At 44.5% G+C, this 219,632-nt stretch overlaps 1 protein-coding gene across 1 annotated transcript; it reads right to left on the reverse strand.

The window, feature by feature from the left end:
* Window positions 1-43,113: 43,113 nt before the first annotated feature.
* On the reverse strand, window positions 43,114-219,280 carry MFSD4A (major facilitator superfamily domain containing 4A). The gene is made up of 10 exons (XM_040337542.1): window positions 218,822-219,280; window positions 146,822-147,020; window positions 141,846-142,085; window positions 130,147-130,315; window positions 128,771-128,877; window positions 123,956-124,129; window positions 118,338-118,485; window positions 74,905-74,975; window positions 65,949-66,069; window positions 43,114-43,666 (listed from the first exon to the last, which is right to left on the reverse strand). The coding sequence occupies exons 1-10, from the start codon at window positions 219,049-219,051 to the stop codon at window positions 43,623-43,625; spliced, it is 1,503 nt and encodes a 500-aa protein (XP_040193476.1). The 5' UTR covers window positions 219,052-219,280; the 3' UTR covers window positions 43,114-43,622.
* Window positions 219,281-219,632: the final 352 nt, after the last annotated feature.

Raw genomic sequence — 219,632 nt, forward strand, 5'->3', positions numbered from 1 at the left:
TATAAATCCAAAAACTGACACGGTGTAAAACAAAAAATAAAGATATCCTCCAGGTGAACTAGTGGTCACAGCGGACCAACGAATAGCCCAAGTGTTACTCACAGCCCTTGTGCAGGTGTACTGGAGCTGCTGCTTAGGTAATTGAGCTGGTGGCAGATTAGACCATTCCACGTTCAAGCTTAGAAAGTTAGGTGTGCGGTTGTGACTTCAGTAATCACTCCCCGACATGTTTCATCGAAATGATTTCTTCATGGGGTTACTTACCAGCTGTCTAGTGCCGCTTTATATAGTTGCCAGGGTTCTCCCTCCCCCTGTGCCCCTGTGGGCTACTTTATGTAGGGAGAACCAAGCGGTTATTGCGGATTCGAGTGGCTGAACACCTTGCGAATATTAAGAAAGGCTTCGAGTATCATAGTGTGTCAGTCCACTTTAAAGAAAAACATAACCAAGACCCCTCGTTAGCTCAGTTCTGCGGTATTGACTGTGTGTACCCTTCGTGGAGAGGCTCAAATAGGGTGAGAGACCTGTCGCAGCGCGAAACTCAATGGATCTTCCTGTTAAGCCATTTTCCGAGGGGACTAAACATAGAACTGGATGTGAATTGCTTCATTAGCAATGCCTAAATTATGAGCAATAGATTTGAGACATGCGTTTTTACATATATAGGATGATCATGAGCTATGTTTATATAAGGGGGCCAAACAACTGGGCTACCCGTCATGATCAGAGTTTTGATGAGTGCATGCATATGGGGATGATGTAGTACACCCACTTACGTCTAAACCAGAGCATTTATTTGTTTTACTAACGTATATTTATACACATGTCATTTACAGCTCATGGCCCAGTTTATTATCTTTTTCCAGTATTCATTTTAATATAATGTTTTTAAATAATTTTAACATTTTTAAAAATATATGTATTATTTTATATATATTGTTTATTCCTATTAATATCTTTTAACTAATATTTTTATGCATTTTTAATATGGATAACAATATCTGCAACTCTTTTATATACAATTTTTAAAATATCATTTATATTTTGTATATACACTTATTGTCTAGAGATGTGTTTGTAGATTTTAGAGTGCTATATAATATATATTTTATATATGTATACATGTCATTCATAACTATACACACCATTAATTGGCTGGCTCTTGTGCTTAAATAATGAGAGCCAATGTACTCTGTGTTTCTGAATTTATACTGCTATACTCTGTATGCATAGACCTAGAGGTAACTTGTGGTCATAGGGACATCCGAAAAGCTGACAGTCAGCAATATTTGGTTTTCATCCCTCCATTATGGAATACACTGCAGGCAGGTTGAGTGTCATACCCCAGTTTAACCATCGGGGTTAGACATTACATTCGATACTAGGCAGTGGGATGTGGTGTAATACACCAACGTCGCCACTGAGGGCCTCCACCACGTTGGAAGAATGCCAGCTACAGCGTCACGACGATGATGCTGCTCTGATTGGATGAGCGGATCAGCTGCATGTTAGCATGGCTGGGAGGAACGTAAGTCCACGCAGCTGCAGCTTGTTAACATCAGTAGGCACGCATCAACACAAGGGGGGAGGGAGGACCCTGGCAACTATATAAAGCGGCACTAGACAGCTGGTAAGTAACCCCATGAAGAAATCATTTCGATGAAACATGTCGGGGAGTGATTACTGAAGTCACAACCGCACACCTAACTTTCACCTAAGCTTGAACGTGGAATGGTCTAATCTGCCACCAGCTCAATTACCTAAGCAGCAGCTCCAGTACACCTGCACAAGGGCTGTGAGTAACACTTGGGCTATTCGTTGGTCCGCTGTGACCACTAGTTCACCTGGAGGATATCTTTATTTTTTGTTTTACACCGTGTCAGTTTTTGGATTTATACACTGCTTGTAACAAGAGTTACCTTTGTGAGTGCATTCTTTGGGAGATTTGTAGTGTGTTATTAAAAGTTGTGTTACAGTATCACACTATTGTGCTCTCTTTTTCCTATTTGCATATGGCTGTTATCTTGGAGTTTTCTTTTTGCTTCGGATCTCCATCTGTTTAACTGAATGCTCCACTCTATATGAAAAGAAGGAGTTCTATCAACTAAACTGAGGGGGTCAGTTAACAAGCCTGTGTGCCTAAACACGAAAGTGTCAGGCCATTTGTTGCGGTGAGTTTGCATTTCTGATGGGTGGTGGAAGCACGCAGTCACTGTGGTGTGGTGAAAGCACTTATTGAAGATCGGGAAGGATTTTTTCTTTTCCTTTGCTCTCCATTTATGAACTATTTATATATATTTTTTTGTTCACTTAGACAGTTCATGGACTTTATTTGCCAACCTGGTATTTTTTGATGCGATTTTTGCACAGATTTTTGGACACTTATATATTGACTCACTTAGAGGGTGGATTATTTATTTATTTTTCACTATGTCACTGTACCAATATTATATTTGTTGATTTACATTTTCACTTATTTTTTTGAGCGCTGTTTAATATCACATTTGGCACCTTATTTATAATAGGTATCACTGTATTTGCATATTAACTATTTTGGATTCTATAATTTTTAAAGCAGCAGCTCTTGCATATTTATTAATTTATTCATTTATTTTATAAATATCACTAGTGTTCACATTTATTCTCCAGCTACGCGCAGTGAGGGTGGCTCACATTAAACGGCCCTTATCTCCACCCCTTTTTTCTACAATGATGAAACATAGCTTAGAAAGTGGGGGCCAAAACCCCATTTTTGTAGAGCGAAATGTAAATATGACCATGATACCGTGTCAAAAGCTTTTTTGATGTCTAGTTACATAGTTAGTCAGGTTGAAAAAAGACACAAGTCCATCCAGTATCTAGTGATACAAGGCATGTAGGTATTCGTCTAGGTTTAGCTGCTTGGATCAATAGGGCTGTTCTACGGACATTATCTGAAGCTTGGCGCAAAGGGATAAATCCTACTTTGTTGATTAGGGAACCAATTATAATATTCAGCCGAAATGCCATAACTTTTGCTAGTAGTTTTATGTCTAAATTTAATAAAGATATTGGCCTATAATTTGCAGAGTCATCTGACTGAGGTTTAGGGATCATTATTATTGCTGTAAGGGTTTCTGCTAATGGGATTTTCAAGACTGTTGTCATGAAGATCCTGCCAGAAACAGGCGACTCAGACTTTGCGGTTCCCGATCGTGGCTGCAACCGCGTGTGTGTGCACACCTCTGTTGGAGCCAGGTGGGGTATTTAAGCCGGCCTCTCACACACCATCCCTGCTGTCTGCTCTACAGCATTGTGTACCTGAAACCTGATCTGAGACTTAACCTGTGAAAGACCCCAGCTTACCTGTGACTATTCCAGCCATCCGCCTGCACCTGATCCTTGGCCTGTTCTGACTACCCTTCTGTCTGCACCTCTGTACCTTGCTGTCCGCCCGATAACCGACCTGGCCTGTCTGACCATCCAGTCTGCTCCAGTCTGCTGAACGGTTCCAGTCAGCTGAACGATTCCAGTCTGTTCCTAGTTCTGGTCCAGTTTGCTGAGCTGATCCAGCCTGCTAAGCCGATCCAGCCTGCTGAGCCTATCCAGTTTGCTGAGCTGATCCAGCCTGCTAAGCTGATCCAGTTCCGGTATTCCAGTTCCTGCAAGGAAGCTTCTGCTGGACTGATTCACTTCCTCTTCTTGTTGATCCTGCCAGGCACCTGTGCCACTCCTTACTCCTGTGCCTACTGTTACCCTATCAGGGGGCCACGAGTGGGAGCCGTAAGGGAGGCCGTCCTCTGCAATTCGGGCTCACAACCATCAGGTACGTGACAGTAGCAGACAGCCATGTCTGAGCCCGAGCAGAGAGCCTCCCCTATGGAAGAACTGTGTCAGCACCTGGCTGGTTTAACTGAAGCAGTTAACAATCTTCAGCACGGCTACACCCAGCTAGAAGAACAGGTGCTTACTCTGTCCAACCCCACCGAAGCCCAGGGATCTCCCCACGCATCCACCTCTTCTGCTAGGGCAGGATCAACACCAACAGTGGTGATGCTTCGATATTAGAATAATCTATTGCGCTACTGCGAGGGTTGAAAGTGAAAATCAAGAATGTGTCGAATATATAATGAAAAATCAAACAAATATATATCAGTGTTACTAGAGCAGCTATATCTAAGGGTGCACAAAACCAATAACTAAAGTGATAAGCGCTAAAGTATAGGTGCGTATACAACTGATGGCAAATTGCCAACACACTGTGACTAAGAATATATAAATAAATATATATAAAAGTGAACTGGGGAGCCCAAAACGTGAGAGTGTTATCCCACTAGAAGCTAGAAAAACTGAAAACCAATGGTTAAATGGTAAAGTCTATGAGTGGGTGGTCAATGAATGGTTTCAAAGGATCAATGGATGGATCAGCTTGACAGGATTGAACAGTCCAACATCTTATCTCCTATTGCCCTTACCTTCAATCAGTGGTGTATGCGCATAGGGCAAATCTTTTCTCCTCCTATTGGATCAGCGCCGACACTCCTGGATCCGTTCTACTGCTGTCCTGGCAGGTTGAAGGTGCTGGGGTCCGTGAATCCGTAGTCCCAGGGATCGAGTCAAAGGATCGCCAAAGTGGGCAAAAATATAAAAAAATTTGCCACAATCGTGAAGTATGTAGGGACTGGTAAAAATTTATTTCAAACGGTGTGTCCAGACAGAGATAAAAATGCAGATAAAATTAAAATTAAAAATTTGCGCTACAGCGCATCAGCCTATGACAGCGTGGGACGCGGCGTTATCTCAGCCGACTTACTTCCGTTGGCCTCCGGCTGTTTGCATAGGTCTCACTTCCTACGCCGTTACGTCACTCACACGTGACTTCTTCAGGGATGATCCCTGATCATCCCCGCCGTTACGTCACTCACACGTGACTTCTTCAGGGATGATCCCTGAAGAAGTCACGTGTGAGTGACATAACGGCGTAGGAAGTGAGACCTATGCAAACAGCCGGAGGCCAACGGAAGTAAGTCGGCTGAGATAACGCCGCGTCCCACGCTGTCATAGGCTGATGCGCTGTAGCGCAAATTTTTAATTTTAATTTTATCTGCATTTTTTATCTCTGTCTGGACACACCGTTTGAAATAAATTTTTACCAGTCCCTACATACTTCACGATTGTGGCACATTTTTTTATATTTTTGCCCACTTTGGCGATCCTTTGACTCGATCCCTGGGACTACGGATTCACGGACCCCAGCACCTTCAACCTGCCAGGACAGCAGTAGAACGGATCCAGGAGTGTCGGCGCTGATCCAATAGGAGGAGAAAAGATTTGCCCTATGCGCATACACCACTGATTGAAGGTAAGGGCAATAGGAGATAAGATGTTGGACTGTTCAATCCTGTCAAGATGATCCATCCATTGATCCTTTGAAACCATTCATTGACCACCCACTCATAGACTTTACCATTTAACTATTGGTTTTCAGTTTTTCTAGCTTCTAGTGGGATAACACTCTCACGTTTTGGGCTCCCCAGTTCACTTTTATATATATTTATTTATTTATATATTCTTAGTCACAGTGTGTTGGCAATTTGCCATCAGTTGTATACGCACCTATACTTTAGCGCTTATCACTTTTTTATCACAGTGGTGATGCTTCCTCCGGAACCTATGGTCCCTACACCTGAAAATTTCTCTGGAAATCGAAGTAGCTTCAGGGCCTTTCGCAATTCCTGCAAGCTGTATTTCGCCCTTCACCCACAAACCTTTTCTCTGGAAGTCCCCAAGGTGGGCTTTGTGATCTCCTTACTGGAGAACCCCAAACCTGGGCCCACCGCCTCAGAGAATGAAAGGATGAATCCTTGACCAACCTTACCACCTTCTTCGATGCTATGGCACAGCTTTACGAAGACCCCCAGCTTTCAGCAACTGCAGAAGCTGCTTTGCGTACCCTTCAGCAGGGCAGCAGAGGACTATGTCGCTGAGTTTAGGCGGTGGACGCAGCTACGGACTGGAACGACGCTGCCCTTCTTCACTGGTTCCGCATGGGACTTTCAGATCCTCTGAAAGATGAACTGGCTAGAGTTGGAGTACCACAGACGTTGAATGCGCTGATCGATTTAGCCATACAAATCGATCAACGCCTAAGAGCGAAGGGATTTTCTCGTCCAACCTGGATGCTTCCGAAGGCCCCAAGTCATCTACACCTGGTACCCGTTGCATCACCAGCCCCTACAGCTGACACACCTGAGCCCATGCAGCTGGTCGTCCTTCGTCCTTCCCTTACTCCTGAAGAGCGTCAACGATGTCGGGTAAATAATCTGTGTCTGTACTGTGGAGAACCTGGACACTACGTCAGGAACTGCCCTCTAAATTTCCGTAAGTGTCTCTCGGTCTCCTGGCTATACAGACTTTATTACCCAGCCTGCATCTCATCTTGCCCTTTCTGTCTCATTACAGCTTTCAGGAAAGACTCTGGTAACACCCGCCATTATTGACTCCGGGGCCTGTAGCTGTTTCATGGACTCCTCTTTTGCTGTTAAGCACCAGATTCCTCTCCTTCCCAAGACGCATGGACTTTCTGTTCATTTTGCTGATGGGTCTGCTATCAAATCAGGCCCTGTAGTTCTAGAGACTGCTCCGATACCTGCTGTCATCTCCAATTCCCACCATGAACTTTTACGTATCGACATAATCTCCTCCCCGTTATTTCCTGTAATCCTCGGCATGCCCTGGCTACAAATCCATAATCCTGCCATCAACTGGGCCACAGGGGCGGTTACCTTTTCTTCACCTTACTGCCAGCAGTTCTGTGGGCCCCACGATCCTCATGGGCCATCTACCTTGCTATGCCTGGATTCTGAAGCTGAAATACGCCAGTCTATTCCCGAAGTCTACCATGATTTTCTGGACGTATTCAGTAAACAAAGGGCAGAGGCTCTACCACCCCATCGAGCCTCAGACTGTCCCATTGAGCTGCTTCCCGGGGCCGAAATTCCTTTCGGTAGGATTTTCCCTTTTGACAGAGGTAGAACAAGGGGCACTAAAGGAATACATAGATGAAAACCTAAAGAAGGGGTTTATTCGCCGTCCACATCTCCAGCAGGCGCAGGCATCTTCTTTGTCGAGAAAAAGGACCATACCCTTCGACCTTGTGTCGACTACCACAAATTAAACAAAATCACTGTAAAAAACGTTACCCTCTTCCCCTGGTGCCAGAGTTATTCCAGAGGCAGGGGGCCGCCACGGTTTTCACCAAACTTGACCTCCGTGGTGCCTATAATCTGGTCTGCATCAGGGATGGGGACGAGTGGAAAACGACCTTGTGTTCTCGATTTGGGCACTTCGAGTACTTGGTGATGCCCTTCGGATTGTGCAATGCACCTGCTACTTTTCAGTACTTAATGTCCTCTGAGACCTTTTGGACTTATTTGTTATCGTCTACCTGGACGATATTCTAATCTTTTCTTCTTCCCTTGAATTCCACCGCAGGCATGTCAGAAGTGTACTGGGCCTTCTTCGTCAACATGGTTTATATGCAAAAGCTGAAAAGTGCAAATTCGAACAGGGAAGTATACAATTTCTGGGGTTAATTATCTCCAGTGAAGGCATGAAGATGGACCCCCAGAAGATTTCTGCAATCCTGGACTGGCCGGTCCCAGCAGACAAATAGGGAATCCAAAGTTTTGTTGGTTTCGCCAACTTCTACCGCAAGTTTATCAAGCGATTCTCGGCCATCATTGCACCGATCATTCAATTGACCAAACAGGGAAACCGCTTCCATTGGTCCCCTGAGGCCCAAAGAGCCTTTGAGGCCCTTAGGGAACTCTTTACCTCTGCTCCCGTTTTGGGACATCCAGATTCCTCTCTATCATTTGTTCTTGAGGTAGACGCATCTAAAATTGCCGTTGGGGAAATATTGTTCCAAAGACAAGGGACCAAGGCCCAACTTCATCCAGTAGCCTTCTTCTCACATAAACTCTCAACAGCAGAGAAGAACTATGATGTAGGGGATTGGGAGTTGGCAATAAAATCTGCACTGGAGGAGTGGCGCTACCTGCTGGAGGGAGCTGCCCATCCAATCCTAATATTCACCGACCACAAGAACCTGGAATATCTGAGGTCTGCAAAGAGGTTGAGGCCACGACAAGCCAGGTGGGCGCTCTTTTTCTCCAGATTTTCCTTCCATGTCATGTATCGCCCAGGCTCCAAAAATACTAAACCTGATGCCCTGTCCTGGATGTTTCACAAGTCAAAAGAAATTTCTGCCCCAGATACCATCCTTGCCCCTGGCAACTTTCTTCTACTTCAGGAAAATCTGCTTTCCTGAATTAAACAAGCCTCCACACGGCAGACACCTCCTTCTGAACCAGGACTGCAGGTCAGGGATGGGGTATTTTGGCACGAAGACCAGATCTACACTCCCGAAAGCCTACGAGTATCTGTCTTGGAACTTTGCCATGACCATGCATTAGCCGGGCATTTTGGCATAACCAAAACTACCGATTTGGTATAGCGTACATTTGGTGGCCTCAGTTACGGGAAGATTGTATAAAGTATGTTGAATCCTGCACTACTTCAGAAACAAGACCCATAGAACCAAGGCTTGGGGCTTCTAAAGCCCTTGTCTGTCCCAGATAGACCATGGAGGATGTTATCCATAGACTTTATCGTTGAATTACCTCCGGCAGAAGATCATACCACTATCTTCGTGGTAGTTGATCGTCTGTCAAAGATGGCACATTTCATTCCAATGAAAGGCACTCCCTCAGCTCCTGAAACAGCGCAGGCATTCATTAAGGAAATCATCAGACTCCATAGGGTACCAGCTAACATCGTCTCAGATCGGGGGGTGCAGTTTACCTCCCGATTCTGGAGGTCCCTTTGTATAGCCCTGGACATTGAACTGTCCTTTTTCCTCTGTCTATCATCCCCAGACCAATGGGCAAACTGGACGAATCAGACTCTCGAACAGTATCTACGCTGTTTTTCCTCTTTCGCACAAAATGATTGGATTTCTCTGCTTCCATTGGCCGAATTCGCCTACAATAACTCCATCCACTCCGCTACCAAGCAAACTCCTTTCTTCGCCAACTTTGGCTTCCATCCCTCATTTATGCCCAATTGACTTCCTGAATGTACAGTACCAGCAGTCCAGGAGAAAATTTTATTCTCTACTAATAACCAGCTTTTGCAGGAGACCAAGACTCAGGAACACTACAAAACAACCTTTGACAAGAAGAGACGAGGTGAATTAATATTGTCTCCTGGTGACCTGGTGTGGTTATGCACAATGAATTTGAGGATAGCATGTCCTTCGAAGAAGCTGGGCCCCAAATTTTTAGGGCCATTTCCGGTTAGGAGGAGAATCAACGAAGTGGCTTACGAACTAGAACTTCCAGATTCATTAAAGATCCATCCCGTATTTCACGTATCACTGTTAAAACCTTCTATTCCCAATCCTTTTCCAAATCGGAGTACTGCTCCCCCTGATCCTGTCATTGTAGATGGAGAAGAAGAATTCGAAGTGGAGGCTATCCTGGACTTCAGAAGGCGAAGGAACCAGAATCAGTTTTTGATTAAATGGAAGGGGTACGGACCTGAAGAAAATTTGTGGGAGCCCGAGGGGAACATCCACACTAAGAGTCTGGTACAGTCCTTTAAGAGATCTCACCCTGAGAAGTTTGCCAGGATGGGCATCCGGAAGGCTGCCCCTTGGGGGGCAATGTCATGAAGATCCTGCCAGAAACAGGCGACTCAGACTTTGCGGTTCCCGATCGCGGCTGCAACCGCGAATGCGTGCACGTGTGCACACCTCTGTTGGAGCCAGGCGGGGTATTTAAGCCGGCCTCTCACACACCATCCCTGCTGTCTGCTCTACAGCGTTGTGTATCTGAAACCTGATCTGAGACTTAACCTGTGAAAGACTTCGGCTTACCTGTGACTATTCCAGCCATCCGCCTGCACCTGATCCTTGGCCTGTTCTGACTACACTTCTGTCTGCACCTCTGTACCTTGCTGTCCGCCCGATAACCGACCCAGCCTGTCTGACCATCCAGTCTGCTCCAGTCTGCTGAATAGTTCCAGTCTGTTCCTAGTTCCGGTCCAGCTGAACGATTCCAGTCTGTTTCTAGTTCCAGTCCAGTTTGCTGAGCTGATCCAGTCTGCTAAGCTGATCCAGTTCCAGTATTCCAGTTCCTGCAGGGAAGCTTCTGCTGGACTGATTCACTTCCTCTCCTTGTTGATCCTGCCAGGCACCCGTGCCACTCCTTACTCCTGTGCCTACTGTTAACCTATCAGGGGGCCACGAGTGGGAGCCATAAGGGAGGCCATTCTCTGCAATTCTGGCTCACAACCATCAGGTACGTGACAGTTGTATTGTGTCTGAGATAGAGCTGGGAGATTTCATTGTGAGAAAAATGATTCTGCGTTGGATTGGTCAAAAGCTCCTTTTTTATAGAGAGGTGAGATGTTTATGGAAGGTGTGTAATATTTTTACAGGATTAATTGGTTTAAAAGGGTTATTTCGTTTGAGTGCTCGGGCAAGGAGAGTACCTGGTTTATTTGCTTTAAAATAACATTTTTGTTTAGATTTACGTAGTGTCTTGTCTACTGATTCTGATAGGTCAAGTTTTAAGCTAGCTTTATCTAGTTGTGACGTTGTGGTTGGAGTAGGGTTAGTTTGAAAAATACTATGGCCCGGATTCACAGACAGCGGCGCACATTTATTTATCTCCTGTACGCTACGCCGATGCAGAGAGGCAAGCACTGCATTCAGCAAGCTATTGCTCCCAAAGCTGCATCGGCGTGGCGTTGATTTAGAAGGCGCAGGCCGGCGTAGGTGGAAGTGGGCTTGCCCCATGCAAAGCCATGCAAATGAGGCGTTACGCCCATGCAAATGATGGTTTGAAAGCCAGACAAGTACGTTGAACGAACTGCGCATCCGTCGTGTCGTGGACACATCCTCGTGTGCATGCTCATAACCACGTCAGAACAACTACCTAAGATACGCCGGATCACTGCCTACGCCATGAACGTAATCTACGCCCATCCAGACACGCGTCCAACATAAACTACGTAAAAACCGCCGGCTTCTGTTCCCCCGGCTTTACATGTCTGCTGCTGAGTTTCACCTCCTTAATGGGGCTTAACTTTACGCCGGACGTACAACTTACGCGCACCTCTCGTAGCCTGCGTCGGGCGGGCGCAGGTTCGTGAATCGCTGTATTTTCCTCATTTGCATGGCTAATCAATGGCAGCGCCACCATGCGGCCAGCGTAAATGTGCGCCGGCATAGGCAAGTTACGTTGGCGGGATGAAGCCTGTTTTTAGGCGTATCTTAGTTTGTGGGTACGGCGCACAGATACGACGGCGCATATTTGCACTTACGTCAGCGCAAGTGCTTTGTGAATCCAGGCCTATGGCATTTATTCAACTCATTTTCTAGTTCTCGCTGTAATTTTTGCTTCTTTTTTTAATAAATGATGCTTGGCGTATACAATAACCTCTAAGAACAGGCTTGTGTGCTTTGCATCATGTTATTGGTGATGTGTCTGGAGATTTATTGTTGCCAATGTATTATTCTTTTATAGCGATTTTTAATTCAGTGGAATTTGATGGGTGAGACAGCAATGAGTCATTAATATGCCAGGTGGGGTCATGTTTTTTTGGGATTAGTGAGGTAAAAGTAGATATAATGGCAATAGACAAAAAACACAAACTCCTGCGCACGGGTGGATTGTCCAACAGTTAATCGATGTTCAGCATGGAAATTTCCACAAATGTCAAAACTGGTAACGGTCGCATTGCTGCCCTTCAGGGACGGGGAGCATCCTAGCAGAGAACAAAAAAGAAAAAGAAAGGCGCACCAGCCTAGTGTGTTACCGTTGACAATTTATTAAATAGATATAAAATAAAACTACTCACAAGAGAAATGGTATAAAAGGCTTGTCAACAACGATGTGATGAATACCCCTCGAACCACACTCCCAGATAGGGGGGCTGCCGGCTGACGCGTTTAGAGGCAACAAGGTCCTCTTCATCAGAGCTCTATAAATTGTCAACGGTAACACACTAGGCTGGTGCGCCTTTCTTTTTCTTCTTTTAGATATAATAGCACAATGGTCAGTCCAAGTATACGGTTTATTAGATGAGGCTATTAATTCTGGGGACATACTCCTAGAAATTAATATATGGTCAATGCGTGAGAATGATCTATGTGGGTGGGAGTAAAATGAGAATTGACGTCTGGTTGGGTTTATTTCACGCCATTAGTCCATTAATGAATAATGTAGGAGGAGTCTTTGGAAAGATTTGGATTGAGAATTAGATGTAGCTGGAGTTGGGGTAAGGATATAGTGTTTGGTTTGAATCTCCACATATCATCAAGAGTGTACCTTGTTTGTGAGTGTCTATTACTTGAAGTAAATAGGAGAGAAATGATGTCGGTCTCTTATTTGGAGTGTAGTAAGAGACTACTGTAATTGGGATGTCACATAGATGACCCGTGACTATAAGGTAACGGCCTTCTGGATCCTTGGTTTCTGCTAAGGGGGAAAAAGGTGTGGATCGATGGAAAGCTATTAATACACCTCAGTGTTTGGTTCAAGTTACCCCCAGTATTTTACTGCCTCAGTCAAATCCAAAGTATTTAGGTGTTGAAGAATCAGTAAAGTGTGTCTCTTGGAGACACACTATGTGAGCTTTAGATGAAAACAACAACATGAACACTTTCGTTCGCTTTTGGGGAATGTTTAGACCTTGTACATTCATTGTAAGTACATTTAAAGGAGCCATATATAAATCTTAAGTAGGTTATAATTAAACATATCAGATATACAGTACAGACCAAAAGTTTGGACACACCTTCTCATTCAAAGAGTTTTCTTTATTTTCATGACTATGAAAATTGTAGATTCACACTGAAGGCATCAAAACTATGAATTAACACATGTGGAATTATACATAACAAAAAAGTGTGAAACAACTGAAAATATATTTCATATTCTAGGTTCTTCAAAGTAGCCACCTTTTGCAGCAGACACATCTCTTTAACTGTTAAGAGGAGACTGTGTGAATCAGGCCTTCGTGGTAGAATATCTGCTAGGAAACCACTGCTAAAGAAAGGCAACACGCAGAAGACTTGTTTGGGCTAAAGAACACAAGGAATGGACATTAGATGAGTCCAAACTTTAGATCTTTGGTTCCAACCCCCGTGTCTTTGTGCGACGCAGAAAAGGTGAACAGATGGACTCTACATGCCTGGTTTCCACTGTGAAGCATAGAGGAGGAGGTGTGATGGCGTGGGGGTGCTTTTACTGGTGACACTGTTGGGGATTTAATTGAAAAATGTAATTCAAAATTGAAGGCATACTGAACCAGCATGGCTACCACAGCATCTTGCAGCGGCATGCTATTCCATCCGGTTTGCGTTTAGTTGGACCATCAATTATTTTTCAACAGGACAATGACCCCAAACACACCTCCAGGCTGTGTAAGGGCTATTTGACCAAGAAGGAGAGTGATGGGGTGCTGCGCCAGGTGACTACCTCTTAACGCTCATCAAAGCAAAAGGTGGCTACTTTGAAGAACCTAGAATATGAAATATATTTTCAGTTGTTTCACACTTTTTTTGTTATGTATAATTCCACATGTGTTAATTCATAGTTTTGATGCCTTCAGTGTGAATCTACAATTTTCATAGTCATGAAAGTAATGAAAACTCTTTGAATGAGAAGGTGTGTGTCCAAACTTTTGGTCTGTACTGTAGCTTGTACCATTGGACTTACCCCGGAGAAGGACAGAGAGAAAGAAAGAAATAGAAACGGAATATGAAAGAAGAAGGAAATAGGAAGTGTGTGTGTGTGTGTGTGTGTGTGTGTGTGTGTATGTGTATATGTATATATATATATATATATATATATATATATATAGTTGTGTTCAAAATTATTCAACCCCCCAATGCTGTAATGGGTTTTAGAGAATTTAGTGTACATTTGTAATTGTATTCAGAATGAAATCCAACAAGGACTTCTTAAAGAACCATATGCAACTAAAATGACATCAATTGGTTTTGTAATACAGTAGTCAATGTTTCTTTTGTGAATTCTTCATTTACACAATTATTCAACCCCTTAAAGACTACCACTCTGAAGAACAGAGGTTCATTGAAGTGTTTTCAATCAGGTATTGAAAACACCTGTGGATGTCAGGGAGCAGCAATAAAGCCTAATAAGCACCAATTAGGCAGCTTTAAAATGACTGTGATACTCGGCTCCTTCTAGACATTTACTGGTGTGGTTACAAACATGGTGAAGTCAAGAGAATGGTCCAGGAAGACAAGAGAAGAGGTGATGACTCTTCACAGGAAGGGCAATGGCTATAAGAAGATTGCAAAGATGTTAAACATACCAAGAGACACCATAGGAAGCATCATTCGCAAATTCAAGGCAAAGGGCACTGTTGAAACGCTACCTGGTCGTGGCAGAAAGAAGATGCTGACTTCGACTGCTGTGCGCTACCTGAAGCGTAGAGTGGAGAAAAGTCCCTGTGTGACTGCTGAGGAACTGAGAAAAGATTTGTCAGATGTGGGTACTGAAGTTTCTGCTCGGACAATACGGCGCACACTGCGTATTGAAGGCCTCCATGCCAGAACTCCCAGGCGCACCCCCTTGCTGTCTCCAAAGAATAAGAAGAGTCGACTGCAGTATGCCAAAAGTCATGTGAACAAACCACAGAAGTTTTGGGATTGTGTTCTGTGGACTAATGACACAAAATTAGAACTGTTTGGGCCCATGGATTAACGCTATGTTTGGAGGAGGAAGAACAAGGCCTATGATGAAAATAACACCTTACCTACTGTGAAGCATGGCGGGGGGTCAATCATGCTTTGGGGCTGTTTTGCTTCTGCAGGTACAGGGAAGCTTCAGCGTGTGCAAGGTACCATGAATTCTCTTCAGTACCAGGAGATATTGGGTGACAATGTGATGCAGTCCGTCACAAACCTGAGGCTTGGGAGACATTGGACCTTTCAACAGGACAATGATCCCAAGCATACCTCCAAGTCCACTAGAGCATGGTTGCAGATTAAAGGCTGGAACATTTTGGAGTGGCCATCGCAGTCACCAGACTTAAATCCGATTGAGAACCTCTGGTGGGACTTAAAGAAAGCGGATGCAGTGCGCAAGCCAAAGAAAGCGGATGCAGTGCGCAAGCCTAAGAATGTGACTGAACTGGAGGCTTTTGCCCATGACGAATGGGCGAAGATACCCGTAGATCGCTGCAAGACACTTGTGTCAAGCTATGCTTCACGTTTAAAAGCTATTATAACTGTAAAAGGATGTTGTCTCAAGTACTACACGTGTGTCTGCAGTAAGCACTCTATGCCGAATCTTACCTTGGACGGTGACCGGTGCTGCAAACCAGAGTGGATTATACAGGCTGTTGATGTTGGATAAGACACCTCACCGAGTGAAGGGCTTTGGCTCTTGGTCAACCTGAAAGGTAAGGGTGTCAGACATGAGGTCCCAGTTGAGTCCTAGGCTGGGTTGCATAGGAAGGGAGTCTGTAGCCAAGTCCCAGATATTTGAAGTCACTGGCATAATCTTGAGAAGGGAAGGCCTCCATGACGACCTTGCTGTTTGATGCTATCTTATGTAGTCTAAGATTTGAAGAGGCAAGTGTGCTTTGAGTCCTCTTGAGTAGACTTATTGCAGCTTTGGGTGAAGAAAGTGATTTCAGACCATAATCTACATAAAAGTCTCTCTCAATAAACTGTGTAAAATCTTTCTCACCTTCTTGGGCAGAGAGCTTAAAGGATCACTAAAGGAAATTTTTTTTTAGCTAAATAGCTTCCTTTACCTTACTGCAGTACTGGTTTCATGTCCTCATTGTTCGTTTTTGCTTTGAAGTTGCTGTAATTCTGCTGTCATCTCCACACTTCCTGCTTGTCTGGCTCCTTATGAAAAATCTCATGGCAGCTTTTCACTGTGGTCTAAGCTGTGTGTCTAAAACTCCTCAGAACCAATCAGATTCATTTTAAAAACAAAACACTGCCCTGGATTAGTTTGTTTTTGTTCTGTGGGTCTCTTTACTTCACATAAACATGAAACCAGTTTAAAAACGAAAGTGAAACTACAGGCACATTATATGATTGGATTTAATCTATTTTTAATCATTTTTAAAAGGAATCGGTTAACTTTTATGTCTCTATACCCTGTAAACAGTCATATCAGCAAAACATTTTTTTTCCTTTAGTGCTCCTTTAAGTCCATAGATGGCAACAGCAGGAGATGGACTGTTACTAAAAACGTGCACTTTCATGCGGTGTCTGTAATGTATTTCATAGGGTCATTGTCTTTGAACCATAGGAATCTCAAGAAGTTCCTGTGTTCTTCCTTGACTTGGAAGCTGTGAAACATTTGCTGTATGTCTGCAACTATGGCAACTGCTTCCTTGCGGAACCTGATGAAAACACCAAGAAGTGTGTTGTTGAGATCTGGTCACTTTAGGAGGACATAATTTAGTGAGACCCCTTTGTGCTGAGAGCTGGAGTCAAACACTACCCGGATTTTACCTGGCTTCTTGGGGTGGTAGACGCCAAAGATTGGTAGGTACTAGCACTCTTCATTGTCTTTTAGAGGTGGGGCTATCTCAGCATTGTCATCCTTAAACATCTTATTCATATATGAGAAGAAATGCCCTTTTATTTCTGGTTTCTTTTGAAAATTGCATCTTAAAGGAGTTCTCTGACCTAAAACTTTTAACCCCCGCTGTGCCCGGGCTGTAAAAATATACAAAATAAACTTTCACTCACCTGCCTACGATCCCCCGTTGTTCCGATATCGCCGTCCCGTTCTCCGGTCCCGGGCCCCTTCCGCTTCCTGTGTGTCGGTGACTCATAGTGCGCTCAGCCTATCAGCGGCCGCAGCAATGTCCCGTCGCGGCCGCTGATAGGCTGAGCGCACTATGAGTCACCGACACACAGGAAGCGGAAGAGACCGGGACCGGAGAACGGGACGGCGATATCGGAACAACGGGGGATCGTAGGCAGGTAAGTGAAAGTTTATTTTGTATATTTTTACAGCCCGGGCACAGCGGGGGTTAAAAGTTTTAGGTCAGAGAACTCCTTTAAGGGAAGAAAAGTGCTTCAAATCTTGTTCTCTGTTGTTAGCAAGACAGGGTCGCTGTGCTTTGAAAGGCTACCCAGCTGCTTTCATTGTTTTTCTTGAATCCCTGTCTCATTATCTCCAAGAAGATATGATCTTCGAAAGATGGGGTAATTTTGTGATCTTCTTTAGTCCTTTGGAAAACTGAGCATCCTTAATGATCTCTGTCTTCATCACAAAGATTAGCGGTGTAATGCCCCGTACACACCATCACTTTATGTGATGAAAAAAAACGACACTTTCTGTGAAGTAAAAAATGATGTTTTTGAAACTTCAATTTTCAAAGACGAAGTTGCCTACACACCATCGTTTTCTCACAATGATCTTGCAAAGTGAGGTTACGTTCCACCACGTTTTACCATTGAAGCTTGCTTCATAAGTAGCTTCTGGGCATGCGTGGATGAAAAAACGTCTTAGAAAACAACGTTTTTTGCTACACACGGTCAATTTCTGTGAAGTAAAAAGTGCACTTTTGAAAAACGACACATAAAATTGAAGCATGCTTCAATTTTTTTTGGTCGTTTTTTACAAGACATAAAACGACGTTTTCCCCCACACACAGTCAATTAAAGTGACGTTTTTAAAAACGTCATTTTTTTTCATCACATAAAGTGATGGTGTGTACGGGGCATAAGGGTTGGAATGAATTACACTGGCAGGCTTCTCTCTTACAAGGAATCTGTTGGTGCAAGGCTGAAATAAGGATGGACGCCCGCCATCTAGTGTCTTTGTAAAGAGAGAGTTCACGCTGGTTGGTTTGTGACCCATCTGAGATCTAGCTTTTTGGCATAGGGGGAGTTGTGGGGACCATTGATTTGTTTTCTCACCTTGTGAACTCTGATGATGTCCCAAGGAGAAGTGCTATCTCGGCCAGGGGATCCAGTTCAGGGATGAGGTGTGCTATGCCCTTCAGATGTCTGATGAAGTGCCACCTCTGGTATAGGGACCTCCTCTCTGTCAGTTGGGAACTGATTCCACTGGATTAGAGTTGGCAGAGACAGGATTGTCTGACCATCAAAGGATTTGATTTGGTAACCAATGGCTCTTCTCCCAGGTTCTTCACTTACCCCTGTACAAGTCTTGAGTAAGTATGAAGAGCTGGCAATAGTGCATATGTCACCGCGCTACCTAACTCAACATATAAATGGCAGCCAATAACACAGAATCGGATCAATTCTGCAGATAAACAAATAAAAACAGCAAAAAGTGTAGCGCTAAAAATGTGAAAAATATAACGATGTAAAAAGTCATATAAACATAACACCAAGTGTTCAAAAGTTCATAACTGATGATAAAGTGCAGAAATGAATTCATAAATAAGGCATAAGTCTCAATGATGATTCCAAATCCAGAAAATCCAAACAAACGTGACAAATGTGGAAAATATATTGATAGCAGATCCACCACAAAAATAAAGATGGGAGGCTTACCGGAAAGCGTGGACTCAACTAAGCGTATACTTAATGAGTCGCATAGGCTTATGAGGTGACGGTATCCGGACTCCAACCGTTCAGATGGTAGGCAGAGGTGAAAATTCAATAGGGATCCACTTATGTAGTAAATGGTAGATCATAAATGATGATGCCAGGACCAGCCTATGAAGACCGTGGGCTCTTACAGGGAATCCAGGGGCTCAGAGTGCAACAGATAGGAGAGGAAAAACGAATGCGTACATAGTGTAATACCGTTTAAAAAATCTTTACTTACACTCACATTTCAGCAGACATGACAAAGCGTATAAAAGTCTAGCAGTGGAGTCAGCATAAAGCCTGACGCGTTTCGATCAAAATTCAATTTCATGTTTACACGTTTATAATCAAATTTAATTTGTACGGCTCATGCTCATGTAACCTCTAATCATGCATCCACAGCACTATACACATGATCACTATGTTTACTTGTCAGGATGGCTCACCAATACACACATCCTTGTACACAATTTAACCCACACACTTTCATCAGTCATCACGATCCGAACATACACACACACCCCCCCTCCCCCCCCCCTTCCCTCCTATTCCATCTCACACATTCTCATCCCATTACCCCCCCCCCCCCCATTTGTAGTCCTTAGATATAGTTTTTGTTTTCCCTTTTCACACGCTTTGAGAACGCACGCATTACCACACACATGCACTTTTCTTTTCTTTTTTTTGGCTTTTCTCATTTTCTTCTTCTTCCTTTTTCAGGGTTAATATACACACACACCACCACATAATTTAGTGATTGTACATTCATGATAGGTGTGTGTGAGACACTCTTTGGTCGCCCATTGAAACACACCCAAGCTCACAGGAGATTCTGATTACCTTAATTGTTCTCAGAGCCTCCCCTTTTCACTGTTTGGTAAGGTATATATTTTCCTCTTTGACTGTTTGTACACTAGCTATGAATAAGCACTGAGATACAGTGCGAAACGCGTCAGATTTTTTGTTCTGATTTTGGCCGTGGCTTGTATTTTGTGACCCATTTTTATTAAAGGAAATTTTTTTTGGAGTGCGGCTCTCCCAGCCCTTTCTTTCATTCCAATTTGTACCCCCATATATTACCTAATAAAGATTTTAACCCCCCGATTGCCCCCTAGTTAACCCTTTCACCCCCTGTCACCAGTGATTACTGTATAAGTGTTACGGGTGATGCAGGTTACTTGGTTTGTTTTTATAGCATCAGGGCACCCGCCGTTTATTACCCAATAACCCCCAGATTGCCCAGCGGGTGATATCAGTTAGGTTTTAGGGTCTGTGTCGCCCAAGGCAGCGTCAGATTAGTGCCAGTAGCACTAACACCCATGCACGCAGCATACGCCTCCCTTGGTTGTATAGTATCTGAACGGATCAATATCTGATCTGATCGGATCTATACTAGCGTCCCCAGCAGTTTAGCGTTCCCGAAAACGCAGTATTAACGGGATCAGCCCAGGTACCGGCTAGCTTCTGTGTTTTGCCCCTCCGCCCAGCCCACCCAAGTGCAGTATCGATCGATCACCGTCACTTACAAAACAATAAACACATAACTGCAGCATTTGCAGAGTCAGGCCTAATCCCTGCGATCGCGAACAGTTTTTTTGGTAGCGTTTGATACAGTTGCTGACAGCCTAGGAGCTTTTTTCCTGTGAATCTTACTACTGTACCAGTAAATTTAGAGCCCAAAATGGCAAATTGAAGGTACAGTAGTGAAGAGGCCTACATGTTTCTGAGCATGACCGATAGTGAAGAGGAAGTCACTCATCTGTCAGATTCAGGCTCAGAATACGATCATGTAGATGACAGTGGCTCCATGACAGATAGCTCTGACAACCTTGGTTATCGACCCCATTCTTCTGCTGTTGTTGAGGTGCAAGAACCGCAGGGCTCTCATATGGAGCAGAGAAGTACTAGTGCCTCTCATCCTTCTGGTGAACTGGCAAGCACCAGCGGCCCAGTACACCCTGGTCGTACATCCAGCACTGCAGTATCACGTAGTGACGTGGCGAGTCCCATAAGTGCAGTTCAAGCTGGTGAGGTGGCTAGCACAAGTAGTGTCTGGCTGCCACCAAGAAGACATAGTGTTCTTCCTGCAGAATTTGCCAATCCTAATTGGGAGCCCACCACTTTTGCAGCACCCGTACTTCCGCCATTCATTCACTGACCAACCCGGAATTCAGGTGGAAACAGTTGATTTTACATCACTTGATTTTTATTCACTGTTTTTCACGGAAGATCTCTATAGATCTATTGTGGACCAAAGTCATTTTTATGCTGGTCAATTCATCGCCGCTAATGCCCAGTCCTCCCTTGCCAGAGAATGGAAACCAATTACGGTTTCCGAATTTAAGACCATTGACCCAATTTACCATATGCCCCCTGTTCTCTGCCTCCATGGCCAGGGCACAATACGAGCAGATCTTGCGGTTCATGCACTTCAACGACCGTGAACTCTGTCATCCTTGTGGAGACCCTGGGTACGATCGGCTCTACAAAATTTGGCCCCTCGTAAACCACTTCAACGAACATTTTGCAGCCTTGTATACTCCCCATCAAGTTGTCTGCATTAATGATTTTCTGATTAAGTTTTCTGGCCGCTTGTCTTTTAAACAGTATCTTCCCAGCAAGCGTGCCAGATGTGAGATCAAGATGTATAAGCTCTGTGACAGGGCAACAGGCTATACATATAGTTTTATGGTTTACGAGGGAAGAGATAGTCATGTAGATCTGGAGCGCTGGCAAGATTGTGTGGGACTTGGTGTGCCCCTCCACTTGTATGTGGTCAATTATACGAGCGTTCCACTTTTAGTCACTTGTTTGATCATCAGATTGGCACATATGGCACAGTGACCTAATCGCCAGGCTTACCCCAGAAGCTTGTAGATTGCTTTCTTGGGCTGGGGGAGAGAGCCTGTGTTATGTACAGAAAATGTACCTGGTAATCAGAGCCTAGTTTGCAGGGGGAGGCCTCTCTTACAGTCCTGGCTCAGGAGCCACTGGAGTGGGAACAGCGAGCTCAGGAGCGCAGTGAGGTAGGAGTGCCTGGGTGATGACAGTAGTCCGGCATAGGACGGTGATCTTTCAGGAAAGGCTGGTACAGGAGATGGCTGTTGCAGAGGTGGAAGTCAGCGACTCAGGAGCACGCCGGGTTAGGTACAGAGCAATCAGATAGTAGCGGGGTCTGACAGGCCGGGTCAAGCAGGTAATCAGACAGAAGATCTCGTAGGCTAAGGTTCAGGCAGGAGGTCTGGCAACGATAGGCACAAGAGCAGAGTGGGGTCAGAGCAAGCCAAGGGTCGGACTGGAGAGATTCGGATGGTCAGGCGGAGCCTGGTCGGTACTGGTAACAGGTTCAAACAGGTCACAGAATACTAGTACAACGCTGCAGATCAGACAGTGAAGTGTCACTGCAGCTGTTGACCTTTTAAAGGCAAATTGGCGCCAAATGGGCGTTAACGTGCACGCGCGCTTCCACCCGTCGTGCACGCGCCATTGGTAAGTATGGCCTTCCTGCATGGAAGATGTTCCGATACCATCAGTTGCGTCATGCTTTTTTTGCTCAGTTTTCGACACCACCCTATCTCAAAGCGGATGCTGTTGAGGATTTATTAGCTCAGGAATCTCTTGGTAAACCCCTCTCTGTGTTGTACCTGACACTTCTTCAGACAGACTCACCAAAAATGGAGGCCCTATGGAATAAGTGGAGGACAGATATCCTAAATCTAGACAGAGAAACATGGGGGGAGTGTTTTGAGGACAGTTCCAAACTGGTGATATCCTCTAGAGATAAATTAATACAAGCAAAATTCCTGCACAGGATATATTTCACGCCTCAGAGACTTCATAGGATCTATCCGCAGCGGTCCCAAAATTGCCCCCGATGTCAATCTCCTGATAGCACCTATATTCATGTGTTTTGGGCCTGCAAAAAAAGAGATTCTGTTAAAGTGGACCTCCCATTTGCACCCTACTGTGAGGGCACGGGAGGCTTTGATTAATTCAATTTTGCATATGTATAAGTTGACCTACATAAGTAGAGGGTGTCCCCAGAAGTATGAGCGGGTGTGGTGGCCATGGACCGATCCCACTTGAGTCAGCTGTTCATGGATATTTGTCTTTTTTTTTATTTTCTAATTACACATGCTATGTTCTGTAATCCTCTCCCCACCCATTTTTTGTGGTATTAGGTTTGTTGACAGCTTTTTTCCCCTATCCTTGGAGAAGGATTACCTATGGAAACCTTTTGTACTCCATCCTTAATTTTTTTGTTTGTTACGAATATGATGCTTTACTTTTCTGTAACTGCTATATTATTTTCCAGAAATGTGATGTGTCATACTCTGTTTTCTCAAATAAAGACTAACCTAATTGTTAAAAAAAAAAGTATAAGACAGAAAGAAGATACTCCCTGTAGTTCAACATTTTCTACAATACCATCAGGGGAAAACATTGGGGCTTAAGTTAAATGTTTTTTTTTTCTCCCTTGATCTCAGTAATCGAAGGGGAGATTTTAATACAGTAATCCTGGATCTTGTTTTAAATATATTGAAGTATATATACAATATATTTAAAACATTTTCTGGGTGCTGGATACACAACAGAAGTCAGCTGCTGTTTACACCCTCATTATAGCACTTTAGTATTAGTATTATATATTTTTTTGAACACTTTTGGTAGCGCATTAGTACTCTTGTTTACACATAATCCTGGCTCTTCAAGCTCAATATTCTTCAGCCAATCGGCTTGAACAATGAATTGAGCTTAAAGACCTTCCTTGAGCCCTAAGTACCTGTATACAGCCCTTCAGTGGTGACCTTGATTATTTACATATGAAGTGAGATCATGCCACTCGGTACCAGACAGGGATGATCTTATAATCACTGGGAAACTATTACCCTGTATCAATCATCACTCTTTTCTTCTTTATTAGCTTTTATTACTATTATTTTTGTCTATTTTTATTTTTACAATTTTTTTGTATCATTACCTAATTTTCTATTTTCCATTTTTCTAATAGGCTGGCATTTTTCAAATGGCTAAATGTCCCCAAGCCATTGAGCCAGCATATTTTCACCTGCAAATTGCTATTCCCATGTATTTCTTCCTAACAGTAACATACTACAGCGGTCATTCACAGATATATTTTGAACTGTGTTCAATGCCTCACTTCTCATGCTGCCTATATGGTTACTGCAGCCTTTTACACAGACAAATATAGTCGTGTAAGGTGAATACCACTGCTTGAGAGACTTGACGTATACTCTATACAGCATGCTGCAATTGATAGCTGTGATTTGTTTGCTTGAATGGCAGACTTACTATCAGCTGAAGCAAGAGTCCGGAATGCTATGATTACATGATTGTCCACACTCTCTCTTACTACATGACCTCATGCTGAAATATCTGTACAAGCCCTTTTAATTGACATAAGATATTAACAAATAAAGGGGTGCAATATAAGACGAAACTGTGGTATTGTGTAAGACAATATAAATTAGTAGCACCATTTCTCATCCCTTCCTGGAGACAGGATTCATAAGGATGGATTTTCGGGGTTCTTGAGCTCAGTGGCCCAGATTCAGGTACGACTTGCGCGGGAGCAAGTGTGATTTGCGCCGCGCAAGTACGGATTTGCTCCAAGGCAAATTTGCGGGTGACCCAGAAAGCAAGCTAAGCCTGAAATGTGCCATTTTTGCACGGAGGCAGTTTCTCTGCCCCGGCGCAATTAAGGGGCAATTTTGCTCAGGGAGCAACTTGCGCTCTCATGGTTTTCCCTCAGCAAATATGCAAATGAGGAACTGCCACTGATTCATAAACGTGCGCGTGTGAGGAGCATTTTGCTCCCAAAGCGCGCAAGCTGTTTGGCCGGGGCAAATTTGCACTTTATAAAAGCAGGGGCAAGTTAGCAACAGATGGCCACAGGTCAGCTGGAGAGCAACTACAGCAGCACCAAGACGGACAAGCTGAACAAGCAGAGCACCCACACTTTCTGGATCTCACATCTGTGTGCCAACATGCCAGGGGCAGCTACAAAATAAAAAAAAGCTCATAATCTGAGCATCAATAAAAAAAAACTCAAAATCTGAGCATAACCAAAAAACAAGCTCATAATCTGAGCTCTGGCTCCTCAGACGCCGTGGTGGAGCATGGGGTGGGGATGGAGGGGGGGGGGCGAGCATCAACCCCTACTTCATCTCTCCTGGCAGGTGGTGCCTGCAAGCCCTCCATGGCGTTGGCCAGGCGGTTGAGAACGGTGTTGGTCTGTCCCAACATCCTCATCTGCCATGTGGTGGTGATCCTCAACTGCCGTCGGGTAAGTCTCCCCTCCTCCCGCACAGCAGCAGTGTTGGCCTCCACCGCACCTGCCAACCTGCTCACCTCCGAAGTTAATAATGCAGTGGCATCCTGCTGTTCAACCAGACAGGTCACAATGGCTGCGCAGTTGCCACTAACATCCTCCAGGGTCTTATTCTGTCGGTCCCCCCGGTCAGCATGGTGGGTGAGGGCCTGCTGGACAGAGGAGGAGGAGGATGCCAGGCTGTCCGCCACCCGCCTCAGGTCTCCCACCATCTCCCCTATATGGTGGGTCTGCCGGGCCTGCTCCTCCTGCAGACCCTCACGGAGGCTGGAGGGTACACCCCTAGTTTTAGAAAGAGCCTTCCTTGGAGGAGAGGCTGGGGCATGAACTGAAGGAGCAGAAGGGGAGGGGGTCACACAGGAGGGAGTGACACTGGAGGGGGGGACACTGGAGGGAGGGACAATGGTGGGAGGGACACTGGAGGGAGGGACACCAACATGCCCAGGATCTGCAGGGGGCCTGACTGCACCCCATGATGTTCTGGGGATGGCGTGGGTCGCCCTACAGCCGACGACGGCCCAGCCTCATCATCAACATCTGTGGATGACACAAAACAAAAATGTTGCTGGAGCAACACACTTCTCATATGTTCCCTTCTACCCCCTCCCATGATACACAGCAGATATGAGAAACAAAAAACTTACCAGTCCCCAACAGTGGAGTCATAGCCTGGCAGTCCCTCCACCTGCTCCAGCGCTAGACTCTGAGTGATGACCTCCTCCTCCAGATTGAGTCGCACAGAACAGGCTGGTCCTCCTCCGGTGCCCCTGCTGTGCTTTTTAATGAGGACAATTTTGTCCCGGACGCGACGCCGCATGTCCGTGAACTTTTTCTGGATGTCCATCCAAGTCCGGTCCTCAAAGCCCAGGGCATTGATGTCTAAGGTTATCGCCTCAAATATTGCCCTCCTTTGGGCTACGGTAGTATTTTGGCGTTCAGCGCCATACAGAACAGCAGTATGGCGCGTCAGTGCCTCCAGCATGATCTCCATCTCCGCTGCCACAAAATTAGCCTTCCTCTTTTTTTTTTTGGCCGGGAGGTGTCATCTCGCAGCAAAGGGCAAAATTACCTTGCTCAGGGGGGGGGGGGGGGTGGAACAAGCAGGATGTAATTTTGCACAGGACCTGCGCAGGTCTGCCCCTATTTATTTGCTCAGTGCAAGCAGGTGGGCAGAATTTGCCCTGAAAATAGCTGCAAACCACTGCTGAGTGGAAAAAAGATCATTTGCATAGGGCACACCCACTTTCACTTGCGCTGCCTTACGCCCTGATTTTTGCCTTACAAAGGAGCAAGTTAGCAGACAAAAGGAATCCTGAATCAGGTGGCAATCTTTCCAATTTGCCCCAGCGCAGAGCAAATCAGCTGCTCTTCACATGTGCAACTAATGGGCAAATCTACCTGAATCTGGGCCAGTGTTTTTTTTTAAAGACAACATTGTCAATTTACTACAGTGACTTCTCAATACATTACAGGTACATTGGAGGAACGTGGTTAACCCGAGCGGTCATTGTGCCACTCTGGTTGAACTTTATTGACATTGTGTGTTTTATTAATAAAGCCTTTTCTTGATCATACATCACGGGACACAGAGCCTTAATTACTTCATGGGTTATGTAGTCATCACAGGTGATTGGACACTGGTTAACCCAATTAGAATTGAGTTCCTCCCCTATATAACCCTCCCAAATGGAGAGTGCCTCAGTTTTTTCGCTAGTGTTAAGGTGGTTGGTCACGTTCAACATGTGCTAAGAAGAAAAATGCTCTTTTGATGGTCTGGCTGCGGAGACTTAGGAGCTATAACCGCATCCATTCCTCGGGCTGATATCAAAGGCCTAAGATGGTTGGTACCCGGGCCTTGTGTAAGAAGAAACCAGGTTTGCCTGTAATGTCTCTCTGCGGAGGTCTGGGCTCTGGGATCCAGACTTTGGTGTACTTATTCATCTGTGGCACGAAAAGTTTCTGGCAGAGTCTTCTACAGGTCCAGGTATGAGGTTTTCTCTAATAAAACCTTTGGTAAACCTGAAGGTTGGCACAAATTGCCCGCCGTGATGGGTGAAAGCTGGAACTACTCTTGGTAGCTTTCCTGCGGCGTGGATCAGGTAAGAAAAATATTTTTTTTATGTATGTATTATCTTCTTGGAGTAGGATGTCTTTCCTGGTTTTCACCAGTGCAACCTGGTGTTTTCTTACATAGCCTTCCAGGATAACATGCTCAGTGAAGTCGGTCATAACACCACCCACCTCCTTTCCGCTGCAGGCTCTGCCACGATACGCATACAGGGGTCCACAAGATGCCCCCTAGTAATCTCTCCCCCCTCTTCCTCGTCTCCTGGGCGCCACCATGACAGTATGGAGACATGGATGGGGGGGCCCAAAGTGGTTGCTAGTTCCCGTGTGCAATGCAGGACATATGTGTGAAGGCGTCAAGAGGCTGGTTCAAAAGCCCAGCATGCCAGAGCCTTCTGTAAGCGGCATGGACACAGAGCTGTTGGCTGTAAGCATCCCTGTGGATTGAACCAGGCAAACCTAAGACTCCTGCTCAGCATCAGGTTGTGCATTAAGCTAATATATGGGTATTGTAAGACTATAACATAGCAGTGATTGCATTTTTTTGTGGATAGTACCTTTGCTTTACAGTAAGGACTATGTCCCAGAGAAAATGGGCAAGGGCTGGTAAAGAGGCATCAGAAGATCCCCGCTTATGGCTAAGGATTCTAAACTTGCCTGCAGTTTACCATCCCCCTCTGTCAGCCTCATAGCAGCCTCACAGGGTGAGCCCTGTCTGTTTTTTTTGCAGCTTCTCCTATGGAAGCTCCTGTATACGTCACTGAGGAGGTTTTTAAAAGTTGCTTTGGATGGCCTAAAAGTAAGGATTGCTACTATTATCGCAACCTCCTTAAATAATAGCAGAAAACAGGGTAGATCCCCTTCATCTGCTCTGGCTCTCATCAGATGAGCCTTCTGAGGGTGAAAAATCCCTCTCTGGAGGTGAGAATCATGTGCAGTCTGAGGTCTCAGAGGATGAGAGGGTTCCTGCTACCCATCAGTCGCTAAAGACGCAGGTGCAGTATTATGCAGAAATGATGCGTACCACTTACAAATTGCCTCCTGTGGAAGCTTCTATGTCCTCTGTTTCCTCTTTGGGATATCGGAAGTCCCTGCAGGCTGCATGCTCCTTTCCAGTTCATTCCTTGCTGGATAAACTGATGTACGATGATTGGGTTCACCCAGATAAGCAGTTATCCCTCCTTTATCATATGGAGGAAGGTTTCACTAAGAAATGGGGGGTACCTTCTATAGATGCAGCTATTTCTTGTGCAAACAAAAGCCTGTCCTATAGACAATGCTCAGGGCTTTAAGGATCCAACTGATAAAAAGCTGGAGTCCCTATTGAAAGCCTCCTCTTCCATGGCTGAGGCTGTAGTACAACCTGCAGTGGCAGCCATTGGTGTATGTCCGTTCCTCAAGGAACAAATGAAGCAGATGATTAACCTCCTTTCTACAGAGGAGATTGAGGTTCATGAAGACTTTCTTAGGCCTGGTGTGTTGCGGTTGATGCGATTATGGACTCTGTTCAACAAGCATCCCGCTTGAATGTCCTGCAGGTACACATGCGCAGGTCCCTTTGGTTAAAACATTGGGAGGCTGAGGTTTCTTGCAAGAAATACAGCAGCTTTCCCCTTTGGGGGAGATGACTTGGATAAATACATCCAAAAGATTACCAGATGCAAATCTACTCTGTTGCTGGTTAAGAAGAAGAGTAAACATCCCTCATTTAAACGTACTCTCTCCAGCCCCTGGAAGCTCATTCTCCAGGCAGTGGCAACGGCCTCCCCAGTCAAACACTAGGGGAAAGGCCCAGAGCCAAGTTCAAGGGCAGAAAAGGACTTGGGGTTCAAAGTCTAAGCAGACCCCCAAAACTTCTCTATGAATAGATGCCCCTGCTCGGCCGAGTGGGGGGGAAGGCTGCTGCAAACGCCTGGCGGAACAAAGTTTGTGACAAGTGGGTCTTCTCCACAGTGTCCTCAGGCTACAAGCTAGAAATCAGAGAACTTCCGCCACCCTGTTTTCTGAGATCAAGAATTGTCAAAGATCCAGAAAAAAGAAGGCCGTTACTGTCGGCCTTGGTACACCTGTTGTCCCAAGGGGTAATCATCGAGTTAGCCTCAGAGGAGCAGGGATCACGGTTTTACTCAAACCTTTCACGATTCCAAAACCAAACAGGGATGTCAGACCTATCCTGGATCTGAAAGGCCTAAAGTTTTTGAACATTCGCTCCTTTCGCATGGAGTCTTTTCAGTTGTTTCCACCCATCAGGGAGGAGAATTCTTGGCATCAATACATATCAGAGATGCATGTCTGCATGTGCCAATATTTCCCGCTCACCAAAGGTTTCTAATAGGGTTGTCCCGATACCGATACTAGTATCGGTATCGGGACTGATTCCGAGTATTTGCGGGAGTACTTGTACTCCCGCAAATGCCCCAGATGCCTGGCTGAATACTCGCCCCCCCCCCCCGCCGCTACATCCCCGCTGCCGCCGCTGCTTGGTTAATACGGGCGGGGAACATTACAGCTTTCATTTCATTTTGTAGCGTATAGACACTCCCCCTTGCTCGGGTGAACTGTCCAATCCCGAGCAAGGGGGAGTGTCTATGCGCAGCGCGGCGCGAAACACTACAGCTATTCAAATGAAAGCTGTAATGTTCCCCGCCCGTATTAACTAAACGGCGGCGCGGCAGTATATAGGTAAGGGGGACATGGCTGCATATATGGGGGGGACATGGCTGCATATAGGGGGACCTGGCTGGATATGGGGGGGGGGACATGGCTGCATATGGGGGGACATGGCTGCATATGGGGGGGGGACATGGCTGCATATGGGGGGGGACATGGCTGCATATGGGGGGACATGGCTGCATATGGGGGGGACATGGCTGGATATGGGGGGGACATGGCTGCATATGGGGGGGGACATGGCTGCATATGGGGGGGACATGGCTGGATATGGGGGTGACATGGCTGCATATGGGGGGACGTTGGGTATGGATGTTGAAAGAGCGGTGAAAGTTTATCTGCAAGCTATGGTTCAGATACGCAAGACTGATTGTCTGTTATTCTGCCAGGGCCCAGGGAAGGGCCAGGCAGCGTCGAAATCTACTATTGCAGATTGGATTCGACAAGTCATTATTCAGGCCTATGGTTAGAAACGAAGATTCCTCCTTTTCAGGTGAAGGCGCACTAGGCTTAAAGCAGTTGGTGCTTCATGGGCAGTGAATCACCAGGCCTCCATGGCTTAAATCTGTAAGGCTGCTACTTGGTCTTCGGTCCATAAATTTACTAAGTTCTACCACATAGATGTGAAGGGTATGAGGATGCCGCCTTCGGGTGTATTGTGCTGCAGGCAGCATATCCTCTGGCCCAATGGTGGTCTTATTTCTGATCTGTGTCTCCCTCCCCTCAATTTTAGCATTGCTATGAGACATCCTATTAAGTAATTAAGGCTCTGTGTCCCGTGATGTATTCCCAAGAAAAGGATTTTACAGTTACGCTGTATTAAAAAATCCTATTATTTTTTGTTCAAACATACCGTGGATGATACTCCCCTTATTTGCATTCTGGTGACATCTTTGTCCCATCCATCCAAGATTACATAGTCAATTGTTACTACTAGGGGAGGTACCCCGTCTGCATGACGAATCGGTTAATGTTCTGCTACAATCTTATTTCGAGTTGTGAGGTTTTGAGGATTTTTTAATCTTAGGCAGTATCCTTAAAACATGCTTCCCTTGGCCAGCCAGTACCCTGAGACATTCTCCCTGACCCATGATGTCCCTCTGCCTCTTTGCTGTGGTTGTATATGGCTGGTGGGAGTAGCCTAATGATGTCACTGGCCCTCCCTATTTGCCAGCCCTATTTAACCACACTAAAGATGGCCAACGGCATTACCTGAGGAAGGAGCACACATGCTCCGAACGCGTGCATCGCCTTGTATCATCCTGTAGCTGACCGTCTGACATCAGTGACGTCCCGCTGACGACTTCCTGCTGCGCTGTCCACATCCAGCTTGAGACACCGGAAACCACCAGCACCACCGTGTACGATAGAAATGCACTGCCTGTGAGGTTGCCTTGGACTCCTGAGACACCCTTGGTCCTCGTTAGAGACATGCCTTAATATCACCAATGTCTAGTGAGTGCAATATATTATGACTAAACCGTGCTTTGTCAAATCTCTACACTTAGATTGGCGCTGCTCTTTTTGTTTTTATGTCTTTACTGCCAGAGTTGCTTCTGCTCTTTAGCATGCTGTATTTCCAGTGTTGATTTCTGGACTATCACATATTCCTGAGGTCACTACCCAGGATACATGGACTGTTCACTCTGGACTATCCATATATAATAATATTTTTTTTATGTTTAATCCCTGAATCAGCCAACATCCCCCCCAGCTCCCCACCTATGCCATATATACCTTGTTATTGTTCTTTAATGTTCTTTCTAATGTTTTGGCTCCAAGGTCAAAGACGGTGTGAAGGCCATGGTTGCAGGAAAGAAATTTGCATGATTTCCCCATCAACAGTCTTGACAGGGGAATCACTCTTGCTGAGACATTGTGTTCTCTCAGTGTCGGGGTGGGGGAAGTTGTCCCCGCCGGGAAAAGACAGTGATTGCTAGTGGCTATAGCAGCCGCTAGTGATAATTGCAAGTAAAATCCAGCAGGCTGGTTGTTCCCAAGTTGATCGATCAACTTGGTACATTCAGTCTGCCCATACAGTGTTCAAATCTTGGCTGGTTCCTGATGAACTGGACTGAGATTCGAACAGTCTGTGACCGCCTAGGGGAACAAATCACTGTGTTTTTAACAATTTCAGGCATTCCCCTTTGATGTTATTGCGGGGGGAGCGATCTTCCAAATCTGCCACTTTAAGTAGCCATTTATGGATTGCTTCCACCTGTTCTTCATGTTCATCCACTATGTCGTTATGGGCTTTGGCAACTTCACTTAACTGAGATTCCAAGTGGTTTGTTTGTTCCCCAACATAATTTAGCCTGTTGTATAGTTAAGAGATAAAGGAGAACCGCTAATGATGTAGCCCAGCCTGAAGAGATAGTAGCATGACTTTCAGTGTACTTTTAGAAGTAGGGGCATCAGAGGCTGGCAAAGAGGTTAATGGCTCTGTGTGTTCTGCAGCCATATCAGTATGTGCTTGTGCTTTGTGCTGAGACAGCCCAGTGGTGCTTCTTAGCAGATAGAGGCTTGTGGGCTGAGTGAGCAGAGGATATTGCAGCTCTCTTACCTCTATCTGCTGCTGTGGGAGAAGAGGAGTCCTATGGTGCCTCTTATGTATCAGATATCTGCTCCTGTGTCATGCTATTGTGTTGGCGTGGAAAAGCGGCCATTCCCCTCTGCGCCAACTTGGGTCTTCTTCTGAGCCGACTGCATTAAATAATGTCAGGCGACGTGGTCTCGGTGCCCAATGTTTCTTACGAGACAGCCTGTGAGGTGCCCAATGTCTTCCCCTCTCTTAAAGGTGTTTTTAGCAGGCTGTGTTTTGGTGGGCTGCTGTAGACACCCATGGTAGTGGAGAGAATCGGGACTAGGCAGCCATCTCACTCCGCAGCTATAACATCCCCCCCTAAGTGCCCCAATTTTGTAAAGCTTGTATGCAGGGTGATATCAGGTAGGGCAGAGGGAATTGTGAATAAAACGTGGAAATCTCAATCATTGTAGTGAGTTCTGGACATAATGAAGGAATAGTAAGTGGCAAATGGTGAATGGGGTGTGTGGACTAGTAGGAGTGCAGTTCAACCTTTTTTGTAGGCCTAAGAAAGATTTAAAATTTATTTTACTGTTTCAGGCTTACTATCAAATGGATGGGCATAAAATGATTTAGCTGGGCATACAGATTACATTGATCTACAATTGGTGTAAAATTTTCAGTGTTTGCCTAAAATGCCTGTTTGCACTGTAAATGAGGGGATGATAGGTGCTGCTAAATTAGAGGGAAGCGATAGTGAATTTGAAAGTGCCTCTGGGACACTAGTATGGACCCTAATCCTTAGTGGCTGATGTGACACCCAGCTATGACCAAGGCTCTCGCCAAGTTAGATTTTCATTGTAATATTACTCTAATGCAGTCAATAAACTTGCAATATGAATTGCAGAGTTTCCGGCTTTCTCTTTGTTTATGTGACACCCTGCTACTTGTACTTTGGCCTTATCAGGGACACAATGAATGACTACACAGGTGTGACTAGCAATCAGGACACTGATAAATGGCTGCATTGTGTGTGTGGGTTTTTACAGTAAAATATCACTGTGGGCACAGATTAGTTCAGCTGATGGCTGATTGGTTACAGCGACCACATGGTACAGGGCCATTTTCATTGGCCTTGTACCCTGGTCTGTGATCCACTGTGTCCAAGGGCTGCTGCATGCCCCTGAGTGCACTCAAAAGTGGCTAGAGCGTGAGGATGTACGGGCACTTCATCCTAAAACTGTGGAGCTCCCACCCATCCATTTAGTGGCCAGGTTGTAATTAAGGTCATCACAAATGACAAGGGGTCACTCTTTATATCTGGAGAAAAATAAATTTAACCTCCCTATATGGAAATGCTTCTTCACAGTAAGATCTGTGGAATAGGCTAAGGGGACAGGACAACTTCACCACCTCAAAGGGATGATGGACGGAGCCATGTAACATCAAATCTTGGATAAGAACCTCCTTCCCTCAGCCAGGACGTTGAAAATGAGTCATGACAATGACCCAAAACACATGGCCAGGGCAACAAAGGAGTGGCTCAAGAAGAAGCACATTAAGGTCCTGGAGTGGCCTAGCTTTTCTTCAGACTCTAATCCCATAGACAATATGTGGTGGGAGCTTAAGGTTCGAGTTAACAAATGGCCTCAAAACCTTAATGACTTGGAGAGGATCTGCAAAGAGGAGTGGGACAAAATTCCTCCTGAGATGTGTGCAAACCTGGTGGCCAAATACAAGAAACGTCTGACTTCTGTGATTTCCAACAAGGGTTTTGCCACCAATTACATGTTTTGCGAAGGGGTCAAATATGTATTTAACTAATTAAAATGCAAACCAATTTATAACTTTTTTGAAATGCGTTTTTCTGGATTTTTTGGGTTGTTTTTCTGTCTCTCACTGTTAAAATAAACCGACCATTAAAATTATAGACTGATCATTTCTTTGTCAGTAAGCAAACGTACAAAATCAGCAGTGGATCAAATACTTTTTTCCCCTCGCTGTAGATTGTTTAACCACTTAAGCCCCGGACCTTTAGGCAGCTAAATGCCCAGGCCAGGTTTTGCGATTCGGCACTGCGTTGCTTTAACAGACAATTGCGCGGTCGTGCGACGTGGCTCCCAGACAAAATTGGCGTCCTTTTTCCCCCACAAATAGAGCTTTCTTTTGGTGGTATTTGATCACCTCTGCGGTTTTTATTTTTTGCGCTATAAACAAAAATAGAGCGACAATTTTGAAAAAAATGAAATATTTTTTACTTTTTGCTATAATAAATATCCCCCAAAAACATATATATATAAAAAAAAAATTCCCTCAGTTTAGGCCGATACGTATTCTTCTACCTATTTTTGGTAAAAAAAATCGCAATAAGCGTTTATCGATTGGTTTGCGCAAAATTTATAGCGTTTACAAAATAGGGGATAGTTTTATTGCATTTTTATTAATTTTTTTTTTTACTACTATTGGCAGCGATCAGCGATTTTTTTTCATGACTGCGACATTATGGCGGACACTTCGGACAATTTTGACACATTTTTGGGACCATTGTCATTTTCACAGCAAAAAATGCATTTAAATTGCATTGTTTATTGTGAAAATGACAGTTGCAGTTTGGGAGTTAACCACAGGGGGCGCTGTAGGAGTTAGGGTTTACCTAGTGTGTGTTTACAACTGTAGGGGGGTGTGGCTGTAGAACTGACGTCATCGATCGAGTCTCCCTTATAAAAAGGATCACTCGATCAATACGCTGCCACAGTGAAGCACGGGGAAGCCGTGTTTACATACGGCTCTCCCCGTTCTTCAGCTCCGGGGAGCGATCGCGACGGAGCGGCTATAAACGAATAGCCGCGCCGTCGTCCCAGATCGCTCCCCGAGGGAATCCGCCCGCCGCACGCAGCGGGGGTGGGGGTCACGATCGGACCCCCCACCCGCTAGAAGGCAGGGACGTATATATACGCCCATCTGCCTGTCCGTGCCATTTTGCGGACGTAATATATGCGGCGGGCGTTAAGGGGTTAAAAAAAGTGGATGCATTCATAAATGCACAAAATATAAGCGTCCACTAACATTTACAGGTAATAACAGCAGGGGTAGTAGCAGAGGCGTAACTAGAACCTTCAGGGCCCGGGTGCAAGAAACCATAAAGGGCCCCCCCTGACCACGAGTCGCGGCACACCCATGGTGGCAGAATGCCAGAGCTTGGTCGCAAGTGCGACCTTTGGGACCCTAGTAACACCGACACTGGTGTCAGTATTTTTTTTATTTTATTTGTTACCACTTTATTTATTTTTCTATTTTTTTTTTAGGAGCCCGTGGGGGGGGGGGGGGGGGGGGCTTGGGTGAGATATCATATGTGGATATTCCCCAGTACACCAAGGATCGTCAATTTCGTCCAAACGTTTTTTTATTCAAGAAAGCTCACATCACAAAACAATGTAGTGAAACTTTTCAGAGCCACGCAGGACCCCTGACAAAGGGGTCCTACATGGCTCCGAAACGTTGTACGTTTGTGATGTGAGCTTTTTTGAATAAAAAAACGTTTGGATGAAATTGATGATCCTTGATGTGCTGGCCAATATCTACAGGCTCCAGTATCCATCTAGCGGTCGCTACAGCATCCAGTACCTTAAGCGTGCATTCCAGGAGTGTGCGCAATGGGAAATTTGGACTGTGGGTGTGATATCAGGGGTCTAAACAGACCTCTGATGTTTCATCTTTGAAACAGAGAAATTAGATTGAGGACACAATCTCCATTTCTGCAGCCACAGCTGCACAGAATGAATGGACAGAAATAGCTCCATACGGAGCTTCCTGTTCATTCACAAACTGAAGCATAGTAAACATAGTTTACCATGTCTCCGTTATAAATGAACTGGGTCAGTGATCCCTATTCATTAAGGCAAGGGAGCAGCCGGTAAATTACACATTTACTGGTCCCTTCCCCACGCTCCATGCAGAAAACATCCCCCCGCAGCAGCCAGGAAGGAGAGGAGAGGGGGGAACCCGCCAGCACTGTGGGGGAGGGGGGGGCCAAAGAGTACACAGGAGATTGGGGCAGCAGGTGGTGGATAGCACGGGGGAGGGGCTGCATATAGAGCAGGGATATGCAATTAGTGGACCTCCAGCTGTTGCCAAACTACAAGTCCCATGAGGCATAGCGAGACTCTGACAGCATCAAGCATGACACCCAGAGGCAGAGGCATGATGGGACTTGTAGTTTGGCAACAGCTGGAGGTCCGCTAATTGCATATCCATGATATAGAGGAACCATTCCCCTTCATTTTCCTTCTGCAGCCTTTCAGCTGCTGCAGAAGGAACATTTAGGGATAGGTTCCTCTATATGCAGCCCCTCCTATCCAGGTGTACAGGGGGCCGCATTGAAACCCTGGAGCATGCAATTGTGACCCTGGCAACTCCTGTACATACGCCCCTGCTGGTGGGATGGCATGAGTGGCAGTGCTGGGGGGAATGGGATGAGTGGCAGTGCTGGGGGGAATGGGATCAGTGGCAGTGCTGGGGGGAATGGGATCAGTGGCAGTGCTGGGGGGAATGGGATGAGTGGCAGTGCTGGGGGGAATGGGATGAGTGGCAGTGCTGGGGGGAGGAGGAATGAGTGTCAGTGGTGGAGATAGGGAGGAATGAGTGACAGTGGTGGGGGGATGAATGAGTGGTGGGTGGGATTGCTGGGGGGAATGGGATGAGTGGCAGCGCTAGGGAGAATGAAATGAGTGTCAGTGCCACGGGAGGGAGGAATGAGTGTCAGTGCTGGGGGGGGGTGAGTGAGATTGCTGGGGGTGATGGGATGAGTGGCAGTGGTGGAGGGAGGGAGGAATGAGTGTCAGTGCTGGGGGGGGGGGGTGAGTGAGATTGCTGGGGGTGATGGGATGAGTGGCAGTGGTGGAGGGAGGGAGGAATGAGTGTCAGTGCTGGGGGGGGGGATGAGTGAGATTGCTGGGGGTGATGGGATGAGTGGCAGTGGTGGAGGGAGGAATGAGTGTCAGTGCTGGGGGGGGGGGGGGGGGTGAGTGAGATTGCTGGGGGTGATGGGATAAGTGGCAGTGGTGGAGGGAGGAATGAGTGTCAGTGCTGGGGGGGGGGATGAGTGAGATTGCTGGGGGTGATGGGATGAGTGGCAGTGGTGGAGGGAGGGAGGAATGAGTGTCAGTGGTGGGGGGGGGATGAGTGAGATTGCTGGGGGTGATGGGATGAGTGACAGTGGTGGAGGGAGGGAGGGAGGAATGAGTGTCAGTGCTGGGGGGGGGATGAGTGAGATTGCTGGGGGTGATGGGATGAGTGACAGTGGTGGAGGGAGGGAGGAATGAGTGTCAGTGCTGGGGGGGGGTGAGTGAAATTGCTGGGGGTGATGGGATGAGTGGCAGTGGTGGAGGGAGGAATGAGTGTCAGTGCTGGGGGGGGGGGGTGAGTGAGATTGCTGGGGGTGATGGGATGAGTGGCAGTGGTGGAGGGAGGAATGAGTGTCAGTGCTGGGGGGGGGGGATGAGTGAGATTGCTGGGGGTGATGGGATGAGTGACAGTGGTGGAGGGAGGGAGGAATGAGTGTCAGTGCTGGGGGGGGGGTGAGTGAGATTGCTGGGGGTGATGGGATGAGTGACAGTGGTGGGAGGGAGGGAGGAATGAGTGTCAGTGCTGGGGGGGGGATTAGTGAGATTGCTGGGGGTGATGGGATGAGTGACAGTGGTGGAGGGAGGGAGGGAGGAATGAGTGTCAGTGCTGGGGGGGGGGGGTGAGTGAGATTGCTGGGGGTGATGGGATGAGTGGCAGTGGTGGAGGGAGGAATGAGTGTCAGTGCTGGGGGGGGGGGTGAGTGAGATTGCTGGGGGTGATGGGATGAGTGGCAGTGGTGGAGGGAGGAATGAGTGTCAGTGCTGGGGGGGGGATGAGTGAGATTGCTGGGGGTGATGGGATGAGTGACAGTGGTGGAGGGAGGGAGGAATGAGTGTCAGTGCTGGGGGGGGGGATTAGTGAGATTGCTGGGGGTGATGGGATGAGTGACAGTGGTGGAGGGAGGGAGGAATGAGTGTCAGTGCTGGGGGGGGGGTGAGTGAGATTGCTGGGGGTGATGGGATGAGTGGCAGTGGTGGAGGGAGGAATGAGTGTCAGTGCTGGGGGGGGGGGGGTGAGTGAGATTGCTGGGGGTGATGGGATGAGTGGCAGTGGTGGAGGGAGGAATGAGTGTCAGTGCTGGGGGGGGGGTGAGTGAGATTGCTGGGGGTGATGGGATGAGTGGCAGTGGTGGAGGGAGGGAGGAATGAGTGTCAGTGCTGGGGGGGGTGAGTGAGATTGCTGGGGGTGATGGGATGAGTGGCAGTGGTGGAGGGAGGAATGAGTGTCAGTGCTGGGGGGGGGGATGAGTGAGATTGCTGGGGGTGATGGGATGAGTGGCAGTGGTGGAGGGAGGGAGGAATGAGTGTCAGTGCTGGGGGGGGTGAGTGAGATTGCTGGGGGTGATGGGATGAGTGGCAGTGGTGGAGGGAGGAATGAGTGTCAGTGCTGGGGGGGGGGGTGAGTGAGATTGCTGGGGGTGATGGGATGAGTGGCAGTGGTGGAGGGAGGGAGGAATGAGTGTCAGTGCTGGGGGGGGGGGGTGAGTGAGATTGCTGGGGGTGATGGGATGAGTGGCAGTGGATGGAGGGAGGAATGAGTGTCAGTGCTGGGGGGGGGGGTGAGTGAGATTGCTGGGGGTGATGGGATGAGTGACAGTGGTGGAGGGAGGAATGAGTGTCAGTGCTGGGGGGGGGATGAGTGAGATTGCTGGGGGTGATGGGATGAGTGGCAGTGGTGGAGGGAGGGAGGAATGAGTGTCAGTGCTGGGGGGGGTGAGTGAGATTGCTGGGGGTGATGGGATGAGTGGCAGTGGTGGAGGGAGGAATGAGTGTCAGTGCTGGGGGGGGGGGGTGAGTGAGATTGCTGGGGGTGATGGGATGAGTGGCAGTGGTGGAGGGAGGAATGAGTGTCAGTGCTGGGGGGGGGGGGTGAGTGAGATTGCTGGGGGTGATGGGATGAGTGGCAGTGGTGGAGGGAGGAATGAGTGTCAGTGCTGGGGGGGGGTGAGTGAGATTGCTGGGGGTGATGGGATGAGTGGCAGTGGTGGAGGGAGGAATGAGTGTCAGTGCTGGGGGGGGTGAGTGAGATTGCTGGGGGTGATGGGATGAGTGGCAGTGGTGGAGGGAGGAATGAGTGTCAGTGCTGGGGGGGGGGGGGTGAGTGAGATTGCTGGGGGTGATGGGATGAGTGGCAGTGGTGGAGGGAGGAATGAGTGTCAGTGCTGGGGGGGGGGGTGAGTGAGATTGCTGGGGGTGATGGGATGAGTGGCAGTGGTGGAGGGAGGAATGAGTGTCAGTGCTGGGGGGGGGGAGGGAGATTGCTGGGGGTGATGGGATGAGTGGCAGTGGTGGAGGGAGGAATGAGTGTCAGTGCTGGGGGGGGTGAGTGAGATTGCTGGGGGTGATGGGATGAGTGGCAGTGGTGGAGGGAGGAATGAGTGTCAGTGCTGGGGGGGGTGAGTGAGATTGCTGGGGGTGATGGGATGAGTGGCAGTGGTGGAGGGAGGAATGAGTGTCAGTGCTGGGGGGGGGTGAGTGAGATTGCTGGGGGTGATGGGATGAGTGGCAGTGGTGGAGGGAGGAATGAGTGTCAGTGCTGGGGGGGGGGGGGGGTGAGTGAGATTGCTGGGGGTGATGGGATGAGTGGCAGTGGTGGAGGGAGGAATGAGTGTCAGTGCTGGGGGGGGGGTGAGTGAGATTGCTGGGGGTGATGGGATGAGTGGCAGTGGTGGAGGGAGGAATGAGTGTCAGTGCTGGGGGGGGGGGGTGAGTGAGATTGCTGGGGGTGATGGGATGAGTGGCAGTGGTGGAGGGAGGAATGAGTGTCAGTGCTGGGGGGGGGGGGTGAGTGAGATTGCTGGGGGTGATGGGATGAGTGGCAGTGGTGGAGGGAGGAATGAGTGTCAGTGCTGGGGGGGGTGAGTGAGATTGCTGGGGGTGATGGGATGAGTGGCAGTGGTGGAGGGAGGAATGAGTGTCAGTGCTGGGGGGGGGGGGGTGAGTGAGATTGCTGGGGGTGATGGGATGAGTGGCAGTGGTGGGGTGGGATAGAATCAGCAGTGGTGGTGGAGACTGTCACTGACTGGGTGCCAGGATAAGAGACTTACTTGCTGGCAGTTTCCACTTGGTTTTCCCCTGCATTGCTCCGTGTCTCTTCTCTTTACACAGTGGCCGCGACCTCCTGCAGCTCCTCCCCCACCTTCTTTCAATTGGTGTAAGCAGTGTCCGCCCCGCCTCCCTACATTCTCTGTCTCTGGATAGGCAGGGGCGGGGGCGGGGCGGTCCACAGTCTCAGTGCTGCCTTCTCTCTCCCCTTAGCTGACGAAAGCCCCCCTCCCCACGTCGGAACGAACCGACAACACACAGTGACAGGACAGTTAGGTGGGCCCCTCACACGGGTGGCGGGCCCCCCTGAATTGGTGAAACTACAGGGCCCAGTCGCACATGCGACTGCTGCGACTACGATAATTCCGCCACTGGGTAGTAGGGAATATCCAATTGCCTCCTGCAGGATTAGGGAGGAGATTTTGTTCTGCTGGAGTAAATTGGACCATGCATCATAGATGGGTTGTGTTTTTTTTATTTTATTTTTTGCCATCCTCTGGATCAACTGTGGATATAGGATTGTGTATATAGAAGTTTTTATTTTTCCTTTTTTTCTATTCCTAGAAATAGATGGACTTTTGTGTACAGTGATATTGAAAATGTTAAAAAGATAAGCACACACACACACACACTCAGATAAAACTGGATGGACCAATGTCTTTATTCAACCTTACCAACTATGTGACTTTTTTTTCAACCTGACTAAAAATGTGACTGTAAGGCTTCATTTCCACTGGCGTTTTTACAGCCACTGTTGTTAGCCTTTTTTACAGCTTAAAAACGCCTGTCCATGTTTATTTTGTAAAAAAAAAAAAAAAAATTTTTTGTGAGCTGCAGCTTTAAAAATACCGCGGTAGCGTTTTTGAGCGTTTTCGCGCGTTTTTGAGCGTTTGAGCGTTTTTTAACGTCTGGCGTTTTTACAGCTCTTCTCTGGAGCTTCAGAACGCCCTGGTCCTGCGTTTTTTTTACAGCTCAAAAACGCCTATGCCATTTGCAGCTCAAAAACGCCTATGTGGGCATGATGCCATAGAATAACATGGACATGCGTTTTTAAGCTGTAAAAAACGCTCAGAAAAGTGGCTGTAAAAACGTCAGTGGAAATGAAGCCTAATTGTTTCCCCTCTACCCCTACCATATATGTATTGTTGTATGGTGCTTTTCACCTTTCAGGGGCACACTGTGGCGCCCATTTTGGCTTTGGGGTTTGGGGGACTGTTGTTACGGTTTGTCTTCCAGGGTACTTTGTGGTAATTGCTGCTACCTTTTTGGGAAACTGGGGAGGAGTCCTTAGCAGTGGTCTTGTGAGGACACAGCAGCCATGGGAAGCACTACTTCTCCTTGCTTGTATGTGCTTGGTCCATCTGAGGACCCCTTTCTGGAGCCCCTTTATTCAATGTGAAGCCCCCCTCTAGTGTGGAATATTTGCAGACAGCTGTAGTGGTTCTGCTGTAATTTCCATGTGGAAATCTTAGCCAGTTTTCTATCTATTTACAAACTTTTCTATAGAACTTTCTAAGCCTGTATACTTTAAATTATCCATTAGCAGTGTGTGGGAAAGACTTTGATTTTTTTTATAGGCATCACGTTGACGTTCTGCCAGTCCAGTGGTACTACTCCAGCTAATAGAGGTAATAGATCCTGATGTTGGTGACTCATGGTATGCTCACACCTTCACAATCCTTTTTGATCATCTCTCTCAAGTAAGTGGCAATTGAACAGAGCTCAGATCCACTACATCAGATCAAAAAGGTGCCACTCACACACCGCTGCAATACAGTTTTTAACAAGGTTTTGACGACATTGGTAAACGGTATCACCTCCCCAAATTAAACTGATTGTAAACGATCACTTTGTAAAACAAACCATTAAGTTGAAAATAGAATTAAAAGGCAAAACATTTTTTATAGATATAATAACAATTCTAAATACTTTTTTTTATATAAATCATCACATTCCTGCTGTTCTCAGCTGCATTAATGCTGGGGGGAGAGGAGAGAAGCAGCAGTACACTGAGCTTCCAAGTGACAGGCTGTGCAGTGGGGGTCAGGACAAGTCTGATCATTGGGGGAAAGTACACATAGTTCCCAGCATAGCTATAGAACTGTCCACAGTGTGTTCTCCTGCTTAGTGTGGTCAGTTTTAATAGGAAAGCAAGGGGACCAGCAGGAACACCAGGGATTTCACATAAAGGAGGCAATACAAAGAGAACAGGATACTTTCTTATCCAAGTATTTGGTAAAGCAGGCAATATGAAGTGTTGAGGTAACAAATGCTTTAATCTTGGTCCTGGAATATTCATCATCTTGGAAGAGGCAAGGCCTCTGAAGTGTGAACTTGGCTTTTTAGCAATCGGGGAGGAAATTCTTATTAAAGTAATTCTAAAAAAGTCATACTGTACCATAGTACAGAATGAATGTACCCATATGTTTTAAGCAAAGCCATGCTTTGGCTGCTTTATGTAGTCTTTACTGTGTCATAGATTTTTTTAATACTTTATTATATAGGGGTTTTGCAATAGCCAGTGCTTTCTCTTTTATGGATACAATGTATTAACCATCACTGAACAATCAGAGAAAAATGTTCAAAGTAAACATATGAAACAAGACTAGGTTGGGCAGTGGACTAGAACTAAAAAGAGTTGTGTGATATTGTTTCAGATCAAAGGGTATAGAAGCACAATTGGCTTTTCTGCGTTTACAGTACAAAGAAAAAACAATGAAACGTGTAAAACTTTATTAAACATTGACTTAAAAACAGAAACTGATTTTGGGTAGATTTGCCCTTCATACAGCCTGCTGCCGCTAAAAGCTAGGTACAGCACCCAAATACACAAATTAACATTAGTAGTGTCAAACACGTTGACCGTGTTTGCTTGATCCCACGGTGTCTACTGTTGCTATATATGGCGTTTTAATAATTATCAATAAAGTGGATGCCGTTTTCAAGTGTGCAGCCCTTTGGATCCTATTGCATTTATTCCACAGGCCTGTTTCCCCCTAGTTCTTCCCCAGCACCACAGCCATGGACCCTGAACTGAATGAAATGCAACTAAAATGAAATGCAGAAGCCAACCAGTGTCTACATGTGATATTTATTACACTGTATTGGGTGCTATATCCAGGCTTTAAATGACAGAAAATTTAGCTATGGGTTGCAACATTTTGACACGAGAGAAATGCTTGTTTTGCGCATGCTGTTGTCTGTGCTTGTAGGCATGTCATATTTCTACCGTTGATATGATTCTGTATCTCTGCCTTGTTCTGATGTATCTGTAAAGAAAAAATGTAGTGAGGCAGATTTTGCATAACTAGTATTTAAAGTATGTCAAGGGCCTTGCACATTACAATGGCAAATGCAATCGCTAGTTTAAGGTGGAATGGCATCTAACCACTAGAGGCCCGCACTATAGTCAAATGACGGCTACAGCGCGGACCTTAAAATACGGGAGGACATCAATAGACGTCCTCCCCTTTTCCTCGTTCCCCGCACGCGCTTCCGAGCGCACAGTGGGGAAATTCTGTGCTGGCCGTGTCCCTTGGACACAGCCAATCACAGATCGCTGTAAATGGCCAATCACAGCGGCCATTTACTATGCGATTTGCGTGGCCAATGAGAGATGATCTCAAATGTACACATATGAGAACGTCTCTCATTGCCAGCTCTCCCTTCTCACACAGAAACCGCGTGTGAGGAGCAAGAGCGACCTGTGTTACAGTGAGTGAAGTACAGTGCCCCAGTACCACAGTGCCTATTAGGGACCTGTGCCAATCTGACCACCTATGACGTCAGTGATCTGTGCACATCTTTGCAATCAGTGCCCACCTGTGCCACCTCATCAGTGCCCATCTGTGCCACCTCATCAGTGCACATCTGTGCAATCAGTCAGTGCACACCTGTGCCGCCTCATCTGTGCCACCAATCAGTGCCCATTTGTGCCATCAATCAGTGCCCATCTGTTCTGCCTCATCAGTGCCCATCTGCCACCTCATCAGTGCATATCTGTGCCATAAATCAGTGCTCATTTGTGCCACATCATTAGTGCACGTCAATCAGTGCCCATCTGTGGAGCTTCATCAGTGCCGCCTCAGTGTTCATCTGTGCCACCTCATCAGTGCCCATCTGTGCCGCCTCATCAGTGCACATCTGTGCCGCCTCATCAGTGCACATCTGTGCCACCTCATCAGTGCTCATCAGTGAAGGCTTAGCACACACCTGTGTAGTCACATCACCACCAGCAACCGTGTCCCAAAGCTACAGAATACTTTCCACGCCCGACGAGAGCAATGGGGAGCTCCCTTTCAAATTCAAATTCTGAGTCAGACGTAACTTATGAGTCAGTCCTCACTAGTGCAACACTGACAGACTCAGAGGAGGAACATAGTCTGCCAACCAAACAACGACATTCTGGTGAGGAGGCAGTGCCATCCACCAGCGCCTCCGTGCTATCCACCAGCGCCGCCGTGCCATCCAACAGCACTGAAGTGCTATCCACCAGCACTGCAGTACCTCTGCAAGAAAGACCAAGGACCCATGCCAGCCTTCCCTATGCCTTTCAGAACCCTTTTGTGGCTTCCTCCTAATTCAGGAGAAGCCAACATTCCGCCTTTCACTGCCCAGCCAGGAGTCCAGGTGGACACAGAGAATTTTTCCCCAATCAATTTTTTTTATCTCATTTTTACAGAGGACTTGCTATCCACAATTGTGACCCAGTGCAACCTATATGCACAGCAATTTATTTTGAACAATCCAACATCGTATTATGCCCGTTCCTATGAGTGGAGAGACCTAACGGTGGAGGAGTTGAAGTTTTTTTTTGTATGGGACACTTTGCATTCCTTTTGGTCAACACATCCATCTACCACATGCCAATCTTCTCCAAGGTAATGCCCAGAACCAGATACTTCACGATTATGAGATTCCTCCATTTCAATGTTAATACCCAGTGCCCTCCCCGAAATGACCCAAATTATGACAGACTTTTCAAAATTCGGCCCTTACTAAATTATTTTTCAGAAATATTCCCCCAGCTGTTTACCCCGGACCAACACATATGTGTGGATGAGTCCCTTGTTAAATTTAACAGCAGGCTTAAAATAAAGCAATTTATCCAGAGAAAAAAGGCCCGCTATGGGGTGAAGGTATACAAACTGTATGCCTTCAGAGTGTACGAAGGGAAGGACAGCCAGCTGCATCCCCCTAATTGCCCAGACTACTTGGGATCCAGCGGGAAAATTGTTTGCGACCTCATATACCCCCTACTGGAGAAAGGCTACCATTTATACGTAGACAACTTCTACACATCTCTGCCCCTGTTCCACAACCTTCACCGGAAGAAGACGCCAGCATGTGGCACCGTAAGAAAGAACCGGAAGGGCTTTCCTCAGTCTTGTCAATAAGAAGTTGAGAAGAGGAGAATTGGCATGTCTGCCAAACAAGGAGATTCTGGCAGTGAAGTTGAGGGACAAAAGGGATGTCTACATTACCTACATTATCTACATTACCTTAGTGGAAATCTCCCAGAAGGTATGGCCCCACCCAAAAGCCCATATGCATTCAGGAATACAATTTGTTCATGTGAGAGTCTACTTCAATGACCAAATTCTCAAACCCTACCTTGTCACAAGACGGACAAACCATTGGTATAAAAAAAGTCGCACTTTATTTTTTTCAATTGGACATATACAACTCCTATATCATTTACCGCAACTCCACCCAAAACCCCAAACTCTTCCTTGGCTACCAGAAGGACGTTTTCACTGCCCTTATATTCCCGAACGGCCTGCCAGAAAACATCCAATCAGATGTTCTTAGTCGACTCTCCTAACGCCACTTTCCCAATAAAATCCCTCCCAGACCAACAGGCCAACGACGTAAAAAAAGATGTAAGGTGTGTACCAGTGGAGGAGTCAGAAGAGACCCATGTTATTATTGTGCCCAATGTCCTTCCCAACCAGGCCTCTGTATAGGTGACTGTTTTCGCCGTTACCACACTTCACTAAATTATTAGTGAAGTATGGTAAACGCAGGGCTTTTTTTCAGGGGGAACTCAGTTCCACCACCTCTGACTCAGAGCGTTTGGTACCTGCTCACCACAATCACTTGTAAACACAGTGACAGCTCTGCACTCTGTGTGTAACCCCCTGAACTCTGCACTCTGTATGTAATGCAATCCTGGTATTTAATGCCCCTTTAAGACCCTTCTACTGTTTGTGAAATCTGAACGGGTCGTGGTTGAGTTCCTGCACCTATTTTCTGAGAAAAAAAGCTCTGGGTAAACGTAATCCTCAGTTCCTGCCTTCACACATCTTCACACCCCTTATGCCACTGCCTGCTCTGTAACTGACCCTGGCTTGTTATTCGACCACGCTTCTGTCTCCCGATTCTGTACATACCTCTGCCTGACCTGGAACTGACCCTGGACTGTTATTTGACCACGCTTCTGTCTACTGATTCTGTACATACTTCTGCCTGATCTGGAACTGACCCTGGACTGTTATTCAACCCTTTCTTCTGCCTAACGATTCTGTACATACCTCTGCCTGATCTGGAACTGACCTTGGACTGTTTGACCATGTTTTTTGCCTGCCTCGTGGACTGATCTTGTATCCTGCTACTGGACTAGTGGGATTCAACACAGGGGTCTCACATATGTGAGGGGCTCCAGAATTGTTTTTCTGGATGAAAAAAAACAATTTTGTTTTCTCATTCCTAGATTAGGGTCTTGAGACTCGGAGGCTTCAAAGAGATTTGGGTTGGAGAAGCCTCTACCCCTGTCCCCATTCTGTCATTAATGAGGCCCTACTTCTGCCTGCTGCCTGTAGGACTTACTTCCATTATGTATCTGCCTGTCGCATTGACCACACCACATGTTCCTGCCTACTACCAGGACCCATATTTTTGGCACTGCTGACAATATCTCTGCATGCACTGACCCTGGACTGTATATGGACAGTATCCCTGCCTGCTGCCTGGACAATTGTGTATGCCGTTGCTGACCAAGTCCCTGCCTGCTGCCTGGACCAGTGCTATCCTCCTGTGTACAACTGTGCTACTAAAACCACTGGTAATCTTTTGTTTACGCTTTGCACAGCATAATGTATTTTGGGGTGTAATTCTTGGTATGTGCATGCTATATGTCCCTGGAACACCTGACGGTGTTCCTTGCATGTTGGATCTCTGTATCTGGCCAGACTGTGTAGAAGTCTCACACATGTGGTATCGCCATACTCAGAAGGAGTGGCAGAATGTATTTTGGGGTGTAATTTTGCTATGTAAATGCTATGTGTTGGAGATATATTATAAACGGACAACTTTGTGTAAGAAAAAAAATGCTTCTGGAAAAAAATGAACTCATTATGCCTCATAGATTATACGTTGGGGTGTTAGCTTTCCAAAATGGGGTCATTTGGTTGGTGTTTCCATTGTCCTGGTGCTCCAGGGCCTTCAAAATTGTTGTAGGTGGTTGAGAAATGAGATGTGCAATTTATGCTCCTAGAACGCCTGAAGGTGTTATTTCAATGTAGGTCCTCTGTATGTGGCCAGGCTGTGTAAAAGTCTCACACATGTGGTTTTGTTGTACTCAGGAAGAGTAACAGAATGTATTTTGGGGGGGTGTCATTTTTTTATATCTAAATGCTATGCGTTGGAAATATCTTATAAACAGACAACTTTGTGTAAAAAAAAAAAAATGCGTTTTCATTTTTTTTTCACATTTTCCCAAAACTTCTGGAAAAAAATGAACCATTCAAAAGACTCATTATGCCTCGCAGATTGTACATGGGGTGTTGGCTTTCCAAAATGCTGTCATTTTGTGGGTGTTTCTATTGTCCTGGTACTCCAGGGCCTTCAAAAATGTAATCGGTAGTCAACTAGTTAGATGTGTAATTTATGCTCCTAGAACCCCTGATGGTGCTCCCTGCATGTTGGGCCTCTGTATGTGGCCAGGCAGTGAAAAAGTCCCACACATGTGGTATCGTAATACTCAGGAGGAGTAGCAGAATGTATTTTGGGGTGTCATTTGTGGTATGCACATGCCATGTGAGATAAAAAAGGTATTACAATGACAATTTTGAGAAAAAATAAAAATCTTAATTTTGCAAAGAATTGTGGGAAAAAAATACAACTTCAAATAACTCACTGTGCCTCTTACTAGATACCTTTTGAATGTCTACTTTCCAAAAAGGAGTTATTTGGGGGGCATATGTACTTGTTTTCTTCATCCAGAAAAACTTTTCTGGAGCCCCTCACATATGTGAGACCCTTGTGTTGAATCCCACTAGTCCAGTAGCAGGGTACAAGATCAGTCTTAGAGGCAGGCAAAAGGCTTGGTCAAACAGTCCAAGGTCAGTTCCAGATCAGGCAGAGGCATTACAGAATCGTTAGGCAGAAGAGTGGTCCAATAACAATCCGGGGTCAGTTACAAAGCAGGCAGTGGCATAAGGGGTATGAAGGTGTGTGAAGGCAGGAACGGAGGATTACGTTTACCATACTAAACTAATAATTTAGTTTCCCAGTGCACATGCTCGAAATTACGCCGCAAATCGTCAATGCTTTAGACGTGAACGTAACTTACGTACAGCCCTATTCGCGAACGACTTACGCAAACGACGTAAAATTTTAAAAACTCGACGTGGGAACGACGTCCATACTTAACATTAGCTACGCCTCATATAGCAGGGGTAACTTTATGCTGGAAAAAGCCAAACGTAAACGACGTAAAAAAATGCGCCGGCTGGACGTACGTTTCTGAATCGGCGTATCTAGCTCATTTGCATATTTCTCGCGTAAATATACGGAAGCGCCACCTATCGGCCAGCGTAAATATGCAGCCTAAGATACGACGGTGTAAGACACTTACGCCGGTCGGATCTTAGGGAAATCTATGCGTAACTGATTCTATGAATCAGTCGCATAGTTACGACCCCGCACACTCAGAGATACGCCGTCGTATCTCCTTTCTGAATCTGGCCCTATGATTTTGCCTGTGGGTACAGTGGTTCTGCTACATCTTATTAACTGCCCTTGTTCATCTATAGCAAAAATAATTTACTTCTAACTTCCAAGGCATCAATTGAAAAAAAATATTTGTGATGCCTGGATCTACTGCTATAGCTGTTACTTATGTAACTTACTTAAAGCCAAAAGTATTATATCTCAACCCTTAGGCTTGTAGTAATTACCACATGGCGCAGTCCATGTGATCAGATAATGCATATGCAAAAAGGAATGAAAGAACCCTCTGAAAAGGCCACAATTGCAGGACACTACAGTTGACGTAAATACATTTTATTGTAGAAAAAACTCACCATAATTTAAAAAAACAACAAAGGCAATCTAATGCCTTGTACACACGATCGGAATTTCCGATGGAAAAAGTCAGACGAAATTTTTTCATCGGATATTCCGACTGTGTGTGTGCCCCATCAGAAATTCTGACAGACTTAGAAAGAGAACATGTTCCGAAAATTTCTATCAGAAATTCCGTTCGTCTGTATGGAACTCCGACGGAAAAAAAAAACATGCATGCTCAGAAGCATTGAACTTAATTTTTCTCGGCTCGTCGTAGTGTTGTACGTCACCATGTTTTGGATGGTCAGAATTTGGTGTGACAGTGTGTATGCAAGACAGCTTGAACGGAATTCCGTCAGAAAAATCCATTGGAGTTTATCCCGACGGAAATTCTGATCGTGTGTATACCCTCCAAAACAATTATTAATAAGACAATGGCCCAGATTCAGGTAACACTTACGCTGACGTATCTAGAGATATGCCGCGTAAGTGCACAGATGCGCCGTCGTATCTATGCGCCTGATTCTAAAAGCAAGATACACCTGAAATGTGGCTTCGTCCGACCGACGTAAGTTCCCTACGCCGTCGTATCTTGGGCGCATATTTACGCTGGCCGCAAGGGGCACTTCCATTGATTTACGCGTCGAATATGTAAATGACCGAGATACGCAGATTCACAAACGTACTTGCGCCCGTCGCAGTAAGCTACGCCGTTTACGTAAGGCGTACGTCCGGCGTAAAGTTATTCCACATATAGGAGGCGCATCCCATGCAAAGGTATGGATGACGGAACACCCGTCGTATTTTACGTTGTTTACGTAGTAGTACTTGAATGGGGCTGGGCGTAGGTTCACGTCGTAGGCATTGAGCCGTCGTATCTTAGGTAGTATGTTCGAAGTGATTCTGAGCATGCGTGCGCGTGCGCGTGCGCCGTTCGTTCGGACCATCATTTGCATGGGGTCACGGTTCATTTAAATGGATCACACCCACCGTCCACCTACTTTGAATTAGGCGGGCTTACGCCGAATGATTTAGGTTACGCTGGCGCAACATAGGGAGCGAGTGCTTTGTGAATACTCTGCTTGCCTCTCTGGGATACGTCGGCGTAGCGCATATGAGATTACGCCGACACAAAGATGCGCCGATCTACCTGAATCCAGCCCAACGTTGTCATTAAGAGGAATCGCAGCTGCGCATGCATCCATTCAACCATTCACATTAACACACTACCAGCTCAAGGGTTTAGGGATTAACTATAGTATTAGTTGCAAAGAACTACACAAGTTACTATCATATTCCCAGTATAATCCCGGTTTGCAATTAACCCAGGGGGGGTATTATCATATGGCTGGTTGAGGTGTTGATGCAGTTAAGCAGGTAGGTTATCCAGGGCAGCCCAATAGTCATGTACTAAGTATTGCAGTCCAGTAATAATTGGAAGTCCTTATAATCAGGGGCTCGGTTCTGGTTTCCCTACAAGAGGCATTAGTGATTGGCTCTCTGAAGAAGTTAGCTGTCATTGGCTAACTAAACAATTGTTTTGGAAGGTATATACTTAGATTGCCTTTGTTGTTTTCTAATATTATGGTGTGTTTTTTCTACAATAAAATGTATTTACGTCAACCATAGTTTCCTGCAATTGTGGCCTTCTTGGAGGGTTCTTTCCTTCCCTTTTTGCATATTCCAAGGCATTAAGGCATCAAGGCATTGATTTTTACTGGTTACACTATAGCAATTATTTCCTGTAAACTGGGTCAGCTAAAAGTGGCCAAAAAAGGTACTAATGTAAGAGAATATTGCTATTGTAGCTTAAAAATATTAATGTCTGTGTTTATGATATTTTGATTCAACATTAGCCGTCCAATTTGAAGATTCGGATAGCCTTTCCACTGTATCTTTGATAATTATGATCAGACATAAAAAATGTAGGGGTTTCATTTATGGCTTCTATAAAACTGTCAGGGCTGGGCTCAGCCCTTTCTTCTCTGAGCTGGCCACTCAGCTGTCGGCTAATTGCCAGCTCCTTTCTCTCCACAGTGACTCACATGTTAATGATCTGCTCACCAGCCCTGCCTACTTAAAGCCTTCCAACTCACTTCATCTCTGCCTTCTGCCTGTCAACATCACAGAGACTTTCTCCTGCGTTCCTGTTGTGGACTTGCTCGGCTGGCGTTCCTTCTGGCTCCTGATCCTGCTTGTTGTACTACTACGTTTATCCCTGGCTCTCTGACATTGGCTTGGCCGACTACCCGATTTGGTTACTGAACTCTGGCTATGTTTTCACTACGCTTACTCTGGTTACCTTTTTATTATTATTAAACAAGTGTGATTTAACTGTACTTCTGTCTCGGTCTGATTCATGGTTTCTGACAGTAGGCGAAGGCCATGAATTCAGAAGATGCAGCTAATCTAATTGTTAGTAAAAAAATTTACAGATTGGATGACCTGGATCACCGCATGGATCAGTTTGACATGGCGTAACAGACGCTCCTGAGTCGCACAGCTCCTCTGGAATCTCCCACTGTGGCCACTCTGGTAGAACCTGTGTTGCAGCCCAACCCTGCTGTTGCCCCAGTCTCTGTGCAGGCACCCGCTTCGAGTATTACCTCTATTAGAGGTATGTCTGGTTCCCCTCCACTTCCCCAGCGATTTGGGGGCGATCCAGTTCAGTGCAGAGGGTTTCTCAACCAGGTTGAGATATACTTTGAAATGCTGCCCCAGACGTTTCCCACTGACAGAAGCAAAGTATGTTTCGTGATATCTTTGCTCTCTGACAGAGCCTTGGCCTGGGCCAACCCTTTATGGGAGACGCAAAAACCTGTGGTCCTGAGTTACCCAAAATTTGTGGCTTTTTTCAAAAGGGTATTTGATGTTCCCGCTCTGCTTCTGCTGCCAAGAGCCTCATGTCCATCCAACAGAGTACGAGGACTGTTGACGATTACGCCATTGAATTCTGTACTCTGGCAGCAGAGGTTGCTTGGAATAATGAGGCCCTCGTGGCTGCCTTTTCTCATGGTCTCTTGGATAACATCAAGGATGAGATAGCAGCCCGAGATATACCTACTGAGCTGAAGAGCTTGATCACATTTGCCATCCTCATTGACTCCAGACTCAGAGAGAGAGTCTCTCTCTTAGGGAGCACTTGCAGAAGCCTCCTGTACGTTTGTCTCCGAGCTTTGCAGTCCCACTCTTGCCTCCCTCACCTCCCATGCCTCCTGGTACCGAGTCGGTCTGTAAAGATGAATCCATACACTTGGGCTTCACGCGTCTCTCTGCGGATGAGAGAGCCCTTAGTAGGAGGGAGAGATTGTGCCTTTTATTGTGGCCAGCCTGGTCACTTTTTGAAGTCTTGTCCTACCCGTCCAGGGAATGCCCGAACCTTGAGGTCCTGTCACAGACAGACCTTAGGTGGTGGTGTTTTGTCTCCAGGTTCCCAGAAGGATAAGCCCCTGGTTTTGGTTACCCGTCCTATAGGCTCTAATCGACTCTGGGGCTGCAGGCCTGTTCCTTGATGCTACCTTTGTATCGAAGCACTCGATTCTGCTGCAGCTGCGTGACACTCCACATGCCATTGAGGCTCTTGATGGGAGACCTCTACAGCCTGCCCATGTGACTTATGAGACTGTTCCATTGTCCATGGCCATAGGGGCTCTTCACCATGGGATAATCCAATTCCAAGTTATTTCCTCACCTAAGTTTCTGCTGGTTATTGGTTATACTTGGTTACAGAGGCACAACCCCTTTTTTTATTGGCTCCGTACTGAGGTTCTGCCCTGGTCACCACAATGCAGTAAGAGATGCTTCCAGAAGGTAGCCAAGGTCCTGTGCACCTCTTCACTCTCCTCCCTGCCGGAGGAGTACCGCGATTTTAGCAATGTCTTTGACAAAGGTCTAGTCGGTACTTTACCTCCACACCAGTCGTATGATAGCGCCATTGACCTTTAACCTGGTGCCATACCCCCTCATGGCCAGGTTTACAGTTTGTCGGTCTTGGAGGATAAAGCCATGGAGTAGTAGTAGCCTCAACCCATTGGTTTACGTCCTCTGCAGCGTTTTCTTGGCTTTGCCGACTATTATCGGAAGTTTATTCATAACTTCTCGTCTGTGGTCAAGCCCCTGATTGATATGACCAGAAAGGACGGTAACCCACAGAGTTGGTCTCCAGAGTCCATTAAGCATTTTGAGAGTCTTAAGGATGCCTTTGTTTCTGCTCCTGTGTTGGCACATCCTGATCCTACGTTACATAGTTACATAGTCAGGTTGAAAAAAGTCCATCCAGTTCAACCACAAAAAAATAAACAAAATAAAAAAAATAAAAGTACAATCCCATACACCCAACTCCATACCCACAGTTGATCCAGAGGAAGGCAAAAAACCCTGGCAGAGCATGATCCAATTTGCTACAGCAGGGGAAAAAATTCCTTTCTGATCCCCCGAGAGGCAATCGGATTTACCCTGGATCAACTTTACCTACAAATCTTAGTACTCAGTTATACTGTATTATGTCCATTTAGGAAAGCCAGGCCTTTCTTAAAGCAATCTACTGAGCTGGCCAGAACCACGTCTGGAGGGAGTCTGTTCCACATTTTCACAGCTCTTACTGTGAAAAAACCTTTCCGTATTTGGAGATGAAATCTCTTTTCCTCTAGACGTAAAGAGTGCCCCCTTGTCCTCAGTGTTGACCGTAAAGTGAATAACTCAACACCAAGTTCACTATATGGACCCCTTATATATTTGTACATGTTGATCATATCCCCCCTTATTCTCCTCTTTTCAAGAGTGAATACATTTAGTTCTTCTAGTTTTTCCTCATAGCTGAGCGCCTCCATGCCTCTTATCAGTTTGGTTGCCATTCTCTGCACTTTCTCCAGTTCTCCGATATCCTTTTTGAGAACTGGTGCCCCAAAACTGAACTGCATATTCCAGATGAGGTCTTACCAATGATTTGTACAGGGGCAAAATTATATCTCTGTCTCTGGAGTCCACACCTCTCTTAATACAAGAAAAGACTTTGCTTGCTTTGGAAACCGCAGCTTGGCATTGCATGCCATTATTGAGCTTATGATCACCTAAAACCCCCAGATCCTTCACTACAGATCCCCCCAGTTGTACTACCCTAGCATGTATGATGCATGCATATTCTTAGCCCCCAAGTACATAACTTTGAATTTATCAACATTAAACCTTATCTGCCACATAGTTGCCCAATTAGACAGAGCATTGAGGTTGGCTTGTAAATTGGAGACATCCTGTAAGGACGTTATTCCACTGCATAGCTTGGTGTCATCTGCAAAGAGAGAAATGTTACTTTTGATCTCAGACCCATTATCATTTATACATATATTAAAAAATAAGGGTCCCAACACTGAACCTTGGGGTACACCACTGATAACCTTAGACCATTCAGAGTATGTATCAATAACCACGACTCTCTGAATTCTGTCTTTCATCCAGTTTTCTATCCATTTACAAACTGATATATCCAATCCTGTAGACCTTACCTTACACATGAGCCGTGTGTGCGGAACTGTATCGAACGCTTTTGCAAAATCCAAGTATACCACGTCCACAGCCACGCCTCTGTCCAAGGTTTTACTTACCTCTTCATAAAAGGAAATCAGGTTTGTCTGACAACTTCTGTCTTTCATGAATCCATGCTGTCTGTTGCTTAAATAGTTTTTTTCCAGCAAGAACTCATCCATGTGGTCTTTTATTAAACGTTCCAGTATCTTCCGAACTATAGAAGTTAAACTAACAGATCTATAGTTACTTGGTAAAGACTTTGTTCTCTTTTTAAATATGGGCACCACATTGGCCCTGCGCCAATCCAGTGGTACTATTCCTGTCATTAATGAGTCCCTAAATATTAGATACAGTGGCTTTGAAATTACAGAGCTCAATTCTTTTAGGATCCGTTGGTGGATGCCATCTGGTCCAGGTGCTTTATCTACCTTTATTCTGTCGAAATATTTCTGGACCATATCACTTTTGAGCCATTGTGTATCATTTGGGGCTTTGTCACTCCCACACCCATTATGGACATGAGCTCCCCCATGCTCCATTGTATACACAGAGCTAAAGAAAGCATTTAATAAATTTGCCTTCTCTTTGTCCTCAGTCACCCACTCTAGATTATTTTGTAAGGGGCCTACATGCTCAGACTTCACCTTTTTATGTTGCCTTTTAGCCTTGAAGTTAATGCTTCTGAGACTGGAGTTGGCGCCCTTCTGTCGAGCTGTTGGCGATCATTTTAGCCCTGAAAGAATGGAGACATCTCTTCGAAGGTACCACTGTGCCGGTTCTCATTCTTACTGACGTCTGAGGCAAAGCGCCTCTCTCCTAGAAGGACGCGATGGGCTCTTTTCTTGTCGAGTTTTAATCACATTGTCTCATTCTTACCCGGTACTAAGAATGTAAGGGCTGACAATGTTCCTCCACTTCCAAGGCGGAGTCGGTTCCGGTTCCTGTGATTCTTCCTGATTGAATTCTGGTTACGGTTCGCACCAGTCTCACTTCTCCTTTGGGAGACAAAATTCTTGCTGCTCAGGTCGATACCCCTTCTGAGAAACCTTGTGACTGCTGCTTTGTTCCCGAGAGTCTCCGTACTGCCGTGCTCTAGACTTGCCACTCTCCCAAGGCTGCTGGCCACCCTGGGAAGAATCAACTCTTTTGGGCCATTTCCCAACAATTCTGGTGGCCTAGTCTACGTGCTGATGTAACCGCCTTCGTAGATGCCTGTTCCGTGTGTGCTCAAAGTAAGACTCCACGACACCTTCCAGTGGGCCTCCTACAACCCATACCCAATGGAGAGAGGCCCTGGACCCACCTGTCTATGGATTTCATTGTGGAGTTTCCCAACTCCCAGGGCAATACAGTTATCCTTATGGTGGTTGACCGGTTCTCGAAAATGTCTCGCTGTATTCCACTTAAGAAGTTGCCTACTTCTAAGAAACTGGCTTCCATTTTTGCTCGGGAGATCTTTTGCTTACATGGCCTACCCAAGGTCATTGTCTCAGATAGGGGAAGTCAGTTTGTGTCCTTATTCTGGCTAGCCTTTTGTGCACAGTTGGGAATTCTGCTTGCTTTCTCCTCTGCATATCACCCGCAGTCTAATGGGGCCGCAGAATGAGCCAATCAGTCATTGGAGAAATTAGGCATGCGAACGATAGGTACAGACTCCATGCTGACCGCAGACGCCTGCCTGTGCATTCCTACCAGGTTGGGGACAGGGCCTGGCTGTCATCTCGCAACCTCCGACTTCGTGTTCCTTCTCTGAAGTTCGCACCTCGGTTTATTGGGCCTTTCCGTATCCTTCGCAGAATAAACTTAGTGGCTTGCGCATTGGACCTTCCTTCCAGTATACGTATCTCTAATATGTTTCATGTCTCCTTATTGAAACCTTTGGTCTGCAACCGTTTTACCACCTCTGTGCCACTTCCTCACCCTATACAGGTTGAGAACCATGAGGAGTATGAAGTACAGTCCATTGTTGACTCCTGCAGGTTCTGGGAGCGCATACAGCACCTGTTGCATTGGAGAGGGTACGGTCCGGAGGAACGCTCTTTGGTCTCATCCTCAGACATACATGCCCCTATCCTACTCCGTGATTTCCATAGACGTTTTTCCCTCAAACACAGTGGTCCTCTGATTACCTCGGTGCTTTTCTCAAGAGCCCTTGTTGGGGCCGTCCTTTTGCATGGGCACGCTGGGCAGGGCTTTTTTTTTTGCAGATGTGTACATTAGTGCTACGTAGCGCTACATTACCATCCACATTTGTCTGAGTTTTGTCACATTCCTGTGTAGCTGCTTCACTCCCGTTCAGGGTTCATTCTTTGTTACACTTATTTTTGTTTTTGGGTAGCGAACATATTTTTTCCCTTTACAGATGTGTACATTGTCTGACATTTATTCCTCTTTCTTGATCTTCCAACATCAAATTTATATATCTATAGTACTATGAGTGTACTGTACACTGAGACAAATGGTTTCTACTGTCCATCGTACTAATTTATACTCTTTTTTGCATATTTGAAATGACTCAGTGCACATTCTACTAGTGTGTAATATGCTTATATTTATGCTTGCTCATATGTGTGTTTCTATTATTATTTTTTGATTGATGTGATATTTTTCTTTGTAGATACTTATAACTCTAAAACTGTATGGCATGTCATCTTTGTAATGGATGAATTCTCTGATGGTTTGTAGACTCCACCCTTTAATAATTTTTTAACTATATTGATTATTTTTTAAATTGTCAGTAGGTTTTGGACTGTCTGGTAGTGTCAAGTCTCCCCAGCACATAGGAGCCTCTGTCTGCCTTTTTGTCGTTCAGGGGCCAGCACTCTTTTTTGAGTGTGTTCGGGCGGTTACGCTGCCTGGGAGTTAACTTCTCCCGTACACATACGCTCTGGCGATTTCCATCAGTCCAGATATTTCCACCCGCTATACGTGCTGGTGGTCATGTCGACGTGGGACGTTGCCGCGTTTTTTGACGCTGTGGCGCCGGACGCCACGAGGATTGGGGGATTGCACGGACACAGACCACGATGAAAATGTCTGATGTGCAGTTAATACTGGGGGGACCAAGTTCATTGGCCCCTTGCATATACCTGCAATTTTGTCTTTGCCTCTCACCTGGCACCAAATTTGGGCCAGTCTGATAGGCTGACAAGCATCAGCTGTTCTATTTAAACCTGGCTGTGTTATTTTCTTACTGCTGCACAGCCAGGATCCATGCATCTTGTTATAATCCACGAACTAAGGTATGAGAATCTGCTGTTTTGTTAAGCTTTGCACTAGCACACCAAGCTCTGCTTGGCTGGTCAGTATGTACTCACATCCGCCAGTTCTTTGGTTTGTGCTGTTGGCATTTTTACTTTAATTTTTATTTTTTTTCTCCCTTTTCTCTATACCATATATATACTTATACATAATAAGTTCTTATAATAGATTTCATCGCACTCTGCCTCCATCTATCTTCCTGAGATTTGACACACTGCATGGTCCCATCTCTCTGCTGATATTATGTCTGACCCTTTTTGTCTAATATTCCAAACTTCAATGGAATAATGACACTACTTCCACCTTTTTAAAGGGCCAGACTTTTTAAAGGGCAAGACCCTTTATACGTATATACTTTTTTTTTTTTTATCATTTATGGCTATACGCATTATACTTGGGCTGGGCCTCCCCAGAGATTCATCCAACCAGACATGCCCAGTTTATCCACATGTGTAAATATCATCATATGATGTAAGCACTATGGGCCAAATCCTCAGCCAGGCGGCGTAACTTAACTTTCAGCAGTTAAGTTACACTGACTTAAAGTTTTTACCTAAGTGCCTGATCCACAAAGCACTTACGTAAAAATTTCAAGCCGTGTAAGTTAAGTGCCGCCGTCGTAAGGCGTTCCTCCTCTCCGGGGGGCGTTTACAATTTAAATGAGGCGCGCTCCCGCGCCGGCCGTACTGCGCATGCGTGTGACGTAATTTTCCCGACGTGCATCGCGCGAACGTAATTGACGCCGGGCGGCTTTGTGGATTGCGACGGGACACTAAAGTTGCGACGGGTGAAAAAAAGACGCGCCGGGAAAACAAATAATTTAAAAAAAAAATGACAGCGTCGCACAGCATGCATTCCTGAGAGGGAGAACTCCATGCCAATTTTCAACGAAAAAACCGGCATGGGTTCCCCCCCCCAGGGGCATACCAGGCCCTTAGGTCTGTTATGGGTTGTAAGGAGACCCCCCTCCGCCGAAAAATCGACGTAGGGGGTCCCCCTACAATCCATACCAGACCCGTATCCAAAGCACGCTACCCGGCCGGTCAGGAATGGGAGTGGGGACGAGCGAGCGTCCCCCCCCCCCTCCTGAGCCGTGCCAGGCCGCATGCCCTCAACATGGGGGGGTTGGGTGCTCTGGGGCAGGGGGGCGCACTGCGGGCCCCCCCACCCCAGAGCACCCTGTCCCCATGTTGATGAGGACAGGACCTCTTCCCGACAACCCTTGCCGTTGGTTGTCGGGGTATGCGGGCGGGGGCTTATCGGAATCTGGGAGTCCCCTTTAATAAGGGGGCCCCCAGATACCGGCCCCCCCACCCTAAGTGAATGGATATGGGGTACATCGTACCCCTATCCATTCACCTGTAGGCAAAAAGTAAAAGTTAATAAACACACAACACAAGGGTTTTTAAAATAATTTATTATTCTGCTCCGGATGCCCCCCTGTCTTCGTTATTAGCTCAATTACCAGGGGGGGCTTCTTCTTCCACTCTCCGGGGGTCTTCTCCGCTCTCCGGGGGGGGGTTTCTTCTTCCGCTCTCCGGGGGGGGGGCTTCTCCGGACTCCGGGGGGCTTCTTCCATCTTCTCCCCTCTTCCGCTGTTGACTCGGCGAACCCCGGTTCTTCTGCAGCTCTCCGGTGCCTTCTTCTTCAGCGCTGGCTGCCTGCTATGTTTGTGTGTTAGCTCGATTTCAAACAGGCAGCCGGCGCGGTCTTCTGTGACGTCATCTTCTCTTCTGTTCTTCTCCCCTCTTCCGATGTTGCCTCGTCGCCTGTTGTCGCTGTAATGATGGAAGCGCGCCTTGCATCCCATTTATATAGGCATCACCGTCCCATCATGCTCCGGTAGGTACCCACGTGGTGGGTGCACGTGGGTAGGCACCCACCACGTGGGTACCTGCCGGAGCATGATGGGACGGTGATGCCTATATAAATGTGATGCAAGGCGCGCTTCCATCATTACAGCGACAACAGGCGACGAGGCAACATCGGAAGAGGGGAGAAGAACAGAAGAGAAGATGACGTCACAGAAGACCGCGCCGGCTGCCTGTTTGAAATCGAGAAAAAAGGAAATATTGTTGCGCAGACCCAACGTGTGATACAAACATATATTATCAGCCGCGTCTTAAGTGTGCCATACAGCACAAACAAACATAGTAAAAAAAGGGAAGTCGCGCTAATTAAATTAATAAAATAAAATAAAACACCAGTGATAGTGAAAATAAACAGTACGTGGAAATAGACAATTCTATATATAGTGATAATCACCCTCAATGGGGTAGGTGTATATTATAAATAACTCTAGAGAGGTGAGTCGGGAGGAAATAGTGAGGAGACATCTTTGGAATCGGCAGCAGAGGAGTCTGGATTTCAATGGTGATTACTGATGTATGGATATCGCTGGTTGAAGATAATCTTGTGGGCTGCTGTTGGATTTGTCTCTATGCCTATTGTATACTGAATTCTGGTAAGAGTCAGTATTATTTGTGGTGGAGGTCTTCCGTTTGTTCTGAACACAGAGTGGTCGTTATCACTGTTACCTAAGGATTTCTTTTCATCACTACACCTGTGGACTGCTTTATAAATCGCTTGGCCTGTCTGGACTGTCAATTTGCCCATACTAAACTGAAGAGACATTTATGCCATTTAGAGTTATTTATAATATACACCTACCCCATTGAGGGTGATTATCACTATATATAGAATTGTCTATTTCCACGTACTGTTTATTTTCACTATCACTGGTGTTTTATTTTATTTTATTAATTTAATTAGCGCGACTTCCCTTTTTTTTACTATGTTTGAAATCGAGCTAACACACAAACATAGCAGGCAGCCAGCGCTGAAGAAGAAGGCACCGGAGAGCTGCAGAAGAACCGGGGTTCGCCGAGTCAACAGCGGAAGAGGGGAGAAGATGGAAGAAGCCCCCCGGAGTCCGGAGAAGCCCCCCCCCGGAGAGCGGAAGAAGAAACCCCCCCCCGGAGAGCGGAGAAGACCCCCGGAGAGTGGAAGAAGAAGCCCCCCCCTGGTAATTGAGCTAATAACGAAGACAGGGGGGGCATCCGGAGCAGAATAATAAATTATTTTAAAAACCCTTGTGTTGTGTGTTTATTAACTTTTACTTTTTGCCTACAGGTGAATGGATAGGGGTACGATGTACCCCATATCCATTCACTTAGGGTGGGGGGCCGGTATCTGGGGGCCCCCTTATTAAAGGGGACTCCCAGATTCCGATAAGCCCCCGCCCGCATACCCCGACAACCAACGGCAAGGGTTGTCGGGAAGAGGTCCTGTCCTCATCAACATGGGGACAGGGTGCTCTGGGGTGGGGGGGCCCGCAGTGCGCCCCCCTGCCCCAGAGCACCCAACCCCCCCATGTTGAGGGCATGCGGCCTGGCACGGCTCAGGAGGGGGGGGACGCTCGCTCGTCCCCACTCCCATTCCTGACCGGCCGGGTAGCGTGCTTTGGATACGGGTCTGGTATGGATTGTAGGGGGACCCCCTACGTCGATTTTTCGGCGGAGGGGGGGTCTCCTTACAACCCATAACAGACCTAAGGGCCTGGTATGCTCCTGGGGGGGAACCCATGCCGGTTTGGAATTTACAAATTGCCGTGGAGTTCTCCCTCGGGAATGCATACCAAATGCTGTCGCTTGAATGGGCCTTTACAATGTGTGACTAACTTTACACTTTGTAAAAGCAGCCCTAGTTTTACACCAGGCAAACTAACACTTACGGCGAAAAAACTAGGCACAAAAGCTTTGAGGATCGCCCTAAGTGCTAATTTGCATACTAGAAGAGGCATTTCGACTCGAAATGCCCCCAGTGGCGGATGCGGTACTGCATCCTAAGATCCGGCAGTGTAAGTCCCTTACAGATGTCGGATCTTCTGCCTAACTTAGGAAAACTGCTTCTGAGGATCAGTTCCAAAGTTAGAACCAGAGATACGACGGCTTACGCCGGAGTATCTCTTTTGTGGATATGGCCCTATGTATTTTTTTTTTTTCTAGTCACTAAATAGACTGTATTTGATGTTGGACATAATGTCTGTAAATGATATGCAAAACAAAAAGCTCTAGAAGCAATCTAAGAAATGAACAATCCTATAAACTATGGGCCAGATTCACAAAGAGATACGACGGTGTATCTACAGATACACCATCGTATCTCTGACTTAGACAGGTCCTATCTATGCGCCTGATTCATAGAAGCAGTTACGCATAGATAGGGCGAAGATCTGACAGGTGTAACTGTGTTACACTGTCGGATCTTTTTTTTAATTAAAAATGGCGCCGGGGGCGTTCCTGCTGATTTACACTGAATAATATGTAAATCAGCGAGATACGCAAATTCACGAACGTACACGGACCCGACGCTGTGTTCTTACGTCGTTTCCCTAGCGCCATACCAGTCTTATACTTACCCTTTCTAAAAGCAGGCGCAGCCAATGTTAAGTATGGCCGTCGTTCCCGCGTCGAATTTGAATTTTTTTACGTAGTTTCCGTAAGTCGTTCTCGAATACGGAACTACGTAGTTTACGTACGCGTCGCAACCACTGACGTCCTAGCGACGTCAGTGGGAGCAATGCACGCCGGGAAATTTCGCGGACGGCGCCTGCGCATTTAAATCGGCGCGGGAACGCGCCTGATTTAAATATGACACTCCCCTAGCCGCGGAATTTGAATTCCGCTGGGGGATTTAGGATCCGCCGTCGCAAGTTTGGAGGTAAGTGGTTTGTGAATTAGCCACTTGCCTCCTAAACTTGCGGGAGCGGATCTTAATTCACGTAGATCGAGCGGATCTATAGATCCGCTGAGCTACGTGAATCTGGCCCATTATGTTTTTCTTTTCTCCTTACTAGGAAAAATTAAATATTATTGTTTACACCAATATTAAGAACCCCAGAAGAAGGAATTTGCATATGGTTTATGAATTAACCTAACCGTCTGCCTCCGAAACATGTCGGGTTTTATTCACCCTTGCTTGTCTTGATTTATTTGTCAGCATTCGGGTGTGGATTTCTGCATATTGGTGAATTCACTGTGTATGACAATTCCTTTGTTTTAAATGAATTTTTTTCTAATTTGTTGTATATATTGTGACTATCATGATTTATACCAAATAAACTTTTCTATTTTTATATACTTTTTGACAATTCCATCCTATTATTACAATCCGTACCATCCCATGGGCTTTTTTCTCCTACAAATTTCCAAATTTTGTCGGGGTGTGATTGTGATTCCTTGGAATTGCATAACAACTGATCTAGCTTCATTCTTTTTTCTTTGTCTACGGCGTATGCTCGCCGTAGACAACGGCGCAGGCGCACTGACATTTGTCAATGCCATTATTGCAGATAATGGCGTATTTCCACGCATGCACGGGGACCTACTGGTCCCGCGTGCATGCACAGGGACCTACCGGTCCCGCGTGCATGCGCTGGAGTGACGTCTTTGCCGCTCCGGGCCAATCACAGCGCTGGAGCGGCGAGACCAGGAAGAAGTGACGAGGGGACATGGCGGCGGCGGTGGATGGGACGGAGGAGGACTTTGGGGGCTTTGATTGCAGGTAAGTGACACATAATGCCTTTCTCTTGCAGGGTTTTTTTTTTTAATTAAGGGTTTACTTCCTCTTTAAGAGCAAAACTATGATTTTGTTTTAAGCCTATTCCAAATCGGCTTCCTATTCTAAAAGGAACATTGGGGTCATTACCTCTACAAAGCTGGTAGAAAACTGAGAAACAATGCACCAGGGCTGCTTTTAAGTAACAAAAACACATAAGTATGTTATAGGACCTCATGAGGGTAGGGAGTTTTTTTAAAAGGACATTTTAAGAATATATATATATTTTTTAAGTGGGTAAATATGAAACATTTCACATTAATGTTATATTTTTGTGCTAACAGGTAGAACTCTTCTTTTTTGTTTTACTTTTTTTTTTTTTTTTTTATAAAATTTCTTTATAACCTCTTGTGCAAAGCCTGTTGTTCACATACCTTAATAGCTCAAGGTGATCAACTCATCACAGCAACATTTGTTTGACGGTTTTAGTCAAACAGATCTTGCCTCGAAGCAGAAAGCTTCTCTATAGTGTACCTAAAATTTTTCTGTATTAAATGTTTGTTTATAAAAGTGACTAAATAAATTTTTCTGTATTAAATGTTTGTTTATAAAAGTGACTAAATAGGAACAACGATATGTCTCCTCTCCTAGTCAGTCCCGTCCCCCCACAATTAGAAACACACCTAGGGAACACAGTTAACCCGTTGATCGCCCCTAGTGTTAACCCCTTCCCTGCCAGTGACATTTATACAGTAATCAGTGGTTATTTTTAGCTTTGATCGCTGTATAAATGTCAATGGTCCCAAAAAAGTGTCCGATCTGTCAGCTGCAATGTCGCAGTCCCAATAAAAATCGCAGATCGCCGTCATTACTAGTAAAAAAAATAATAATAAAAATTACATAAATCTATCCCCCATTTTGTAGATGCTATAACTTTTGCACAAACTAATCAATATACGCTTATTGCTTTTTTTTTATATACATTTTTTTACCAAAAATATGTAATAAATGTAGAAAATATGTCGGTCTAAATTGATGAAGAAATTTCATTTTTTTTTTACTTTTTTTTTTTTATATTTATAATAGCAAAAAGTGCAAAATAGTATTTTTTTTCAAAATTTACGCTCTTTTTTTGTTTATAGCGCAAAATTTTTTATATTTGTGGGGAAATAAGTAAATCAATTTTGTTTGGGTACAACGTCACAATGTGTGCAATTGTCAGTTAAAGTGACGCAGTGCCGTATCGCAAACAATGGCCTGGTCAGGAAGGGGGAAATCCTTCTGGAGCTGAAGTGGTTAAAGCAATAACTGACCATTATAGTTTTCATTTAACAAAGTCTTCTTTCTTGACTTTGTGCTATAAAGAGGCCCTTAATGTTTTCATAATGGGCTTTCCATTGAGAATAATGGTAGTCTCCATCCTCAGCTTAGTTAATGCATCTGAAAGATGCTTGAATTCTCTAGCGCAGGTCCTGACTTCAACCCAGGCTCAGAAAAAAATAAAAAAAATAACGTACTTACTTGAAGTTTGGTCAGTTAAATGTTTCTTGTGAAACCCTTTAGTGAGGCAGAAGCCAGTGCAGTGGATTTAGATTTTTCTGTTGCAAGTGGACTATGACATTTTTACATGTTAAGTGCAAGAAAATGTAATTATTCTGCAAGTGTAACAATTACAGGTAGTAATTTACAGGTAGTAATACCAATGCCTTCGTGTTACTTTCTCCCCCTAAGAGCTGGTGCCATTTTTGGAATCAAAAAGGGTAAGCATCTATTTCTTAGATTATGATGTTAGTTCAAGGATGACACAATCATCTCAATCCTGTTGTCTGAGCAGATTTTGCCATGAATCAATCTACTTTGTATGTAAAAGCAATACAAAAAACTGCAGCACCTTATCAGTGCACAAACTGGTTCCCTTACCTTTTGATTCCCTTGGATGCATGTTATCAAGCACTAACAGTACAATGTATAGAGTAAAGGCCAATGTGGAGAGACTGATCCCACAAACTAGGAAACTGTAACTTCCCTGAGTTTCAATCACCTGTAATACATAATATGCAAACATTATTGAGATATAATTTATATTTAACATGAATGTACACCACCACAAATTGCCCCCCCCCCCCCCCACTGCTTACAGGTTACACAAACTACAAAGTGCTATAGACTGTTCCCTTACCCCATTTGTCAGCACTGCATGGATAAACTGGGTACTGTAAGATTGGGGGATCATACTCCAATGGTAGATGCGTTTTTCAGTGAGACGCCAACCTGGAACTGAGTTTTAAGGGCCTGGTAGCCCACTTTTATTTAAAAGAAAAGTTCAAAGTTCACAAGAAACAAAAGCAGCCCTCGCAGGGGGGTTTCATAATTTCTGTATCTTGCAAAAAAAATCAACAGTCGCACACAGCGTCTGATTCGCACGCAGCGACTTATCTGCACACAGCGTTTGATTCGCACACAGTGACTTGTCCTTTTGACGCACACAGCTTCTAGCTGCAAACCATGCAGCCTCTCTCTTCTCTCAGAGGTATGGGAGCTCTCCTGGCTCCTAGGAATAGACCTCCTGTCTGTAGGGTGGGGCCCTGAATGCTGTTTAGATCAGCCTTAAAAAGCCCAAACCACAGCTGACCAATTAACTTGTGTTTCTCTACAGATTTTGGAGTAAAGCAGCCATTTCTCCCACAGAACAGGGTCCCATCCTCACAGTACTAACTACTAACCTTTTATCGGTAAAGTTGATTCAGGGAAAATCAGATTGCCTCTTGGGGGGGGGGGGGGGGGATCAGGAACGATTTTTTCCCCTGCTGTAGCAAATTGGAGCATGCTCAGTTTGGCCTCTATTGCTGGAGAGAATATTTTTTTGTTGAGCTGTGCTTTTCAGGTCACATGATATTGACAACACACATGTAGGCATGTATACAGATTCTAAATGACAGCCCAGTGTCTCCCTTCTCCGTGGCCAATTCTTAAAAAAAGAACACAGTGGGTTGGATTATACCTCTTCATGGGTAATCCACCTCCCATAACAGCATAAGCACACATGCTGTAGTGGAAATCTCTTCTTACCTGAACAGTCAGCACTTGGGCAGACCCTGCAGTTTATCACGTGACCATGGCCAAAAAAAAAGGTATATAGTGGCAGTATTTTAATGTAAAAAGATTTATAAGCTGTTGGCACTGTGGTGGGGGGGATGAACTATTTTTCATATTACTGGGTTTAGTAGCACTTGAACATTTATTAGAGATTTTTTTTACTGTTCAGCAGTAGGAGTGGATTCTTGGCATACAGTGGGGATCGAAAGTTTGGGCACCCCCGGTAAAAATTTGTATTAATGTGCATAACGAAGCCAAGGAAAGATGGACAAATCTCCAAAAGGCATCAAATTACAGATTAGACATTCTTATAATATGTCAAAAAAAGTTAGATTTTATTTCCATCATTTTACACTTTCAAAATTACAGAAAACAAAAAAATGGCGTCTGCAAAAGTTTGAGCACCCTGCAGAATTAATATCTTGTACTGACACCTTTGCAAAGCTGAGACTTGCCAGTGTCATGGATTGTTCTCAATCATCGTCTGGGAAGACCAGGTGATGTCAATCTCAAAGGTTTTAAATGCCCAGACTCATCTGACCTTGCCCCAACAATCAGCACCATGGGTTCTTCTAAGCAGTTGTCTAGAAAACTGAAACTGAAAATAGTTGACGCTCACAAAGCTGGAGAAGGCTATAAGAAGATAGCAAAGCGTTTTCAGATGTCAACATCCTCTGTTCGAAATGTAATTAAGAAATGGCAGTCGTCAGGAACAGTGGAAGTTTAAGCAAGATCTGACAGAACAGCTCGCAGGATTGTGAGAAAAGCAGTTCAAAACCCACGTTTGACTGCACGATCTCTCCAGAAAAATCTGGCAGACACTGGAGTTGTGGTACACTATTCCACTATAAAGAGATACTTGTACAAATATGGTCTTCATGGAAGAGTCAAATAGAAAATGATATTCAGCGCTGGAAAAATAAAACTAACAACCTAATAAATGCAAGCCAGCACTAAGGACAAATTCATAAAAAATTCCCAAATATAGCTATATAATGTAAACAGTGCAGCGCAATTAGACAACATTAAAATAAATAAATAAAGTGAAAGAATACACAATAACTAGTGTATATAATAAAAGAAAATCAGTGTCCATGTGAAAAAATCCATAAATGAATAAATAAATAAATAAATTCTCGGTCAATCCAACGAAAAGAAATTCCAGAGTGAAAGTGAAGAGATGACACCATATACTATCCACCACCAGTGAAAGATGGCCTCTCACCTCATAGCTTAGACCCTTGCAGATCACAAAGCATATCTGTTTAAATCAACAGCTGACAGCCTCCATAGGAAACGGATGGATGAGCTCAGCACCACGGATCCAGACCCAAAGACTTTCCAACAGGGATACCACCATATAATTGAAAAGAAAGGGAAAAATCTAGTGCTCTCCGATTGGATTTATTTTATTAAAAACGAGCAAATAAAAAGTTGCACTCACATGTAAGGACACTCAGTATGCCGAGTGTCAGCGTAATAGCATATAACAGCATGTAAAACCGTCTGTCTGTAATCTGCGGCGGTCATGGGTGACACTGTGCGTGGCTCCTCCCCTCTGTACGCGTTACATCCCGTGGGCAGGACTTCTTCAGCGTGGGTTAAGGGAACACACACTAAAATGTCTCCCATGACTAATATTTATATGTAACCCCAGCAACATGTCCACCAATCACATCCTAATGGAGAAGCTGCTTGTAACAGCAATTGCATCTCACATAAAGAGTTAATAAACTAGGAATGGCAGCACAACAGCTAGGGAAAATTATTAAAACGAACACATGGCTAAAATGATTAACTTGACTAAATCCGGCAAGCAAAAGGAAAAATTCAAAATATAAAATTCAACGGTAATGTCATATCATAAATTAGAACATAGTTCGTGCTAATAGAATTAAAATGAGTTTGCACCTATATAGGTGCAAAAACACTCAGATTTATATGCCAATATATTTGTAAAAAACAGAACGTCATCCACGATCGCCTAAATAAGTGAGTCAACATACACTATCACATTGTACATAATCAATATCCAATATTAAGATTAATATTAGAAAATATAAAAATAAATAACGGACTCATGAAAAAATATATGAAAATAAAAAATGAAAAATGTAAAAAATGATGAAAAAAAAAAAAAAAAAAGATATATATATACATACAAAATATATATATATATATATATATATATTTTTTTAAGATAAAAACCTTTTTAGACAAATTGAAATCCAGAGAATCCTGAACTAAAAATGACATCATATTCTAAAGTGTTCCAGAGCAGTACGCCTATAATCCACCTCATCTATCTGAGATGAAGCAGTTCAGGTCGAACTCTACGTTCAAACCAGCCGGGGAGGCAACTTTGAACTCAAAAATCCAAAAGGATTCACAAAGACTAAGGCCCCATACACACCATAGAATCTATCCGCAGATAAATCCCATCAAATGGGTTTCTGCGGATAGATCCTATGGTGTGTACATGCCAACGGATATTTATCCGCAGATAAATCTCCCCTGGGATGGATTTCCAGCAGATGGATATTTGCTGACATGCACAACAAATCCATCTGCTGGAATCCATTCCAACGGATGGATCCGCTCGTCTGTACAGACTTACCGGATCCATCCGTCTAAAGGGATTCCCCGCACGCGTCGTAATGATTTGACGCATGCGTGGAATTCCTTATATGACAGCGTCGCGCCCGTCGCCGCGTCATAATAGCGGCGACGGCGCGACACGTCATCGGCAGAGGATTTCAGCGCGGATTTCAATGCGATGGTGTGTACACGCCATCGCATAGAAATCCTCTGAAATCCACGAGAGGATTTATCCGCGGATACGGTCCGCTGGACCGTATCTGCGGATAAATCCTCTCGTGTGTATGGGGCCTTAGTTGTCTGATAAAGTGTCCACCCCTCCAATGTCTTGACACCTTCTCTATCCCCCAGAATTTTAACCCCTTTGGGTCACGATGATGATGCTGTCTAAAATGTCTCGATACACTGTGCGTTTTTATACCTCTTTTTATGCAGCTGATATGCTCCCCCACACGTACGTGGAGCGCGCGTGAGGTGCGCCCCACGTATTGTAATCCGCATCCGCACTCTAACATATACACCACCCCCTCAGTGGTGCAAGTGACCAGTTGTTTGATGGGGTACTCTACATGTGTAACAGAAGAGGTGAACGTTTTGCGTTTTTAACATTATTCTTTACGTGTTTGCAAGTCGCACATCTACCACAAGCGTAGAAACCAGATAAAAAGTTGAATAACCTAGGCTGGGCAATTATAGGTGGATCTATAATCCCCGGGGCAATACAATCCCTTAATGCCGGAGCTTTCCTATATATGAATTGAGGACGCTATGGGAGAACAGGCCCCAAAGTCAAATCCCTCTTTAAGATAGGCCAATGTTTGGCTACAATTCTTTCGAACTTTTTATGTTGGATATTGTAGTCCAAAATAAGTTTATAATTACTAGGGATCTCATTTGCTACCACACTCAAAGGTTTGTCAGCAATGATAGTTGTTCTAACCATAGATCTGACTTTCTCAATTTCCTCATCCATACTAGGTAAGGAGTATCCCTTTTGTGTGAACCTCTCGGCTAATATTTGGGCTTGTGAGAGGAAATCAAGCTCAGATGAGCAATTTCTCCGTAATCTCACAAATTGCCCTCTTGAGATGTTACATAACCAAAGTCTATGATGGCAACTAGACAGGGGTATAAAACCATTACGGTCCGTGACCTTGAAATGGTTCCTAGTTTGCAACTGATTATTCTTTTTAAAAAATTCAAGATCTAGGAAGGAGATCTGATCACAGGACACCGTCCAAGTCAACAAAATATTTTTGTCATTATGTCATTATGTCATTATGCCGCGTAAACATAACCTTTTTTCAGGATGTAAAAAATGACATTTTTAATGGTCTAGAAAAAACAAAGTTTTTTTCAACCCAATCGTTAAACCGGCCTTGCCTACACACGATCATGAAAAGAAAATGCTCTAGCAAAGCGCGGTGGCGTACAGCACGTACAACGGCACTATAAAGGGGAAGCTCCATTCGGATGGCGCCACCCTTGGGGCTGCTTTTGCTGATTTGGTGTTAGTAAAAGACGATTCGCGCTTTTCAGTCTGTTACAGCATGATGAATATGCCAGCCTCCAGCCTGGAGGAGAGATGTGGGGTCTTATTGACCCCGAATGTCTCCTTAAGGAGGACCTGTCACACACTATTCCTATTACAAGAGATGTTTACATTCCTTGTAATAGGAATAAAAACGATCGGAAAAAAAAGTAAAAAAAGTGTAAAAAAATTAATAAATACGTAAAATAAAAAATAAATAAATAAAATTAAAACGCCCCTGTCCCCAGTAGCTTGCGCTCAGAAGCGAACGCACATGTAAGTCCCACCCACGTATGTAAACGTCGTTCAAACCACACATGTGAGGTGTCGCCGCGTGCATTAGAGCGTGTGCAACAATTCTAGCACTAGACCTCCTCTGGTAACCTGTAAAAAATGTCAAATCATCGCCTATGGAGATTTTTAAGTAACGAAGTTTGGCGCCATTCCATGAGTGTGCGCAATTTTAAAGCATGAAATGTTAGGTATCTATTTACTCGGCATAACATCATCTTTCATATTTTACATAAAAATTGGGCTAACTTTACTGTTTTGTTATTTTTTAATTCATCAAACCATTTTTTCCCCCAAAAAAAGGTGTTTGAAAAATGATTGCGCAAATACCGTGCAAGATAAAAAGTTGCAATGACCACCATTTTATTCCCTAGGGTGTCTGCTAAAAAAACATATATAATGTTTGGGGGTTCTGAGTAATTTTCTAGCAAAAGAATGATGATTTGTACATGTAGGAGAGAAATGCCAGAATAGGCCCGGTATGGAGGTGGGTTTTAAAGTCCGGTATTGAAGTGGTTAATGACATTAAAAAAAAAACGTAATTTTTTACAACCCGAAAAACGGCCGTGTGTACGCGGCATAACTGTTTTATGGATTTATAGGAAATAATAAAAGGCTTTAACGTGCTAGTTTACAATTAATTAAAAACTGGTAAACTAGGTTTATAGGGCCAGATTCACAGAGGATCTCTGAGAGTATCTATGCGGCTGATTCATAGAATCAGTTACGCATAGATAGCCCTAAGATCCGACAGGTGTAATTGACTTAAACCGTCGGATCTTAGGATGCAATACTTCGGTCGCCGCTGGGTGGAGTTCGCGTGGTTTTCCAGCGTCGGGTATGCAAATTAGCTTTTACGGCGTTCCACGAAGGTACGCACGTTCGTTACGTCGTTGCAAGTTTTTTTTTCCCGTCGCAAAGTTAAGAGTGCTATTAACATGGTGTAAAATTACTCCACCATGTTAAAGAATGGCCGTCGTTCCCGCGTCGAATTTGAATTTTTTTTTTCGGCGTAAGTACGTTACGCACATCGCCATTCACAAACACATCGGGGCGCCGTAATTTCGCGCAAAGCACGGCGGGAAAATTGTGAACGGAGCATGCGCAGAACGTCCGGCGCGGGAGCGCGCCTAATTTAAATGGTACATGCTCCATTTGAATTGGGCGGGCTTGCGCCAGACGGGTTAACGTTACACCGCCGTAAGTTTACACGCAAGTGCTTGGTGAATCAGGCACTTGCGCTGAAAACTTGCGGCGGTGTAACGTAACGACGATACGTTACGCCGCCGGAGTTTTCTGTGAATCTGGCCCATAGTGTGTGTTCTAATCAATATTGCATTCAGTCACAAAATGCTTCCACTGGTGGCACTTTTTTCAGTGCTGTAATACAATGTAGTGGAGATGTATTGACAATATCACAGTTCTTATGCCGATAAGAGTCAATGGGGTTTGATTTACTAAAACTAGAGAGTGTAAAATCTGGTGCAGCTGTACATGGTAGCCAGTCGGCTTCTAACTTCAGCTTGTTCAATTAAGCTTTGACAAAAAACCTGGAAGAAAAACCTGGAAGCTGATTAGTTTCTATGCAGAGCTGCTCCAGATTTCGTACTCTCCAGTTTTAGTACATCAACCCCAATGTGTATACTTTAACCGCTTAAGGACCGCCGCACGACTATTTACATCGGCAAAATGGCACGGCTGGGCATATGGACGTACAGGTACGTCACCTTTAAGATGGCCAGCCCTGGGTAGTAAGCGCAGTCCTGTCCCCCGTGACTGCGCCCGTGGTACCCGCGGACCCGGTCGCCGCCGGTGTCCCACGACCGGGTCACAGAGAGGAAGAACGGGGGAAGAGGTAAGTGTAAATAAACCTCTCCCCGTGCTTCCTAGTGTGGCTGTCACTGATTGTCTGTTCCCTGTCTTAGGGAATGACGATCAGTGACGTCACACGCACAGCCACGCCTCCCCACAGTAAGAACACTCCCTTAGGGCACACTTAACCCCTACAGCGCCCCCTCCTGGTTAACCCCTACACTGCCAGTGTAATTTTTACAGTTATCAGTGCATTTTTATAGCACTTTTCACTGTGAAAATGGTCCCAAAAATGTGTCAAAAGTGTCCGATGTGTGTGCCATAATGTCGCAGTCACAAAAAAAATCACTGATCGCCGCCATTAGTAGTAAAAAAAAAAAATTATTATTAAAAATGCCATAAAACTATCCCCTATTTTGTAAACGCTATAACTTTTGGCAAACCAATCAAAAATATGTAGAAGAATACGTATCGGCCTTAACTGAGGAAATTTTTTTTTAGATATTTTTGGGGGATATTTATTATAGCAAAAAGTAAAAAAATATTGAATTTTTTTTTAAATTGTCGCTCTATTTTTTTTTATAGCGCAAAAACATAAAAACCGCAGAGATGATCAAATACCACCAAAAGAAAGCTCTATTTGTGGGAAAAAAAAGGACGACCACGCAATTGTCAGTGAAAGCGACGCAGTGCCAAATCGCAAAAAGGGACCTGGTCCTTTACCTGCATAATGGTCCGGGGCTTAAGTGGTTAAAAATGCAGATAATTCCCATCCCTTCTGTATTGAACTGTATTGTCATTGCACTGTCACCCCTCTACATTGTAAAGCACTGCACAAACTGTTGGCGCTATATAAATCCTGCAGAATAATAATAATTAAACTCTTAGGCCCCGTACACACGACCAAACATGTATGCTGAAACTGGTCCGCGGGCCAGTTTCAGCATACATGTTCGGTCGTGTGTAGGCGCGAGCGGGCCGAATTCCAGCAAACATTTGCCCGCCGGGCCTTTTCCCAGCGGGCAAATATTCCTGGACGTGTTTTAAAACCGTCCGCTGGAATCCTGCCCGCTCGGACATGTACGGTCGTCAGTACAGACCTACCGTACATGTCCGAGCGCCCGCCGTCCCTCGCATGCGTCGAATGACTTCGATGCATGCGTGGAAGCCTTTAAATGGCAGGCCCGCCCACGTCTCCGCGTCATCGCCGCGTCATCGTCGCGGCGACGACGCGGACACGCCCCGCGTATTGTTTACGCGCGGACTTCTGTACGATGGTTAGTACAACCATCGTACAGAAGCCCTCTGGCAGGCATGTACAGTGAAAACGGTCCGACGGACCGGTTTCATCGTACATGTTTGCTCGTGTGTACCGGGCCTTATAAAAACATTTTATTGTATGATAGAATTTTAATAGGTTGCAGTCATTATTTATAACAATTGTTTCCTATTCATAACATTTCGGCCATTATTACCAGTTAAATTAGTCCAAAAAGTGATATGAAGAATGTTGGTTGCTATACTGTATATCATTTTGTTGTTTCTTACCGTTCCTACTAGTATCTGAAGAACCATCTCGCCTATCCCAGCAGCGGTTACAAGAACTGTGGTGGCACAGCCTGCAGGTAAAAATAGAAATCTATATTTGGTTGTATGGCAGTAATATATATACATGTAAACAGTGGGCCGAAGGCATATCTAAATGCTTGAAAATGATATTAAAAGTGGTTTCTTGAGGGAGACCTCATGATCCATAATAGAGAATTTGTAGGGATGCATAGAACCAGAACAATATGACAGTGCGGCTCTTGTTCTGGGTGGACGTCATATGACGATGCGGCTCTTGTTCTGGGTGGACGTCATATGCCGGCGCACCAGAATGACCGTGGCCACGCCGTGTTGCTAGGAAATGGCGCGACCCTGATCTCTGTAAAGAGCCACTGACATGGCTCTTGAACGGCTGTGTCCGATCATAGCCAGTCACATGTATATGTGAAAGTGCCATGAATCAGCTATCCTCGCCTCACACAGACAGTATGTGGCAAGGAGAACCGATCAGGGGCATCTCTTTGCAGTTGAGAACAGGGAAGCTAATCGGGGCACTGATTACAGTAATGCTGCAGCATTGTCACCAATTAGTGCCCATCAGTGACACAAATCAGTACCCATTACTGGTGCCAGTCAGTGCTGCCTTTTAGTGCTGCCCAACAATTCCCATCAGTGCCCACCAGTGCCGCCTATCAGTGCCCACCAATGCCGCCTATCAGTGCCCATTAGTGTTTCATAATAGTGCCGCCTCATCAGTGCCCATAAGGGCCACCTCATCAGCGCACATCAGTGAAGGAGAAAAATTACTTATTTACAAAATTGACAAAACGAAAAAAAAACGTGGTTTTCTTTTTTTGTTAAAAAATAAAACACCCAGCAGTTATTCAATACCACCAAAAGAATGCTCTATTTGTGTGAAGAAAATCATTTAAAATTAATTTGTGTACAGTGTTGCATGATCGCGCAATTGTCATTCAAAGTGCGACAGCAGAAAGCTCTATTTGTATGAAGAAAATCATTAAAAATGTATTTGGGTACAGTGTTGCATGACTGCAATCGTCATTCAAAGTGCGACAGCACTGAACGCTGAAAATTGGCCTGAGCAGGAAGGGGGTGAAAGTGCCCTGTATTGAAGTGGTTAAGAACATTTGATTGTTCCCATGTGGCTGACAGAAACGAGCGGTAAATACAATACTTTAGAAAGACTTAAAGGGTCACTAAAGGAAATTTTAATTAATATTAACATGTTATACTTACCTCCACTGTGCAGTTCTTTTTGCACAGAGTGCCCCCAATCCATGTCTTCTGGGGTCCCTCGGCGGCTGTCTCTGGTCCTCCCCGCAATTAGTCACCACAGTCATGCGAGAGCTTGCATGGTGGTCACTAATTGCGGGCGCTCTCCCGTGATACAGCGAGCGGCCATAGCTGCTCACTGTATAACTCGTCCCCGCCCCTCGGCGCACCGCGTCACTGGATGTGATTGACAGCAGCGCCAGCCAATGGCTGCGCTGCTCTCAATCCATCCGCTCTAGCCAATCAGCGGCCAGGCTGAGCGTCGAAGAGTATATCGGGACCCCGCAGGACTTTTGAGGGGTCAGTATAACGGGGGCTCGGGGGGGGGGGGGTGGCAGTATCAGATGTTGTTTCACCTTAATGCATAGATTGCATTAAGGTGAAAAAACATTTTCCTTTACAACTCCTTTAATGTGAATACATCCTCAGGGTCAGATGGCTTATACCTGAGAGTTCTCAAATAACTTTTTCCATGTTCTAGCCAGTAATGTGTTAATTTTTAAGGACAGCTTACTGATTGGAATGCTATCAGCAGATTGGAGAAAATCAAACGTATCAATATTCAAAACAGGGCCAAGATATATACCTGGAAAGTACAAATCGGTCAGTCTAACATCAATAGTATGTAAACTATTGGATAGAATGATAAGGGACCATATCCAAGAATTTGCTTATGAAAATGGTATCATTAGTAGTAACCAACATGGATTTTTTATTCTTTAGGAAGGTAAGCTTTAATTTGTATAAAGGAAGACCTGTGAACATAGGGGCTGATTTACCAAGCCTTTACTCCATGACTCATGGAGTAAAAGCAGGAGTAGCAGCCGTTTTGACATTTACTATTGAAATACGCTGGTGCAGTGTATTTCATTAGTTACTAAAGTGCTCAGTGCGCCCAGGAGAGGGCGCATTGTGTGCCTGATAGACCTGGCGCACGGCACATTGAAATGTAAATATCGGGGATTCGGGCGGGAGTTTATTAGGGGGGGAGGTGGGGTGATGCAGGGGAAGTGAAGTGACATGTGTTTGAATGTGTTTGGCGGGCCGAATTGAAAGTGAAAGTGTTTTTTGGAAACCGATCCCCGTACGCTTACACAGTGCGCCTGAACCTCGAGAGGTTCATTTTCATACTGGGCATGCGTACAGGGAAATTTCAGGGATTCCCGTGCGCCTTGTCAGTACGCCGAGAAAATCTTGGTAAATACCAAGCGGCGTACCCGTGATTGCGCTGCGTGACGCGGCGCACGGGAATCTCCGAACGGTTTTCAGCCTGCGCTGACCATGAAGGGGAACTCCGCGCCAAATTTCAAACTTGAAATCGGCGCGGGTCCCCCTCCTTGGTCTGGAACGCGAGGGGTTAAACCCGCGCCGAAAATCGGCACGGGGTTCCCCCCCAGATCCAAACCAAGCCCTCATCCCAGGCACGCAGTCTGGCCCGGACAGGAATGGGGGTGGGGACGAGCGAGCGCCCCCCCCCTCCTGAGCCGTACCAGACCGCATGCCCTCAACATGGGGGAGTGTGTGCTGTGGAGGAGGGGGCACTGCCCCCCCACCACACAGCACTCTTGTCCCCATGTCGATAGGGACAAGAGCCTCTTCCCGACAACCCTTGCCATTGGTTGTCGTGGTATGCGGGCGGGGGCTAATTGGAATCTGCGAGTCCCCTTTAATAAGGGGGCCCCCAGATGCCGGCCCCCCACCCTATGTGAATGAGTATGGGGTACATTGTACCTCTACCCATTCACCTGGGGAAAATGTAAAGTTAAAAAACACACCACACAGAATAAAATAATTTATTAGTCAGCTTCGGGGCCCCCCCTTTCTTCTTTAGCTCTTTTTGAAGGGGGGGGTTTCTTCTCTCCCGATCTTCCGCCGGGACCCTGGGCTTCGGCGATTTCTGCCGGGGGAGGGCGCCATCCCTCGGTCCTCTCCGAAGCCTTCCGCCGGGGGCCCCCACCCCATTTAAGCTCTTTTACATTAGGGGGGGGGCATTCGGACTTCGGCGACTTCTGCCGGGGGATGGCGCCTATCCCCCGGTCTTTCCGGTGCCTTCCGCCAGGGCTCCGGTCTTGTTCCTCGTCTTCTGCAGGGGGTGCGCCAACTCCCCGGTCTTTTCTCTGCTGTCTTCCCTCTTCTGCCTGTCTCCTCCGGGGGACAGGGCTTTCTTTCCGCTTCTTTCTTCTCTGTTCCATCTTCTGCCTGTCTCCCCCGCGGAGCCAGGGCTTTCTTCTCTGTTCCCTCTTCTGCCTGTCTCCTCCGGGGGACAGGGCTTTCTTTCCGCTTCTTTCTTCTCTGTTCCATCTTCTGCCTGTCTCCCCCGCGGAGCCAGGCAGGGCTTTCTTCTCTGTTCCCTCTTCTGCCTGTCTCCCCTGCGGAGCCAGGGCTTTCTTTCCGCTTTCTTTCCTGTTCCCTCTTCTGCCTGGCTCCTCCGGGAGCTCAGGGCTTGTCTGCGCTGTGTTCTTCCTTCTCTTCCATTCGATGTTGACACGACGACGTTCCGCGCTGACATGCCGTGTGAGCGGCGGGCATCGACTTATATAGGGCAATGCCACCATGTGACCTCAACCCATGTGACATCACATTCCCTGGGCATGATGGGAATGTGATGTCACATGGGCTGAGGTCACATGGTGGCATTGCCCTATATAAGTCGATGCCCGCCGCTCAGACGGCATTCCAGCGCCGGACCTCGTCGTGTCAACATCGAATGGAAGAGAAGGAAGAACACAGCGGAGACAAGCCCTGAGCTCCCGGAAGAGACAGGCAGAAGCGGAAGGCACCGCAGAAGCCCGGAGGGTGGCGCCCTCCGGCGGAAAACAACGAAGCCCGGAGCCCTCCCCCATAGGCAAAGAGGAGCCTCCTGGTGAAGGGGGCTCCGGCAGAAAACAGCACAGGGGGGGCTACAGAACCCCCCCCCGCAGAAAACGACAAAGCACTGAGCCCTCCCCCATAGGCAAGGAGGAGCCTCCTGGTGAAGGGGGCTCCGGCAGAAAACAGCACAGGGGGGGCTACAGAACCCCCCCCCGCAGAAATTGACGAAGCCCGGAGCCCTCCCCCATAGGCAAGGAGCCTCATGGTGAAGGGGGCTCCGGCAGAAAACGGCGTAGAAGACGGGGGGAGGGTAGGTGCACCCCCCGCAGAAACCGACGAAGCCCGGGACCCTCCCCCATAAGCAAGGAGCTTCATGGTGAAGGGGGTCCCGGCGGAAGACGGCGCAGAAGAGGGGGGGTAGGTGCACCCCCCCAGAAACCGACGAAGCCCGGGACCCTCCCCCATAAGCAAGGAGCTTCATGGTGAAGGGGGTCCCGGCAGAAGACGGGGGGGTAGGTGCACCCCCTGCAAAAACCGACGAAGCCCGGGACCCTCCCCCATAAGCAAGGAGCTTCATGGTGAAGGGGGTCCCGGCGGAAGACGGCGAAGCCCGGGGCCTAATGGGGTGGTGGTGGGGGGCCCCGGCAGAAGACCCCCAGCTGACTAATAAATAAATTTTTAAATGTGTGTGGTGTATTATTTTTTTTACATTTTTTTCCCCAGGTGAATGGGTAGGGGTACAATGTACCCCATACTCATTCACATAGGGTGGGGGGCCGGAATCTGGGGGCCACCTTATTAAAGGGGGCTCTCAGATTCTGATAAGCCCCCCGCCCGCCCGCATACCCCGACAACCAACGGCCAGGGTTGTCGGGAAGAGGCTCTTGTCCCTATCGACATGGGGACAAGAGTGCTGTGTGGTGGGGGGGCAGTGCCCCCTCCCCCACAGCACACACTCCCCCATGTTGAGGGCATGCGGTCTGGTACGGCTCAGGAGGGGGGGCGCTCGCTCGTCCCCACCCCCATTCCTGTCCGGGCCAGACTGCTTGCCTGGGATGAGGGCTTGGTCTGGATCTGGAGGGGGACCCCACGCTGGTTTTCGGCATGGGTTTAACCCCTCACGTTCCGGACCAAGCCGAAGAGCCTAATGTACCCCTGGAGGGGGACCCACGCCGGTTTCTTGTTTGAAATTTGGTGCGGAGTTCCCCTTTATCCCGGTCCTGTCAGGGGGGGAAATGCCTGATCGTCTGTTCATACAATGTATGAACAGCGATCTGTCATTTCCCCTAGTCAGTCCCACCCCCCCTTACAGTTAGAACACACCCAGGGAACATAATTAACCCCTCTCTCGCCCCTAGTGTTAACCCCTTTCCTTGCCAGTGACATTTTCATAGTAAGAAATGCATTTTTAGAACATTGGTCGCTAGAAAAATGCCAATGGTCCCAAAAATGTGTCCGCCATAATGTCGCAGTACCGATAAAAATCGCTGATCGCCGCCATTACTAGTAAAAAAATATATAATAAAAAAGCCATAAAACTAAACACTATTTTGTAGACGCTATAACTTTTGCGCAAACCAATCAAACGCTTATTGTGTATTTTTGGAACCAAAAATATGTCGAAGAATACGTATCGGCCTAAACTGAGGGAAAAAAAATATTATTTTTAGATAATTTTGGGGATATTTATTATAGCAAACAGTAAAAATTATTTTTTTTGGTTAAAAAAAAATGTCGCTCTATTTTGGTTTATAGCAAAAAACATTTTTTAAAAAGGCAGAGGTGATCAAATACCACCAAACAAAATTATCTATTTGTGGTAAAAAAAAGGACGACAATTTTGATTGGGAACCACGTCGCACGACCGCGCAATTGTCAGTTAAAACGACGCAGTGCCGAATCACAAAAACTGGCCCGGTCATTGACCAGTAATATGGTCTGGGGCTCAAGTGGTTAAAAATTAACAAAACACTAAAGTTAGCCCAATTTTTGGTGATAATGTGAAAGATGATGTTACACCGAGTAAATAGATACCTAACATGTCACGCACGCATCAATACCTCACATGTGTGGTTTGAACAATGTATACATATGTGGGCGGGACTGATGCGTGTGTTAGAGCGAGAGCAATACTTTTAGCACTAGACCTTCTTTGCAGCTATAAACTGGTAACCTGAAAAAAAAAAAAAGTCGCCTATGGGGATTTTTAAGTACTGAAGTTTGGCGCCATTCCATGAGTGTTTGCAATATTAAAGCGTGACATGTTAGGTACCGTGTTTCCCCAAAAATAAGTCCGGGTCTTATATTAATTTTGGCAACAAATGACACAGTAGGGCTTATTTTCGGGGTAGGTCTTACCATGTAATGTGCTTACTTTTCTCTCCCTCTCTCTCCCTGCCTGACAGGAATCCCCAGTGTAAATGGAGTTAAAATGTTTGTAAAATCCTATAATCCATTCTATTACAGTAGTATATAATGTATAATGTGTGTGTTTCTGTAATAGAATTGTGCCAAATACCTTCGTTCAGCGCTTCTGTGACCCGCTCTCTTCCCCGCAATTATATTACAGAAACACACACATTGTACATTATATACTACTGTAATAGTATGGATTATAGAATGTTACAAACATTTCAAACTAAGGCCTTTTTTCGGGGTAGGGCTTATATTGCAGCCCTCCTGGAAAATAACGCTAGGTCTTATTTTCGGGGTAGGTCTTATTTTCGGGGAAACACGGTATCTACTGTATTTACTCGGTGTAACATCATCTTTCACATTATCACCAAAAATTGGGCTAACTTTAGTGTTTTGTTAATTTTTAACCACTTGAGCCCCAGACCATATTACTGGTCAATGACCGGGCCAGTTTTTGTGATTCGGCACTGCGTCGTTTTAACTGACAATTGCGCGGTCGTGCGACGTGGTTCCCAATCAAAATTGTCGTCCTTTTTTTTCCCACAAATAGATTATTTTTTTTGGTGGTATTTGATCACCTCTGCCTTTTTTTTATCTATCTTCTTTTTTTATAATAACATTTTTATTAATCATTTTTTAAACAAAGGCAAAGACTTTTCAACATAGAAAAACAAACACATTCTTACATTAACCCTCATACAACATCATACACATGGTCTCCTTATAATCCCTTATATATACTAATCTATGCTAATCTATGGTTGCTCTTTTCCAAAAGTGCATGGTGCTTCCTCCTAACCTCTTCTGCCCTTCTTTGGGGTATTCCCCCATATTCACTTTAATGACTCTCTGGGATAAGTGCCTGTAGATACAGAAAGGCTCCGGGTACAGAAACTAATAGAGATGAGAGTATGGAGGAAGGTGTGGAGAGAAAGAGAAGAAAGAGAAGGAAAAAAATAAATACAAAAAAAATAAAATAAAAAAGGGGGTGAAAAAATTATTATATTATAACCTTCCTATTTTTAAAACTGAAAGGTTCTGAAATATTGTGAGTAAAAGGGCATTCTACCACCCTCTCCGTCCTCTTAATGTAAGAGAACAGGGGGGAGAGGGGAAAAAATAAAAATAAGTAAATAAATAAATAAATAAAAAAAAATAAAAAAGAGGGACACCCGTGTGAGCTATCTTATGACCTTCATATTTCAAAGTTGAAGGATTCTAAAGTATTTAAAACTTTCAATTCTACCATCCCCATCCTTTTGAGATGAGAGAGAGAAGAAAAAAAAAAAAAAAAGGAACCCCCGTGATAGCTAAAAGTTTAATTTAAAAAATTATAATTATGACCTTCATATTTCAAAATTGAAGGATTCTAGTATTTGAAGGTTAAAGGGGATTCTACCATCCCCGTCCTCTTGAAGTGGAAAGAAAAAAAAAAAAAAAGGAGGGGGAGGGGAAAAAAATACCAAATATTAATATTTCTACCTCAAGTATTATCGGTCTAACTAAATCATTCCAGTAGTGAGGGGCACCCATGTGATATACTTATTAAGTTTAGGATTTCTATTCTAACCTAACTTTCTTCATTTCTAGATGAAGGATTCAAAATAATGTGGGGAAAAAAATAAATAAAAAATTACTCGTGTGTGAAAAGATTACACTCTAGCCTTCATATTCAAAGACTGAAGGATTTTAAGGTATTTCTGCCATCCCCGCCTCTCAAGGTGGGGGAGCGTGAGAGAAAAAAGAAAAAAGAAAGACAAAAAAAAAAGGGAAAAGAGAAAAAGGGGGCAGGGGGGGTGATCCGGCGAGACCTCACAGCTCCACCTCCTCCTCCCGCTCCCCCTCCGTCCCCCTCACTTCCCTAAACCTCCTCCATCTCTCCCACAACTCCTCGTGTCTCATCCTGGAGTTCCAATGGAACGACCATAGTTCCTCCATCCCTCTAACTCTATCCATCTCACGGAGCCATTCCTCTACGGTAGGTGCCTCTTTTTTCTTCCAATTCCTGGGGATAAGTGCCTTAGCTCCATTTAATAAATATGGGACCAATGAGCCTCTATATCTTTTCCTTGTCATCCCCGTATTATGAAATAGACATTCCCAGGGATCTTGTTTCACCTCATGTCCACATATCCTCTTTATCTGTGCCAGTACTTCCTTCCAATATTCTTGTATCCGGGGGCATTGCCACCATATGTGAGCATGGGATCCCTCCCTCCCGCACTCCCTCCAGCACAAGGGTGACATCCCGCTATCTATTCTGTGCATTTTCGTTGGGACATAGTACCATTTACAGAGAAGCTTATAATTCATTTCCTTGATCTTAACGTCCATTGACGTAGAGTGGACATATTCCAGTACCTTCCTTTTTTTTTCCATACCTATTGTTTGATTCAATTCTACTTCCCAACTTTCAACCATTTTTAATGCCTCTAGCTTTCCATTAGGTGTCAGTATCTTATAGATGTTAGAAAGTCCCTGCTTTCCTATTCCTCCCCGGAGTGTACATTTTTCCCATTGGTTTAAATCATTAGGGGCTCGTAATGGCTTTGGCAGGGTAGATATAAAATGTTTGACTTGTCTGTATCTCCAGGTATCTCCTGGAAATACTCCATATCTTTCTCGAAGTTCCGAAACAGAGCATAGAACCTCACCCTTCATCAAATCCATCAATTTTAATGTTTCTAAGGTTCCCCACCTGAGATATATGCCTCCCTCTCTCCCTGGCTTAAAGTAATCTGTACCCGTAAGAGGCATCAGTGGACTATTATATGGCCATTTTTCCCTTTTACATATTCTGTCATAAATTTTATACGTTTCTTTTGTAATTGTAGGGATATCGTGGGGTAGTCCTCTGCATTGCTTCGGGACCCATATTCTTCCTCCTAGGTTGTCAACACTCAGGCTTTCCTCTACTTCTACCCATTTCTTTTTTTCCCTTCCATCTCTCAGGAACCAATCCGTCATCCTCCTTAAAACTGAGGCCTCGTAGTACCTTTTGAAGTCGGGCAATTGGAGTCCTCCTTCCTGTCTAGGTCTAATTAGAGTTTTTACTGCTATACGTGATTTCCTTTCCCTCCATATAAATCCCACCATTATCTTTCCCAATATTCTAAAAAGGCTTCTGGAATTTTGGTCGGGAGGGTCTGGAAAACATATAGAACTTTAGGTAATATCATAATTTTTATTGTATTTATTCTTCCTACCCAGGATACTCTGCTTACGATATAACCTTTTAAGTCTGATTTTAATTTATTTAATAAAAGTATATAATTATCCTCATATAGGTACCTTTCTGTAGTGGATAGGAGGACGCCCAGATACCTCATTCTCCTTTGCTTCCATTTGAATGAATATAAAGCTTCAAGATCTCCGCGTTCTCTATGACCCACCGATATGCTCAGAATCTCTGTTTTCTCTTGATTAATTCTTAAATTTGAGATCTCGCCATATCTCTCATATTCGGCCATTATCCTCGGAAGCGTTTCCCTCGGATTAGATACATACAGCATCATGTCATCCGCAAACGCAGAGATCTTGTGCTCCCTACCTCCCACTTCTATCCCCTCTATCTCCTGATTCATCCTTATTGTCTCCATTAACGGCTCCAGTGTCAGGACAAACAGAAGGGGAGAAAGCGGGCATCCCTGGCGGGTCCCGTTGTAAAGTGGGAATCTATCTGACAAAGTGCCATTCACCCTCACCTGGGCCGAGGGACTGGAGTATAATGCCTCTATCCACCTAAGCATGTTTGGGCCTAGTCCGGCATGTGACAGGGTGGCTAGCAAAAATTCCCAGTCCACCCTGTCAAACGCCTTTTCGGCATCCAATGACATAAACAGTACTGACTCTTTGCTTTTTTTGGCCTTTTGTATCAAAAATAAAGTTCTCAGGATATTATCCCTCGTTTCCCTTCCCGGTACAAATCCCGCCTGGTCATTCTCTATCAATCCTGGTAAGAGAGGTCTTATTCTCTAAGCCAGGATTTTTGAGTAGATTTTAATATCCACATTGATCAGGGATATGGGCCTATAACTTGCACATAGTGAGGGATCCTTGTCTTCTTTCCCAATCAGGGTTATGTGGGCTCCTAAAGCCTCTTTGCGTATTCTCATGCCTCCCCCAATGGAATTCATATACTTCTGGAAGAAAGGCACCAGAATCTCTCCAAATCTTTTATAATAGGCTGATGTGTACCCGTCTGGACTTTTTCCCATCTTAATGTTCCTTATAGTTTGACTTATTTCGTCTTTTGTAATTTCCCTTTCCAAGTTACTCATTACTTCCTCCGATAGGCCCGGGGTCTTTACTTTTTCTAAATATTGTTTAATTTTCATTCTCTTATTCTGGGTTTCTATTATACCTTGTTTTGAATTAACCTTGTATAGATTTTGATAGTACTCCTGAAATATGTTAGTTATTTCCTTCGTAGAGTGTCTCAGTTCTCCCTTTTTATCTTTTATCTTTGAGATGAAATTTTGTGAGTTTCTTGGCTTGATAGTCCTTGCCAAGAATCTCCCTGGGTTCTTCCCCATAGCATAGAAATTATTGTTCATTTTATTGAATACCCATTTAGTTTCCTGTTGTAATAGATTACATAGGTCCTCTCTCTTCCTTGTTAATGATTTATATACCTCACCTTCCTGTGATCTTTTATGTCGCTGTTCTAGGCTCCAAATTTCTTCTAATAACCCTTGCTTCTGAGCCTGCCTAATTTTCTTTCTTTTTACTTTTTCAGCTATTAACCTCCCTCTCATGAATACCTTGTGTGTTTCCCATAGCGTTGAGGGGGCCACATTTTCTATGTCGTTCTCCTGAAAGAATAGGCACATATCCCTGTCTAGATTATCGGCTATCTTGATATTGTTTAGGAGAGATTCATCTATTCTCCATGCTTTCTGCTCCAGCGGGACTTCCCCCACATCTAGGGACATCACCACTGGGGCATGATCTGACAACGTTATAGATTTTATGTCCACACTTCTCAACCCTTCCAGTAGCCGATGATCTAGAATGATATGATCAATTCTTGAGTATGACCTGTGGACTGATGAAAAATATGTAAAATCTTTCTCTCTTGGGTGTAAAATTCTCCAGGCTTCTACTAATTGCATTTGGTGAAGTTTATGTTTAATTGCCCTTAGATATTTTCCCTCTGACCTCAATGAAACCGGTTGGGTATCCAGAGATGGATCGAAGACGAAATTAAAATCTCCTGTAAGGATCACCTTACCATCTCTGAATCTTTCTAATTTGTTTAGAATTTTCTTTAAGTATGCTGCCGATCTCACGTTAGGGCAGTACACATTTGCTAATGTATATTTCAGGTTAAACATAGAACCTTTAATGAATAGGTATCTTCCCTCTGGGTCAGTTTCTATAGCTTCTGGGATAAAGTGTGTGTTTCTATCAAATCCGATTGCGGAACCTTTTGACCTTTTATTCGGGGAGTAACTATGATACCAATTAGGGAACTCTTTTGATTTTAGTCTTGCCTTAGATGTTATTTTTAAATGAGTTTCTTGTAGGAACACTATATTAACTGAGAGTCTCCTCATATCCTGCAGTATCTGATATCGCTTATTTGGGTTGTTTAGACCCCGTACATTGTACGTAGCAATTTTTAATGCAGCCATTTTGTATCCTTCTTTGAATCAGACTCCTGCATGACAGAGGGGAGCTTCCCGGTCATTTCTGAGACCACCAATCTTAACCAGCATAGCCAAATCACAATCAAACTACTTAGAGACCACATATACCACATATACCCCCTCCCTCCCCCCACCCCCACTCACATTGTACCACAATGTTTAGACTCCCTCGATCTACGCCCATCCAGGCGACTTGCCGAGCGGGCCTTCCTTGGGGCCTTTAATATGTCCCCCCCTACTCCGGTTTCCATCCCTCAAATTAAGGACAGCTCCCGGATTTAAGGGGGGGGGCACATTTACTCCATGCCTCCTCTCCCCCTTAGACCTGACTAAGCCTGCTTACCACTTGATACTTCCCGCCTCTTCCCCCGCTATTCCCCTCCTCCCAGCCCCCTCTGGAGGCAAGAAGGAAGGGAAGAGCCGGAAAGAAGGAAAAAGAGAAAAAAAAAAAAGGAACCAAATCAGCAGAAAATGGCACCCTTCAAAAAAAAAAAAAAGAAAAGGGAGAGAGACAAAAAAGAAAATAGTCTCTCAGTTTCTTCAATTTCTTATAGCCCATTCCTTCATATAGCTCAAGTCCATTCTGGGCTCTAAGCTCTTTTCCAATCTTAGTCCTTCCACCTCTTCCAGACCGGAGGTCTCCTTTCCCAATTATCAACCTTTATACTTAATTTATTGCAAAATTCCTCTACATCTTCAGGGAACCGAATGTATGCCGACACCTGATTTTTGGCCGACAAACATGCAGGAAAACCCCATCTATAGATAATGTTTTTTTCCCGGAGATGGATTGTCAACGGGTTTAGTGCCCTTTTCCGGGCCAAAGTTTCTGGGGATAAACCTCTGCCTTTTTTAAAAAAAATTTTTGCTATAAACCAAAATAGAGTGACATTTTTTTTAACCAAAAAAAATCATTTTTACTGTTTGCTATAATAAATATCCCCAAAATTATCTAAAAATAATCTTTTTTTTCCCTTAATTATTATTATTTAGTTTTGTTACGTAATAATTCACTAAGACCTCCCCTTCAGGCTGGAAAGCATGAGTTCAGGGGGAAAAAAAAAAAAAGCTCTCATGCCATTGCAGCTTTGTTCCTACATGTGTGATGAACTGAGTCTGCTCAGACACTTAGAAAAAAATTTCCTTTCTTTTTAAAAGGTGAAAATCACTTGGATGCTCATAGAGCTTGGCTGGGTTATTACCAGGTGTAAGCACTGACAAGCTCACCCAAACTAGAGACTGAAATTTGTTCATGTGATTTCAATTGCTTCATTACTAGCACATGTTATAAAAAGCGTGGATCGATCAGTCCTCAGCTGCCCTCATAGGGGCAGGCAGGCATGCTGTTGCTAAACAGAAATGTGGTTTGGAACATGTTTATTTTTATTTTGCCAATGTTTTTTGTTTATTTTTAAATGATGTTCACTTTGATGTATTTGTCTCTGCTGCCTTTTGATAAAATTTTCTGAAGATGTTGGGACGGTTAACCTATGTTTATTTTGATTTTTGAAATGTATTTTTGTTTGTGTGTTTGTGTTTGTTTGTTTGTTTGTTTGTGTTTTTTTGCTTTCCTTGTTTTGTTGACCAATAAAAATTACTTTAAAATTTTGAAGTTTTGTTTTTTGTTACTTTTTCATGCTACATATTTTGACAGCTGCAGCTGAAATAGGTTTGGGCCTAACAAATTAGGTGTGATTTTTGTCTAAGCGTCTTTCCTGGTGTGTAATCATGAAATGTTTGCCATGTTTATTCTCCATGAATTTAAAGACAAAGTGGTAAGTATTTTCTTTTTACTGCAGTGGTCTTCAGCCCTCAAGTACCCCCGACAGGACATGTTTTGTGGATTTCTCTTATCAAGAATTGCTGTCCAGACTGTCTTTTAAAGCACATGTGCAAGATGAAGGAAAACCTGCAAACATGGCCTGTGGGGGGCTATTGGTGGACAGGCTTGAAGTGCTGATTTACAGCACTGTGTAGCGCAAGGCAATCCTATTCTAATTGTGGGTGTTTGAGGGAAGCCAAGTGAGTGTTAGAACCCCTGCTTGTGTTTTTTTTGGGTTGAGCTTTGTGTCCCTTTTCTTAAAATTGGCTTCACTTCCTGTCACACAGCTGAACAGGAAGTGAGGTTAAAACCCTACCAGTGTCTTTTCTTGGGGACACAGGTCAATCTAACTAGTGTCCCCATTAAGCAAATTACACTCCAGCACTGCTGTGTACACCCCAAATCATCTTCAAACTACGGCCCTCCAGTTGTTCAGGAACTACAATTCCCATCATGCCTAGTCATGTCTGTGAATGTCAGTGCATTACAAGGCCTCATGGGATGTGTAGTTCTACAACAGCTGGAGGGCCGTCGTTTGAGGATCCCTGCCCCAAATGATTATTTAGTTTGGGGTTTAGTAAAGGCAAAGCCACTCTGCAGTACAAGCGTAGTGGCTGAAAATCAGAGAGGAAGCACTGATGGTTTTAACATCCAATCCTGTAGAAGCAAAGTTGTTTTGTTTTCTTCCTTGCTTGTCCACTTGTAGTGCAAAGTGGATTTGCCTTTAGTAAATGGACCCCAAAGTCCAAGATCCCTAATAATTTGGGGTGTACACAGCAAAATGCTAGAGTGCAATTTACATAATGGGAAACTATTTAGATTGATCTCTGTGTCCCCAAGAAAAGATATTAGTAAGGATTTACCTCACTTCCTGTTTGGCTATGTGACAGGAAGTGAATGAATTTGAATTAGAAAGGGTGAAGACACCTCACAAATGTTGTCACTATCAGGGGTGCAGATAAATACAAAAATATTAATTTGCAAATAAGTATTAACATTGGGTGGTGTTTGTGGGGGGCCCTAACACACACATTCATACATATTAGCAACGCTGTATCCTGGCCTATTGGCATGGTTATATTTTCTTAGGCCTCTCAATAAAACTCTCTGAAATTTGTGCTTAAACTAGAACTATAATCAACACTTTTTATTTTCTTTACATTTGGATAGAGTGAGGGAGGGTTATAGGCCCTGTCAGTTTATTTTGTATTATCTGTGTCCAATTGGGGAGATTTGCCTTCACTTCCTGCCCCATAGCCAAACAGGAAGTGAGAGAAAAACTATGCAAATTAAGGGAATCCAGTAACCCCCCTCCCCCCAGAACTAGTATGTGGGTCCCCTGAAAATTCCTGGGCGGGTCATACAAAAACAGGGTGTGGCCCTGACAGGAAGGGGTGGATAATTTTTCTATTAGGAGGTGCAGAAATGTAGTCAGGCCTAGGGCAGCACAAAACCTAAATATACTACTGCATATTAGGGCTTATTTAGACAGGATCCGATTTACAGCATGTTTTTATAGTGTGGGGGGAAACCCACGCAGGCACAGGGAGAACATGCAAACTCCAGGCAGATGAAGTCACAGGCGGGATTCGAACCAGCGACCCTTTTGCTGCTAGGTCAAAGTGCTATACACTACATCACTGTGCTGAACGAACATGATTGCAGCTGAAAGCATGAGATCTTTTTTTTTTTCCCAATACCATGCTTTCCAGCCTTATTGACCCCGCCTCTCTACATAAAGAGGACCTGTCACACACTAGTCCTATTACAAGGGATGTTTACATTCCTTGTAATAGGAAGAAAAGTGATCCAAAATAAAAAAAAGTGACAAAAAAGTGCAAGAAGAAAAATATGAGGTAAAAAATAATAAATAAATAAATAAAACGTCCCTGTCCCTAGAAGCTCGCACTCAGAAGCGAATATGCATGTAAGTCCCGCCCACATATGTAAACACCATTCAAACCACACATGTGAGGTATTGACGCATGCGTTAGAGCGAGAGCAATAATTCTAGCCCTAGACCTCCTCTGTAACTCTGAACTGGTCACCTGTAAAAAAAATCAAGAATCGCCTATGGATATTTTTATGTCCCGAAGTTTGGCGCCATTCCCTGAGTGTGTACAATATTAAAGCGTGACAAGTTAGGTATCTATTTACTCGGTGTAACATCATCTTTCACATTATCCATAAAAATTGGGCTAACTTTACTGTTTTGTTATTTTTTAATTCATGAACCGTGTTTTTTTTTGGGACAAAAAAAAAGGCGTTAGAAAAATTATTGCGCAAATACCGTTGGAAATCAAATAAAAAATGACCGCCACTTTATTCCCTAGGGTGTCTGCTAAAAAATTATAGATAATGTTTGGGGGTCCTGAGTAATTTCCCAGGAACAAAATATAATTTTTACATGAAGAAGAGAAGTGCCAGAATAGGCGCGGTATGGAAGTGGTTAAAGTGAAATAATAAAAGTGAAATATTCCTTTAAATTTCATACAGGGGGGGAGGGGGTTTACACGCATGTTTCCCGTCCTTAGAACTGTCCCTGTACAAGATGTCATTTCTGAAGTGAAATAAAAAGTAATTTTAAAGTACTCATGGCTATAAAGAATACAGTCATTGCTCATTAAAACTAAAAAAAAAAAAAAAAAATGTATGGGGGTCCCCCCAAATTAAATTACCAGGCCCTTCAGGTCTGGAATGGATATTAAGGGGAACCCCGCCGTAAAAACAAAAAAAAAATGGCGTGGGGTCCCCCCAAATATCCATACCAGGCCCTTCAGGTCTGGTGTGGATTTTAAGGGGAACTCCACCCCAAATTTAAAAAAAAAATGGCGTGGAGTCCCCCTAAAAATCCACACCAGACCCTTATCCGAGCACGTTAACCTGGCCGGCCGCAGAAAAGAGGGGGGACAGAGTGCGCCCCCCTCTCATGAACCGCACCAGGCCACATGCCCTCAACATGGGGAGGATGTCCCCATGTTGATGGGGACAAGGGCCTCATCCCCACAACCCTTGCCCGGTGGTTGTGGGGGTCTGCGGGCGGGGGGCTTATCAGAATCTGGAAGACCCCTTTAACAAAGGGGACCCCCAGATCCCGGCCCCCCCTATGTGAAATGGTAATGGGGTACATTGTACCTCTACCATTTCACCCAAAAAAAATGTGACAAAAGTGTTAAAAATGACAGTAGCCGGTTTTTGACAAATCTTTTAATAAAATCTTCTTTCCGCGGTTTTTCTTCTTCTTTCATTCGGGTTTCTTCCTCTGCTTCTTTCTTGGGTCTTCTCGTCCACATCTTGCCCAACGTCTCCCATCTTCTTCTCTGTCCGTCGACCTTCTCGTCCTGCATCTTCTTGATCTTCTGGGCGCTGAGCTTGAAATTGAAGAGCCCGCTGTGTTCCCGCTCCTGGGACCCGCCCCCCTCTGATGCCACAGGTTAACTCATATGAAAGTCCGCGTGTGGCATATGTGCGTCAGAAGGGGGCGGGGTCACAGAGCGTCACACGGCGGGAACTTCAATTGGAAGCTCGTCCGCATAGTGCGGCGGCTTCTTCTCCGGACGGCGCGCTTGAAATTGAATTCCCCTGCCGTGTGAAGCTCTGTGACCCCGCCCCCCTCTGACGCACATGACCCTCTAAGGAGTTTACTTGTGGCGTCAGAGGGGGGCGGGTCCCAGGAGTGGCACACGGCGGCCAATTCAAATTCAAGCGCTGCGTCCGGGGAAGAAAAAGAGGTGGACGAGAAGGCTGGCGGAGCGAGAAGAAGACAGGAGAAGACACCGGGCAAGATGCGGACGAGAAGGCTGAAGGACAGAGAAGACAGGAGAAGACACCGGGCAAGATGTGGACGAGAAGGCTGAAGGACGGAGAAGACAGGAGAAGACACCGAGCAAGATGTGGACGAGAAGGCTGAAGGACGGACGGAGAAGATAGGAGGAGACGTCGGGCAAGATGTGGACGAGAAGACCCAAGAAAGAAGCAGAGGAAGAAACCCGAATGAAAGAAGAAAAGAAGATTTTATTAAACGATTTGTCAAAAACCGGCTACTGTCATTTTTAACACTTTGACATTTTTTTTGGGGTGAAATGGTAGAGGTACAATGTACCCCATTACCATTTCACATAGGGGGGGGCCAGGATCTGGGGGTCCCCTTTGTTAAAGGGGTCTTCCAGATTCTGATAATCCCCCCACCCGCAGACCCCCACAACCACTGGGCAAGGGTTGTGGGGATGAGGCCCTTGTCCCCATCAACATGTTGAGGGCATGTGGCCTGGTGCGGTTCAGGAGAGAGGGGGGGCCGCACTCTGTATCCCCCTCTTTTCTGCGGCCGGCCAGGTTAACGTGCTCGGATAAGGGTCTGGTGTGGATTTTTAGGGGGACTCCACACCATTATTTTTTTAAATTTGGGGTGGAGTTCCCCTTAAGAACCACACCAGACCTGAAGGGCCTGGTATGGATATTTGCGGGGAACCCACGACATTTTTTTTTTTTCACGGCGGGGTCCCCCTTAATATCCATTCCAGACCTGAAGGGCCTGGTAATTTAATTTGGGGGAACCCCTACACATTTTTTGTTTTTGTTTTATGAATGAATCATCTCTGAACCGCGTGTGAATTTTAAATGACTTTTTTCCTTCAGAATGTCATTTTGTGCACGGACAGTTCTAAGTGCGGGAAAAATGTGCTATTCCACATGCTGACATTACACCCCCCCTAGCACCGCATACTAGCTCATTATGAAATACTTACCTCGGAACGAGGTGAAGAAACCTTACCTGGTCCACGCCGAGCGAGATGTCATCTTGACTCGGCGTGTCTTCCGGGTATCGCCGCTCCATGCGCGCGGGAGACTTCAATCCGGCAAGGTCCGGCGGCCGCCGGCCCTTTAGCCGAGGATCCCCGCTGCGCATGCGCCGCTGCAATCAGCGGCGCATTGCGAGCGGAATATCTCCTAAACCATAGCGGTTTAGGAGATATTCTTTATACCTACAGGTAAGCCTTATTATAGGCTTACCTGTAGGTAAAAGTTTAAAAAAAGCCTATACAACCACTTTAAGAGATTTAACTATAATTCTATGACTATATGGAACTCTGGTTCAGCCATGTCTTAAAGAGGAACTGCAGTCTGCTCACATAATTTGTAATAAGCACATCTTTGCCATTCTGAAGCTTTCCTCCAACCACTTTGCATAATATTTTATTTATATATACTGTGATTCTGTACTTGCCAAATATGCTGCAGAAATCTCCCCCCACTGAGTCTGACTGCAACTATTTTAACTTTGGCAGCTGAAGCTGCTGCCTGTTCACTTCCTGGATTTACACAGACACACAGAGGCACACCTCCAGCTTTGCAGCTCTCATTGGCCCTCTTATGACTCACCCCCCTCCCGGCAAACTCTCACGAGAGTGACAGAGAGAGCTGTGCATGATGTCATAGCCTAGGCTTTTTACCAGACAAGAAACAGGAAGTGGGCTGTATAAGGTATTTACTAGCAAAAAAAAAGTTTCACTATCCTAAGTTAAAACAACAAGGGCAGAGGATTTAATAGATGGAAAGTTGAAAAAATGACTGAAGTTCCACTTTATGTATGCCCTTCAGATCTAGTTAACAATCATGAGGAAAGATGTCCTTGAACTCCTTGAACTGGAGTGAGTCCAGAGAAGGGCAACAAAGCTAATAAGAGGGATGGAGGACCGTTTTAATAAACCTATAGCTGGCTGTAAGAGGTTAAAAATCCAACCAAAATGATACTCCATTATACTCCACCTATTTGCACACTGCTGTTACACAGCTTTCTGCTGGCCTTTTTCGGGGATGTTCTGGTTTAGAAGAACTCACCATGGGTCTGGAATTAAAGACATCAAAAGAAAATGTCACATCTCCCATGTCAGAGAGTGGCAGCTGCAAGGGAGGGGAGGGAACGCCACCAACAGGGTGGGGGGAGTATTTTAATGGGAGCTCCAGCAGATCCTGGCTCCTATCCGCATCGAGTTGCCCCTCGGAGACGCGCATTCCCAAGGGAAACACCCGTGCAGGCGCGCTCCCGAGTCCTACTGCTGCGTATATTGATACAGACAGCAGGACTCGGCACCCCCCCCCCCCGTGTTACTGGATTTGATTTACAGCAGCGAGAGCCAATGGCTGCGCTGCTATAATCTATCCAGTGAGGACCCGAGACAGCTGCTGGAGCTGCTGTGCTTGTCCCCGTCGATGGAACAATCAGGTTCAGGTAAGTCAGTGATTCTCAACCGTTCTAGTGCCGTGACCCCTTGATAAAATTTCCCAAGTTGTGGGGACCCCTAACAGTAAAATTATTTTCGTAGTGTGGGTTGTTCGCACCCAAGGCAAGACAAGTAGTTTGCGCCCCTAACCCACGAGCATTTAGCGCTTCCCGAGACCCTTCCACTCGTACAGTGTTAAAACCATTATGGTAGATTTTAGGCTGTACCACTCTCTTTGTTCTCCTTTCTTTCCCTTTTATCTTTCTCTATCCTAAGTTCTTGTTTTTTTACCCCCCATCCCTCTCTAGCTGTCTTTCTTGCTCTTTCTCTCCCTTTTTATTTGTTCCTCCCCCTCTTTTCCTCTCCCTTTTATGTATTCTCTATTTTATTTCCTTCTCTTACTCCTTGGTGGGTAGGTGGGGGAGGTATGGGATGAGCAGCAGTGCTGGCGGGGGGGGGGGGGGGTGTTGGGATGAGTGGCAGTGCTGGTGGGGGGGGGGGGGTTGGGATGAGTGGCAGTGTTGCGGGGAGTTCTGATTGGCCAACTTAGAGGCTCCTGATCATGGTATATCTGCTGATCTGAGTACTGTAGTGGGGACTTTTAATGGCAACTATAATCACAGGTAGTGTTACTCACTGTCTCCGGCTTCATTGTGTCTCCGACTTTATGGTGTCTCGTAGCAGTGACACCTATGTCGAAATCAGGAGATAGGGTCTCCTCCGCCCCTCCCACTTCACATTCCTCACCAGTCAGCTGACCTCTAGTCTCTGCCCCCCAGCCATGCCGTGAACTGAATGGGCGGCTGCAAAAACAGTGAGTGGGCAGCCGCAAAAAGGCTGGGAGAGAGAGTGGTGCGGGCTTCGGTAACAGCCCAGGATCTGATAACCCCTGGCAGATCATCATTTGATCCCCGAGGGGGTCCCGACCCCCAGTTTGAGAACCACTGAGGTAAGTAAAAGTGGAGGTCTGGGGGGCTGCTGCACTACTGAGGGTTTACAACCCCTTTTAAGGGAGGATAGGATCAACATGTATAAATACATAAGTGGATCATATAGTGAACTTGCAGAAAGGTTTCTTTACAGTAAGAGCTGTAAAAATGTGGAATAGGCTCCCTTCAGAGGTGGTTCTGGTCAACTCAGTAGATTTCTTTAAAAAAGGCCTGGATTCTTTCCAAAATGTATATAATAAACTGGGTACTGACATTTTATAGGTAAAGTTGATCCAGGGAATACCTGATTGCCTCTCGGAGGATCAGGAAGGATTTTTTGTCCCCTGCTGGAGCAAATTGGATCATGCTTTGCTGTTTTCTCTTACCACCTTCCAGGACGGCACCCGAGAGATGATGGCTCCTCCTGCAGGAAACACAATCACATGACAGTTTAAAAGGCCCCGCCCTTCCCCTTGCTCCTCAGTATTGATTGTGTTTCTCCAACACAGCGACACGTTTGTTTTGTTTATGGAAACCTAGAGACCGGGGAGGGTCGAAGGTACCCCTGTGAGACAGGTTTTAAGGGAGGCCGGGGAGGGCTGAACTTACCTGTAGACTTCGGTCCAAACTCACAGGTCGCCCTATGGAAGCACCAGTGCTCTGAGCTGCGGGGAGGTGAGCCATCACTGCGTGCTATCGAATCCACCACCATTCGAATCGCCGTTTTCCCGGGTCTCCAGAAAACGCCGCGCTCCAGGCCTCATTCTGAGACAGGAACTGCATCACAGGAAGTGGGCGGTTCTGGACGGCGTAACCCGGAAGTTCCCAGTGGAGCGAGGAGACAGCGTGGGTGGTGGACGGGTCGGCTTGCGGTGACCAGTACAGGAGTACCGACAGCCAGGACCGAGTCACCCTCCTCATGGAAGAGGACGGAAAGACCGACACGACCGCTGGCAGATCCAGGTCGGGGGGCGGTAAGTACCAATCCCCCTGGAAAGGGAGGGGGGAAGTGGTGAGAGTTCCCAAACTTTTAGGGAACGACCGGAGCAGGATCTGGTCCCTTCTCGTCCACTTCCTCCCCTCCCCAGTACAGCCAGCAGTCTTGGGGGAAAAAAGACAATTTAAATGTATATTTCATGTCTTTCAGAAACCCCCAGCGGACCCCAGGAGGCCTCAGCTCAGTCTCCCTCCGCTACAGGGCATAGTTCCTCTAAAAAATGTGGGAATTGTAGAGAGAAGCTCCCCAAGTCCTACACAAAACCTTTCTGCTACAAATGTATTAATATACTGGCGGGAAAGGAGGCTGCTGCCATGATGAAGAGTTTTCTCTCATCCATGCAAACAGAAATGTTAGCAACAGTTAAAGCCTTTCGGGAGGCAGCCGGGCAGTCGGCACAGACTGAAACAGAGGAACTTACCCCTAAGGAAGGCACTTCTTCTCAGGAGACCCCCTTTTCTAAGGGCCCAAGTGTTTTCTTTACACCTTCACAAAATCCCCCTTTGGGGGAGGCAGATGGTGAAGAGAGTGAGGTAGCCAGTCTACCTAGGTCTAGGCACAGCTCAGGGGAGGTAGATGGAGACTCCATTAGTCAGTCTCAGGAGGACACACGTCCAAGAAAACACCTCTTTGCTGTAGAAGATCTAGAGAGTCTCCTCCAGGCTATCTACGCCACAGAGGAAATTCCTGAGACCCCTAAACCTACCTCAGCGCAGGATAAAGTTTATAGGGGCCTGAGTGACGCTCAATCTAAAGTATTCCCCCTGCACAAATCCCTCAAGGAGCTAGTCCTTCAGGAGTGGAGAGACCCTGAAAGGAGAATAATCAAACAAAAAACCTGGAAAAGAAGGTTCCCCTTCTCCCAGGAAGATGAGGAAGTCTTTTTTAAGCTTCCTAGACTTGATGCGGCTTTGTCGCAAGTCACTAAATTGTCTGATCTCTCCTTTGAGGATACAGGTAACATCAAGGATGTGATGGACCGTAGAGCAGAGTCTCTCCTTAGGAAAGCCTGGGAGGCCAATGCGGCAGCACTAAGCCCAGCCTTAGCAGCAGCATGTGTAGCTAGGAATACAGATGTTTGGGTAGAGACACTCACCGACCACCTCGCCCAGAATTCGGAGGCGGAGGAGGTAGTTGAGTCACTTACAGTGGTAAGGAAGGCGATTGCTTACCTAGCAGATGCAGCTACGGAATCTGCAAGGGCAGCAGCCAAGACAGCAGCCCTCATTAACTCTACTAGGAGGGCAGTTTGGATCAAGGCCTGGGAAGGAGATGCTACATCCAAGGGAAAACTCTGTGGCATCCCCTTTCAAGGTTCCCTGTTGTTTGGGAAAGACCTGGATGATGTCCTGGCTAGGTCATCAGAAAAAGGTAAAAAATTCCCAGTTAAACCCAAAAAAGAAGGTTTCAAGAAAACTTTTCGAGGCCCCCAGGGGCAGGGTAGACAGAAAGCCAAAAAGGAACCTTTTAGGCGTTGGAACTTTGGCAAAGGGAACAGGAAGAACAACCTCCTTTTCCCTCCTCCAAAACCCAGCGACAAACCGTCCAAGTGACGACGTAGTCAGAGTGGGGGGTCGACTATCTCAATTCCTCCCCCTATGGGAGAGAATTTCGAACAGTCATTACATCTGCCAAATGATTCAAAAAGGCTATCGCCTAGAATTTCTGGCTACACCCCCCACCATGATCACCATTACTCACCTTCCCAGGGATACCCTGAAAAGGTCTGCCCTCTTGGAGGGCATACAGGACTTAGCCAAACAACTAGTGGTAGTACCAGTACCAAAAGCTCAGCAGTACCAGGGATTTTATTCCCATATTTTCGTAGTACGAAAACCCTCCGGGAAATACCGTCTAATAGTAAACTTGAGAAACCTGAACAAGTTTCTGGAATACAAAAAGTTTACTATGGAAAGTATTTATTCGGTAAGAAAGAACCTCATGAAGGAGGCCTTCTTGGTGACCCTAGATCTCAAAGATGCCTATCTCCACGTGCCAATCCACGTGGATCACCAGGTATATCTGAGGTTTGCGGTCGTGGTGGAAGGAGAAACCTTCCACTGGCAGTTCAGAGCACTACCATTCGGGCTAACCTCCAGCCCAAGGATTTTTACAAAAATCCTAGCAGAAGCGGTGGCATACCTGCACCTTCAGGGCATATCCCTTATACCTTATTTAGACGACTTGCTGATTTCAGGAAAATCAGCCGCCCAAGTCACGCTGGATGCCAACAAAGCAATGGCACTCCTAGAGAGCCTAGGGTGGATAATCAACATAGAAAAATCCTCCCTCAAACCAGAACAGGTCAAGACCTTCCTGGGATATGTAGTGGACACCAGGCAGCAGAGACTCTTCTTACCAGAAGAAAAAGCTTTAAAACTAGCCTCAGCAGTTGGGAACCTTATCAAAAACCCCAAACTCTCCAGACGGAATGTTCTGAGAGTTTTAGGCCTGATGTCAGCAAGCATCCCAGCAGTGGTTTGGGCTCAGCTTCATGCCAGGACATTACACTTCTTCTTCCTGTCCTCATGGGACAAAAGGAAAGAGTCCTTAGATCAGGATATACTGCTCACCCCCCAGGTTCTGTCCTCCCTGGAGTGGTGGACATCTCCCCAAAACCTGAGGGGAGGGCGACCATGGGCTCAGTGGAACCCAGTGAAGGTTACCACGGATGCCAGTTCCTGGGGGTGGGGTGCCCACCTGGAGGGGAAAAAAGCGCAGGGGCAATGGGACAGCTCACTAGCTCGCAGGTCATCCAACTACAGAGAACTCAGAGCAGTGAGGGAAGCCTTAATAGCCTTCCAGGAAGACATCAGAGGCAGAGAAGTCCAAGTAAGCTCAGACAACTCTACAGTGGTAGCGTACCTAGGTCACCAGGGAGGGACCAGGTCCAGTCCCCTACTAGAACTTTCCAGGGAAATCCTAACCTGGGCAGAAGAAAGAGTACTCTCTATCTCAGCCATATACATAAAGGGGACGAGCAATATAGAAGCAGACTTCCTCAGCCGTCACAAGCTGAGGGAGGAGGAATGGGAACTGAACCCAGAGGTGTTTCAACACCTAGTCCAGTATTTCGGGGAACCGGAAATAGACTTGTTTGCCAACAGACTAAACAGGAAGGTAGAAAGGTATTTCTCGATTTCCTGGGAACTACAGTCGGAAGGTCTGGATGCGCTATCCCAGACCTGGCGCTTCGGGCTGGCCTATGCCTTCCCGCCGGTAGCGCTCATTCCGCGAGTTCTTCAGAAACTCAGCAGGTCTCCAGGCCAGATTCTTCTAATAGCACCATGGTGGCCAAAAAGAACTTGGTTCGCAAACCTAAGAGCCATGGCAATGGTGGAGCCTCTGAAGCTCCCGTACAGGGCAGATCTCCTCAGGCAGGGCCCAGTACTCCATCCAAAGCCGGAATTCTTCCAGCTAGCAGCCTGGTTAGTGAGCGCCAGATTCTAGAACGCAAAGGCTGCTCAGAGAGGGTCATAGATACCCTTCTCATGAGCAGAAAACCAGTAACTCAAAAGATTTACCAAAAAGTATGGAAGACCTTCTGTTCCTGGTGTAAGGAAAGACAGGTAGCTTTAACTTCTATCCCGGTTATCCTGGACTTCCTCCAGGATGGGGTAGATTTAGGATTAAAAGTTAGTACCCTTCGGGTCCAAATAACGGCTCTTTCAGTCTATCTGGATAAAAGATTGGCGAAAGAGGACCTTATAAAACGTTTTTTGTTAGCTAGAGAAAGAATTTCTCCAGTCCAAAAATATAATTGTCCGCCTTGGGACTTAACTAGGGTGTTAGAGGCGTTATCTATACACCCATTCGAACCTCTGGAAGAGGTTCCCCTTAAGTTTCTAACCTTAAAGTTGACTTTTTTGTTAGCCATTACTTCGGCCAGGAGGGTAGGGGATTTGCAGGCGCTATCCATGAAAGAGCCCTTCCTGAGGGTACAGCCAGATAGGATCACCCTCAGAGCAGACCCCCTGTACCTGCCGAAGGTGGCATCCCTATTTCATAGGACGCAAGACATAATATTGCCGTCCTTTTGTTCTGAACCAAAGAACGAAAAAGAAAAGAAATTTCATTTGTTAGACGTGAGAAGGTGTCTTCTCGTTTATCTAGAGAGAACTAAAAGTTTTAGAAGATCTAACCACCTACTAGTTCTACACGCTGGGCCCAGGAAGGGACTGCAGGCATCAAAAGCCTCAGTCTCAAGATGGATTAGAGAAGCAATATCCAAAGCCTATGCATGTACTGGAGCAACAGCTCCCAAAAAGATCAAGGCTCACTCTACCAGAGCCATAGCAACTTCCTGGGCTGAGAAAGCAGGGGCCTCCTGGGAACAAATCCGCAGTGCGGCCACCTGGTCCAGCCATCATACATTCCTGAAGCACTACCGTGTGGAAATGTTGTCACAGCAAGACTTAGCCTTTGGTCGAAAGGTGCTACAAGCTGTGGTCCCACCCTGAAGGTAGGCCTGTGTTTATTACTCTATTATCCTCTCGGGTGCCGTCCTGGAAGGTGGTAAGAGAAAACCAACGTTAGACCTACCGGTAACGGTATTTCTATGAACCTTCCAGGACGGCAGGCCTACTTCCCACCCTATGTGGAGGGAAAAAAGGTAAGTACCTATAAGGACTACGTCCCTTGTGAACCAGTTCAGGATTACTCTATTGCATACTGAGGAGCAAGGGGAAGGGCGGGGCCTTTTAAACTGTCATGTGATTGTGTTTCCTGCAGGAGGAGCCATCATCTCTCGGGTGCCGTCCTGGAAGGTTCATAGAAATACCGTTACCGGTAGGTCTAACGTTGGTTTTTTTTTCCTTCCTCTGGATCAACTGTGGGTATAGAATTGTGTATATGGGATTGTATGATTATTTTTTTTATTTTTTTGTTGAACTAAATTAACTTGTTTCTTTTTACAACCTGGCTAACTATGTTATGCCCTAAGTTACGGCGGCGTAGTGTAAATGTGTCGGCGTAGGCCCGCCTAATTCAAATTTGGCTGGTAGTGGGCGTGTTTTATGTTAAACTATCACGACCCCACGTAATTGACGCTGTTTTCGAACGGCGCATGCGCCGTCCGTGGACGTATCCCAGTGCGCATGCTCAAAATCACGTTGCAAATAGTCAATGCTTTCGACGTGAACGTAACTTACGTACAGCCCCATTCACGGACGACTTACGCAAACGACGTAAAATACGACGCTGTTCGTACGTTTCCGACGTCCATACCTAACATGACTTACCCCTGCTTTATGAGGGGTAACTTTACGCCGGAAAAAGCCTTACGTAAACGACGTAAAAAAATGCACTGGCCGGACGTACGTTTCTGAATCGGCGTATCTACCTAATTTACATATTCTATGCGTAAATATACGGAAGCGCCACCTGGCGTCCAGCGTAAATATGCAACTAAGATACGACGGCGTAAGAGACTTACGCCGGTCGGATCTTAGGGAAATCTATGCGTAACTGATTCTAAGAATCGGGCGCATAGATACGACCCCGCACACTCAGAGTTGTATCTGAATCCGGGCCCTTATGTAAACAGGCATATAGGCACATAAAGGTGCATAAGCATATAGACGAGTACAATTCTTCTTCATTGCCAGTATTGTAATATACTCATTTTATACACATGTAAACCTGCTTCTAGAGGCGTATACACGTACAGTATATGCACGTTACTTGCTGCACTCAAATGTAAAATTTTATATTTTTGTTTTACGTCTCTGTACTTATCACTGTATTACTGATCTTTACTCAGCTGTGTGCATTGTTCCATAGACAATAATGCATTTCATTTCAAATGAGTAAAAAACATGACATTTTTTACTCCTGTGTGCAAGAGGCCTTAGGAGTCTATTAAAAAATTTGCTGCACGAATGTCAGAAACATTTGTGCAAACTGAATGAAGCATCACTGTGAGGTTGATTTGCCAAAGGCAAATAGACTGTGCACTTTGCAAAGTACAGTTGCACTCTGCAAGTGCAGTTGCTCCAGAGCTTAGTAAATAAGGTAAAGATTCCCTTTGCAAAGAATACCCAATCATGTGTAAAGAAAATCACGTGATTGGATGATGGAAGTCAGCAGAGCTTCTGCTCACTTACTGAACTCTGGAGCAACTGCTCTTGCAGAGTGCACAGTCTATTTACCTTAAATCAACCCCTGTATGTTTACCAAGTGATTTAATATCTGTATTATCAGCTCCATTAGGTGGCCAAAATGCAGGACAGCCTGTTGTTATGTCACCACAGCACAGGTGCGTTCGTGTCCGTGCAGCCACTCTGTCCCAATTGACATCAATTGGACTGCCCGTATGTGGGTAAATACAATCTTCCATGGGGTTACATCTATGTACCAGGTCTTCGCACTTTTTTTTCTTGGGCTATAGAAGGCTTTATTAGGTATTTTTATTCAGTTGTGCACACTGCTCTTCACTTAAAGGGGAGTTCCAGGCTTTTTTAATGTTTATTAAAAGTCACCAGCTACAAAAAGTGTAGCTGCTGGCTTTTAATAAACAGACACTCACCTGCTCCACGTTCCAGCGACGCGCCGACCGGAGCTCCGCTCCTCTCCGCTCCTCTCCTCTCCTCTCCTCTCCTCTCCCCCCCTCTCCGGCCGGCATCTTCATTCTTATTGTGGGCACCCGGCTGTGACAGCTTTCGGCTTCACGGCCGGGCACTCACTGCGCATGCGCGAGCTGCGCACTCTGATTGGTCAGGCGATCGCCTACAGGGAGGGGCCGATGTAGACGATATGACGTATCGCCTAGGCAGTCCCTGAGCGGAAGGAGGAAGTGGGACAGGAAGTTCCACTCCTCCTGAAGCCCCCACCCCCCCCCCCACAAAATGTGGCATGTAAGGGGGCAAGGGGTGGATTAAGCAGAAGTTCCACTTTTGGGTGGAACTCCGCTTTAAAAGAACACTGAATACACCACTTAGGGTTGCCACCTCATTCCTTTTAACCCGAACACATTATAATTGTTATAATATATTTGATCAACTGTAACTCCATTTTGTCTGTTGTCTTCTAATTCATATTTCTTGTTTGGAACGTGTTCATTTTAAGTGTTGAACTTTAGATGACCTCTGCTTCATAGCAAGTGTACACAGGTGATTCTCGAAAATGTATTAAGATAGTTCATTGTAAGTTCACTAATTAGACGGGGAACATTCTGACAGTGGTTGAAATATAAATCACAAAAGATAAGATTTAGCAGTTTTGAGAAAGTTATGCACAGAACATTAATCAAGCTTGACCGGGTCTATTTTGTGCCCTATTAAAACTTAAAATACATTGTATAAGATATAGTAATAATTAGTCAATATTGAATAAAGTAATTAGCTTGTATGTATGTGTGTATATATGAAAATATATATATATGTGTATATATATATATATATATATGTATGTATGTATGTATATGTGTGTGTGTATATTATATATATATATATATATATATATAAATACAGTACCTTTTATGAAACCAATTTATATAAATACATACATATATAATTTAGTAAGACATAACAGATTAGGTGGGGTTGTTGAAAGTTCATTCTCTGAAAGTTATAAATTTGTCATCCTTGAAGTTGTGGCTAACTCAGCTGGGTGCCAGACTGTCTCTACACAGATGTCTTTAATTGGACACAACCAGTTATAAATCATGTTTAATGAACATATAGGAATTCTAGGAATAATTAAGTTTGTTTGGTTGTAGGACATTGACGTAGATCGTAGCAACCAATCACATCTAGGAGAGATGGCTCAGATAAAGCTTGTAAAGGGTATATAAATGCCAGTTTTACAATTGTTAGTCAGACAACTTAGATAGGAGCTCATAAGGCTGACCTCCATGTATGCTGCCCTATTGCACGGGCCATGGGGGTGAGAACCAATGGGCAATTATCTGTTCAGATAGGCTGACTGCTTGTCCATGCAACCCTATAGCACGGGTGGCAGGCGGTCAGAACCAGTAGGCAAATATCTGTCCTTTTGTTGTAACTTGTCTCCTCGTACGAGTCAATAAAGAATACTTCTTAACTTGTTCCTGTGTGTGGTCACGGTGCATTTACCAGGATGAGAGGGTGGTTGGATGTCCAGTAATCTAATCTCTTTCAATAATTACACAGGTTCTGTGGCTGATTAAGGTGGTAGTTAAACTCGGTGCCTTATGTGCATTAAATTAGCCTTTAGAATCTGTTTAACCACTTAAGGACCGCCTCCTGCACATATATGTCGGCAGAATGGCATGGCTGGGCACAAGCTCGTACCTGTGCGTCCTCTTCAAAGCGGGGCTTTACCCTAAAAAAATATTCTAACATTACATTGAGCTCAGTCTCGACATTGACAGTATTGCTGTTCATACCTCGTATAGCTATTTTCTTAGCCGGCTTCCGGGTAGTGAATCCCACGGGAGTGGGCGTTCCTATGCAGCAGTTAGTGATTGACGTGATGACAAAAACTACCCCCCGTCGCATAATGAGCGCCACGAGTTGCCGAAAGAAGCCGGCTAAGAAAATAGCTATACGAGGTATGTACAGCAAAAAAAAAAAAAAAATTGGCATACTGTCATTGTCGAGACTGAGCTCAATGTAATGTTAGAAAATTGTTTTCAGGGTGAACCTCCGCTTTAAGTGCCCAGCCGTGGGTCGCGGGCGCGCACCCGCAACGTGGTTCGAATCTCCGTGACTGCGGCACCCGATCGCCGCTGGAGTCCCGCGATCGGTCCCCGGAGCTGAAGAACGAGGAGAGCTGTGTGTAAACACAGCTTCCCCTTTCTTCACTGTGGCGCTGTCATTGATCGTGTGTTCCCTGATATAGGGAAGCACGATCAATGATGTCACACGTCCAGCCCCGCCCCCTACAGTTAGAAACACATATGAGGTCACACTTAACCCCTTCAGCGCCCCCCAAACTGCAATTGTCATTTTCACAGTAAACAATGCATTTTTATAGCATTTTTTGCTGTGAAAATGACAATTGTCCCAAAAATGTGTCAAAATTGTCCGATGTGTCCACCATAATGTCGCTTATCGCCGCCATTAGTAGTAAAAAATAAAATTATTAATAAAAATGCAATAAAACTATCCTCTATTTTGTAAACACTATGGGCCAGATTCTCAAAGGCGTTACGACGGCGCAACGCCATTTGCGCCGCTGTAAGTCCTAATCTGGCCCGGCGTATCTATGCGACTGATTCATAGAATCAGTTACGCATAGATATCCATTAGATCTGACAGGCGTAAGGCTCTTACGCTGTCAGATCTTAGATGTAATTTTGTTTCCCGCCGCTAGGTGTCGCCGACGTCGTTTTCCCCGTCGTCTATGCAAATGAGCTATTTACGCGAATTCCCGAACGTACGTACGGACGACAGTGATTTTACGACGTTTACGTAAGCGTAAACTTGCCCCTGCTATATGAGGGGCAAGTTTACGTAGGTCTGTCATATGCCATGTTAAGTATGGCGTCGGGTCAGCGTCGGCTTTTTCCATCGTTTACGTCGTTTTCGCAAGTCGTCCGCGAATACGTCAATGACGCTCACGTCGGCGTCATTGACCTTTTCCGTCGTTGCGCTGGAGCATGCGCACTGGGCTATTTTTCCGCCCGGCGCATGCGCAGTTCGATCGGCGCGGGGGCACGCTTAATTTAAATACAAGCCGCCCCCTTTGAATTACGCGGCCTTACGCCCGGCCAATTACACTACACCGACGCAAATTACGGAGCAAGTGCTTGGAGAATACGGCACTTGCTCCAGTAAGTTGCGGCGGCGTAGTGTAAATGGCTTACGCTACGCCGCCGCAGATTCTATAAGAATCTGGCCCTATAAATTTTGCGCAAACCAATCGATAAACGCGTATTGCGATTTTTTTTTTTTAACAAAAATAGGTAGAAGAATATGTATCGGCCTAAACTGAGGGAAAAAAACGTTTTTTTATATATTTTTGGGGGATATTTATTATAGCAAAAAGTAAAAAATATTGCATTTTTTTTAAATTGTCGCTCTATTTTTGTTTATAGCGCAAAAAATAAAAACCGCAGAGGTGATCAAATACCACCAAAAGAAAGCTCTATTTGTGGGGAAAAAAAGAAGCCAATTTTGTTTGGGAGCCACGTTGCACGACCGTGCAATTGTCCGTTAAATCGACTCAGTGCCGAATCGCAAAAACTGGCCAGGTCCTTTACCTTAAAGGGTCACTAAAGGAAACATTTTTTACAGGTTATAGAGACATAATAGTTAACTGATTCCTTTTAAAATTGATTAAAAATAGATAAAAATAAATCATAAAATGTACCTCTAGTTTCGTTTTTGCATCTAGTTTTGTTTTTGCATGTTATCCTGCCTCTGTACTATAGAGAGCCATAGAGCAGTGATGGTTTGGAAAACGAAACTAGAATCTCCCAGTACTGTGGTCATCAGGAAACAGACAACCAGGAAGTGTCCAGAACAGGGAAGAATTACAGCAAGTGACGTCACGCAGCAGCTCCGTTCTTTACACTGCCCGAGCAGAGCTGCCAAGGTAAGCAGAGCTGGCCATCATGCCTCGTGTAGTGTACTATGCAGTATCTGGAATTCTGGAGTGTCTGATCGACCCCAAATAACTTGTCAGTCATCAGCAGTGCACTGGAGTTAACCTGATCCCCTACCCATCCATCTCGGAAGCCTGTTATTGTAGTTACACTGCTGGGACTTGTTGTTCTCCATCTTCTCCTGGGGCTCAGGTGCATGCAATCCACCATCTTTGTCCAGTTTTTCTCTCACTGCTGGGACTTGTAGTCCCATAGATGATAGATTGCATGCACCTGAGCCCCAGGAGAAGATGCATAACTACAAGTCCCAGCAGGTTATACATACAATAAGGCTCTGAGGTGGAAGGGTGTGGATTGCATGCACCTGAGCCCCAGGAGAAGATGGGGAACTACATGTCCCAGCAGGTTATAATATAAGGCTCCGAGGTGGATGGGTGTCCAGACATCCATCCACCTCGGAGCCTTATATTGAAACCCGCTGGGACTTGTCATTCTCCATCTTCTCCTGGGGCTCAGGTGCATGCAATCCACCATCTATGGGACTACAAGTCCCAGCAGTGAGAAAGTGTTGTACTTGTAAGAAGAAGAGGCTGGAGCCTGGAGGAGTGTGTCTGTCTGCCCTGCCACCCTGTGTTAGTCTGGGAAGGGGGGGGGGGGGTGATTGCTGTGTCCACCACCCCCCTGCCATGTGTATAGTGTAGCACTGTAGCTGACCTGATTGGGGGGGGGGGGGGGGGTTTGCAGAATGCAGATACGTGCTATTTACAGGGTGCAGAATGCAGATATATGCTATTTACAGGTTGCAGAATGCAGATACGTGCTATTTACAGGGTGAAGAATGCAGATATGTGCTATTTACAGGTTGCAAAATGCAGATATGTGCTATTTACAGGTTGCAAGATGCAGATATGTGCTATTTACAGGTTGCAGAATGCAGATACGTGCTATTTACAGGGTGCAGAATGCAGATATGTGCGATATACAGGTTGCAGAACGCGATTTACAGGTGGGAACCCCTCATTATGGAGGGAACCCCTCATTACTAACAGTGTAATTTTTCAGTTTGTTTGCGCCGATCTGTAAGGCTGCGCTATATACCATGATCTGTGATGCTGGGGCTATATACTCTGTCCTGTGATGCTGGGGCTATATACTCTGTCCTGTGATGCTGAGCTGTATACTCCTGAAACTATGAGTGGAAGCAAGTGGAATACAGGGGACTGAGTAGGTGGATTTTATAAGGGGTGTTGCTTACAAGAAGTGGGAGGGGCCAACCATGGAGGGGCGGGGTCTTGCGCCCCTCCCATCCTCAAACTTCACCAGCCGCCACTGCTGGAGTCCTTTACACCAGTAGTTTTTACGTTTTTTATTTTTTGTTTTCTTGTCGGCTACAACAAAAATGTTTATGCAGTCATGGCAGCTTCTATTAGTTTGACTTCCAAAGTTGAGGTTGACATTTGTATAGCCTGTGTTTTATATCTAACAATATATGCTGGTACCTCTAAGGCCCCATACACACGAGAGGATCCATCCGCTGAAAAATCTCAGCGGATCGGTTTCAGCGGATAGATCCCCTGGTGTGTACGTTCCAGCGGATATTTATCCGCGGATATTTCCGATTTCCAGCAGATAAAAATTTGTAGACATGCTTACAAATCTATCCGCTGGAATCGGCACCAGCGGATCGATCCGGTGGTCTGTACAGACTCACCGGATCGATCCGTCCGAACCCATCCCTCGCATGCGTCGTAATGATTTGACGCATGCGCGGATATCCTTATATGACAGCGTCGCGCACGTCGCCGCTTCATCATCGCGGCGACGACGCGACACGTCACCGCGATGGGAATTCGGCGCGGATTTCGATCCGATGGTGTGTACACTCCATCGGATTAAAATCCACAGAGGATTTATCCGCAGATTTGGTCCGGCGGAACCGTATCCGCGGATCAATCCTATCGTGTGAACCAGGCCCTAGCTGTTTCACACTTCTGCTGCAAGGTTAGTAATTTTAAATGCTAAATGCTTCTGCCCTCCTAATAAAATCTGTGATTTATTTAACAATTATCTGCTGCAAGCTAAAAGACCTTTTTGGTTCCTGGGGCAGTTGACATATCAGTTTATCATAGCAGAAGAGGCACAGAAAAACAGAAGCACTGCTCCGTGCACTAAAAATCCTCCAGTCTACTTCATTAAAGGGGTTGTAAAGGTTTTTTTTTTTTTTTTTATAAATAGGTTCCTTTAACCCCCTGAGCGGTATTCCCGAGTCTAGCTTGGGGTGGAATTTCAGCACTGCGACGGATCTCGCATACCCCAAGTGGGCACATCTGCCAGACCTGTGTCTCCTGTCCTCCAAACACGCCTGCAGATTCGCCATAACCAGCCCTTAACCCCTCAATCACGAGACAATCCACACAGGTGTTGAGGGTTAAACATGCAGAGCATAAACTGTTTATTAAATATAAGACATACACTTTTACACACAGTTAGGGACACTCCCCTTAGCTTTGTCATAGAGGGGAGGGTGTAGGGGACAAGGAACAACCAATGGGAATGGAACTCGTACATTGAAACAGAAACTACTGATAAACATAAAGGGATTATGGAAAGCAGGCAGCCTCTCAATACACACCCCCTGCGGAGAGATGTCTCCAGTCCAGACCATTTTTTCAAGTGAGCCTTATCCGTCAACATTCTAGCGCTACGGATGGCACGTCTGGTTTAAAGGCCTGGGCGTTTAGGTTGCAGGATTGTTCTGTCGGAGTACAACCCGACAATGCCACACCAGTGATTTACTTAATTTAAGGAAGCACTAGAAGTCACGCAGCCAGGGGGAAGTGAGACATATTCTGGCTTGGGCAGAGGAGATTGTGCCTTGCCTATTATTACATGAAATGGATAATTGGCAGGCGGTTCTCTGGAGCTGTCAACAATTGTTCCCGGGAGAATGACCTCTACACCCTGACTTTTTCCTGACCAAATGCCAGAGAAAGGGTTACTGGACATAAAATGTATTGGCGTCCAGGTTCAACAAGAAATTAGACAGCTTTGTGTCGGGACAGATGCGTTAGTGACCTCGTGGGACCATTTGTCACTTGTTTATGCGTTCTCTTCCCCCAGTGCATCGACTACAGTGGCTTCTATGCAACATCTGAGGGAAACGGAAGCTAATAGCTCTGGTATGACCCAGACGACCTTACTGTGCAGGGATTGTAAGGGTGGTAGTAGAGGACCCAGGGTCCCTTACATCTTGTACAGACCTACTTGGCAAGGGGGTATTCCATCCTGTCTTGCAACATGGGAATTAATGGTCTGGCTGTTTGAGCCCGCATTCTTGAGGATCAGGGCTTTCAGAATCAGTGGCAAATTACCTTGATTCGTACAGGAGAGCTGGCCTCCAGGACCATGTATCATAGAATCTGGAAGGCCCATGTTCCTGGTGTGAAACCAATGGGTGGCATCCCTGGAAGTATGTCATAGGTAGAATTCTTGCCTTCCTACATAAGGAGATGGAGCTAGCCTTAAGTTCCATCAAGGATCCGATCTCGGCCTTGCCAGTATTTTCAAAGGCTGCTTGCTTCGCACTCTTTGATCCGGGCCTTTATACAAGGGGTAACGCGTATAAGTCCGTCAGTTAGGTCGCTTTTGTGCTCTGTGAATTCAGTCTAGTTTTGTTGACTTACAAGGTCATCACCTTGGGCCGATGCATCATCTTTCCCTTCATCCTTCTAACAAGGGAATTGGTGTTCTTGGTTGCGGTAGCCTCCGCAAGAGAGTTTCAGTATTGGCATCTTTCTTTGTATAGAGTCATACTTAATTATCCTCCCCTCAGTAGGCATTGCTGTGGGATGTCCCACTTAGTAATTGCTAGGCTCAGTGTCCCATGATGTACGATAAAGAAAATAGGATTTTTAAAACAGCTTACCTGTAAAATCCTTTTCTTGGAGTACATCACGGGACACAGAGTTCCCACCCCTCTTGTTTGGAGACACTTATTGCTTTGCTACAAAAACTGAGGTGCTCCCAGTATGGGAGGGGTTATATAGGGAGGAAATTTCCTGTCTGATTGATTACACCAGTGTCCGGCACCTGAATGTAGAATATAACCCACTTAGTAATTACTAGACTCTGTGTCCCGTGATGTACTCCAAGAAAAGGATTTTACAGGTAAGCTGTTATAAAAATCCTATTATTTCTCTAGTCTTCAGCTTCTTATTGCCAAACATTGGCTGCATGACGCCAGTTAGCCCTTATGGTTCCATGGGCATTCGTTTTGTTTTCAGAAGTTCGGGAGACATAAAAATTTGTCGGTTGTCACGCAATTTAGCAAAGGCTCAATGAGTGAAAGCACGAAAGATGTTGCCATTCCATAGTTGCTGTATTTTGGATTGAATTTTGTTCCTTTTTCTTGTGTATATGAATGAATTCCAAATTTAGCCAGTTGTCCATTCACATAGCATGTAGGATTTTATGCCAAAACGTGCTCTCTCTTGATGCAATGTATTGTACCCAGCTGAGCCTTCCCTTGTAGGCCATTGGACTTTCATCTATGCTGAGATCTCTTTCTGGCACATAGCTCAGTTGGAAATTCTTTAGAATAATTTAAGATACTTATGATATTTGAGGTTTCCCCACATCAAACTTGCATGGTAGATTGTTACCAGCTCTCTATGGAGCTGGTTCACATATCTCTGCTGCGGCTCCGGAGCAAATTGCACAGGGGTGTGTGCATCTTTTGGTCCGTTTCAGGTCCAAATTCAGCCCAAAAATTCAGGCTGAAATTCGGACCTGGAGCGGTGAATGGAGATGCACCAGACCCCTGCTGTGAGCTGCATGTGACATTAATGTGAACCCAGCCTTAAGCAGTCCTGTTTAAGAGAAGCTGATCTAATGATTGGCTTCTGTCATAAAGGGATACATTGAAATTTAGCCGGTTCCTGCTGAACTCGACAAATCTCAATCAGTGTGTACCCAGCTTTGCTTTCTCCAGCAGGCGACCTGCACTGCTGTGACTTGTCCGCTTCAGCTCCTATGTAAATTACTGGTTGTGGTCACACTCCAGTCTCCCCATCATACCATACAGGGTTAATGTCCCTGTATGGTATAAGATGAAGTCAAGGCTTTGGGTGAACGAAGAAAGCTTGGAATCAGGTAAGATCACTTTCACATTGAGACGCTTTACAGGTGTTTTAGCACTAAAAATAGTGCCTGTGAAGCGCCTCTCCTGTCACTCCAGTGTGAAAGCCCTAATGCTTTCACACTGGAGCGATGCGCTTGCAGAACATTAGAAAAAGTTCTGCATGCAGCATCTTTGGGGCAATTTAGGAGCAGTGAATAAAACGCTCCCAAAATGCCCCTGCCATGGAAATCAATAGCCAACGCTGCTGAAGTGCCTGAAAAGCGATTCAGCAGCAGCACTTTTAACCCTTTTTACCGCTTTACCACTAATGCGACCAGCGCCTCAATGTGTAAGTGCCCTGAGTGAAAAAGGATATCTCCTCCTCCCCCCACACTGCATGGATGAACATTCACTTTCCTGAAGTTGGCGCTGTATTATAAAATCACATTCCTTGCTGTCCTTCTGAGGTGCTACATGAATGTATTCCACATACAGTATATACTATATTTTATTAAAAAAGAATTGATTTTAATAAGATATAGTGTGAATGTTGAATACATCTATGCAACAAAAGTCCCAGTAATTCTGATCCTATTCAAGTTACTTTCCTTTCAGTAAATCGTCCCTGCAAGGTGCAGGGCAGGGGTACAGCACAGCATTGTATAGAAATGCAGAGAAGGTCAGGACTCACAAGTGGAGAAGATGCAGGCTGCCATCCATCCTCTGAGATCTTCACTTGGCCCCAGGGAGAGCTGTGCTGTGTACTTTGGCAGGAAGCAGTGCTGGGACTGCACTGTGATCATCTCTTCCTGCCCCGCCCACTTGTACTGGAGCTGTGAAAGCCCTGACTTGTCCAGAGACCGAGAGACGCTTTTTGTGGCATAAGGAAGCATAAGATATGGTGGGCTCTGGTAGCCCCTTACTCAGTAGTGTATTTAAGTTTTGTGCTTCCCTAGGCCTGACTAAACTTCTGCACCTCCTAATTTAAATATGACCCACCCCTTCCTGTCAAGGCCACAACCTGTTTTTTTAAGACCCCCTCTGAAATTTTCTGAGGGCCCTGGGGGTGGGCAATGGATTCCCTTAATTTGCATAGTTTTTCTCTCACTTCCTGTTTGGCTATGGGGCAGGAAGTGAAGGAAAATCTTCGCAATTGGACAGGGATGGTAAAAAATAAACTGACAGGGGCTATGTGATACATTTGCCTATATGCTTCAGTCTAATGCTCTCCCTGCTTGCCATTGTGATTACCATCCGGTTATTGAAGTGCTAATGTCCCCTCACTATTTCTAAAGGTTAATTGATCTATTGTGTTGTGTGAAGGAGATCTGTGTTTATGTGGCTTGTGTTAATTATTCTGATTGCTTCATTGTGGTAATTATCTCTCTATATGCGGGGTCGAGTTATCTAGTTAATGTATTTAGTACAACTAGTACTCAACTCCACTGATGTCATTATCTAAAGAAAATGTGTTTTCAGACTCGGCTCCGTCGTGTCTGCCTACTCATCTGTATGGAAGCCCCAGTGTGAGGGGGGGCGGAGATTTGTCATTGTAACAGTTTTGGAAATGACATATAAGCTGTGTGTTATAACATTAAACTCAGTCTTGGTTCCAGCATCCAGTCTTCACTCATGTGTGGGGGATCCTGTGATGTTCTTGTATGGAGAGGAGGGAATGCTTGACGGGGATATCATACCGATACCGTTACAGGCTATAACCCTCCATTACTCTATTAAAAATGAATACTACTACAAAAAAAAAAAATCTACTTTAAGCACAAATTTCTGATCATTTTATTGAGAGGACTAAGAAAATATAACCAAGCCAATGGTGCAACAGAAACATAGCATAGTGAGGAAGGTTTGTGGTCCAGGATGATAGGACAATCAAAATTAGAAGTGCCCCCCCCTACACACACACACACAGACACAGTTTCGGAATGGCGGGCAGAAGCAGGGCGGCTGCTTTATGGGAGCGCTAGACTAATTTGCCTAACAGTGTAGTGCAAGCCGGCGGGGACTCTTTTTGTGCTGCCCCCCTGCAAAGTGCTGCCCTAGGCCTGGGCCTTGTTGGCCTAGGCCAGGATATAGCGTTGCCCTTACTCCTGTCAGTACTGCAGCCACCAGCTGTGGAGTAAGCATTTGGGAATTATCCGATGCTGCCTCTAAAGTCACGGCTACAGCATCTCAGCATCTCAACTGAGAGCTGGCTGCGGAGTGATATGCAGCTGTCAGGAATGCTGTAGCCGGAACTATAGAGTCAGTATCGGAAAATGCGGCTGACTGACTGCTTACTCCACAGCTAGTGGCTGCAGTTCTCCCAGGAATTTGGCATCCAACTGAGAGATTAGTAGGGGATTAGGGGAGTAGGGGTGCCAAAATTGAGTTATCTCAAACACATTCTGACCCTGGGGTGTGCCTGGGCATTTGGGTGTTCCCAGGCATACCTGGCACACCCCATGCGCATGCCTATGGGTCAGAATTAATTGTAAGTATGCCAAGGGGTTATCGTGTTCAACATCTACTTTCATACCAGATGCTCCAGTAAATGGGAATCTTGGGGGCGCTTCGCGATCCGTACCACAGTCAATAGAGCACCAAGTTCGCACCTCACCGAGCTCAGTCGCAGAATCATCGCTGTCGTCCTATTCAGTGTCTGATGACAAATTTTCCCATGAATCACTATCGCTCAATTCTGCAAGTGATTTTAATTCACTATTGCCGTTTTCTAGCTGGTCTAAAACCCGCTTTTGACCTAAAGGGATGCTTTTTGGATGTCACGGCATCTCAAGTTTTCAAGCAAAAAAACTGTAAAAGTGCAGACAGAGCACTGGACAAAGCACTTGGAACAAAACTGAGGTGAAATAGTTTGATACGGTAATGTAATCCTAACAGATTACAATGTATTGTGTGTATGTCATGAACTTTTTTGAATTTCCCACCTGGCTCTGCCCCCTGTGGCGCTCGCAGGGAAGGGAACCTGGAAGAAGAATGACACGGAGGACATCGGGGGGGATCATAAGGACAAGGTTAGTAACAGTATAGGAATAATACAGGGTTACCGCTTTTGGTACTAAAAATGAACCCCAAGCCACACTTGAGATTACCGCCAAGGAGGTTAAGCTTAGGGAAAAACCAGGTGAAAAACAAAATGATTCAATCGGTCTGAGCTAACTACAGCCCAGCCAAAAATGTAATTGACATAGTAGCCCCTGTTTAGGACAAGGGGGACGCATACAAATAATAGGGTTAAACGGATTTAAAAATATGGATGGCCTGTTGCAATTTTGTCACAAAGGAGGAAAAATAATTACTTCCCAAGGATCTTTTCCCTGGATCAATATAGTGCTACCAGGGCAGGACTTAGGGTGGTGGGGGCCCCTGGGCTTGTCACTTTTGGGCCCTACCTTCTATACATTACTTTAAATAGAACAAAATGATACATACACAAGCTATGTATTAGAGCTACACAATTCTGGATAAACTGAGAATAAAAATAGAGATGACGATTCTGAAGTAAACCCCGGCCGATTTTTTACGTTTTTCAACAGCTCATCGCAATGCAATATATATATATTATATATATATATTATATATATATATATATATATATATATATATATATCCCCCAAAAACGAGGCCTGCAAATACCTTTTTTAGGATGGTTTCCTTCTCTGTATTTCCAGGTATCTCAAGCGCCATTTGTACTGCTGTTATGTGATTCAAATTATGACGTTGCTTCTGCCCTTACTGTGTCCCTGTGGGTAAATCTCGTGCATGCACCGTTGCACCGTAACCATTTGTTGCTGTGTCTGTTATGGGCTATTTTTAAGACAATGTTGTGTCCGAGGGTTTACATTACAACCACTTTAAATGACTGGCATATTATTAAAAAAACTTAAACGTAAGGGGCCCCCTATAGGGTGGGACCCATGGGTTTGAGCCCAGTCAAGCCCAATGGTAAGTCCGGCCCTGAGTGCTACATTAGCAATTAGTACATATAACTTTGGACATTGTTATGCAGGTCATTGTCTAAATCCTATTATAGTTTTTGCCATCACTGCAACCTGTGGTACAGCATTTCACAGGTTAACCATGCTGTAAAACTGATGGCTAAATCTCTCTGCTTTACATATCCAACTGTTGTCTTGTCCTCTTTACAGTGCTTGAGATAACTTTATGTGCCAAATATTTATGCTGTCTTTGAATAATTTTAAATATTAATTAGGTCACCTTTAGGTTCTTCCAAGCCAAGCATATGACAAAACCTTTACTGTAAAATTTTAAATCTGTTGAAAGTTACCCTGTCACTACAGAGTCACTTTTACTCAATAAAGACCTTGCGACTTTTCCTGCCAGCTCATATGTATGAGCAGATGGGGAAACTATAGCATGTCGCGTATTGAATTCATCCAACTGGTTTAATACGTGCTGCTCCCAAATCCCCACTCCTAGCACAACTCCCTCAAATCTCCTCCCCCTCCTCCTAGCACATCATCTCCCCCAATTCCTTCTAGCACAAACCCCCAACCCAAATCCCCCCTCCTAGCACAAACCTCCCTGCTCCCAAATCCCAACTTCTAGCACAAACCTCACTCAAACCCCCCCACAAATCCTCCCTCCTAGCACAAAGATGGGCTGTGCTCTCTACCTCCGCCCCCACCCACAATTTCTACTGCCTGTACAGATTAGAAGCAGTGTGGGGAGGACATAGGGGCAGTAGCCAAATCCTGCACATCAGGATGAGAGTGCTACCTTGTGTTAACTCCTGTGCACTGCGGCTCTGCAAGGAGAGAGCCCCATGTGAACAGCTATGTAAACTATTGCCGGCAAAGTAGAAAGCTGTAGTGCCGCCGGAACACGTCATTAACAACCGGTTACGTCATTGGTTGGTTGAACGTGGGTGGCCAGCACAGCTTTATGCTTTGCCTTAATAGTTCACTTAGCTGTTCACAAAGTTTACATAGCTGTTCACATAGCTAGAGGCGTATCTAGTGAAAATGTTGCCTATGGCAATCACTGAAACTGCACCCCTGTCAAAACATTTGAAACCCATCTTTCAGATAACCAGGGACAGTGAGGGATATGGGACAGGGAGGGACGCAGTGCGACAAGGACAGAGAGGGACACTGGGGGCAGAGAGGGAAGCCAGGGACAGGGAGGCACACAGTGCGACGAGGGACGCAGCCTCCGCTACCCTACCCTACGTAGACCCGGTCTGGCCAGTCATCGGCCGTCTTCGGGGCGCCTGTCACTCCCCTACCCAGGCCAATATTATTAATTGCTGTGCTGGTGCCGCGCTCCAGTAGGTGCGGTGGGCTATATTAGTGCAAGATGTGGCCGCAGGAGGACAAGTTGTTTTTGTTTGTTTTTTCGTGCAGGGGGTGGCTTTTTGCACTTGCCATGGCTGCCATACCCTAGATACGCCACTGCACATAGCTGCAGGGAAGAGGGGGAGGACAGAGGCATGCAGGCTGTTCTTTCTCTCTCCTCAGAGTTGCAATGCACAGGATTTAACACAAAGTAGCGCTCAGAACAGGATGTGGTCGCAGTATCCCTGAGGACTATGCAGCACCCCAGTTGAAAAACCCTAGTCTAAATCTAAACATCTAAAAAAGTTTTTTTTTTCAATGACTGTTGTTCTTACCATTGTAGTTTAACATATCCTCTGTGTAGGCCAACATACTGGGGAAAGCACTGCTGATAAAAAGACCAAGAAAAGCTGTTCCAATGAAGAGGCAAGGCGTGCTGTTCTGTGACAAAATCAGGAACAGAAATGCCCCTAAAACACCAATCTACAGAGAAAATAGACAGATGATATCAGGCACCAATAAATGTATTATTATTCAGGATTTATAAAGGGCCAACAGTTTATGTGGCACTTTACAATATAAAAGGAAACAGTACAATTACAGCACAGTTCAATAACAAAGGAATAGGACGGCCCTGCTCATACAAACTAAAGAGAGGTGGAGGATAACAATACTTTTATATAAATAATTCATTGTATAAATAAACATATTTAAATACCACATATGTTCATTCAAAGAAATTTGCTAGGCCGTGGCACAGTGGCACAGAAATATGCTGGACTGTGGCACAGTGGTGTAGTGGGTAGCACTCTCGCCTAGCAGAAAAAAGGGTTGCTGGTTCGAATCTCAACCATGACACTACCTGCCTGGAGTTTGCATGTTCTACCTGTGCCCTATACCTCCGGGTACTCCGGTTTTTTCTCACTCTCCAAAGACATGCTGGTGGGTTAATTGGTTTCTGTCTAAATTGGAACAAATAGAAAATAATATTCAGCGCTGGAAAAAAATGAATAAAATAAAACCTAAAACCTAATAAATGCAAGCCAGCACTAAGGACAAATTCATAAAAAATTCCCAAATAGAACTATATAATAAACAGTGCAGCGCAATAAAACAAAAATAAATATATAAGTGAAGTGAAAAGATACACAATGCTAGTGTATATAATAAGAAAAACAGTGTCCATGTGAGGAAAAACCATAAATAAATAAATCCACAGTCAGTCCAACGAAAAGAAATTCCAGAGTGAAAAGTGAAGGGATGACACCATATAATATCCACCACCAGTGAAAGATGGCCTCTCACCTCAGAGCTTAGACCCTTGTGGATCACAAAGCATATCTGTTTGTATTAACAGCTGACAGCCTCCATAGGAAACGGATGGATGGGATTTAGCACCACGGATCCAAACCCAATGACTTTCCAACAGGGATACCACCATATAATTGAAAAGAAAGGGGAAAATCTAGTGCTCTCCGATTGGATTTCTTTTATTAAAAACGAACAATAAAAAAGTTGCACTCACATGTAAGGACACTCAGTGTGCCGAGTGTCAGCATAACAGCATACAACAGTATGTAAAACCATCTGTCTGCAATCTGCGGCGCTCGTGGGTGACGTTCTGCGTAGCTCCTACCCTCTGTACGCGTTACATCCCATGAGCGGGACTTCCTCAGCGTGGGTTAAGGGAGCACACACTAAAACGTCCCCTGTGACTGGTATTTATATGTAACCCCAGCAGCATGTTCACCAATCACATCCTAATGGGGATGCAGCTGATAACAGCAATTGCATCTCACAAAAAGAGTTACTCAATTAGGAATGGCAATACAACAGCTGGGGAAACCATTTAAAAAGAAAAAAACAATGGCTAAAATGAATAAACTGACTAAATCCAGCGAACAAAAGGAAAAATTCAAAATATAAAATTCACTGGTATTGTCATATCATAAATTAGAACATAGTTCATACTAATAAGATTTAAAATGAGTTTGCACACATCGGTGCAAAAACACTCAAATTTAAATGCCAATATATATGTAAGAAACAGGACGTCATCCACGATCGCCTCAATTAGTGAGTCAACGTACAATATCACATTGTACATAATCAATATCCAATATTAATATAAATATTAGAAAAAGAAAATAAAAAATAATAAAATACAAATTACAATATACAAAAACATGAAAAAATATAAAAAATATTTTTAATTTTATACCAGTCACATGGGACGTTTTAGTGTGTGCTCCCTTAACCCACGCTGAGGAAGTCCCGCTCATGGGATGTAACGCATACAGAGGGTAGGAGCTACGCAGAACGTCACCCACGACCGCCGCAGATTGCAGACAGATGGTTTTACATACTGATGTATGCTGTTATGCTGACACTCGGCACACTGAGTGTCCTTACATGTGAGTGCAACTTTTTTATTGTTCGTTTTTAATAAAAGAAATCCAATCGGAGAGCACTAGATTTTCCCCTTTCTTTTCAATTATATGGTGGTATACCTGTTGGAAAGTCATTGGGTTTGGATCCGTGGTGCTAAATCCCATCCATCCGTTTCCTATGGAGGCTGTCAGCTGTTAATACAAACAGATATGCTTTGTGATCTGCAAGGGCCTAAGCTCTGAGGTGAGAGGCCATCTTTCACTGGTGGTGGATATTATATGGTGTCATCCCTTCACTTTTCACTCTGGAATTTCTTTTCGTTGGACTGACTGTGGATTTATTTATTTATGGTTTTTCCTCACATGGACACTGTTTTTCTTATTATATACACTAGCATTGTGTATCTTTTCACTTCATTTATATATTTATTTTTGTTTAATTTGCGCTGCACTGTTTATTATCGGTCTAAATTGGCCCTAGTATATGAATGCGAGTTAGGGACCGATGTGAATGTACAATGTATATGTAAAGCAATGCGTAAAAAATTAAATAGAAAACTGAATAATGTAAAATTAAATGTGCAATAAACACATTTTCAAAGTGCAATGTATTGTACATGTTGTAGCGCTGCGCTACAGAGCATTTTTTTTCTTTTTTTTCTTTTGGTTTAAAGGGGTTGTAAAGGTCCATGTTTTTTCACCTTAATGCATTCTATGCATTAAGGTGAAAAAACATCCGAGGATCAGCGCTGGCTTCTCAGCTCATTCATTGGTTGATTGATAGCAACGCAGCCATTGGCTCCCACTGATGTCAATCAAATCAATGGCGCGGGGGCCGGGTCCAGTGATACAGTCGGTGGCTAAGGCCGCAGGCTGTATCAGGGAAGCGCACCCGCAAGAACTAACCCCCATGGGAGAGAGCTCCCATCGAGGGGGTTAGTTCTTGTGGGCAGGAGCCGAGACAGCCACCGAGGGACTCAAGAAGACCAGGATCGGGGGCCACTCTGCAAAACGAGCAGCACAGTGGAGGTAAGTATAACATGTTTGTTATTTAAAAAAAAAAGGGAACCTTTAGTGTCCCTTTAATATTCCTTAAAAGGGTTGTTTTTTCACCTTAATGCATCCTATGGTTATTAAGGTGAAAAAACAAAGTCCTGCGTCGAGAACGTGCTGGACCTTTGCCCCGGGGTTCTCGACTCTTCATTGGATAGATTCATAGCAGTGCAGCCATTGGCTCCCGCTGCTGTCAATCAGATCCAATGACGCTGGGGTCGAGGCCGAGTCCTGCACTTGGCAGCTATGGACGCCGAATGCAGGACTCAGGAGCGCCCCCGCAAGGTAACCCCCTTGGGAGAGTGCTTCTCATAGGGGGTTATCTAAAGAGGTAAGGAGCCGAGAGAGTCGCAGAGGGACCCCATAAAACAGCGTTCGGGACCACTCTGTGCAAAACAAGCTGCAGTGTGGAGGTAAGTATGACATAGTTACATAGTTAGGTTGAAAAAAGACGCACAAGAAAAAGAAAGAAAGGGCGCACCAGCCTAGAGCAATATCCTTTAGATGAATTTTATTAAAAAAATAAAATAAAAACTACTCACAAGTGTAGCTGAAAGGTTCACAATATAAAAAGTTTCCACAGGTAGCAGCAATGAGTCGGAACCAAAAACACTCCAAATGGTCATAGAGAATGTAATGAGGGCCACTGCCGGCCTATGCATTTTGAAGGTAAACCTTCTTCCTTTAGAGCCCAGCAGTGTTACCTCCCTCTGCAGTCCCTATATATATATATATATATATATATATATATATATATATATACACACACATATGCACCACAAATCAAGCAGATGATGACCTCCCAGAGAAACTTGGGAGGTCCTCACACTTTCGTGGGCGGTCAAAGGACCAATAATGACACCCACGGGGAAAATAGTAGCAAGGCTTTTGCCAGAAAAAGGGAAAGACATCCAACACAGCTGTATACAATTGACTAGCAAGAGACCTTCACTACCAATAATAATATTATAATATTACAATCATAGTTATAATTATAACTATAGTTATATAAATGGCAATATAATAATAATAGTAGTAATAGTAATAATAATACTAGTGGTAATGTTCAGTATTTAGTATTTATCGATAAACAGATCAACACAGGGGAGCACATGTGAGATGGGTATCAGCCATAGAAATGGACTAATAGTATTGTAGCGCTACCCCCGAAGGAGCTGCTGGTTTGATTTGGGTGGCATGTTACCTCTAATTCTCCGCCGTCTAGGGTACTGGATGAGAGCTGTAAGAAAGTCAATGTCCACACTGTAGGTATCTTTTTCTGTGCTTTATTACCCAATGGGATAAAAATGGTAAAAGTAGTAGTGGGTGAGAAGATAGAAGAAGTGTTAGGTAATGGATTCAGGCGTATAACTGGGTTTCGGAAACAGTCCTGCTTCCAACGACAACTTTCGTCGCCACTCTAGCCAGAGTGAGTATAGCGCATCTGGATAGGCTGCCCTCAACGGTCTAGCAACCAGAGTGTCACTCGGGACTTTAGCAAAGTCTCTGCCACTGCCCTTCCAAAAGGTGGAGACATTCTCGGTCCAAAATCCTTCTCAACACTGGATTAAGCACCCGGATCTCACTTGAACAGCTTGTTTTATTTCAGAACTGATAGGCGACAATCGTCAAGCCTCCCAGAAACGATGTGTCCTTCGATGAAGCAGTAGGCCTCTCCTGAGATACTGAGATACCAGCCTCGTGCTTGGTATTACCTCAGACAGGTTCTTCATCGGTCGGCTTCCTCCCTCGGGATGGACAGCACAGGACAACTCTGCAACCGCAGACTCAGTCTACCGACTGAGCCCACAAGGCAGATTTGCTCCGGACCAATGTGGTCCCAGAGCCAAGAACACTGACTGCCCAGGTGGATGGCGGCAATGACGACACCGAACCAATGGCGTCTGCCCCCTAAATACCCCTCCCCAGCATGCAGAGCTCACAGACTGTACCACTGTAGCACATGCATATATAGAGAACAATTGCTTGTAAATGGCCACTAGATGTGACACTGTATGGACTTCCCCCCATAGCAAAGATAACACATGCTTCCGCACAAAATCTGCATCTGGAACGCAAGCTACCTTGCCTGCGCTCCACATGGCAGGAAGTGCAGTCCCTGCGTCACTTCCTGTGCGCCGGCCGTCACTTGCTAGTGACATACAAGGCTGAAGTGGATAACCACCATTTTAGAGTGGACCAAACTATAGAGAGCAAATAAAGACAATAATAATGTCATAATAAGAAATAGGCATACACCCACGTGTCACAGATGCCTTGAGTGAAAAGCGAAGATGTTCCCATTTAAAAAGAATCCTGTCAGTAACATGACAAACCGAGTCAGGATTTAAAATAAAAAAAATTATCGTCTTTCACAACGCTCGTTAACCACGTTACTCATAAACCAAGGTTCCACTGTATTTACATTTTACTTATGAAGGCAAGCAGAATTGTTTTCAAGGCCTAGTGCAGAAAGTAGCAATGCATTTGGTTGTAATTGAACATCTTACCAGATTAATAAGTAGCATGGTACGAGGAGCCATTTTATAAGATGCTGGAATGGAGATAAGTCTTCCTAAAGTGATGGAAGCCCAGAGGAGGCTCGGTAGATATCCTGCTGTTTTGTGAGCTAATGACAGTGGTTCCTTCACAGCATAACTATAGACGAAACCGGAGTATTCTCCCTATAAAATAAACAGTCCTGTTTAGAAATGTGCTTATGACCCTTATGTACAAATTGTTTTAATTTTATTTCATGCTGTCTTCAGACATGTCCTTGATTTTTTAGAAAACATAGATCTGCAGCACACTGGATAGGTCACTGGCATCCATGTTTATTGTATGAGACATATTTAATCATGGCAATGTCTGTGTCAGTGTCGATAATAATTTCCCATATCCCTGTATGTTGTGTTCACTTTAATGCACATCCAAGAGTCTTTTAAAAATATCAATAATAACAATAAATGTAGTGCTTGTAGTATTTCCTCATAATTTAAGTCCTCCAGTCGTCTCCTTATTAATTTTGTTGCCCTTCTCTGGACTCTCTCCAGCACATTCTTCCTGAGGATTGTTGACCAGAACTGGATGGAATACTCCAGATGTTGCCGAACTAGAGTTTTGTAACGTGTCAGAATTATAGTTTTTATCTCTGAAGTAAATAGTCTGCTGGCTTTGCTTGCTGCAGCTTGACATTCCATGCTGTTGCTGAGTCTGTCTTCTATCAGACCCTCCGATCTTTCTCCATTCTTTATTTCCCCCAGAGGTTCTCCCCCTAGTGAATAGTTTGCATTTATATTTTTATCCCCCCAAGTGCATCGCTTTACATTTTTCAACATTCAACCTCATTTGCCATGTTGTTGCCCACCCCATTATTTTATTCAAGTCTTCCTGTAAAATTTCTATATCCTGATGTGAACCTTATTTTATGTGTTATTGAACTTATTTTTGTGTTGCCTGAGACAACTATTTATAGCAACCCCTATGGTCCATGCCTACAGACCTCAGTCTGTAGATTAAACTTTTATGGGGAACGGTATCGAATGCAAAATCCAGACACCCCACATCCACAGGCCTTCCCCTATCTAGGTGGCAGCTCACTTCATCGTAGAATGCTAGCAGATTGGTCTGGTAGGACCTTTCGTAAACCCATGCTGATTACTGCTAATGAAATTGTTTTCATCAGCAAATCACATCCCCAAACTGTTCCCACAAAGTTGGGAGCATTAAGATGTCCAAAATGTCTTGGTATGCTGACACATTAAACTTTCTCTTAACTGGAACTAAGGGGCCAAGACCAACCCCTAAAAAACAACCCCACACCATAATCTCCCCTCCACCAAATGATTTGGAGGGGTGGCTCAATACTTTTGGCACTATAGTGTGGACGAGCGAGTTTGGGGTGGAGGAACTTCACTGGCCTAGTCCTAGTCCATAGAGTGTGTGTGTGTGTGTGTATATATATGTGTATATATATACACACACACACACACTATCTCACATCTCATATATACATCTCTATAACTTGAGATCTCGTAATCTAGTAAGAGACGTGTTGTGTGTGGTGGAGGTTTCATCTGAGAACCGTTGCTAAAGCTTTATTTTTTTTAAATAAGAAACATGTCATAATTACCTTCACTGTGCAGTTCGTTTTGCGCAGAGTGGCCCAGATCAGATTGTCCTCTTCTGGGGTCCCACGGGGGCTCTCCCGGCTCCTCCACGCAAGAGCTAACCCCCTCTGGGAAGCTCTCTCCCAAGGGGGTTAGCTTGCGGGTGTGCTCCCGTGCCATACAATCGCGTCCATAGCTGCCGATTGTATGACTCGGCCCCGCCCCCCCCGGGGGCCGCATCATTGTATTTAGGGTTGTCCCGATACCGATACTAGTATCGGTATCGGGACCGATGCTGAGCAATTGCGCGAGTACTTGTACTCGCGCAAATTCTCCCGATGCCTCTGTCGATACTTTTTTTTTTTTTTACCTCGAGCGGGCTGAGAGTGGGCAGAGAGGGGGCGGAGAGCGGCAGCTGAGAAGGGGAGGAGAGACGTGCAAAGATCATCCTCATTGGTATTTGCTTTCCTCACCTCGAGCGGGTGAAAAGAGGGGGCAGAGAGCGGTAGCTGAGAAGAGGTGGAGACTGAGCGGCAAAGATCATCCTAATTGCTGGTATTTGTTTTTCCTCACGTCGAGAGGGGGCGGAGAGCAGGGGCTGAGAAGGGGTGGAGTGAGCGGCGGAGATCGTGCTGCTAAATGATGAGAGGGGTGGAGAGTGGGCGGAGAGGCGCTGAGACTGACCTGAGAGTGTGCTAATAGTGGGCGGAGAGCGGGCGGAGAGTGGGAGGAGAGCAGGCGGATAGCAGAACGAGCAGGACGGACATCGTAGCAGGCAGCCCTGTAAGCAAGTAAGATTGTGTGAAGTGAAGTGAAGTGAAGTGATTCAAGCTGAATGAATAGTTGAATACTGTCTACAGTAGTGCACACTATCAGGCCCCGTACACACGGCCGAGGAACTCGACGTGCCAAACACATCGAGTTCCTCGGCCAGTTCAGCCCTGAAGCCGCCGAGGACCTCGGCGGGCCGAGAGCTCCCATAGAACAACGAGGAAATAGAGAACATGTTCTCTATTTCCTCGCCGAGGTCCTCGTCGGCTTCCTCGGCCGAAAGTGTACACACGGCCGGGTTTCTCGGCAGAATTCAGCCAGAAACTCGGTCGGAAGCTGAATTCTGCCGAGGAAACTGGTCGTGTGTACGGGGCTTCACAGTTGCAAGCTGTACTGTAGTTGCCAGAAGTAATTGCGTGCCGTGTGTCACTGACTGTCTAGCATTGCATGTTCTGTGTCAGTATGGAGTCACTTAAAAAATAGAGCATTATCAATTGTACTTTAGGAATGTATAGTTTTATTGTAAATAACATTATCCTTTTAAAAGAAATTGATCAATTTATGTAAATGTGTATTTTATTTTAAATACGATTTTTTTTTTTTAAGCAAAGTTCAGTTTTGATAAGCTCAGCAAGCATGGCCCAGGGGGAGGGGGGCTGCCTTTCTCTCATGAATAAGAAGATAAGAATTAAAGCGGGGGTTCATCACCCCCCAAAAAAAATGTAACATTACATTCAGCCGAGTTGTAAGAATGACATTAGGCTGTTTTTTTTTATTTCATTGCCGTACATACCGTATTTTCACCGCCGCTTCCGGGTATGTAATCTGCGGGACCGGGCGTTCCTAATTGATTGTCATCCTTCCGACCGGCGCATACAGCTCGTCACGAGTTGCCGAAAGAAGCCGGACTGCGAGTCGGCTCTATACGGCGCCTGCGCACCGACGTTCAGCTTCTTTCAGCAACTCGTGACGCGCTGTATGTGCCGGTCGGAAGGATGTCAATCAATTAGGAACGCCCAGTCCCGCAGATTACATACCCGGAAGCGGCAGGGAAAATACGGTATGTACGGCAATGAAATAAAAAAAAACAGCCTAATGTCATTCTGACAACTCGGCTGAATGTAATGTTAAAACATTTTTTTTGGGGTTAACCCCCGCTTTAATTGAAGTTTAAAATGTAATGTTAAAAATAATGTGAGTTTTTTACTACTGCGTGACAAGCAAATAAAACTGTTTTATTCTTTTATAATGTCTTGAGTTAGAGTTCTTCATAATTCTAAAGAAAATATACTTAGTCTGTATTGTGGTTTGAAAACTGTCACATGACATTTAAAAAAAGTATCGGTAATTGGTATCGGCGAGTACATGAAAAAAAGTATCGGTACTTGTACTCGGTCCTAAAAAAGTGGTATCGGGACAACCCTTGATTGACAGCAGCGGGAGCCAATGACCAATGGATCGCACCTACAGAAATTCGGGCTCAGGTAAGTAAAATCTGCACTCGGGGAGATCCAATGTGTTTTTACTTTGTTTGCAGTATGAGAAGAGTTAAAGGACCAATGCCCCGTACACACGATCGGATTTTCCTCTCAAGCTTGGCTTGCATACACATGGTCACACAAAAGTTCTCTGAACTTTCGTCCGTCAAGAATGCGGTGACGTACAACACTACGACGCGCCGAGAAAATGAAGTTCAATGCTTCCGAGCATGCGTCGGAATTTTGTGCGTTGGAATTGCTACAGACGATCAGATTTTCCAATAGGATTTTTTTCCGTCTGAAAAATCGAGAACCAGCTCTCCATCTTTTGTTGGTGGAAAGCTCACATCGGACTTTTGCTGTCGGAAAATCCGATTGCGTGTACAGGGTATAATTGTTTTTTTTTCTATGATATTTTCTAGGACTATGTTTATAATATAGTCACTTTTTGGTAACTACTTTCTGGTTACTGGGTTTATATTTGTGTTTTTTTGAGCAATGTTTAAATTGGCACAGTGAATATTTTTTACATACAGTATATATATATTTTTCATTTGCATGTATGATGATGATAATAATGAGAGAAACGCACTCGTTTTATGTATAATTTTTACACATAAAATATATATATCTTTTTTTTTTTTTTTTTTGCTAAATTACACATTTAGATTAGCACTTCTGACTACATTTTAACTTTGGTGATTTGTATGTGACTTTTTTGGTTCACTTACCACAAAAAAACTGACAACTTTAATCTTGATCATAAGTTACAAAAACTGATATCGATTACCAGTTGATCTAATCTAGCATCAGTGCAGTTGTGTAGCACATGATTATCTCTGCTGTTCTTTAGTCATATCTTCCATGTCAATCTTACATTACGCTGTGTATGCAATGTTCTTTTATAAATGACATGCCCAATATCCAAGTTTATTAAAGATGCATGTTATTATGTTTTATGTCTTACCACTATCCCATCGGTCATGAATAGGATCACCGCTGAACATATATGAATTGCTAAAAATGTGTATGGAGCATCCCGAAAGGTCTTACTCTGACAACAATGAAAATGACCTGAACAAAATAATAAAAAATATATAGTTGTAATTATACTGAAAAGTAAACACAATAGATTTGTATAGTTTCATCACTTCACCAGTAGACAACAATGAGGGGAAGCCTGAGTCATTGAGCTTACAACACGTTGGAGGGTTTTATTTAGTACAAATACTTCTGAAAATGATTAGCATTGATCACAGCTATATTTAAAACGTCGTTTTTCCTGACGAGATTCTTGGCAAGAATCTCTTGTCGCCCGAGTGTACAGAAGAAGTATTCAAAAGAACCGCTGTTCTTTTGAATGGCAAGAACGCGGTGACGTCATTGTGTACGACGAGCATGCGCTCGTCACATTCGATGCTGTCGCCACCATCTTGCTGCACCCTACCTATGCCTAGGAAGCTACCACGCATGCGTCAAAGTAATTTCGAGCATGCGTGGGTTTCCACGGCGACAGGTGAGTATACACACACTCGGGTTTCTCGGCAGGAAAACACTGCCGAGAATCACAACGAGAAAATAGAGAGCAGGTTCTCTATTTTTCTCATCGTGATTTTGGGTAGTTTTCTTGACGAGAAACTTGAAAGCCTCGTACACATGCACGGTTTACTCGGCAAGAAAGCTCTGCCGGCAGTTTTCTTGCTGGTTCTTGCCGAGTAAACCGTGCGTGTGTATGAGGCTTGACACACTTCTTACCGGAATTAATAACCTCCATATTCTAAAAGGTTAAGACAGCAAGAGAAAGGAACACTCCTCATCCTCAGAAGTAATCTCTTGGCTCCATAATTCAAGTAGCCTGTTTCTCCCCTTGATGGCATTCACAGTAGATTTACAATTTCACTGATTGCCGTCAAAAGGTGCATGTTACACTCAAAAAGTGTAAAGTGGAAGTGCAAAGCCAGTGTGAATGCCACCAATGGGAAAAACAGGCCACCTGGATTGTGCAGCCAAAAGATTACTTGCACACCTATTTTTGGAAGTTTTTTTTAAACAATGTACTTTAAATTGTGAATGCTAGCACTAGTTGTTACAAATTTAACCACATAACAACAGGGGCAATGTTTGTTTAAAAGGGCATTATTCAGGTGTTCCTAGAACAGTATTATGTCTACATGCAGGCCTCACTATAGTTACTAATTATCCCCCCTACCCCACACAGACATGCATTTTTTTCTTACTGCAGAATTATTTTATGTGAAGACTAATTACAAGGCCATATAAGATGACAATGCTATAAGCATAGGCACACTGGCTGTGCTCGATGTTAGTATTTTTTACCCTTACCACTTTGCACTTCCTGTGTTCCTGTTATTTGGTCATCACTCCTCTCATTCCCCTTCTGAGTTTCCATTGCTAGCTCATCTGCAGATAGTAAGGACCCTTTCCTGTGTCCACACCCAGGCAGCATGCCTTTGCTGTACATCAGAAGGAAAACTGCAAAAGGTACTGGAATCTAGAGAAAAACACAACAATATTTAGTTTGTCAGAAAAGTGGCTTTTTTTTAATTTAATTTATTGAAATAATCAATTAGGAAACACTTACAAACTAGTCTCACATTGGTACATGACTCCTGACCACAGATCTAAATTCATCATGCACCCCCAACATACTTTTGGAGAGCAGGGCACTCTTTCACATGTTGTGGTCCTGCCCCAAGGCTTCCCTATTTCATATACAGTGGAAACACAGGTTGCGAGTAACGCAGTTAACGAGCGTTTCGCAATACGAGCACTGTATTTTAAAAAATCATGACTCGGTTTGCGAGTGTTTTACAAATAGAGCACAATTCAGGCCAAAGCAGTGTACAGTATGGCCTTTGGCCTGAGGTGGGAGGGCACCAGAGCTGAGCAGAGCCGAACGTCACCGATCGCAAATGCATGGAAATGCCTGAGGACAGCATGGCTGACCTTGGCAAATCTCGGGTAGGAAGTCTTTCCGAGGTTTGCCGAGGTCAGTCGAAGTGTCCTCGGGCCTTTTTGGCCTTTTCAGAGGCTCTCCGGCGCCCCCCGCCTCTGGCCGCATGCGGTATTGCATCCCATTGAAGTCAATGCGGAACTAATTATTTTCGTTTCCATTGACTTCAATGGGGAAACTCGCTTTTATATGCGAATACATTGGATTATCAGCATACTCCTGGAACGGATTATGCTCGTAATCTGAAGTTCCACTGTATGTGTATATAATGTGATTTGATCAGTCATGAATTGTTAAGTGTTAACCAATGGGAAGCCCTATTACACAGGCCTATCTGAGTCCTAGGTAGAAATGAGAGAAAGTTGGTAGGCTTCATCTTCTTGATGTCCAGCAAACGTTAGCCTAGCCAAAGCTTGGAGACAACCATCAATCAGTTTAACTGAGGTTAAACAGAAGCTCATGGGGACTGATACATGAGAACCTTGACACCCATGCCAAATTTGGGATCCATGACTAAACTATAATGATCACTTAAATCTGGACCACTCCCTACTCTTGGCCTGATAGATGACATCGATTCCCCCCTTTTCTTTCCCTCCTCCCATATGTCCCAACTTCCTCTTATGTGCCTGTTCTTTTTTCCTTTTTCTTCTTCTTTTACATCTCTCTTTCTCTTTTTTTCTTCCCCCTCCCTTTAGCCTTTAGGAAGCGTTTAAGTCATTAACAAATCCATCCATCCTTTTCTTTCTTACAGGGCAATTTATGACTTTGCTATCAAGGAATCCCCACAGAATTGTTATCTGTACTGCTTATCTTATTTTTGCACATGACTGCTTAATCTTTGGAGATGAGATATAATTTGCTTCTGTATTTGTGTACTGGTACTGATGTTGGATACTCTTTATGTCACACTCTGTTCGGTGTATTTGTATACCCATGTCTTTTGCTACTGAGGTTTATTATTTGGAAAACTTAAAGTGGTTCTAAAGCTCAAATGTTTTTTACCTTCATGCATTCCCATTACGGTAAAAAAAAAACCTTTGTAGTGATGTGATCATTTCTTTGCCCATTTACCAAGTGTATAATCTTGTTATGCAGTGTTTGTTTGCCCTTTTTCAGTATGGTTGCTATGCTGAGCATGTGAAGAGAGATAGAACAATGAATTCCTGCTAACAGAACACTGGGTGTGTAAGAGCTGCTTCTGCCGATTCATCTCACTGTAACATACATAGAGAATGTTAATGATTTCATGTCCCTGCTTGGAAAATACTTATGTTGGATGGTTCAGTGAATGTTATTTCTTCAATACATGGACTTTCAAATAGAATGCTGTGTGGATTACTGTCTATGTGAAGATATATTTCTCAATTGGGATTTCACTTGCTATTCACAAGCCCCAATTGAGTGGAGGCACTGTGCTTGTTAAAGATCCTGTCCTGATCACACAGGTTAAAGACTCTAATCCTAAATACTATACAGGTGGTGACATCATACCCCAGTAGCTGCAGAAATAGAGAAAAATAGTGCTTCATTTGGAGTCTACTCCTGAGATAAATATCTTTGATCAGGACTAGGGATGAGCTTCGCGTTCGATACGAACGTATGTTCGACTCGAACATCGGTCGCTCGATCGTTTGTCGAAATTTGAACAAAACGGGTCGTTCGCGCCAAATTAGAATGACGCAAAACGTCCCATAATTCACTGCGGCGTTGAGCGCTGATGATTGGCCAAGCATGCTGTATGTCCCGCATGCTTGGCCAATCACAGCGCTCAAAAAACTAAGAGCCATAATTGGCCAAAGCCAGGGTGGCTTTGGCCAATTATGGCTCAGGGGGTTTAGTACACTCCCCACACTAAAAAAGGCAGCCTCATGTAGTGTGTTCCGGCTTTGTGAAAGAGCAGAGCAGTCAGACAGTTAGAGATATATAGAGACACAGTGTCTTTTCTACCAGATAGATAGATAGATAGATAGATAGATAGATAGAGCAGGAAGGCTAGTAGTCAGTATAGTTATATTTACAGTTTGTAGAGAATATATTCACATCCCTAGGAGTTGTAAATATATTTATAATTTGTACAGCTTAGCTAGATCTGTTATTAGTATTTGTCAGGCAGGAGATTGTGCTTGATGCAGTACTCTAACGTGTTGTATTGCCTGCATTAGGGTTTAGCTTAAACATAGTACTCTGTGTTAGTCAACGTGTGCTATTTAATTGCACATACACGAATTACCTGTTACTGCACATGTGCTATTTATTTGCACAGAAACGCAGTCGCTGTTAATGCAAGTGGGCTATTGAATGGCACAGAAACACAGTCGCTCTTACTGCGCGTGTGCTGTTACATAGCACCTGAATGCAGTTGGTGTCACTGCGCGTGTGCTGTTACATAGCACCTGAACGCAGTTGGTGTCACTGCGCGTGTGCTGTTTCATAGCACCTGAACACAGTTGTTGTCACTACGCGTGTGCTGTTACATAGCACCTGAACGCAGTTGGTGTCACTGCACGTTTGCTGTTTCATAGCACCTGAACGCAGTTGTCACTGCGTGTGTGCTGTTTCATAGCACCTGAACGCAGTTGTTGTCACTGCGCGTGTGCTGTTACATAGCACCTGAACGCAGTTGGTGTCACTGCACGTTTGCTGTTACATAGCACCTGAACACAGTTGGTGTCACTACGCGTGTGCAGTTACATAGCACCTGAACGCAGTTGGTGTCACTGCACGTTTGCTGTTTCATAGCACCTGAATGCAGTTGTTGTCACTGCGCGTGTGCTGTTACATAGCACCTGAGCGCAGTTGGTGTCACTGCACGTTTGCTGTTTCATAGCACCTGAACGCAGTTGTTGTCACTGCGCGTGTGCTGTTTCATAGCACCTGAACGCAGTTGTTGTCACTGCGCGTGTGCTGTTACATAGCACCTGAATGCAGTTGGTGTCACTGCGCGTGTGCTGTTTCATAGCACCTGAACGCAGTTGTTGTCATTGCGCGTGTGCTGTTACATAGCAGCTGAACGCAGTTGGTGTCACTGCACGTTTGCTGTTACATAGCACCGGAACGCATTAATATGTCTGGAAGGACAACAAAGAGAGGCAGAAAGTCACGAGGGCAAGCAGGCTCTGCATCTAGAGGTAACGCTGGTGGTGGATGTGGTGCATCCTCTTCAGCACGTGGCCGTGGCCGCTCGTCCTTCTTTCGGGAGCTGGCCGTGTTGAGCCTCAACATGCAGAGAAATTAGTGGAGTGGATGACCAAGCCGTCCTCATCCTCTCTCACACAGACTGATCTTAGTTTGTCTGGCAAAGCAGCTGCCAAGGCATCCTCTTCCTTCTGCACGATGGCATCACACAATCCTTCCCTAGTCCCACCATGTCCTCCTGAGGAGTCCCTCGAACTGTTTCAGCACAGTATTGGGTACATGCTGCATGAAGATGCGCAGCGTTTTGAAGACTCCGATGACAGAACACAGATAGAGGAAGGCATTGATGTGAGCACAGGGAGAGGGGGTGGCCGAGAGGGACAGCAATCTGGCAGTGATGTTCCCCCAGCTGGAGCATACTGCCAGGTTTTCGACAGTGATGATGAGGAGGGAGGGGATGATGAGGTCACTGACTCTACCTGGGTGCCTGAGAGGAGAGAGGAGGAGGAAGAGGAGGAGGATGAGGAGGATGAGGAGGACAAGGCACATGCACATCACCAAAGAGGCAGGATTCCCTCCAGGGGTCAGCGTAAGGGCAGCACAACAACTGCATTACGTGGCACATCTTCGCTTGTGCATGGCGCTGCTGTGTCTCAACGGTACAGCAAAAGTTCTTTGGTGTGGGCCTTTTTTGAAACATGTCCATCAGATCGTACCTTTGCTGTTTGCAACATATGTCTCAAGCGTATCTCGCGTGGCCAAAACATCACCCGTTTGGGCACCACATGCTTGTCCAGACATATGTCGACCTGCCATGCAGCTCGTTGGCAAGCATACCAGAAAGACCCACACCAAACACCAAAGCGGACCTCCCCTTGCCCTTCTGTGACCTCCAACCCCACTAGACTCCCAGTTCTCTCTGAAGCCTGCACTGAAGTTGTAGAAATAGGTGTCATAACCTAGTAGTGGTAGTACATGCGGCCAATCTACTGATAGTACCAGACAAATTTCCCTGCCCCAGCTGCTGCAGCGCCGACAGAAGTACACTCCCAGCCATCCACATGCCCAGCGGTTGAATGCTAGCTTAGCAAAATTGCTAGCACTTCAACTGCTACCTTTTCAGTTGGTAGATTCTGCCCCCTTCCGTGAGTTTGTGGAATGTGCAGTACTTCAGTGGCAAGTACCCAAACGCCACTTTTTCTCACGGAAGGCGATTACGGCTCTCTACCGGCATGTGGAAGGCAATGTCCATGCCTCGCTGGACAGGGCGGTCAGTGGTAAGGTGCATCTTACCGCTGACTCATGGTCCAGCAGGCATGGACAGGGACGTTACCTGTCTTTTACGGCCCAATGGGTGACTCTGCTGGCAGCTGGGAAGGACGCAGGGCAAGGTACAGTAATTTTGGAGGTTGTTCCGCCATCACGCCTCCAAAACACTACTACTGCTTGTGGCACACCTCTCTCCTCCACCCTCTCCTCTTCTTCTTCCTCTGTGGCCTCTTCCTGTGGTGATGTTTCCTCAGAACCAGCCGTGCTCCGTAAGCGTACGAGGGGCTACGCAGGAATGTAGGCCAAGAGATGCCATGCGGTGCTAAAGTTGGTGTGCTTGGGAGACAGGAGCCACACTGGGGAAGAGGTTCTTTCAGCTCTGCAGGGGCAGGCTCAGAGGTGGTTGACGCCACGCCAGCTGAAGCCTGGAATGGTGGTCAGCGATAATGGCACCAACCTCCTCTCTGCCCTGCGACAGGGAAAACTCACCCATGTGCCTTGTTTTGCGCATGTTCTCAATTTGGTGGTGCAGCGGTTCTTGGGCAGGTACCCGGGCTTACAGGATGTCCTGAAGCAGGCAAGGAAAGTCTGTGTGCATTTCCAGAGGTCATATAATGCCACTGCTCGGCTGACAGACCTCCAGAGGGAATACAACCTGCCCAAGAACCGCCTAATCTGTGACATGCCCACCAGATGGAACTCTACGTTGGCCATGCTGCAGCGGCTGCACACGCAGCAGAGGGCCATCAATGAGTACCTGTGCCAATATGGCAGCAGAACTGGGTCAGGGGAGCTTGTTTTTTTTTCACCACAACAGTGGGCCTTGATCAGGGATGCATGCACTATCCTGTCACCATTTGAGGAGGCCATGAGGATGGTGAGCAGTGACAGTGCATGCATCAGTGAGACTGTCCCTCTTATTCACATGTTGGAGCACACGCTACTTGGAATAATGGACAGGGCCCTTGAGGCAGAACAGAGGAAGGAAGAGGAGGACTTCCTTACCTCTCAAGGCCCCCTTTATCCAAACACTGTTCCTGCTTGCCCACCTAGCACACAGGAAGAGGAGGAGGAGGATGATTGTATCAGCAGCATGGAGGTGGAGCCTAGCACTCAGCATCAGCAGCAGCAGTCTTCAAGGGATCATTTACAGTCCCAAGGAACACGTGGACTTTTACGTGGCTGGGATGAGGTGGCTGCAGATCCTGTCGTCCTCAGTGACCCAGAGGACTGTGCCCCGAATGCCTCTGCAAACCTACGCTGCATGGCCTCCCTGATCCTGCAAAGCCTGCGTAAGGATCCTCGTGTACGTGCTATCAAGGAGAGGGATCATTACTGGCTGGCATCTCTCCTTGATCCACGTTACAAGAGTAAGGTAGCGGACCTTATGTTGCCATCGCAGAGGGAGCAGAAGATGAAACTTCTGCGGGATTACCAAAACCTGGCCCTGGACAACGTCTTGCTGAGGCTTCGGTGAGTCAGAGAAGGAGCGGTGGAGAAGGTGGCCGTCTGAACGATGCATTCAGACAATTTTTTAGTCCGCAGCCCCAAGGTCTGACCGGTTCCAGCAACCATCGCCAGCGTCTGGTTTACATGGTCCGGGAATACCTAGGGGCAAGATCCGACTTGGACACCTTCCCCACCGAAAATCCTCTGGCTTACTGGGTCTTGAGGATGGATCACTGGCCAGAGCTTGCACAGTACGCAATTGAGCTACTGGCTTGCCCTGCATCCAGTGTTCTTTCAGAACGCACATTCAGTGCTGCTGGAGGCTTTGTGACCGATCACAGGGTGCGCCTCTCCACCGACTCTGTTGATCGACTGACCTTCATCAAAATGAATCGGGCTTGGATCAACACCAGCTACCAAGCACCTGATGCTGATGTTACTGAATAAGATTTTTTTGTTGAAATGTCAGATCCCTTTGAGACTGCATATGCTGATGCTGAGTGACTGTCCTGTTAGGCTGCTGATGGAATATCCTTCTCCTCACTTTTCTTGCTGATAGCTTGTTAAGAAATTTTGTTTTTCTGGTCTCCGCCACCAGTGCCTAAGGCCTAATTTTTCTGCCCCTGTTTAACAGGGGTGCCTAATAACAATTGTTGATGCAATACTTTGCACTAGACATGTTCACTGCCAAAAAATTTGTTGTTTTCGTTTGTTATTTTTTTTTTGTTTTTTTTATAATTCGTGAAATCCGAAAAATTCATTTTTTTTTTGTTTTTGTTTCGTTTTTTTTTTCGGAAATTCTGAAATTTCGAGAAAAAAAAATTCGGGATATTTTCGGATTTCCGAAAAAGCAAAAAACCGAAAAAAATCGAATTTTTCAGTTTTCGAAATTTCAAATTTTTTTTATTTTTCGAATTTTCGAAATTTCGTATTTTTGAAGTTTCGTATTTCGAATTTTTCAGTTTTCGAATTTTCGCATTTTTCGAATTTTCGCATTTTTGAATTTTTCAATTTTCGAAAGTTCGATTTTCAATTTTCAAAATACGAAAATTCGGAAATACGAAAATTCGGAAATCGAAAAAACCTGAAATTCGAATTTTCAAAAATTCATAAATACGAAAATACGTATTTTTTTAAAATTTTCGATTTTTTCAACTTTTGAATTTTTCCATTTTCGAAATTCGGAAATACGAAAATTCGAAAATTGAAAAATTCGAAAATTGAAAAATTCGAAAATTGAAAAATTCGAAATTTTAAAAATTCGAAATTGGAAAAGTGAAAAATTCGAAAATTCGAATTTTTCGATTTTCGAATTTTTTGATTTTCGAATTTTTCGATTTTCGAATTTTTCAATTTTCAAATTTCCTTATTTTCAAATTTCGAATTTTCGTATTTCCGATTTCGAAATTTCGAAAATTCGAAATGGAAAAATTCGAAAATTGAAGAAATCAAAGTTCGAAAATTGAAAAATGTTTCAAATTTGGCATTTTTCAATTTTCGAATTTTTCAATTTTCGAATTTTTCAATTTCGAATTTTCGAAATTCGTAAATACGAAAATTTGAAAATTCGAAATTCGGAAATTGAAAAATTCGAAATTTGAAACATTTTTCAATTTCGATTTTTTTCAATTTTCGAATTTCGAATTTTTCAATTTTTGAAATTTCGAATTTTCGAAATTCGGAAATTTGTCAAAATTCGAAATTTGAAAAATTCCAAATTTGAAAAATTCCAAATCTGAAAAATTAGAAATTGGAAAAATCGAAAATTAAAAAAATCGAAAATTAAAAAAATCGAAAATTCGAAAATTGGAAAATTCGGAATTTCAAAAATTAGAAAATCCGAATTTCCGAAATTCGTAAATACGAAAATTAAAAAAAAAACGAAAATTCGTAAATTCAAAATTTTCAGAAGCCTAATTTTTGTGCCCCTGTGTAACAGGGGCATCTAATAACATTTTTTGATGCAATACTTTGCACGTGGCTCTTTGTTGCGCTCCAAATACAGTATGTTTGAGGGGTGCCCTTTTTTCTACAATTTTTTTCTACAATTTTGCTTTCACAAAAAAATAATGGCCCCCCACCACCCCTAAAATAATCGAGATATTGTTGCCACACAGCACGTGCACAAGCAGTATTAAATTACTTTGGGCCAAATCCTCAAAAGAGATACGACAGAGTAACTGCTGTTACTCCGTCGTATCCCTGGTCCTAACTATGGAACTGATCCACAGAATCAGTTTTCCATAGTTAGGGAGAAGATCCGGCATGTGTAATTGAATTACACTGCCGGATCTTAGGATGCAGTACCGCATCCGCCGCTGGGGGCATTTTGTGTCGAAATGCCGCCTTGGGTATGCAAATTAGCACTTACGGAGATCCACAAAGCTTTTCTGCTTCATTTTTTTCTCCGTAAGTATTAAGTTGCATACGCAAAATTAGGGCTGCTTTTACATGGTGTACGGTCTGTTCGAACGTTCTGGTGCGAACCGAACCCGGGTATGTTCGGCTCTTCCCTAATCAGGACATTAAGGAACAACCATGTCACTGTTATCAACAGAAGCTGTGAGGCAGTGGGCCCTGGAAGAGAAACTTCTACCTAAAAGGACATTTGCTATTTTGTGTGTATCTGTCACTGTGCAAAACAGATTATAGCGCACACATGCAAAAATGACATTTATCCTGCAAGGCTAGTTAAAAACGCCTGAACATATTCAAAAATACGGGGGTTTGGTCACACTATATGGTCATTTTTTTGGGTGTGCCCCCCAAGTCTGTCTTTGTATCACTGTGAGCACCCATAGACTGCAGGAGGCGTTACAAGCTAATGAAACTTTGCAGTCTGTCTCTCTTGTGGATAAAATAAAGAAAGATGAGAGTTATGAACTCTATCCCCATTATCTCTGTCTCAGTGAGGTGGATTTAAATCAAGTTAAAGGGCCCTTTTGCATATTTCCAAAGGGGGCTGAAGTAATTGGTTGTGCTGTAGTATTTCCAGTAATCTCACCTCCAGTAAGGCGGAAGTTACCAGCTCTACCTGTAAAGTGTGAACCATTGAATACAATTGCTTTATCAGGAGAAACTTTGTTGACTATTACAGCCGCTAAGCAGGAAAAAAAATATTGAGCACCTGCTGTTAAAATTCACTGAAGTCATTGCTCAGAATTTACATGCTGATTCTTATTGCAAATTAAAGGCTTTTTCAGGGGTGCTCCCTGTTCCCGCTGGTGAAGAAAGCTTTGAGGTGTGGAAAGATTTTGCACAACAAGTGATAGAAAAATGGACCTGCTCAGAGGAAAAGAAAAAACAGCGCATCATGGAAAGTTTCAGACCACCAGTATCCATTATCATTAGAGCTTACAAGGACACTCATGTGAGTACCAGTGCTCAAGAATATACGTGAAACTCGAAAAATTTGAATATCATGCAAAAGTTCATTTATTTCACAAATGCGAGCACACACAATCGGAATATCCGACAAAAGTTCGATGTGAGCTTTTGGGTGGAAATTCCGACTGTGTGTAGTCTACATCGGACATTTTCTGTCGAAATTTCCAACAGCAAAACTTTGAGAGCTGCTTCTCCATTTTTCCGACAGGAAATGTTCTTGTCAGAAATTCGGATCGCCTGTATGCAATGGCGACGCACAAAAATCCTACGCATGCTCGGAAATTATTGAACTTAATTTTTCTCGGCTTGTCATAGTGTTGTACGTCACCGCGTTCTTGACGTTCAGAATTTCCGCGTGTGTTTGCAGCACAAGTTTGAGCCAACATTCCGTTGGAAAAAAATCCACGGTTTTATTGTCGGAAATTCCGATCGTGTGTACGTGGCAACAGGGTTTTCAATAATATAGTAGGGAGTTAGGAGACTCATTCACCAATATATATTTAGATAAAGTGAATAGAATGAGGGGAAGGGGAAAGGACCTATATGGGATTGTAATAGGGGGAGAGGGATGAGACTCTCTCTCCTCCTTACAAAAATAAAACGGATTGAGAGGGCCACTGATGGTAATAATATTCACACATTTTTTTATTTTTTTTCCCTTTTGAGGGTGGGTGATGGGGGAGTAGTCCCATTCTCAATTTTTTCAAAAAGCCCTGGAAAATTTAAGAGGAGTATATGCTATTTTTTTTCATTTTGTGTTTTTTTTTAATGATTTGTATATCTGCTTTTGTAAAAGTATGTAAGGTTTTATATTTGTATAAAAATTCTATAAAAATAATTTAAAGCACATTTTTCCATTATGTTGGGGGTGCATTATTGCATGCATGTTAATGTATGGTATTTCGTACGTTAACATGTAAAACATTAGGGCAAGTAATCCAGTAAGAATAAGCTGTAAACCAGGGGTGCCCAACCAGTGGCCCGAGGGCCACATGTGGCCCGCGAATCCCTCTGATGTGGCCCGCAACCTCCTGTTCTGGGATGGCTGGTTGGCAGGTTGGCAAGCCCAGATGGCAGGTTGCCGACCTGCCATCCCAGAGCTTCAGTGTTGTGATTGAAGCCTTTGGTAGAAGAAGCAAGTGGCTTTTCAGAAAGTGCACCACACCTGCAGGATATAATAGACGTCAATGGCAAAGTGAAGCTAACAGGCGGTAAAACCACAGGTACACTGCGCCCCAATCGGACCCCTCCATTCACCTCTATGGATCGGCAGATGCCTAACTCCAATCCGATCTGCTAAAATGAAAAACAGAAGTGGATCCATCCCCTTTCTATATAATTGGATCAGAGAGCCCATAGAGTAGATTGGCTGTGTCTGTGTCTGCTTTGCATATGCAGAGTGAACGCAGACTTGTCATCTGCCCACTCCGCTCATTGTGGCCCGTGGCCGGTTACTAAGTCGCTTAAGTGTCCCTCGACCTTCAAAAGGTTGGGCACCCCTGCTGTAAACAAATGGCAAAAAAATGAAACCTGGACTTGCACTTTTCTTTTGTAATTTTAAAACATTTTTACAACACTCAACATGTGCGTTATGGTCCCCTGTAGTGCAGGTTTATCAGCACCTACTGTATTGTGCATTGGAGTGTCACTTTACATGAATGTCGCCATATCACACTGCACAGAGTGCAGTATGTAACTGCACATTTTACAACATTACCACAATGAATGAGTATGAAGGGGGCCTAAAGATATTTGTGGGTGTGCATGCTTCTGGCTATATTATGTAGTGTATTATGCCTACATGAAGAGAGAATTATTCACTCACATTGATGACAGCCATAATCCAGAATGCATAGGCCACATTAGTTTGTGCTGGCCCATCCCGTGGAAGAACATAATGCGACACATTCCTTGGATGATGAGATACAATTGAGTTCCTAATGTGTTGCAGATTGCTGCTCCCATTCAGGGTCGAGTTGGACTGGATGCAGTTGGTGTCCGAAAGGAATGGATCTGCTATCAAAGGACTCAGAAGTGCTCCAAAACCAACAAAAAAATGTAGCACCTAAAAAAAACACATATGTTTACTAAGCAATGCTGATTCTATTTTTTTAAGCATTACATATTTATACTGTTGATGTTTAATAAGGAACGGAAATGGCAAGGAAAAGCCCTTATTGTACTCAATGGAACTGGTTTGATCTTTGTGTTTCTGTGGGTTGCAATTTAACAAAATGGGGCTTTTATTCTCCACTTTTTAGAGGATGAACACTTGTTTTCATTAGCCAAGCATACAAGCAGGAAGCAAAATGCATAAAGGACAGAAACAAAATGTATGTATTTTTAAAACTGCAGTCCATTAATGTTAGGGTTAAAGGATCAGTGTTCACCTACCATTTTTCACAAGAGACATAATTCATGACGTTACATGTAACTTCTGCAAGCTGTTACATTGTATCAATCGTTTGCATGATATTAGTATACAGTAGTCCGTGTTCTCTGTGTAATTATGGAATCATACGTAATTCAGTTTTACATACATGTTGGCAAGTTGATTCACATTCTGGCTTCTCTTAGCTCTTGAAAATGTTGTGTTACTAAACCCAGGACCCTGCATTCACTATATCTGGTCTCCCACAGTACACAGAACATGGAAATGCAATTATTTTAGTAAATATAAACTGCTAAATACTTTTATTCAGCAGTATAAAGCAGTCTTGTGACTTCTATAAGTTTCTGGCTAAAGCTTGTAGGAGGTGTTTTCATTCCCCCACAATTGTCCTATGAGAATGCAGGACACCTGACCCTCTGTTTGGACAGTGCTGATTGGCCCTGTGCTGATCACATGCACTCTCCCAATAAAAAGAAAAACTCTCTAGCAATACAGACCAAACTGAGCATGTACAGTCTGCCCCCTGGCTCTGTAAATATCAGGAAATATATTGGGAGTCAGTGGAAGAAACAGATGATCAGAGGAGATGGGAACGAACAGCCTTTTTACACAATGTGAGCATAACAAGCATGCTTTACTGCATATACCAGGCATGTCCAAAGTCTGACCCACGGGCCAATCGCGGCCCGCATTCCCGTTTTGAACGGCCCGCCTGGTTATTTGGATGTATATATCTTTTGTGGCCCCCAACGATCTCCTGGCGCCGGGGGCCACAAAAGATATATACTGTAATGATGGCTGCCTTGGAGGTGACAGGGAAAGGACGCGTGCCGTGCAATGCATACAGGGCGGGCTCTGTAATAGGAAGTGCCAGCTCCTGCGCTGTTCTGTCCCATCATAGGAGGCGGGACTTATATTTATTAAAGAGGTTGCCGTGTAAACAGGAGTTTCTCCTGTATGTAATCCTTTGGCATTCGTCCCAACCCTCCCTGTCCCATTCAAGGCTGCAGATGGATGGGCATTAATCAGGCTGCACTGAAGTCAATGGTGAGTCTGTATTCCTGGCAATGGTGGGTGCTGTGTTCCTGGCAATTGTGGGTGCTGTGTTTCTGGCAATTGTGGGTTCTGCGTTCCTGGCTGTGTTCGGTGCTGCATTCCTGGCTGTGTTTTTGGCAATGGTGGGTGCTGCGTTCCTGGCAATTGTGGGTGCTGTGTTCCTGGCTATGTCCTTGGCAATTGTGGGTGCTGCGTTCCTTGCTGTGTTCCTGACAATGGTGGGTGCTGCGTACCTGGCTGTGTTCCTGGCAATGGTGGGTGTTGCGTACCTGGCTGTGTTCCTGGCAATGGTGGGTGCTGCATTCCTGGCTGTGTTCCTGGCAAGGGTGCGTGCTGTGTTTCTGGCAATGGTGGGTGCTGCGTTCCTGGCTGTGTCCCTGGTAATTGTGGGGGCTGCTATCCTGGCAATGATGGGTCTGCAGATGGGCACTGACCCTTTTTGCTTTACAGTTCTTAATTTAAAATGTATTCATTTTTTCTGAAACTTCCCTCTTAGGCCGGGTACTCACGACCAAACATGTATGGTGAAAGCGGTCCGTCGGACCGTTTTCACCATACATGTCTGCCAGAGGGCTTCTGTACGATGGTTGTACACACCATCGTACAGAAGTCCGCGCGTAAACAATACGCGGGGCGTGTCCGCGGTGTCGCCGCGTCGATGACGCGGTGTCGCCGCGACAATGACGCAGCGACGTGGGCGGCCCGCCTTTAAAATGCTTCCACACATGCGTCGAAGTCATTCGACGCATGCGAGGGACGGCGGGCGCCTGGACATGTACGGTAGGTCTGTACTGACGACCGTACATGTCCGAGCGGGCAGGATTCCAGCGGACTGTTTTAAAACAAGTCCAGGAATATTTGTCCGCTGGGAAAAGGCCCGGCGGGCAAATTTTGCTGGAATTCGGCCCGCTCGCGCCCACATACGACCAAACATGTCTGCTGAAACTGGCCTGCGGACCAGTTTCAGCAGACATGTTTGGTCGTGAGTACGGGGCCTTAAAGTGAAGGTGCGTCTTATACGCCGATAAATACGGTATATCCAAATAACACACAAAGCTCATCTCTTCACCACACACAGCCACAAAGGGAAGAAAATTCTTGTTGGGCAGTGTATTACTGCTCAGACGAACACACTAATGCCACGTACACACGATCGGTTCATCCGATAAAAATGGACCGATTGATTTTTTCATCAGATATCCGATGAAGCTGACTTTCATCAGTCTTGCCTACACACCATCAGTTACAAATCTGATCATGTGAGAACGCGTGACGTAAAACACTACGATGTGCTGAGAAAATGAAGTTCAACGCTTCCGAGGATGCGTCGACTTGATTCTGAGAATGCGTGGATTTTTAACCGATGGACTTGCCCACAGACGATCGTTTTTTTCTATCGATTTTTTTTAACCATCAGATAATTTTAAAACGGGTTCTAAGTTTTTTCACCGATGGGGAAAAAAAAACCATAGGGCCCACACACGATCGGTTCGTCCGATAAAAACGGTCCATCGGACCGTTTTTATTAGACAAACCGATCGTGTGTACAGGTTCAATGGTTCAAAGAATGTCAGGCAAAATGGTCTGCCCTCGAGTATGTTCACTTCATCAAATCTGGCCCGCTTTGAAAAAAGTTTGGACACCCCTGGCATATACAGACTGATTTTCACTGTTGTGGGTTTAGTAACACTTTAAGTAATGAGATATCTGCCAAAATCATCATCTTTCCAACTGTTTGAGGTATTACAAAGCCAAATCACAGTGCCATACTCTACCCAAAGAATTCTCCATTGTTGGTTTGATGTCATAAGTAATAACATGATTTTTTGTTTGTTTTTTGGCAGTATAAGAAGGTGAATATAGTAGCAGACAATATGCAAACTCACAAAGCAAACTTTTCTACAGTCTTAAGCTGCTTATAAAATAGAATAGATTTTTAATTTCAAGAATGTTCAATCAATTTTCTAAACATTAGTGAGGACAAATCGATATTCGTTTTTAACTGCAGTGACGAGAAAATTTGAAGGGGAGGATGGAAATCTTTTCTTGAACAAATTTCTAACAGTGTATGTGGTTTTGGTTTGGAAAAATTAATTTGTTCCAAAACAAATGTTTAAATCAAATAATATATCAACTATTTTGGAATGACATTCATCAAGTCACCAAATGCACTGAGAATTTTTGTACAAATTTTGTTTGAAAATCTCTAAAATCGGGCTATAGCCAGCTTAAAGAGATTCATAAACTTAGGCTGGGTTCACACTATCTTCGTATGTGGCTCACAGCAGGGGTCCGGTGCATCCCCGTTCACTGTTTTCAGGTTACATAGTTACATAGTTACATAGTTAGTCAGGTTGAAAAAAGACACAAGTCCATCCAGTTCAACCACAAAAAAATAAACAAACAAAATAAAAAACACAATACAATCCCATACACCCAACTCCATACCCACAGTTGATCCAGAGGAAGGCAAAAAACCCCAGCAGAGCATGATCCAATTTGCTACAGCAAGGGAAAAAATTCCTTCCTGATCCCCCGAGAGGCAATCGGATTTACCCTATGTATATATATATATATGTTGCAGTTTGCAAGAGATTTACTGGGGCTATGACTAAAGCTATCTGCTATAACCCTGGTATTTTATTTATTTTTTCAGCCGCTGGAACACTTTAAGAAGCTCACCGGTGTTTCTCTGGCTTACAGTTTTTACAGAGATCCGATGGTGCAGCCGGCTGGTCACATTGGTGATAAAAGACTAGATCGTCTTTGATCGTCTCTATGGCCTTGGAGGACCAGAGTGATGTCTTGATGGCCTTTCTGGTCCAGGCTGAAAATAAACTTTTTTTTTTTTTTTTTTATAAAGCAAAAGATTTTTTAGATCTTTTACTTTTAAAGGTAAAGTCGAGATGTGGGGTCTTTTTGACCCCAGATCTCTCCATAAAGAGGACCTGTCATCCTTATTTATATTGCAAGGGATGTTTACATTCCTTGTAATAGGAATAAAAGTGATTACAAATAAATTAATTTAAAGGGACAGTGTAAAAATAGAACGTGTTGGAGTTATAAAGGTGATGATACAACCAGATGCATGATACAACGGTGATGATACAACCAGATGTATGATACAACGGAGAGAATACAACCAGGTTGACTTCTGTTGGCATAATGTTTCCTAATTATGTAATAATGTTCATTATATATTTTATATGTGGCTGTGAACTAAGGTGATTAACATATGTTTGTTTCCTTTCTAAAACATAAGTGCTACCTGCATCAAACAACATAAAAAAACAAAAAAACACATTCTTTGTTTTAATATTTTACTGTTTACAGATAGAATACACAACTCTTACCTGTAGGAAAACAGCGGAGTCCTGCTTGTATATTTTTACCAGTTGCATATTGGAGATTGTGTCAATGCACCCCATGGAAAGCCCAGCCACTGCCATTACCACTGCAAGCACACCAACATGTCGGCAAAATGGAATTATAACAAACACCATGGAGATGATCAAAGAAGATGTGAAAAGGACAGACAAACACAGCTTCAACCTGTGGATAGTAGAAGGGGTAAAAGTATTCAGAAGAAAGAAGAGTATCTACAGATGTATGTTTACTTTATAAGGGTATCCATGGGTTAGCACTATACCTATCCTTAAAGTATACATTTCAAATATTTGAACATTTCAAATTGAGCTTGTAACTTTAAAAAAACTCATACAAAAAAGTTGCCTTTACTGAACCACAAATGTTAAAATTATCAGTAGCTTTTTTTAATTGGATTGCTCATTATTATTAAAGTATATACAGTGGTTTGTACAATTGTTTTCTTTGTCATAGTCAGGACAAAAATACGATTTTTTTTTAGTCATGGCATATTGGAGAATTTTTATTATGTTTTTTTTTCCAATCCTGGAAACAGAGGGACTGCAGTTTGTTTGTCACATCTTTTGCACTGCATACATTTCAGATATGCTGAAAGCTCATCAGATGGTTTAGACCAAGGGTTTAATTAGACAAACACAGTGTCTCAGCTTTATTTGCTGCATTTTTTTTTAGCTAGGACAGTGCTCTGCAAATTCATTGTCATATATTAAATGTTATTTGTAGAACAAATTATAAATCGTATATGCTGAATTTAGAGTAAACACAGAAAAAAAAACAATTTACTAAGGAACAAAATCAATTCTGGAGCTGAAAATACATAGTCATGTGAAAAAGTAAGAAAAAAAAAAAGAAATTGTTGATTTTTTAACCACTTCGGGAAGGATTTACCCCCTTAATGACCAGGACATTTTTTGTGATATGGCACTGCATCGCTTTTACTGACAATTGCACGTTCTTGCAGAGTTGTTTACAAACAAAATGTGTCATTTTTTTCCTACAAATAGAGCTTGTTTTTGTGGTATTTGATAACCTCTTCGGTTTTAATTTTTTTTGCGCTAAAAACAAAAAAAGACCGTAAATTTTGAAAAAAACAAACAATATTTGTTACTTTTTGCCATAATAAATATCCCCCCAAAAAAATAATAATAATTTATTCATCAGTTTAGGCCAATGTGTATTCTTCTACATATTTTTGTTAAAAAATAAATAAATAAATATGCAATAAGTATATAGTGATTGGTTTGTGCAAAAGTTATAGGCCCAGATTCTGAAAGGGCTTACAACGGCGCAACGCCATGTGCGCCGTCGTAAGTCCTAATCTGGGCCGTCGTATCTATGCGACTGGTTCTTAGAATCAGTTGCGCATAGATAACTATTAGATCCGACAGGCGTAAGGCTATTACGCTGTCAGATCTTAAATGCAATTTATTTTTTCGCCGCTAGGTGTCGCCTCCGTCGTTTTCCCGATCGAGTATGCAAATTAGCAAAATACGCAAATTCCCGAACATACGCGCGGTCGACGCAGTGAAGATACGTTTACGTTAGATTTGCGACGTGTAAAGTTGCCCCTGCTATATGAGGGGCAACCAATGTTAAGTATGGCCGTCGTTCCCGCATCGAAATTTAAAAATTTACGTTGTTTGCTTAAGTCGTCCATGAATGGGACTTGGCCGCATTTACGTTCACGTCGAAACCAATGACGTCCCTGCGACGTCATTTCGCGCAATGCACGTCAGGAAATTTTAGGGACGGCGCATGCGCAGTACGTTCGGCGCGGGAACGCGCCTAATTTAAATGATCCATGCCCCCTACCCGGATCATTTGAATTAGGCAGGCTTGCGCTAGGGGATTTACGCTACGCCGCCGCAACTTTACAGGCAAGTGCTTTGTGAATCAAGCACTTGCCCGTAAAACTTGCGGCGGTGTAACATAAATGAGATACGTTACGCCGCCGTAGTTTTACTCCATTCTACGAGAATCTGGGCCATAGTGTCTACAAACTAGGGGATATATTTATAGCCTTTTTATTATATATTTTTTTACTAGTAATGATGGTAATCAGGGTTTTTATTTTGTGGCGGGACTGCGACATTGCGGCGGACAGATCGGACACCGCATAGACCATACATCGGTTTAACAGGACAGGTTCCACTCAGAACAGGCCTCGCCATGGTCACCCAAAGAAGTTGAGTGCACATGCTCCGCATCATATCCAGATATTGTTTTGGGGAAATAGACGTATGAGTGCTACCGGCATTGCTGCAGAGGTTGAAGGGGTGGGATGGGGGGGGTCAGCCTGTCAGTGCTCAGACCATACGCTGCACGCTGCATCAAATTGGTCTGCATGGCTGTCGTCCCAGAAGTAAGTCTCTTCTAAAGATTATGCACAAGAAAGCCCACAAACAGTTTGCTGAAGACAAGCAGACTAAGTACATGGATTACTGGAACCATGTCCTGTGGTCTGATGAGACCAAGATAAACTTATTTGGTTCAGATGGTGTGAAGCGTGTGTGGCAGCAACCAGGTGAGGAGTACAAAGACAAGTGTGTCTTGCCTACAGTCAAGCATGGTGGTGCGAGTGTCATGGGCTGGGGCTGCATGAGTGTTGCTGGCACTAGTGAGCTACAGTTCATTGAGGGAACCATGAATGCCTACATATACTGTGACATACTGAAGCAGAGCATAATCCCCCCCCCCCTTTGGAGACTGGGCCGCAGGGCAGTATTCCAACATAATAATGACCATCAACACCTCTAAGACAACCTCTGTCTTGCCAAAGAAGCGGAGGGTAAAGGTGATGGACTGGCCAAGCATGTCTCCAGACCTAAACCCTATTGAGCATCTGTGGGGCATCCTCAAACAGAAGGTGGAGGAGTGCAAGGTCTCTAACATCCACCAGCTCCGTGATGGAGGCGTGAAAGAGGACTCCAGTGGCAACCTGTGAAGCTCTGACGAACTTCATACCCAAGAGGGTTAAGGCGGTTCTGGAAAATAATGGTGTCCACACAAAATATTTTCACTTGGGGGTGTACTCACTTTTGTTGCCAGCTGTTTAGACATTAAGGGCTGTGTGTTGAGTTATTTTGAGGGGACAGCAAATGTACACTATATACAAGCTGTACACTCACTGCTTTACATTGTAGCAAAGTGTCATTTCTTCAGTGTTGTCACATGAAAACGTATAATCTATTTACAAAGATGTGAGGGGTGTACTCACTTTTGTGAGATACTGTATATACAGAGTATATATAAATAAATGGTCTCGAGAAATATAGCAGCGTGCTCAGCACACCAGACAAATTGTGTATTCATATCTGTCCACACATCCCAGCCCACGTGTCAAATGTATCAATGCAGTCATTTCATCCACTCTGCTGCCTGTGCGTAGCTCTGAGGTGGATGCAGACACAGCAAAAATCGGTAATGCACAGAGAACTCAGAGTGCCCATTTCAATGTGTCTATAGTGCGGGGGTTTAGGAGTATGTAATGCACAGGCTACTTTTCAAAGTATAACCAAAATGACCCCTTCTTTCCAGTACAACCCCCATCCCTCCCACCCCCATACCCCCCACAGTACATATCTTTCATAACATCTTTAAATCCCCCCTCCCAGCCTACCCCCTCAGTACAGACTCCACTTGACAGGCCATTCCCCATAACAGAACCCTTAGTATAGATGGACCCCCAGCACAGACTGACCTTGCCAACACCGACCCCCTGAGCACAAACCCCTCAGTACAGACTATCCCCGTCTATCCCCAGTGTAGACTCCTTAGCAAAGACCAAGCCACCAATCACAGATTCCTCAGTGCAGACAGACCCCATTCAGCACAGACCCCTTAGTACAGATGAACCCCCCAAAGAATAAAATTCTCAGTGCAGATCCTTTTGTACTGACCACTCCCCCTGGCATAGACCGCTTAATACAGACCGGTCTCCCCCAGCACAGACCCCTTATTACAGAGAAACTCTCCATTCCAGCACAGACCCCTTTATTAAGATTAAGATTCCCAGCACAGGCTGATTCCCTGTACAAACCCCTCAGTACAAAAACCCCCCCAGTACAGACCGACCCCCACAAATTCCCTGTGGTCTATGGTATCTTGGTATGCTGCTCAGGCTCTTTGTGGGGTGTATGTGGTCATTTTGCAGATTCTACGGGGAGTGACGTCAAAGGATGGAGCTTGTTCTGGCTCCTGCTGTAGCTCAAAGGAAAAGGGAGGAGCTAATCCCTAGTGTAGTGTCAGAGTGGCAACCTCAGCCTGGGCTCCAACCAGGCCCCACTCCCAACATGTTTTGCTCCGCCCCCCCCCCCCCCCCAGAGCTTAGTCATGGAGATCCCATGCGTATGGAGAGTATTTAAGCATCATCGGCAGACACACAGATATGTAAAGGGGTAACAGGTGTGTGCAAAAGTTTTCCAATTGCTATGTGATTGAAAGTGGATGAAGTGGAAAAATATAATGTGTAAAATAAAATAAAAAGTTAAAAAATGTAAAGTAATAAAATGGTGTGATGAAACTTTTTAAAATAAAAAAAGAATAAATGAAAAATAATAATAACAAATATAAAGACAAATAATAAAAAAAAATATGTAATATATGTACTGTATATATATGGTGAAGAAAATGATATGGAAAGATATGAAAAAGTGAGATGGAATGAACTAATTAAAAATAAAAATACCCAAACCATTTGCAATAAAAATTCCTAAATTCCTCCTTCCCAATACAAATTTCTCGGTGAAGACACCTTTACCCCTGGGATAGACACCCCTCCCCCAAGTACACACCCCACAGTACACATCTTTCCCCCAGTACAGACACCCTACCCAGGGTACCCTCAGTACAGCCACCGTACTCTCACTCAGAAGATGATATGCGGAAACTCAGTGTGAAAGGAAGTCTTCTCAGCTCTGTCACAGAAGCAGGGGAGAGGACTTCTTTCCACACTGAGCTCCGCTGTAGCTGTAAATTATAATTTCTGCTACACCTACAAAAGTACAGGGTGCGGATTCACTGGGGGGTTTCACAGCCGTCTGACATTTTCTTTCTTGTTTGTTGCATGGGCAGTAACTAGGGTTGCCACCTCATCCCTCTAAACCCTAGCACATATGAATTACACAGGTTCTGAGGCTAATTTTAATGCAGATAAGGCACCAAGTGAGTTTAATTACCATCTTAATCAGCCTTAGAACCTGTGTAGTTCATATGTGTTCTTTTTTTTTTTTTTAAGTTGTTTTTATTGTAATTTTCAAGGTAAAAAAACAATACAATACAGAGCCTATTGGGCATACCCATGCTCGGTCAAACACAAACTTAAATAATAATAAACAACTAAACTACTGTACACTCAACCACCTGTGCAGATTATCTAAAGTATTCTTCTATTTCCACAGATACTCCAATAGCTTATTTTAATTATTTACTAAACAAAATTAAGTACACGTTACATATACACATTCATATTCTCCCCCCTCCCCATAGCTATTGACCAAGCAACCCAAGGAAGCCTACAAGTTAGAGATGCAACTTGAGTCGTTACAGGTAATTAATTAATAGAGCGTTACTAATCATCCATCGAGTCTGCATTAGTGGACAGGGATTCCGTCCAGATGTCCCATATTTTATGGAATTTCTTAGCACAGCCATGCGACAGGTAAGTAGCCTTGTATAGTGGCAGAGCCAAGTTCACTAACCTCGTCCAAAAATGTATTGAGGGTGCAGACAAAGCTTTCCGTCAGAGTACTACAGATTTATGAGCATAATAAAGTAATAATCCTAGTAGGGTTCTGCTTGCCCGGCGAGGGGCCAGCTGTTCTACAAGTCCCAACAGACATATCTACACTGATAATGGCACAGGAATAGTGGTGACCGTCAAAATAAAAATAGTGACCTCAGCCCAAAAGACTTTAATTTGAGGACAGTTCCAAAAAATATGAATGAAGTCTGCTGAGGGTCGCATCTCCAGCAAGAAGCTTGGATGGATATATTTTGTGTAGGCGCATGGGCGTATAATACACTTGATGTAGAATTTTGAATTGCAGCCGATACTAGCTGTGAAAAGGGACACTCCCACATTTCCTCCCAATCTTCTGTATCTAATGTAGGGAAATTGACCACTCAATTCGCCTTAAGATTTTCAAGGCCCGTGTGAATGTTAAGAAGTAATGTTTTGTATGTGGTGGGTAAAGGTTTAGGTAGAGCTTCATCCCTGAGCAAAGGCTCCAGGTTTGAGGTGTAAAAGGCCACCTGTGCATTTTCAAACTGAGTGTTAAAGGCATGTCTAAGCTGAAAAAACCTAAACAAATGTGAATTAGGTAGGTTATATTGTTGTTTCAATCTATCAAATATCGGCCCTCAGTACAGATCTGACTCACATATTTGATGCCCTTGCATGCCCATACAATGGGATCGGGTATGGACCCAAGTTCTGACAGTTGCGGGTTAAACCAAAGATGGTTATGTGGGGAGATGTGTCCAGGAGGCATGGGGCGCATGGAATTTGCCACCAACCATGCCCTCAGGATCGTTCTCATTGCCGTTGTAATAGGGAAGGGAGCTCTAAGACCCCAGTAAAGAAGGTTCCGTAGCGCTTTAAAAGACCATAGACTTGCTGCTTCCAGGACCACCGCTGCGTTGGAGTCATCTGAGACCAGCCAGTTGTGGGCATAGGATAACAGCAGGGTTTGACAGATGTGCTTGGAATCTAGGAGCCAGCTAAAAAAGTTAGGAGCCAGAAAACGCGCCCGTCTCGCCAAGCTTGTGCGCAGAAGCGAACACATACGTGAGTAGCGCCCGCATATGTAAACAGTATTCAAACCACACATGTGAGGTATCGCCATGATAGTTAGAGCGAGAGCAATAATTCTAGCTCTAGACCTCCTCTGTAACTCAAAACATGCAACTTGTAGAATTTTTTAAACGTTGCCTATGGAGATTTTAAAGGGTAAAAGTTAGTCGGCATTCCACGAACGGACGCAATTTTGAAGCGTGACATGTTGGGTATCAATTTACTCGGCGTAACCATATCTTTCACAATATAAAAAAAAATTGGGATAACTTTACTGCTGTCTTATTTTTTAATTAAAAAAAGTGTATTTTTTCCCCAAAAAAGTGCGCTTGTAAGACTGCTGCGCAAATACGGTGTGACAGAAAGTATTGCAACGATCGCCATTTTATTCTCTAGGGTGTTAGAATAAAAAAATATACATAATGTTTGGGGGTTCTAATTAGAGGGAAGGAGATGGCAGTGAAAACAGTAAAAACACACACATTACAACTGCTGTTTTACATGTAATGCCAACGGCCACCACCAGATGGCGCCAGGTCATAGAAGGCAGCTTGGGCCTTCACAAGGCTGCAAATTACCAGCCGTTGCGGGCCCGCCACGATCGCGTGGCGGTGGGGGCGCATGGAGACACAGGATCCTGAACCTCCGTTGGCCCCCACCTCCCCGCGACAGCCGGTAAATGAGGCCGCGGCCTTCTAGGCCGCAAAGCCGTGGCCTCAATTAGCGGCGGGCGCCAGGTCACAATTTCTTGTCGCAATTGCGACCTGGCGCCCGAATTTTGTCGAGGCCTGGATAACAGGACAGCAACAAAATAGAAATGGAGGTCAGGACAAGCCAGACCTCCCTCTCCCCAAAACCTCTGTAGCACTGTCAGCCAAATCTCGGGTGACCGGTGCCTCAGAGAAATTACAGTAAAGTGGTGTTTATCAGGAGAAATACTTTTTTGGGTATCCAGACGGAGGCATGTCTGAGAACATATATAAAAGCAGGCAGAAGCTTCATCTTGAATAGATTAATTCTCCCGATTAGAGAGAGGGGGAGATGTGCCCACGCCTTCAGTTTTGCTCTCGTCAGTTGTATTAGTGGCTCTAAGTTAAGGGTATAGTAGTCAGAGGTAGATGTAGAGATGTAAATACCTAGGTATTTCATTTTGTCTGTCCATAGTAAAGGGAGGTTGGGATTTGTAAAATTTGGGATTTGCCCCAGTTTACTTTGAGTCCTGAGCAGCTAGTGAAATTGGAAAGAATTGGCAGCATCTCCTGAAGGGACTGGGCAGGGTCATTTAAGAAAGAATAAGGTCATCTGCATATAAGGCAACTTTCTCGTGTATGGAACCCACTTGTATGCCCCTTACCCTGTCTGCTTGTCTGAGGGCTGAGGCAAGTGGCTCCATCACCAGAGCAAAGAGAGCCGGTGACAGAGGGTAACCTTGCCTCGTACCTCTTCCAACACGAAAGGGTGCTGATAGAGCACCATTAAGTTTTATCTGTGCTTTCAGGTCTTTATATAAAATGTCGATCCACCTGCGGAATCCTTCTTCGAAACCCATGACTTCTAGAACCAGAGCCATAAAAGGCCACGCCACTGAATCAAACGCCTTTTCAATGTCTAGTGTAACCATTACCCTAGTGGAGGACTCAGTGGAAGGAAGCTGAAGATGTGTAAACACTCTATGTAAATTTATATCTGTTGATTTCCCTGGCATGAAACCAGTCTGGTCTATATTAACCAGAGATGGGAAAATTGTCCGCCTGGTTGCCAATATTTTTATCAAGACCTTCCCACCAGTGAATTTAGAACTAAATGGGTGGCCAAGGCAAGGTGTAGAGACAATGCTCTTCTTGCCTCAGCTAGCTGGCTGAAGTGATCCAAAGTCAGGGAGCCAGAAAAAGCCTCTGCATATGTATTCGGGTTTAAAGGGATGAGGTGGCAACCCTAGCAGTACACTGCAACGCAAGAAAATAAGGGCCAGCAGTAAGTCCTCACCCAGTGTGGACTGCACCCCACCTCATCCCCATTAGTACGCCACTGACATGTCCCATTTTTTTTATGATTTGGTACATTAGCAGCCGATTCATTTAAATGGGTTGCCCAAAAACAACACAAATTAATGTGTGTGCATTAACGCAAAACCAGTGTATGAATGGAATTAACGTTAAAAAATAAACAATTTTACCATTGAAAATAAAACAGAATTTGCCTTGCATCTGTAGAAGTATATATTTCCAGTAATACTGTTGTGGTTACTATACAAAGTTCCAATAATTGTGTAAATGTCATTAAAAAATTGTCATGTATACACACACAAGAACAACCCTTATAAGTGAGGACAATGGGCCAGATTCACAAAGGAGATTCGACGGAGTATCTCAGATACTCCGTCGTATCTCTCAGAGTATCTATGCGACTGATTCATAGAATCAGTTACGCATAGATTGCCCTACGATCCGACAGGTGTAATTGTTTTACACTGTCGGATCTTAGGATGCAGTACCGCGGCCGCCGCTGGGGGGAGTTTACGTCGTAAACCAGCGTCGGGTATGCAAATTAGCAGTTACGGCGATCCACAAAGGTTTTTTCCCGTCGTTACGCCGGCGCAAGTGTTAGATTCCCGTCGCAAAGATAGGGCTGCTATTAACATGGTGTAAAATTACTCCACCATGTTAAAGTATGCCCATCTTTCCCGCGTCGCTTTTGAATTTTTTTGTTTTCCCGGCGTAAGTACGTTACGCACGTCGCGATTCTCAACACGTCGGCGCGTCGTAATTGCGCGCAAAGCACGTCGGGAAATTTGCAAACTGAGCATGCGCAGTACGTCCGGCGCGGGAGCGCGCCTAATTTAAATGGTACCTGCCCCATTTGAATTGGGCCGCCTTGCGCCGGACGTCTTTACGATACACCGCCGCAAGTTTCCAGGTAAGTGCTTTGTGGATCGGGCACTAAAACTGAAAACTTGCGGCGGTGTAACGTAAACGGCTTACGTTACACGGGCGCAATTGTACCTGAATCTGGCCCAATGTATCTAAGGTAATAGAATCCAAGAAGCATACAGCAAAGGTTCACATACCCGCCGTACCAAAGTATTTTTCATCAAAATAAAGCATAGAGAAATGAATGGATGGACAAGTTTGCTTTGAATACTAAAAATAAATTAAATAGGATTTTCAGTTTGTGGTGATTAGATACAGTTCAGTTCTGCTTTATTATTATGTTCAATTTGAAGTGCCTAGGTTTTTGTTGTTTCCACAGAACTTAAGCGGTTCCCAACCGGCTCATGTCTATTTACGGGGGCAGAATGGCTCACCTGCGTGAAACCCCGTACGGGGGTTTCCTTTAACCACTTAAGGACCACCTCCTGCACATATACGTTGGCAGAATGGCACAGCTGGGCACAAGCACGTACAGGTACGTCCTCTTTAAGTGCCTAGCCGTGGGTGCGCGCGCGCGTGCCCACGGCGCGGGCCCGCGACTCGGTCCAAAGCTCTGTGAACATGACCGCGGGACCCACGGACCCGATCGCCGCTGGAGTCCCGCGATCGGTCCCCGGAGCTGAAGAACGGGGAGAGCTGTGGCGCCGTCATTGATCGCATGTTCCCTTTTATAGGGAAACACAATAAATGACATCACACCTACAGTCACACCCCCCTACAGTTAGAAACACAAATGAGGTCACACTTAACCCCTTCAGCGCCCCCTTGTGGTTAACTCCCAAACTGCAATTGTCATTTTCACAGTAAACAATGCATTTTTTGCTGTGAAAATGACAATGGTCCCAAAAATGTGTCAAAATTGTCCGAAGTGTCCGCCATAATGATCGCCGCCATTAGTAGTAAAATATTTTTTTATAAAAATGCAATAAAACTATCCCCTATTTTGTAAACGCATTGGGCCAGATTCACAAAGAGATACGACGGTGTATCTACAGATACACCATCGTATCTCTGACTTACACTGGTCCTATCTATGCGCCTGATTCATAGAATCAGTTACGCATAGATAGGGCTAGATCCGACAGTGTTACACTGTGTTACACTGTCGGATCTTTTTTTCAATTTAAAAATGGCGCCGGGGGCGTTCCCGCTGATTTACGATACATAATATGTAAATCAGCGAGATATGCAAATTCACGAACGTACGCGGACCCGTCGCAGTGTTCTTACGTCGTTTCCGTAGCGGTTTTCCCGTCGTATATGCAAAAAACAAAAGAACAAAAGCTGGACAGCCGCACTCCAAAATTTTCTTTAAAAGAGATGTCTTGGAGCCAGGAGGCGGGGTCTAGCTGCACAGTCATGCTGCACTAGAGCTCCGCTCTGTGGGGAAAGAAAACCGCAAATAATTGATTTTAATAGAGCTGCAAACGAACAGAAAACGACGGGTCGAGTTCCCAGGAGGTGAGGAGAACCATTTTATTGAAATATGGTGCTGGGGGGTGCCAGAAATAAGGGTAAATCCAACCCTAATAGCACGGCCCAGCAGATGAAGGGCTCTGTAAAAAAGGCGGCATTCTCCTCAGCCACCTCAGCTACCTCAGAGTCTAATACTGAGGGGAAAGGCAAGCAATGCTTGTTAAAGGGAATGAAATCCGCAGCTTCTCTGAGGAACATGGACACGGACAGTGAGGAGGAGGACTTGTCTAATACCCCACAAATAGCTACATTAAGTAAGACAGTCCCCTCAGAGCTCCTAAGTCAATTCGAGAAAATGCTGAATAAAGCGCTAAAGCGCACCTCAGAGCAAATCACCACTAGTCTAACTAAGGAAATAAGAGACTTGGGCTGCCGCACAGAGACTTTAGAGGCAAAAATGGACGAAATTGAAATTTATACTCAAGATTGCCAATCAGAACTAGATGCGCTTAAAGTGGAGAACTTGGTACTTCATAGCAAACTAGAAGATTTTGAGAACCGCGCCAGGAGATCGAATTTGAGATTCAGGGGAATTCCTGAGACGGTCCTGGACCTTTCAGGTACCATTCTAGCACTGTGTCAGGAGCTAATGCCGGGACTGCCTGTAGAACGCCTGGAATTTGATAGAATACATAGGGCATTAGCCCCCAAAAAATCTGAGGGACCCCCCAGGGATATCATTGCAAAATTCCACTACTACAGAACAAAAGAGCAGGTTCTGGAAGCAGCCAGAGAGAAGAGCAGTTTAACATTCCAGGGAAACAATTTCCAGATATTCGCCGATCTATCGCAACTGACAATTACCAAACGGCGTGCAATGAAACCCCTTTTAGTGGAATTACAACAGCGAAACATAAAGTACCAATGGGGATTTCCCTTCTCCCTCAGATTTACATTCCAGGGCTCAAAGATAGTGTGCAGATCACCTGATCAATTACACCAAGCTTTAATTGATCTGAAGCTCATTGATCACAGTATCACACACAACTCCTCCCGCAGAAGATCAGCATCAACATCTTCCCGCAATGGCATCATTCAACCTGAAAAGAACAATGGAACTCATCACACAAACAAGCGAGGAAGATTTGTGTCTCAACCCCAAGACCAAGAGGATACCATGGACTGACCACCTTCCAGAGGACCTCATGAATTTCTTCTTCCCCTGGTCACAAGAACACTTCACAAGAAAAGATGTACAGATTGCATGGATTGAGAACTTGATGTTTTTTATTTTTATTTTTATTTTTTTTATTCTTATTTTTTATTTCTACTTTAAAAAATTTCTCTTTTGACCCAATTTTATTCTCATTTTCACCGCTTATTGCGATTCTTATTTTTCATTTTTTACCTTGCACTCCTACCTTTATCACATTCTTACTTCTTTCCATTTTTTTTCCACTTTCCCCCCCACTTTTTATTTCCTCACCTCCTCCTCACCTTAGGGTGGGGAGGAGGGGGGGGGGAAACGACAAGGCCTGCCCCTTCATTCGCAGGGTCCCTCAGACTTATGACATCCCACACCATTTAATTACACCCCGGGGACCTAAGAGACACCTCTAAAACCCATTCTCTTATCCTCCTCTAGTTATAATATCCAAAGTTGCTTCACCACATTACACCACCTCGTGCACTAGTAGCCCAGTCAGCGTCCAGGCGCAAGGCGAGTTTTGGTGTGTAGAATCTGCATTGTTTTAATGGTCAATAGGTAGATACCCAATCTGACATATATCTGATCAATAGAAGCCTAATCTTACCCAAACTATTGGACCTACTTGAGGAATTTTTTCCTAAAATTCCAATGGAACACATGATCCAATTAAAACATCTTTGGTATAGGCTAATGAATTCTACAATCTCTTTATTTAATTAATTAAGGATAGTTAACCCCCTCTCATATCTCTCGCCTAAACAACAGAAGGCGAGTAGTTAGTGTTATCCTGTTCGAAATGTTATTAACAGCTTAGTTGAGAAAAAACACCTCAGACGGTGTTTACTTGAACATATTTACAGCGGTTTTCCACCGCACGGAACCAACCTGTGCTCCACCATGATCTCCTCAGTTCCCCGCAAGATTAAGCGGGGGATTGATGGGATCCCCTTTTCCCCTGGCGGGGGTAGTCCATCCCGCCACGGGTAAACCTAACAAACTTTATTGGTTTATTGTTGACTGTTTATTTACAAATTTTTTCTGTGTTTACCTTCCTTTTCAAGGTTGAATACCCCATAGACCCCTTTTCCTTTTCTTTCCCCAAGTCTGCAGGGATTGGGCTGGCCAGATGTCCTCCGGTTTATCACGGTAAGATGGACAGAGAAGTAAAGCTACCATGGCACCATTGAATATATTGTCGTTAAATGTACAGGGATTGAATGTGCCACAGAAAAGAACCAAGGCCTTCAGAACATTTCAGGCCAAAAAAGCCCATATTGTTTTCCTACAGGAAACTCACTTTACTACGAACACGACTCCTAGATTTTTTAACCCCTCCTATCCACAAGTCTATTCAGCCTCTGCTTCAGTCAAAAAAAGGGGAACCCTTATCGCTTTTCATCGCACCACACCATTCACTCTAAAAACGGAAATCAAACATCCAGAGGGCAGATACATACTATTAACAGGCCAAGTGTTAGATACGGAGATCACGATAGTATCTTATTATGCTCCTAATCTAAACCCGTTACCCTTCTTATCGCATCTTTTCCAAATAATTAATTCACATAAAATAGGGACTCTCCTCATCTGCGGAGACTCCAACCAAGTCCTTCTTCCATTCTTAGATAAAACCCCCTATGTCACACCTAAACACCAAGCTAAATGGACCCTTCCCAACTTTTTAGCCAAATACAATTTAGTAGACACGTGGAGAGAACACAATCCCACAAAACGTAACTACACATACTTTTCAAACCCACACCAATCCTTCAGCCGAATTGATCATATTTTTGTGACAATCGGTATGGTCCCTGAAATACTATATTCAAATATAATACCCATCCCTTGGTCAGATCACAATGCGGTGTACACCACAATGGCATCAACCATTCCGAAAAACCATGATCCCACTTGGTATCTTCCTGAAATTATACTCAAACACCCTGCCCATTGCCAATTGATTGAACAAGCTCTAAAAGACTATCTAGAACTCAATGCAAGCCCTGAAATATCCCCACTCACATTATGGGAAGCACATAAGCCAGTCCTCAGAGGAGCATTCCAGCGGCAAATAGGGATCTTAAAAAAGGAACGAGCACTGATGGCAAGACAATTGGAAACAGAATTCAACTTAGCATTTCTGGCCCTACAAAACTGCCAAACTCAAACTAATAGAACTTGGCTGGACAAAGCACGTCTGGAATACGACTTGTTCTTAACCGATTCGGCAAATAGAACACTTAATAGATCTAGACATGCTTTCTACAAGCAAGCTAATAAACCAGGGACATATTTAGCTAGAGCGCTAAACACACTCAATAAGACTTTTAAACCCATAAAGTTAAAAATTGCCAACAGGGTTCTCTCCAGCAACCCACTTAAAATAGTTCAAAAGTTTAGCTCACATCTAAAACAACTCTACTGTATTTGACGAATCTAAAGCTGACTCCTTTTTTGCACAAATTAATCTTCCACAAATAAGTCAATCACAGAAAGAACAGTTGGAAGAACCAATTACGCAAGAGGATGTAGCTTTAGCCATTCGGGAACTCAAAATTAACAAAAGACCGGGACCTGACGGGTTCTCGGCAAACTACCTCAAAACTTTTACTGAGTTACTTTCACCCAGACTGGCAGAGGCATTTAACAACTTACTAGAGCAAAAAACCTTCAGACCTGAAACGTTGCTAGCAACGGTTTGTATGATTCCCAAACCACATTCGGATGACACACTTTGTAGCAATTATCGTCCCATATCTATGCTTAACATAGATATAAAACTATTAGGTAAAATACTAGCTACCCGCCTTAACAATTTTATCGGTACTCTAATCAATCGAGATCAAGTAGGTTTCATGCCATCCAGACAAGCGGGCGATAATATACGCAGGGCATGCCTCTTGGCCAACATAGCAAAGAAAAGGGGTATACCGGCGTGTTTTCTCTCTCTGGACATCAAACAAGCTTTTGATTCTGTTTCCTGGGCGTATTTAAAATATACTCTACAGAAATGGGGCTTTGGCCCTAATTTCACTAATTGGATTATGGAACTTTATAATAACCCTAAAGCTTATGTTAAATACGCAGGATATAAGTCTGACACATTTGATATCAGAAGAGGAACACGTCAGGGCTGCCCGTTATCCCCGTTATTATTTGCCCTCCTTATCGAACCGCTTGCTCAGAAAATCAGATCAGACCCCACTATCCTAGGTATAGAATTAGGAGGTCATAAACATAAATTATGCCTATTTGCGGATGACATTCTTTTATTTCTTTCTTCCCCTCAAGTAACTGGCCCTAATCTCATCCCAATACTTGATAGATTCGCGACGTTCTCAGGTCTAGCCATTAATCCCAAGAAATGTGTAGCACTAAACATATCCCTCTCAAGACTAGAATTAAGTGCAGCCACAGTAGGTCTTCCATTTACATGGTCGGATAAGAGCATCCCGTACTTAGGAACACACGTAACGGCTGATACATCTGATTTATTCTCTTATAATTATCCCCCTCTTCTTAAACAGATAACAAACTTACTCAAATCCTGGTCCCAGCTCCCATTATCCTGGTTAGGTAGGATCAACGCAGTTAAGATGACAATATTACCAAAATTGTTGTATCTTTTTAGAGTGCTCCCGAGTCCAATACCGGCTTACTTTCTGAGGATAATACAAAACAGAATGACGACCTTTATATGGGGCACATCTAGGCCCAGAATAAAGGCGAAAATCTTGCATCTCCCCAAAACTCAAGGAGGGTTAGGATATCCGAATTTTACAAACTACTATAGGGCAGCGCAAATTTCAACCTTGGCCAAATATCATGCAAAAAAGGAAACACCTCTCTGGGTAGCGATTGAGGCAACCGAGTGTGATCCCATCCCTCCAGCTAACTTACTATGGATTCTTCCCAAGCTACGCGGGAAAATCTGCAATCCAATTATTAAACATTCTCTCTCACTATGGGATAGCTATAAATCCAAGTATTCACTGGTGTCCCCTCTCAACCCACTGCTTTCATTTTATAAAAACCCAACATTTTATCCGGCATGGATCTTCCCTAACACATTCAAGGAATGGGTAAGGAAAGACTGTATATATGTCTATACATTTTTGGATTCATCGGGTGTCATGCCCTTCCCGACAGTATGTAAAAAATACGGTATACCTCAATCAGAATTGTTTCGATACCTCCAAATAAAAAATTTCGTGGAAACACATCTGACCTCTTCGGCTCTGAAAAAACAGATGTCACCTTTTGAAAGTATATGTAAAGATAATCCACATGTAAGAGGTACAATTTCGGTTCTGTACTTGCAGTCACTATCCCACAATAACACAACAAAGCTTCCTTATGTTCAGAAATGGGAGAGTGACCTGGGTATAGAACTTAATACCTCGGATTGGAATCAAATATGGCGAAACACTAAATCGGCTTCCTCGAATATAATAGCATTGGAAGCGGGCTATAAGGTATTAATGAGATGGTACCTGGTGCCAAGCAGAATAGCTAAATATGCACCAAACTGCACCGGACATTGCTATAGGGGTTGCATCACCGAAGGTACATATTTTCATACTTGGTGGACGTGTCCAATAGTACAGAAATTCTGGGATAAGATTTTCAAGATGGTAAATGCGGTGACTAAATTGAGAATACTTCCAGACCCTAAATTGGCACTACTGAATTTAAAGCCCATCAATCTAACACACACGCACTTCAAGCTACTAACACAACTCTTTACGGCAGCCAAACAAACCATAGCAAAAGCTTGGAAAACTCCAATTTTATCAACGACGGAAACAAAAAATAGAATGAATATTGCTATGACGCACGCCAAAATGGAAGCGTTAGAAACGGACACGATCGCCAACTTTGAAAAAATATGGAACCCTTGGATACAATATGCTATACCAGAAAATTTTAATAAAGGTGTAATGATGCCATTATAGCTTTCCTATACAAAAATAACCGTTGTACATTTCATGCTTTGACGACGGATCCTAGCCCATCCCTGCAGACTTCCTTACCTGACCCCCCCCCCCCCCCCCATTTTCCTTCCTTTTCTTCCCTTCTTCCTTTTCCTGATCTGATACTGCATAAGGTAGTACCCTCGTGTATCTACCGTTAACTTTGAAAAGGTAGCACATTTTAGAAATTTAAAGTTGATAGGTAGTAAGGTTACATTAAATAAGGACGTATTATCTTTGATATATTATCCACTAGCCACTAGGACAAGTTGTAAGGATTACATATTTGGCTATGTTAACTACTTAAACTCTTCCTGCGATAGTACACAGAACATGGCTAAAATATTCCCGTTTATTGTTGTTTAAGAAAGATGATACTGTTAGTCAATCTTATGTTATAATAACCACCTGATTACTGTAACGAATGTATGCTTCATGTACAATTTATTCTTGCATTTAATAAAGATATTCTTGACAAGGAAAAGAGATGTCTTTATTTTCAACTGTGCATACAGTCACTGCAAGCCCACAAAAATCAGTATGGCCAACGTTTCGCACTGGCGTCAGTGCTTTCCCGTCGTATACTTACCCCTTCTTTTATCAGGCGCAGCCAATGTTAAGTATAGCCGGCGTTCCCGCGTCGAATTTGAATTTGCCTACGTCGTTTGCGTACGCCGATTCACGAACATGCGCGTCGCAAGTCCCGCTCACGTCGCAACCACTGACGTCCTAGTGACGTCAGTGGGAGCAATGCACGCCGGGAAATTCCCCGGACGGCGCATGCGCATTTAAATCGGCGCGGGAACGCGCCTGATTTAAATAGTACACTCCCCTAGTCGCGGAATTTGAATTCTGCCGGGGGATTTAGGATCCGCCGTCGCAAGTTTGGAGGTAAGTGGTTTGTGAATTAGCCACTTGCCTCCTAAACTTTCGGGAGCGGATCTTAATTCACGTAGATCGAGCGGATCTATAGATCCGCTGAGCTACGTGAATCTGGCCCTATAAATTTTGCACATACCAATCGATAAACGCTTATTGCGATTTCTTTTACCAAAAATAGGTAGAAGAATACGTATCGGCCTAAACTGAGGAAAAAAACGTTTTTATATATTTTTGGGGGATATTTATTATAGCAAAAAGTAAAAAATATTGAATTTTTTCAAAATTGTCGCAAAATAGCGCAAAAAATAAAAACCGCAGAGGTGATCAAATACCACCAAAAGAAAGCTCTACTTGTGGGAAATAAGGAAGCCAATTTTGTTTGGGAGCCACGTCGCACGACCGCGCAATTGTCAGTTAAAGCGATGCAGTGCCGAATCGCAAAAGCTGGCCAGGTCCTTTAGCTGCCTAAAGGTCCGGGTCTTAAGTGGTTAAGAGCCACCAGAGGGCGAATGCGCGTAGCCGAGGAGAGGAGACATGTTGTTTGTGCCTAGTACGTAGGAACAGCGATATGTCTCCTCTCCTACTCAGTCCAATCCATATACAATTAGAACACACATTTAGCCCCTTGATCGGCCCCTAGTGGTAACCCCTTCCCTACCAGTGACATTTACACAGTAATCAGTGCATTTTTATAGCCAATGGTCCCAAAAAATTGTCAAAAGAGTCCAATCTGTCTGTCGCAATGTCGCAATACCGCTATAAAAGGCAGATCATCGCCATTACTAGTAAAAAAAAAATGCCATAAATCTTTCCCATAGTTTGTAGACGTTATAACTTTTGAGCAAACCAATCAATATACGCTTATTGCGATATTTTTTTACCAAAAATATGTAGAAGAATATATATTGGCCTAAACTGATAAAGACATTTAAAAAAAAAAAAAATTTGGGGGATATTTATTATAACAAAATTTTAAAAATATTTTTTTTGTTTTGCGCTTTTTTTGTTTATATTTTGTTCAAATTTGAGGTGACCAAATAACACCAAAAGAAATCTCTATTTGTGGGGAAAACAGGACGCAAATTTCGTTTGGGTACAGCATTGCATGACGGCGCAATTACCAGTTAAAGCGATGCAGTGACAAATTGTAAAAAGTGCTCTGGTCAGGAAGGGGGTAAAACCTTCCCGGGGCTGAAGTGGTTAAAGTGTTACTAAACCCAGGACTCTGCATCCACTAAATCTGGTCTCCAACAGTACACAGAACATGGCAATGCAATTATATTATTGATATTAATATACAGGATTTATATATCGCCAACAGTTTGCGCAGCGCTTGGTAAATATAAACTGTTAAATACCTTTTCTCATCAGCAGTATGTAGCAGTCTTGTGACTTCTATTTGTGTGTAGTTAAAGCTTGTAGGAGGAGTTTTCATTCTCCTTTGACTGTCCTATAAGGCTGCAGGACCCCTGACCCTCTGTCTGGACAGTGCTGATTGACCCTGTGCTGATCACATGCACTCTCCCAAGAAAAGGAAAAACTCTCTAGCTATTACATGAAACTGAGCATGTGCAGAGTGCCCCTAAGGCCCCGTACACACCATCGGATCTGTCCGCTGAAAACGGTCCGCCGGACCGTTTTCAGCGGACAGATCCACTGCATCCGGCTGCCGGATTTCTGTCTGATGGTTGTACACACCATCAGACAGAAATCCGCGCTTAAACAATACGCGGGGCGTGGCCGCGTCGTCGCCGCGACGATGACGCGCGACGTGGGCGGCCTTGAAGTTTAAAGCTTTCACGCATGCATCGATTCAGTACGACGCATGCGGGGGATGGCGGTCGGTCGGACGTGTCCGGTGAGTCTGTACAGACGATCGAACACGTCCGACGGACAGGTTTCCAGCGGACAGATTGCTTAGCATGCTAAGCAATTTTTGTCCGCTGGAAACTGTCCGATCCGCCAGACAATTGTCCGGTCGGGCCTACACACGACCGGATCAATCCGCTGGAACTGTCCGTCGGACAAATATCAGCGGATAGATCCGGTCGTGTGTATGGGCCTTAGGCTCTGTACTATCAGGAGATGGATTGGGGACAGTAACAGAAGGGGAGGATCAGAGAAGACAAGATCAAACAACCTTTTTACACAATGCACAGGATTAACCCCTTAGGTTCCACAGTAAATATAACAAGAATGCTTTACATCATATACAGACTGATTTTACTGTTGTGGGTTTAGTAACACTTTAAAGGCACAAAATCCTTCCACAATAGCTACTAAGGAAAACCCCCAAAAAATTGATGTGCACCAAACACCCTTGTAAAAGTCGCGGTGACATCATTACCAGGGGTCAAGTCCTGGGGAAAAAAGTGTGGGAACTCCCACCCAAGATCCACTCCCCCACCAAAAAAAAAATTATACGCTCATATGCATAATTACTAAACCACATGTTTTTTTTTAAACAAGTTCTTTCTAAATCCCACGATAACTCGCGTAGACCTGCGCAATGTCTCCTGGGAACAATGACAAAGGCTCCCAGGAGACATTGCGGCATTGAGGAAGTGACAGAATACCCGCACACTACCCGATGAATCCATATACAGGAAGCTGCCAGTAACATAAAGGATTACTAAGGTTCGCCTGCCCCTGACAGTGACTCGAGCTGGGCATCTCCCCGCTTAGTGAAGGATTGGCTCGGGCGGCTCGGCTGCTCTAGTCCTGCAAAGGGAACTGCGTTCCTGCTGTGAAAAAAGTGCAGGAACTCCGTTCCCACGCGTTCCCGCAGGACTTGAGCCCTGATCATTACTATGCTGCTCATGGATCATTCTCAGAACAGACGGGTGGGAAGGGCCTAGCAGGTCCTGTGGGATACTACATGGGGTAGGTTTCATCCTGGATTACTGCACAAATTTTAAAGAAATACACATAGGATGCTACAATCCAAGTATGAATACTGAGTTATTGTATTTAGACAATATTTATTTAGGCTTACGTATGATTGATATACAATTTTTTCTCATTTTTTTCCATTTATAATATGACACTAGAATAAAATTTTAAAAATAAATAAACTCGAGATTTTCCAGCATGTCAGATCTCATGTCTCTGTATGCAGCAATTGAGACCATAAACGATAATAGTTTACCAAATGTTTATTGTATAGCATATTCTCTCTGTTTGCACACTGACTAGGCATGACATACTGAGTAAAGTCTAATGTGTGCAAATATACCTAAAACACAAAGACACCCATAACAAGTACACTTTCCCAAAAAGAGTTGCATTTGTCTGGTATATTGTGTTGCTATCCTAAAACAACCTCAAACTGGATAACAATTTGGCTTTTGCTTTCAGTTTTCTGACATTGTAGTAATTTCTGATTCAGTTTTTTTTTCCCTCTACCTGCTGTTTAAATAAGAGGTCACCTTGTGCTTAATGCTGAAGGCATTTATGATAACAAGTTCATTTACTATGAGCAGTAAGTCATTTACAGACTGGCGGAGACCCAGTCAATAGAGGTTAACTCTCTTACCGCCACAAGAAAAGCACGCCATGCCCTGAGCTGTAGCTGTAAACTAATGTTTCAAAACCTCTAAAATTGGAGGTCACCATGCAAGTCTTAAAGCTGAAGTTTAGCTAAAAAAAAACATTTTATTCTCTACAGCTTTAGTTAAAATACTTACCAGTAATAAAGTATTTCCCACAATGTGCAGGCTGTTGAAATCCAGAAGATCCCTTCCTGCTGCTGAACTTCTGGAGCTGTGGGGGCCAACAGATTTGTTTTTTTGGGGCTCAGCTGTGCTAAATCTGATGCAATGGGAACACGCCTGCACTATGAAGTTGGATGAAAAGCCATTAAATCTTAAACAGCGTAAGGGGTTCTTTACTGTAAAGCCTGGTACACACAATCGGATTTTCCATGGACATAGCGTAGGATTTCTGTCCGAAGGGTGTTGACCGTGAATTTGTATTGCATACGAACGGCAAAGAATTGTCGGCCAACAAACACATTTTTAGCGCCACCCTTTGGGCAACTTCTGCTAATCTTGTGTTATGGTGAGCATTGCTTCTGAGCATGCCTATGTGTACTTTGGATTTTTGTTCGACAGACTTGTGTAGACACGATCAAAAAATCGGACAAGACACATTTGTTGTCAGAAAATTTTAAAGCATGCTATCCAACATTTGTTGGCGGAAAATACGACAACAATTGTCCGATGGAGCATACAAACGGTTGGATTTTCCGACAACAGCCTGCCTTTACACTTTTCTCGTTGGAAAATCCGATCATGTGTACGGGCCTTAAGAGTGGTAAGAATGTGCCACTCCTTTCCACAGTTGGCGGTTTCAGCCGGGAGAGTAAATCAATTCAAAAAACTTTTAGATGTGTGTCTTAGTGAACACAATGTACAGAGATGTACAATAAATGCTGTCAGTGTGCCCATTAAATCCTGCCACTGTGCCATTGAATGTCGACAGTGTGACCCCCGTCCGCTCGCCATCTGCCCAGCACTTACCCTGTCTTGGTGGGGCCGTGTGACGGCAACGAGTGGGGTCCTTCAAGACAGCGTCTCCTCACGACTCCCGTCCTCTCCTCCTGATAGGCATCCAATAGCGGCGCCTGACGTTTCAGCCAATCAGGTGACAGGTAACAGACCCGAGCACCTGATTGTCAGAGAGGCGGTTCAGTGTTAGGAAATCTAATGAATATTCGTTTTACTAACACAGCTGAGTGAACTGCGAGCGCCAAGCATGGCGCTCGCAGGTCACCTTTTTTGACGCCTATTAGAGCCTGAATAGGGGGTGGCAGTAGCAGCCATTGATAGATTCATACAATGCATGAATCTATCCATAGTGCACAGAGGGGGTGACTGGAGAGAGGGAGCAGCGCCTGTACGCCCTTAATGCATGGGCCGCCACTGGTTGGGACCCTTTGCTTTATATTTATAAATGATATAGCGATTGGGATTAAAAGTACCATTACATTGTTTGCAGATGGTACCAAGCTATGTAGTGGCATAACGTCAACTTACAATCACACCTTAATGCACTGTTTGATTGGGAAACTATATGGAAAATGAGGTTTAATATTGATAAGTGTAAACTACATGTAAACATACATGCATCATACATTCAAGGAATAAAACAGCCAGGGGAGTCAATGGTCAAGAAGGATCTGACTGTTCTGGTAAAACATAGACTTAAAGTGTAACTCCACTTTTGTTGAGAAAAAAAAACATTCTCCTCTGGGTAATCTATGTGCATTGCAAACATTATAACAACCTTTTTTTGCAGATTCCTACCTTTTATTATTCTGAAGAAATCCATGTGTGTTTGTCGGTGTCTCTGGTGAGTCTAATGGGAGTGGTTTCAGAATTCTTGTACATTCAGAATTATCAGTCAGCTGTGGCAGCTGCAGAGCACTATTGAGGAAATCTGCTGGGCCTGCATCCCTTTAGATGTGTTCCTATTGGAAATATCTCACCAAAAACTATAATTTTGTTGCAGGGGATGCCTGAAATCAGACTTTGGGGAGGATTAGTGAGCCAATCACACAAAAGGGAAATTATGTTTATAGAGAGTGGTCAGTACACATTCTGTGTACAGAACAACTCCAGGTAGCCATATTGCTTTGCTGTTTTAGAAAATTACAGCGGCTGCAGATTGAAAAGGTAATTTTTAATAACATTCAATTACAATACGACTTGTATCGCAATTGTATACACTATATTATGTTTTCTTTATTTGCCTCAGAGTACATGTCTGCTGAATGAAAGAGGACTGTGATTCAAGAGTCAGCGTTTCAACTCCAAAGGGTTTGCTCCTGCAGTTCCAGCTTGTTCTGGAGTAAAGAAAAAATTGAAGAGAGAAAGAGTCCTCAACCAAGTAGTCAGCAAAGAGTTCCATTTCTGGAGGAGAGGTTGCTTGCTAGCCTTTTCAATATCTTGTCTTATGGTTACCTGGTTGCTCTTCTTTTGATATGAAGTACAGCTTTGGTTTCGGAAGGTTGGACCCTCAGGTCAAGCACAATCAGTCACCTTCAAGCCTCTGACTGTGCCAGGAGGAGTCCTTTGCTCCAGTAACAATAAGCAAGTTCTGCTAGCCAACGTGGTTCTTACCGTCTCTAGGGGTTCCTATTTCTAACTCTCAGAGCTGTCTTCTGACATACTCAGGTATAAACAGAGGTACACCTCTGTTTCTACATGGATTAAGACATCATGCAGTATATATGTCTGCTGGTTGGGTTCATGATTCACTCCTCCTCTAGACAGGGATTCCTGTCAAGTATACAGAGGAAGTTATGAGAACCCTACAAGAAATTGGCTGGCTAGCATTTCAAAAAGGGTCATGTGATGCCTATGCAAATCCTTGTGTAACTGAGAGCTTAATCCATCACGGTTAAGGATGCATAGTTTTTGCCACTAGAGCATACTAGTGGTAGGATGCTGGGTAATCCTAGCTTTCCTCTTTTCACCTGTCAGCGTCTCAATACCTGATGATCAGGACCATGGTCTCTCCCATCTCTATATTGAGGTGTGCTCAATGGAAATGGCCACCTGTCCTGAAAGGTTTTTTTTCTCCAATGTTGATCATGCAAAAAGCCCAGCAATTCATGTCTGGCAAAGAGGCAGGTGTAGCCTTGGGTAGAAGCACAGAAATAATGCTGAGTTATTGCCAGTGGAACTCCCCTGTTGGGAAGTTGTTTTGCCAGTAGAACTCCCTGATCCCCGGGAAGTTAGTTTGAACATTCTGGTATTCTGGCCAGCTCTTTCATGCTCCCTTTGTCTTTTGTCACCTGACAGCAGGCTTTTTAGTCTCCAGTGAGGCTGAACAATGTCACAGTGGTGTCCTACATCAGGGGGAAGGTCAGAAACTGCAGGGTCAGTCCACTGAGAAGAGGTAGAGAGGACTGTGATCTGGGTGGAGTAGAATCTTCATTATCATCTCTTTTGAGTCTACATAGAATTTCTGGGAAGAATCCATATTCTGTGGCCCAATTGGACAGTAATTGGTTCATACATATAGGTCCCTCCAAGTGGATTTTATCTCTGGGCAAGATTTCAGAGTTAGATCTGGTAGCATCTCCTTACTGTTAGAAGCTGGAAAGCTTTTCCCTAGAGGCCTGGGCCAAGCCCTGGGTATGGATCCTGTGTCAGATCAGGAAAAGTCTCACAAGCCATATGTTCCCAGGTTGATCCAAATACTTTTTTTTTGGTGCGGGGGGGGGGGGGGGGTCTGTTGCTCCATTGTGGAGTGTAGCTAACTTCATTATGCTGGAAATATCTATCCATAGGATTTCTGTTGGCTATGATTGAAACCCTACTTTTCTGGTATCCCATCCTTGCTTTTTGGGCTAGCTAGTTCACAAATGTATGCTGCAATGGAAGTCTGTCAGGGAAAATGAAATTTTACTATCAAATACTTCCGTAATTTTCCTTTCTTGATGGACTCCATGGCAGCAGTAGTTCCTGCCCAGAGTCATGAGTAAGCTAGTTATAAAACACAGCCTCTGGCTCAGCCTAAAAATTTATGGGAGTGGGGTCTATAGGGTAGGAGCAAGGGTGAGGCTACCCATACGTATGCTGCCATGGAGTCCATCAGGAAAGAAAAATTACGGTAAGTATTTGATAGTAAATTTTAATTTTCCCCATGTCACCCTCAAAGTTGGGTAAACAGAAGGACCCTCTCTCTGCGGTACAGTATTTTTTGAGATATTTGAATATGTGAATGTCCCTAATGCCAAAGCCCAGCTCATTGTGCTCTTTGTTTTATTGTTCTTTGCCCATTATCTTTGAAAGTTGCCATAATTTCAAAAATTGCTTCCTAAATATTTCAATGGGGTTCATATGTAAGTTTGCAATTTTTGGACATTTTACGATGGGTTTGATGAATGAATGAATCAAACCCAGACATATTCGCTCATCCCTATACTAATTACCCAAAAACTATTATAAATGGGAGAGCCAAAGCTTTTTATATACAGAATATTTTTTTCATATTTTTTTAATAAAAATTTATATTGATATTAAAATCATATTGAGGCCCCCTTGTAAATATTTAATTTTCAACTTATCATTTTTTACTATCTTAGAATCTGCAGTGTCAAGACCACACTACATGGAATCCTTTTTTACAAAAACACATTTTGAAAAAGCTGGAGAAATACCAGAAGTCTAGTTCAATGTATGGATTCTTTATACAGGCATACCCCACTTTTAAGTACACAATGGGGTTTATTTACTAAAGCTGGAAAGTGCAAAGTCAGGCTCACTTCTGCATAGAAACCAATGAGCTTCCAGGTTTTATACCAGGCTTAATTGAACAAGCTGGGGTTAGAAGCTCATTGGTTTCTATGCAGTGAGCCTGATTTTGCACTTTCCAGCATTAGTAAATAAACCCCATTGTCTACTTAAAAGTGGGGTATGCCTGTAATGCAGGACATTGCAGCATCCAAAATAAAAAAGCATTATGCATAGAATTGTAAATGTATAATCTGAAAAATGTGTTTCACACACCTTGGAATTTTGCTACAAAAATTATAAATAAAATTGTGTAAACTAATATTTTACAAGCTGTGTTTACAAGGAATGTGTTTTGAGACTTTAGATGAGGCATGAATATGTATATGATGTTATGTAGGATACCTAATTTTAAATAAATTAGATGTCACAGTCATCATAGGGAGATCTATGTACCCATAATAAAATGATAATTAATAAATCCAATAAATGTACCGTAATTAATATTTAATTTATTGGCTATAAAGGGTGCCAAGTCAAGCTTGCCTAAAATCATGAATTCTGCCAATAATATGCATTTGTTTACACCCATCATGGTTAGTTTTTTTTATTTGATTTGTATGTTTATTCAATTAATCAATTGCCATTGCTTGTATCATGTTTATCCATTATTAATGTTAAATATGTGTATATGACTATTATATTTATTATGCCTTGTTTTGCCTACCTGTGTATTGTATATTATATAATACCTTATATATTATATGTATTATTATATATATTAATTTAATTTATTGGATTTATTAATTATCAATTTATTATGGGTACATAGATCTCCCTATGATGATTGTGATATCTAATTTATTTAAAATTAGGTATCCTACATAACATCATATTACATATTCATGCCTCATCTAAAGTCCCAAAACCCATCCTTCTTCTTTATATATATCAGGGATGGAGGCATGTCTATGTTCTGTTTGGGTCAAAACAGGTCATCCTCTGTTTTTTACTTTACAAGGAATGTGTTTTCTGAAATTTCTTAAACACATGATTTATTTCATATCTTTAACCTTGAGCTGTACACCCAAGTCACATTAGCATTGTTATCTTGTGTTCCACCTCACTGGGTGCCATAATTAGCTTTCTCTTAACAAACTCTTGCATAAAAGAAAACCCAGCTAAAATGAACTGCTTGGTATATGTATCATGTTATTGTTATTTACCTACAGATATTCGTTGGTGGTTGGACATGTCGCTGACGGCTGACCTCAGGCAACGCTTTCTGCTGCTCAAGTAACAAACAGTTCAGCTTAGATGAGTAACTTGTTTGCTGCTACAAGAGAGAGAAGTTGGGAGGAGGAAAGTGGTACTAGGTGCTTCTGCTGGTACTGCTTATAACAGAAAGGGGAGGGATAGACAGTAGAATTCACAGCTTCTTATTTTGGACCAGCTATTATTTAGTTGAAACCGTTTTATAACGTTTATATGACATTTAACATGACTCTCTTTGAGAGAAAGGTCTTAACTTCTTAAAGTGGTTCTAAAGCCTCAATGTTTTTTGCATTCTATGCATTAAGGCAAAAAACCTTCTCTGCCGCAAGATCCCCCCATTCTTACCTGAGCCTGTTGCGATCCATCGACGTGCATGAGAGCAGCGTCACTTGCAGCTGTTTCCCTTTACATTGGGCAAATTAATAGCGGCGGGAGCCATTGCTTCCCACTGCTGTCATTCAAATTCTGTGACAAGAGAGTGAGGGGTGGGAGAAAGTTGCCTGGTCTGTTGCCTAGACACAGACAGGGCTGCTCGGGAGCAAACCCACATGAGGGGCCCCATGGAAAGTGGCTTTCCATGGGGGCACTTGCAGTAGAGGAGGGGCCTGGAACACCGGCGAGGGGCCCCAGAAAAGGAGGATCGGGGCAGGTAAGTATAACATGTTAGTTATTTTTATAAAAAAAACAAAAAAAACCTATAACCACTTTGGAAGGATTTGCCCCCTTAATGACCAGGCAATTTTTTTACCCACAAACAGTACTTTATTTGGTTGCATTTGATCACTTCTGTGGTATTTATTTTTTGCGCTATAAATGAAAAAAGACCAACAATTTAAAAACAATTTAAAAACAAATTTAAAAAAATGTACTGTCTGCTATAATACATATCCCAAAAAATCTAAAAAAATTTATTTATTCATCCATTTAGGCCGATATATATACTTCTACATATTTTTGGTAAAAAAAAATGCAATAGGCGTATATTCATTGATTTGCGCACATTATGACATTATTACATTGATCAGTGCTATAAAAATGCACTGATCAATGTAAAAATGACGCTGACAGGGAAGGAGTTAACAATAGGGGGTGATCAAGAGGTTAAGTGTGTTCCCTGGGTGTGTTCTAACTTCAGGGGGGATTGGCTCACTGGGAAATGACAGAGATCATGTCATTAGGCAGAATGGGAAATCGTCTTATTTACATTGGCAGTTCCCCATTCCGCCTCTGTACACAGCGATCGCGGATCTCCGGCGGACATCGCTATCCTCCTCCCACGGACCGACGTCCAGGTACTCGGTTCATGCAGAACAGCCGACCTGCCACAGTATATCTGCGTGAGCTGGTCGACAAGTGGTTAATGTCACTTTAAGTCTCTAAGCCCTTTTTTCCTATAACCCCTTTATTTTTTATTTTTATATTACCAATAGGGCTTTCGTTTGATACCAGATTTAGTAAGTATATTTATATTCCCTAGATTTTAATTAAGAAGGTACTGTATAGTAAGCACTTTAAACAAAAATGAGGCTTCTTGTAATTGTTTCCCCATGCAACATACAATGTAATTTGTGCAGCCTTAGATATTTACCTGAAAATTTAAACAACAAAGTCTTCTGGTTAAAAGGATATCTCATGTGATTTCCATTTTAATATTTTTTTTTTCAGATTTCGTGCTGTTTTTCAGATTTTATGGTAATCTTTTTCTCTCTCTCTCTGTTTCTCTCTCTCTTTTTTCAGCCACTGTGACCATCAAATGCATCCACTGTGCCAAATGCAGCCACTGTGCCCATCAAATGCAGCCACTGTGACTCTCCTAGTGGCATTTAACCAGCACCCCAGCCCACCTGTTCATTATCTGACTGTAATTCAGGTGCCCGGCGTTCTGAAAGGGGCCGGATGCCTGAATAGGGGGTGGCTGCGGTGGCTATGCATGAATCTATCCATTAGTCATATAGGGGGTGGCATGGATAGAGGGGGTGGCACCCATGCGCCCTCAATGGATGGGCCACCACTGGTATACACACACATGCACAGTATACATACACATAGATATACATACACACACATACACACACACACCAGCACTTTTCACCCAAAAGACAGCCTGATGGAACACACTGTTGCTGCCCCATCTCCTGACATGATGGTACTTGTAGTGCCCCAGCAGCTCACAGACAGACTGGTGATACAGGAGAGGAGAATGATGTGCCTTTGTACTGGTGAGCAGGTAATGAGTAGGGAGGTGTAAAAAAGATTGGGGGAGAAGTTCAGAACATCCTTCCCCCATAAGCAGGGCACTTCTCACACGCAGAAGATCGTTCCACTCAGCCCAGCTTACCTTGTATCAGACTGCAGTCCATTCCACACTGCAGGCTGTCCCCTCTTCCCTCTTCTATCCTCCAACTATCAGCATCTCCTGTTTTGAAGCTAAAGAAACCACACTGGAGAAGGGGGCATGTACACTGTGCTCCCATTGGCTGAGGAGGCAGTGGAGAGGCGGGTCAGCTATAATCTTGAGATTTGTACAGCAAAAGGATGTCGGTAGCGACCATTTCATGGAAGAGATATAAAAAAAATCAGATTTATACAAACTGTCCCTGCTTTTACTGAGGCTGGCAACCCTGATGGGGCCCCCTAGTGCCTGAGTGCCCGAATGGTCAGTCCGCCTCTGCTCAGAAGTAATATGTCACTCCACAAAGAACACCACCTCATCCACACTTTTTGGGTCTGCCTATTGTTCAACTGTATCTTGACAAACAAGGCTCTCATATAATTGTTGCGGACCACTCGCTTGACAATCTTAACAGGGTTGAACACCTCAGGATGCAATCACTTTGTTTGTAAGGTGGAACAAATCATAGAGTACATCTGAAGGGTTATATTCCCACGAGAACCCATGCTGCACTTAGACAGCCATGGCTAGCATTTCTCCTTTAAGCTTGGAAACACTCCTTGGCACCCTGAGGTATCAAAGTAAACCCTTTTGGGGTGGAATAGGATAAGTTGGTGGCCACAAACTCTGTGAGGACGTTTCCAAAACCTTTATTGTTTTATTCAAACATATAAAGTTGAAAAGCACAAGAGGTTGGGACAGTGGCTTGATAGCCAGTTCCAGCCTCTGGTTGTGTAGCTTCCCAGATATTTAAAAGACATGAACCATTTGTTGAAACTTTTGAATGAGTTAGGTTGGGCCGAACATTCTGTCTGGGTTACCTATGATGATGTCGCATGTCTTTTTTCTTCTATCCATCACCATCTGGCAGTGGAGGCAATTACTTTTTATTTGGAATTTCACACTGGTCTGTCGGTGGAATATTGTTTGTGCATTTTTAGAGGACCTGGAGTATTTACTTAACCATAATTTGGTGCCACTTCCAGAGCTGCGATTGGGGCTAAGTTTTTGCCCTCATTAGGCAACGTTTACTGTGATACACATGTAGATAAATAAACATTCAGTGAATAGCCACAATTCAATGTGAACTCAATAGTGAATGATACATAAACAATCAGTGAATCACCACAATGATACAAAAACAATCTATGAATCACCACAATTAAATATGAACTTACCGTAATTATAACTGATACATAACAAAGTCCATCAGCTGCAAGTGAGATGTATATATCTTAAATATTCAAACTGATTGAACAGCTTCTGAACACCACGACAGACTAGTAAACCTCCACCACAAATGCGTGCTTACCAGAGGCAAGCTTATTCGTGCTTGCAGCTATCAACCCAGCCAGGGCCTTTATCCAGGATTTGTTGAATTGTTAGCACACAATGGATTCTTGGTAAATATTAGGCAAATCACCCACATATCCAGACCAAGGCAAAATGGTGTTCAGTGGTCATAATCATGAACCAGGTAGGTACACCCAAAAAGGAAAGAATTTGCCATAGTATAAAATGTAACACACAGGTTTATTTATATTAAAGGTTGCACTTATATTGCACTGATGACATCAGCACGCCACTCCTCCCGACACAGTTTATGACGAAACGCGCGTCAGGAGGAGTTTCGCTGTCTAGCTTCGTCAAGACACATTTAGGGATTGTTGAAGAAAAACAGGTCTCACTATCTTGCAAAGGAATCCATGAAAGATAGTCTCACCCATAAGTCTTCAAGTATTCTCATCTATTCAAGTTTTTAGGTATTCAGAAAAGAAAGACCTGTTTTTCTCCAACAATGTGTGTGTGTTCTGACGAAGCAAGACAGCAAAACACGTTGAAGCACAGGGGCTCACTACTATGTATACTATGCATGTATACTATGCATGTTTATCTCTATTGTGTATATGTGTTTAATACTTCATCTTTTTTTGCTTTTTGTATCATGTATTGTTATAAATAAAAAATAGAAAATGTTATATCTCCTACTGTCCATTGTGCCTTTAAAGTCCGACCATTGGGCTATCTAATGCCCAATTTTTTCTTTTATATCAAATTCCCATATGGATGTGGCCATAGGAGTGTTTTCTCTACATTTTCGATGTTCAGAAGCTGTTTAGTCTGAATTTTCAAGACACAGTATATGTGTCTCACTTGCAGCTGATGAGGATTGTTATGTATTAGTTATAATTAAGTTCATATTTAATTGTGGCGATTCAAAAATTGTTTTTGAATCATTGTGGTGATTCACAAATTTTTAATGTTTTATTCACTATTGAGTTCACATTGCATTGTGGCTATTCACTTCAATGTTTATTTATCTACACTTGTTTAAATCAAATCAATTTATATTAGCGCAGTAATTTCCATATACTGTATATTTTTCTTTATATGGCTTGGTTGGAAAGCTCCCACACGGAGGTGGTTATCCCAGAGCATACATGAAAACATTTCCATTACATCAATGACCTTATTTTAGTTACAGACAATAGAATGGGTGATCTGAGTGGCTTTCTGGCTTATTTAAACAATAATAAGTGAAATCTTAGGGCCAGATCCACAGCCCCGCAGCGCAACATAACTTAACAGATTTAAGTTACACTGCCGCAAATTTCCTAAGTTAGGTATCGATCCACAACACACTTACCTGGAAATTTGCGGCGGTGTAACTCAAATCCGTCCGGCGCAAGGCGTTCCTAATCTAATGGGGCGAGTTCCATTTAAATTAGGCGCGCTCCCGCGTCAGACGTACTGCGCATGCTTGTGACGCAAATTTACCGACGTGCTTTGCGCGACGTGACGTAATTTTTTGATCGGCGCGGCGCGTAGCGTATTTCCGTATTCCCGTACGGCTTACGCAATCGACGTAAAATTAAAAAATTTGACGCGGGAAGGACGGCCATACTTTACACAGCAGTACGCCTGCTGTGTAAAAGTAGGGCTGGTTTACAAAAGTGTAACTAAGCGGCGGGAAACTAACGTAGCGGCGACATAGCGAACGCGAAAAAGCTTTGAGGATCGACGTAACTCCTCATTAGCATACCCGACGCTTTATATGCGGAGGCACAGGGCAACGATTTTGCCCTGCGCCCCCGCAAATATTTTGCGCTGCCCTCGATTCATGGAGCAGTAGCTCCGTAAATTGCAAGTGCGCGCCGGCAAAATTGCCCGGCGTAAGCGCGCGCAATGTAAATGATCCCGCCGGGGGCGGGAATCATTTGAATTAGGCGCGCTCCCGCGCCGAGCGTAGAGCGCATGCTCCGTCGGGAAACTTTCCCGACGTGCATTGCGGCAAATGACGTCGCAAGGACGTCATTTGCTTCAAAGTGAACATGAATGGCGTCCAGCGCCATTCACGATTCACTTACGCAAACTACGTAGATTTTAAATATCGAAACGCGGGAACGTGGGTATCCTATAGCATTGGCTGCGCCTGCTATTAGGATGTGTAACCTTACGCGAAACCCGACGTACGCAAACTACATAATTTGCGTACGCAGGGCTCGCGCAACGTTGTGAATCGGTGTTATTATGCAATTTGCATACTATACACAGATCACAATGGGAGCGCCCCCTAGCGGCCAACGCAAGAATGCAGCCTAAAATCTGCATGGCATAAGAGCCTTATGCCACACAGATTTTAGGCTGCAGTCGGCGTAGCGATGTTCCTGAATCAGGAGCATTCGCTACGCCGGAGCAAGTAAGCAATTGCGCTGTGTAACCTATGGTTACACAGGCGCAATTGCTTCTTGAATCTGGCTCAGGGATACGACGGCGTATCAGTAGATACGCCGGCGTATCTCTTTTGAGGATCTGGCCCTTAGTTTCACCAGCCATATGGACAAAAGGGAGGTGTGCTTTCTGGATTTTCTCCTGATGAAAAATGACATTTACACAGGTCTATATAGGCAACCTTTATCTTGTAAATTGAGATTTTCCTAGCTTGTGAAGGAAAATATTAGTTATATGAAGACAGGAGGCGAGTATCTTATGCAAATCTCTCTTTACTAAAGCTCATAGCAGAAATACATAAAAAACTTTATGGTAATCTAAAATAAAAAACTCAAAAGGACTACCAATCCCAGCAGTCCCTGGGCCAACGTAGCCCCTCCCAGGCCTCAGCCTATATAAGGGACTGTCTGAGGTAACCACATCCTCTTTCTTTGTATAGATCCGAACAATCAGGAAACATAAGTCCGATCCTCTCTCCTTGTGATGGTCAGGGACTTCCTTATTGGCACACGATATCCGCGTCTGAAGGGAGCGAAAAGGGAAGGACCAACTGGACCGCTTCAACCGAACTGACTTCATCCCAACGGGGATCAAGGGAAAAAACCGAAGCATTCTGGGTCGACCGGCCGTCGCCTTCAGGAGAAAACAGACCAACTTCAATCCAACAGGGATTGTGAGCCACTTAAAACCATCCGTATATCAGGATCAGGAACTGTAGTGTTCAATAACCTGCAAGGAGAAGAGAATAATCGTAATAGGGATGGGAAGGGAGGGAAGATACTCGCCTCCTGTCTTCATATAACTAATATTTTCCTTCACAAGCTAGGAAAATCTCAATTTATATATCAGACAGGAGGCTTCGTATCTTATGCAAGTTTAAAGCAAATAACAGAATTAACAACTTATACATGCAGATAAAACCTTATAAAATAGACATGGATACATGGGCCTCCGGTCTGAAATAGAAGTTTCGAAAGGTGGACTCTGAGGACCAATCAGCCGCCTTAAGTAGGTCAGAGAGAGAGCCTCCAGAGGAGATGATTTTCGTAGCCATAGCACCCCTAGTAGAATGCGCTCCAAATAGGGAGACGTCTATGCCCGCCATTTCCATGGCGGGACGTACCCAGCGTGCCAGAGTGGCGGAAGAGACTGGGTGGTGGGGCTTGACGTACGAGACCAAAAGTTGGGACAAATTCGGTGGTCGAAGCACCGACGTGCATGTTTCATAAGTTTGTAAACAGCGAACCACGCAAAGTCGCGGATGAGTGGGAAAGAAGGGATAGAAGACAGATTGAATACCCGTTTTGGTCCTGCGGGCCACTGAAAAACTGACTCCTTGGGGCGAGAATTGGCGCCTGGAGATGTCTAGCGCTCTTACGTCTGAGACGCGCTTGATTGAGATCAAGCAGAGTAGAACCGTGAGTTTGAAAGACAGCAGTCGTAGGGATAATCCATCGTTATCCTCCCATGAAGCAAACATGTCAAGTAACTTGGAGACGTCCCAAGTTGACTGATATCTGGGTCTAGGGGGACGTTGGAATTTAATGCCCCGCAGTAGTCTACAGACCAATGGGTGTTTTCCCACAGCTAAAGAGTTAACTGGACAGTGGTATGCTGATATAGCCGACCGGTATATGTTGATGGAGCTGTAGGATTTGCCAGAATCAAAGGATTCTGCCAAATAATTCACCACCGCAGACACAGGGGCGTGTATGGGATCAACCTGTCGTTGATCACACCAACGAACCCAGAGTCGCCAGGCATACCGGTAGGTTGATCTGGTCCCGGGGGCCCAGGCCACGGCGAGGAGATCCCTAGCTGATCCTGAAAGGTTAATATCCGCTTCTGAGATCCTGAAATCAGCCATGCTAGGAGGTGGAGGTTGCCCTCCACCACTAGTGGATGGGGTTCCCCGGACGGGTTGGTCAACAGCAGAGGGAACAGGGGAATCAGTCTGGGAAAGTCCACGGCCATCCCCAAGAGGAGAGGGAACCAGGGTTGTGTCGGCCACCAGGGTGTGATCAGCACAATTGTTGCCTGTTGGTTCGAGGCGCGGAGGAGAACTCTGGGTATCATCTGGAATGGGGGAAACGCATAGTGAGTTCCTTCTGGCCTAATGTGACGGAACGCGTCCACCGCGGATGCTTCTGGGTCGGGCCTCCAGCTGAAGAAATGGGGCAGCTGGTGGTTGAGGCGAGAAGCGAACAGGTCTATGTTCAACGGGCCCCAAAGACGCTCCAGAAGGCGGAATACAGAGCGATCCAGCCGCCAGTCGCTGGAGTCGACCAGGTGTCGTGAGTACCAGTCGGCTACCGTGTTGGAGATTCCCGGAATATATTCCGCGATAGGGACAATGTTGCGGGCCAAGCAAAAATGCCAGAACTCCTTCGCCAGATCTGCAAGTATCCTGGATCTGGTGCCACCCAAGCGGTTGACGTACTGAACCGCGGCCACATTGTCCATGCGGAACAGTACGCAGCAATTGGAAGCTTGTGGGATGAAGCTCTTGACGGCAAAAAATGCCGCCAACAGTTCTAACGCATTGATGTGTAACTCCGACTCGGAGGTAGACCAAGTCCCCCCTGTGGAATCTGTCCCGCAGCGAGCGCCCCAGCCGTGGCGACTCGCATCCGACTCTATGATGATGTCGGGCCCGGAATTGAAAATGGACTTGCCGTTCCACTCGACGGCGTGGAGAAGCCACCACTGCAATTCTTCTATTGCCTCCGGGCAGAGAGGGATCTCGTCCGCATACCTGAGGCCCTGGCGAATGTGTAAAATCTTGAGCCTCTGAAGGGCCCTGTAATGAAGTGGGGCCGGGAAGATGGCCTGGATGGATGCAGCCAAGAGCCCCACTAAGCGGGCCAGAACCCGTAAGGACAAGGAGCCTTTGCGGAGCACTGCCCTGATTTCTTTGCGAATTAGGGCCAATTTTGCTTTTGGGAGGCGGAGGACAGCTTGTTTGGTGTCCACTAGGAAACCTAAGAATTCCATCACCTGGGCCGGAATTAGGACCGATTTTTCGCGGTTGATTAAGAAACCCAGTGTTTGTAGTAGGGAGACCGTCCAAGACATGTGGAGGGAAACTAGGGTCTTTGAGTGCGCCATTATCAGGATGTCGTCCAGATAAATAATTAGGCGTACTCCTCTGCTTCGTAGCAATGCCACCACTGGTTTCATCAACTTCGTGAAACACCATGGTGCTGACGATAGTCCGAACGGGAGGCAGGCAAACTGCCATATCTGACTCTTCCAGCGGAATCGGAGTAGGTGTTGTGACTCCGTGTGAATAGGGACGGTGAGATAGGCGTCCTTCAGGTCTATTTTCCCTAACCAGTCTCCTGGTCGTAGGAGGTCTCGGAGGCAGTGAATGCCCTCCATTTTGAAGTGTCTGTAGCAGACATGTTGGTTCAGGTTTCTTAAGTTTATTACGGGACGGAACCCGCCCCCTTTTTTCTTGACAAGGAAAAGATTGCTTATGAATCCCGGGGAACAATTTTCTACTTTTAAAATTGCCTGTTTGGACCAGAGGTCCTGAATTTCGCTCTCTATTAGAGCAACGCTGTGGCGCGTGAAATTGATAGGATGAGGGATCACATTTAACATTGGTGACGAAAGAAGTTCTACTTGGAAACCCCCGACCGTCTGCAATATCCATGGGTCTGCCGTAATCGCAGACCAGGCGTGGATAAAATATCTCAGGCGTCCCCCCACTGGTATGTGTGGTTGTGGAGTGTAGGGTATACTCACCGAATGGAGGTCGGGATCGGGTGTAACCACGTCCGCCGCGTCCGCGCCATGGTCTGCCACGGGGTGGAAAGAACGGTGCTGGTTGCGCCACTGGAACGGGGTAGGTGGGAGGAGCCTGCTGATACTGGTATTGGGGGTTTCTGTTTTGTGGCCTATAGGTGGAACCACGGCCGGCAGATCGGCCTCTACCTCTGCCGGCCCTGTTAAAAACTCTCACGGCCCCTGACTTCCTCAGTGATGTTTGGGCTTTATCAAGTCCTGAGAATAGTCCCACAAATTTATTGATGTCTTTGAGGAGGTTATCCCCAAAGAGCATACCGCCCGCTGAAGGGCCGGGTTCGGTTTCGGCCAGGTGGGAGAGTTGGGGGTCTAGCCGCATTAAAATAGAGCGGCGTCTCTCGATTGAGCAGGAGGTGTTAGCCGTGCCTGCTAGGCAAATAGCCCTCTGGGCCCAGCCGCGTAATTGTATCAGGTCCACTGGTTGATCAGAAGCGGCTGCTTGTTCTGACAAGTTCAGAATTTTAGTCAAGGGACCCATTAAGTCTAGGATGCGTTCCTGGATGGATTTAAAAGACCGCTCAATCCCTTTTTTGGGGAGTTTCCCCGATTTTGCCAGATATTTGGCCAGCATGGGGTCCACCTCTGGTGTGGCCACCACCTTGTTGGGGATGGCGGGTCTAGGGCATTCGGCCCGTAGCTTGTTGCGGGCGGGTCTGTCCAGGGATTTCCTGGCCCAATGTTCTACGTATTGAGATACGTGAGGTAAGGGGGACCAGTCGCCAGATCGCGGGTGAGCGATGGCGTCCGGGTGGAAAAATGGTTCCCCCAATGCATCTAAAATGACTTCTCCCTGTGTATCAGGGGTGGCATTGGAGTGAAATGCCGTATCCTCAGCATCCTGTCTGTCCTCATCAGACCCGTAATCGTCAGATTCGCTTTTCCCTGAAGCACCTGGTGAGTCCTCGTCCGAGGAATCGACATAGGAGTCAGGTTTTGTCCTTCTAGAGGACCGTTGCCTCTTAATGTCTAACTCCCTGAGGCCCAGGGGTCGGTCAGAGTCTGTTGGATGTTGAGGTTGGCAGGCCGGGGAGGGCACTGCCTGGAACACAATATTTACTTCCCCTGTCGGGGAGTCAGGTGCTGCTAAAGTGTGTTTCTGTTTGAAAGAAACCTTGCCTCTCTTATTTGGCGGTTCGCCAGTTTGAGGCGGATTGATCATAGCAGGCTTAGAGGTGCGTGGTCCCTTGGACGGGATGGCCGAGGCCAGAGCCGTCTGTACAGAAATGTTAATCAGATCCTGGATCTGAGCAGCTGTCATAAACTGCGTAGTGTCAAGGGTAAAAGCCTCCCCTGTAAGGGGGGCAGTATAATTGTCTTCAGACATGAGTATAATCACTGACCACCTCTCTATGTATATATAATGAAGAAAAGACAATTGTCAAACGATTTTTATATATATATATATATATATATACACTAAGTATATATATACATTAAGTTATATATACTGAAGTGAAGAAAAGTAAATGATTTCCCTTTAAAACTATTTATTCTATCCTTACAGGCTGCTGTAAGCATAGAGGTATGTGACAGGTGTATTAGGGCTAGAGATAGCAAGTATCTCCGGTGGGCAGAAGGGGAAAGGGTGGGAGCAGTACAGCAGGACTTCCTCACCTCTACACCGGACGATCTGCACTGGCAGCGGTGTGAGGGAGAAAGCCCGCGCTCTTCCGCGCTCTGGGGCGAAGTCTCGCGAGACTACGCTACCAGAGCGCTGATTGGATGTCGCCGAGTCCCGGACTTCCTCCGCGCGCGAACGTGAGGGAAGAAGGGGGGAAGATGGCGCCGCCTGATGTGCAGTATCGCTGATAGGCGAAACGGCGGAGGGACAGGCGGGGGGGGGGGGGAATCAATTTGTACAGCGGACGCGTGAGGGGAACGCGTCCGCACTTACATCCGGCGAGTGTGGGGAGAGACACAGGGGAGAAAAAAAAAAAAAAAAAAACCTGTACAATTACAGTAGATTTACATAATGCAGGGAAAAACTGCACAAAAAACAATAAAATTGACACAATGAAATAACGAATGGACAGCTGAGAGAAAAGGCAGGCAGGGGGGGGGGGGTTCCCCACAGCCCAATATATTGATAACAGCTGTATATAGAATATATATATATTATCTAGTACTTATCTGATATGCTGCGATGAGCAGAAAGAAAGAGGATGTGGTTACCTCAGACAGTCCCTTATATAGGCTGAGGCCTGGGAGGGGCTACGTTGGCCCAGGGACTGCTGGGATTGGTAGTCCTTTTGAGTTTTTTATTTTAGATTACCATAAAGTTTTTTATGTATTTCTGCTATGAGCTTTAGTAAAGAGAGATTTGCATAAGATACGAAGCCTCCTGTCTGATATATAATTGCCTGTTACAAGCCCTATCAGGCCTCCCTAAACATACTATAAAAAGTATTACCGTGATAAAATTCCTTTGCACCGATGACCAGCAATTTGAACATGAAATCCCTATATTATATCAACATTTCCTGACAGAGGCTATCCTAAGTGGATGTTCGACAGCTTATGATATGGCTAAGGCTAGGAATAGGTGGGCAATGGTAAATCACCAAATTGGACAAATACATTAACTCTTTAAACACCCTTTATTTTGGAGTTCAGGCCATGGTCTATGTTGGATAGGCAGAAATCCTAGCTTTTGTCCTAGCTTTATTATTGAGTGCTCTTATGGATTGAAATGTAGCAGGATCAGAAGCCATGGAGCAAGTTAGTTCAGCTCCCGGACTTAGCACTGGACCCTGGCTATCGCTGACAGCTGGCAGTTATAGCGCTATTTCCGCAAGAGCCATTGACCTACAAGAGCCATTGAGTTCCAATACCATTTGAAAACATCACTGGGACAAATATGCATGTCCATGTTCCATGTTCCATGGTCCATGTTCTCCATGCTGGGACAGGCTGCTGTGTCATCTGTGCATTGCAAATGTTTACAATAGAGATAAATAAAGGCTACATTCTTGTACTAACAATTGCTAAACAAATTAAGGAAAGTGGTTATAATGAAGTAGTTATAAGGTATCATTCACCTAATTACCTTTTTCAAATTGTATTTCTTTAAAACAAAATACCACATACCAGTACAACAAGAGGTCATGGTCAGGTTGCCTAAAAGGAACACAAAAAGCTCTCCACCAGGGCAAAACGGGCATCTGTATGTCTCACTTTCATCATAGATCTAAATTATTTCCGTCTCATTTTAGGATAGTGGGCAGAGCATGCAAATAATTTCCTATTTGTCCCTGGGGGTAACTGTACATCCAGAACTGCTGTATATTACAAAAATAGCCTAAAATATAAAGACATTTTTTTTTACAAACTATTTTGGGCTAGTTGATCATTAGTAGTGCCGTGTGATAGTTGACCACCATCAGTGTTGTACACACACACTGCACTGATGAAGGTCAACTAGCTGTATGCAGTCTGGAATAAATGGCTCTATTATATTGGGCTGCATCTATATTACTGTATACAGCAGTTCTGGGTACATAGGTGGCCCCAACAACCTATCATAAAATGAGGAGTACATACCTTATTTTCAAGATATGGATGTGAGATATTCAGAAACCTTTTGCTTTAAGAAGCCTGTACTGTATTAAAATATTTTTTTTTCTGTTCTTATTTAAACTGGCCTGAGAATGTTTTTTTCCAAAAGATGTCAAATAGCAAACATTAGCTGGCAACATAAGGTGAATACTTCAGTAATGTTTCTTTTGTACCACTTATTCTCAGAATAAGATGAAATTACATTTCAGCTCTAATGCCATCCTGATTATACAATAAACAGAAGCCAAAGCTAAAGTCTTAATTTCCAGCCAACTTCTCACACAAAGGTAATGTTGCAGAACAGGATATTGCATAGCAGAATGAAGCTTAAGATCCACCTATCTCCCAAGCAATATTTGCTCACAGGGAGGCTCCAGGATGTCATTTCCAAAGACAACTAGAAGCACTTCTAGATATGATAATTACTGAAATAACAAAATATACCAACATTCTGTACTTAATGTCAGAACAGAACATTCTAAGCATCAATTATAGCTTATTTAAAATATATTAAGACAGAGTCTGTTACGAAATATGGGAGATGTCATTCCTGATATTTTTAATGCAATAAATTCAAAAATAAAAGAAGACATTAAGTAGCATATTGACAAAAAAACAAAACAAAAGGAAAATCGCCATAAGCATTACTGATTAAAGCTTTTTGTTAACAGATTTCCACATGCATATACAAGTCACTAAAGACAGATCCACTAGGTTAAGGCTTGGTGATTTTAAAGATGAAAGCTATGTGGCTGTCATTTTGTATCACTACTTTTTAAGTCGCTGACCCGGGACAAGTGTGGGGGTGAATAGTCCTGAATTCAGTGGTTGCATATGTGTTAAAAGTACACAAAAATCCTGAGAAATAAAGTGAATTAAAGCTGGTTTACTAGAGAACTGTGTATCATAAATAAATGACATCTCAAATATATAATACTCATTTTAACATTTTTAAATTGCTGTTGCATCTCAATGCTGCTGATCTCCTGCATCCTTTTTGCAGCCACTTCCTGTCTATATGTATGCAATTGTCCGATGCATTTTTTCAGATAGTGACAACAGCAGACAATGCATGTTTAAGGCCCCGTACAGACGAGCTGACAGTCTGATGAAAACGGTCCGCTGAACCGTTTACATCGGACATGTCCGCTTGGAGATTTCGGTCTGATGGTTGTACACGCCATCAAACCGAAATCCGCGCGGACAGACAGCGCGGTGACGTGGCTGCACCGTCGCGGCGACGTGCGCGACCCTGGAAGGTCAATGCTTCCACGCATGCGTCGAATCACTTCGACGCATGCGAGGGATGGCGGCCGATCGGACATGTCCGGTGAGTCTGTACAGACGACCGAACATGTCCGACGGACAGGCTCCCAGCGGACATGTTTCTTAGCATGCTAAGAAACATTTGTCCGCTGGAAACCTGTTTGATCTGCCGGACATTTGTCCGATCGGCCGTACAGACGACCGAACATGTCTGCTGAAACTGGTCAGCGGACCAGTTTCAGCAGACATGTTCGGTCGTGTGTACGAGGCCTAAGGTGTATTGAAATGGGCGCGTGTAGTCTTCATCAGAATCCTTTGTGATAGAGTAGGGCATGAATAGGAGCACAATTGTGATATACCACCAGAGTGTCGTAGTTCTATAACAGGAAGCACCTGAGCATGTAAGGTTCATTGCAGGATCACCAGGAATTATTTTTATGAAAGATTGCAGAATTAAATATATTAAAATATCTTTTAAAATTACATTAGCATGATAATGGCAGACAAGAAAACCTCTACATCTCATTCAGTAAATGGCTTAAAGTATTTACACCACAACATATACCATAGCTAATTGCTTTTGCTGGGTGCTCTTACTAGCATCTCTGTTATTAACAAGAGTGTGTAGGTCAAATGTGTCTTAATTCCCAATGATTCTTTTCACTGAAAAAAATATAAAACACTAACAGCGCTAAAATCAAGCTCCAATCTGCTCAAAATATGTAATATGTTGCCATATCCTGCTATATAAGAGTCTCTAATGGGTGATGCATGAGTACTGCAATGCATGAAACAAAACCTCATCATGCAGTACTCATGCATCACCCATTAGAGACTCTTATATAGCAGGATATGGCAACATATTACATATTTTGAGCAGATTGGAGCTTGATTTTAGCGCTGTTAGTGTTTTAAAAAAATTTCAGTGAAAAGCATTATTGGGAATTAAGACACATTTGACCTACATGCATTTGTTTATATAATAGCTGCTAATACCCGTTTATTTGACTAGAGATTCACGCAGGTGATATATCGCATAGTCTATTCCCATCAGTGCGCTGGGTTCATTATTAGTCACCTGACCTCTTACCAGGTACTGATTTTCTTTTTAATATTAAGAGTGACTTCCACACCATGGATAGTCTTTTCCTTCTCATACCATAGTACCCCATTGCAGATACTGCAGCCTGAGGTCTCCATCTGATGTAAGATCCATACATGGATCAGATCTTAAAGAAGCAGGATAAGGAGCAGTAGAACACACAGACATTGACAACCTATTCCACGGCCGCTAGGTGGCGCTTCCGTATATTTCCGCAAGGAATATGCTAATTAGGTAGATACGGCGATTCAGAAACGTACGTTTCTGCCGACGCATTTTTTTTTACGTCGTTTACGTTCGGCTTTTTTCAGCGTATAGTTACCCCTGTTATATAAGCTAATGTTAAGTATGGCCGTCGTTCCCACGCAGAGTTTTGAAATTTTTACGTCGTTTGCGTAAGTCGATTCACAATTGAGCTGGGCGTAAGTTACGCTCACGACGCTTTCATTGACAATTAGCGACGTGATTTGGAGCATGCGCACTGGGATTCAGTCGCGGCCAGCGCATGCGCAGTTCGTTCGGCAAGGGGACGCGCTTGATTTAAATGATACACGCCCCCTACCCGTCGAATTTGAATTCCGCCGGGTGATTTACGCTACGCCGCCTCAACTTTACAGGCAAGTGCTTTGTGAATAAAGCACTTGCCTGAAAAACTTGCGGCGGCGTAACGTAAATGACATACGTTACGCCAATATAAAGATCGGCTCTCCTACCTGAATCTGGCACACTGTATTTAAGCATATAAGCTCCGCTTTGTGTTGAAAATAACTGTGAAATAGAAAACTCTGGTGGGTGTAACAAGATGTCCGCTTGCCCCTTCTCACTCTATCATTACTGTGCAGGAGTGTGGGGTGTAGCAAGATAGCGGCGAGGTTTCGCAATGACTCCTGGGAGCAATGAGAAAAGCTCCCAGGAAGGATATGACGCACTACCCGCAGAATACCCGCAGACGAGGGGACAGGAAGCCGAGTGACAGATGCTGTAATCAAAGGTACTGTCACAGAAAAAACGTCCGTTTTGTACTGCATTAGAGTATGCTATTTGATTAAACAAATGTTTAAAAATAGGGTGGAGCTCCGCTTTAATTACAAGTGGCATGCTACACTAAACCTTTCACACAAACCTTTTGTATTATTAGTTTTTTTAAAAAAAAGCCTGTGCCTTATAAACACAACAGCTGTCAAATGCCCCTTTTACAGTAGGGTGACCAGACGTCCCCGGACTGAGGACACTGTCCCCGGACCAAGACTGTCCCGGGATTCAGGGGCGGAGATATCCCTGTGTAGATTTCAATGAAGCAGCTGTCACCTGCTTCTCCTCCTCTCCGTCCCGTGGCTGTCAGCTGCTTCATTGAAAGCCACACAGGGAGATCTGTGCTTGTAACTGCCCCCACTGCTGCACCGATCACCCCGACTGTTCATCAAAATGGCCCTAATCTCTTGGCCCCACGCCCTCCTCCTGGCTCCCCCTCTGTGCTCCTCCAGGCGCCCCCTCTGTGCACCTCTGGTTTTCCCTCTCTGCACTCCCACCGGTCTTCCCCTTTGTGCTCCTCCAGTCACCCCTTTGCGCTCCCCCGGTCTCCCCCTCTGCGCTTCCCCGGTCTCCCCCTCTGTGCTACTCTGGTCTCTCCCTTTGCGCTCCTCCAGTCTCTCCCTTTATGCTCCTCCTGGCTCCCCCTCTGTGCTCCTCCGGTCTCTTCCTTTGTGCTCCTCCGGGCTCCCCCTCTGTGCTCCGCCGTGCTCCCCCTCTGCGTTCCTCCGGTCTCTTCCTTTGTGTTCCTCCGGGCTCCCCCTCTGTGTTCCTCCGAGCTCTCCCTCTGCACTCCTCCAGGCTCCCCCTTTGTGCTCCTCCGGTCCCCCCCCCCCTTTGTGCTCCTCCGGTCTCCCCCTCTGTGCTCCTCCGGTCTCCTCTTCTGCACTCCTCCAGGCTCCCACTCTGTGCTCCTCCGGTCTCCTCCTTCGCTCTCCTTAGGGGCTCCCCCTCTGTGCTGCTCTGGTCTCCCCCTCTGTGCTCCTCTTATCCTAGATCTGTCAGGATGGAGAACTGATGAGGGCGTCTGTAAATCTGTCATTTACCGGCTCTTTCTTTTTCTGAATGCACAGAGTCAGTGATCACTGACTGTCCATTCATAACTGAGTAAACTGTGTTTACGATGTTTCTGTTAATGAATGGAGAGGAGCCACATACACTGCATATATAATTTGAGGAAAATATGCTTATAAAATACTGTATTTGCTGGCGTATAAGACTACCTTTTACACTTAAATAAAAATGGGCAAAAAGCAGGGGTCGTCTTATACGCCAGGTCAGCTTCTCGGATGCCTGCTGGATGTGCAGTAATACTGTATGTAGCTTCGGCTACATACAGTATATACCGCTTAGCCAATCCTGGTGAGCGATGGAGTCAAATGAATACAGAGCCTGCTCGGATTGGAGTAACAACCTCTGCCAATCCGAGCAGGCTACATACAGTAGCCTGCTCAGATTGGCTTTGAGAGTCAGAGAGGCATGGGCTGATGTTACAGCCTCTGCCAATCCAAGCAGGCTTTGTATTCATTAATAGAATACATGGCTTGCCGTGATTGGCTCCAGCAAGGAATATGGCTCCAGCTCCAGCAAGAATAAAGAAGAACATGGCTCTAGAAGGAAGAAATATGAAGCGTAGGAAGCCTCGGAAGGGGGGACGTCTTATACGGTGAGTACAGGCAAAAAATCTTTAAAAAATGTCAAATTAGGGGGTCGTCTTATACGCCCGGTCGCCTTATACACCGGCAAATATGGTAGTTTACCCTTTGCCAAAAAAAATATTTCCCCGGGTTTTCATTAAAAAAATCTGGTCACATTATTTTACAGGCGTTTGCAGTTTTTTTTTCTGCCCCTAAATGCCCCTCTACGTTAGCCTATGTATCCATGCATGCATAGGCGTTTACACGCACTTAGAGGCAGGGGCATTTAGAGGGCAGAAATCTGAACATACCAAAATCGTGTTCAGAAGAGCATTTGGGCAGAAAAAATACCAACGCCTGTAAACATGTCTAAACGGTAGCCGCATTTAGCACTTCAGCATTCATTAATTTCAATGGCCAGAATAAATTATTTTTCTGATCAATGAAATTAATGAATGCCCAAATGCTTGACACACATGAACACATCTAAATGCGTCGAAATTTGTTAGAGAAATGTGACTTTAGGTGATTTTTTATGGCTGCTTTATTTCCTGTCAGCAGAAAGGCATTTAGAAGAGTCTGGTGTGCATTATGTTTAAGAGAAGCATAGTATTTGAAAAAAAAAACACTTTTGGGTTTAGCTATTAATTTTTCCTTATTAAATACTTCAGTACCGGGCACTTTCACCCCCTTTCTGCCCAGGCCAATTTTCAGCTATTGTGTGGTCATGTAATACTGTACCCATATACAATTTTTATCATTTAGTTCACACAAATAGAGCTTTCTTTTGATGGTATCTAATCAATACTAGGTTTTTAAATTTTTTGCTGTTTTTTTTTTTTTATCTTTGTTAAACTGCGATCTGTGAACCAATCTGGGGGTGTTATTAGCATTGTATTGACACCCGCAGCAGTTTACAGAGGGAGAGATGCGATGCGGGAACCAGCGCTAGAATCACGCTGGTTCCTGCATCGCATATACGTGAACCCAGGGTATTGGGTTATTATTATTGTATATATTGTTATACTATTATTGTACACAAACGCTAACTAACGTACTGTAGATCAGACTGCGTGAAAAGCAAAGAATATACTTTTTGTTTTATTTTGAATTATAGGCCAACTGTAGCAAAATTTATTGTCACAGAAGTTATAGAGCAGCCTCTATTGTGTTTGTTCAACCTTTTTACAGCCAACCAGGAAATAACACACCCTAGGTAGAATTTGCACTTGGTAACATTAACTTGTTATACGTGTAACCTTTTTTGGTGCAAATGCAATATTGAAAGTCTGATTTATACTGTAGAGAAGCTATAATTAAAAGAATTAAACAGGTTTCAGTAAGGCAAAAAGCTGTATAGGACAAAATACCTATAGCAAAATGGGACTTTAACACCATTTGCATTAGACAGAACACTTTAAGTAAAAGTAAAAACTTTATTTACATTCTATCAGGGCTGTGGAGTCGGTAGATAAATGTTCCGACTCCGACTCCTCAGTTTTATGTACCTCCGACTCCGACTCCGACTCCCCGACTCCGACTCCTCTGTATCTATATGCGAATGTATTTTATACATTCCTTGAGGGAAAGAAACGCAACCTACCACAGGACTACTGGCTGGGAAGCCAACAGTCTACTAGTCTATTGCACAGTTTAAGCAAAAGACAAACACAATGAAAACAAAGTTTTTTTATTCTAAAACATGATTTTCCTAGGAGAATCCCATAGTCATGTTTAAAGTTTAAGCTAACAATCGGAGTTTACAAGTTTTTATAGCCTTAGCTAAATGACAGCAGTTTTTCCAATGGTTTACAGCAGGGATATGCAATTAACGGACCTCCAGCTGTTGCAGAACTACAAGTCCCATGAGGCATAGCAAGACTCTGACAGCCACAAGCATGACACCCAAAGGCAGAGGCATGATGGGACTTGTAGTTTTGCAACAGCTGGAGGTCCGCTAACTGCATATCCCTGGTTTACAGCTTCAGTCTTGAACTATTGGCCCTCCATTCCCTTCACTTATACAAGTGTCTCACTCTCTAGTCCTGCAAAAAACATATTTATTTAATCCCTTATCAGTGAGGCTAGGTTACACATGGATGCTGCGTTCCCTGTAAAAGCAGAACACAGCACTATGGAAAGTATAAGTATTGCAGCTCCTAATTGTGCGTTGCGTGCCATATAGTGAAGCACTTGAAAAGCATGATTCTTCACGGTCACTTAACGTGTTCGTTTTGCGGTTACGTGAGGCACTGCTTGCATTGGTCTTTATTCTTACAGTAGAGAAGTCATTAATTATAACTTTTTGTGAATTGGGACATTTAAACTTGCTTTTTTTTTTTTTTATTCCAATCTAAATTTAGTAGGAGTCGGAGTCGTAGTCGGTGCATTGTTTGCCGACTCTGACTCCGACTCCAGGTACCCAAAATTTCCCCCGACTCCGACTCCTCGACTCCGACTCCACAGCCCTGCATTCTATGGTAAAATACATTTTATGCACATGCCATTGTAGGTTGTAGTTTCAAAAATGTAACACATGCTGGTAATAAATCGATACAATCCTGTTTTGCACTCATGCAAATTTCTAGAGCATGAATAAAATACTTATACAGTGCCTTGAAAGAGTATTCATACCCTTTGAAATTTTCCACATTTTGTCATGCTACAACCAAAAAGGTAAATACATTTTTTGGGATTTTATGTGATAGACCAAAATAGCACATAATTGTGAAGTGGAAGGAAAATGATAAATGGTTTTCAAAATGTTTTACAAATAAATATGTGAGAAGTGTGGTGTGCATTTGTATTCAGCCCCCCAAAGTCAATACTTTGTAGAATTACCTTTCACTGCAATTACAGCTGCAAGTCTTTTGGGGGATGTCTCTACCAGCTTTGAACATCTAGAGAGTGAAATGTTTGCCCATTCTTTGCAAAATAGCTCAAGCTCTGTCAGATTGGATGGAGAGCTCCTGGGAACATACATTTTCAAGTCTTGCCACCGGTTCTCAATTGGATTTAGGTCTGGACTTTGACTGAGCCATTCTAACACATGAATATGTTTTGATCTAAACCACTCCATTGTAGCTCTGGCTGTATGTTTAGGGTCGTTGTCCTGCTGAAAGATGAACCTCTGTCCCAGTCTCAAGTCTTTTGCAGACTCTAAGGTTTTCTTTTAAGATTGCCCTGTATTTAGCTCCATCTATCTTTCCATCAACTCTGACCAGTTTCCCTGTCCCTGCTGAAGGAAAGCATCCCCACAACATGATGCTGCCACCACCATGTTTCACAGTGGGGATGCTGTGTTCAGGGTGATGTGCAATTAGTTTTCTGCCACACATAGCATTTTGCTTTCTGGCCCAAAAAAATATTTTGGTCTCATCTGACCAGAGCACCTTCTTCCACATGTTTGCTGTGTCCCCCGTAAGGCTTCTCCCAAATTGCAAACGGGACTTCTTATCAGATATTTATTTGCATAACAATTTGAAAAAAACATTTACATTTCTCCTTCCACTTCACAATTATGTGCCACTTTGTGTTTGTCTATTACATAAAATCACAAATAAAATACATTTACATTTTTGGTTGAAACATGACAAAATGTGGAACATTTTAAGGGGTATGAATACTTTTTCAAGGCACTGTATTTTCTTTCTCTCTCTTTTGTGTCTTTATTGCATGCTAAACTGATTAAAAAGTTCCATTGATATTTCTGTGTTCGATTTGTGACCAGTTAATTTGGACAGATCACAAAAAAAATCAGGGACAAACACTCAGCCTGTCTCTAAATGCCAACTTACAGTTGGTTTTAATAACCTTCATTTTTGTTACTCTACGAATTGGAGGTAATTATGTTTGAATTTTGTAAACGTATTGCTATTAGTAACTACCTGAATCTGGTATAATTACTGGAATGGGCGACAAGGATTTTTGAATGTGACTCAGGTCATTTTAAAGGGCCATAGTGCTAGAAAAGTGTTGATTGGGATTTATTGAATTCCCACATATGTTTTAGGTAGGATAAAAAAGAAAGCAAAAAGCACACTTGTTTCACCTTACTACAGGTATAGACAACAAATATTTATACACATGTGTGGTAACTTCAGGAGTGGCAGAATGTGTTTTTGGCTTTTTTTTTGGAAATGGGGAATGGAAATGGCAAGTATTATGCAGCCCAACTATTTTGGGCATGTTTTCCTTTGATAATAAAAAAAAACAGGTGATGTCCAATAATATTTACCACCAAATAAAGACCCAATTTATATAAAAAAAAAAAAAAAACAACATACAATTCACCTGGATACAATTAAAGGGTCACTAAAGGAAAAAATGTTTTTGCCTAAAATGAATGTCTGCAAGGTAGACAGACAGAATAGTGTAATGATTCTGTTAAAAAACGAGTAAATACCTATTAAATTCCTTCATCTATATCACCTCCGGCATTCTAGTTTCTGTTCTCTCATTCACTTCCTGGTTTGCATCGCTCGTTCATGTAAGAACTACATTTCCCAGTATGAATTGTGGCACGCCCAGTAATTCACACCTCCTTGAAGTCTCTAACACGTAGAGAGTGTCCTGCCGCACAGCTGTAGTTCCCAGGAGGGGGTGAGCACGTTACTGACCACCGCAGTAAAGCCTGCCGTCACGGTGGTCAGTAAAATCAGACAAGCAGGAAGTGAACAGAACAGAGAAGAAATAGAGCGACTTCTGAGCAAAAACGAACAATGAGGAAGTGAAAAGAGGAATGTCTGCAGGTAAAGGATGCTTATTATGAAAAAAAATTTTTCCTTTACAACCACTTTAAGTAGTTTTAATGATATATACAAATTTACTAACCCTTGACGAAGTTGGAAAACTCTTTTTGCCTTCTGTCACAAAGGGGGTTAAAATGCCCTTTGTTAAACCTAAATTACAAACACACACTTTTTTGGTCTTTTTAATGACCTCAGAGGAGAATCCACATCAATCACAGCATCCAACAAGGTAATTTGCGTCAATCACGGTGAGCTGATCTGTACATGTAGCCGGTAAATGAAAGCTCTCAAAATGATCTATGAACTACTGATAAATCATGCTGATTTCTACTGACAGGGAAATGTGTGAAAAATCACCTTACGCTTGTCATTTCCATCACACTGCAAGCTAAATAAATAGCAAAGTACTCACTGTTCTGGGACGACAACTCAATGCATTTAAAACATCACTTTGATTTTTATTACTTCATATCTATTATAAACAAGTAACAAAATACAAAAACATATATACTGGGGCCTCAACCAATATTAGTGGAGGTCTACAAAATAGTTCCTGACTCTAAAAATATAACCTATCCTGGCATCTATATCAAATGGCTAGAGAACAGAAAGTGTTAACTGTTGCAAAAACATCAAAAAGTCATTTTAGAATAAAGCATATAGCATAAAAAACAGATTCATGCACATTAAATTGCCCAGTATGTATTGCAAATGCATGTGTAAAAATCTGATATAACTGGCTACAAACATCACCATATGTTTCTTGTCTTCATCCCACAGGGAGAGTAAGGATGGGTTCACACCAGTGTGAATTAGATGTGGGTTTACCGAATCCAATTGTCAGGAGGTCTCATCTCTGGAGCAGCTTTGGTGCGAATTGCACAGGATCCCTGTGTGTTTTCTGGTCTGTTTCAGGTTCGAATTCATCAAAATATTCTGGCTGAAATCGGGCCTGAAACAGTGAATGGAGACACACCGGACCCCTGTTGTGAACCAGCCTTAACGAGGAAAAAATTCCTACTTGGGGTCGCAGACAGAAATACCTGACCAAAATTTTAACTCTTCCCCATTCTACCCAAGACTAAAATTAAACAATTTGTCGGTAGTTAGGCTTTAAATCATGGCCTACTGGTATTTTGCTCCTCGACTGTAAGTGCAAAATTATGCAATTCAGTATTTTTAGAGTGAAATCTCTGGTTTACAAATTTGGTGATTTAAATCAAGGTGTCAAATACATTATACTAAATGGTTAAAAATTGCATGTATATTATACAGGAAAATGCATGTGCACATTTTTTATTTCTTTTTTGAAAGCTACAGATTCCATGCTTTTTAGGGGTTAGCTGTTGTCTTTTTTGAGCCATGGAATCACAGTATTGGAAAGCTCAAATGAAATTTCACACATCTGTCCAAAAACGTTTTTCCGGAACAGGCTAGTTTTCTTAACTACTTGTTAAATCAAAGTGTTAAGTATAGAACAAATTAAGCAGAGGATGCGGAATAAGCAGCTAGACGTGATTTACTAACATGAGAAGTAAGATGAAATGAAGAGAAACTGCAGTCTATTGTAGATGACTAGATGTCCATAGTGTTCATATATAACCATACATATTATTAATACATACACAGTCTATACATACACTGTATATTGAACATGTATATTGGGTTAGGAAGAATGGAGATGACAGAGTTGGGACAAAAATGCAAAATATGCACAATATATAATACCCAATATTTACATTTTATTACATTGCTACAAGCTGTCAGGCCTTATCCTTGTTGGACTATTCAGAGCCCAGAGATGGGTCTGCCACCTGTTGGGCACCTGTGCTCTTCGGTCTTGTGCTTTGGTCAGTGTTCAAGCTGTGCTGGTGGCTACCATGTGCATTCCAGGACCCGACACTGACACTAGTAGTACTGTTAGGCCCCATACTCACGAGCAAACATGTCTGCTGAAACTGGCCCGCAGGCCAGTTTCAGCAGACATGTTTGCTCGTGTGTGGGCGCGAGCGGGCCGAATTCCAGCAAACATTTGCCCGCCGGGCCTTTTCCCAGCAGACAAATATTCCTGGACTTGTTTTAAAACAGCCCGCTGGAATTCAGCCCGCTCGGACATGTACGGTCGTCAGTACAGACCTACCGTACATGTCCAGCCGCCCGCCGTGCCTCGCATGCGTCGAATGACTTCGACGCATGCGTGGAAGCATTTTAAAGGCGGGCCGCCCACGTCGCCGCGTCATTGTCGCGGCGACACCGCGTCATCGACGCGGCGACACCGCGAACACGCCCCGCGTATTGTTTACGCGCGGACTTCTGTACGATGGTGTGTACAACCATCGTACAGAAGCCCTCTGGCAGACATGTATGGTGAAAACGGTCCGACGGACCGCTTTCACCATACATGTTTGTCCGTGTGTACCCGGCCTTAGTGGGAGTGATCTCTGCCCGGGATAGAAGTAAAGTCCTGGTCTGATGATTGAGAGCAAACAGCACGAGTGATCAGGTAAGGAAGCAATGAAAACAAACACAAGTGGAGAAGGGGGGTTAACCTCCCTGGCGGTATGATTCTTTCAGAAAAAACATGCTGAAAGCGGTACCATTATTTGCAAGGAAATTTGGCGTTTTATATTGTAGGCCTGTAATTTTTAGGAATAACTCACTTAAATCTGACCAAACAAGATTCTAATAGGCATCCCGGGTATGACATTTTTTTAAAAACAAAATGATAAATTATAATATAATAAATAATTATAACAAATAATAATATAATTATAATAAAAAATATTCAATAATGTAATCAAATCAAAATCACTGAAATTTGCTCAGTTGCAGAATTGTCGCTGTCATTACTTTTATTTTTTTATGACGAATTTCCCCACAAATCGCTATCGCACAATTCTGCAAGTGATTATAATTTATTATCGCTGTTTTTTAGCTGATCTAAAACAATTTTTGACATAAAGGGACACTTTTGGTTGCTATGGACAATCTACAGTTTGCAGGGAGAAAGAAACGTTTTTATTATATAAAATGACATGCATGACACAGGACAGACCACTAGGGACAAGGGGTGTGTGTTTTTTTTACATACAGTACTGTAATCTATAAGATTACAGTATACTGTATGTAATGTGTTTGTTTACTTTTTTGAATTTGGCGCCGTTCTCCGTCCCCGTGCGTCGTAACGTCGCAGGGAACGGAGATCGGCGGCACAGGAGGACGCTGTGTGAATCGAGCGAGGTCCCGCTCGCTCACACAGCGCGGTGACATCGCTGGATCCAGGGACAAGGTAAGTAAACCAAGCCTGTGGATCTAGCGAGGCAAGCCCGAGTCTGACTCGGGGTTACCGCTTGCAGCAGGAAAATCTAACCCAAGTCAGACTCGGGAATACCGCCAGGCAGGTTAACTGAACTGCCGCTGTCTACCAATGTAGGGAAGAGGGGTAACAGCACTACCACCGACCACCGACGCAGGGGAGGGGGGTAACCAGCACTATCACTGGCCAGCAATGCAGGGGGAGGAGGCAGGATAACAGCACTGCTACTGACTACTAATACAAAGGGGATGGGGTTAACATCACTGCCAATGATCAGCAATCCAAGGTGGAGGGGGTGAAGTTAATTGCACAGCCACTGACCAGCAATACAAAGGAGAGGGGCTTAACAGCACTTCCATTGCTGATGCTGACCACCAGTGAAGGGTGGGGGGGGGTGATAGTACTTCTACTAACACCAATGCTGAGAGTTATTATTGCAGTTACTAAAACCAATACTGGGGGCTATTATTGTACCCACTGACACCAATGCTGGGGGTTATTATTGCATCCACTAACACCAGTGCTTGTGGTTATTATTATGGCCTTTGACACCAATAATGGTGGTTGTTATTGCAGCCACTTAGGCCCCTTTCAAATGGGCTTTCCGATCAGGTCCGCCTGTCAGTTCTTCAGGCGGACCTGATCAGAGCCTCCATTCACCTCTATGGAGCGACAGATGTCAGCGGTGACATGTCTGCTGACATCCGTTAATATCGGATCCTATCCTGTCCGTGAAATTCAGACGAAGGGTGACAGTTTTTTCCATCCGTCTGGAGGATCAGATTGGATGGAATTACATGAAAACGCACAGGCGGTCCTTTTTATCCAATCTTCCTTATAGAGAAGAGCAGGGCTCTAAGAGGTCTGTCTCAGCACAGAGAAAAAGGTTTTATTGAGTAAAAATCAACAATTACATCAAAAACAGTACATTGTTCCATATCAATGTGATCTATATGCAATATTAAGATGCCAACAGTAGGAGAATTCTACAGTGCACCATATCATATATCAGAAACCACAAACATAAAAAATTGAAAAAAAAAAAAAAACATAATTAAAGAAGAAAACAAAAGAAAAATAGTAGACTTGCCTCAGATATAGAAACACTGACTAATCTGCTGTGTTCCCCAATAAACCTCAGCCCTAAAGGAGTCATTACCAATTGATGAGGTGCAAGCTCTGGAATATCCAGCCAGGGTTGCCACAATTGAGTAGATTCAGGTACATTTGCGCAACTTTGCGGCGGCGTAGCTTAAGGAATTTAAGCTACGCCACCGTAAGTTAGCGAGGCAAGTACATGGGGCCAAATCCTCAAAAGGGATACGCAGGCGGAACTGCTGTTCAGCCTGCGTATCCCTGTGCCTATCTTTGGAACTGATCCTCAGAATCAGTTTTCCAAAGATAGGCAGAAGATCCGACATCTGTAAGACACTTACACTGTCAGATCTTAGGATGCAGTACCGCATCCGCCGCTGGGGGCATTTCGAGTCGAAATGCCGCTTTGCGTATGCAAATGAGGACTTACGGAGATCCACAAAGCTTTTCAGCTTTGTGTTTTCTGCGTAAGTTTACGTTTGCATACGTAAAATTAGTTCTGCTTTTACAAAGTGTAAACTAGTAACACCTTGTAAAAACAGATCTTTTTTTCGATCGCCGCGTTTTTTTTTTTTTTTTTAATTTTTTTCCCCGGCGCGTAACTTTTTTTTTACCCGACGCAACTTTATTGTCCCGTCGCAATCCACAAAGCCCGACGTAACGTAATTTTGCGCGCTGCCCGTCGGGAAAATGACGTCACGAGCATGCGCAGTACGGCCGGCGCGGGAGCGCGCCTCATTTAAATTGTCATCGCCCCCTGCAGAAGAGGACCGCCTTGCGCCGGAGACATTTAAGTTACACGGCCTGAAATTTCTAGGTAAGTGCTTTGTGGATCGGGCACTTAGGTAGAAATTTTAAGTCAGTGTAACTTAAATGGGAAAAGTTAAGTTAGGCAGGAAATTTGAGGATTTGGCCCAGGATTCACAATGTACTTGCCTGCTAAGTTACGGCGGCATAACCTAAATCGGCGGGCGTAAGGGCGCCTAATTCAAATGTGTTTGAGGGGGGCGTGTTTTATGTTAATGGTGCTTGACCTTACGTTTTTTTACGCTTTTTGCGAACTGCGCATGCGCCGGGCACCTACTTTTCCCAGTGTGCATTGCAGCTAAGTACGCCGCACGGGCCTATTGATTTTGACGTGGACATAAACGACGGAAATCCCTTTTCACGGACGACTTGCGCAAACGACGTAAACATTTCGAATTTTGACGCGGGAACGGCGGCCATACTTAACATTGGCTAGGCCAACTAGGGCCTAGCTCTAACTTTACGCGGCCTATCTCTTACGTAAAGGTCGGCGTAGATTCAGAGTTAGGTCGGCGTATCTACTGATATGCCGACGTAACTCTTTCTGAATCTACCTAAATGAGTATAATTTTTTAGAAACATTTCTGTGTTGGTACCTTCATTTCTCACAGATAAGCATAATGGGCCAGATTCACGTAGACACGTTACACTGCCGCAAGTTTTCATCGCAAGTGCCTGATTCACAAAGCACTTGCGATGAAAACTACGCCGGCGGCCTCGGGCGTAAGCCCGCGTAATTTAAATGGGCGTGTGCCATTTAAATTAGGCGCGCTCCCGCGCCGGACCTACTGCGCATGCTCCGTTTCGGAATTCCCGCCGTGCTTTGCGCGCAGTGACGTCATTTTTTCAAACGGCGACGCGCGTATCGTAATTCCGTATTCCCGGACGGCTTACGCAAACGATGTTAATTTTTAAATTTCCACGCGGGAACGACGGCCATACTTTATACAGCAATGCGATTGCTGTGTAAAGTTAAGGCACCCAAAACGTCGACTAACTTTGCGACGGGAAACTAGACTAGTGGCGACGTAGCGAACGCGAAAATCTGTCGTGGATCGCCGTAACTGCTAATTTGCATACCCGACGCTGGTTTACGACGCAAACTCCCCCCAGCGGTGGCCGCGGTACTGCATCCTAAGATCCGACAGTGTAAAACAATTACACCTGTCAGATCTTAGGGATATCTATGCGTAACTGATTCTATGAATCAGTCGCATACATACTCTGAGAGATACGACGGAGTATCTGAGATACTCCGTCGTATCTCCTTTGTGAATCTGGCCCATTGTTCACTTGTTCAATCCATTGTTTCCTAGTTGGGACCCGAGGAGACATCCAGTAACGAACAATCAGTTTACATGCGAGAAATAGTAAGCGCAAAATTGATACATGAGTCAAAGTCTCCTGTTCAAGGGCTCAGCAAACAAACAATATGGAAGTTAAATACCCTTGAAATGATTCCAATAACATCTGTCCAGTAACGGAATAGCTTTGGGCATCTTCACATCATGTGAAGGAGGTCCCCATGATCTCTCTCACATTTTGGACAGAGGAGTGTCCCTGCTCCCCCACTGAGGCAGTTGAATGGATCTAACGTCAAAAAGACAGACTTGTCCCAATTTATGAAGAACCCGGATAAGGCTTCAAAACCTTCAATAAGGACCATTACTGCACACATGGTACTCTGTGTGTTTCCCAGATACAGTAGTGTATTCTCGGCATAGATTGAAATTAGGTCACTGTGTGGACCCCTAATAAACCCAATAATGTCTGACGACCCATTGTGGGCCGGTTGAAGAGAAATTTATGACAGCAGCACTCAAAAATGAATGCCTTTGTTAAAAAAGAGGTAGCTGACGCTTGTATTTTTTGGATTATTACCTCTTTTTTAATAAAGGCATTAATTCTTGAGTGCGGCTGTCCAGAATTTTCTCCTTATCCAATCGCTTATGCTTAGCCTGCCCCTGTTGTTCCTATCCTGAGGAGATCTAAATTTCCAGGCACCCTTCCTAGAGTGGCATCCTTTTTCTCCTTGACCCATTGTGGGCCACCAGAGGTTTCAGAGCTAGAGCAAACAGCAGGGGTGACAAAGAGTACCCCTGCTGAGTACCTCTATGTAAGACAAAGGGGTCTGAAAGTTCGAGCAGTGGGAGCAGCATACAATAGTCTAACCCACTTAATGAACTTGCTGCTTACATCAAAGCATTTCAAGACTTCCCAGATAAAGGGCTACTCAACGCTATCAAATGCTTTAGCAGCGTCTAGTGCAGGGGTAGGCAACCTGGGGCCCTCCAGCTGTTGCAAAATTACAAGTCCCATCATGCCTTGGGAGTAACTGCCAGCTTGCAATGCCCCATGGCAAATGTAGTTCCAGCTGGAGGACCCCAGGTTGCTTACCCCTGGTCTAGTGAACAAATGGCCCTATTCCCTGGGTTATCCACAGGAAGCTGTAAATTTAGAAAGAGGCGTCTAAGGTTTTGCGCAGTGGAATTCGATGGGATAAACCTAGACTGATCTCTATTAATCAGCTTGTGTATAACCTTCGCTAATCTAGAAGATAGCTTTCTGGCCAACACCTTTACATCCACTGTGAGAAGGGAAATAGGTCAATATGAGTCAGGGAGCAAGGCATATTTCCCAGGCTTCAGCAGTAAAACAAATATCGCCTCATTCATTGAGACAGGCAGAGCCCCAAACTGGAAGGCATTGTTTATAACAACCTTCAACAACACTGTATCAGTTTTGCATACATCTCAGAGGGGAGACCATCCACCCCAGGAGACTTCCCATTAGGGATCTGTGTTAATGCTGTAAACATTTCATAGCGGGGTGGACAGGCGAAGCAGAGAGCAGCTATCCAAGAAAATAACAATGTCTAGCATGGAATTATGTATTTTAGCCTGAAAATAGATCAATATAAAAGGAACAAATTACACTAAGAATATCAGGAGTAGAACTTCTAAGGGAACCCTGTGAATCTTTCACCGCTGAAATATGAGCGGAGGCCTGCTGCATACGCAATAGCATCGCCAACATGCGCCCCGTAGTTTTACCTTTAAAGTGTTTTTGCTGTAAAAATTTCTGTTTGTTTTCAGCTGTTCCACCTGTCTAGACAGGGATTAAGCTGACAACCAGGCCTGTTTTAGCATGAGAACATTTTAGTATTGGGGTGGTGCAACCTCCACACATCTGTCAGCTGAAGTTTCTCCAATTAACAAGCAAAAGAAGTAGGTCCACCAATTAAGGAGGAATTTCGGTTTGGATGGGGCAATTTATCACAGGCGAGATCTGATGCCGCGTACACATGATCATTTTTTGGCATGAAAAAAACCTTGGCCCAGATTCAGGTAGCAATTGCGCCTGCGTAACCATAGTTACGCAGCGCAATTGCTGACTTGCGCCGGCGTAACGAGTTCTCCTGATTCAGAGAACTCGTTACGCCGACTGCAGCCTAAAATCTGCGTGGCATAAGGCTCTTATGCCACGCAGATTTTAGTCTGCATTCTTGCGTTGACCGCTAGGGGGCGCTCCCATTGTGGTCCGCGTATAGTATGCAAATTGCATACTTACGCCGATTCACAATGTTGCGCGCCCCCTGCGTACGCACGTTACGTCGGTTGCGTACGGCATCTTTAGCGTAAGGCTGCCCATGCTAAAAGCAGGGGCAGCCAATGCTAAAGGATACCCGGCGTTCCCGCGTCGCGACGTTCGAATTTTACGTTGTTTGCGTAAGTGAATCGTGAATGGCGCTGGACGCCATTTACGTTCACTTTGAAGCAAATGACGTCCTTGCGACGTCATTTGCCGCAATGCACGTCGGGAAAGTTTCCCGACGGAGCATGCACTGTACGCTCGGCGCGGAAGCGCGCCTAATTTTAATGATTCCCGCCCCCGGTGGGATCATTTACAATGCGCGCGCTTACGCCGGGCAATCTTGCCGGCGCACCCTCGCAATTTACGGAGCTACTGCTCCGTGAATCGAGGGCAGCGCAAATTATTTGCGGGGCGTAGGGCAAAATCGTTGCCCTGTGCCTCCGCAAATAATGCGCAAGTGGTACCTGAATCTGGGCCCTTGTTTTTCAAAAACGTCATTTAAAATGATCGTGTGTGGGCTTCACATCATTTTTCAGGTTCTGAAAAACGAAAAAAAATTTGTTTGAACATGCTGCATTTTTTAACGTTGTTTTAAACAATGCCGTTTTTCAGGTTGTAAGAAATGATCGTGTGTGGGCTAAAACAACGTAAATAACCCTCGCATGCTCGGAAGCCAGTTATGAGACGGGAGCGCTCGTTCTGGTAAAACTACCATTCATAATGGAGTAAGCACATTCATCACGCTGTAACAGACAAAAAATCGCGAATCGTCTTTACTAACACGGAATCAGCTAAAGCAGCCCAAAGGCGAATGGAACTTCCCCTTTATAGTGCCGTCGTACGTGTTGTACGTCACCGTGCTTTGCTCGTTCATTTTTTTTAAAACGATGATGTGTAGGCAATGTCGTTTTAATGATGAAGTTGGGAAAACGTTGTTTTTTCGACATGCTGAAAAACAACGTTTTTTTTTTCATGCTGAAAAATGATCGTGTGTACACGGCATAACAGATTATTGTAATCACCAACTTTAACAGCGGAGTATTATGCCCTGTACAGACGATCGTATTTCTGATGGAATCAAATCCGATGGATTTTTTTTCGGATATCCAATGAAGCTGACTTTGATCAGTCTTGCATACACACTATCAGACTAAATTCCGACCGTGCCAAAATGCGGTGACGTAAAACACTACAACAAGGCCGAAAAGAATGAAGTTCAATGCGTCTACTTGATTCTGAGCATGCATGGATTTTTCTCCGATGGAGTACCACACAGACGATCGGAATTTCCTATCGTTTTTTTATCCATAGGAAAAATTTAAAACATATTCTATTTTTTTACACCGATGGAAAAAAGACTGATGGGGCCCACACACGATCGGTTTGTCCGATGAAAACAGTCCATCGGTCTTTTTTCATTGGACAAACCGATCGTGTGTACACGGCTTTAGGGAATCGGGCCAAAATCCTGCCAGCTTTTTAAGAATCTCAGTTGAAAATGGTGGAGCTATATAAATACCTGCTATTAAACATGTTAACCCATAAATTGAACATAATAAAAAGATATAACGTCCATCGGGAACTTTTTGGATACATGAAAATTGAGTGCCCTGATGGACTAAGATGCTCACTCCCCTGGAATAGGACGAATAAGTGGAATGATATTGATAGCTAAACGGTCTAACAGGGAAATACATATCTGGTATAGGCAGCAAGTGAGTTCCTTGAAGACAGGTTATACTAGCTTGGATTCGCTTGATGTTCCTAAGTACTGCCAGACACTTCACCAGGTTATTACAGTAATATTTTAGGCAAAAGTCAGCATTGATTCATGAAGGACAGATGTTGTCAGACAAATATAATTTATTTTTATAAGGAGGTGAGCAAAACCTTGGACAGAGGCTAATATGAAAGGTAAAGTCTACAGGTTTGGAAAAAAATCTGTTTGTAAATGGATAGAAAACTGGCTAAAAGACCGTATTCCGAGAGCAGTGCTTAATGACTCATACTCTGAATGGTCTAAAGTTATCAGTGATGTACCCCAAGGTTAAGTGCTGGGACCCTTGCATGCATCATACATACTAGGGGGAGTACAATTCACAAATCAATGGTGGAGAAGGATCTGGGTGTTCTGGTAGATCATCAACTTAAAGTGATTGTAAAGTCTTGTTTTTTTCTCTAAAAATAACAAACATGTTATACTTACAGTACCTGTTGCCGAGAATGTGTTTCCAGCACGACAGCATCGCGCTGATTCTCGTGGACAGGGTGCCGACATCTCGCACTCGCTGGAATAGACAAAGCACATTCCAGCGAGCGCGTCATGGAAGCGACAGGAGATCCGACTTGGATTCCCGCCAATTCTAGCTGAGACGTTTGGTATGAATCGTAAGAGGAAGAACTCTACGCCAAATTTTAAATAAAAAACCGACATGGGTTTCCCCCCCAGAAGCATTCCAGGCCCTTAGGTCTGGTATGGGTTGTAAGGAGACCCCCCTATGCCAAAAAAACGATGTGGGGGTCCCCCCACAATCCATATCAGACCCGTATCCAAAGCACGCTACCTGGCTGGCCAGGAAAAGAGTGTGGACGAGCGAGCGCCCCCCCCCTCCTGAGCCGTACCAGGCCGCATGCCTTCAACATGGGGGGGTTGGGTGCTCTGGGGCAGGGGGGCGCACTGCGGGGCCCCCCCACCCCAGAGCACCCTGTCCCCATGTTGATAAGGACAGGGCCTCTTCCCGACAACCCTAGCCGTTGGTTGTCGAGGTCTGCGGGCGGGGGCTTATCGGAATCTGGGAGACCCCTTTAATAAGGGGGCCCCCAGATACCGGCCCCCCACCCTAGGTGAATGAATATGGGGTACATCGTACCCCTACCCATTCACCTGGAGGCAAAGTGTAAAAGAAAAAAAAACACACAACACAGGGTTTTTAAAGTAATTTATTAGTCAGCTCCGGGGGCCCTCCTGTCTTCTTTAGCTCTTTTAGCAGGGGGGCCTTCTTCTTCCGCTCTCCGGGGGTCTTCTTCCGCTCTCCGGGGGTCTTCTTCCGCTCATCGGGGGTCTTCTCCCATCTTCTCCGCTGTCATCTCGGCCCCGGTTCTTCTCCCGCTCGCTCTCCGGTGCCTTCTTCTTCAGGGCTGGCTGCCGCTATCTTCGTGTGTTAGCTCGATCACTAGCAGCGGCCAGCCCGCTCTTCTTCTGTCTTCTGGCTTTGTCTCCATCGCGGCAAGCCAGCTCGGCGCTGGCTCCCGCGATGGGGCTCGTAGGTGGTCAATCTCGCCGAGAAAGGGAGCGAGATTGACACAATATCGCGGTCACCTACTGTACCTGCCCTGTGCAGTGGTTTTGCACAGGGCAGCCCAGATCCTACTATTCTTGAGTCCCAGTTTTTCCCCACCACCTCTCTCTCCTGATTGGCTAACTGACTTTGATTGACAGCAGCGGAAGCCAATGGTACCGCTGCTGTGTCTCATGACAATCAGGAGGAGAGTCCTGGACAGCCAAGGCACTCGTGGACATCAGTGAAGAGAGATGGGGCTCAGGTATGTGTTAGGGGGGCCATACACATATGTAAACAGCGATAGCACCACACACGCCGTGAACATCAGCGCAAGAGCAATAATTCTAGCACCAGACCTAAACTGGTAACCAATTAAGGCTTATAAAGTGTTGCCTTTGGAGATTTTCAACGAAGTTTAATGCCATTTCACAATGTGTTTTTTTATATTTTACCATAAATGTGGGTATTATATTGTCTCTGTGTGCATTGAAATCCATTAAAATGTTTATATGTGTTAATGTGTAAAATTGAGTTAAAAAAACTGCTGCGCAAATACTGTGTGACATAAAAATTCGCAAAACTCACCATTTTATTCTCTAGAGCCTCTGCTACAAAATATATAATGTTTGGGGGTTCTAAGTCATTTTCTAGCAAAAATACAGATTTTTACTTGTAGTCAAAAAGTGTCAGAAGAAGGCCTGGTCTTAAAGTGGATAAAGCCTGAAGGTGCTATTTGGATGTTGTGCTTCTCTATGTGGCCAGGCTGTGAAAAATTCTCACACATGTGATATCGCCATACTCAGGATGAGTAGCAGAATGTGTTTTGGAGTGTAGTTGCAAGTATGCCTATGCTGTGTGTGAGAAATAACTTGTTAATATGACATTTTTGTGAAAAAATAGATAAATAATTTCTTAATATTCCAAAAAATTGTGGGAAAGAATTACAACTTCAAAAAACTTGTCATGCCTCTTACCAAATACCCCGGACGGTCTCCTGTCCAAAAAGGGGTAATTTGGGGAATATTTGTACTTTCTTGACATATTAGAAATTAGATAGGCCATCAGTACATCCGGTGTAATCAATTATCAATGATTGGTACCATAGCTTGTGGACTTTTTCATACAGACCAAATAATATACACTGATTTGGGTTATTTTTACCAAAGAAATGTACCAGTATAAATTTTGGTAAAAATGTATAAAAATTAATTACTTATTTGCAAAATGTTTTAACAGAAACTAAGAAAAACTTTTTTTTTTCAAAATTCTCAGTATTTTTTTATTTGTAGCGCAAAAAATAAAAACAACAGTGGTAATTAACCACTTCCATACCAGGCACTTACGCACCTTCCTGCCCAAGCCAATTTTCAGCTTTCAGCGATGTCGCACTTTGAATGACAATTACGCGGTCATGCTACACTGTACCCAAACAATTTTTTTATAATTTTGTTCCCACAAATAGAGCTTTCTTTTGGTGGTATTTGATCACCTCTGCGATTTTTTTTTTGCTCAACAACTAAAAAAAGATAGAAAATTTGGGGGGGAAAAAAAAGTTTTTATTTTTTTCTGTAAATTTTTTTGTAAATAAGTAAGTTTTCTACTTTGATTATGGGCACTGATGAGGTGGCACTGATGGGCACCGATGAGGCGGCACTGATGGGCATCGGTGAAGCGGCACTGATGGGCACCGGTGAGGCGGCACTGATGGACACTGATAGGCGGTACTGATAGGCAGCTCTGGTATGCGGCAATGATGGGCACTCATAGGCGGCACTGATGGGCACTCATAGGCGGCACTGATGGGCACTCATAGGCGGCACTGGGCACTCATAGGCGACACTGATGGGCACTCATGGGCGGCACTTATGGGTGGCACTGATGGGTACTTATGGGTGGCACAGATAGGCACTGATAGGTGGGCACTGGGCATGGATGGGCACTGAGGGGTGGCACTGATGGACACTGAGGGGTGGCACTGATGGACACTGAGGGGGTGGCACTGATGGCATTGCTGGGCATCACTTTTTACTGCCCTTTTTTTTTTACTGCCCTTCCCTGGTGGTCCAGTGTGGGCTTCCCTGGTGGTCCAGTGTGGGCATCCGAGGGGGGCTGCGATGATAAACAATCAGTGTGAACCCCCCCTGTCAGGAGAGCAGCTCTCCTCTACTCGCGTCTGTCAACGTCCATCAACGGCTCTTCCTGTTTACATCGTGATCAGCCGTGATTGGACACGGCTGATCACGTGGTAAAGAGCATCCGCCGGCATGAAATCCTGCAGGACGTCAATGGACGTCCAGTCAGGATTTCACAACCACTTCCCGGACGTCAATTGTCTATTGACCAGGCGGGAAGTGGTTAAACCACGAGAAGAAAACTCTATTTGTGTAAAAAAAATGATAAGAATTTCATTTGGGTACAATGTAGCATGACTGAGTAATTCTCATTCAATGTGTGAGAGCACTGAAAGCTGAACATTGGCATGGGCAGGAAGGGGATGGAAGTGCCCAGTATTGAGGTGCTTAAAAGAGGTATAGACTCCAGAGAGAGGGAGAGAGAGATTGTTCCTGTACAAATCATTAGTAAGACCTCATCTGGAATATGCAGTACAGTTTTGGGCACCAGTTCTCAAAAAGGATATCGGAGAACTGGAGAAAGTGCAGAGAAGTGCAACCAAACTGATTGGATTTCAGTCCGTCTTCGGGGGCGACATGAAAGACATCTGAGCGGATTCATGCACATATTTCTATTTAAATTACCAAAGTCGCCAAAAGTAATGCAGGAACTACTTTTGGAAATCGATGCAGCGCCGCACGACGCTGCATCGACTGGAGTGCTCCTATTGCTGGAAATAGGCTAAGATTTGACATGCGATTTCACCTGTCAAATCGCATGCCAAATTGAGCTGATGTGAACGGGGGCTCAGGGGGGGAAACAATCAACATGTACAAATACATAAGTGGTCCATGTAGTAAACTCTGTGTAGAGTTATTCACCTTAAAATGTAGTTCCACCCAAAAATGGAATTTCCGCTTAAAGTGATGGTGACCCCCTGACATGCCACATTTGGCATGTCATTTTTTTGGGGGGGGCGGATACTCTCTTTTTAGAGGCATCCAGCTCCCACTTCCTCCTGGGGCTCTGCGGCACCGGAACGAAGTTCGCCTCTCCCCCTCACTCTCTGCAATCTTGTGGGACACGTCACAGGTCCCAGAAAATTGCCCGGCCATTCATAGCGCGCAGTGCGGCTCTCACATTACGCAGTGTGTGCCCACAGTAAGAATGCTGGTGTCGTGGAGAGGAGGGGGAAAGAATTGGGGTTTTGTACGGCCATATTGCTGGATCGTGGGACATGTGAGTGTCTGATTAATTAAAGTCAGCAGTTCTACTTTTTGTAGCTGCTGACTTTGATTTTTTTTTTGGCGGAACTTTACTTTAAGGTCACCAAAGGGGTCAAGGGGGCACTCTTTACGTCTGGAGGAAAAGAGATTTAATCTCCAAGTACAGAAAGGCTTCTTCACAGTAAGAGCTATGAAAATGTTCCATATATCCCTCAATAGATGGTTCTGGCCAGCTCAGTAGATTACCAAAAAAAAAAAAGGCCTGCATTCTTTCCTAAATGCACATATTATAACTTGTTACTATTATTTATAGGTAAAGTTGATCCAGGGATTATTGTGCCTTCTGGGGGGAATCAGGAAGGATTATTTTCCCCACTAGAGCAAATTGGATCATGCTTTATTGTTTTTTTTGCCTTCCTCTGGATCAACCGTGGGTATAGGATAGTGCATATGGAGGTTTTCTATTTACATAGTTAGGTTGAAAAAAAGACACCTAGTCCATCTAGTTCAACCCAAAAAAAAAAAAGAGTCCCTCGACGAATGCTCATGCAATTCTGGTTTCTCCCCTTTCTAACAGTTCTTATATAGCTATGGGGCGTAGCCATGCGATGAGATAACCCGGAGACCCCGCCCCTTGTGACGTCACTGACCCCGGGCTTGATGGGTCCATGACATCACACAGGGGTGGGAGCTGACAGAATGGCAGAAGCCAGTGTGGGAGGAGGAGTTATTTTTTTCAGCAGCCACAGAGAAAGACATTGTGATTGAGGTTGGCACTATCACAGGAGACATTAGTAATTTTTAATAAAGGTATTGTCAAAAATCGTCTCATGTACCCCATACTCATTCACATAGGCAGGCCCGTCGGAACAAGACAGGCAAAACAAGCAACTGTTTGGGGCCCCGAGCTGGCCTGGGGCTCCCAAGCAGGAGCCCGCACGCCCCTCCACTCTGGCTGCTGTTGCGAGGGTGGCATGTGTTGGTTTGTTACACCTTGGGGATTTGGGCTGTCGCTCACTGAGGGGAGAGAGAGAAGGCAGAGGCAGCCTGAGATTGTGGACTGCCCCGCCCTCGCCTATCCAGGGACAGAGAGAATGTAGGGAGGCCGGGCAGACACTGCTGACACCAAGTGAGAGAAGGTCATGGGGGAGGAGCTGCAGAGACACGTGGAGCAGAGGGAGCCCAGAGAGACATAGAGCCATGCAGGGAAAACCGAGAGGACACTCACAGGAAGTAAGTGTCTCTGATTCTGGCACCCAGTGCTGCCAATGTACCCAGTCAGTCCCCACCACCACCGCTGATTTCATCCCACCCACCCCCCACCACAGCCACTCATCCCACCCCCCACCAGAACAGCCACTTATCCCATCCCCCACCAGCACAGCCACTCATCCCTACCCCCCACCACTGACACTCATCCCTACCCCCCACCACTGACACTCATCCCTACCCCCCACCACTCACACTCATCCCTACCCCCCACCACTCACACTCATCCCTACCCCCCACCACTGACACTCATCCCTACCACCCACCACTGACACTCATCCCTACCTACCACCACTGACACTCATTCCCCCCACCACTGACACGCATCCCTACCCCCCACCACTGACACGCATCCCTACCCCCCACCACTGACACTCATTCCCCCCCACCACCTGCTGTGGGGGGGACTCTGATGGGGACACCTGCTGTGGGGGGGACTCTGATGGGGGCACCTGCTGTGGGGGGGATTCTGATGGAGACACCTGCTGTGGGGGGGACTCTGATGGGGACACCTGCTGTGGGGGGGACACCTGCTGTGGGGGGGGGCTCTGACGGGGACACCTGCTGTGGAGGGGACTCTGATGGGGACACCTGCTGTTGGGGGACACCTGCTGTGGGGGGGACTCTGATGGGGACACCTGCTGTGGGGGGGACTCTGATGGGGACACCTGCTGTGGGGGGACACCTGCTGTGGGGGGGTGGGCTCTGACGGGGACACCAGCTGTGGAGGGGACTCAGATGGGGACACCGGCTGTTGGGGGACACCTGCTGTGGGGGGGACTCTGATGGGGACACCTGCTGTGGGGGGGACTCTGATGGGGACACCTGCTGTGGGGGGGTTGGCTCTGATGGGGACACCTGCTGTGGGGGGAAACCTGCTGTGGGGGGGGCTCTGATGGGGACACCTGCTGTGGGGGGACACCTGCTGTGGGGGGGCTCTAATGGGTACACCTGCTGTGGGGGGGACTCTGATGGGGACACCTGCTGTGGGGGGGACTCTGACGGGGACACCTGCTGTGGGGGGGGGGGACTCTGATGGGGACACCCGCTGTGGGGGGGACTCTGATGGGGACACCTGCTGTGGGGGGGACACCTGCTGTGGGGGGGACACCTGCTGTGGGGGGGGGCTCTGATGGGGACACCTGCTGTGGGGGGGGACTCTGATGGGGAAACCTGCTGTGGGGGGGCTCTGATGGGGACACCTGCTGTGGGGGGCACACCTGCTGTGGGGGGGCTCTGATGGGGACACCTGCTGTGGGGGGGACACCTGCTGTGGGGGGCTTTGATGGGGACGCCTGCTGTGGGGGACTCTGATGGGGACACCACCTGATATGGGGGGGACTCTGATGGGGACACCACCTGATGTGGGGGGGGGACTCTGATGGGGACACCTGCTGTGAGGTGGGCTCTGATGGGGACACCTGCTTTTGGGTGGGAGGGGAGGGGGAGTAAGAAGTATGTTGGATTTAGTTATTGTGCACTTTTTAATGTATATTAATTGATTTTATGGTACAGTGGTGTTTTTTGCAAATGTTCAATTGTTGAAAATGTTCAAATTTTATGCACATTATATGCAACAGCAGTATTTGTACGGTAAACATTTTTTATTTATATAACGTACGGGTGAACTTAAACTGTATCGCTATGCTGTGGTTCCTGTAGGCTTTGCGTGCGTGCGGGGGGGGGGGGGGGGGATCTGGGTTTTAGGGGCCTCCATGTCCATTTTGCTTGGGGCCCCCAAATTCCTTCAAACGGCCCTGCACATAGGGGGGGCAGGATTTTAACAAGAGCCCAGGGTTGTGAGGAAGAGGCCCTTATCCCCATCAACATGGGGACATGGTGCTTTGGGGTAGGGGGCAAGGCTCCCCCTGCCCCAAAGCACCCACCCCCCATGTTGAGGGCATGTGGATTGGTATGCCGTTTTTTTATTTTATTTTGGTGTGGGGTTTCCCCTCAAAATCCATACAAGACTGAAGGGTTTAGTATGGTCTTAGGGGGGCCCCTACCCGTTTTTATTTTATTTATTTTTTTCTGATAAATTTGGCGCAAGGTTTCATCCATTCCAGAGCCAACGGTATTTTGATTGGTCAAAGGACAAGTTGCACTCATCAGTCAGATCAAAATTGGATCCTGTTCATTAAAGTCACATGGAAGTTAGATTTGAAGTCGCAGGGCAAAGTCGGATTGGAAGTCGTGCAACTTTCATGTCGGATCAGTGTGAACATGGCCTGAGGCAGCTATGACCACCACTGCTCCTCCTTTTATGGGTCAGAGGAACTTTGGTCAAGAGGAGACCCAACCACCATCAGGAAATGCAGAAAAGTGCAAAGACCTCCTCAAAGGGCTGCATTTTAGGCTTGGGATGGTGACAGTAGATTGCCCAATTTACCCAAGTATTGGTGTCCAATAGGATGGTGACCCAATAGCGGACCTTATGTTTCATGATCTTGGAGTCATTACCCAGACATTTGAGCATTAAAGAACCTATTTGTGAAAAGTCCCTGAAGCTGAGGACTTCCACGTCCTTGATATTGTCAAGAACAACACTGTCTTTAACAATCTCACCCCACCCACATACAACTTCTCAGGTTTGAAAGGAGTAAATTATCCGACCTCCTCCCATATATTGCTTGAAGGATAAATTTCAATAAGTATGTAGAATAGTTAGACACCAGAACCAGTTTAATTAAGCCAGCAAAATTAATAAATTATAGGTCGATAAGATCTTTATGTGTATGGGCACCATTAAATTTAACAACAAATACATATTACAAGATCTTACGTTTTAGGATATAAACTGAATGGATAACTTTGGTATGCCTTTACACTAAATAGTTGTTAAAACATACATACAACATGAATGAATGTATGAGGAATGTACAATCAAATTGTGCTCCGTTGTGGCCACCTTGATGATAAATCAATTAAGTTATCTGCATTTGTCAACTGTCTTTCTAAATTCATTTTTTCGACACTTTATTTTTACTTATTTATGCGTTCATTTTTTTTTTGCTTTACAGAAGTTATCTGCAACTTAAGCTACAAATTCTTAAAGTGGAGTTCCACCCTGAAAAAAATATTTCCTCCAAAAACCTAAAAAAAATAAAAAAAAAATAATAAAAAGGTTTTACTTACCATAAATAGCTGTTGCTATGCGGAAGTCCCAAATCTGCCTTTTCATCCTCCGCTGTGGATTCTCTTCCTCGGTTTCTTCTTGTGAATAGGGCGCGCTGCATTCTGGGAACTGTGTGTGTCCCAGAAAGCAGCCGACCCATTCACAAAGCACCGCGCTGCTCGCACATGCGCAGTAGGAAACGGGCATTGAAGCCGCACGGCTTCACTGCCTGTATCCTTTACTGGGGATGGAGGCGCCTGGAGCTGCCAGGATCGAGGATCGGACTCGGTGGGGGCCGACATCGCTGGCGACTAGGACAGGTAAGTGTCCTTATTAATAGTCAGCAGCTACAGTGTTAGCAGCTGCTGACTTTTAATTTTTTTTTTTTTTTACCGGACCTCCGCTTTAATGTTCTGAAATCCTTCTTGTAGGGCTCGTTCACAGTAAAATGTGTGCATGCTGGTGTGCGGTGCAAGAGTGCAGTGAGTGAGGAGATTTGATAAATTGTTACAACGCATCATACTGTTTTTAACTTTAGGTGCCAGAAAAGAACACTCCATTTCAAGTTACATTATGTCACACTGCGGTGCCATGAGCTGAACCTCAACACAACATCGTAGTGTTAACAGGGCCTATACAAAATAGTTAAATAATGAATTATAATAAATTATTTGAAAACAAATATTATTTTATTGAAAGAGTAGTTGATAATTTGTATAGACTTCCAGCAGAGGAAATGTGTCAGTCAACAGTAAGTGGATTCAAACATGCTTGGGACAAAGATAAATCTATACTAAGACAAAAAAGATTAAAACAGAAACAAACAAAAAAAAAACAAGATACACATATATATTTACATATATAAACACACATGTATTTATGTGTGCATATATACACACACACACTCACGTATAAAAAAAGGCAGACTCAATGGACCATTTGGTCTTTTTTTTCTCCATCACTCTTCTATATTTCATTTTTTTTTCTATGAGCGCCTTGTGTCGAGCCTACGTATATGTTGTGAACACATGCTTATTCTCACTCTAATGTCAACAGATCATCATGAATGTCACCGGTATTGTTGTTGCACAAGACAAACAGTAGTTGCTGCATCAATGATTACATTTGGTACACTGGTAGGAATTTAGTACTCACGACTTTTTAAAGGCTCCCCCCAAAGTACTCCCCACCAGGATGCAGAACTGCTGAGCGAAGAAGACCCAGGTGATCTCCTGCAGACTGCTATGTGTCAGGCATCTCAGGTCCAGTATAGTTGGTCCCAGAAATGCAAGGCATAATCCAAAGCTGAAGAAGACACTCCAATAGGTTATGGTAGTCCGCAAGTTCCTCCTAAATAGAGCAAGGAGGTTTTCATCCCACCACATGTTTCCGTGTCCCCAAACTGGGAAACTGATGGAGGCACCAGACAGCTCAGGCACACAGCACTTGTGGCTTGGCAGAGAAAAGCTCAGTGAGGGAGGAGAGCAACTACTGAGATCCTATGTTCTCTCCCAGTATGTAAATGTTATCAAACAATCCTGCCGCCTACTGAACTCTTCACACTTCTTATTTGTACTTCCCATGCAGTCTCTCTGCATTCTCTCTTTACTGCAGCCTTTATATAGTTTTCTTCCTTTAAGCTTTTATCAAGAGAAGCAAAAGAGCCACCCAGAGACTGCTAGGGAAGGGACACGGGCTGGAGGGCACGAAGACAGGGTACAGGATGTCTGCAACAATCACATATTCCCCTCCCTTCTAAGCCTATTCAGACTTGTGCTTCTAGAGGACACAGAGATTCCTATCTGAACCATGCAGTTTAATACTAGTCAAATGCTAGGTTCACACTAGTGCAGCTGCATTATCATGTGTTTTTCAGTGCATTTTTATAGTGCGTGTTTTTATATATACACGTGAGTTTTTCATGCTTCATGCGTTTTTTTTTGTGGGATGAGGAGACTGTATTTTA

This window comes from Rana temporaria, chromosome 2, assembly GCF_905171775.1.
Source record: "Rana temporaria chromosome 2, aRanTem1.1, whole genome shotgun sequence".
Lineage (NCBI taxonomy): Eukaryota > Metazoa > Chordata > Amphibia > Anura > Ranidae > Rana > Rana temporaria.

Bases quoted from the DNA above. Each gene is read 5' to 3' on its own strand.
- MFSD4A (XM_040337542.1), bottom strand. From the start codon at position 219,051: ATGTGGTGGGATGAAAACCTCCTTGCTCTATTTAGGAGGAACTTGCGG. The intron at 66,070-74,904 runs GTAAGAAACAAC...TATGTATTACAG, and splicing joins TTCAGATACTAGTAGGAACG to GTGATTGAAACTCAGGGAAG. The intron at 43,667-65,948 runs GTAAGGGAACCA...TTTTCTTTACAG, and splicing joins GCATCCAAGGGAATCAAAAG to ATACATCAGAACAAGGCAGA.